Consider the following 288358-nt stretch of genomic DNA (forward strand, 5'->3'; position numbering starts at 1 on the left):
TCCTCGTCAAGCCTTATTGGGCTCGATTTGCTGGGTTCGGGGCCGCCATATTGAGATGCAAGCGACGGAGGCACTTTGCTCCCCTGGTTCAGGGACGAAAGTTTCTCCCTTTCTAAGGGAACATAGGTTACAAGACCGTTCCTCGCCTAAGGGACGACTATCCATACCCTTCTTTCTAAGAGTGTAGAACCAACCAAAGTGTCATTTGCTCCGTGCACATAAGCATTATTAATCCAAGGTATGACAATACGTTCTTATTGGGGAAGTTTTCTTTAGGATGAGAACTGTGAAGCTTCAAGCTTCACCGTTCTCCTCCTCCGGAGTAGGGTGAAGCTTAAAAAAAAATGGCTGAGTTATCCTTCGGGGACTGACGTCACATACCCACCTGGTATTTTAACCTGGTTCTCTAGTGCGAATTTTGTATATTTGTTAAGTGTAATTATTTACACTTTATTAAGATAAGAATGGCGCGACGGCCTGGAGAGGACGGTTCAGAAGGGGGGATTTATATATATATATTGTTACAGTGCTGGAAGGAGCGATGGGAACGGGGTGCCCTCCGAACGATAGGTTTAATTCAAAACTGGCCGCTGCAGCGCCTGTGTGCACGAGCCACTGCCGATGGCCTGTCGTTGTCTTCGTCGCCGTCTATGTATCATTACCCCCGCCGTTGTTGGCGGTCGTCTCGACCGCATAGTGGAGGGGGAAATTTGGTGGAGAAGAGGGGTGTTCTAGGCCGAGGGTTTGATTGGGATGATGGTAGGGTTTGATGCGTGTGATGTGAACGGTGTCCTTCGAAGGTGTCCGTCGGTCAGGTGTTGGGTGCAGGAGCTGTACCTGGTAGGTGAGGTCCGACAGCTTGGCAGTGATGCGGTATGGGCCGGCGTACCGGTGGAGGAACTTGGTGGCCTTGCCCTGTTGCCGACGTGGCGTCCAGAGCCACACAAGGTCACCGGCGGTGTAAGACGCAGGCCGATGTGTCTCGTTGTAACGTTGACATTGGCGCTGCTGTGAAGCCATTGTGCGTAGGCGGGCAAGCTGTCGCGCCTCTTCGGCACGGCAGACAAGGCGGGCGACAGTGTCCTCTAGCTGTTCATTATGGTTGTAAGGAAGTAACGCGTCGAGAAGTGTGGTTGGGGATCGATTGTGTAGAAGAAAAAAATGGAGTGTAGCCGTGTGTGTCTTGGAGAGCAGTGTTGTAGGCGTAGGTGACGAAGGGAAGTACACTGTCCCAGTTCTGATGATCGGACTGGATGTACATGGAGATCATGTCTGCTATTGTGCGATTGAAGCGTTCCACTAGACCGTTCGTCTGGGGATGGTAAGCTGTAGTAGGTTTATGTACAGTTCCGCAGAGGCCTAACAACTGTTGAACCACTTCGGACAGGAAGACTGTGCCTCGGTCGCTGATGAGATGCCGAGGAGGTCCGTGCCGCAGAAAAACCTGTTTCAGAAGGAAAGCGGCGACATCTTCAGCATTGGAGGTAGGCAATGATGACGTCTCGGCATAACGCGACAAGTGGTCAATTGCGACAATAATCGACCTGTTGCCTGATTGCGTAACAGGAAGTGGACCTAAAAGATCAATCCCCACGCGTTCAAATGGATAATGGGGAGGGTGAAGAGGATGTAGGCGTCCGGCGGGCGCAGTGGTGGGTCGTTTCCGGCGTTGACATTGTATACATGATGCAACGTATTTGAAGATATCACGGTACATGCCCTGCCAGTAGAAAGTGTGTCGGACACGCATGTATGTCTTGAAGAACCCCATGTGTCCAGCTGTGGGGTCATCATGGAGAGTACGCAATATGTCGCCACGGAGATGCTTAGGAACAACATACAGGAGTGGCGCACCTTGCGGGTCATAGTTCCGGCGGTATAATATTCCGTGTTCCAATGTGTAGATATTGGTAAGGCGTTTTTCCTTACGTGTCTGTGGACACTTCTGTAAACACTGAAATACTTGGCGGAGGGATTTGTCTTTTTGCTGTTCTACAGCAAAGTCGCAGCTTGAGGTCAAAGCGATTACATTGATGGGCGTAGAAGGGAGTGATGGGTCTGAAGGTATTGGATTTCTAGACAAGCAATCAGGTGCTTCATGTTTTCTACCAGATTTATAAAATATAGATACATCGTATTCTTGAAGTTTAAGGGCCCATCTGCCGAGCCTTCCTGAGGGATATTTCAGGTTGGATAACCAGCATAAGGCATGGTGATCTGTGACGACCTTAAAGGGGCGTCCAAATACGTATGGTCTGAACTTGGCAATTGCCCAAATAATCGTGAGACATTCTTTTTCTGTTATTGCAAAATTCATTTCAGGTTTTGATAAAGCACGGCTCGCATAGGCAACGACATGTTCTTTGCCTTCGTGTTTTTGAATGAGGACAGCACCAAGACCGTATCCACTAGCATCAGTGTGTATTTCCACTTCAAGCGAGGGGTTGAAATGGGCCAAAACGGGTTGTGTAGTAAGCGCGGTAATGAGAGCATGAAATGCACGTTGTTCGCGTTGAGACCAAATGAAAGGGACGTTCTTTTTCAGAAGGTGGTGCAGGGGGGCCGATATTTCAGCGAAGCCACGAATGAACCGTCGGAAATAGGAGCACAGCCCAAGAAAAGAGCGCAAAGCCTTTTGATTCGTTGGTGGGGGGAACTGGGAAACTGCAGTTAATTTCTCGGGATCAGGGGATATGCCCTGGGGGCTGACCAAGTGGCCGAGGATCTTAATTTCAGTGTTTCCAAATACGCACTTCTTAGAGTTCAGCTGAAGACCAGCGTCGCGAAATATTTTCAGCACAGCCGTCAGGCGAGACAAGTGTGTGTCAAAATTGGACGAGAATATTATAACGTCATCTAAATAGCATAAACAAGTTGTCCAACGCAAGCCTCGGAGCAAAGAATCTATCATGCGCTCGAAGGTAGCAGGAGCGTTACACAATCCGAAGGGCATAACACGGAACTCGTAAAAGCCATCAGGAGTAACGAAAGCTGTCTTTTCGCGATCTTTTTCGTCTACGCTGATTTGCCAATACCCTGAACGCATATCTATCGAAGAAAAGTAGTTGGCATCGTGTAGGCTATCAAGGGCGTCATCTATGCGTGGAAGAGGGTAAACGTCTTTCTTGGTTATTTTGTTGAGGCGCCTGTAATCAACACAGAATCTCCAGGTGTTATCCTTCTTTTTAACCAGTACCACCGGAGGTGACCAGGGACTGGATGAATCCTGAATGATATTTTTGCGCAACATGTCACTCACATGATTTTGTATAACTTCGCGTTCTTTGGCAGAAACACGATATGGACGACTGCGTAAAGGCTGGTGGTCTCCCGTTGCAATGGTATGTTGAACAATTGATGTTTGTGTCAGGGGAGTAGAGTGAAAGTCAAAGATATCAAGGAAAGAGCACAGTAGCTTATGCAAGGCGTCACGTTGTGACTCAGGCAAATTGGCGTTAATGGTCTGGCGAAGCAATTTGTGGGCATCCACGGAGTCGGAAATCAAAGGTGCGTTGGACGTCAAGCCGGTATCGCTAACAGCATTGATGTATACGACGTCGTGAAGCGTCGTTGTAGCAATGCATGAACCAGCTGGAAGGATTTGGTAGATGTTTGTAGTGTTTGCTACAAGAACGGTAGATATACAAGAACGCGATCGCGTGAGTGCAAAGGGCAGCGCGAGACCTTTCTGAAAGAAAACTTCTAAGTTCGGCTCAAGTAAATAATCGGAGTCTGGAAGGTCTGCAGTTAACTGAATAAGCGCTGCAGTGAAGGGTGAAATTCGAGTGTTACTTGTTGCACGGAAAGAAACACGGTTGTATGAAAGAGGTTCAACGCCAGGAGTAACTTTGCTAAGGTATAGCGACTTCGTCTCACAGTCAATAAGCGCACGTCGAGTGACTAAAAAGTCCCAGCCTAAAATAATGTCGTGTGAGCAACTCGGTAGAACTGCCAAAATGTGACGATGAGGTTCATTTTGGATTATAATCTCGACAGAAACTAAGCCGAGGGGATAAATCGGTGTTGTGTTTGCGCTACGAAGACTACCGTGTTCCCAGGGTGTACAAACAAGTCGCAATCGTTTCCGGACACGGTCATAAATTATAGAAATGGACGCTCCTGTGTCGACAAGTGCTGTGAAGCTTACCTTCTTAATGATTATGTCTAATAGATTTGAAGAGGACGTAGTCGGTGGGGGATGTCGAGGAAGTGAAGGAGCAGCCGTACCCCCTTTAGCTGCTTCCTTTAGTTTTCCCCATCGTGAAATGATTTGGGCAGCGTTTGGTCAACCCGCATCGGAGAACGTCGCCGGTATCCTGCAGGTGAGGGGCTTCGGTTTGCACGGGCGCGATATGAAGGGGAAACTGAACGCCGTGGGTTACTAAGTAAGTGTTCTTCTGCGTCCTGATGATAACTGTCGGGATGATAAACTCTGTACTGTGGGAAGACTCGAGGATTGTATGCCCGAGAAGTATCCGCAATGCGACGGCGACAGAATCTTGCTATGTGACCCGGTATGCCACAGTAGAAACAGGTGTGTCGTCTGGTGGCCGGAGGGGAGGAGAACTGGCGGAGCCATGGTCTCTCGGAGCTTTGGACGAATCTGGGGTTGTAGTCGGCTTCAAAAGAATTTGGTGTGCCGTAGGCATGCGCTGGTGAGGCTGCGCAGATAGTTTGTTGTGGTGATGGTGCTGACTGTGCCAACTCGTTCCGAATTAGGGTTCGTATGCCTTCGGGTGACAGGTCAACGGGTTCGTTTTGGAGTTCTCGGCGAGAGGGTGTAGAGAGAACGGCGAGCTCTTCTTTGATGATCTGCCGAATAATGTTCTTGATGTCGCCTGTCAAGGGTGGTCCGGACGACGCGACGCAGTTCTGAAGCCGAGAGATGGTAAAGGGGGAGGCAATGCGCCTGCTTCTGTGGCCTTCCCAGCGTTGGCACTCTTCCTGAAGTTGGGCCACGGTTGTTGGATTTCGTGAGACCAACACTGCGAAGGCGTCTTCGGCAATTCTTTCATGATGTTTTCGACCTTTTCCTTCTCAGACATGGTGGGGTTCACACGTTTGCAAAGCGCCAGAATGTCCTCGACGTAGGTGGTGATGGACTCACCTGAAGATTGGGCTCTCGTTGCGAGTCGCTGGGTGGCGTTCTCCTTGCGGCTCACGGGACAGCCGAAGACGTCCGATAGCCGGGTCTTAAAGGCATCCCATGACGCTATCTGTTCTTCATGATTGTCAAACCACACTTTCGCCGTGTCGCGGAGGTAGAACACGACATTGGCAAGTTTAAGTGTGTTGTCCCAAGCGTTATGCACACTGACTCGTTCGAATGTGCGAAGCCATTCGTCGACGTCGTCGCTTCCGAAGCCAGCGAAGGTGGGGGGATCACGCTGACGGTAGGGTATGGAGCCAGTACGGATGGCCGGAGCCGCCGCTTGCTCACCTTCTGCCATGGAAGGCGGTGTAAGCACCCGATGACTTCGAAGATGCGTGATGGCAGAGCTGTAGATGGCTTGGACGAGGGACCCCCGCACCTCCACCAAGTATGTTACAGTGCTGGAAGGAGCGATGGGAACGGGGTGCCCTCCGAACGATAGGTTTAATTCAAAACTGCCCGCTGCAGCGCCTGTGTGCACGAGCCACTGCCGATGGCCTGTCGTTGTCTTCGTCGCCGTCTATGTATCAATATATATATATATATATATATCTTAACTTTAATAATGAAAAAAAAAGAAATACCACATAACCGCTAGACCGCATCATACCATTAGGTTCATGCGAAGAGACATATTGACGAACGACTTTTCGGGCCAGAGGAGGGTACAAAGTTGTCTGAGTCGCAGGTTTATTTTGTTAACATCTAGAGCAGAACTGACGCAGTAAAAGTATTTTGGAGGGTCGGCTAAAAGGCCCGTGCCTTTTTGTTTCGATGATAAGCTTGTGTGGAGCGTTGTAGACAAAATTCACATTTACTTCATAATTCAAGTTCGGAAAAACCCTCTCCAGCGAGTAGTATCCAAACAAAAATGACTCAAATCACGAAATAAATTATAATTAAAAACAAGATTTAAGTCACACTGGATTCGTTGTGGTGGTTTAAAAAAAAAAAAAAAAAAAAACCTTTACCCGTAAAATGATCCTCAGAAATACAATTTTTTTATGACCATTTGTATAACCTTTTGTGGTTTGAAGGGGCAGTGAATGGGAAACACCATGCATAAGTATTCGCTAAGCCTTCTCCAGAGGGAATTTATACATTGATCAAAGTGGCTTTTCCACAGGATAAGCTCTACATTAACCTTTGAATCTGGATATGTGTCTAAAGCGAAACGAGGCAAAGAAATAATGCCGGTGCGATTACTATGCAACTCAAGCGGAAGTCACAAGTGGAAGCCGATTGTTCTGGCGAACGCGGAGCGACCACGGTGTTTTGGGGAGAAGTTTAACCTAAACTGTTGGTATTTCTACAATTAAAGCAAAAAATCATGAATGACAAGCAAGATATATAAAAGCTTCCAGACAGAATTTTACCGCTTTTGAAACCTGAAAAGACGACAGCCGTTTCGTCACTTAGTAATGCATCATGCCACTGTGTACCGGCGAAGTGCGGACCTGACAGTGGTCTGCCCTCCACTCAACGTGATAGCCGAAATACGGTCCTTGGACGCAGGCACCATTCGGTCGGTTAAAGCCCACTATAGAAGTAAACATCTACGACAATACATCGCTCGTGCTGAAGATACTGAACCACAAACATTTGATTTGAGGTAGTGTCTCCAGAAGCTGAAGAGGGCGTACGACACGGTGACGCCTCAGATGATAGTGAACTGCTGGCGGCAAGCAGGAATACTTGTCTACTACACTTCTATGGAAAAAGAAGACCAGACTCATGGTCTTCCACTCGCAGCACTTTGAGAAGCACTTTGAGAAGCACTTTCAGAAGCAAAAAAACAAATGCCCATGATCAAGGGGCCGAGTTGGTCCTGAAACGTCGGGATTTTAGCTTTTAATAAAGCTTGGCTAGATTTTCAAGTTGCAGTTTTTTAAATTGTTTCTAACCAGTCGGATGTCCGTTGAAAATGTTTACATACTTTTAACAGCTGGGCCGAATGAACCGTAGTGAATGCCGTGTCCCAGCGCGGGACAAAGGCAGGGACATCGTGACTGACCAGCAGTCACCAGGCCAATGATGTTTATTTATTGCGCAAGGACCCAGGTCAAGAAGAAAAGAAAGACGAAGTGGCATCTAGTGGCCGAAAATTATAAATGTGGCAAAAATGTGGCAATGAAAGAAGACGTGAGAATACAACATTCGCCGCGCCCCCCCCCCCCCCCCCCCCCCCCGGGTTAAGAAAAGAAAAGAAAGAGAAAAACGAAAAAAGAAAGAAGCAGACTCAAAACAAACGCAATTCAAATTACATAGGACTCAATGCAATATACAAAGTACGATAGACAAGAATGAATAAATGTACAATACCCTCAATTGGAATCAGCACGGCTTGTACATAATAATATACACGGAGTAATTACAAGTTTTTTACAAAATTGACACGCAGAAAAGATACGAAACGTAATAAACATTAGGAATTTGTAAATGATACTATCAAAACTCAGTTCCGGCCAGGTTCTAAGAACCTATTAGATACGCGTGTGACCAATAGCAATAAATAATCGCACACAGTGACACAAAACATTAACATGCACAACATTCACACAGCACATCCGAACCTCACAGGTTTCCACGGCTCTCGTCTAGAGCGTCTAACTGTCTCGTTTGCTGGCGCTGTTGCGGTGGTGTAAGATGTAGCCGCTGCACCTTCGTTCCACTGCACAGTCCTGTTACCGGTGGATGTTCAACCGCAAGTGTACAGACCCCATTAGGCCGGACCGGTGGATCCCGTGCAACAACGCCTGAGGGCGTAAACTGGGCAGGAACCTGAATGTCGTCCGCGACAGGAGGCAATCAGCAACCCAGTGAACTCCCGGGCTTCCTGGTGGCCAATGATGAAACGTGTTTGAGGGCATCCACTGTTTCTCGGGTGGAACGGCAGCGTCAACTTGGATGCGTTCCAGGCTCTTCCGTCCTGTAGGCTTAATGTCCAACATTGAACTCGTTCGACTATTTTCAACGGCTCGCTGAACATGGATTTATCGTTGCGCGTTTTTTGGAAGCCGGTAGCGAACGAATTGACCAACAACAAATGTTGGTTGTTTGGCTTCTCGTTGCTGGTCAGTGTATTTCTTGCTTGACTGTTGCCGTTGGCATACTCGTTCTCGTACACGTTTCATCTCCTTCACTGGGTTGCGAAGAAAGTCCCTAGGTGACAGACCCAGGATACGGAGACGCGTCTTCGGTTTCCTTCAGTGAAGGAGGAGCGCTGGCGACAGATTTGTTTTGGCTGTGGGGTACACCGGTACACCCCTAGGTAGTCGGTGACTGCTTCTTGTAAACTACGGTTCTCAGCGGCAGCGAGCAGAATGAAGTTTTTGAGTACTCGATTGAACCTTTCGACGAGCCCATTGACTTGCTGATATTACACCGACGAGTAGACGTGGTTTATACCTCGGTCGTTTAGGAAGTCGTTAAACTGTAATGACATGAGCTGTGGCCCGTTGTCTCACACGAGACAGCCTGAATATCTCTCCCGAGTGAAGACTTTCGAGTTAGGCAGAAATGTCCTAACTCGAAAGGTTGTCACGTTCTGGCAGAACTGAACCCCTGGCCATTTGGAAAAATAATCAACAAGAGTGATGGCATACTGGCATGCTGGCTCTGCTTGTTCAAATAGACCGACAATGTCGATGCCGACTTTGGCCCATGGCGACCTAGGTGCACAAGGCCCGGATGCGCGCGTCTTGTACTGGACCAACTCGCGGTTATTGCGTGATACTGACACTGATTGTTCATGAGTGGACGTCCGGGAGAGACTACGATTTGAGGCTCGACGAGACAGAGGCTGGTCATGTTGTGGTGCATGAAAGGTAGTCGGTCGTTCCGACGTAGGCGGACGCCATGACACCTGGCGCGAGGAAGAACGTCCTTTGTTACCTCGCTGCTGTCGATGGGAGGGTCTACGAGGTTCTGCATTGATCTCGCATGCTATAGAAGGTTAGTCGGTATATGGCTGTGACCGCACCGCGCCTGCTTCTTGTGCGGCCTTCTCTAGGTTAAGAGCGACGTCGACGGCGCGCTCGAACGTTAAGGCTCTGTCATAGAACACTCGATCGCGAAGGGAAGACGAGGATATTCCCGCGATGAGCTGTGAGCTGCTCGCGAAGGTCTTTGTCAACGCGGGTTCTAAAATCGCCTGTGGTCTCCAATTGACGTAAAGCTGCGACATACACGGCTAGCGATTCAATGGCTTGTTGATAGCAGCGGCGAAACCGATATCGTTCAAAAATGGTGCTCGTGTTTGCAGAGAAATGGTTGGCTAATGCTGCGACCGTTTTTTCGTAGCAGTCATGAGAGGGACTTGAAATATGGACAGACTGACTTGACGTCGTAGCCTCTCCAGCCGCGTTAACAGCTGGCCCCGTTGCTGACGGAAGCGTTGGGGAAGCGGGTGGTGGAAGACGACATACTATGACGGCATCATAGATACGTTGACCTTCATTACCCAAGTTGTGGATGAGGATGGATTGACGGCGAACGACAGAAAACTCGGCAGCTTCAGCTCCATTCATGTAGCGCTGGAACCGCTTGTATCATTCGTCCCAAGGTACCGGAGGTCGTCTAGGCGCATCCAGAAATGGCTTTGGTGGCGCGATGTTCGAAAAAGCCATCTTCGGTTAAGAGCGAGCAAGCTTCCGGCAATCTTACGTCCTAGTGCGACCTAGCAGGAGGCTGCGTCAAGGTTCTCATAGCGAGGACTACGTCCGAACGCTGCGGTAAGGTCTAACTATGCTGAGTCTAGAATTGAGCTCCGGCAGGATCGCAGATCGGCGGACCAAGGTAGGCGAAGACCCACAGTTCCCGACGAACTTGGAGGCTAGCAGGGACCGTCAAGCATCCTCGTCGACAAACGGATGTCGTGTCCCAGCGCGGGACAACGGCAGGGACGTCGTGACTGAGCGGCCGTCATCAGGCCAATGATGTTTATTCAGGGCGCAAGGAAGCAGCTCGAGAGGGACAGAAAGACGAAGTGGCATCTAGTGGCCGAGAATTATAGATGTGTCAAAGATGTTGCAATAAAAGACGAAGGGAGAATACAACAGTGAAGACGCATAAGCACTTTTGGAAACAGATCAGGACGCTATCCCCTGGGAGCCGTGGACCGATCAGCAGAGGCTTGAGCTTCTGGCGGATGCCCTCCTCAAAAGCGTCAATTCAAAGACAACTTTGCGCCGACAAAAGTAGATTACGAAGAAGACGAGAGACCAACCGTATTACTCAAAGTACAGCTCGCCGCCACTTTAAAACAGCCGTCACTTACCTCAAACTCGAAGAACAGGGAGAACCTGCACTTTAGGTAGCGGACGTCTTGCACTTACTGGACCAAAAGTAGGCTCACAACGGTCGTTGCAGACCCACGTATTGCATTTTTTAGCTACATAAACCACGCAATTATTGCAACAAAGTTGTGTACTGGGTCACTTGGTAATAATTGAATATGGTTAATGAAAAACGGGTTTTAATAAGCTGCCAAAGAAGGTAAGAAAAATTACAGGACGAAACTTAACCCGTTAATAATTATATTATTTGAAACGGTGTTTAGGAACGTGAATGATTTTTAGAGGTCCTTAAAATAGTGGAGCGAGATACAGCGCGTGCTTTAGTCTTAGATGTACCTAATAGGTGTGGGACTGGCCTCAGTTTTCTATTCGAGAAATCAAAAAGAAAGGGTTCTGCAGGTCTTGCAACTGTCATTGTGCCTGAGGGATGAGCATGCACGTTAGTCTTTTAGTAACCGGTCGAAGAAACCAGACCTGGACTTTATGTCAGCCGATTCAAAAGTGGGGAAGAATGCCATCGCCGTTTCGTTTCTTGGCTAAACACTAGCGAAGTCACGCCCATATATGATGAACTTCGTTTTCTTGTCTTGGGTCAAGAGACTCATGACAAACCAGACACGTAGCCAGGATTTTGTTTCGGGGGGGGGGGGGGGGGGGGGGGCGGAGAGGAGGTCCCACTAAAATGGAAGATTTCGGGAGGGCCAGGGCTCCATGGGCTCCCCCCCCCCCTGGGCTACGTGCTTGTGACAAAGGGCAAGAGTTCTAGCAAGCCTTGTTGACGGTGGTGGCGGGCTCTCTCTTCAAAAAGGCTAAAGATATTGAGAGAAGTGTTGATTTTGACAAAAGCGAATGGTAGTGGTCCTGCACATCTACGGTGTTCCCCACAACTTGAAAAAGGTTAGAATTCGGTTTCGAGTTCCTATGGTTTTTTTAGCCCCACAACAAATTAACCAAATTTGTGCTAGACTCGGTGCGAGAGCTCAAAATTGTGAGAAGATCGGGTGCACAAGAAACAACAACATGCAAAACCGTTTTTGTCATTACGTTTCGTATGCTTGTTTATTTGTTTGTTTATTTATTGGCGTTTCGCATCCCCCTGTCTTGTGAAAAGTCCTTCGATCGGCAGACAGGGAGGTGTCTAAACGAACTACTACGGAAGTATATGTATTTGCTCAAAGCAACGGTGGTCGGCTTTCTAACTTTTCATTTTAGGGACTGTTTGTGCCACACCGTCTTGAATTTAGGATTTTGTGAGGGGGGCACAGGAAGAAGGCCACGAGAGAAATTACCGAGACTTTTTACATTTCATATATGGCGGCCAGCTGTTTAACCGACCCATCTGTCGCGTTGTCCCAATAAGGACTGACGTTCCTAAAATCTTCAATGAAGTGTCCGGTATAATATTGACACAACCTGAAATCACGTTTTGCCTGATTATGAGCACCCAGGATAACGAGTGTTTGGGTGTAAGGATACTTTCTGGCGAAGATATGATTAGAGCTGTCTTTTTTTTTTCTTTTTACGTTTCAAGCAATACATTTAGTAGGGATTTTAGAAAAGTTTTGTCGTACTTGGTGCTTTATTCATCCCCGTTTTTTAACCTGATTGTTATCAACCATTTCTTATAATAATTATTGCCGTTGCTGAGCTTGTCAATAAGTGCGTTTAGGCCTTGAATACTTATTGTGGACGAGCCACATTATAGATAATTTTTCCAAGGAATGGAGGCGTCTATGTTGACAAGACATGACTGTAAAAAAATGAAATACAACTTTCATTCTGGCACCCTTGTTCCACGGTATGTACATCAGAACAACCGTCAGTCACCGCCTGTCATGCATGCACTTCTGTTTCTAAGTTCAAAAAATGCTTTGCCTTTAGTTTTTTTATAGTCATTCAAGGTCAAGGATGATATTTATGTATCGATCAATCATTCCATGAACATAATTCACTGTGTCCACCAACTGCTATAAAAAAAAAATAAAAAAACGTCCATTCCCCCTTTTTTGTTTCAGCTCTTCACTTCAGCAGCTATTTTTATGATTGTTTGCTTAAATCTGTGTGGCTCTGTATAACCTCAATATTCTAATATATTATGTGGTTCAGGAGAGGATACAATACTGCTCGCACTAAGTGTATAGTTCACGATTAAGAAGGAGAGGGGCGAAAAGTAAGTGCTTCATTTCTTCATGCAATTAATTTTACTCTATCTCATCTTAAGAAAGCAATCGGTGAATTCCCTCCCACCACATTAAGTGAGAGAAAAAGTCCGAGGCCAGTTCAAGAGCGGAGAACACGCAAACACCGGCGCTTAGACTTGAAGGACATAGTCAAGGCAGATTTACTACACTTGAGAGGTCTGGCTGATGATAATACATTCACAAAAAAATGACGAATGCCATGACGTTGCGCATTTGGCATTGCTTGATTAGCCTTTTCGCCTCGTGCTGATTGCTGCTCTCGAACTTAAGGTGAAATGAAGGAGAGTCACCTTGCTTGTTTGATTTTCTTTGCCAAGCCGATTTGCTGTACCCGAGATATTTGGGAATATAACAGTCATGAGATCTGGGTTTACAATTTATCTTCGATTGGATGGTTCCTACGAGTACGAGTGGGAGCGACACTAGTCACATTATTAGTTTCTTAATTTATTTTTGGAATTATTTATTTATTTCAAATAACCCTCGAGGTAAGTACATTGTAGGTCGAAAGCGATATAAAAGGAACTATAAAGTACAGATATTAGTGAACATATTCAAAAACAATATCAGTGATGTTAGCAGTCAAAGCGTGAAGGTGTTGACAGTCTATCGATGTTTCGTGCATAAAATTTAAATAACGACGCCCTAAAATGTCTTACACCAAGCGTATAGCTATAGCATAGCATTGAACAAGAATTGCTGCTTAAAATTGATACAGAAGTTTGCCGAGGAGTTCATAGTAGACCAATTATTATTTCGGCCAATTGCCTGAAAGCAGAGAACCAAAGATCTTCAGTCACTGTATAGCATTATGGCGGCCCCGAATCGAGCAAATCAAGCTCAGTAAGACTTAACGAGGACGCTAGTTCTATTGTACGGGGCGAGAGGAGCCCCACATAAAAGTGTAACACGAGCTTGCCGCGAACTTTATTTATTTCCAAAGCACACTCCCCCTCCCCCAGGTAAGGTAACTGGCCTTTCGAACACACTGCTTCAGTATTCTCATCGCCAGCACCGGGATGTTAAACGGAGACAACCCATACCCAATTCCTTCGCGCACTTTACGCCTCACATTTACTATTTCTCAAGCTACAATTCCTTCGTCAACCGCACATCCCGGAGGAGTGGTAAACCATTCGAGAAACCAAAAGCCGCTCTAAAATAGGCAAATTTGAAGAAGCGTAGATCATTGCTGTAGGGTAACCAGAAATTATCGCGAAGTGTGAATGAAGGTTAAATCGCTTGCCACCAGATTGCAGGTTCAAGCAGAGTAATTGCGAGTAGCTAGGCTAGGTGGCGCTAGGTACCGCCCAATTCATGCGCTACAAAAATATGTTTATTTGCTCACGACACCATTGCGCTTCGAGCCCTTCGGCCACCTTTCTTCTAAACACTGAGAAATTGCGCATACTACAAGCATCAGTTTAACATTTACATTGAGCGCATGCTGAATGTACGTCTGTATATGGAGCGCACACATGCACTCCACCAACGAGGTAGAGGGGCTTAGAGTAATAAACCGGAAGTTCCGAAGTGACACGTCCCTGGTTGCCGCACTGTTTTACGCAAATGTGACCACTCGTCACGTGACCTCGCAAGAGCCGTGACGTCACAGGTAAGATGGCAGCGCCCAGAGCTGGCAAATACGAGTTTGTTCGGTGCGCGGTAGCCGTGATGTGCAGCTGCTTTCCGACGACTTCGGCATTTTTCGTATTCGCCGACGCAGGTATAATGTGAAATTATGAAGGAATGAGACTTTATACCCTTTTCGAGCAAGATCGCCATGGATCATCTGGATATTAACACTTGTGAGGCAGCATCAGCCGTATCGCCGTACCGTCGCTCGGATTCGGGATCTGTTCGAGGATCGATAGAACTTTGAGTGCTTTAAGCCTGAAATTTTCGCAATATCTTAGCTTTGTTTGAACGTTGGAACGTCTGAGAATCGACACGAAATGTATGCGTCGGATGCTGGGCCTAGGGAAATTTGTTTCAGCCCTAGGTAACTGCATAATCACAGCAACTTTCAGCGAGGAAGCTCCGGCGACCTTTGAGTTTAGCACTTATCAACAATTTTACGATATACCTTCTGGCATAAAATATTCGCATTTTTCTAGCTTTTTTTGAACGTTGGAATGTCTGAGAATCGAAGCGAAAGGTATACCTCGCGTAAGGGCCCAGGGGAAAATGTTTCAGCCCTGTGTCACCGAATAACCATAGCAACTTTTAGCGAGGAAGTTCCTGCGATCTTTATTTTAACCTTTTGTGCTAATCGACGATTCTACATTCGATCGCTTTTCTTCCTTTTTTGTGAGTGCGAAGTGCCCACTTATTTTCAGCTACAAGGATGACGTTTTATTTAGTGTGGAGATGAATAAAGCGTTGCAGGCACCTGCTTCAAAGGTACAGTGCTAATCACACTTGTCTATAACGCGCGAGCGTGCGGCTTTCTCTGGGGAGCGCTAGACTGCTGGCATTCGCGGAAACTCAGCTAGTCACGTGGCGCAAGATGGAACGGCCCGCTCGAGGGGTGTCCTGCCTACTCCATCAGCTGGCAGAGAACGCGGAAGGCTGCTCGCACGCTTTTTAAAAACATCATTGCTCGAACAATGAACAAACTAAAGCATGACGCCGTATGAACGATGTTGTCATCAAAAAACAAAATATATAAAAGCACTTTACTTTTATAGCGTATCAAGCTGGTATAAGGCTTGCTACTATGCAAAAAGCAGGAGTATATCAATTGACCGGATTCAACAGGACTGCGCATAGTATCGAAAGAATCCTACAGGACAAAAGCACCGATCGCCGACAATGACACCACGAGTGCCGAAAAACGTCCGAACAAGGATAGTCGGAACTAGTGAAGCGGGGTTGTCCCAGCTGATTGAGTGGGCAGGACACCCCTCGAGCGGGTCGTTCCATGTTGCGCCACGTGACTAGACTTGTTTTGCGCGAATGCTACCAGTCTCGCGCTCCCCGGAGAAAGCCGCACGCTCGCGCGTTACGGACAAGTGTGATGAGCACTGTACTCAACTTGATATAAGAACAACTGTTTTGGTGTATGTATAGACCAACTGCACCTTTTTTTCTTTCGTAGGATATATTGCAGCAATACTTTTTTTCATCAAGAGTGTATTGCATTAGTCGGTCAATTATTTACGTGTTCTAATTACCTGGATAAGATTCACATTTGTGTTCATTCCTTGCCTGAAGAGCAGTCGTTGAAAAATGGTGACCATTCCTCTCGGTCTCTTCAATAGACTTTTTTGGGAAGTCTGGTCTGCCTATACTTCGTATCATTGTAACTTGGAGAAGGGCAACCGCCACAGCCCCCTCGAGCCAATCAGAAAGACGGAGCGAAGGTGTGTGACAAATCTGTGCAGACGAGCACTTTCATGATATCTTGCCATGTGCCTCTCTCCAATGTGCCTCTTGACTCGCCGAGACTGTAGCCTTTGCCGTTTGCCAAATTGTGATGAAACGAATTACAGTAGCTACTACTCTAATTACCGCAGGCTTTCATACTTTGGGAATTTGTTCGGCAGGAATGTTATGTCCGCCATCACTGTGAACTCGGCTCGGCGCCTATTGGACTCGAATGCTGCATTAGCATTCGACATGAACTGGGGCCCAGTCGTGTGCTTTACGCCAAAAAAATATTGTGACAGTTGTTTTGCTTGGTGGGATTCTGCAAAGGTTCTATTGTGTCATACGTATAGGAAGTGTCTCTCTATATAACTATGCATTAACACATACTATTAAAGTATATGCTCAGATGTGTTTGTGTTTGCAATTATCAAGTTACAGCAGCGTGCTTTAATGTTATTATCATGTGTGTAGCTTTAAGTATGCTCTCTGCAATGCCTACGAAGGCCCCTGGAGGGAATAAATTAATACAAATAACATTTTCACATCACTGGAGTTTGTTTTCGGATGCATCACGTGTTCAGTAGAGGTGGAACGAGTGCAGCCCCATGCAACAAGTCTGCCAGTCTGGTATGTCCCATTAATTAATATTGAAGGGTCAGAGATGCGGGTGTCCTCAAAAGGACCTGCGAGTGCAGTGAACACAATTCTTGGTGTATACACTCTCAAGGCGTAAAGCAAGTGGAAATATGTTTATCTGGTTAGTGTATCAAATGTCTTTATTTCCGCCTGATAACATAATTATTGACTCTTAGTAAATGGTTCCATAACGAGTTCTTTCTTTGACAGCCTTCTGTCAGGCGTTCAGTCGTACTACCTGAGGACCTTGTTGTCGGATGACGCTCCTCGCACGTCAGTGTTCAGTTTGGTCGAGTAGCAACTTTGACCGACTGATGCCGTCTTGTAATCATACGTCATGTGCAGCCACTGACATCTGATGCACTGAAGCCGCGGGGCTGGCTTCTAATACGCAAATTTTCCTGGTAGTTTTCTGCATCGATGCAGCAAGCTCGGACATGTATTGGTTACGTGGCTGTGCCTTTTGCTGTAGCGTTGACTTGCTAGCTGGCAACAATGTTTGTTTGCTATCCAAGCCATTTCACTTCCATTTCGTAACGGCGATTTATTCTGCATCCCGCGACCACTGCAACTTGTATAAGTCTCGTGTGGCAAAGCGATGTCTGGTGATGCTTGCAGTCCACTTGGGAGCAACCAACAAATTCTATTTCTTCAAGTCATTCAGTGGCATTCTCCCTCAGAATTGGAAATAGTGTGCTTCGTGGCGTGGGCACAGATAATTAGTGTCAGCAAATTATTAGGTATTGTCCTTGGACGACAACCGACACCAGATCAACTGTCCTTGCATTGCTGCTCACTTGCTTTGTCGTGCTTACCTCCCGTCCAGATGAACTGGATCACGAGCTTCGGGGTAATGTCGGCACCAGGGACAAAGACCGCCGACGATAATCCTCAATCTTTCGCGGACGCTTGTCGAGACGTGGTCGAGGGTCGTTCGGCACGAACCCTTGCAGGCCAATTCATTTGTACGGGCACCTCCAGTAGACATGGTCGACCTCATGCAATGATAGCAGAGTGGTTTTCCTCGGTGTAATTTGTTCAGCGCGGACCTACACTGGTTCTTCCCGATGACAGGAATGCTTCGGAGTAGGGGTGTCTCGTTGAATTGGCATTGAACAGTAACAGGTAGCCGGTGGTGGTCCTTCTGACTTTGTGGCATAAGTCGCCCTCGATTCGTCAGATGCCGCTTTGCTCGAAGAAGTCTCCAGTTGAAATGGCTGTCGAACTTCTTCTGAAACAATCTCGACAATCAAAATAAAAGCCGGGCAACAGATCGCAAGAACTGGCTTCCTTACCTCCTCCCGGACACTGTTGTGGATGATGTCGCGGATGCCTGGGGGGCTGGCGTCGAAGCTGCAGCTGGACGACTCGAGTATTGAAACGCTGGGGAGTTGTTGATATTGAAGGGCTCGGGCCTGCAGTGTATATTAAATGTTGGAAGCCCATCGGTGATATGAACCCTTCGAGTGCTGCAGTGGGGTTGCGGACAAGGCTGCCGAAGGTGTTATCCCTCACATGAGGGACATGACCCTATTGGAAAGACCAGTTTGAAAATCTAACTGGTCATACTGGTATTTAAACTGGTCAAACTGGTATATGGACTGGTCAGACTGGTCTAACTGGAAATCAAACTGGCGGAACTGGTAGTCAGACTGGTCTAACTGGTAACCATATTGATCTAACTGGTCACCAGATTGCCTTCGAACTGGTCACCAGATTGGCCTGACTGGTCACCATATTGACCTAACTGGTCACCACACTGGCTGAACTGGCAACCAGATTGACCAAACTGGTCACCAGATTGGCCAAACTGGTCCTCAGACTGGCCGAACTGGTCTAACTGGTAACCAGATTGACCAAACTGGTCACCAGACTGGCCAAACTGGTCCAACTGGTAACCAGATTGACCAAACTGGTCACCAGATTGGCCTGACTGGTTACCAGATTGACCCCTCTTTTTCACTTTATTTGTAGGGGTGTGCGAATTGGATAGCGCAGAGGCATTCGCAACCTTCACTGTGCAAAATAAAGTCGCAACCAAAGGTTCTGTTAACAGTGTTGAAGCTATTTATTTGTCATATATGTTCTACCATCTCGCGATTGCCACAGGGCGACATGGTACTACAAACAATTAATTAATTTGCAACTGAATTCATGGCATATTAATGCCCACAGGAAAGGTCAGCTTTATTTATTTAGCTAGAGAACACTTCATCAATCCAAAAAAAAGTAAGAGCCAACATACTTCGATATTCTTAAAGGTTTTTTTTTAATATTTTCTTCCCAAAAATAGGTTAAACCAGTTTAAATTCTAGAAAACTTGAGATAAAAACGTTAATAACTGCTGCACCATGCTTTATGTGGGTGATGGGACAAGTTTACTCGAATATAACGCGCCCTCGATTGTAACGTGCACTCTTTTCTCGAGGTCCGAAAAATGAAAAAAAACGCCATGACTTCAATCGTTCCCACTTGGACTTTATAATTTTCCCGCTTTTTACCACGGCCTTTATCCACCCTGGCCTGCACCGAGAAGCCGCTTCCAGGCTCCAGCGCAAGTGCCCGAGGCCGCGACAGGGAGCCTCTATTGTGATGTTGGAGAAGCGCGGGAAAATGTGGCAGTACGAGTCAGGCCCCTGGAATGCGCCGGTGCCCAGGGTGCCTTGCAAGGGGAGAGGTGCTCACGTGCCAGGACAGAGAGCGCGCGGGCCAATCAGCGCGGCCCTCGCGCCCGCTCGAAGCGCCAGTCGGCGTCAACGACAGCTCTGGCAACCAAAAAAAAAAAAAAAAAAAAAAAACGGATCTGGCGCGACGGTTGGGCGCACGTGGGGCCGGTTGGATCTTTGTTGTTTGGGGCCGCTGTTGTTCTGCTTGGGGAGGTTACAAGTTGTCTTCAAGCTGTGTTTGTATAAGATAGTTAGCAGGAGCCTTGAGTGCTGCCTCTGCCGATGGTTCCTGTGGCTGACGACGTCCTCCACCTGAGTTTCACTCGCTCGCGGGCGAAATGGCTGCGTCCCAGAACGGCGTGTTTGGAATTCGCTCCGTCCTCATTGCGGCGCTGGCAATGGCTGCCTCTGCCTCCGCGCCAGCGAGCCATGGTAAGCAGGCTCGACCATTTGGATTCATTTTCATGATCAGATGCATGTGAAACTGAACGTTTCAGCTACCCGATTTGGAACAGCTATGCTAGTAATACAACCGCCAGTGTGTATGCAGCTTCAGAGATATTCTACCATAGTGGTTGCGAGTTGCGTAGCGGACGACAGACTGGGGACGCAGGAAGGGGGTAACAACAGGATATTTCCGCTCCTGGGCGCTGCTTTCCGTAAAGGCTGAACCGTATCTACGCGATTAAGCGAACGACGGTGACAGTGACGAGAATCAGCGACGAGCGACGGAGATTTCCCTCGGTCGGTCGTCGCGTCGCTCGGTTTTTGGATTTCTAGAAATCGTCGCTCATGCCTTGGTCGCTTGCTGCCGTCGCTTTCATGCGGTTTGTCTCGTCGCGCGAGTGACCGAGCGACAGCGAAGCGGATCGTTGTCGCTTCTCTTGTCGCTCGCCAAATCGCTTACATGCGGTTTATACTTAATTGCCGCTAGACTGGCACCACATGTACGGTTGGCGCACGCTTCCATATTCCCTCTCATACTGTTTATGATAGTGCATATTTTTTATTCGTGGCATTAGTTATACATACCGTTTTAGAACAGACGGGTGCGAATAAATTTGCCATGGCTCTAATTTCTGATGTTTATTCTTATTTCAGATGCCTTGAGGTACTATGTTATCCACCGCCGGGACCCCGACACTCCAGAAGATGTGGAAAATTTCGCCGACCGGCTGAAACTATAATGAATAATATCATGACAATTTTTTTAAATTGTAAATATGTTTTTATGTTTATTTTTGTGGTCTGAAGTATGTGTATTTTTTGTGAAAAAAATTGAATTTTATCCGTTTACGACCTGTGTTGTCGATATTACCAGTTTAACTGGTTTAACTGCTTGGAGTGAACCAGTATACGCAGTGGTACAGTATTACCCCTGCTGCCTCCCTTCAAGTCAATTCCCCCGAAGTCATTCGATGCGAACTAATATACTGCCCTACAACTTCAACCGCCACGAGCCCTGCGCGCCGTTTCAAGTCAACCGATATGGCTCCAGACACTTAGGAGCCAAAACGTCTGCGCCTGCCCTCGCTCGCGCCACGAGCGTGATACAGCGCAAACGAAAAGGACCTCGACAAGTTTCGTGGTGTTTAGCACCTACTCACATATGGGACTAGCACAAATAAATGTCTATCTTCGTCTGTCGCGGCGCAGCGAAGGGAGGGGAAGGTGAGTATTTGTGGGCATTGGCATACATTGACCGCCCACAGATGAAAAAGAAGGTGCGATGCAGGAGCTCGGGACACGAGAGATCAACGGGCTCTCAAGCCGCGCGCTCGACCGTTCCGGCAAGCAGTGAACATCACCGACCCGTTTATACTTGTAAATAATGTACATAAATATGTAGTGCCAAGACTTTGGTTCCTACACCAGTATACACATTTTCACAGTCAGACCTGTATGCACAGTTTCACAGTAAGACCAGTATGCACAGTTTGTTTGTCGAGTTCAACCAATTTAACCAGTAGCAATAAGCCACTGGTTACCAGTTCAACCACCATGACCAGTTCAACCAGTATGACCAGTTCAACCACCATGACCAGTCAACCAGTGTGACCAGTTCAACCAGTATCAAACTGGTCAAACTGGAGCAATATCCAAGTTTGAACCTGGTACCAGTTTGAACTGGTTACCAGTTTAAACTGGTCTTTCCAATAGGGGAGGTTCTTAGCTTCTTGTCTTCTGTAACATCAGGGTTGGCGTGGGCGCTCGATCAGGCGCAAAACATCCTCCACAAATGTGGTGACGCTCTTGCTGGAGCCGTCTCCTGGACAGAATCAGGAATTCGGCTCTCTCTCGTCAATGTTGGCTGCTGAACTTGCACTTCAGCTCGGTCTTGCAAACTTCCCACGACGTTAAGGAGGATTCCTGGTTCTCAAACCAGTGCTTGGCAGTTTCTTCCACGAGAAGTATAGGCTCTGCAGGAGCTGGGTGTCCATCTAGCTACTGCGCCGGCTGACACGGTCATATGATTATATTGTTCAATCCAGCCCCACACGTCTTATCCACCTTGCGTGAAAGGACATCACAGTGCGAGGTGCGACAGCCATGCAAATGATGGTGGGAGCGGACCAGGTTTGCTGCTACAGGTTTGTCATTGTTGGCTTAGTCAGCTTCGGTTTTTCTGGCAAACGACCTAATTCCAATGCTTCTTGCTGGTAACAGCGACTGCTTGGATTTCAGGTTCTTCGTGGTGTATTTCCGAGGTTCGTCCTTGTCGTACTCGCTTGTCTTGCGGTTTTTCTGCCGGGCTCGGGATAGGACTTGGTTCCCGGCTTGCCGGGGGTTTAAGGCGTGGGATAATGTGCCATCCCTGTGTTGTAATCAAGCAACTCGGCTGAGGAGCCACCAGGGTCCACACAGAGTGAAGGGCTATGGGAAAAGTACGCAGCACCTCGACCAGAACATACAATGACAGCTAGCATGGCCTGGAACTTTCCAGAATAATAAATATTGATAGAAAATAGAACTGGAGCAAGCATCCGTGACAATATAACAAAACAGACAGAAGAGAGTCTATCATTACCACTAAAGAAGCTGCATTGCTTTAGTGGCATTTTGTCAGAATAAATCCTGTCCTTCTGGATTTGGCAACTGCCGAGCACGAGCTGAACTGAAATGGATGAGGGACCACTTTTCTGGTAATGAGCCGCCGCATACTGTCGTCACAAAGCGGCGTGAACGGGTGGACTGGGTAGGTAACACGCGCGATAAAATGTCCATACAGCTTGCAATTCGCGTAACGAGTGTTGATGAAACTTTGGTGTCGCCGAAACGTGCGACAGACCAGCAGAATCAATACCAGCAGCAACACCTGTGCTCCGTGAAAGTACACGTCTCCGCCAGAGCAATTTAGTAGGCAGCACAGGATCACCTAAACCACGGCACAGGAACTACCAGCTTGAAGGCAGCTCTTCGGCGCGCCGCACACCTGTGCTCCGTGGTGTATGTCTACGCCGGAACAATTTGGGAAGCAGCACAGTATCATTTAGCACGGTGCGGGAACTGCAAGCGTCAAGGCAGCTCTCCGATGCGCCGCACAACAAAAGTGAGCCTTCGGTCATTTGAACGAAGCGGCACCACGATTGCACACTGCCAAGCACGACTCATGCAATTTCCGTCGCTCAACTGTGTATCCAAATACATTGCAGACGCTTCACTGCAGATCTTGAAGGTTTCGATGGTCAACGCGAGCACAGAAACGTTGCCTTAGATTTTAAATTTGCGGTGTCCGAATGAATCCGAGGACCGAGTAACGTAGGGCCGATTGTCTCTTTTGTGGCAACATCCCCGTCGGTCACCAGCGAAATGCGTGCCGTTCCTCCGTATTTTCACGTTATGCCTACGTCAGACACCACGCTGAACTCTGAAGTCGCTTCTGACCGGCCTCATATGACGCCTTCCGCGCCTGAAATGGACTCGCCGAGATGAACGATAACCAACAAAGCATCCGTCAAGCTCCGACCCAGCTGGGGCCAGCCGCTGCATGGGCGCTGCCATCTTTCCTGTGACGTCAGGTATTTGGTTTGGTCGTGTGACGATTGGTCAAATTTGCGTACAATTGCAGCCGCCTTATGGGGGTCATTTTCGAGTGCAGACCGGAACCCCGGTTTATTACTCTAAGCCCCTCTACCTCGTTGCACTCCACATAAAAACGTCAATAGAGCAAGACACCCAATAACTACTTCCGGGCTCTTCGTTTTTTTTTTTCAGTTTTATATTCGCCGTATTGAAGGTACGGAATTTCTCGGTGACCACCTAAGCAATAGTCAATATTCCCAGCATGTTGATTTTAACAGGGGAGCTGTTAAGGGCTAGGTTCCCTAGGATCGTGTCCGGTACCAAACAAATGTCGTCACAGAACTACACAAATCTCTGTACAGCTACCGACATCTATGAGCAACAGCGGCTGCCAGACAACCAGTCTGGTTACTGCTATCGCTCATTGGTGGCGGCAACCTTTCTAGCTATCATAGAATAGTTGATAGTTGGCCAAGTTGGTGGGAATTCATCGTAGGAAACGGCGCGAAAAGCAGACGAAGACGAAGAAGAAGCACACCTGACAGGCGCCGAGCTCCTCCCATGTGTTTATTCCTCGTCCTCGTCTGTTTTGCACGCTGTTTTCTACGTTTGTGTCACTTGCAATTCGGACTCGCGATGGGTCGGCCGCGTGCCCTTTCTTCGGGGAAAGAAGACCGGGTGCGGAAGGAGCGGCGACGTACGCAGCAGCGCGAATGGGTCCGCAACCACCGCGAAGCCGCTGTCGCCTCGAGTTTCACTGCGTCGAGCGCTTCAGATTCTCTTGCGAAAGAAGAGTACATCGCTCGCCTCGAAAGCCGCCGCCGAGAACAGAAGCTACAGCTCCTCTGCTCTTCCTTCTTCACCAGAATGGAAACGCTAAAAGTTTTTTTTTGTCAGTAATGTCATAATTCTGAGATTCTATTGAGCATCTCATGGGATGAAACTCTTTTTAAAAAGTAAACGCTCATACCGCAAATATTTAAAGCAAATAAAACAAGCCGCTCCAATCCAGTTCCAAGCCGTGTGTCTGGTTCCCCGCACGGCACGTCGTAGCCAGTTTTTCTACTGTATTATTTAGTTCTTTATTTGTGTTGTTCGCGTGCAGCTGCAGTCGTCGTCTTGAATTAACCTCTGCAGAGAAGGTATTCACTCAGCTGTAAGCGATGCTTAACGGACAGAAAAATCCCTTTCAATCAAATTGAATGAAGTCAAAGCCGCAACTTGCTGTGGATATTAAGTGTACGGAGCTACGCCGTGGTGAGCTCAAAAACTTCTCTCGCTCATCGCAGCGCTCAACTTGGTGGGCCGTTTTCCCAGGACCCACATTATATTTAAACAAGAAAATAAAGGATAGCCTTTTTTTTTTGGGGGGGGGGGGGGGGGGGGGTAAGGGGGCGGGTTCGATTTTGCCTACGATATTTTCTTAATCCTAAATTTCCAAACTGTGAATAAACGTACTTTCCGTCATATTTCCATATTGTTCAGCCCTTTTCACAGAGCGGAATCGCTTTCGGGTTGGAGACAACAGAACATCGCAGTCGGCAGTCACATTAGCCGCTGTCCGATAGGAGCTATATGGTTCAGACCAGCGTTGGAGCATGACTATCCGCAGGTCGATTCAGTGAAACGTAATCCCTCAAGCGGTGTTAAAGCTCATTGATATAAAGCGGAATGTCAACGTGCAACACATCGCCCCCTCTGATCACAGCCTGACTAGCGGCATCAATGCCCGACAGTTTACGTCATCCCATCTTCTTATTACATTACCGATACGCGAACAAAGGGTCACATCGACGAGAATTCCAGTACTGTGTTCAAAGCGCACAACACTGCCGTCGCGATGCTGCTGCTATGTTGCTGACACTCAGAAATACAGAACCATCTTGACAGCCGGTTCGCATTCGGCATCGGAAAACAAAACTGAACTCAGCACAGGACGTACCCAAGCGCCAGGCTGCAAACTCTCGCTGCCTTGGACACAGTTTTTTGCGGTTTCCATAACGCCGTCAACATTGACACGTCCTACCGCAATCCAAAGGCGGCCTTCTTAGCCCAGTGTACGTAGCCCTGCTGGCACTGCTCAGGAGCTTCGCTGTGTTTCTAGCGGCTTCGCTTGCTCATATGATAAAATTAATGGTAAAAAACATCGATGCAACAAAAATGCTCTGCCGGTTCGGACTGGGTGACGGAATTACAGGGGGCCTTCGCTGGCGCTGAAACTCAGTGAACTACCAACATTTATCGAACAACGAGCGCGATGTGCTCGAAAAACAAATTTGAAAAAGATGAGGCGGTAGGGCGAAACCCTTAATCCGTCTGCCTGGAGGAGAAAAACGCCTCGTTCCTCCCCCCTTTTCGTGTTCGCTTGGGGGCGCGTTAGTAGAATGAAGGAAAGCGCGCCGTTCCTACCTTTTTCCTCTTTTTTTTGTCCCTTACAGTATAGGTACTAAAAATTAAAAAAAAATATTAGTGTTTTATTTTACCAGGCACATCTTAGGTACCTTTTCTGGTCTTTTCACAAGCAACTACGATAATTTTAGCTCTAGCACTGGATTATGGGACTCTTTTCACTTCCAGTAAAGCCAGAATTTATCAGAAGATCACGAGATTGGCCGGAATTCACCATGTTTTTTTTTTCTTTTTTCGGACGTTAACGGAAGGCACTTAGGGGGATGCCTGTGAACCGCGGTCGGTTATGTTTACCAGATGCTGGACGATTCGCTAACAATTAGTGGTTAGTCCATAGAGACCTGAATGTTCTATGTATTTTTTTAACAGGGTCGATACCAGTGAAACAATTTGCACAGCTGTAGACAAAAGCAATCAGACCAAATAGGAACGACCAAATTCTTTGCCGCAAAAGATATCTTTCAAGGTACTCACAACGCCGCCTGGTAAATTCGTAGGCGTACGGTAGTTCAACTAATAAAACCGCGCAGGTGCACCACGTTTAGCGAAAACCACGAAAGCGCGGAGCGAACATCTGCCGCCGCCCGGGCACATCCACGATGTCGTCCCTGATGCCGTCGCCGCGGGTGCACCAGGCGTCAGTAGCACGCTTAGCGAAAACCACGAACGCGCGAAACGAACATCCGCCGACGTTGAGAAATCCCGGGCACACTCACGATGTCGTCCCTGATGCCGTCGCGGCGGGTGCACCAGGCGTCAGTAGCACGCTTAGCGAAAACCGCGAACGGGGGAAACGAACATCCGCCGACTTTGAGAAATCTTGGGCTCAGTCTTTTTCGCTCGCGGGATGCTTCTGAAGACGGACGGACAAGGAGGCGTAAGAAACAGGGCACTGAAAAAATATATTCTTTTTATCTGCACACCCAGCTGCTTTGGAAGATACAGGTCGCACACGTGGAACGAGAAGCCGAGACTGAGCGTTCGTTCCTGGCTGGCCGTTGCTCGTTGACGGACAAGGAAACCGGTTTTCTTTAAAAAAATAATAATAATAAGTCAGCAAAACGACCCTCTTGCATTTTTCCCACGAACCCAATGCGAGGGAGAGAGGGTGCGTAGGGACTCGTCCTTGGTGCGAGGCGCCATAATTACACGCCCAGTCCCCGGCTCGTCTCGACTTCCCCCTCCCCGCGCGTCGGCTTCGAGCGAAGGTCGGTAAACAGGGAAGCGAGTCACCTGTTTCGGGTACGATTTCTAGGAAAACCGGGTCGTCTGCATGGTATACGAGAGGGGCTGCAGGTGACATACCAGTGAAATCTGTTTGCCGGCAAATAATCTACCAAAGACTGGTAAACTCGTTTGGGATGAAAACGGGTGAAAGTGTACTCCTTTTTGGATTTTCGAAACAGTTCACTCCACGCACCTCTTCAGGATTTCAACGTCGTCCCTAGCTAAAACTCGCACTCACGAGAATGCTCTGGCCCAGACTTTTTTTGCCTGTCGCAAATATCAAATTGCCGGTTATCGCTGCCCACCTTTTTGGATCGTCAAAACAGTTCGCTGCACGCACTTCTTGCAGAATTGCAACGTCGTCCCGAGCTAAAACTCGCACTCACGAGAATGCCGCTCGTGTGGTCTCGTACCTGCTCTGGACCAGGGTTTTGCCTGTCGCGAATATTAAGTTGCCGGTTATCGCTGCCCACCTTTTTGGATCGTCAAAACAGTTCACTGCACGCACTTCTTGAGGGTTGCAACGTCGTCCCGAGCTAAAACTCGCACTCACGAGAATGCCGCTCGAGTGGTCTCGTACCTGCTCTGGACCAGGGTTTTGCCTGTCTCGAATATCAAGTTGCCGGTTATCGCTGCCCACCTTTTTGGATCGTCAAAACAGTTCACTGCACGCACTTCCTGAGGATTGCAACGTCGTCCCGAGCTAAAACTCGCACTCACGAGAATGCCGCTCGAGTGGTCTCGTAGCTGCCCTGGCCCAGACTTTTGCCTGTCGCAAATATCAAGTTGCCGGTGATCGCTGCCCCCCTTTTTGGATCGTCAAAACAGTTCGCTGCACACACTTCTTGCAGAATTGCAACGTCGTTTCGAGCTAAAACACAGGCTCACGAGAATGCCGCTGCATTGGCAGCCGCCATTACAAACACAGTCCCCCTGCTCGTCTTGGCTTCCTTGACTTTAGCCGTTCGCCTTGTGTCGGCTTCCAGTGATGTTCGGTGTCCGGGAAACGAGAGTGGCTTCCGGTAGGATTCCAGCGGCGGGTAATCGAAAGTGGCTCTGGTATAACTTCCAGCGAAAGTGGCTGCGCTGGTTTCTACTGAAAATGAGTGGAAATTAACCCGTTTCCACCAAATTTAACTGGACGTTTTTACCGGATTTTAAACGTAAGGGGCTCCGGTAAAAGGTCCAGCGAAATCTGGTTACTGGAAATGGCATACGGTAATATTTCCACCAAAAAACTGGTAAACTACGCTGGTTTCTGTTGAAAATGAGTGGAAATTAACCCGTTTCCACCGAATGTCACTGGAACTTTTGCCAGATTTTTCAATAGGGAATCTATCAGTGTGAACTGCAATAAACGAGCGATTGCTATCTTATGTGACAGATTATAGAATGTGCCTTCAGCCTTCTCTTAATTTTACAGTTTCTAGATTTTTGTCATTTCGATAATCCGCCGTTTTATTTTCGGTATTTTGAATGTCTCCCTTCTTTCCTGAGCTACCTTCTTTATTCCTCTCGCTCTCCACCGTGCCAGGTGGAATATGCGCACAGAAAAATAAAGAGACGCGCGCTGGAGATCACGCGAGGCATCTTGTATTTTTCACAAAAGTCCTATTGCACCTTTGATTCAAAAATAGCAAACAGACAATGTAGCCACTGTAGCTGAAACGCAGCGCCGGACATCATCCTTCTTGTCATTTTTGGCCTTTAACAAAATGAAGGCAAGGAACATGGAAGAGGATCGCTCAATCATCTGGCGGCATAAGGCAACACGCAGCTATAGCCCAGGCCAGCACATCGTCAGCCTACATACGCTTACACGAATGTAGAGAAATTCAGCGCTCAAGATAATGTCAGTGGGCGAGCGTTTCCATTGTTTTCTCTGGAGACTTGTTCTTGAAAAGGTCGGCTGTCGTACCTTTCAAACAAAAATGACAGTTTTGTTTGTTCGTTGTTGTTCTAAGGATTCTTCACGTTGTTAAGACAGTGACGTGGAGCAGAAGATTTCAACCAGATCGTGAAAGATCCGTGGTGAGCTTTGTGATTACTTGCCCAACGAAAATTCCATGTTAGTACAATTATAAGTATATAATAGAAATAAGGTGAATTGAGCTAGACTTGTAAACATAAGAAACGTTTTCATCTATGTGCATTGGTTTAAATTAAATTATATAAAATTTGCTAAGGCACAAGTGCCCTTAGGAGTTGCGAGATTCACTCATGCCTAATATAGCGCAAAACGCGTGCAGAGGGAAACAAATATCGGCGTTCAATAACCTATTGTCACTAAAATATTATGCATGAATGCAAACTTCAACAAAAACATGAACTCGTCCCTGTAACTTATAGAAAACGTCTACCTAAATCTTGCGACAGAAGGGAGACTTACCCGAAACAGGGCGCAACGCTCCCTTTTATATATGCGCTAGCCTTAACCTTCCAGATGAGCATCTCGTGAAACCAAAAAAAAAAAATAAACTGAGCCACCGGAGTTTAAATAACGTAGAACCTTTCAAACACCTGCGATGCTAACTGGGTCACACACGAGTCAGTACCTGCGCGTGCGTGACCGAATAACAAATATTTGAGCACAGGTAGACTGTCTTCACAGACTGGTAATGCAACCACACTTAACTTTCCGTGTTATGGTGAAGACACGGTTGATGTGGTGATCCTGGCGCTGGTTGTTTGTTGTTCTTTTTTCTTAATCAGACTTGTACAGGTTACTAAATAAAGGTAGGGAATTACGTGTAAAATTACCTAAGGCTAAATTTTAACTAGTTACTGCGACAATTACTCTCCCATAAAAGTAAGTAACCGTTGCTTCAAAAAGCAACCCCCCGGATTCGGGGCATTGCTTCAACCTTACGTCCTAGGGTAAACAGAAATCGAGTGCCAACACACAGTCCAAAACGGATGTAGCACGGGTCGGCCGCACTACAGCTCTGTGCTCTTTAGGTAAATGTCAGGTGAGGCAGCGGCAACGAGCTGCGACGCGGCAACAGCCAACGACAGCCAAGTCTGGAATCTACTATGCAATATTGTTGCTAAACATTTTCAAAAGCTGACGTCATATATATATATATATATATATATATATAATCTTTTTAGTTTGTTCAAAGAGAATAAAATACAAAAGAATTGTTCCTCGTCAAACTGCTCGTTTTACCGACACCGAGCCCTAATTTCCGGAAAAGCGTCAACAATAAAGAACATCTCCATTTTTATCTGGTCACAAAAAGCTGGCGCACGAAAAGGGTGACAGCAATGTGGGCACCCCCGAGCTTTTAGAGGAATAGGGGGGAACAACACAGAATTGAAATAAATATTCCTATTTGGAAATGTGAAGAGCTGTTTTTATAACTTTTGAGCAGCATGCCAGTTACTGCCGCATAGTTTTCAGTCAATTTTCGTGTCAAATTTTATTTCAGCGGAAGACGCAGGCGTCCTCTTCTGTTGTGACATTATACACCTTTCCAAAAAACGCTCCTAGGCCGCCGCCATGTTGCTGATGCTGATGCGGCTGGTGCGACTCTCGCGCCCCCTATGAGCTAGAAATTTTCTGCCACTCTCTGGGACTGTGAAGACCCGCTCAGCGCGGTTCTCTACATTCGTTTTTGCAGTTTTGCATTCGACGTTTTCTCGCCTCTCTTGAAAGTTTCCACTTATTTTTTTTTATGTGTGCTGCGTACCCTTTTTGTGCTGTCTTCCATTGTGAGAGATAAGGCTGGTAAGTGCCTGCCATTCAAGCTTTTTTGCTCGACATTCACGGGAAAGGTGAAGGACGTTGAACGGCCCGCCGACGCGATTTTGCGAACATTGTTCTCCCCCCTCCCAGAGATAATCCGCGTAGAATCCTCAGTTATCTCCAAAAATAGTTGTCTGGGTTGGGGTGAGAAATGGGTCAGTGGCGTTTGTTTCTTTGCCTTGGTGCGGTTGTGAGAAAAGGAAGCTCTCCCCGAAACGTGCCCCAAAACGAAGTCATCTCGGATTCCGTGCGATCGTCAAGATGTGACTGTCGTCGACTGTGACTGTGTTATTTGAGATCGTTCTCAAATAAATTCTTTTCGGATAACGCTGCATCATGTGGTACGTACGATATATTGTTCGAATGTGAACACTTCCCCAATTTTATGTCCGTGTCCTGTCCATCGGTAAACTCGTTATTTGTGAGTGTGAAAAATGCATGACTTTCGGCCCTCTGCTGTTGCAATTTATTTTTGACAGCAAAACGCTTTGTCGTTTCACATGCGGCGAAGCCCGCTGCGCCGTCAAAACTTATCGTAAGAAAAAAAAAATAACTAGGACTATACATTCCAGTCGCATTCGTTCTGTCGCGCGCATACCCACAAAAATAGTTAACAGTTTTTTTTGTTGCTTTTTTTGTTTTTTCAAATGTGCTACAATTTTTATCACAATGTCCTCGAGAAAATACATGTACCATGAGACACAAAATATAGCGGGAAAAGGTGATAATTTAGCCGCCAGCAGCGTTTGAAAATGCGCCTACGCAAGCTGCGCCTATTGAAATCACAGTCCACTCGGTTAGGGTTAGGGTCTCGGCCGGTGAGAGTCAAGCCCAACGTTACTAAAACACTCAGTTGGGAAACTCGCCGTCAAAACCTGGGCCGCTGGCGTCCACCGAGACCGAGCTAAATGCGAACACAGCGCCACTCTTTATCATTTGTCTGTACTGTGGTCACCTTGAGCTTTTTGAAAGCCTGTTTTTTGCGTAAAAACAAACGGAAAAGACTCTTTTTGTATGAAATTTATTGGAGTTTAGTACCAAATGATGGGCGCGTGATGTTTTTATCATCTTTAGTTCGCAAGGTTTTGCGGAACAATTAATATTGTTTTTATAAAACCATGCCTCAGCGGGCCTTTCAGGTAGCGCGTCCCGACCTAGGTGCATTTTAACTTCAGCCGTTCAACGCGGCGCGTCCGCCAAGGAGACGGGGGTTCACCCCTGTCAAAGCCAAAAGTAGAAGTCACGTGCATTTTCTCGAGTGGCCGCTGCGGGAGAAATGGTGGCGTTGTGTTCGTCATTAGCTCGGTGCTCGGTGCTCGGAGACAGATTGGGGCCATATTTTTAGGGCTGTCTCTATGGGAGTTTCCCAACTGAGTGTTTTAGTAACGTTGGTCAAGCCTCAAACTCAGTGACTGGGCTCGAAAAACGGTTGGTTGCCCCTGGGGTCGAGTGTTTTTTGGAAAGGTGTATACTAACTGCTGTAGTCACTACAACCAAAAAGGGCATTGTTAACTATCTCGAGCTCTTGCAAGGTGCGCAATTGTTTTGTGCTCTCGTCTCCGTATTAAGAAAGCATAAAAAAGAGTGAACGAACAAACAAAACAAAAATAAAAAAAACAGGCGCGCACCCATCTGGTAGACCAAAGAGCATGCACTTCGACATTTTTTTTGTTTGTTCTTTTTGTTCTTGTTAGAAGGGTCATTCCATGTGAAACGTCCCAGACGCTGCGCTCGACCACCTCCGATTTCTAAAAAAAAATTCATGGGCTTCGGCCACAATGTCTGTAGCCATACTTTAAAATAGTTTTGACGAAAAAAAATTTGTGATGACGTGAGCGCGATTTTAATTTTTGAAAACAGCGTGAAACTAGGCATCATTCAATAATTTACGAAAAATCTGTTTTTTTATGAAACACCCAACAACATTTTTTTCTTAAATTTGGACGGTTGTCGGCTTATAATGTGGTTGAGTTTGTGCAGTTTTGTTTAATTTAAATATTTTTTTTTAAAAATACATAATTTTATCCAAAAATAATCATTTTTGTCATTTTATGAAAAATATACAATTGCTCCCGGGACCTAATATAACTTTTTGCTGGTTGCCCTCTAGGTGTATAACCTATAAAAATATTTTAAACCGCTCAATTAAACATCTTGCAGTAAAAAAAAATAAATCCTGAATTTGCCAAAAAGCGCGTTTTGACGCATAAACAGCCGTTTATTCCACCCTGAGGTGGTCCAAGTAAAAATATAAAATATGGTGGCTTTGGAAGAACAATTTATCGTCTTTTGATTCTGAAAGTTTAATCAGAGTAATTTTTGTTTAAAGCGAGAAAACAATTTTTGAAGTTGAACTCTCGCACCACTACCCGGCGTCGCTTCTTAATGCCTCTTCGCCGCACAGCACGCCACCTGCGAGAATAGCCGAAGCGATTAGGTTCAAAGAAACAACGGAGTTTGCTGCCCGGTTACCCTCGTACCTCTTTTCTGGCTGTAAGGGAAGAAACGGCGGGTATCGTGTACTAATCGGGGGTGCCGCCAGCGCGTCGCCATAGCAGGCCCGTTGTGCCCATTGTACCCGAGGGCGGCTCCTCATACTCCTAAACGCGATGCCTAATCGACGGGCGGCATCAGTTGACGTGGACTTCCTCATGCCATGCCAAGGGTCCCACGGCGACCTCCGATTCCTAAAATAAAATCAATGGTTCTTCATCATAATGTTTGTGGTGCTTCTCTAAAATATTTTTGACGAGAAACAAATTTCATAGGGTGATGGCGGTTTGAACTCGTAAAAAAGGAGTGAAACTATGAGTCATTTATTAATTGATGAAAATGAAGATATTTTTATAGAACAGTGGACTATTTTTTCCTAAAAACCACATGGTATTTTGATTGTTGTGTAATAAGGATCATGGATATTCGCTTGAAGCAATTAAAAAAAAGTAATATATGAGAATTTGAGCCTTTTTGATAGTTTGGTTACAAACTATCTCGTTGTTGCAGGTGATTAAAAATTCTTATTGAAAACCCTGTGAATATACTGCACAAAAAAGTTTGGGGCCGTACAACTAAATATCTTGCAGAAAAAACAACTTAATTTGTGCAAAATTTCGTGCCGCCGTTTAAAGAGCCGTCAATTCTCCCTTGAGGTGGTCGAAAGAAAAATGCGAAACATGTTGACTTTTACAGAAGAGTTTATTGCCTTTTGTTCTTGAAAGTTTAATTAAAATAATTTCGTTCTAAATACACTAAAAGAACATTTTGAAGTTGAGCTTTTACGTCGCAACCTGGTGTCGTTCCTTGTGCCTCTTCTCTGCACAGCACGGCACCGTCGAGCCCGGCGAAGCGTGCGACTGTGTAACGGTGGGCCCACGCAGGTAGGGAGCAGGACCTTGAGCTGTCGGGTAAATCTCGGTGAAAAGGGGCTGTTTTTCACTCTTGTTGCTTTATGGCTTTTCCCATTTCGACCGTTTTACGCGGCGATGTCCTCCTGTGATCTTCCAGTGTCTTGATGTCAGGAGATGCTCAGCGCTGCCGGTTCAGAGCATCCATTAGTAAGCTAGCTGTTTCCTACAAACAGAACCCGATCACTCTCTCTTGTTAACGTCAGGACAGATGTAAACAGCAGCACAAAAGACCCGTGAACGGGCAATCTCGAACGACGAGGTGATGTGGTGTTGACGAATGCGCGCCGTTGAAGGCTCACGCGTCGTTTGTGTTCAAATCGGCTTTGAGATGACAAATTCTTGCCTTGCGGAATAGGACGTAAGTCCAGCACGTAGCGTAGATGGTGACGCAGGCTTAAAGTGATGGTAACTTCTTGTCCCTTTGACGGGGACCGCTGAGCTAAATCTTGGAGTGAGTTGAGCTCGTTTTTCTTCAGCCATTTCTTTCGGCACCCAAAGTATTGTTATGCCCCCGATGTTATTTTTGGCAAAGGTAAACAGCTGCTGGGGGGTCATGATTTGGTTCTCGAAGGGACTTCGAAGACTGGCCCTTGCTGCCAGACGCTTCACTGTGCCCCCGACTCCGTCACAAGAACTCTTCCCGTGGGACGTTGCGAAAAAATTCCATTCAGCGGAAATGCCGAAATCATTTTCGTGCTGACAGAGGTTTGCAAAGTTTTTTTTTATTATTCTACTGAGAGGACGCACCATCTGAAAAGTAGTGAATTTTTCTAATTTGCGGAAGGTCTCGCTTCAATATCTTAATTGCTTCACTCTGAAATACAGAAACAGCCACCGTGTCGTGTTCTAGGCAGTCCGAAATAAAACTGAATGATTTTATAGAAATCTCTTGGGTGGTGGCTTCTAGTTTGCGAAAGTAAATAACAACGGGGTGGACTGATGCCTGAGTATTCACCCAGTGACAGGATTGCGGGGCGTCCTGCACGATGAAACTATAATTTTCAGCGAAGTCCATGAGTACTATTGCCTCGGGTTTGCCTATGTTTGCTTTGCGCTCCCGCAAGTATCGTGCTTGTTGTTTGCTCACAAAGTGGTGAGCCTTCAGTGCCTTCAGCATATCTAAGAATTTTTCGCGGAACTCGTCTGGTGTCAGAACAATGGTTTCCAGTTGTCAACGCACCCCGCTAACCCACTGTTGCACATGGACGCAATCCGTTTCTTCCGGGTCAAGAAGTGGAGTGCTGCGGAGCAAAGTATCAGCAAAATCGGTACTTGGGCATTTGGCACACCTGTCAAGCATGCACTCTTCATTGTGTAGATCACATACTGTAGTGGATAGAAGTTCTTCGGTGCTTTCGTCTAATCCTGTAGCGTGAAGCATGAGCTTAAAATTTTGGTGTTGCATGCACAAGCAAACTGTGTGAGTGCCGCTCCCCCCTGCTAGGACACAATGTGAAGGCCGCAGACTTGCGAATGTTGAAAAACTGCACCTGAAATCGCAGCTTTTTTTTCCATTCCTCGTGCATTTCTTTCAAGTTGAGCAACAACAGACGCTTTTGGCGACCACGTAGCACGTCCTTTCTTCCCGGTAGGCAGTACGAGACAGCGTCGTCCTGATAGAACTCCATGATGGAGGCCTTAACTTCTTCGCTGACCGGGCGGCCTCTTCTTTTTGGCACGGTGCCCAATATTCCTGATTCTGACCTGACCATTACGGCTTGACGCGCTTGTCGTTCCGAGGCTCCAAAGAAGTTCATAATCTTTTCGCGAGACCAGGAGGGCGGGGCCAATGTTAGGAGCTGTAATTTTTTCTCTCTGTTTTTCTCCAGGTCAAACTTGTTTTTTACATCTTGCATGAGTGACACGTAGTCACTCAAGACAAAATCCTCATCCTGGTTCGGCTGAGAAGTTCGTTTCTGCTGTACACCCAAAGATGCATAAATTCTTCTTTCGGCAGAGATTTTAAGTTGTCTAACCTTCTTTTGGGTGTATATCTCGCGGCTTATTCGCCCTCGTTTTCGTTGGAGAGGGCTCTCTCCAACGGCTGCGAGGGCCCCGTTGACGTACTCAAGTGCTACCTCGGGGTCATCATGCTTAGAAGAAGCATCACGAGCCAGAGGTGGTGCTGGTGCTTGAAAAGTAGGTCTCTTCTTCAATTCGAAACAATTTCGGCGGCATGCTTGACAAAGTCGGTTTCCAGGAATAAGGTTTAAATTGGGGTGCGCATCTGCCAAGGCTATTGTAGTTACAGCTGATACACGGCGGTTTTTGACGTGTTCATAGAAAGGGTTAGAACACCACTTAGATGCAATCAGTGATGTGTACTTTTTAAGGTATACTTGATAATGATGTGAACACACTGTACGGATGTCACCTTGTGGGCGCCCGGAACGGAGCGAAAGGAGCCCCCGATCCGTGTGCGTCAGGTCTTGAGCGTTGATGAGGGACCGCGTCTTGGTCTGTGTGGTCACATGGCAACCCCTTGCACCCAGGGAGCACGGAGGAAGTTCGGCTTCTGCAATGAAAAAGAAATTTAAATGCAACATGACTGCTCCTTCATTCATGTGAGCCATATCTGCGTGCTGCGCATAAATGAAATGTCGGGCACATATGCGCCTTACGTGCAGAAGCTAGCCTTGTACGCAAATCGCCATTCGGCTTTGAACTTTTATACCGCTAATTGGTTTGTGACAGGTATAAGGCGAACCATGTGTATTTAATATAAGCCAACGCATCCTTCCCTAAAGCTTGGGCTTATACATGTCTAACGTAACACATACTACATGTACGACAAACGGCCAGCTTTAAAAAAATGGCTAGTCCATCTGGTTTGAAAAAGTCATGAATTGAGCGGCCACAACTATACAAATACTGTGACAGGCTAGGCACGAGTAAACACGAAACAACTATCATTGTATCGTAGAAAATAAAGCCGCCTTTCCTACGTACCCTGATCAGCATCCACAGGAACCGTAGATTGACTTCTTTCTCCAGAAGGACCAGCTTGATCCATCGTTACACCACCGTACAACGCACTTGATGAAAAATGAAGTTCTTTCTTCGACAGATTTCTGATCTCAAATGGTCGTTCGAAAGCCAACTTCTCGCTTGTCAGCCCTTTCTTAGCTTACTAGCGCAGAAGCGGGCTCCTCAAAAGGCAAGGAATGAGACTCGATACCCAGTGTTAATAGTGCGGACACGTGCCTTTGTTTATTCAATATTTCCAATGGGCCATGTAAAGATTCCCGCACTGACAATATGGACCGAAAATAATGCTAGAAGCGAACTCTTGGCTTGTGACGATGCTTCAAGCGTCCGAGTTAACATACTGAATCAGCGCGTTTCAGACTTTGATCACGTGCCTGTAGCCTTCACTGCGCTCCAACTAAGCGCGAACCGGATCATAGTTCCGCTTTTCACCGCAGAGTGCGTGACGGCTAGATTTCGCAGCGATATTATCGCGTTTCAGACGTCCAAGTCAGCTGATGCCGCCCGTCGATTAGGCATAGGATTTCGGAGTGTGAGGAGCCGCCCTCGGGTACAAAGGGCAAAGCCGGCCTGCTATGGCGACGCACTGGCGGCACCCCCGATTAGTACACGATACCCGCCGTTTCTTCCCTTACAGCCAGAAAAGAGGTACGAGGGGAACCGGGCAGCAAACTCCGTTGTTTCTTTGAACCTAATCGCTTCGGCTATTCTCGCAGGTGGCGTTCTGTGCGGTGAAGAGGCGTTCAGAAGCGACGCCGGGTAGTGGTGCGAGAGTTCAACTTCAAAAATTGTTTTCTCGCTTTAAACAAAAATTACTCTGATTAAACTTTCAGAATCAAAAGACGATCAATCGTTCTTCCAAACCCGCCATATTTTGTACTTTTACTTGGAACACCTCATGGTAAAATGAACGGCTCTTTATGCGTCAAAACGCACTTTTTGGCAACTTCAGGATTTTTTTTACTGCAAGATGTTTCATTGAGCGGTTTAAAATATTTTTTTTATAGGTTATATACCTAAAGGGCAGCCAGTAAAAAAGTTATTTTGGGTCCCGGGAGCAATTATATATTTTTTAATCAAATGACAAATAAGTTTCTTTTTGAATAAAATTATGTATTTGTAAAAAATATTTAAATTAAACAAAACTGCACAAACTCAACCACATTATAAGCCGACAACCGTGCAAATTTAAGGAAAAAATATTGTTGGGTGTTTCATAAAAAAGCTGATTTTTCGTAAATTATTGAGTGATGCCTAGTTTCACGCTGTTTTCAATAACTAAAATCGCGCTCACGTCATCGAAAAATTTTTTTCGTCAAAACTGTTTTAGGGTATGGTTACTGACATTGTGGCCGAAGCCCATGAATTTTTTTTTTAGAAATCGGAGGTGGTCGAGCGCAACGTCTGGGACGTTTCACATGGAATGACCCAGAAGTAAACATCTTGACCTTGCGAGCTTGCCTTATATTGTTTCCATCGAGAGTCGGATTCTTTATATAAGTGTGCTTCTCCCATCGATGTGGGCGAGCAAGCTCCATTAAGCAAACAACCAGATCACAAAAAAGAAATAATCGAAGTGTTAGGCGACGTGAAGAAAGGCTTTCCACATTTGAAGAAAACTGCCAGGCACCGCGTTTCGTAAGTGCAGGTCGCTATGTGATTCCAATGAAGCTCATCATACAAAAAAAAAAAAAAAAAAAAAAAAACATCGCGATTTTTGTTTGGTTTTGCAATTCTAGTTTTCGTTCCTCTGTGGATAAAAACGCAATGTAACGAGTTACAATAATTATTTTATTTAAATAAAAAAAACGTTATAATCACTTTGAAAAATATATAAATATTCACTTTCAAAACTACTGACAAATGTACCGGACTACAACTAATTTCGTTATCTGTAAAGGTTTACGAACTATCTGGTCTTAATGCTGCTATATTGCACTGACATTTTCGAAATGTTTTGTTTTAAGGTGAGTTATCCTTCTATCTGACGACTAAATAAACACCAGTAACATTTTGAGATATAATAGTCAACCATTATTGTGGCTATAGTTTCGTTGTAATATAACAAATATATATATATATATTTATAAACTCACAAGGCGCTTATCCCAATTGACGGAACCGAAACGGACTCGCGTACAAGTACGGGATGAACTTTGTTATCGTCCAGATGACGGCAAGGCATTCCTTCGCGGTAGCTGAGAAATCGCTCTCTGCAATGGGCCCCTAAACTCGTCAAACACAAAGTTGGGGCCGAAGTTGAAGGAGCGCACTGATTGTCTTATCAGGACGATGACTTCGCGCTTCTTTCGCCGATGTCCAATGAGCGCGCTCCGCGAACTTTGGGCTCCAACTTTGTCTTTGACGAGTTTAGGGCCCCTGGAGGGAGAGAGCGATTTCTCAGAAGAAAAAAAAATGGGCCAATCACCGGTTCTGTTGGAGCCGACGCAGCTGTTGCCATAGCAACCCACGCTCTCGGACGAACTCAACGGGTGTGTGTGAATTGCTCTTGAGTCTCGGAGCTCTTCGACGTGGCCCACGGCCAGACCCTTCGTAAAGTAACGCGTCTCATGTCTGACGTTGATCGCGAGGACCGCGGTGCGCCCGCTTTGGAGGTCGGATACACCTTTCGTAACGACAATTCCTCTTCATAGGAGCAGTTGTGCGCTTTCTTCCAGTAGGCCTTCACCGTTTGTGTCTGCGTTGGCTCCGACGTGTAAAACACGCTCAATCGCGGCCGCAGGTTCACATAATGAGCGAAGACTCGGACCGTGGCTGATGTCACTAGGCGTTCCTCCGACAGTAGAACAGGTTTCCTTAGTGTCAGCCGTTTTGGTTCTAAAGTATATAATGGCACCATATTTACACAGAAACTCAATTATGGGGATAACGTCCCTCGCACACTGCTGTAAAACGACGAACTTAACAGGACAGGTTTCACCATGAATTTCGACGCGAGCGGTCCATCTTCCAACACGTGTGATCAGGGGTCCTCCAGCGGTTTGTATTTGCAGGTCGTCCTATTGCGTCGTCACTTGTTGTAGACGGTGCAAGAGTCTCACACGCAAAACTGAGTAGTCTGTTTCGGTGCCCACGAGTGCTGACGCGTCGTGGCCATCGATGCAACAGAAAGGTTGTTGGGCAGTATTGGAGAAGTGGCGTTCTGATGCGTGACATCTTTAGAGTGGGAGCCCTCCGGCGTTCGCAGAGGCTATTGACGTCGTCCGTTTACAGCAACTTAACCACCAAAAGTTGCCGAGTTTAGTTTTCCCGGCAAAAATGGGATACAGGCTAGATCAACCGGACCGACGAAGAGGCGACACGTGACGGTGCACGTGGTCGGCTTCCCCGCAGTGGTCACACAGTGCGGGTCGGTCGGAAGTCGTCGAAACGTCCGACTTCCTTGGGGAAGGTTGCTTTGGCCGGACGTACTGCGGCGCCGGAGGTTCACGTCGTGGTGGCGCCGTATACGGGCAGGCGAAGGGAGGGGGAGGGGGGGGGGGGGGGAAAGGGGAGGCAATTGCAGTGTAATTCGGCGTACGGTTTCCCAAGAACTGGCACGTCGACGTGATCCTCCGGTTGGAAAGCTCCCTGTACTTTTCGAACCAACTCCGCGATCAAGAGAAAATCCGGGCAGTTAGCAGATCTGTCATATCTGGCGCAGGTTTTCCTTTCCGTTCCGACACCCTCGACGTCAAAGCTAAGGGGGCTGAAACACTCACTACGCCGGTGAGTCTTATAATGACCAGCTCTGGCCGACAGCTTTCACTCCATGTTGGCTGCCTCAGTCGTAAATTTCATAATGGCAGTCAGGGGCTTGCGGACAAGTCCGCCGAAGATTTCGCTCTTCACGCCTTTGATGAGAAAGCGAACCCTCAACTCTTTAGTAGCTTACGGGTCGACGCATGCACTTAGTCGTAGCACATCTTCAACAAAACTGGTTACAGTTTCGTTGGGGCCTCAATCCGTGTTTGAAGCAGATAGTCCAAACGCTGCCGTCACTGTTGTCTCGTAAAGATCCACTTCACCTCGGCCACGCAGATGTCCCACCACGTATTAGCGAAGCCTCGTGGTTCTCAAACTATCGCTTCGCAATAACCTCCCGTGAAAAATAAAGGTTCTGCAGGTACTGCTAAGAAATCCATCCGTTGTGGTGTGCCCCGTTCTCGTAGTCTTGAACCCAGTCCTCGACGTCCCTGTGGATCTCGCAGTGGAAGGCGTCGGCGTACGAGGAACGAGGGGCAGGTTGACGATGGAAGGGGCTGCCGGGTTCTGCTGGGATATCGTCGTCTTTGTCTTCGGCTTCTCAAATAGAAGGCCAAACTCAGGGGGCTGTCCTTCGCTGCGGCGGCTGGCTCGTGGTTTGGGTTGGTCAAAGTGGATTAGCTTCTCGGGACTTGAAAAATATCTATCCCGACAGATCTTCTGAGGGGTATGTTTCACAGGAATGGGATGTGGTGCTCCGCACCTCCCCCAAAATGCCACGAATGAGAATTGATGAAGCGACAAATGGCTCAAGGAAACTAAGCGATTAATAAATTAGCGCAAACCTACTTATACGTTGCGGTGCAGCTACTTTTAAGCCTTTCCCGGAAACCTACAGGGTGGTACAAGGAGACGCCAGGCTCTTTAAATCGACAGCAAAATTCAGTCTCTTAACCTATCGCGCTACGACTTTGTGCAGCATTGCCCACAGCTGATGCATTTTTTTTTCTTGTGAAATTTGGAAAGAGCGAACTTACCTAAGGAAAAAGTAAAGAAAAAAAAAAAGGCTTAGCTCCTATGAAAACGCAGCGACGCCACCGGTCTTCCAACAATACGGCGCCGTTTCGCACGGGCGACAACAGATGGCGCAACGAACGTCGCCAACGAACGAGCATACGGCGCCGAGTACCGGCGTTATTAGCAGACGATTTTTTCAACTCAAAAGCGGTGCGCGTTCCACAGGCGGCGACAGTCGCAGAAACAAAAAAACAGGCGCGATAACAACGAGAAACTGCAGTTGCATGTATGCTAAACACGCCGGCTCTGGGCGTCGTATCCTCGTTCGTTGGCGGCAGTTGGCGTCGCGACCGCTTGCGCCATCTCTTGTCTCCCGTGCGAAACGGCGCCGTGTTGTTTGAAGACCGGTGGCTACGCCGCGTCTCCATACGAGCTAAGCCTTTTTCTTTCTTTACTTTTTCCTCAGGTAAACTCGCTCTTTGCAAATCTTACAAAGAAATGCACCATCTGTGGGGAACGCTGCACAAAGTCGAAGGTTAAGAAAGGTTAAGAAACCGAATTTTGCGGTCGATTTAAAGAGCCTGGCCTCTCCCTGAATCACCCTGTAGAATAATCTGCGTCGGTCCAACTCGATCTATACATTCTAAACATAAACAAGCTAAACGCTTATTCAATCTTTTCCAGTTTTATGCTAACATAAAGGAAGGAAAAGGGGCATGCAGTGCCGGGAATCAATACCGAGCCACCCCCGTGTCAGCTCAGCGCGCTGCCAACTCGGCTTCAAAAGCGCGTTGCTAAATCTCACCCTAGAAGCGGTTACACGCACGGGGGTAGCCATCTTCCAAGAACGGGGTATTTTTACTTTATAGCGGCGATGATCCCGAGCGAAGGAAGGAAGGGGAATCACAGTTCTCCGCTGACGGTCCGGTTACACCGATCTTCTTAGGTTAACGGTAGAATCGTAGAACCAACCAGAGTGTGATTTGCTGCGTGTAGATAAGCATTATTAATTCGAGGTATAACAAGAAGTTCTTATTGGGGAAGGGTTCGTTAGGATGAGAACTGTGAAGCTTCAAGCTTCACCGTTCTCCTCCTCAGGAGTAGGGTGAAGCTTCAAGAAAAATGGCTGAGCGAAGCTTCGGGGCCTTACGTCACATACCCATCTTGTATTTGAACCTCCTTGCCTATTGCGCATTTTTATATATAAATAAATAAATGAATAAATAAATAAATGTATATATATATATGTATATGTATATATATATATATATATATATATATATATATATATATATATATATATATATATATATATATATATATATATCTCTTAACTTTAAAAATGTGAAAAAATTAACACATCACCGCTAGACAGCATCATACCATTAGGTCCATGCGTCGAGACGTATTGACGGACGACTTTTCAGGCCAGCGTAGGGTACAAAGTTGTCTGAGTCGCAGGCTTATTTTGTTAACATCTAGAGAAGAACTGTCGCAATAAAAGTATTTTGGAGAGCAATTGTCTCCTAATAGGCCCGTGCCTTTTCTTTTTCTCGATGATAAGCCCGTTGTGTGGAGCGCTGTAGACAAAATTCACAACATTTACTTCATAATTCAAGTTCGGAAAAGCCCAATTAAGTGTGCAAATTCAAAATAAAATTGACTCAAATCGCAATATAAATCACAATTTAAATCAGGATTTAAATCACCTGGATTTTCTATGCTGATTTAAATAAACCTCTACCCGTAAAATAATCCTCAGGAATACCATTCCTTCACCGTTTGTATAACCTTTTGTGGTTCGACTGGGCATTTGTTTAGTACTTAAGTCAAAGATTCATCAAACAAGAAAACTTAGAGCAGACAGAAGATAAATAAAAAGCAGCGCTCCTATAAACAAATCAGAACTTTGAGTTATCTTTTCACTTTTACACTGCATTTATCAGTTACATATTGTCCTACTGCAATAAAATCAGAACCCAAAAGGAAAATAAAAAAAGAAAACTAAAATGCAACGTCCTATGGCAAACAAACCCAAACGTAATATAAATTGCACATCAATATGTTCCAAAAGCTGAGAAGTCAAGTTGCGTGCTAATATCTGTAAATTACGGTAAATAAACTATGCATAAAAGTTTAAATTTACACTAATCCTATCTTCCGCACTCTTTTCAATGCCAGGAAAGTTTGATCAAGCAATTTGTCATGCTTATTTTATATATTTAAATATTACATATATATGTATGTATGCATATATTATATAGCCAGCCTCGACGAGGCCGCTGCATCGTCGAGGCTGTATACATATACCATTAATAGATACTGAAAACGACGCATTCTTCGCGGGATCAATATATCGCGATTTAGGTCAAAGCTGAAGTTTTAAAATAATTCCGGGGTTCTAATATTGGCGACGCGATCAGATCTCACTATAGACTCCAATGTGTTTACAGTTTACCGGAATTGTTCGCGGGACCTATTGTTCGCGAATTGTAGGTGATTCGCGAAAATTAAGTCGTCGCGAAAATTATGTCATTTACAGTATAGTATACAATAGTACATACATATAGCGTCAAAGACCCGATTTTTCTAGTCAGTGATTTAAATCAAATTAATATGAACTAAATAAAATAAATTTGTTTGAAATAAAATAAATTTGATTTACTTGACATTTGCTAGAAAAGGTGCGTTTCTTTTACTCTGACCTGTGGAATTCTCGCTCACCGCTTGTCCTCAGAAAGGGGCCAAGTCATAATCGAGAAATCTTCAACCTTCGAACCCGGTTTTCGGCGGCTTGCGCCACCATGGCTGAACTGTACTCTACCCTAGCCTCTCGCCTCGCGCCTGGCGCCTTGGCCCCGTGCTCGGTCCTTGCGCGCCCGCTGCATCGTCGTAAAAGCTCTCGGTGTCCAACCCACATCTCCACACCCCCCCCCCCCCCCACCCTTTTAGTGGATTGGTCATGTTCCAAAATATCAGCAGTCTTGGTTAATTATTGCAGCCGTTTGCACCTAACCTCCCTTGCGGGACAGAAAACCTCATAAAAATAATTAGCCTCCCGTAGCCAAAGAGTGGGTCCTCAACCTTATATAAATAAAAAGTGAAAAAAAAAACATGGCTCCGCTTTCCGACCTGTTTTTTTCTAGGACCGAGCATCATCAATAGCGCCGCTTAACATAAAAAAAAGTCTCTCCAGCTCACGCTCCGACTAGTTCGGCTAAAGAGAGAAAACACATATCAAAGCTCGCAGAAATTCGTTTTTAAATGAATAAATTAAGCAAAAAAATGAAAGATGTTTACAACTCCCTGTAATGCTGAAGTACAGCGCAGCTCCTGGGGAGGAGAAGGGAAGGGTACTGAGGGGAGCGTGTGCCCCTCCTCCCCATTCGTACCCTCTCTCCTCCCGTTCTCCTCCCCTCGTCCTCTGCTCCACCTCCCCCTCCTTTCCTCCTCCTCCTGCTTCTCTCTTGAGGTATTTGGATTTCGCGATATATCACGCTAAACAATCGGAGAAAGAAATATATAGATATATACACTGGGTATTCCCGCTCACCGCTTGTGCGGTGAAAGGAAATATTGTTCTCACATCTGGAAGCTCCACTCTAAGTTCTGCCGATGCCAGGAAACAGGACAGCAGGATCAAGGCGGGAGAACTAGACAGCGCTAAAGTCAACACTTTGACGAGGCAAGTCATACACTCATGTCATCTTACTTGCTGGGGGGCTCTGTCGAAGACTGCTCGGCGTTTGTGATTTCCTGAGCATGTCTCTAGCGTGCTCCCCCGAGGTGGCACAGCAGAACAGCGAGTGCACGTCCCTCGGGGCCAGTTGGATGATTTTCTGCATGACTGGTATGAAGTTCTTCGTTGTCTTGCACGAAATATGTTGTGAGTGCTGTCGGCGAGAGATGCAGAGCTACCACGAGCAAGCCCTTGTCGACCCTGATGGCACACACTTTACCAACTTCGTCTGACGGGCCACGGAGACCGATGGGTACAGCACAGACCCGTACCTATGTAGATGACCCCATAGATAACGAGTACAACACGTTCTCATACGTGCCTCTTTGTGATTTATGAATGCTTATATCATTTGCCTGCACAACGGGTAGCCTGGCATCTCCCCTCCTCCCTCCTCTTCCCTCCTCCTTCGTTGAGCACTGTATTTTCTTTCGGAGGAGCAGACGGGAGGAGGATGAGGGGGAAGGAGGAGCCAGGAGGAGGAGAGGAGGGGGAGGAAACGTGCCATCATGGAAAACTCGTGACCCGCGCGTTGCATCATGGGACGTTCTCCATAATGTAATGCGCGGTTACGCCGACGGCGACGCACTCAAGCCGGAAACGGGCGCCTAAGAGCTGCACTCTAAAACAAACAAAACCGTCGGCATTATCGCTTTAAAATATATTCAACCCCAGTGCACATGCTTTCGCTCTATAGCCTATCCAAACTCCTGGGCTCATGCGCCGCAAGTATGACTGGAGCAGCAAGGCGGGAGCACTGTACAGCCGAATCGTAAGGGGGAAAGGCCGACGCCTCACATGACCTTCCCAATGTCGTCTCTTAGGGTCTCGGCACTCACCAAGAGTCTGCTCGGCGTCTCTACTCTCCTCAGCGTCGCTCTTAACAACTTTCCTACTTATAACGAGTGTCCGTAGTGCCTCCTTTTATGGACCCTAAAGCCTGAGCACAAGTGTCACTCGGGTTTTGGTTTCGGTGCTTGTTTAGCGCGCCCTCCGGCAGGTTCTAAAACAACCCTGTTGCTTCATTTGCCTTGGGCAGTTTGCTAATTTGTGTTTGCTATTTACAGAAAGCGACCGCTCTATTTAGCCAGGAAAGAAAAAGGGGTCGCTTGTGAGCGTTCACTCTAACTCACCATAGGTTTTGCGCGGAGGTCCCCTTTGGCTGACGAAAAGATAGAAAACTTTCTTTTTTACAGAGGAGCTGTTAAGGCCTAGTTTCCCCAGGATCGTGTCCGGTACCAAACAAATGTCGACACCCGTGGTCGACACAACACTCTGGTTGTCGCCGTCGCTCATAGATGGCGGTAGCTGTCCACAGTGTTGCGTTCGCCGGTTGTCTGCTTGCCGCCGTCGCTCATGGATTGCGGCAACCTTCCCAGCCTCGGCAACCAGACAACTGGTTGCTGAAATCGCTCATAGGTGCGGCAACATTTTTTGGGAGAAAGAAGAGCGGGAACGGAACGAGCGGCAATGTGCGCAGCAGCCCGAATGTTTCCGCAACCGCCGCGAGGCCGCTATCGCCTAAGGTTGCACAGCGTCGAGCGCTTCAGATTCCCTTGCGAAAAAAGAGCCGATCGTTCGCCTGGAACGCCACCGCCGAAAACAGAAGCTGCAGCTCCGCTGCTCTTCCTTCTTCACCAGAGTGGAAAGGCTGGAATTTTTTGAATAGGATTTATGCTAAGGCATATCTGACGACTAATCCTACCGGCTTATGTTTTTTTTTTTTTTTTTGGGGGGGGGGGGGGGGGGGGGGGGAATCGGACGATAATTTCATGTCCTGATTTAGAGCAAGATATAAAACCCGGAAGTCGAGGAAATATGTTCGTCTTATTTTAATGCGAATCGCCTGCATTAAATTAAAATATTTTGAATGTTTCTTGAAGAAAAATGAAATGAGTATGAAAAGGGTCAACGGTGCTCCACCGAAATGACTTGGAAGAGCGGCGGGTGGACATCCACCGGGGCCACAATCTTGGAAATTGGGGCGCCCTGTAGTTACGACGTGCAGCTTCAAGATGTTTTTACAATATCGCGGAAACGCCGATCGATCGATAGATCAGCGTCTTACCGCGGCGTGAAACAGCAAGTCCTCGAGTTTGGGCGTGTGTCTTCTGCCAAATGCGCATAATCTCGCTGACCAGCCGTTTCACACCGCGATACGGCGCCGACCTTCCGGCCAGCTGGCATTCGCACGATAATGCTAAAAAATATAGAGGTTGTACGTTGTAGTTGTTCCTGTTTTAATAGTGTGGTCGAATACCGGACAAAATGTCACTTGACATAATCTCACTGAAAATTCCCCCTTTTGTCAAAGACCCGTACCAAACCTTGCCTTTTTATTACTAGGTCTATGAACATAATTACTCAACGGTCGTTAAACTATTTTGAGAAATATTGAGACAAGCTCTAATTTGAATTCATTGGCGAACCACACGTGCGACTAGAATAATCTATGATATTCCACCTTCGTTTTCATGGCGTTTATAAAACCGAAGTGGAACACGAAAACAGCAGCTCATCTAGCAAAAACCCTTTGCAAGTGTAAACAACAAATGGATGGTGACGTAGATAGGGCAGTATATTTTTTTGTAAACGGGTGGCAGACGAGCCGCTCCAGAGCGGTATGCGGCTCCGAAGCAAGTCCAGGCGCGACTTGCGGTTTCTAGTGAGCTTTACACCCTGCCACCCCCTCCCCCTGCCTGGAAAAAGGATAGATATAGTCCCAGGCGGCACACCAATGTCGGTCCGACATTGGCCTAACATTGGCAAGGACTGGCCTCAATATTGGACAATATTGGAAGCGCTACCCTTTCCAACGTTGGCCCAGTGATTGGTGCCAATGTTGGGCCACTATTCAGCCATCGTTCCAGCCAATGTCGGCCCCATCATCGGTGTCAATGTTGGGCCATTGCTAAACCATGGTTCCAGCCAAGGTGGTCCCACATTGGCAAAGACCTGCGTAATATTGGACAACACTGGAAGCGCGACCCAATGCAGTGTTGGCCGTCATGCTGATTTTTGGCCATCGTTGCACTCGCCCAGCTCTTTGCAAGTGCATTCGCCAAGTTTGCAAAAAGGAAGGTTTTAAAACCTTCCTTTTTGCAAACAAGGAATTGTTTTAAAATCTCCTAAAAGTTTATTACACACAGCTTATTCTATAGACAAGTACAAACTCAGCAATTTGTAATAGGTGAAGAGGTACTATTCAACTGTGATAAAACTAAGAATAATGCAAAGCAAACAACAACCGGGGTAATTCTTGGGTAGTGTCCAGTCTCCCGGCAGCTTGAAGAATTTTTTCCCCAAAATACTACCGCTAGTCGCCCCTCATAGGTGGTGTAATCAGTTCATCGAACGACATTTCATAGACAGATCGTTTCATCAACACGCGATGTTTCATCAAAAAACTCAAAATACTTTTTTTCCCCTCTTTTTTTTATTTTTTGCAATGAACCGCTTCAGACTTAGCATGAAGCGGCGTGAAAGGGTGGGCTGGTTCGATGAGCACGCGCCTCAGGAATACACGTGCGTTGAAATGCCCCTACAGCGTGCAATTCGCGTAACGCATGTCGAGGAAGCGTTGCGCCTCAGGAATACACGCGCGACGAAATGCCTTTACAGAGCGCAATTCGCGTAAAGCATGTCGATGAAACGTAAATGTCGACGAAAAGGTGGCCACGCAACTTGTTTTTGCGAAGCGCAGGGAGAATAAAAAATCGGTATTCTACCTGCAGTTGTGACATTATTTCAGACAGATAATGGCAGGCGACTGTCGGTAAGATTGCGGGAAAATTATTCTCCCGGCTGTCAGGAGATAGGCCCTGCCCAATTCTAGAGGTTATCCGGAAGATTACCCATTCAAAAATGGACAATGATCACCAAGTAGGTTGCAGCTCACTTACTTTGAAAATACCGGACTTGAAAGATGTAATCCGACATATATGTCAACACGGGCACTGCAGAAAAACCACTCAAACACAAAAACCAGAAGGAAGTGATCCTTGAAGATTCGACACGATGTAGCACACGCTGCCATTTGCCGAACCGAACATTAAACGATTCACAAGAATGTCTTGGGCTTCTTTGAAGGAATCGACACGGGTAGGACTTTCCGAACGAGATACCATTTACCACAGAAGCGAAACCCACAGCGGGCCCGCAACCCGCAGGCCGCATCACACGCGAAACTAGGTCCGGTCTTCGCGACGCAGGCATTCCGAGTTTGTCAACGGCTAATGCGTCACCCGTCAAACCACGTGATCACGCTTCTGCCGTTACCCGCGCACAGAGAGCGGATTCAAGCAATAAAACGTGTACGATTCATTGGTCCGGCGAGTACGCAACGTCTACCGCGCCTTCAACTTAGGGAGAGAGAAAAAAAGAGAGAAGGAGTACAAGCGGGCCAGAACGGGGGTGGGGTGCGCCTACAAAGGCTAAATTTCAAGGTCATCTCAACAATGAACGCATCGAGAGAATTTTTCACTTCTACCCAAGGTTGATAGTGCAGTAGATGTTATGCGTGACCTTGGGCTTTAGGCAGGTTCCGTGCTCTGCCTTATCACCAGCTTCGAGACTGTAGTCACGTGACCCTAACCGGAGACACGATTGGCCTTAAACACGCATAAAGTCTACCCTGCTGTCAATACCGATTTAACAGGACAGCTCTTTGAAGGTCAGCTTTTGAACTTCTAAAGAAGCTCTCCAGCCCAAAAGTGGTTTGAAGACAGTATGTTTTACGTCGTATAACCCACATTATAATTTAGAATGAAGAACTAAGCGCGACTATTTTTTGCGCATGATGTACACAAATATACCTATAAATACATAAATATATTTTTATCAATAAATTTAATACTGTTTGTACTCTGTTAGGTTCGCGTTTTAAAACTGCAAATTTTTTTACGAAAGAGTTACACATAAAAGACATCCCAAACAGCACATCGTCCACATTGCAACACAGGATGAATCGCCGACACTCGCCGACAGAAGGTTGCGATGCTGCGCGAAAGGTTTCTGAAAGATGCTGGGTAGGGTACTCTGAGCGCGCGGCTTCGCGATTGTTCGAAGGGCAAATGATTCGCGACAACAAAGTAGCGTCTAGCAGCTTCAGTAAGCTAACTGGGCTCGAAGTCCCACGGTCATATTTCCGCAGAGCGAGCGCGGCCTGCCAGATCGAGGTGCAGTGTGCTCTCGCGTCGCGATTGCTACGGCGTTGCTCTGCCCACACTGATGACATGTGCACTGGCAGTCAAAGCAACCCTCTCGAGACTTCACTCGAGTTTAATATATGACTTTATAGCGCGATATACTCTCGTAAAACTGAGAGTCACTTCGGTTGCGGCGTAAGCGGCGGCTTTTTGTTTGTTGACACCTGCGTCGACAATGACTAAATATGCACAGAAACATTAAATATAAAAAATAGAGCACGCAGAAATAATTACAAACATGGCAGGGGCACGGACAAAGAGAAGACGTTAACGCTACGTATACATACAAAATACACTGGGAAAGACAAAAATACGTAAATTTAAAAAAAAACGGAATTAAGTTGTCAACGCCGAGGTGAGGCAATGCGATTGGAGAGCAGCCGGCAAAAAACTGCAATAGTCCTATAGGCAGCTAAGGACGTATTTGTGATCGCGGTTCTAAAGCGCCGGCGACGTACGCCCCATTAATTGTTGGCTAAATAAAATTATCGCCCGTTCGAGCTCATGAATGACTCTTTTCCAATTTCCTACCTCTGCAATACAAAAAGAGGGTCGCGGGTCTATATCCTAGGCGACACAAATATCGATAAGCCATTGGCTATGGCAGTACAATATTGACCAGCCTATACCAAGACATCACCTATATTGGAAAACTCTTGGCTTTGACAGTTTAATATTAACCAGCTTAAGCCAACGTATGTTCAATATCGTAAAACCATTGGCTCTGACAGTCCAATATTGTACAGGTTATGCCGGCGTATATCCATATAGGAAAGCATTGGCTTTGACAGTCTAATATTGGACAGCTTATGCCGGCGTACAGCCCATATCAGAAAGCCAGTGGCTCCGACAGTCCAATATTGGACAACTTACGCCGGCATATATCAAATATTGGAAAGCTATTGGCTTTGACAGTCCAATGTTGAACAGCCCATGCCAACGTATCACCAATATTGGAAAACCATTGGCTTTGATAGTCCATTCTTGTCCAATGTGTTTCCAATATTGGGAAACATGGCTCAGTTGGGCCATTGTTGGGCCATTCTTCGCCACATCAAATCCAATGTTGGCCCAATACTGTGTGCTGCCTGGGGTAATGTTTCGTCAATATAATCCCCACCCTTTTTTAAGGACGAAATTTGTGGAGGTCGATTTTTCACCTAGCAATTCTGCCATGTTGAAATGCAATGCCGATGTCCGGATTTTGTATGACTATTTTGGGGTCAAATTGGGTATATACAGGCATTTTCGTCCCGCCAATTAACCAAGAAGTGCTCCAAGATATCATTGAATCCAAGAAGTCACAGTGTGCACCTGAATGCGGGTTCCCGGTCTTCCAAAAACGACTGTGTACCAAAAGTTTTTTTTTGTTTTTCATGTAAATTGGGTAATTACAGCTTGCAGTTTATTGCAGCATGAGATTGCGTCTGACCTACAACCTGGAAAAAAAACGAACACTAAAGCTGCTGGGCCACCTCACCTTAGACCTTGTAACTGTTTGGGTAAAGGGACAGAAGCTCTACCCCACAAAGGAATTTTCTTCTAGATAAAGAAATGACGGGGAAAAGGGGAGTTTTTGTCATTGAAGTGATTCTCAGTAATATCCTCCATAGATCCCTCTGATGACTTGGAAGGCAGAGCACACATTGTCAGGCGAGAAGCGAAAGCCATGAGAGATTATACCAAGTGTCAAACCCAAACAAAATACATTTCTGCTTAATTATGCAAGCATATTGCAAATTGAACATTGAGGCACTTTCCGCAACTTTGCACCATGTAAAATACTAGAGCCAGAAAAAGAAACCTTGAATTGATTACGCGAAATTGGCAGTTCATGCAATTCTGAAAAACGCCGACAAGCGGTTGAGCCTGGGGACAGCCAGTGGCAGTTCCTGCCGAAACCTCGTACCCGAGCTCGAATAGCCGGAGAAAGGCGTCAACATATTGTTCATAAAAATGCTTTCTATGTGTGTTGTTGTGAGCGACGAGATGCTATGAGATAACGCAAAACAGTTTGGCGCCATACTGGACCTCTTTTTGTATTCGCTTTTAAAACATGGAGTCACAAGCGTTTTACTTAACACCCGAGGTGTTTCTCTGAAACGTCTTATATGATAAACTTTCGTTGTAATCGTGCTTAGGGAATTCAGCAGCAAAAGTAAAACACCTTTACTTATACCCTTCAATTTGCGTTATTTTAATATCCATCATTTTCACGACCTCATGCAGGCATTCTAGACTTGAACTGCTCGAGGAAAGGTGCAGCAGGTTTAAGGCAATAAATCGAATTTCATGCCACCGTATTCGTAGATTTGAGAGCCAGGATAGAACCGCTGTTGCGGATGTTCGAAAACGTCATGCAGAAGTATTCGCTAAGCCTTCTCCAGAGGACTTTTATACATTGATGAAAGTGGCTTTTCCACAAGATAAGCTCTGCATTAACCTTTGAATCTGGATATGTGTCTAGAGCGTAACGAAACAAAGAAATAATGCCGGTGCGATTACTATGCAACGCAAGCGGAACTCATAAGGAAGTGGAAGCCGATTCTTCTGGCGAATGCCGAGTGACACGGCGATTTGGGGAGAAGTTTAACTTAAACTGTGCCTGCTCCAGCAATTAAAACAAGAAATCATGGATGACATGCAAGACGCGTAAAAGCTTCCTGACAGAATTTCACCGCTTCTTGAAACCTGTAAAGAGAACAGCCGTTTCTTTAGTTGGTAACGCATCATGCCACAGTGCACCGGCGAAGTGAGGACCTGACAGTGATATCCCTTCCACTCAACGTGATAGCCGAAATACGGCCCTTGGACGCAAGCATCATTCGGTTGGTTAAAGCCCAGTACAGAAGTACACATGTACGACACGACATCGTTTGTGGTGAAGATACTGAACCACAAACATTGGTTTCGAAGTAGTGTCTTCAGAAGCTGAAGAGGGCATCCGAATCAGTGACGCCTCAGATTATAGTGAACTGCTGGCTGCAATCAGAAATTTTTGTCTACAACAATGCAATGGAGAAAGAAGACCAGACTGATGATCTTCCACTCGCGGCACTTTGAGAAGCAAAATCAGACGCCCATGATCAAAGGACCGAGTGTCCCGAAGCGTTAGGACTTTAGCTTTTAATAAAGCTTGGTTAGAGTTTCAAGTTTAAGTTTTCTAAATTATTTCTAACCAGACGAATGTCCGTCGAAAATGTTTACATTTAAGGCTCTTTCTAATGACTACGTTCCTGCTGTGGTGCGGCTTGCCAAGCGTTATGTTCAGCTCTACAACTCTATTTCTACCGTCGAAACTTACCACACGTTCAGCAAGACTTGCAAGGAACTACGGCTAATTCCGAAGAGTCTCAGCCTGAAACGCCTGGTTCACACCACCGTGGGTCACAGGATCGTCGAGCAGGCCGAACGTCGTTTGCTCGACTCCATGATTCAAGAATGCCGGGAAACTCCCAGGAAGAAGGATTTGGATCTTTTCTTTTTCCGGAGACAACTGAAATACCGTGTTCCGGAGCCTTTTTCCTGCCATCGACGACTTTGCCAGGTCTGCTGCCACGTCGGCCGCTGAGAGAAGGAGTTCGGACCCCCAGAAGAAGCTGGTATCTCTCCAATTGTGTTCCGGCGTCTCCCAAGAAACCAACAAGAGGTTCGTGAAAAATCTGTCTTTGAGAGAACTTTCTGATACCAAGACTCGTGTTCCCGGCAAGGGGAAAAAAGTTCAACCTAACCACAACAACGCCGGCTATAGCTTCAATGGCAGCTGGTTTCGAATATGGCCTGCGTGAGTTAGGCCCCTGCATCCGTGAAGAAGCCAGCCTCAATGCCATCGGCGTGCTGTCTAAGGCGCACCGACTGGAGCAGTTAAATTACACGGCGGAAGTGAAAGCAGCCATTCAGAGCTTGAGAGAAGAGATGAGCATCGTCGTCCTCCCTGTCGAGAAGGGGAACGTAACCGTGCTACTCGACCGCGCAGACTACGGTGAGAAGGCGCTCCACCTTCTCAACACCGACGCATACATGTTTCTGCCAAAGGACCCGACTGCCAAGATTCAGGCAAGTCTAAACAAAAAGGTCTCTACGATTTTCGATAGATATCCCGAGTCCCAAGGCCTTCGCTTCGCTCTCATGTGCCGGAACAGGTCAGCGCTGGGCTTTTATGGCCTGCCGAAGGTGCACAGGCCAGATATCCCCCTCCGACCCTTAGTGGATTGCACAACATCTCCGTTACGTGAGTTTTCCAACCATCTCCACCGACTGCTGTCGCCACTAACTGGGAAAACCGACGCGTGCGTCCTCAAATCTGGACACCTCATCGAGCTCACCTCGGGCCTCCAACTGCGGGACGACGAGAGCCTTATCTCCATCGACGTCGTGTCACTTTTCACAAGTGTGCCTGTGCCTCTGGCAGTGTCTGTGACGCGGACGGGCCTCTCGTCTGACACAAGACTCTCCGAAAGAACGTGCCTTGAAATGGACGAGATTTGCCGTCAACTAGAATTTTGTCTAATCAGCACTTATTTTTCTCTTGCTGACCGCTTGTACAGACACACCAGAGGTACGGCTATGGGTGCTGTGGTCTCCGTCACTGTGGCAAACCACGCAATGGAGGCGATCGAAAAGAAAGCCCTGGACACTTTTTCCCCAGAACCCGCGTGTTTCCTGTGGTATGTCGGTGACTGGTTTTGTGTTGTAAAGACAAGTGAGATCGACAGTCTCCACATACATTTAAACTTCATCGAGCCACCGATTCAATTCACGATTGAGCACGAGTCAGGCGGATATCTCACATTCCTAACGGTGCAGTGAGAAAGTCCGGCCGTCTGGACTTCAATGTGCATGGGAAGCCAACAGTCACAGGCCGATACCTGGAGTTTTCATCGAGCCACCCTAGGATACATAAGTCTTCCGTGGCTTTGGCACTCGTGAGACGGACCATCACGGTCTGCTCCTCAAAGAAGACCACCCGAAAAGAGATCGAAACAATTTAACAAGACCTGCGGAAGAATGGCTACCCAGCTAGATTTGTAAACAGCACAGTCAAGAAACTTCAAAGCACCTCTTCAACCCAAGACGCCGCCCCTCCCCCACCCGCTTGTGTGTACCCTTCATGAAAGACCCATGAAAGGCGAGTACTACGACAGTGCAGCATAGCGGTCTCACACAAGCGAGTCTCGACCATCGGTGGCCATCTCCTTCTACCAAATGATTGCCCCCCGAGGGAGAGGACACAGGGACTGGTTTACAAAATTACCTGCGGTGACTGCCTCGCGCCGTACGTTGGGGAAACGAAGAACTCCTCAAAGCTCCTGCGGCGCCACCGCTACCACATCGTGAAGAAGAATGGGGAGGGACGCGCGCTGGCTGAACACGTCGAGAAGACAAACCGCTCCACGGATCTCGACAACAGCTCCGTCCTCGCAGTGGAGAGAAACTGGCGAAAGCGCCTTCTGTTAGGGTCCTGGCATATTCAGTGCACACGTGGCAACGTAAACCGGTCGATGGGGAACCTTCCCAGCAGATACGTTTCGGGGTTAAGAAGGACGATCCGGGGAGCACCCGGGTGTGTTCGGGTTCGTGGGCAGGCCGTTCCGCGGGACAAAAAGAGTCGCCCGTGATCAAGGGAACGAGTTGCTCCCGAAACATCGGGATATTTGCTTTCAACAAAGCTTGATGGAGTTTTAAGTTGAAGTTTTTTAAATCGTTCCTAACCAGAGGGATCGATCTACATCAAAAACGTTTGCATATCTTTAAGAGCTGGGCAAAATGAACCGCGGTGAATGCCGTGTCCCAGCGCGGGACAACGGCAGGGACGTCGTGACTGAACCGCCGTGATCAGGCCAATGATGTTTATTCTGGGCGAAAGGACCCAGCTCAAGAAAGCTAGAAAGACAAAGTGGCATCTAGTGGCCGAGAGTTATATATGTGGCAAATATGTGGCAATGAAAGAAGAAGTGAGAATACAACATCCCCTTCCGTTAAGAAAAGAAGAGAAAGAGAAATAGTAAAGAAGAGAGAAGTATACTCAAAACAAGCGCAATTGATATTACATAGGACTAAATGCCATATACAAAGTACGATAGACAAGAATGAATAAATATACAATAACCTCAATCGGAATCAGCACGGTTTGTACAGAATAATATAAGAGAGTAATTGCAAGCTTTGTACAACAATTGACACACACAAAAGATACGAAACGTTATCAACATAAGGCATTTTTAAATCATACTATCAAAGATAAATTCAGGGCCCGGTTCTATAAATATATTGGATACGCGTGTGACCAATAGCAATAAATAATCACATACAGTGACAGAAAACATTAACATGCATAACATTCACACATCATCTCCGAACCTCACAGGTTTCCGCCGCTCTCGTCTAGAGCGTCTAACAGTCTCGTTTGCTGGCGCTGTTGCGGCGGTGTTAGATGCAACCGCTGCACCTTCGAGCCACTGCACAGTCCTGTTACTGGTGGATCTTCGACCGGAAGTGTCCGGATCACCCTTAGGCTGGACCGGTGAATCCCGTGCAACAACGGCTGAGGGTGTAAACTGGGCGGGAACCTAACTGTCATCCGCGACAGGAGGCGATTCAGGAACCCAGTGAACTGTCAGGCTTCCGGATGGCCGACACTGAAACGTGTTTGAGGGCGTTGACTGTTTCTCGGGTGAAACGGCAACGGTAAACTTGAATACGTTCCAGGCTCCTCCGTCCTCAAGGCGGAAGGTCCAACGTCCAACTCGGTTGACTATTTTCAACGGCTCGCTGAACTTAGATTTATCGTAGTGCGTTTTTTTTTTTTTGGATGCTTGTAGCCAACAAATTGACCAACAACAAATTTCGGTCGTTTGGCTCCTTGTCGCTGGTTAGTGTATTTCTTGCTTGACTGTTTCCGTTGGCATACTCGTTCTCGTAGGCGTCTCATCTCCTTCATTGGGTTGCGAAGAAAATATCGAGGTGACAGACCCAGGATATGGAGACGTGTCTTCGGTTTCCTTCCATGGAGAAAGAGCGCTGGCGACAGACCTGTTGTGTGATCTGTGGTACACCGGTACAACCCTAGGTAGTGGGTGACTGCTTCTTGTAAACGACGGTTCTCAGCGGCAGCGAGCTGAATGAATTTTTTCGGTACTCGATTGAAACGTTCGACGAGCCCATTGGCTTGCGAATATTACACCGACGAGTAGACGTGGTTTATGCCTCGGTCTTTTAGGAAGTCGCTAAACTGTAATGACGTGAACTGTGGCCCGTTGTCTGATACGAGACAATCTGGATAACCCTCTCGAGTGAAAACTGGTGACATAAATGTCATCATTTGAGCGGTTGTCACGTGGTGGCAGAACTGAACCTCTGGCCATTTAGAAAAATATTCAACAAGAGTGATGGCATACCGGCACGCTGGCTCTCCTTGCTCAAATGAACCGACAATGTCGATTGGGTTTTGGCCCATGGCCACTGCTGAAGTGGAACTGGCTGCAAGGTTGTTGGTGAAGTTTGACAGGCTTTTCTGCCGCTTGGCACACCGGGCAGCTTCTGATCACACTTTCGGGTTGACGATCCGAGGCAGGCCACCAGTAGAGGTCTCGGAGCCGGCTCTTGGATTTGACGATTCCTGGATGGCCTTCATGAGCAATCTCCATCAGTGTATTTCTTAGTGTCGTAGGAATTAGAACATTTTCTCCTCTCATCAGCAAGTTATCTACAACTGAGAGTTCGTCACGAACATGAGAAAAGAAAACAATGTCGTTGGAAAAAAAACTTCTGCGACGGCCAGGATGAAACTACATAGTCCATCCCTTGACTTAGGATGACATCATCTGTCGTGGCTTGCTGCAGCTGTTCTTTTGTCACGCAAGGAGTGACGAACGACACAATCTTCTCTTCAAGTGATGTCCCACCTTCCGTGTCAGCTACTGTCAAGCGTGACAGAGCATCTGCCACACGGTTGTCACAGCCTCGCTGATACTCAACCGTGAAGTGATACATCCGAAGACGTGAGGACCATCGCGTGATGCGTAGCGGACAATGTCCTCTACCGCGTGTCGACAGAAGGGCAATCAGTGCCTGATGGTCCGTACGTAATGTGAAGTGGCGACCTCATAGGTAGTTACGCCATCCCTCACATGCCGAGAGACGTGCCAGGGCTTCTTTTTCTGTGACAGAGTACTTTCGTTCTGCTTCAGTGAGCGTAGGAGAGGCAAAAGCAACAGTATAAACTTGTTTCCCCGTTCGTTGCTGTAGGACAGCCTCAAGCCCATATGCGGACGCATCTGTTGCGACGATTATCGGCGGCGGGGTCGAACATCCGAAGCCTTTGACTGGACGAAAAGAGCAATTTCAACCGCTTAAAACGATCGCTGGCCTTGGGGTCCTAAATGAATGGAACGTCTTTGCGCAGGAACCGGCGAAGTGGTTCTACTTCGGTCGCAACTCCGGGAATAAATCTTGAATAGTATTCCACCAGTCCCAGTATGGTACTTCACCAGTCCGTTGGCACTGGTGTCTGGTTGATGGTGTCGACGTTTTGTTTGAGAGGAGCGATTCCCCGGCTGCTAACTTGGTGACCCAAAAAAGAGAGTTCTCTTACATCAAAGACGCACTAGTTATTCAAGCGTAGCCCCGCATGGGAGATGCGCTGAAGAACGGCTCGGAGGTTAGCAAGATGCTCCTCGCTGAATCTGCCAAAGACAATGATGTGGTCTATGTAGAATAGCACTCCTTCACAGCCATGTAAAATTCGAGACATCATTTGTTGGAATGTGGCCGGAGCAGAAGCCCAGGCCAAAACATACTCTCTTAAATCGCAACAGGCCTTCATGTGTTACAAAGGCTGTCAGGTTTCTGCTATCTGGGTGTAGTTCAACCTGATGGTATGCAGAAGCCAGATCTAGTTTTTAAAAGTGGGTTGCACCAACCAGGAAAATAAGCAGTTCATCTGTATGTGGTAGAGGAAAGCTGTCAATAACAACTGCCTTGTTTGGCTCCCTGAGATCTATGCACATCCTAATTTTTTCATCCTTTTTCTGGACTACGACGATTGGCAACACCCATTCAGACGCGTCAATACGTTCAGTCACGTCATTTGCTTCAAGGCCCTTAAGCTCGTCTGAAACTTCCTTGTGAACCGTAAACGGAAAACGTCGCAATTTGCAATGTACTGGTGTAACAGAGAGACGGACTTTTACCTTGCGTACATAGCCTTTGGCGTGACCAAGCTCGGAAACAAAATGATGCTTCTAGTCAGCGATCAGTGATTTTGGAATATGTTTCAAGTGTGGCTATTCCAGCAGCAACTTGTCGATCTCCGATATGTGGAGGACCACTCTTCGGAGAGAGCCGTGAGGCGGAACTTGGTTCCCCTACGGCAGCAAGTAGACGATCCTCACACGACGAGGGCCACTGCTGGACTTTTTCTGGAGGGCTGTGCGCTACCCCGGCTCTATGGAGTACATCGTTTGTCGATACATGCCCAATGTTTGTAACATAAAATAATATAAAGGATGTTTTTTCCTGGTAAGAGACACCTGCGTAAAATGCCCCCAGGACTATTATTTTCTCTTGTGAATAGTTTAGGAGAGCCGTTAGTGGTGAGAAAAGCTTGATGGTCCTTTTCTCTTTGAGGCTCTTGAAACCCGCGTCCGAAGCGATGGAAACGGACAATCTGGTGTCCACGAGAAAGTTGACAACATGATGGAAGACGATGACGTCTATGTAAATGGCCAATCGATGACCACCAGGAGTAACGTTCATCACAACTCCATAATTGTTTTCGTCGTCGTCGGAAAGTATCTCTTGGATTTGAATGGAGCTCTGTTGAAGGTTGAGCTCCTGCAGACACGCGCGTAATCTCCGCGCTTACCGCACCCATAACACATGCCATTTTTCGCTGGGCAGGCCGCGGCGGTTAGATATTTTTGCAACCACAGTTTCGGCATTCGGGTCTTGTGGTGCGATCTAGGTGCCCAAGGCCCGGATGTGAGTCTCTTGTACTGGACCAACTCCCGGTTATTGCGTGGTACCGACACTGATTACTCATGAGTGGACGTCCGGGAGCAACTTCGATTTGAGGCTTGACGAGTCAGAGGCTGGTCATGTAGTGGCGCATGGGAGGTGGTCGGTCGTTCCAACGTAGTGGGACGCCATGACACCTGGTGCGAGGAAGAACGTCCTTTGTTACCTCGCTGCAGTCGATGGGAGAGTCTACGACGTTCTGCATTGACTTCACATGCTATTGAAGGTTCGTCGGGATATGGCTGTGATCGCATCGCGCTGGCTTCTTTTGCGGCCTTCTCTATGAGAAGAGCGACGTCGACGGCGCGCTCGAACGTCAAGGCTTTGTTTTAGAGCAGTCGTTCGCGAAGAGAAGTCGAGGATATTAACGCGATGAGCTGCTTGCGAAGATCTTCGTCAACACGGGTTCCAAAGTCGCATGTGGTCGCCAATTGACGTAAAGCCGCGACATACTCTCCGAGCGACTCGTTGGCTTGTTGATAGCGGCGGCGATACCGATATCGCTTTACAATGGCGCTCGTGTTTTCAGAGAAATGACTGGCTAAGGCTGAGACCACTTTAACGTAGCAGTCATGAGAGGGACTTGCCACTTGGACAGACTGACTTGACGTTTTAGCTTCTCCAGCCGCGTTTACAACTGGCCTCGTCGCTGGCGGAGGCGTAGCGGTAGCGGGTATTGCAAGACGACTTACTATGGCGTCATCATAGATACGTTGACCTTCACCACCCAAGTTGTGGGTGAAGATGGATTGACGGCGAACGGCAAAAACTCGGCAGCACCAGCTGCATCCATGTAGCGCCGGAACCGCATGTCCCATTCGCCCCAAGGTACCGGTGGTCGTCCAGGCGCATCCAGAAATGACTTTGGTGGCACGATGTTGGAAAAAGCCATCTTCGGTCAAGAGCGGATCAGCTTGCGACAATCTGACGTCCTGGTCCGATCTAGCAGGAGGCTGCGTCAACGTTCTCAGAGCGAGGCCCCTGTCCGAACGCTGCGGTAAGGCCTAAATGCGCTGAGTCTAGAATTGAGCTGCGGCGGAATCGCAGATCGGCGGACCAAGGTAGGCGAAGACGTGCAGTCCCCCGACGAACTTGGAGGCTAGCAGGGACCGTCAAGCATCCTCGTCGGCAAAATCATGCCGTGTCCCAGCGAGGGACAATGGCAGGAACGTCGTGACTGAACAGCCGTCATCAGGCCAAGGATGTTTATTCAGGGCGGAAGGACCCAGCTCGAGAAGGAGAGAAAGACGAAGTGGCATCTAGTGGCCCAGAATTATAGACGAGGCAAAGATGTGGCAATGAAAGAAGTGAAAATACAACAGTGAAGGACGTATAGGCACTCTTGGACCTAGACCAGGACGCCATCGCCTGGGAGCCGTGGACCGATGAGCAGACCCTATTGGAAAAACCAGCATGAAAATCAAACTGGTCAAGCTGGTAATTAAGGTGGTCAAGCTGGTAATCAAGGTGGTCAAACTGGTCAATGTGGTAATTAAACTGGTTTAGCTGGCAATCAAGCTGGTTTAAGCTGGGCAAGCTGGAATTTAAGCTGGTCAGTCTGGTCTAAGTAAAAACCAGCATGGTCTCACTCGAATCTGGTTTTAGATTCAATCTGGTGTAGCTGGGAGCCAGTCTGGTCTTAACTGGTCAAACTGGTTTTCCATGGAGCCAATGTGGTCAAGCTGGGAGACGAGCTGGTCATGCTGGGAGACAAGCTGGTGAATCTGGTCGAAATAATAATCGTGGTGGTCAAGCTGGTCATGCTGGGAGCGCGCACGCCAAGGTCGGCTAGAGATAGCCGAACTGGCATTGCTGGGAGCGCGCGCGACAAGGTCGGCTGCTGGAACGAGGCCACGTCCTGTTCTTTGTCCTCTCGTTTTTGGTAGACCACCGGGCGCGTCAGGCGCGCTGCAAGCTACCTTTGTGTGCGAGAAAAGAGAGAGAGAGAGAGAGAGTGGTAGAAACGGAGAATCGAAGACGCGTTTGGATAGCTTGGGCAGAGGGCAGATCGAAGGGACGGCTGTGTGCGCGTTGTTTGGAGACTAGTTGAACGACGGTGCAAGCGAAGCGGGTTTTGAGAAGACAGCGAGCGGCAGTCCGTTCAGTGCGGGAAGATGTCAGACGTCCCGACTGCGGCGTCGCTTCGTGTCTTCGAACGTGTGTGTGCCCAAGAATGACGGCGGTGCCGAGGAGTATCGCCAATGCCATCCAAGCCACACGGATTTCCTCGCCTCTGCCGACCACGCAAGTTGCCGCTTCGCCCCCATCGCTGGCGGGACCCAGGTTCGCTTCTCTCGTCCGTGTAGTATTTTCGTCTGCTATTGCCTGTTTTTGGCCTGTGTCTAGTATTTTTTTCGTGTTGAGAGATAAGCAATCTGGTTTTATTAACATTGTAGACAATTTGCACCGAGAATCTGTGCGTCGGTTAGTACTGTGTCAGCGCCGAGGATGTGTAGCATTTGAGTTCATGTGAGCCTGCCGCAAGTACGAAAATAATAAATTGGATGCCGAGTTGGCTTTTCTGACGAGCTTGGCTTTTTTATTCTGTGTATTAATTTAAACAGGTTAAACTGGTTGGGAAGTTCACCAGCATGACCAGTTTAACAGCATGACCAGCATGCCAAACTGGGCATGCTGGGGCAATAACCCAGCTTGAAGCTGGGACCAGATCAACCATCATGACCAGTATGACCAGATCAACCAGCATGACCAGCATGCCAAGCTGGGCATGCTGGGGCAATAACCCAGCTTGAAGCTGGGACCAGCTTAAGCTGGTTTTTTCAATAGGGGATGCTTGAGCTTCGAGCAGATGCAGCCCTCAAAAACGTCAATTCAGAGACTACTTTGCTGCGACAAAAGTGGGTGACGAAGAAGCCGAGAGACCAACCGTATAACTCAACGTGCAGCTTGCCGCCACTTTAAAACAGTCATCACTTACGTTCAGCTCGAACAACAGGGAGAACCTGTACTTTAGGTAACGGACGTGTTGTACTTACCGGACAATGCATAGGCTTAAAATTTCGCTACAAACCCACGTATTGTAATTTTTAGCTGCATAAACCCCGCAATCATTGCAACTTACAAAGTTGTATACTCGGGCACTTCGTAATAATTAAGCATGGTTGGTGAAAAACGGGTTTAAATAAGGTGCCGAACACGGAAAGAAAAATGACAGGACAAAACTGAACTCACGAATCAATTTATTCTTTGAAACGGTGTTTCGGTACGTGGATGATTTTTAGAGGTTTGTAAAATAGTGGAGGGAGATACAGCGCGTGCTTTAGTCTTGGATGTACTAAATAAGTTTGGGAATGGCCTCAGTTTTACATACTAGAGATTAAAAAGAAAGAGTTCTGCAGGTCTTGGATCTGTCCTTGTGCCTGGGGGATGAGCACGCATGTTGGTCTTTTAGTCACGGGTCGAAGAAACCGGACCTGGACTTTATGTCAGCCAATTCAAGAGTTGTGAAGAAGGGCATCGCCGTTTCGTTTCTTGGCTTGGCATGGGCGAAGTCATGCCCACATTTGATAAACTTCGTTTTCTTGTCTTGGAACAAGAGACTCATGCAAAAGGGTTCCCGCAAGCATTGTTGATGGTGGTGGCGAGCTTTCTCTTCAAAAAGGCTAAAGGTATTGAGAGAAGAAGTGTTGATTTTGACAAAAGCGAATGGTAGTAATCCTGACATTTACGGTGTTCTTCACAACCGGAAAAAGTTTAGAAGTCGGTTTCGAGTTCCTATGTTGTTTTAGCCCCACAACAAATTAACCAAATTTGTTCTAGACTCAGTGCAAGAGCTCAAAATTGTAAGAAGATCAGGTGCACCAAAGAACATGCAAAACCGTTTTTATCATGCGTTTCGTGTGTTGCGTACCGCATCCCCCTATCTTGTGGAAAGTCCATCGTGGGACAGACAGGAAGGTGAAGGTGTCTGAACGACATATTCCAGGAGTATGCGTATTTGCTCAAAGCAACGGTGGGTGGCCTTCTAACTTTTCATTTTAGGGACGGTTTGTGCCAGACCACCTTCACTGATTTTAGGGTCTTGTGGGGGCGCGGGAAGAAGGTCACGAGAGAAAGTATCGAGGCTTTTTACATTTCATATTGAACTGCCAGCTGTTTGAGCGATCCATCTGTCGCGTTGTCCCAAAAAGAACTGGCGTTCCTAAAATCTTCCATGAAGTGTCCGATATAATGTTGACACAACGTGAAATCACGTTTTGCCTGATTATGAGCACCAGGGATAACGAGTGTTTTGTGTGTAAGGATGCTTTCTGGCGAAGATATGATTAGAGCTGTATTTTTTTCTTCTTTTTTCGTTTCAAGTAATAAATTTAGGCGGGACTTTAGATACGTTTTGTCGTACTTGTTGCTTTCTTCGTCCCCGTTTTTTTAACCTGATTTTCATAAACCAGTTTTTATATAATTATTGCCGTTGCTGAGCGTGTTAATGAGTGCGTTTTGGCCTTGATTACTTATTGTGGAAGAGCCACATTACAGATAATTTTTCTAAACAATGGAGGCGTCCGTGTTAACAAGACATGACTGTAAAAATTAATATACAACTTTCACTCTGGCAGAATTGTCCCACCGTATGTACATCAGACCAAGCGCGTTCATCACCGCCTGTCATGCATGCACTTCTGTTTCGAAGTTCAAAAAATGTTTTGCCTTTAGTCTTTCTGATAGTCAAGGTCAAGGATGATGTTTATACTCCTTACAGGTTTTTACGCCTTTCAACATTTATTCGAGTTTGAGTCAGTCTTCGATGTCCTTGTTTCACGAATAAAGAAACAGAAAAATGAAATGTAACGATCAATCATTTTATGAACATAATTCACTGCGTTCACCAACTGCTATAAAAAAAAATAAAAAAAACGACCATTCCCCTTTTTTAGTTGCAGGTCTTCACCTTAGCAGCTATTTTTGTGATTGTTTGCTTAGATTTGTGTGGCTCTGTGTAACCTCGACATTCTAATATACTATGTGGTTCAGAATAGGATACAATACTGCTCGCACTAAGTGTATAGTTTGCAGTTAAGAGGGAGATGAGCAAAAAGTAAGTGCTTCTTTTCTTCATGTAATTAATTTTACACTATCTTATCTTAAGAAAGTAATCAGTGAATTTCTTCCCACCACATTAAATGAGAGAAAAAGACCGGGCGCAGTTCAAGAAGAGAGAACACGCAATCACAGGCGCGTACACTTGAAGGACATAGTCCCGGCACATCTACTACACTTGATAGGTTTGGCTGATGATAATACATGCATAAGTAATGACGAATGCCATGACGTTGCGCCTTTGGCATTGCTTGATTAGCCTTTTCGCCTCGTGGTGATTGCTGCTCTCGAACTTAAGGTGAAACGAAGGATATTCACCTTGCTTGTTTTGATTGTTTACCAAGCCGATTTGCTCTACCCGGGATATTTGGGAATATAACAGTCATGAGATCTGGGTTTACAATTTATCTTCGATTGGATGGTTGTTAGCAGTCGAAACGTGAAGGTGTTGACAGTCTATCGATGTTTCGTGCATAAAATTGAAATAACGACTTTCTAAAATGTTTTACACCAAGCGTATAGCTATGACATAGCATTGATCAATAATTGGTGCTTAAAATTGATACAGAAATTTGCCGAGGAGTTCATAGTAGACCAAAAATTATTTTGGCCAATTGCTTGAAAACAGAAAAGCAAAGATCTTCCGTCACTGTATCTCATTATCGGGGCCCCGAATCGAGCAAATCAAGCTCAGTAAGACTTAACGAGGACGCTAGTTCTATCGTAGGGGGCGAGAGGAGCACCACATAAAAGTGTGACACGAGCTTGCCACGAACTGTATTTATTTCCAAAGCCAACTCCCCCTCCCCCAGGTAAGATAACTGGCCTTACGAACACACTCCTTCAGTATTCTCATCGTCAGCACCGGGATGTTAAACGGAGACAACCCATACCCAATTCCTTCGCGCACTTTACGCCTCATATTTACTATTCCTCAAGCCACAATTCCTTCGTCAACCGCACATCCCGGAGGAGTGGTAAACCATTCGAGAAACCAACAGCCGCTGTGAAATGAGCGAATTCGAAGAAGCGTGGATCATTGCTGTAGGGTAACCAGAAATTATCGCAAAGTGTGAAAGAAAGTTAAATCGCTTGTTACCAGATTTCAGAGTCAAGCAGAGTAATTGCGGGTAGCTAGGCTAGGTGGCGCTAGGTACCGCCCAATTCATGTGCTACAATAATATGTTTATTTGCTCTCACCATCATTGCGCTTCGAGCCCGTCAGCCACCTTTGTTCTATACACTGCCAGATATATTGCGCATACTACACCCTATTGAAAAAACCAGCACAAGCTGGTCCCAGCATCCCAGCTTCATGCTGGGTTATTGCCCCAGCATGCCTAGCTTGTCGTGCTGGTCCCAGCACAAGCTGGTCCCAGCATCCCAGCCTCATGCTGGTCCCAGCATCCCAGCTTCATGCTGGGTTATTGCCCCAGCATGCCCAGCTTGTCGTGGTGGTCCCGGCACAAGCTGGTCCCAGCATCCCAGCCTCATGGTGGTCCCAGCATCCTAGCTTCATGCTAGGTTATTGCTCCAGCATGCCCAGCTTGCCGTGCTGGTCGAGCTGGTTGGAGGCTGGGTCGTGCTGGGTGAATGCTGGGCAAATGCTGGGTCATGCTGGGTGAACTGCCCATGCTGGTTAGGCTGACGTACTTCCCCACCATTTTAACCAGTTTAAATGAATATACACGATAAACAAGCCAAACTCTTCAGAAAAGCCAGCTCGGCATCGAATTTATTATTTTCGTATTTGCGGCCTGCACATGAGCTCAGATGCCATACATCCACTGCGCTGACACAGTACTAACCGGCGCAGAGTGTAAAACAAATAATGCTATTAAAACTAGATTTCTTATCTCTCAACACAAAAAATACTAGACACACGCCAAAATTTAGGCAATAACAATAAAAAATACTACACGGATGAGAAAAGCGAACCTGGGTCCCGCCCGTAAGGGGGGCGAAGCATCCTCTTGCTTAGTCGGCAGAGGCGAGGAAATTCGTGTGGCTTGGATGGCATTGGCAAAACTCCTCGGCACCACCGTATTCACGAGCACACGGATGTTCAAAGACACGAAACGACGCCTCCGCCGGGGCATCCGATTTCTTCCCGCGCTGAACGGACTGCCGCTCGCCGCCTCCCTAAATCCCGCTTCGCTTGCGCCGCCGTTAAAGTAGTCGCCAAACAACGCGCACACAGCCGTCCCTTCGAAAATCTGTCCAAGATAGCCAAACGTGTCTCAAAGTCTCCGTTCCTACCACTCACTCTCTCTCTTTTCTGGCACACAAAGGAAGCTCGCAGCGTGCCTGAAGCGCCCGACCGTCCACCAAAAACGAGAGGACAAAGGACAGGACGTGGCATCGTCCCCACCCCTGCCGACCTTGGGGCGCGCGCTCCCGGCAATGCCAGTTCGACAAGCTCTCGCCGACCTTGGCGTGCGCGCTCCCAGAAAGATCGGCTTGAACCAGCTTGGGCCAGATTAAGAACCAGCTTGAACCAGCATGACAAGCTTGAACCAGCTCAAGTACCAGCTTGCCCATCCGCGGTGTCAGCTCGAACCAGCTTGAACCAGCTTGACAAGCTTGAACCAGCTTCAGTGCCAGCTCGAACCAGCTTGCCCAGCTGCAGTGGCAGATCGAACCAGCTTGAACCAGCTTGATTACTACGTAGAAGAGCTCGAACCAGCTTGAACCAGCACGAACCAGCTCGAACCAGATTAAAAACCAGCTGAAGCAGCACGAACCAGCACGAACCAGCTCGAACGAGCTTAAAAAAACAGCTAAACCAGCTTGCTCAGCTTGAAGTCCTTGCTGGTTTTTTTCAATAGGGCAAGCATCAGTTTAACATATGCATTGAGCGCATGCTCAATCTACGTCTGTATGTGGAGCGCACACATGCACTCCATATACAAACGTCAATACAACATGACACCCAATAGCTACTTCCGGGCTCTTCATTTTTTTTTTTTTATACTCGTTGTATTGAAAGTACGGAATTTCTCGGTGGCCACCTAAGGAATAGTCAATATTCACAGCATGTTGATTTTAACAGGGGAGCTGTTAATGTCTAGGTTCCCGAGGATCGTTTCGGTACCAAACAAATGTCGACACAAAACTACACAAAACTCTGTACAGCTACGGATATCTATGAACAACGGCCGCAGCCAGACAACCAGTCTGGTTACTGCTATCGCTCATAGGTGGCGGCAACCTTTCTAGGTATCACAGAAGAGTGGATAGTTGGGCAAGTTGTTGGGAATTCATCGTAGGAAACAGCGCGAAAAGCAGACGAGGACGAATAAGAAGCACACCTGACAAGCCCAAAGCTCCTTCCATGTGTTTATTCCTCGTCCTCGTCTGTTTTGCACGCTGTCTTCTACGTTCTTGTCAATTGGAATTCGCGCTCACGATGGGTCGGCCGCGTGCCCTTTCTTCGGGGAAAGAAGACCGGGTGCGAAAGGAGCGGCGACGTACGCAGCAGCGCGAATGGGTCCGCAACCACCGCGAAGCCGCTGTCGCCTCGAGTTTCACTGCGTCGAGCGCTTCAGATTCTCTTGCGAAAGAAGAGTACATCGCTCGCCTCGAAAGCCGCCGCCGAGAACAGAAGCTACAGCTCCTCTACTCTTCCTTCTTCACCAGAATGGAAACGCTAAAAGTTTTTTTTTTGTTATTTTGTGAGTATACCTCATAACTCTGAGATTTTATTGAGCTTCTCATGGGATGATACTTTTTTTTAAATAGTAGACGCTCATACCGCAAATATTTAAAGCAAACAAAACAAGCCGCTCCAATCTGGTCCCAAGCCGTGTCTGGTTCCCCGCACAGCACGTCGTAGCCAGTTTTTCTACTGTTTTATTTAGTTCTTTATTTGCGTCGTTCGCGTGCGGCTGCAGTCGTCGTCTTGAATTAACCTCTGTAGAGAAGGTATTCACTCAGTTGTGAGCGATGCTTCATGGACAGAGAAATCGCTTTCGATCAACTTGAAACCAGTCAAAGCTGCGACTTGCTGTGGGTATTAAGTGTACGGAGCTACGCTGTGGTGAGCTCAAAAACTTCTATCGCTCATCCCAGCGCTCCGATTGCAGGGCAGTATTTCCAGGAACCGCATTATATTTCAACAAGAAAATAAAGAATAGCCTTTTTTTGAGGGGCGATTTTACCTACCATATTTTCTTAATCCTAAATTTCGAAAATGTAAATAAACGTACTTTCCGTAACATTTAGATACTGTTCAGTTTTTTTCCACAGAGCGGAATCGCTTTCGGGTTGGAGAAAACAGAACATCGCAGACGGCAGCCACATTAGCCACTGTACGATAGGAGCTATGGTTCAGACCAGCGTTGGAGCATGACTATCCGCAGGTCGATTGAGTGAAACGTAATCCCTCAAGCGGTGTTAAAGCTCATTGATGTAAAGCGGAATGTCAACCTGCAACACACCGCCCCTTCTGATCACACCCCGACCAGCGGCATCAATGCCCGACAGTTTACGTCGTCCCATCTTGCTGTTACATTACTGATACGCGAACAAAGGGTCACATCGACGAGAATTCCAGCATTCTGTTCAAAACGCAAAACACTGCCGTCGCGATGCCGCTGCTATGTTGCTGAGACTCAGAAATACAGAACCATCTTGACTGCCGGTTCGCACTCGGCATCGGAAAACTGTACTGAACTCAGCACAGGAGGTACCCCAGTGCCAGGCTGGAAAATCTCGCTGTCTCGGACACAGTTTCCGCGGTTTCCATAACGTGGTAAACACTGACACGTCCTTCCGCAATCCGAAGGCGGCCTTCTTAGCCCAGTGTACGTAGCCCTGCTGGCACTGCTCCAGAACTTCGCTGTGTTTCTAGCGGCTTCTCTTGCTCATATGATAAAATTAGTGGTAAAAGCATCGATGCAACAGAAATGCTCTGCACGTTTGGACTGGGTGACGGAATTACAGGTGGCCTTCGCTGGCGTTGAAGCTCAGTGAACCACCAACGTTTATTAGAGAACGAGCGCAATGTGCTCAAAGAACGAATTTGAAACAAGATGTGGCGGTAGGGCGAAACCCTTAATCCGCCTGCCTGGAGAAGGAGAAAAACTTCTTTTTTGTCGCTTCTTCTCGTGTTCGCTTGGGGGCGCGTTAGTAGAATGAAAGAAAACGCGCTGTTCCTACCTTTTTCCTCCTTTTTTGTTCCTTAGAGTGTAGGTACCAAAAATGTTTTATTTTTACCAGGCACATCTTAAGTACCTTTTCTGGTCTTTTCACAAAGCAACTACGACAATTTTAACTCCAACACAGACTTTGTCATATATCTTGTTACATTTATCTACATGAATTTAAGACTTTCAGTCGCCGTTGTGAAGTATAATTAACCTTGGTTTCGAAGAACTGCGGTCGCAGGAGCTCTTATATTTCGGGCCGTTTTATATGGCAAACGGATACCTCAGTTTAAAAAAAAAAAAAAAAAAAAAAAGCCTTCCTCAACTTACAGTAAAAACATTTCTGAGTTCTGGAGCCTTGATAATTATTATCGAGCTTATGCGATGGCTTTTCCCATATTGGGCGAGTCAGTGCTGGCGAAAGTGAAAGAGCAATCACAAGAGGTTGAAAACTGTTGCGTCTTTTTCCGGAATACAATTTGTTACCAATCTTCCCGAACACTCATTTTTACCAATTACCTAAGTGCAATTTGTTAGAAGCATATATTTTGGTATGTTTTCTACCAGAAGGTATAAATGCTGTTGTTAAATATAAGCAGAAATAATCACTAAAAAGTCGGGCTACAGTAAATTTGACAACAATTATGATGTGATATCCTTGGCATCGCTCGATGTCACTAGAGCTATTGGCTCTTATGAAATCACCCGTGAAACTCGACATGCCTCTTTGCACCTCCCCAATCTTGTCTCTGGTCTCAGCCACGTAGGCAAACTCTTGCTTTATGAAATCGTTATGTTGTGGAACAAAGCACAAGAGGGTATTATTCCGAAAGAATGCGGTTGGCCAAAAAACAGTTTTCATGGTTTTTATTAAAACTTTGCTCCATAGACACATTTGGCAGAGCCGGCACATTGCTGAAGGAATCAGTCTTGCTTTCTACTTGTTAGTGGCATTTTATTAGACCAACCCGTGACTTACTTACCACCACCATGTAATATATTGCTGATCCTGTTGGTTTTACGCGGATAAACTATTATATTAATAATAACCTGCTCTCAGACGAGAACGATCGATTTTGATTTTCCCATTGATCTGCATTTGGCCAGCGTTTCGTTGATTTTGACTTGTGGTCGATTGCTTCACTGCACTTTTAGGTAGTTTTTAGGTCTTTCAAATAAAGAAGGAGCATGTTTGGTCTTTACTCTAAAGTAGACTGCTAAAGATCAGAAATGGAGCTTCATTCTAGAAGCTTGTGTTTTGATTTTGGCTCCACATGTCACGCTGATTCTCAACTAAACAAATAACCTGACTTAAAATCGACATTCCATACTGTGTCTGGCGAGTGCTTTAGTGCCACCCACGAGAATTGAGGACTATGATGGCTTTAACAGTGCTCAGAAAGTGTTATACAGCCCTAAAAAAATGTTATTCACTGCGATAAGAGCACCATTTACATCGCAAGACTTTCAAAAAGTAATTAGATAAAAAATTATTCAAGGTGATTTTGGTTTTGGCTCTTTTTCATATGCGAATAACAAACATAATTTGTGATCTTCAGAAAGAATGCGCAAGAGTACACCTAGCTCATCCAGGCAGTACATGCTTCCTCATGTTCGGCAGCTGGTGGCAATCTGGGGATTCTACTTGATTTTGTTGTTAGCTGAACTCAGCGCTGCAAAATCCTCATTGGGTGAGTAATATAGTCAGAGTATCCTTTGAAGGCTTTTGCATTGTATAATGTAGACTAATTCATGCCTGTCAGCCTCAAACGTGTGACGAGTATAAGCAATATTTTAAAATATTAATAATAAAAAAATTTAATATCTTATATCAAGATGAATAATTCCATTTCCTTTCAAATTGTACCAGATTTGTCCGCCAAAAAAGTGTGTCAAACAGAAGCCTGCCAAGAAAGAGGTGAGAGTGCTTAGATGCACTGGCACATATCCTCCTATGACACCCCATGATCACCAGATATATATATATATATATATATATATATATATATATATATGTATATATGTGTATTATATTGTAATAACTTGTTATACGATATCTTAAATCTTATTGTCGTGTCATATAATATTATCTTATTCTACAATATAATATACATGTATATATTATGGAGTAACAAAATGATGTTTTGCTGTTATATAATTAGTCCTTTATCGTGCTTGCTGCCCCCATGTCTGTCCGTTGAACATTGTCCCTGACTAAATAAACAAATTAAGGCCGTGACGTTTGAATGTTTACGCAAGTGAAGTGTGAAACCCCGCCTGTCGTACCTATTGAGTACAATTCCATTCTGCCCTTTTCTAAAACAATCTTTTTTATTTTCTGTTTGTTTCTTATCTGAGTTGGCATATTAGACTACTGGCGTTACTATTTATTTGTTTACTGTTAATTTCGCTTTGTAAAATCATATTTCCATCATAAAAAAGTGGTTGTTGGGCTCAAGGTATTTGTGGATTATGTCACGATCGCACGTGGGGTTGAATGTAGTGACAACCAGAGGCGTTTGGTTCGGGAGAAGGTGAAAGGGAAGGGTGGAGACGGTGGAGGTGTGGGGAGGCGAGCGATATTTTTCTCTTACCTCTCTAAATTGTTTACATTTTCTTTCTCAAATGAAGTGATTTGTTTGCTCCCCCCTCACCCCGCCCTCCGAAGTCACTCACCGTTCGCAAGGAAGTAAATTATGTTCTGTTTGTTATCTTTTGGTTATCTTAATTGATTACCTCGTGCTGTGTTTCTCTCGTTAGTGACGTAATTATGTAGCATAATACTTGTTGTTCTGCAACAGATCAGGTTGCAGACCAAGTGTACATCATAAAGTCCTTTTATTACCGCAGTTTATATATTTGGTAAAAGCCTATTGTTGAATTCTTATGCAGCTAAAATGGTGTTGGCCAGCATGGACCCGAACGAGGATCCTTGTACTGACTTCTATGAATACGCGTGTGGAAACTGGCAAAAAAGACACAGAATACGTGACGGCAAGACAAAAATTGGAAATTATCATATTCTTCATGAGAAAGTTCAGACGGACCTAAAAAGTATGTTTTCATTAAGTGTGTCAACTGAAAACCTTTATCTCGTCTTGAAAAAATAGCTTTGCCGCTTGATTAGCGGCATAGGAAAAGCGAAATATTCTGCTCAAACTTTTCTGCTATCGGTTCCAATTTTAAGGGCGCTAAGCTCTTCATATTATACTTCCTTTATATCTTGTGCCTCGAGCGTACACTAGACAACGTATCTAGGAGGGCACAGAGAATTTTGTAATTGTGTTTCATGGCGCAAGCTCATTCCACGCGCTCTAACAATCCTAGGAATCTCAGAATTGCAATCATGAGTAGCCTTTTCTTTTTCTTAATAATGCGACCAACCATATCGGCACGTCTCTTCTTTGAGAATTCGCACAAGAACAAAGGGCATGTCCTGATGTTTGCGCGGGTTAAAAAAGGTGGCAAATAGGTGTAATGTTTCTGTTTTCTTCGATGCTTACTGGGCGCGTTGGTTGACTATGTGGCATGAAAAGACAATCGCAAAATGCACCTTAGTTCCGCTTGAGGGCAAGCCAATTAACTATGCTCTTGGTATAATTTATAATCACGTTTATTTTTAGATGTAAAGCAATCTTATATGCGTTTTTGTTTTAGAACTCCACTAGCACGTTCGTCGCTAAACGCATATAATATTTAGTATTACGGTGGACGTACCAAGCACCGAGTACGCCAAGTTTTCCCGTTCAGAATAGAGAATTAAGCTGTCCTTCAAACCGCAAGTGTAGCTTTGATATTTCCTTTGGTCTTTTGCTTGTTTTATTTATTTACTTCTGCGCCACTATGCAGATATTGTCTTGACCACTTCCTGGAAATCTCCAATAACAAACTCAAGGCTCTTCAAAATCAGAAGCATGCGCACTTTTATTAGAAGAGCGAACTTGAAAAGTAACCTCCGTTTTTTTTGTTTTTTTGTTTTTTTTTTGCGTATCAAACCAACCTGTGCTAATAACGAACTAAGCGAGAACATCGCGAAATATTTCAGTAGGAGAGAACAAGACGCTTCTGAAACCCCAACGACTCTCTTTGTCGAAAACAATCAAGTTTTTAATATCTACTATGCATTGCATATCAGTGCACTGTATATCAGTATCATGCACTGCATATGCAGTGCACTGCATATGCAGTGCACTGCATATGCACTGCACTGCATATTTCGCTTTTATTTATATAACTTATTTGTCTAGTTGGGTGACCTTAAACAGCGAGAAAAAAAAAGATTTCGCACATAAATGAATCTTAACCCAGAGTGCACGATAATGTGACTACGTAGTCTGAGAATACCGCAGCGTGATAGCCAGTTTGAGTATTTCGTACTGAATTTTATTGGAGTATTGAATTCAGTAAATATATATACATCCAACCAATATAGTTTATGTTAAGGAGTAAACAAGCAATACAAAAATTAACCCCATTAAAATCTCAGATTGACAGATATTTCTAGAAAAAACGCAAAGATACGACGAAGAAAGGAAAAGAAAAATACACCACGAAGAGTTAATGACTTTCTACGAACAGTTTAATCGAAACTGAAAAAAGGAAACACGAAAATATTGCCCTGAGGGCGTCGATGCGCATACGCCCCCTATCCCTAGTCCTTTATCCCCCTGTTCGGGGAGAGGAAGGAGGTTTTACCTTGTACCATCAAAAAAAAAAAGTTTAGCCGTAAAGTCCATCATCATAATCCCTTGTTTAGAACAATTATGTCGTGGTCAACGATCAAAACTCAAACTCGACAATCGCTAATGTGATTGATTTTTGAATACGTCCTTCAGTTTAGTTTTGTTTGCTGCTTTTTATGTTTGCCCAAAATATCAGTCTTATTATAGTCAGAATATCTATCTAATATTATTAACTCTCCAGAACCCATGAGGTTGCGGCAGTAACTAATCAGAACACCGAATAACAAATAACGAATAATAACACTGAATAACAAGAGGCATTGGAAGAATAAGTCACGCCCCGCGTGCCTTACTGTAAAAATCACCATACCATCCTTGACTAGAAATGACATGAGAGACATGAGAGACAAGCGCTTCTCTGTGTCGTGTTTCGCTTTGTTCTTGTTTTATCGATTTGTTTTTATTAATGATAAACCAATGCGGAGTAAAAATTTGTCGGCTTCTTGCAGAGGGGTTACGATAACGTGGGAACGCCGAGCTTTTTTTGGCTGATAGAAAGCAAATCGTAGGTAGACCTTAAAACATCTAGCATTCAGGTCTACCCACTATATCCTTTAAATCCAATCAAAACCAATCGGTGCTCGCCTTCGTTCTGATGTCACCGCAATCCTGTGCAAGAAGCAGGCGACTTGCTTTCCACCTAACTTGCTCGGAACTCTCGTTATTGGTCAGGACTCAACAGCCAATGAGTCTATGGCATCACCCGATAAAAACGCTGAGAAATAATCCCAATACAGGAAGTGTGAACAGCATAAGCCACGCTTTGTTTTTCTTGAGCGGTCAACGACCATAGACGCTTAGCGCTAACAAAATGATCTTTGCCAGTTGCTGGCTCCCAGGAGGATTCTTTTTCAGATTATTTTACAAGCACCCGCTGCCGTTATCTCTTGTTATAACACCCTAATAATTAAAGTCTTATGGTTGTTAACTGCAGAACAAGATCGAGAAAATGTGTATTTACCTTGAGATCATACACGCACAAAAGTTTAACGTAAAACATAAAAAAAGACTTATCGGTGCGTCTCTCAATATCATGGCTACGCCATCTGGTGAACCTGTTGGCAAATATATGCCATCAATCGTGATTTGTGGCCCCGGAATAGATTTGAAAGCTTGATACGACTACTAAATAATTTAGTGTGGTTACAGCTTAATTTGAATTAAGTTACATTCTTCTTTACAACATACAGGGTTGACATTGAAATAATCTTGAATATTTTTCTCATATCTAGATATTTTATTGAACGCTACGGTTAAGGAAGAAGAGCCGCAGAATGCTACTAATAAGGCTATCCTGGCCTACAGAGTCTGCCTTTCTGAGAGTACGTAAGTTTCTTGTTCAAGGTAAAAGAACTAAATGCGGAGCCAGAGTATCGCATTCCCTTTTTTTCGATGCCGAGTCCTCATTGGCGGCGAAGTGGCAAAATTCACGAAATGATCCAAAGCGCCTGCCGGGTGCACACGCGTGCGTTTTGAGAGAAAGGTTTACCTGCTCTTAGGACGTTGGGAATCCAAACCAATGCTTGAAATTTTCAACGCTAGCCTCAGTGAACCGCCTTTTTTTATATACGACACAAGAAACTGTTACTGAACGACACCAAATCGGTGGGAATGCAAACTCAGATGAAACAACCCCTATTTGAAGAAAGATAAACCCCTTAACAGGGATGCCAACTATAAATAGACCATAGACTTTCCAGTTTCATTATAAAAAACAACAATTAATATCCGTTAGTGTCAAGAATACATTCCCCATAAAAACCAGAAAGCACCTCTCAACAATTGCTTGTATTGAAAACACAATATCTACATTAACTAAGAAACATCAATTACTATACATTTTTTGTATTTGATAAGACTGTTTTGTCAAGAACCTTAACATTAAGAATTAACGCTTGGTATTTCATTAGTTCTCCACCGAGAATCACCGCTTTTTAGTGTCCTTCGGGAAGATATCGTCAATATACATACATTGTTGGAAATAATACACACCAAAAATCTTCACCATTTTTTGTCTTTTAAATATACACCGGAAAGTCCAGGACATGGCTATTCAGATCAGATGAAAATAAACCCCATTCTTTCTTTTTCCGAAATCATTTAGCGCTTTAATTTGTACGGCGACTCAAGAGTCTAATGTGTTTTTTATGCTGTTTCCACTTCGTGCTACATAGTGATGCTGAGAATTTACAGATCTGCAAGAGTTTGCTTTCCCAGCCGAGTTCATGTCAGTGCGCCTTAGTCCATGCAGGTCTACGTTATGAGTGACATCAGCAGCAATTAACACCCACGGGCATTTCAAGCAGCCCTAAGGTCTTAATATTTACTTTGCGCTTTTTCCCCGCTGTCAGTCATAAAGGGTGGTTTTTAGATTGATGGTTGCATAAATTTGTTTATGAATTATAATTACCAAACTCATCGTACAATATCTTAACGCTTTCTGAAATAATGATTTCGCACATCAAAACCTCCCACATAACATTTTTTGCTCACACTGAATTTAGCAAAATGCTTTAGCTGCCGTAAATTTAAATGATTCGTTAGTAACACACATGCATTGTGGGTCAATTCCAATCAAGTAAAGTTTCCACACCGATGGATTGATCTAAAACGTGCCCTTTCAAAACATGCACAAATGGGATTTTAAATTTTGTACTCGCCTATAATCAACGAATTCACTTTCTCATGGACATAAGGAAAAATCTCATATTGGTGCCGTCATGTTTTTTTTGTTTTTGAAGTGTATATATAAAGATAGGTTTTTTTACGTTTTGTCTGGTGTTTAAGGTTTTAATATGAGTTTTGGACTGAGAAGCAGTTTGGAAAATAATGATCAGAATGGGGTTAAATCGTGATTTAAATCAGACCAGTTGCACGATGACAATTTAAATCAAGCTTTTCCTGCAGAAATAATCCTGAAAATATGTATGACTTACCGCTCATCTCTCATGTGATGTTTTCTGTGTGCACTGTTTTGTACTGAAATCGAACTATCGATCAAGCAAGAATGATTCATATCAGGTTGAACACGAGCAGAAAGCACTTCTCGTCAGAGCAACTCGGAGCACTGAGCTTTCTACCTATCTTACGCCACGTTGCTCTGTTACGTAGTGTCGTATTGAAAGCGAATCAAAACACGAAATTAAGAAGGAAGGAAACGAAAACTAGGAAAGTTATGTCCTATTGCAAGCGAGCGAGAATTCGAAAAAACAGCATATAGGGAATTTTAGCGGGCGTAAAAAGACAAATTGGTTAATGTTCTAGTATGACGGAGTTTACATTCATAAAGAGTTGATAATTAATCTGTACTTTAAATTTACAGTAATTACTTATTGTTGCTTGTTATTAGTCTGACTTATTAATCAATCAGTCTGCCATGTTTAAATATATATTTAGTGATAAAATCACTATTTTCAGCTGCTCTCACTGAAATCAAATTAATCTGCTTTTAATAAAATAAATGTCCAGTTTTTATCTTCTTTTTTTACTTTTCTAGGAAGCAACAAAAATGTAAACCCAAACTCTAAATATGCTGAAGCTGGTAGAACCCGGTGGAAACAGACATTTCAACATTGAAATAATCCAAAACACATTTCTTTATTATTAATCATATCCAGCGAGGTTATTCATCCTAAAGACACTGATGGTCATCGTAAAAAGGCAGGCGTCAACTCACACAATTTAGCCAAAGCTGATATGCCTACCTCTCGTGTATCAACCAAATTTCTGTTCATTTTGATTTATTTTAATTTAAAGCTCGATGGCATAGGCATAGTCTTGCATATTAATATTTTTGAATATTTGTAAATAATGTATGTAGTCCTTAGTGTTAAATTGAAGCAGAAGATATACGGTAGACAGCTCCTCCACCGATTTGGTCAAGAATATATATCCTAATTAAGCAAATTTATATTTTCACAAAATATAACCACGCCTTCTCCCTGCAAATGAAAATACGCATACAAGATGGTAAACAAGCTCCAAATAATATGCCAGAATACGGGAATACTACACAAAATGTGTGTTGTTTGTTTGTTTGTTTCGCAGAACTGCGTCTTTTTACGCGCTTGGAAGGGGGTGCAAAGTAAGGAGGTCGATGTCACGAAAACTTGGTCACGGAAGTGACGTCCCACACGTAAAATAAATCTTGAAGGGGGTGCAAGGCTTAAAAGACGATGCCACGAAAACTTGGTCACGGGATGTCACAAAAACTTGGTCACAGAAGTGACGTCACGAGCGTCAAAATATATTTGTAGTTAGTTTGAACGCAAAAGTAAAAAACAAAAAGGATCGTGCGAGCGGGATACAGTTCATTCGTCACATGCACACTCGTCACAGGACGATTGGTCACAGGACGATTCGTCACACATGAACATTCGTCACAGGATGACTCGTCACGTGGCCAACCGGTCCCACAATAGTTCGTCCCCCAAAAAATGTATTGCTCAATTTGGTTCGGGCGGACAAAGTGGCTCACCTCATATCTTAGTATGTGCTTGGCTTCTGAAAGACGAAGAATTTGTAACAAACGTTTTAGCTTCTGGTTCGGTCCCGAACATTGAATGGTGGTTTGGCCTGAAAAAGTGGGTCACCTCTTATCTTAGCATGTCTTTCGCTTCTCAAGGTCAAAGAATTTGTAACAGACGTTTTAGTTTCTGGGTCCGTCCCAAACGGTGAATGCGGAGGCCATATAAGAGCGACTTTTTTTTAACTCGGACTACATTTAAAAGGATGGAGGTGATCGCAACAAAGAGAGGTGGAGCCATGCAGCTGCAGGAGGGGTACTCGTACACATGCCGCAGAAAGAATTCCGATACTTATTGATTTTGTCGAATAGGGGTATGCAAGGCACAAGTAACAACTGATTTGGCTGAGTCGGATTTTTGCTCGTTCAAGCCAGCAACTGAGATCAACCTGCTGAAGCCTCGTAATATAATGAAAGTAAAAGCGGAGTATTGTAAGATTAGTTTTCCTAACCATTGGTTTATGTGACAGTGGGAAGTCGTGAAACTCCTCATCAGCGAATGTGGGTAGTTGTTGAAATTTGTGATTTACTATCGTCCCCTGCCCGATCGATGTGACCAGTTGCCCACATGACGAGTCATCCTGTGACGAATGTTCCTATGCGACGAACCGTCCTTTGACCAATCGTCCTGTGACGCGTGCGCATGTGACGAATCGTCCTCATCCCCGTGCGAGCTCTCATGCGTGACGACGCACTCCTCGCACCATGGTACACCAATGATTTGGCGAACATGTTATAGCATCCACCACGGAAACGCCGACAACTCTTTTTATCCCGGTGTGCTTTTCCCGAAAAAAAAAAATTGAGCATGTGTTTGAAATGGCCCAATAGCAAACCCAGGCTTTGTCCGCCGACTTACTTTGCACGCCATTCCGAAAATACGAACCGGAGACGACGTCGCGGGGTGCTGTAAGATTGCTTCAACGGGACGCCGAGCCACTGACATTCACATCTTGCCAACGTTGCTTCTTGCGCACCCACCATAGTCATGCGGCAAGAGTCCCTGGACGTATCTCCAGCTGCCACAAAAGCACATATGGAATGAGTGGACAAAGCACGGCCTTTCTTACACCCACCCCAAACCCTCTCATTTCTCGTGCCATCCCCACATAGTTCTAGATTAATTAATGCAGCATAGTACACCTATGCACCGACCAAAGTTTTCAATTTTTTGCTGTCTCGGGTTTACGAATATGGGCATTCTCTCTGGATGCTGCCAAACGAACATTAATACGATATTAACTGAGATCATTTGCTCCTTTTCCCGCATTCGTAAATTTCGGCGCTGCCGTGCTATCCTAGCACAGTGCGAGAGAACCAATTTTGGCTTCCCCGCAATATTTATCGGGAAAACGCTCCCAGCTACAGTAAGCGTGTAACTTGAATTGGTGTATAATATCACACTATTTTAGGTTTTCCGGCTAGACTTTGATACATATAGACGCGACGGTGAACAGCCGTACACGATCTCGCGGTTTTGAGACCGTAGGAATGATCTTGCATTTAAAAGAAGCTTTTTCAACATTTTACCTGTACCTCATTATATTTGATTATTTTGTATGTCAAACAGCTGTCAACGGAACAGAGAAATTTAATGACCTGCTGCAGCTGCTTAAGAAATATGGCTTTACCAAGTGGCCACTACTGAATAAAGGAGAATCACCTTATGCAAACTGCACTCAACTACTCCACCAATCAACTTTTCCTGCATTTTTTAGTTTCTTTGTATTCCGGGACTTTAAAAATATTCATTCAAACGTGATTTACGTAAGTATCAAGCAGACTCTTTCAAAACCCTCTTGACTCCTCACAATTCCTTAGTATGCGGGCAGTGTTGCCCGACATTAATGCAGCCGCGCGGCCCCTCAGTTACTCACGACGGGAACAAAACAGACGGTTTCTAACAGTACCCATTCACTTAACAGAGCGTCCCCTACCTCTGGGCCGGGGTTGGTGAGATAGCCAGTCCTCTCTGGTGGCTAACAGATTGCAAAGCCAGTTTTCTTTTGCTCTCTTAACATTATCTTACAACAAACTGCATACCATCGCATCATTTCATTGATTTTTTTTTTTTACTCGTGAAAGCTTTTTACCAGCGCATGTCCGGACATGAATGTGTAAATAAATGCAGTTACCAGTTTTGTCAACAGAAGCGACAGTGCGTCATTTTCCAGGTGGGCATATCCGAAAATGTATTAAAACACTTGATTCTTCGCGAAGAAGTCTGTTCACACTGTTAAAAAATCCGGAGGGTCTCCGGATTTCTTAAGTGTGCAAAAGTGCCAATTGATGCAATTCGAACTGTTTACGAAAGTGCAGCTCCACAAGAAAGAGGCACAACTCACCGAAAGAGTGTTTCGACGGTCTCGCGGCGTGATCAAAGCTTTTTTACTTACTTATTTTACTATGACGAATGTATTAGTAACTTGCGGCACGGGCGGTTCAGAAAGGAGCTTGATCCAGTGGGGTCGGAATAGGGGAGGTGGTTACGGTGGCGGTAACAGCGACAGGGTGCACACGAGCATATGGGCCACGTTTCAAGAACATTTCTATCTCGCCGTTTCTTACTTTTGTGTTCAAAAACGTACCTTGCTCAGCAGCGTTGCTCTATTTGTGCTTCCATGTGATTTATTCAAGGGAATTTGGAGCATAGCCATGGTTAATAGTGAATAATAGCAACCACGAACTCTTTCCCGGCCCTTTATTGATAAGAATTTTCGCAGGAACAGCTGGACGGTCCAGAACTCCGTGGCCGGTATATGCTGCAAAGACTTCTACGCGCGACAGACCTTCAAACCTTGCCGTTACGACGATTCTTGATCGGTGTCCAAGCGTGCGAAGGCACAGAGACGCAGCACTTCGGCGTGCCAAGGAAGCTTTGATCACGCCGCGAGACCGGTGAGACTTGCTGTCGACGACTTGTGCCTTTTTCGTGCGGCACAGTGCTTCCGTAAAAGTCTCCACGTGTTCTCAAAGGCCGTTCTCACACTTCACAGAAATGTTTTTAAAACTTCTTCGGCGAATGACTACAGACGAGCAGAAACCGCGTCTTCAGCTTGATGCCGCCAGCCTGTGCAACTCTCCAGAAATGCGTTTCTTTTTTTTTTTTTTGCATGCAAGATTCTTAAAGAAATCAGGGGTCGCGGGACGCAGATAGTTAAAATCATCTGGTGGGCTAGTTGGCTAAACATAAACAAGCGCTCTTTCCTGTCCTAACGTTCTTCCTTCCTTGTATTTGCGCTAATTTTCTCATTACGCAGATAGTAGCTGACCATTGGCATCGAACGTAGAGCGAATGGCAGTACTTCGCATTAAAACGCACTATTAATGCCCAAAATATAAATTAAGTACTCAAGTATTCAAAATAAAATTAAAAGAAGTAAAACCGGCGCATATGTCTTGTGTTACCATTATATTACTATTAATGTATTAATTTCGAAGAGAAAATTACCGCGAAAGGTACGTTCACAGCACTAGCAACGCAGTGTTTGCTTTTCTTTCCTACCCAAACAAGTTGAAATTTAAAAAAAAAAGGATCAACGTTTTTTTGTATCTATAATTATGCAGACTGTATAAAAATTCATTAAAATGCAAATGCAACGTGGCCAACTTCGCTATGACAACTGGAGGCGCACGGCGTGCCAGTTCAGAGGAAAACATACCGGAGAACGTACCTGGACCCCTGAACGCCGCAACAATGTTGTCGAGATGAAGCATCGAGGTAAAGGGCTTTAGAGCGATAAAGTGGCAGCTGTAAGTGATCCCAAATTGGCCGCCACCATCTTGCACATTTTGTACCACTTCAAACGTGCACTTACATTTTTACGTCTAGATATTAACGAAATACCATGCACTAAAAATTGCTTAGTGATCCTTAATAAAAATACCGACGAGATTAGTTGTGTTAACCATTTGGTTCTTAGCCCGAGACTGAGGAAGGAAAAGAGGAAAGTTTCAAAGGTAGAAGTGAAATGAACAGTCGAGATGGAGACGTGTCCTCGACTGTTCATTATTCTTCTACTTAGAACCTTCCCTCTTTTTCTGCCTCAGTCTTGGGCTAAGAACAAAATGGTTAACATCAACCAGCTCGCCTGCGCTCTCACTACATTATCATTAGTTATTTTAAGTTTGTTTTAGCTCCAAAATGTGCTTTTACGACAAAAACCCGGCCAGCATCGCAATGGCTCCGCTAGATGCTGTCAGCCGGCTTGTTGTATTTTTTCTTTTTATCGGAGCTAGACACTGATCTCTGGGGCTAACAGTATTAAACAAAAATAGTTCATGTATTTTACAGAGATCGCAATACAAATATTGGCTCACTTTTGCGTAAAAGCATTAGTATTTGGTACTGTAACGGGTGTAGTGGTCAGTATTGTACGGCATGGCGACAGCCAAAGGGGGGTTCACTTTTGCTTAGTGACCGGAATACCAGTTTATCGCTCTAAGCCCCTTGTTAAATATGAGATGTAGACATTGGAAGGTTGCCTAATCGGTTTATTCCGATGGAGCCTCCGATGGAGCCTGGCGCTACGTTCCTAGCCTGGCGTTTGTTTGTCGTGCCACGCGGCTCTCAAATGCTCGGTGCGAGCGCAGATAATGGTCACAAGTCGATGGGCTCCAGCTTGCCACATAACACCCCCTCCAACTAGTCGTGGCTCCCGTAGCGTCGCGTTTGTCGTCGCGCTCGAGTGCCCCTCCGGGTACCAGTGAACATGCCAGCGTCTGCCGTCGACGAAGCTGACATTGGTTCGCGACCGGCGGTCTGCTACTTTATCACTGGGATGATGCGTGTAGTCAAGCTGGAGTATCTTTACCGAGAGATGGTTCCCGTGGTGAGGTTGGGCTCTGGTGAATCTCGAGGTCCCGCACAGGAGACGGAGTCTGCGCTTCGTGTTGAGTGATGGCTGTTGTCCATCGCTTACGTATGTGGTTGGTATGCCGGCGTACCGAACCTTCATCTAGGTTCACCATCCATGAACGGAGGCCCATCTGACGTTCAATTACGGCAGGAAGCCAGCCTTTGCCGTGCGGAAACTTCTTAGTCCAGACCGGCTGTCCCACGCTCAGTTTTCGTGCGTTAGTGACGCTTTCCGTGCTGACTGGCTCTTCAGAAGCTACAGTTTTTAATCGTTCCAGAGCTGATGGAAGTTCCCTGCCATAAAGCAACCATGCTGGCGTTTCTCCCTTTGCAAATTGAATGCTAGTGTGCTGTTTGAATAAAAACCTGGCCAGCAAACAATTCAGTTCCTTTTTTCCCGAGGGCCAGTTTTAGCTCCTGTACCATGCGCTCCGCCTGGCCATTAGTCGCGGGATGGTACGATGCACTTGTTACTGCGATGATCCCGTTGTTTCGGTCAAATAATTTCATCACCTCTGAAACTAGCGCCGCGCCATTTTCCGACACAGTTTTCCTTGGTAGACCAAACGTTGCGAAAATGGGCAGTAATTCTTTAACGATGGCGGCAGACCTCATGTTGCGAACCACGCGCACTTGCATCCACTTCGGGAACGCGTCCACCCCAACCAGAGAAAATTGACCCACGACACGACCTGCGAAGTCTAGGTGAAAAGTGTCCCACGGCTCGGTTGGCATATTCCATACAGAGATAAGTTCCTTCGCAGGTGACTTCCTTTGTATCTGGCAGGTACTACCAGCAGCGACCCATGCTTCAATATCGGCGTCCATCCCGGGCCACCAAACGTAGCTGCAAGCGGAAGCTTTCATCGCGACGATTCCGCGATGTCCCGAGCGAATTAGAGCCATCGTGTGTCTTCTAAAGTGGTTAGTAATCGCGACTCGTGTTCTCCAGCTTACGCATCCTCTGTGTGTGGACACCTCTGCCGGTTTACTTCTTTTTTGCGAGTGCTGTGGGAACTGATACCGATGCAGAGTGCCTTCTTGTACTGCCTGGTATATATGGTTACCAGGACGGCGTCACGTGCTGTCTCCCTGGCTACTTGGTCTGCGGAGAGCGGAGGGCGGGTCAATTCCTCAAACATCAGGATGTCTCCTGGTACTTCTGGTTCCTCCTCCGTGGTGGATATGAAAAGTCGGCTTAAAGCGTCCGCATTTTTATGGCGGTTTCCTGGCCTGTACATCAGCTCATACTTATAAGCAGTCAATTTTACGCACCATCTGGTTATCGGCGGTGACAACCCTTGTGGAATGGGCTTGTCAGCTCCTAGGATGCCTAGCAGAGGTTGATTATCTGTGTAGATTATTATAAGTCGCCCTGTGAAATACTGATTCAAATGAATAGGTCCTCTTGGTCAAGTCTTGTGGTGGTTTCCCTCCCACCGCCAATTTGTCTTCCGTTTCAGTAGGTGATAAAGCTCTTTCGCAATCGTTTCTCTAATCACTAGAAATCTGTCATAATACACTAAGAGTCCTATAAAGGATTGCAGCTCTGTCTTCTTCCTTGGCTCGGGCGCCTGTACTACGGCCTGAATCTTGTCCTGCGTGGAATGTATACCGTCCGCATTGATGAGGTCTGACATTTTACTTCACTCACCCCGAAGCGGCACTCGGTTTCCTTTAGCTTTAGTCCTGCATCTTCTATTCTCGTCAGTACTTGATCGAGTCGATAGGTATGTTCTTTCGCAGTCTCCCCGCTGATGATAATGTCGTCTAGGTACGCACTGACTCCTGAGATGCCTGCTAATGTTGTCTCCGTGACTTTCGGAAGATTGCAGGAGCTGCCGCCACTCCGAAAGGAAGCCTCTTCACTCGATACAACCCCTTGATGGTGTCGATTGTCAGTACCTGGGCTGCGTCATCTGTCACCCGTAGTTGTTGATAAGCCTGCGCAAGGTCCAGCGTCCAGAAGACTGTGCCACCCAGGAGGTTAGACGAGGCTTCATTGGGTGTCGGCAGCGGTTAAGCTACCGTTTTCGCTGTATTTTTCCCCATGCTGCGGTAGTACCGCAGAGCCTCACCGAACCATCCGCCATTCTAACCACCACCACGGGCCTGGCCCATGTTGAATGTTCGACCTTTTAAAGAATACCCTGCTTTTGCAGCGCCATCAGTTCGCATTCCAGGGCAGCACGCAGTGCGAAAGGCACCTCGCGTGCCTTGAGGAATCTTGGCGTTGCTGACTCCTTAATTCCCATCTGCACAGGTGGGCCGTTTTACCCTGTGATGTCCGACTTGACCACCGCTTTGTGTGCATTGAGAACCTTCTGGACTTCTTTGTCTGGCGGAAGATGGTGTATCCCGCTGACCTGGATCTTTAGCGCTGGAAACCGATTTCTGCCCATCAAGTTGCATTCTGTTCCGCTTGTTACAACCAGTGGTAGAACGTAGTCCTTGGACTTATGTCTCACGTGCACTTCAGCTGAGTCAAGTACCCTCAAGCCTTCGCCGGTCCATGTCCGAACGGTGACGTTCTCTTTCCGCAGGTGCGGAGGTCTGGTAGGCCATACCTTTCGGTAGGGGGCCTCACTGATTACAGTAAATGCTGCTCCTGAGTCCACCTCGAATTCTAGTAGCTTTCGCTCGACCTTGAGACTCACCAGGTACTTGGGAACGAAACTGGTTGAACGTTGTGCGTTGAGCTCTTGCATGTCCTATCCGTAGCTTTTAACAGAAGCTCCACTTTGTGATTCTAGGGCGTCCTCTTCAGCGCCGGATTCCATCTGATGGGTTGATGGACCTGTGCCAGTCGTCATCTTGTTTCGACAAGCCTTTTGGATGTGTCCTATTTTTTTACAGAAACGGCAAGCTACCCTGATGAATGGGCAACTGTCTTGACTGTGCCGTCCATGGCAGCGGTAACACCGTGGATGCGGTTGCGTTTTACCTCGATCCGAAGTCTGTTTCGTAGGCTGTGGTTGTGTGACCCTGTGCAGTTCCGTCTTGGGAGTTTTAAGCTCCTGCTGCTGTTTTACCGCACATTCCAGCCTTGTTGCCATGTCGTATGCTTGCTTGAACGTGAGTGTTTGCTCTGCGAAAACGTCGTTGGTGCAGACGCTTATCTTGCACACCGCACACCAAACGGTCTCTCAGCATTACATCCAGCGGCAGCACGGTTGGATTCATTGTCAAAGGGGCGGCGGCCGCACGTCCTTCAACCCTGTTTGAAGCGGTTGATGCTCCGGCGCTAGTTGTGGCCACCGAGAGAAGTGCCAGCACGCCGAAATCGCAGTTGGCAGCTAATTTCTTTAATTTCTCAACATAGGTAGCCATCGACTGGCCTGGTAGCGGCGTTGGAATTTGCTTCGGCTGAACAGTTCCGAAGGCCGTGGATCGTGATGGTGTTGGAGCATCAACATGGTGCTTTCAAAGGCAACTCCGTCGAACTTCGTCGGGGCCATTAGCGCTTGCACAGTGTCGTAGGTTTCCGCGCCACAGAGGGTCAGCAGCAGGGCTCTCTTCTTCCCGTGGTCCGTTACGTGTTTTGCCTGGAAGAGGAACTCCAACCGCCCCGCCGAGGCCGACCATCCTATCCCTTCGAATTCTTCGAGCTTTCCTTGTCTCGTAGTCATTCTTGAACCCCTGTTGGAGTTCTCTTCTGCCCTCGTCGCCAATATTAAATATGAGATGTAGACATTAGTTTGCTGCCTAATCGGTTTATTTCGATGGAGCCACCGATGAAGCCTGGCGCCACGTTCCTAGCCTGGCGTTTGTCTGCTCGTGCCCAGCGACTCTCAAGCGCTCAGTCGAGCGCAGCCGATGGTCACGAGCCAATGGGAGCCACCTTGCCAGCCGCTACATAAGACCCCTCTACCTCATTGACGTAGAGGCCTAGACTCAAGGACATTTAAATAGGGCAGGACCAGGCATGACGTCATGCCCACCGACGCCAGAAAAAGAACCCAATCCCAGACGGCCATTGCGTACCCACGCAATCTCGTCCAACGTAAATCCAATCAAGCTTTTATCGACTGCTTGCCGCTCGGCCGACTGCTTTAGCCTTAGCCAAGTCTGCTCCGTGCCTGCGGTCTGCTTCGTCTGCTCACTGTCACGGCCATGGCATTCGATACCAAATGAAGTTTTAATGCGAACCTGCATTCTCATCATGGCGGTGGGGAACCAACACCTTCTGGTGCAGGGCCTGTACGGCCTTCTCAAACCGCGGTGCCATTCTCAGCGTTCATGCATACGACAACCGACAACTTCGCTTCTAAATGCCGCGCTATGACGACTCTCTCTAGACGACGCTACCGGCGCGGTGTCGAGAGCGTCGCTACACGTTGACTTTCTACTCGTCATGCAAGTGCTGAACTCCAAATCCCGCCTGTTCGACACGAATTCAGTGGACGCCGCTATGGAATTGTGGGACCAACAACCACGTTGCCACAGCAATGCCATGGCAACGCGGATGTTTGCCCCATATTTTTATGACGGCGGCCGTCAACTGAGTATCTTAATCATTATGAAAATTACCGAAACTGTAGAAAAATATCGATAACTTTGTAAAAGTAAAAAGGCACAGGAAATGCATCGTCCCAATAGCCGAGATAATAAAAAGACACTTCGTGGCCACACCATACTTCCGTTACACTTCGCTCTATGTATAGAGGATATGGACACCACCTCCTGCCCATTATAACCTCCTTGCCCAGGCTGAACAGAAAAGGCTAGCACAAATTGATTGTGTGAGGCACTTCCCGTTTACATGAGACACTTGGCGCTTTCGTTCGAAAGTGCACAGAGATATTTTATTCACTTTACGCCAAGGAAGTCGCACCGAATAAAATAACTATCAGGTCTTATGACCCAAAGATTGTAATAATCAGTGACAAAGCGTTATCCCCGAGCAACATAAAAACAATATGCATGAGAGTCAACACCATCCAACGCAGTTCAATATACTAACTCAGCAGAGAAATTCCTAAACACACAACACGCTTCTTCGTCCCCCGCGGCATCCAGTGACTGCCACGACGAACCTGGCGACGCTAAAGGTCTCTTCTGTACAAAGTGCACCGTCTCGGCATCGTTTCTAAACCCCTCGTGTTAACTTACTTATAGGCTGTGGCAGTAACATTTCGGGAAACAAATTTCCCACCTTGCCCTCAAACCACCAAACCAATCTCGCTTATCGTCATACTCCCACTTCTCGGCTCTGTCGTTGGTGTTGGTGAAGACCCGCCTGTTGCTAGTTAAGATGGTGATTTCAAAACACCTTCTGTGTCACTCATGGGACTTCGAAGAGCTTCGCAGATGACTAGAAAAATCTCACAAGAGCGTTCGGGCCGCACACAGCACAACACAACACAGCACCGAAACCAAACCGAACAAACCAAACGAACGGCTGCCATACTTGCTTTTGCGCAGCTCGGCGCTAGGCGCAAGACTCACCGCGCGAAAAGGTCTGGATGAATCTGGACCGACCAGATACGAGCGGCGCTGCGCCGCGACGCGTTTACGTCACAGTGGCGTATGGGAGCCAGCACCCGATACTATTTATTCGCCCCTTTTTTATGTTTGGCATGCAACAAACCCAGTGCCGCCGTGCACTCGATAGCCCTGGCCCACTTCCGGTTTGGGAATATTTTCTCAATTGTTACGCTTCATTATTTCACCATAAGAGTGAATTATGTGTAAAAATGGCCTAATCGATCATTCTCCAACCATAGCGAGTAGATTTAGTTTCACAAACGCTGTAAAACCCGCCGTCTGGTTCGTGGCAAGCCATACTTAGTCCAGCATTCTTAGTCTGCAGGAGATCGTCGGCGGTGAGTCATATTTTGTCCATTATACTTAGTCTGGAGGCGATCATCGGCAGGGTGAAAATACTTGTTTCGACCTAATTATACTTAAAACCGATCGCAGCAAACACTACGGTCCGATGGAGTCAATAGGGAGTTTCCGTAGGCCGGGTTTCCCCCTCCGCTATGCCCTCCGAAACGAGGAATCCTCTACTGCGCCTTCGCGCCGATGGCCTTGGCTGTAGAGTTCCGGGTTTTGTAGCGGGTTGCGGAGGGCGTTGCGGGACGGCAAGAACCATCTAAGAAAACTACGCAATCAAGCAGTGCAAGAATTGCGTCGTCACGGCACTCGATTGTTTTGATTGTCGGTTCGCTATCCTCGGCTCAACCAATCACGCAAGAAAAAAGCGTGGGGTCACGGCGCCTCTTTGCGCGCGATTGATTGAGTCGATGATAGCAAACGTACGAAGTAAGGGTGTGCCAATAGTGGTTCGAATCGAATAGCGCCGCGTCATTCTGAGCATCGACGCTGCAAGAAACCGGTAGTTCTTGGTTTCCCCTACCGCTGTGACAGCCATAAATGACGCGACGCAATTTAATTCAAACCACTGTTAGTGAAGTCCCTCGTTGCTTCTTTTTACAAGGAACGGCAACCAGACGAATGACGGAGCACAATCCGGTGGAACAAAAAGGGGTCTTTCAGCTCACTCTTCTGCTGGAACCTCACATCTAGAAACTTCTGTTCGCACACCCTTCGTACGAAGAGGATGAACATCCTGACGATGCACTTTTGCCACTGCTTGATTTGCTCCAACAAATTGTAGTGTCGACTGCATTCGGGCTTTGGGTGATAACCTGTTCTAAGTGGTTTCTGTAACTTATGTTTCTAATTGTGACATAAATTGGTTTCTTAACTTAGTGCTTTGTATTTACTGCGGAGGCGCTTGGAGCTGGTGCGTTATATTTCTTGAGAATGTGAATACATAAAACCTCCGGGGTAAAAAAAAAAAAAAAACTGGTTTTGTTTAGGAAAATTTACCGGTAAAAAGTTTATCTTAAAATCATCATAACATTTTTTGGGCCATTCTGGCGTTTCCTACGACAGAAGAGTTTGTAAAATTGAAAGAAAAATAGAATTGGCTTACCTATTCTTCACTTCATTGGGCTCAAATGAGCGCCATAGTAACACATATATTTATTGTATATGCGAAGTACAGAGAAAATAGCTTTTTTAATCTTTTTTTATTTACTCAGCTGAGCCGATTTTTCCACATTTTTAGCGAAAGCTTCCACCAACCTCAGGCTTCTCTGTAGTAAATCTGAGCGCGATCAAGTTAAGACACCGATTTATGCGGTCTGTCTATGGTGCGTTCAATCCATTTCGCCCACGCTGTAGTATAGACAGCAAACGACTTTTGGCGGTAATTGATACCTTATTCCCACCGAACTTTAGTTATTACCGCGTTGCTAGCGTGTCACTAATGAAGTCTAATGCAGGTATTCCTGGACTAATGTTTCGAAGAAAAATTGCGCGTCTTTCTGATTTTCATAAAATATTTTTTTCATAACCCAGTGCTCAAACAGGAACTACGTTTGTTCATCCCGGCTTGATCACCAGTACAAATTTGCCTTACCTCATTGCAGCACTAGCATATTTTTTTTATTCTTTATTGCCAAAAACTTGTTCAGAATGAAACCACCTTCCCCACACATCGCCACGATGGAAGATGTTTCTGCTTTCAAGGCAGCCATAATTGATTACTTTCATAACTCTGCAATTTTTTTATTTGCTGATTTTGTGGGAATAAAGGAGGGAAGTTTACGCACCTTCGCGTCGTGGGACCGGAGCTCAAAGGGTAATCCCATGCCCGTCCCACCGCGCGGCCGACAGTTAACAGCGAGGGCGTTCGCAGCGCCGATTTCACCAACGCCATGCCAACAACGATGATCCCGGTATCCAACAGGGTTTATTGAGTACCAGGGGTCCCCAACAAGACACTGCGGTCAAGCGAGCCGTGAACACAGTGTGCGCGCAGCGCCCGCCGACCTGAGAGCCGAAGGGGTAATTGCGAGCGGAGTCAACGCCGGTCGGACGAGCTCACGCCGCTACGCGTCGTCGCAGGAGTTCGGGGCCAGGCCTTTGGGCGGAGGACGTCCACAGGTAGTGGGGACGCCGACTGTTACAGCCAGGGGAATCACTAGCGTGAAGTCATCGCCGGTCAGACGAGCTCGCGCCGCGACTTGACCCGTCGCCCGGAGTCCAATCCAGGTCTCCTCCACCTGACGGCCGTCCACTCGGAGAAGGGCAGGCCCGACTCTCTCCTCGCTCGTTCTCGCTGTTTCCCCGAAAAAGGGGAGACGCGCGGAGGAGTGCGAGAGAGTAGCATGCTGACGTATTCTCCCCGACACGATACGGAGCGACCGGGCTCGAAGTCACACGGCTTCGCCCGGAACGTTGGCGGCTCACGCCTTCTCGGGGAGGGTCTCCCGGAATCTACACCTTTTTCATTTGTTTTGTTGTTGTTGTCTATTTTTTTGGTACTGTAAATTGATCATTTGTACTTCGTAAATCCATTGTACCCACCCCCCTCTGTAACGCCCGATGGGCCCTGAGGGTAATGAAATAAATAAATAAATACCTTAAAAATGGTCTTGATCAGCCTGATGACGCCGGAGGTTACAAGAGTGTGTCACGTCTGCCGGGCATTGGAAAGCACTTAAAGTTCCTCGCCACTAACCATAGAAAATCATAATACACACACGACCCATTCCGTGCTCCCATGGTTTATTAGAATGATCAAGAAAAGCTTTTTTTGTTATCATTGATTTTTTACATTGCCGAGCTTTCTCCATAAATTGCAGTAATTTGCTCTTCCATTTGCTTTGGGGAAAACTATACTCTTTGATTCTATTAGAGTGGAGTGATGGTTCTGAATATGTTCTAAACCTGTAGTCGCCGAAGTGAAGTAGTTTATGCCGCCGGCGCTGTGGTCTTATTGAACAGTTATGCACCCGATAGCCAGAGCCCTTTGCGTATGACAGTTTGATTATCCGCATCCGATACCTTTCTGCGGACTTTGTATTCGCACTCAAACTGCATTTGCGAAATTCGGAACCACATCCAACCTGGAATCTTTGCATTCACGTTATATCATTAACTACAACGTAAAGTAAAAAAGAAAAATAAAGTCTGGATGGTACCTTATAAATTTTGGCTATCTGTATAGAAAGATCTCTTCGAGTCACTATACTGTTACCAATGACAAATGATGAGGCGAAGAGTAACTGAAGAAACTAAACGTTTAATGAGGCGAACTTGTGCCCAAAAGAAAAAGGAAAACAGAAGATGAGAACAAAGCGTCGCGGGCGTCGAATTGGGCGTAACAGCAGGTTCGAGCGCTGGGGTGAGACTGACTGCAGATCGCCACGTGGAGCCCCTTATGTACACGCGATGGCTTCTGTTCAAGAAGCCATCGCGTGTACAATCGACCTGGAAGGTTCAATCGACCTGGAAGGTTCGGCGACTAGAACATTCGCACCTCGAACAGGTGACAGAGTTCTCGAAATCACCAGTACATTGAACTGCAAGAATAAATAAAAGGACGCGTAACTCCCGGGAATTGAACCCTGACTCTTGGCGTGTGAGGCAAGCGCGATAACCGTTAGGCCACGGCCGTTCTGGCTAGTTGGCGCGCGTTAATACGCTGAAAGACATTTGATGGTATTTTTTTCCGATTTATGATTTAGCGATCATCCTTCCAGGATACACCCCGCGTCCTTGGAACGATGATCTAAGTTATGAGACGGTCCTGGAGGACTGCAACATTCTAGTCAAAAGATGCGATAAAAAAATTAATATTTTTTTTTTATTTTATTTAAACACTGACTTTAAGCACACGGGTATTTTCTAATCGCGAACATTAGGGTAGAGCTGATAACACTCTGTCAATTTATTTATGTCAGATAGTTAAAAGCGGTAAAAAAGGCGGCCACTCACCGGAGCGTATTCGTATATACGTGGAAAGACGCGGGTACACCCTTGTGAAAATATGAGAATATTTATTTATGACAACATGTCATACTGGTTTCAGTTTTAAACACGATTCTGCAACTGTGTGCTCTGAACCACATACTTAGCAGCAACACGCCAACTGTCCAGACTGAAAACGCACACACACGTCACGTTTTACTTCTCGAGGAGCCTTCTGCCTTTTTGTGGCTTGAACGTGTTCGAATTTCATTCGACCGAAGAACGTTTTCCGCTCTTTTCCTGCCAAACAAGACCACACTTTCTCTCGCGAGATTGAACGCTCTAAATCAATCTTTAATAAAAATCAAATCCTGGCGTAAAAAAAAAAATAATATTATTTTTTTTATTTGTTTTTCCAAAACAATTGACAATGCACCTTATCGTATCCTCATTCATTAACTCTAGCGTCTGCTGTCGCACAGCTTAACCGGCGGGCTCGGCAACAATCCAGAGCAACACTCAGAGATATCCGCATCCTATACGCATCCGCAGCCCCTAGCAACCGCACCCGATCCGCAATCCACCAAACCTGATTCAATTTTATGCACATACTGCCAGTTGAGTACGGACACCTTCACCAAATGGGGGCACTTCGGCCGGGATTCGAACCCGCCACTTGCGGATCCGTAAGCCGGAGCGTTTTCTTTGGAGCAACCGATATTTTTATATTATTATGAATATTGATGAAGGCAGCGAGACGGCATACGCTTCTCGCATGAGCTGTAGTAAAAAAAGCATGTCTTTGTGCTGGCAGTCAAGCGGGGGAGTCAACAACTTAGGTCACAGGAAAGTTTTTTTTTTTATTTTTCTTTTAATATAAAAGTAATCATAATGCAATACCTTACCTTAATGTGCGAAAAAAAAACTTCAAATCAAAGAACATGTAGTATAGAACTTTCTCCGAGTGTTATATTTTTCTTTGACTTGAAAGTTCACTAATATTTCTGCCCCACAATCTCAGGTGCTACATTCTGATGAATTATCGCCAGATCGTCTGCACGCTGGCTGTTATTGCGTGAAAAACTGTCGCAATTTTTAGCCGCCTGAGCGGGTTTTGAACTAAATACGTGAGATTAATTTTAGTTACGTTTGAATGTATCCAGCCACTACACATCTTTATTCTAAACAAGGACGCTCATTATTTTGGCTAACATGGTTGTATCGTAATCACACAACCGCAAAAGAGAACATATTATGAAAACATTACTATTTGCGTAAAATATGGCTCGATGAGTTTTCAGTCCCAAAACTTAGCTGTAGATATTATGATTCAGGTGGAAACAGAAGAGTTACTCCACTTATAATGAATTGTTCTCAACTGCATGCCCAATAATTCCTTAAGTCGAGTGTTTCACTAACTATGAAATATCCTGTTTACAAACGTATATGTTATATGTATGATATACTTATATTAACAAGTGAATTTCAACATGCACTATTTCTCAAGCTCGACCAAATTAAGTTTGACTGGGTTGGTGGAAAGAAACTGATTGACGACACGAAAAAAGAAAATAGAAATGTAATCGCTGCCTACAAGAAGGTTATTGCGTCAACTGCGAAGGTATTCAGACCCAACTTAACTGAAGAGGAGGCACAGCAACTTTCTCAGGATATAGTACAGTTTGAGGTCAAACTGGCAAAGGTAATATATAACACATTCCAACAGCAGATCTGAAGTATTGGGTGTCTGAAATAAGCAGGCTCTACTAAAATGGGCCGGAAAAACCGGCGCCTGCATGTAGCTATCTAAACTTTTCGTCAAAGATGTATTTTAGAAGTCGGTTCTATCTTGTAAAAATTCAAAGTGTAGCTTCCATTCTGTAAAAAGGATGGCCAAAGTACTTGCCATGCTCCACGGCGGACGGCGACGTAGACGACCAGTCGTGTGACACGGGGCCGTTTGGTGCACGTCTTGAAAGATGGCTCTACCTCCTTATCGAGATTTATAGGGGCATTATTTGAGACTGCTCGCGACGACGGTGGTCTATTTAAATTAACACAGTATTTTTATAATGTACCTTCTGTTAAAAAATAAATGCGGACAATAAAAGCAAAACGAAGTAAGAGCAAAAAAAAAAAAAAACGCCGTTGCATAATGACGACGTTCTCGCTGACGACGGATTTCAATAGCGTGTCGTTTGCTTTCTTTCGCTGGTAAGCTACACCTACCGACGCTGCTCCGGATGCCATCTATCAAAACGTACGCCAAACGCTCCCCGCCGCTCTACTCGGTTGTCTGCGTCGCCGGCCACTGTTGACCCTGGCAAGCTTTTTGGCCATATGTTTTACAGAATGGGAGTTACGCTTTACATTCTTAGAAGATAAAACCGACCTGTGAAATACACTCTTGACGAGACATTTAGATTGCTTCGTACATGCGCTGATGTTTACGACCCATTTTAGATCGAACCTGAGTATTTCGAACATCCATACATATTTTATCTCCCTCTAAAGCAAATTAATTTGTTATTCAATTTAAAATTTCGTGATCGTTGATCGTGATCTTATGCATTTCCGGAAAAAATGTTTACAGGTTCCATACTCTTTAGGTGAAATTTTGTGCGTTTAATATTTGTTACTCTGTTCGAAATATTCCACGAAATGCTTACCTCTGTGCACTTGCTGAAGTTTTAGTACCAAGTACTCAACGCGATGCATTTTAGCAAGAACAAGCTATTCAAAATTTAATTGTACTTTTTTTTAAATTTGATTTTCAATTTTAAAACAAATAGCTTTAATTTAGGGCAGCATTCTAAGTTACACAGTTTGGTACTTCTCCCGCTGTGCCTACATAAACTATACCGAAGCGTTGTTGTTGTGTAGGTGCAAACAGTGTCGCGCAGTGTTAAAAAGAACTAGTCCTCAAACATAAAATTCCTCACCACTCCCACTCAATATGTTGATATGTTGATGGTGGTGTCAATATGATTTCGAGAATATTTGTATCTAAAGCAAAATATATATTTATGCCTTAATTAAGAAGCTCTTCTGCAAAGTGAAATTTATAAATCATTTCACTGACAATCTAAGATATTGTTCGCTTATTTTTAAATGCACCATTTATCACTGCTTTATCAAACTTTCATCCTTTTTGAGATGTCTCAATGGCCTTAAAGTCATTATATTGACAAGTAAAAAGGAGCATTCATCAGGTTATGAACACCAGCCAAGTACGGTGATCACGTAAAGCTTAGGACCCTTTTAAAGTCCTGGAACACAGTATAACAGATAGTGAAATTCCCAGGAAAAAGCAATTTTCCATTCGCTTTAATACTCAAATGGGTACTCCCGACAAACCATACCGATGGCCAAAAAGGTGGCGAAAAAAAATACTTTAGTGCGGCTTACGTGGAATATCTTGACGGGGGTTTGCCTTACTCCAATCATTCCCGTGTGTGTGAGTGGTCTGGGAAATAATTCCTGCGCATAGCAATTTTAATTTGTTACCAAAACGTTCGGGCGGGTCTATTAAATTAGCTAGACTAGAACGTCTGGGCACCCTTGACAAACACGGTACTAGTGTCTTTTGCATGGAATCTCAAAAAGAAAAAGGACTCGCAATAAAACATAATTTGGCAAAAAAAAAAAAAATATCGGGAAGGTTTTGAGAATAAAAAATTACGTCCATTATTCGGTTGTTTTCTTTTTCTTTTTCTAAGCACTCTAAGGCTGAAGAAGACAGGCGTAACTTAACCTCAATGTACAACGAAATGAATATCTCCACCTTGTCTAAAAAGTATCCCAAGGTAAGCAAAACACGAACTTTCACAACTTTTTTTTAAGCTAAGGCGATCTCAATCTATGTAATATTAGAGCACACTACAATGCTCCTCTTAGTCAAGATAAACTATAAAGTACTCGCACAATTCAATTATTGATATGAATATTGATGTAGCAGGGCAACGTGTACTTGACTTCAGGGTGTTTCCAGGTCAGATCGTAAAATGATAGTCCAGGCGAGCTATGTCCGACAACTATTTCGTTTCTTCGAAAATGAAGCGGAAGTGAACGAACTGACGATATAACGTCTGATTGGCTAGAGGCTCAAATAACGAAAGTAGAAACTTTTCGTCAGTTTTAGCCTCTAACCGATCAGACGCCATATCGTCAGTTCCGTTACTTCCGTTTCTTTTAAGGAGAAACAAAACATTTCTCGAACATAGGCTCCCAGTTCATATTTTTATAGTAATGTCAAAATATGTTGATACCGTATTCCTGGAAGAGGCTTTCAGCTATATGCGAACGCCGTAACTAATTTTTTTGTTTTGGAGATTCAAAGTTTCGAAGCTCCAGGCGTGGTGAATGCTAAGGTTTTCCTATGGTAATTTGAACAGCGGTCAAGCTCACGCCGAAGCATGGACGTAGTAATGATCTTTTCTTTTTATTTTATGAGAGGTATGCGGAGGACTAAAAATGTCAATAAAAGATTGCTATGGAAAAATATTTTCGAAACCCGTCAAAAAAACACGTTTTGAAGATATTCAAAATTATTCACCATCGAATTGCTTAATATAAAATAAGGCGGAATATATCAGAATGATCACCTTTAAATCAGTATGACGAATGTATAAAGTATTATGCTTATTGATTATTGTAGTTATGTTAGTAATGCAGAAACAATGTACAATCTACTAAATGTGGCAGAATTGCACGTCAATATTCAAAAAGAAACTCGACTTTTTATTCTCTTTAAACTCTGTTAATTCGTTCAGAGTGACTTTAACTAACTTGTGTTCAAAAGAAAACGAGTATCATATGATCTCTTTAAGAGAAAAACGACAACAAGCCATTACTCCAATTGAGCTGGCTTGTAAGGTTGTGCGAATAGTGGTTCGAATTAAGTAGGCCAACGTCATCCCTAGCTTCTGCACTGTTGAATGAACTATTCGACTTCGCTTTCCCTTACACTGTCAAGGCTTTGAATGACGCAGCGCTATTCGAGTCGAACCTTGCACAACCCTACTAGCTTGCCCTCGTCACAGCGGCTTTGCCGCACAACTTCGGCTGTAAAGAAGCGTTCACACTGGCAAGTCGCAGCTGTAGCGCGACCACGTTTGTCGCAGCAGCGATAATCGCAAGTCACGAAAGCGACAGGTTTGATGCAGTCGCTTTCAGGCCGATTTTTGCGAAGGGGCGCCCAGTCGCGTGGCTGCTGAACCAATCAGAGGCGGCTCGAAAGTGCCGAGAGGTACGCCTCGCGCCTGTTTACATCCCGTGCGCCGAACGTCTGTGAGAGAAGCATTGAACATGTCCGTCCCACACCCCAGTTCGCGGCCGCGGATAGGAAGCCACGGAGGTTTGTTTGGCGGCTCTTGTCAGCGCTATTAGAGGATACCCATTTCTTTATAAAAGTAGCACCCCGATTTAAACAAGCACTCGAAAAAGGACGCGGCCTGACAGCAAATCCGTTCCACTTAAGTTTTGATAGGTTCATACTGCGCCGCAGTTGCTCGATAAAGTACACGCCGAGCTAGTGATTGTGCGTCTTTGTACGGTTCAGAAGGACCCATGCCAACGTAACGAGTATTTTTCATATTGAAAGGGCGACGCATGTGTAGCTGTGAGACAACGAAAATGGGAAAGCAGCGAAACTCAAACCTGAACTGTTGCTGGGAGGACGGGATCGACAAATGTTCCCGATAACTTCCGAAGAGCGACTCGCAGTTAGTGGCTATATATATACAGCCATTGGGGTCTATGAGGCGTCTCTGATTTGCTCTAATCAGAGTATCCATTTTTTTAATAAAAAGTAGCACCAATGTTTGAACGAGTAAACGATATTTAAACAAGTTCTCCGGTGCTTCGTTCACGCAATCTGCACAATCTTCTAATAGCGTAATGGCACGTTTTTGTTGTCGGAAACTATATTCGTATTACTTAATTAAAAAAAGTATCGCGGAAGCTAGTCATCGCAAGTTGTACACATTTTGTTTATTATACGAGTTAATATAGGTAGAAGAGGAATTGGTCAGTAGCTCTCAAACTCTTGAAGTTTTCCACGTTTATATGTAGGACGTATAATCAAGACCTTTAGGCTCTTCGGAATACCTCCCCTATAGAGGATTTGAATAATAATTATTTGTGTGAACAGCTCCAGTCTATCAAAATTATACCTAATATCTCGGATTCTTATCTTGTCAAACTCTGGTGGCTTAGCTTTTAGCAAAACTCAAATTTGGGGGTTTTACGTGCCAAACCTACGACGGGCATCTTGCACGCCCCAGCGGAGGACTGAGGATTAATTTCGACCACCTGGGGATCTTTTGACGTGCAACCGAAAGCTCGGTTACACGGCGCGTTCTCCGCAATAAGCCTCCGTCATATGCTTAGCTTAGCTTTTCGCATAGAAATAATAATTTTCAAATATAATTTTTTTTATATATATATATATTTGGCAAATACGCCGAATTAGAGCACTTGACTTGTGGAGTGATAGCAATGGGACTAACAGTGGAGTAAATTTTTTAGCTTTTTTTACGGAGTTGATAAACCTTTTTTTTTTAAAGACACTGATAATGCCGCATAAGAAGATGACCTATGGAAATGTTTCTGAATCGTATCATCCGCGCTATTTTTAGGTTTTGGGCAAATTATCTGGTTTACTAAGTTCCAGGTCTCCTTCGAATTTGGTCTTGATTGAATGAGCCGATTTAAAATATGTTTCCTTTTGGCTAAGCGTATTTTGCTGTCACTTTGATACGAATTTCACGAATTTCATTTCTTAGCTTGGTGTTTCCTTGATTCCAGAGCTGGTCCTAATATTAACATAATTCAAAAATTCCCTCGTTTATCCGGGTATTCTGGGGCCTCCGTTTCGTCAAATTTACTCTTCTGGTACTAATAAATAAATGCTCTGAGAGGTTTCCACAAGTTTGTCATAAGTTTGTCAGTACTGTAACAGAGAATTCTAGTTATACTTATGTTTGAGTTATCAATTTCTGTGTTGCCCTGCATCACCTTGTATATAATTTCTGTAACCGGATATTCAGCAAGCTTTTCTAGTGTTAAAAAAATAGTAAAGTGATGATCAGCCACCTTTTTATTAACAACTCCAGATATTATTTCTAAATTACTCATTCTTGTAACTATGTGATCTATGCATGATTTCGCACTTTTATTACCATTGTATTCTTCCTGGGTATAATTATTAATTATATTTGCCAGGACAAAATGCGGGAAGCTGTCAAGTACATACGATACTTCTTGTTTTGTATCGTTTAAATTATCAATAGTGAAATCTACAACAAGAACTCTGTATTAGTGCTTATTGAAATTGTGAAGTAATTGTCTACATTTATCACAGCATATGTTTACATTCGAACTAGGTGGCCTGTAAAACGTGCAAATGACGTACGAAACATTCGTTTTATTAACGGTCACAACGCAAATTTCTGCTTGTTGGAAATACACAAATATTTCCAGACAAAGAATGGTCATTTATATAAATAATAACACCCCCTTTTCTGTCATTTCGACAAAAGCTGCAAAAATGAAAGCCTTGCAAGGAAAATATAGCGCAAGCTGTCTCGTCAACGTTTACATGCCTCAATATAAGCATATTTAAAAGTAGAATTGGCTCGCCTAATAATAGCAGTAACTGATCCAAATCCTTATGAATACTTCTAACATTTTTAGTGAATTAAATTTAACTTAGCGTCAAGGTGACCTTCTACATTCGAACCCCGGATGTATGCGCCCGACTTACAGAACGAATCAGAAGACGAGTCCATGTTCACCTAATTTTAACTAGGTCTCGTTCACTCCTGATTTGAATTGCTGCCGCTCGCTCTTTTTGACTGACGAATATTTTTCCCTTACTAATCACAGTAAAAGTTGTATCCCTTTCCATAGCACAAGCCTTCGGGAACCGTGCGAAGGCCCAGGGTTCGATTTTTGGGAGATTCGCGTCTTTTATTTATTCTTTCCATTTAATGTTCTAGTACAGTGGTTCTCAAATGGGGACCGCGGAACATTTGGGGCCCGCGATCCCCAAAGGTGTTCACGGAGCCTCTGCTTCGCCAGTCAAGCCCGAGAATAAAAGTTGTATTCTTTTTTTCTCAAATTGACAAGAAATGTTTCAGTTTTCGCGTGAGCTTTTTCGTGCGTATCTCAATCACAGAAGTCCACATCGCACTACCACTGAGTTATATGTATCTAATAAATCAATATTATAATTATCCTATGCCTTCTCATTCCCCTGACCACGAACAAGGTCGTCTAGCATCGCCGCCGATCCACAAGGAGTCCGCGAAATAGCAATGGTTTAGAACCACTGTCCTAGTAATTCGAGAACCTTAATTCTTGTTGGAGGTTCGAATGTTCTACGCGTAGGACCTTCTACTCCGATTGTTCCAGAAGCCAACGCGTGTGAATAAGTGACTCCGAGTGGGCGAGCCACAGTCAGTTTCGCCCCAGCGCTCGATCCTGCTGTTGCGCCGACGTCGACAGCCACGACACTAACTCGCTTCCCCTTTCTTTTGCTTTGGGCACAAGTTCGCACCATTAAACGTTCTGTTTCTTTAGTTATTCGCCGCCTCATCATTCGTCACTTGTGACAATTTGGCGGAGGTAATGGGTATCGCGTTTCATGCCCGTGAAGCGTACCTATCAAAATATCTTTCGAACACGATCTTTCTCAAGTCGAGGAAAAATAGTCCCCGTCGACGAACCCGCGACCCGAGACGGAAGCCGCAGCAGAGGCACCCACTGGAGTTCGTTCAACTCTCAGAGCAGCCGAGGAAGACGAAAACGCCGACAACGGAGACCGAGTCGCAGCAGGCGCCAACTGACCCGTCCATCGTGTACCTGCCATTTGCGCCTCGGACACCGGCAAATTTGCACGGCGAGATTCATAAGGATGTTGAAGACTGGCTCAAGCAGTACGACCGAGTGACACAACACAACAACTGGATACCAAAACAGCGCCTGCAGAACCGGCACCGCTAAACGCTGGTTCGAGAACCACAAGCCAACGTTAACATCGTGGGATGTCTGCAGGAGCGAGGTGTGCGGGCGTTCACCACTTAACACCGACGGGAGAATGCAGAGAACCTTCTTCTAACGCAAGCCCAGGGCCCAAACGAATTGTCACAAGCTTTGTACAAGGCGTCTTGCGTCTGAGCAGCCCTGCCGACCCACAAGCCGCAGACGACAAGAAGCTGCGAGTTCTCATGCCCGGGTTGAAAGACGGTATCTTTGGAGTTCTCGTCCGCAACCCGTCGACCGCTGTCGAAGCCTTCGTCACGGAGGCAACGAACACCGAGCGCACCCTCGAAGCAGGCTTTGCGCTCTTTCTACGACATCCAGGAGTTACTGCATCCACCCTCTTTAGCGGCAAAACCTCCTCTGTAAACCCGAACATCCACGAAATTATCCGGGACGTCGTCCGGGAGGAACTCAGCAGGTTGCTGCCAGTCTCGAGTCGTCCAACGACACTCTCCATCGCCGGAATTATCCGCCAGGAAATCAAACAGTCCGACCTGAAATTCCCATCAACATGACGACGCCAGAAGAACTGACGGTGAGCTCCGCCACCATGCCCCGACGACCGCTGCAAGCTCCCCGCCAGGCTCTGGCCCCACCCCGATCAGACACCCCAATCCCGCGTATCCTCGTCGTCAGGAAGAACAAGCCGAGTACATCCACCCGGAGCGACCCTCGCCGAGAAAGACCGCGCGACGTATGGCAAACGGCCGACCAACGCCCGCTCTGCTACCACTGCGGAAAAGCCAACCACATCTACCATTTATGCCCCTACAGTCGACTTGGGCTGCGTGGTTTCCATCTAAACGACACGCCCGAGGCACGGCGAACGCCCTCGAGACATCAAGGAGTACCTCAGCGCTCGCCCTCCTCAGCGCCGACTTTCCGCCGTGAATCCAGCTCCCCATCGCCACGACGTTCAGCGTCTACGGTGCCACGACAACGCGCTGGGAGACTTTCTCCCCTGCGTCAACAGGAAAACTAAGTGCAGTGCCGCAACGCCTGGAGGTGGCGTTGCCAAATACGACCGAAGTAAAGAGCCTCCAAGAACGCTGGAGCGCTCCCACTCTCCCGACGCCACACATCGCAACGACTCCCTTCAGCGGCGGCCAACAAACTAAAAGTTGTTATCGACGACAACGATGCATCGGCCCTCCTGGACACCGGAGCGGACTACTCAGTCCTGAGTGGGAGGCTCTTTTGCCGCCTGCGAAAAGTTTCGACGTCCTGGGGTCGACCACAAATTCGAATCGCTTGAAGACACCTTTTTACGCCCGTTGGAAGGTGCACTGCACGAGTCGAGATTCACGGCGAGACGTACCCTGTGGAATTCGTCGTTCTACAAGACTCTTCCAGAGACGGCAATCTCGGCATGGACTTTTTGTGTGAATACAGCGCTGTCATCGACGTTCGGGAGAACAAATTTACACTGCGGACACCTGTTCAGCCTCAAGAGGAACCCCAAAAACGTCAGTCGCCGTCCGAGTCGCTGCCGACGACGTGAACCTGCCGACACGATCAAGCGGTGTTGTGCTTGTCACGACCGATGTCGCTACCTGCGGTGAAGTTGTTCTGGAAGCCAGCGTACAACTGGTCCTGGGAAAAGGAATAGTTGTCGTAAGGGGGGTAACTGAACTTCAGATAGACTCACTGTGGTCCTCGTGATGTAATTCCGACAGGAAACGCAATCCCTCACAAAAGGTGCCGCTGTGAGCCACGCCAAGAAAGTCATGAACTCAACCGAAATCGCCATGATTGCTGAAGAATCCTCGCCACCCCAGCAAGACATTACGCCCACAGCGCAGCTCGACATTGACCCCAAGCTTGCAGGCCCGAAACGACGGCAGCTGAGTGACCTCCTCATCAAATACAACGACAGCTCCGCGACGTCGTCGAAGGTGCACCAAACTACGGTTGCGAAGCACCGCATCGTTACCGAGGACGACGCACTCACAGCGCATTGATCGCCATACAGAGAGTCTCAGTAAAATAACGGGAGTTCATCCAGGAGCAGGTGCAAGAAATGCTGAACGACGACATAATCCAGCTTTCAAGCAGACAGTGGGCCTCTCCAGTTGTGCTGGTTAAGGAGAAATACGAAACGCTTAGGTTCTGCGCGTGCTAGCGGCGGTTGAACGCAGGGACGAAGAACGACGTCTACTACTTACAGGGTGTCAGAGAAGAAAATTTACAGGGTTTTTTTCGCCGCAAAAAAAAACTAGGCATCGTCGAAATTCATCCTCCACCCAAAGGTAGCGCTAGAGGCCAGAACCAGATGCCAAACTTTCAGCCCATTCCGATAACTTAATCAAACGTTATAAGTGATTTTCTGAAATTTTCACTGGGAAAATAGAGCACATTTTTGCCCGTTTTCGGTTTATGGTGCCATAGAGCCGCATGTACTCGAAAACTCCGTCGGTCGCCATTTTCCCATCTAAATTTTCAGAAACTCACTTATAGCTTTTGATTAAGTTATCGGATCGGACTGAAACTTTGGCATCTGGCTGTGACCTCTAGCGCTACCTTTGGGCGGAGAATGAGCATTCGGCGATGCCTAGTTTATTTTTGCGGTAAAGAAGACCCTGTAAATTTTCTTTTGTGACACCCTGTACTTCCCTGCATAAACGACGCGCTAGACCGGCTGCGCCACTCTCGATATTTTTCATTGATTGACCTGAAGAGCGGCTACTGGCAGATCAAAGTCGACGAATGGTCTGAGACAAGACAGAGTTCGTCACGCCGGATGAACTGTTCGAGTTCAAGGTGATGTTTTTGCACTATGCACGTCAGAAGCACCTTTCCACCGCGTCGTGGGCACTGTACTGGCAGTACTGAAATGGCAGAGCGTTCTCGTCTACCTTGACGACGTCGTAGTGTTTTATAGCAACTTCGGCGAGCACTTGCGACGATTTCGAGCTGTTCTTCAAGCCATACAGACCACCAGACTCACTCTCAAGCCGCCAAAGTGTCAGTTCGCCTATGACGAACTGAAGTTCCTAGGTCGCGTGGTTCGTAACGAAGGTGTCCACCCAGACACAGAGAAGACTCGCGCCGTTGCGGCGTTTTCTGTGCCGACAGACAAGAAGGCCGTGCGAAGATTCCTTGGACTTTGTCCGTACGATCGACGCGTCGTACGGGATTTTGCAAGGATTTCCGCACCACTCAAAAACCTCAGGAAGGACGCCAAGAAGTTCAATTGGGTCGAAGAGCAGCAGCAGGCTATCGAGGAGTTGAAGCGAAGGCTCCAGACTCATCCTGTTTTTGGACACTTCGATCAGGATGTGGAAACCGAGATTCACACGGACGCTAGAAACGCAGGACTTGAAGCGATACTGGTTTAAGTGGGACAAGGCACCGATCGTGTGATCGCCTACGCAAGTCGGGCAATGCCCAAGGCGGAGAAAAATTACTCTACAACTGAAAAAGAATCTCTTGCGCTCGTGTGGGCAATTACGAAGTTATGCTGTACTTGTACGGGAGCCCGTTCAGCTCAGTCACAGACCATCCCTCGCTCTGCTAGCTTGCGAACCTCACGGACTCTTCACGATACCTCACTCAATGGAGCCTGCAAGAGCTCAACATGACTGCAGTCTAAAAGTCAGGCCACAAGCACAGCACGCCGACTGCCTGTCCAGGCCCCCGTCGGAACATCTTCCGGCAGCAGCGGCGACGATGACGACGCGTGCTTCCTGGGAGCAGTGAACACCGACGTCATGGCACGACGTCAATGAGACGATCCTGAGCTGCGTGCATTAATCGAGCACCTGAAAGTGCAAGGGAGTACCGTGGTACGTGTTTTCTCACGAGGCCTGCCGACCTTCGCCAAATGACAAGGTGTACTCTTCAAGGAAAACTTTGGGAACAACAACTCGCCGCGGCTGCTCGTTATCCCGACCGACATTCGAGAGGAAATCTTTCAAGCACGTCACGACACATGACGTCCGGACACCTTGGTTACTGCCGGATACTGGCCCGTATTCGTAAAAAGTATTACTGGCCCAAGCTCCCCAAACCCATCCACCTCAACACCGGGTCATGTCATAAGTGCCAGCGAAGCAGGCAACCGCCAACGATGCCGGCAGGTCTCCAGAAGCCAATTTCTCCGCTAACCGCACCGTTCCAGCAGATCAGAATAGATCTACTTGATCCTTTTCCCCCGCCGACCCTGGGCAACCGTTGAATAATTGTTGCCACTTATTATCTCACACGGTACACAGAAACGAAAGCCCTTCCTTCAGAGACTGCTGTTGAAGTCGCCAAATTTTTCATCGACTCCACCGTCCTCCGGCACAGCACTCACGAAGTTCTGACCAAAGATCGCGGATCATCGTTCATGGCACAACTGACCCAAGGTATCCCTCGGCTCAGTCACACCAGCCACCGCCGTACCACCACGTACCACCCGCAGACCAACGGGCTGACGGAGCGACTCAACAGGACAATCGCCGACATGATCTATATGTGCGTCGACATAGAGCACAAGACGTGGAACGAGGCGCCTACAACACGGCGGTTCATGAGACCACCGGATTTGCACCTTTCCAGCTGGTACATGGTCGGAAGGTAACGACCATTCTCGACGCGATGCTGCCCTGGAGCCAGCTGACGATGAGAGCGAGATGCCCAGGTGGTTGCTCATTGGGCTCAAGAAGTCCGCCAGCTCGCCGGACACCTGATTCAAGACCAGCAACGCGTCGACGCGGGCCGCTACAACTTTCGTCGCAAAGACGTCCACTTCCAGCCCAAAGACAGGGTGTCGGTGTGAACGCCCATCCGTCGCCGCGGCCTCAGTGAGAAACTGCTGAAATAATACTTTGGACCATACAAGGTACTTCGTCGCCTTGGGGAGCTGAACTATGAGGCGATGCTCGACAGAACAAGAACAGCATCACGCCGCCCGCCACGACCTGAAGTCGTCACGTCGTACGACCCAGGTCGTACTACGCACGATAATACTTTCAACGCTTGATCCCGCGCAACGCTTGATAGGACTCTGTTTTGCCAGCCTCCGTATTTTTCTATTATTTTGTTCGCCTTGCCCTGTTTTCTTTTTTTTTCACGTGGTATCGAGACTATTCCCTTTTTAAAGAGCGGAGTAATGCCACGCGCGTCGGCGAGCGAGCGCATGGGTGGAAGAGTGGTTATCGCGCTTAACTTTCATGCGGAGGCCCAAGGTCCGATTGCTGGATGTTTCGCGTCTTTTAATCATTCTTTCAGTTTAATGTTCTGGAAAATTTTAGCACTCTGTTGCTTGTTCGAGGTCCGAATATTCTAAGCGCCGGACCTTCTACGCCGATTGTTCCAGAAGCCAACGTGTGTACATAAGGGCTCCGTGTGGCGTTGCACGGTCAGCTTCACCCCGGCCCTCAATCCTGCGGTTTCGCCGACATCGACGCCTGCAACACTAACTTCTTTTTGTTTGGGGCACATGTTCGCCCCATTAAACGCTCAGTTTATGCAGTTATTCAGCGCCTCATCATTTGTCATTCGTGACATTATATGTCTAAAGGCATTAAAAGATGATAATTTCGATATAGTTTGTGTTTTCCTAAGTAGTTCTTTAGTAAGTAATTTGTGAATGTGTCACTAAAACGTGTTTATTTGACATGTACTTTACAGTTTTTTGCATGAGAAATGTTTATTGTAATATTTATATTTAGTGCAGCCGTCGAAAACCTCTCATACAATTAGTAGAACAAATATTTTCGTGCATGCTTTGGTGTGAAATTGATGGCTGTGCAAATTACTACAGCGAAACCTTGGCAATCTCCACGCCAACAGCTTCAACATTATATATCTCCGGAAGAAAATTACCTACAGCGTTCGGATATAGCTGAAGGTTCCTCAAAATAACAGGTCTTTAACATATATTTTTTGTTTGCATAAATGTAAAAGAAAATGACCGGGACCATCATTGCACGAACAGGCGTGGAGATACCCAAAAAGATAATTGATTTTCACAGACTACAGTGCAAGAGATTCATAAATTGGTCCTTGCTTCTCTTCAAACATTTTGAAATAAACCAGAGTCAGTATACTGACTCTGGTTTATTTCAAAGTTTTGAGGAATTGCGCCGACAAGCTTCGCTTACATTTACATGGCATATCTGCGTGGCCAAAGAAACACAAGTGGTTTTCTTAAAGGGCACAGACACCCCATATTTTATTTGTATTGCTCCAAACGACGGGAACTAAACCCTAGGCATTTTATTTTATAGTAACATAATGGAAATTGCTTCAGCTAATAAAAAGTAATTATTTGTAAAACGGGTCTTTTCTGCCTCTTGTTGCACCGAGCCGGAAGTGGCATAACACGATAGCGTACGCGATTTTTCTCGTTCTCCCACCGTCTACATATCTTTCGGAAATAATTATTGCGATCATACACCATTGCATTTCACAAAACTCTTCACCGGTCACTGAATGACGCATTCCTCAAAGTGATTATGTAAGCTGTCACGAAAACATTAAAAGAGGAGTGACACCGCTCATTTCCCGCCCACCCGCAGTACAGCTGGACAAGCAGTCGAAAGTCGCCATTGTTGGAACAGTTGCACGAGACAAGGAACGGTCGGAGTGCTTGTCTCTGCTACTTGAAGGCTATGTCCTTGATATTTTGAAAAGGAAAGTGGCCTGATTCATTTGGAAGAACAAAAAAAATGTTTCAATATTGCCATTACTGCACATCACATGTCTGTTACTTGGGAAATCTCCAATTTATTCGCCATATTATTTCGAATGACGATTGATGAAGCGACAAAAACTGAAACACACTGAACGTTTAATGGGGTTAGTTGTTCCCGAAACACACAAAAAAAGAAAAGAAACAAAAGAGAAGAATAGAACGTATCGGGCGTCGAAGTGGGCGTAACAGCAGGATCGTATATACGCAGGGGAAAGACCGAGTGCGGTTCGCCACGCGGATTTCTTTATGTACACGCGTTGGCTCCTGGAACGGTTGGCGATGTAGGTTCGGCGTGTAGAACATTCGGACCTCGAACAAGCAACAGGGCTCTCGAATTTACCACAACATTAAACTGAGAGTATAAATAAAAGGCGCGTAACTCCCAGGGATCGAACCCTGTGCCTCCGCACGGAAGTCGAGCGCGGTAACCACTCGGCCACGCACGCGCTCGCTCGCCGACGCTCGTGGCAATATGAGTCAACGCATAAATGCGTTGACGCACATGGAGAATACATTACAGCATTTTCTTTATGATATAGATAGTCAGAAAAAAGAAAGTGCCGAAATTACGTGCAATATATGTACCTTTGTGTTCAACATCTTTATGCGACGCCTTCTCGAATAGTTTGAGGCAAAAAAAAAAAAAAAAAATCGGAGTTGTCAATGCACTTTTAAGAGCGAATGTGGAATATACGTTTTTAAGTTCTCCCTCAAAAATAGAGCTAGGTATGTGATCTACTGAAAAAGAAAAAAAGAGTCAGACGTCTCACAGTTGGAAGTCACTACCTAAGCTTGGCGCAAACTTATTCATTCTACGCTGTCAAAATCAGCATATCTTCTACCGTGCAGAAGCGCCGTACTATTTCGAGAGCAGGCTTCCTCTCGCGACTCATTCGCGCGCGCTTTTTTTGAGAAAAAGGACGCTAAACAAATCCACGGAAAGTGCTTTGACAACGTCGGAGTTCTTGATAAAAAAGCACACAAATTACGTATAGACTCTTTCAGGCAGCTGGGCATGGGCGCCGCCATAACCGACCTTCAGTTTTTGTTCACGATTATTTCGTTCGCTTCACTTCATCATTGCCACAGCAGGACAGGTTATTGCCATTTTAGATTCTACTGCGTCTTCCTCCCAAGCGAAGGCCTTTGTGGAGGCTCGACAACGCCCGCTTCAGTGGCTAGGCATCTCGGTAAGACAAGAGAAGGTCGGCTATGGCGGCTCGATCTGGCGCGCGCTGAAAGCGTCTATATATTAACTCTGCGTATTTATAAAAAAAAAAGTTCGCCTCAAGTAGATTCTTTGTATACCTAAGCATACATCAAATATACTTCTATTTTACTTCGGATTTTAGTTTATATGGTGCACACATCGGCACTTTCTGGCAAATAAGGTGTTCATATAAGCAAAATACAAGTATATATTATTCATTTCTAGTTTGTTATTTGCTCAGTTCTTAGTTTGCTATATTGTGTGTTGTTTATTTAGTTTACTATATTATGTGTTATATTTCGCGAACTGTTCAATAAAAGTAAAACATTTGCGTACACTAAGGTAAACCTTCTTAACAGGGAATATCGCACAAACGACGCTAGTTTCGACAATGTAGCACATATACATGAGAGAGCTTTAGTAGATCGTGTTCCCGTGCCACAATATTTGTAATGGGAGCTCGCGCTGCCGATTCGATGCATGCTCTGAAGCGCGCGCAGGCAGCGCTAACGTGCCTTTGAAAACGATCTACTAAAACTCCCTATAATCGCCGTGTACAAAATAATAAGCTGCTCTGTGCAGCATATCTGTGTAGTTGCTATACGGCGCAAACAGGGGTTATCAGCACTTCCTTGTGAATATTATATTTTGTGTGATCGTTTTCGTTTTTAGAGGCTTCGTGCCTGATAATATAATTGGAGGCCGAGAGCACGACAAGTCGTCCTCTGTTGCCTTTTTTCTAGACAGCCACCATAGCCTAAATTAGAAAATCGACGTATTATCTAAGGTAAGTTCTGGAACTTGGCAATGTGAAGCTGCCAAAATACCACAAAGTGGGAATCAGAAAGGGTGCCGACGGGGCCCCACGTCGGTTTTGCAACTCCAGCCCAAGTGGCGTCCACTAGGGCAGCACATTTGGGCTCCCTCGGAGGACCCACATGAGGCCTATATGGGGTAGCTCACATTCGCTTCCTTTGTGGGGCCCTCCTTGGATTTACTTGGGCACCCCACAAGGGCCCCCATCGCGGGGCCAAAGGGAACGTAGATGGGAGCCCACATTTCCCCCCTCCCCCTTTGTGGGGTTCACACTGGGCCTACGTTGGCAGCCCAACATGTGGTACCGCCCGGAAACCTAATTTTGACCGGCTAATTTCCTCATTTCCTATGATGTGGGGTATTGCAGTGCATCTCAAATTCAACATTCCTTACGTTTTTCATTGCCATATTGAAAGTAATATGATTTTGATAGATCAATAAAACGATTTGAGCAAGACCATACAAATTGGGCATTTTAATTTTACGAAATGGATCAAAACCTCTGCACGCTTCTTCATAAAATCCTGTTTAACAGGCAGAAAAATGCATAGCAAGATAGAGCCATCTAGAGACACATGACACTCGGCCGAGCGTGTTTGGAATTCACCTTCAAATTAAGTGCTCTCTGTAAAACGTTACGCTCCATGTAATACAACCTCAACTTACACGATGTGTAGTAAGTTAGTAATATTTTGCAAGCCTAACAATTTTCGTCTCATGCTTCTATTTGGAGTCCTGGATTATTTAATATTATATTAAACTGATACCTAATGCTGAATTTCCAGAACGTGTAGTACATATTCTTAATATCATCGGAAAGTGCCAGTGTTATAGTTGCACATTTAGTCCAAGTTGGGCATGCTCACGCTTTTTCCCCTTGGTGCCCTCATCTTCCTAAAATTGGTTTCTGCAGAGCCGAGGGGGGACGCACGGGGGTTCTACATTGGTAGCTCAACTCGGGCATGTCCACGCTTCGCCGAAGTGAAAACTTCATATCGCATTTGGCCCCGGTAGAGGTGAGGTGGGTCCACTGGAGGTTTTACATGGGCAACCCAAGTCGGGCATGCCAGCACTTCACTGCTGTTGAGCCCACATCATCGCAACTTGGTTCCGGCATGGCCAAGGTGGTAGCCAGGAGGGTCTTACATGGTCAACCCAAGTTGGGCATGCCCGCGCTTTGCTGCCGTGGAACCCCCTTTTTTCGCAAACTTCGTCCACCAGAACCGACATGAAACCCATAAGGGGTTTTACATGGGCAGCCCAAGTTGGGCACGCCCAAACTTTGCCGGCGTGGAGCCTACATCATCGCATTCGGCCCCCCCCTAAGCCGAGGTGGGTCCCACGCGGGTTATACGTGGGCAACCCAAGTCAGGCATGCCGACGCTTCGCCGTCGAGGGCTCTAATCACCGCAGCTTGGCTCCCGCACGGCCGATGTGGGACCAACGGGGTTTTTACATGTGTAGCCCAACTCCCTCGTGCGCACGTTTTGCCCGTACCTTTGCTAACTCTGCCTCCGCATTGGCGAGGTGTATTGCACTTGCATCCAAAGTTGGGCATGCCCATATTTTGGCCCCCTGAAGCACATATTTGCGCTAACTCTGCCCCCGCATACATGAAGTGGGAACGACGGCGCTGGGCGTGCCCTCGCGTAGCGGAGATCACCAGCGTATCGCACGGGCACCCCATATTGGGTATGCCCACTCTGCGGCCACGTGGGACCAGCGTGGGTTTCGTACGACCTGCCCGAGCGTTCATTGCCCATGTGGGCCCCACCTCTTGTGCTACCTGAGTCACACACCAGATGAAGCTCAGAAGTCACTTCCAGTGGAGTGGAAGTACTTATATATTTCAAGAGTCTTTAAATGATAATAAAACCGTTGGAAAAAAATTAGAAATCAATTTCCTATCTTGCCAAACTTAAGCATACTAAATTGCGTGGATGCATTAAAAATATTACTTATGGTGACATCCTTTCTCTCTTATATGGCATTAAAAATATAGTTTCAAATAGTTCCAGTATTCTAAATAAGACGATCTATGTGTCGATTTCAGCAAAACTTCAAACGGAAATGTCCTTCAAACCATCCTGAAAGATGGCACGGGTTTATATTGAAGCATTTCAGCTAACAAAATATTTGGTCTCATAGGAACTTCGGAAAACTTGCAAAGCTTTTGAAAGTTGCCATGATTTGAAAGTAATGGGATGAGTGATTTGCCCAAAAAAAGCTTTTTTGATCAAAGGTAGTAAATGCGTCTGCAACCTCGAGCCCACACGAAATATATCTAATCAACCCACTCGAAACTGCCCACAATCGCGTTTCTCGGTTCATTCATTTTTTATGTTCATTTAATATCAGCATATCAGCTGAATCACGGCTCCCGCCTATTTCCAGTCGTCACCGTATCACCAGTGTCTCCTTAATACGCGTTTGTTCATTCTTCGCTTTGTGAACCGCCTTATCCTTTACACACCTCCCTCCCGCACGCATATCGCAGCGCACCGGTCATTCACACCAAATTCCCGCCCATGCACCCACTCTGTCGCATTTCGTGCTTCATTTTTCTCCCGAGCAGCTCTGAGCTGGAACTGCATTTCTTACGCTGTTGCAATGGATGCCCATCCACATTCATGAAAAATGTAACAGGACATGTCTGGCTTTAAAATTGTTTGTCATCCATGTATACTCCATTTATGTACCCACTCCTTATGTAAACCTCTTCGGGAGTCATTAAAGGAGCGGTGCAACGATCTTCAATAATAATGTTTTTCACTTTACACGAGCTTACTGGCACTCGTCGGACTCAGGGATACTCACACGCAACGCCACTGGCCAAGAAACTCCTTTGTTGCGGTGTAATTTCAAGGACAAAAGCGCTCATTTTCAATCAATCTCTCCTTTGCAAAATCTGATGACGTAAAGTGGGGACCGCAGTACACCCATATGACGATATTTGAATGCGGTTCATAGGTTGGACCCGAGCATTGCGTGGGCACTCGATTTGGGCTCGTGATAATTACTATAGTTCAAGAAGCATTCGGGTAGTGGCCCGTGTCCAATCGCTGCAACGACGACAATAGCCGAGCCATAACCATGTCTGGAACTCAGCGCGTGTCCTGTGCTTTGCCAACCCCAGCACGTGGCTATAATCAACACTGGCGGCATATTATCGGCTCCAGATTGCGTGGCCGCTTGTTCTGGCTGCGAGTTGAGGGGGTGAACGCTGCTCGTTTTTCTTTAATTTTTTTCTGGGACTTCTAATGCGCGGGGTTAAAAACGAACGCTTGTTTCATAGGTAATTAACGTCAGGGATCCGTTCTAAGCGGTATTTGCGCAAAGTACAAAAATTGTTGCATCGCCCCTTTAATGGTACTAACATGACATTAAATGAAAAGGACACAGACTAGCATAAGCTGCGAACTGTTATAATTTTTATTTATATATATATATATATATATTGTGATATAATTTCGATCCTTGTGGACATCTAGATATTACTCTGCAGAAATGGAATCCTCACTGTATGTTGCTGTAATATTTTCCCTTGTGACATTACAGATTGAATGGCTGAAACTATTAAATCACGAGTTTGCACTGGCCAATGTGACACTCAATGAGAGCGAACGTGTGATTGTATTGGAGCCTGATTATGTTAAAGATATTGAGAAAATTCTGGAAGGAGAAAGTATGTGAGTCACTGCATACGATTACATTATTCTCCAATTTTGATATTACAAACCTACGTGCAAAGCAATTTGTCTTCAGGTTCCCCCTCGGTTTATAAATATTGTAAGGTGTGCAGCATTTCAAACTATCAGACAGCTTTACCTTGGAGGCCTTACAGTGCATGGAATGCAGTGCTTAATGTGGCACCGCTTAAATTTCTTTAGACGATGTTACACCGTGATGTAAAAAAGTCAAGACAAAAACAAGACGTTCTTCCATCTCGTACGTTTAGCGATACTCTGAGTTTTCAGACGCCAGTGTTTACAACCCCTGCATCTCATAATTTAACGCATGGCATGCGTACATTTGATAGCTCTTCCTAGACGGGCTCGCCGTTTCTGCTTCGGGGCGAGCGAGCGTGCTGCGTGACAGAATTTGCAATCCGAATTCGTCTATGTGACAGAGGTATGTAATCGCTGTCACGTAAGTTATATGTTTCGCTAAACTTGGCGGAGAAGCAGAATTGGTGTAGAGGTCACATTACATCAGGACACGTCATGTCAATATCCCTGCTAAATTTAGCGGGGAAACTGAACTGCTGTGTAATTCATGTGTCATTATGTTTCCCGCTAAATTTAAAAGAGAAAATAAAATGGCATTTAGGTCATGGAATTTCAGATCACGTGACGTCAATTTCATCGATAAATTGATAGTGCGAAACTGAATCGGAGTTTAGGTCACGTGATGTCTATTGATGTCCAGTGAGCTGATGTCACGCGATATGTACACCAATTAAGTTTTCCCGTGAATATCGGCGGAAACCTCCTGTCACCGACCTCTGGCGTCAAGTGACCTATACACCAGATCAGTTATCCCTCTGATTTTTGCGAGAAAATTTACTTCACGTACCCTGACGTCACATGACATATACACCAATTCTGTTTCCCTGCCAAGTTTAGAGGGAAACTTAATCGCACGTGACCTGACGTCAAGAGACCTATACCCCAAATATGTATTGCCACTACATTCAGCGAAAAAAATGGCGTCACGTGACCTGAGAGTCTAATCTACACGGTGGGACTAACCGGGGCTGGGTGCCCGGGAGATCGCCGCCCGGTATGATTGGTGAGCGCTGCGCCGCTGGGGTCGCGTGGCCTATACCCCAAATAACCTTCCCCGCTTAATTTGGCGCAAACACTCATGTCACGTGATCTAAACACCTTCCGTTTCCCCACGAAATTTAGGGTAATATTGACGACACATTACCTGACGAACCGTGGCCAATGCGTTTATTCAAATTTCCCTCTATATATAGCAGGAAAATTAAAGGGACGTGACATACACCTCAATTTAGTTTCCCACTAAATTGAGCGCGGAAATTGCCGCCACTTGACCCATGTACCAATTTTCATCTCTGTGTAGCGGGAAAATTGATAAATATAAAGGCTCTTCACTCCCCGAAGTTTAGTGGCTGCTAAATTATTTTAACGCTCGCACCATAAACACTGCATTTCATGCATTATAGGAATTTGAAGATAAAGGTCGCTGCCAAATTTTTTCAGAAGAGCGGTTGTAAAGGTGCTTCTCACGAAGCGTCAAAAGTTCGAACTACGGGTTGGTCCCGATTCCGAAAGGGCAGTTGCGCTTCCTCACCAATCTTGTCAGCGACTCAGAGAAGTCGTGGAGGAGCAGAAGAGGAAGCGCAACTCCAGGTCCGGACGGGAATCGCAGTTCAGGCTTTCGCAGCTTGGTGTCGTCCTTGTTTGAAAGCAGGTTAAGTGTGCTATGAAAGAAACTTTGAGGAGAACTGCTCGGAAAACCTGATGTTTGAGTTGATAATCATATGGTGCCAACAAAGAGTCAGCAGACCCTATCAGTGGTACACATATCGTCAGCGAAGGCAGTGGCATAAAAACAAGAGACGCCGACCATGCTCATGTGCATGAAACTAAACGGACAAAAACATAACGTCGCTGAGAAAAAAGCACGTCGTACATACAAAAAAAAACAAAAAAAACAACGCCCTTACAAAGAGAAACAAAAGTGAGTACAAAACCCGAAAAAAATCTTAAGTGCGAACGAGTTAACAAAGATGCACCGTATATTACTACTGGATGCTCCTCGCAGGATAGAGTTGCGGGCGGCCATACTTCAAAACAATATAGCTGTTAATTTCAGATTCACACCCCACACTAGCAGTACAGGTTGAGGGTGTATTTTTACGAATGACAATTGATGAGGCGACGAATGATTGAAGGAGATCGAACGCTGGGGCGAACCAAACTCCAGCTAGCCACGCGGAGCCGCTTATGTAGAATTGTGGGCTAGTTGAACCATTTTCGTAGAAGGTTCAATTCATAGAGCATTGGGTCCTCGAACATGCAACAGGGTTAACGAATTTACCACAACGCGACATATTACAGAAATAAAAAGCTGAATCCGCTCTCAGGCATCGAACTTTGGCCCATGTCATGCAAGATAGCTATACGGCCACGGGCGCGCTTGGCCGGAGAAGCTCGTGACATCACGACGTGCACGGAAGCAATGCAGAGCAAAACAAACAAAAGAATGGGAAAATACGCAGGCTGGTAAATCCTAGTTCTATTGAGCGTTGCACGGGTAACAGCTTACAGATTTTTCGAGCGTACGGCTTGCGCCGCACGACGTGGACGACTTCAGGTCGTGGTTGTGGCGTGATAATGTACCTCGGACTGGCATTACCCCGTAGTTCAGATCTCCCAGTGGACGAACTACCTTGTAAGGTCCGAAGTACCGTTTCAGGATATTCCCGCTTAAGCACCGGGGACGAATGCCTGTCCACACTCACACCCTGTCTCCGGGTTGTAAGTGAACGTCCCGACGACGAAGGTTTTACCGGCGAGCGTCGACGCGTTGCTTGCCTTTCTACCGGAGTCTGGCGAGCTGTCGGACTTCCTCGGCCCGTTGAATGACGATCTGGGAGTCGCCGCTGTCGTTGTCATCAGGTTCGTGGGGCAGCATTGCATCCAGCATCGTAGTTACTTTGCGGCCATTGAGCAGCTGGAATGGTGTGACTCCTGTGGCCTCTTGCACCACCGTTTTGTAGGCAAATGCGAAGTTGGGTAATAGCTCGTCCCACGTCTTGTGCTGTACGTCGACATACTTGGAGATTCTCTCGGCGACGGTTTTGTTCGTCCATTCTGATAGTCTATTTGTCTACGGATGGTACGGAGTGGTCTGACGGTGGCTGGTGCTACTGAGACGAAGAATCTCTTGCGTCAGCTGGGCCATGAGCGATGATTTACGATCTGTAATTAGGACTTCGGGGGCGCCGTGCCGGAGGACGATGGACTCCATGAAAAACTTGGTGACTTCAACAGCGGTACCTGATGGAAGGGCTTTCACCTCGGCCTACCGTGTGAGATAGAATGTCGCGACGATTATTCATCCGCTTCCTTGCGTCGATTGTGGGAAAGGTCCAAGTAAATCTATTACGATTTGCTGAAATTGGGCAGATAAGATGGTGGCGCAATTAGTCGGTGACTTCCGTTCGTTGACACCCGTGGCAAGATCGGGTGTAGTGATACACTGTCTTCGCGGGCTTGGGCCCGTAGTACTTCTCACGTATCTTGGCAAGAGTCCTGCTTCGAGAAGAGATATCATTTCTCGAAGACTGGAGGGGATCACCAACAGCCACGCCGTGTTGTTTTCGCTGAAGCTCTCCTTGTACGGCACAGCTTGTCGGATAAAGAAGATCGACAGTGTTCGTAAGAAAACGCGGAGGACTTGTAGAGCACCTTCAAGGTGGTCCATGAGTCGTCGCAATTCAAACCCACATACTTGGAGTGCTGCCATGTCGTTGACATGTAAAGCGCAGACAAAACACTCGTCGTCATCGCCTTTAGTGCAGGCACGACCGGCCTCGACGGAGGCCCCTCAACAAACAATCGGCGTGACTGTGCTTCCGGTCGGAATCGTACACCACGGTATTAGCAGACTCTTGCAGTCATAGCCTCCACCGTGCGAGGCGTCCTGAGAGGTCGTTCAGATTCGCAAGCCAACAGAGCCGAGTGGTGGTCCGTAACCACTCGGAACATGCTTCCGTTCAAGTACTGGCCAAACTTGGTGATGGCCCAGGCGACGGCGAGGACTTCTTTCTTCATCGTAGAGTAAATACTTTCCGCCTTGGACGGTGTCCGGCATGCATAGGCGATTATCCAATCTGTTTCATCCTGTATTTGAACCAGCACTGCGCCAACCCCCTCTTACTTTTTTAAATGTATTTTAGATAGGTGCAACGCCAGTGCCGTTATAGCAGGTCAAAATGGTCAAGGACGGGAGGCGTTTGAAATCTTCGTTTAAGCTCGTCAAACACCGTTCATGCTCTTCTGTGAACCGAAACTTTACGGCGTATCTTGTAAAATATGTCAGCGGCGCAGAAAGCTTCGCAAAATCTCATACGAATCGCCTGTTGGAGGCATAGAGGCCCGAAAATCCTCTTATGGCCTTTTTGTTCGACGGCGGGGAAAATGCGGCTACGGCGCGCGTATTCCCGGCGTCAGGACGAACACCCTCGGTGCTCATGACCTGACCTAGGAACTTGAGTTCACCATAATCGAGCCGACGTTTCTTCCGCGTGATATTTAGTCCATCGGCCTTGATGGCTTAACGTACGGCACGGAGTCGCAGTAAGTGCTCGTCGAAGTTGCTGGCGAACACCAGAACGTCGCTGAGATACACGAGACACTCTGTTATTTTAAGCCTGTTAGCATGGTGTCCAGGACACGCTGGTAAGTCGCTGGTGCCATGCATAGTCCGAAGGGCATCACTTTCAATTCGTACAGTCCGTCGGGTGTGACGAAGACAATATTTTCCCGGTCCCGTTCGTCGATTTCGTTCTGTCAGAAGCCGCTCTTCGCGTCCATCGGCGAAAAGTATCGGAAGTGCCCCAGACGGTTAGAGTATCGTCGATGTGGGGGAGCAGATAGACGTCCTTTGTCACAGTGTTCAGTCGATGGTAGTCCACACAAAACCTCATTGTTCCGTCCTTCTCTTTTACGAGCACGACTGGTGAAGCCAATTGAAATTGACTGCCGGATGGCTAAATGATATCATCGTCGAACGTCCCCTGAACGTGTTCTTTGACGACTTCCCTCTCTTTCAAAGAAACACGGTACGGTGACTGGTGGACTGGGTGCAAGTCGCCGTCGGTAACAATGGGATGCTTCGAAAGTGGTGTTTGGTGAACTTCCGACAACGTGGCAAATCAGTCACTGTGTTCATCGAGAAGATCAACCAGTTGCCGGCTTTTTGGAGCTAGGAGCTCGGGGTCGGTGTTGAGCTGTAGCGGCGACGTGATCTTGCGCTGTGGCGACGAGGTTTCCTCAAAGATTGCGGTGACCACGGCTGGCGCTTAAAGATTCTCGGCGTTGCCCATGGTGGTACCCTTTGCTACGTGCAACGACTGCTCTCAGAGCTCTTCGTAGTACGTCCTTCCAGGAGATCCGTTACGCCTCGTGTCACGCCGATTCCTTTTACAAAGAACAGTTGAACGCTGCCTTCCAGAAGAGCTTCACCGCACAAGGCTGCGTCGGTTGTGATGGGAAGAAAGAACTCGACGGCGCCGGCAGGTTCACATGATCGGTCGTTACTCGGTTCGCGACTGACGTTCTGTTCGGCTCCACCGGCGACATGACAGACTTTCGCAGCGTCAATTGGTTTGCCCCGAGGTCGACAACGGCGCCATACTCGCTGATAAAGTTCATTTCGAGGGTATCGACCAACGCAAAGACGTGCACAAGGACGAACATCACAGTGCACATCTCATCGTGGATCTCGATGAGAGCAGTGCATCTCCTGACTGGTATAATGAGGTGCCCTCCGGCGGTTCGTATTTGAGGTCCATCACACGGCGTCGTCTCTTTCCGAAGACTGTGAGAGAGTCTCCAACTCAAAACTGAGTAGTCTGCTCCGGTGTCTCGAGTGTCTATGCGTCGTGGCCGTCAGGAACAACGTTTTGGCAATCGGGCACCGTTGCACAAGCGTCGTTGCGTTGCGTGGCGTCGGGAGAGTGAGATCGCTCCAGCGTTCTGTGGGGCTCTTTACTTCGGTCGTCTTCGGGAACGCCACCTCCAGGCGTTGCCGCACTTAGTTTTCCCGGCGACGCAGTGGAGACAGGCTTTCTCGACAGGGTTGTGGCGCTGGAGACGGTGGAACGTCGTGGCGATGGTGAGCGGGATTCTCGGCAGGGAGACGGCGCGGAGGATGGCGAGCGTCGGAGGTACTCCCCGATGTCGCGAGGCTGTTCGCCGTACTTCGGGCGTGGGTCGTTCGGGTGTAACACACGCAGCCCAAATCGGCGGTAGGGGCATGTTCGTAAACGTGGTCCGCTTCACCACAGTAACAACAGATTTGTCGTCGATCTGCAGTTCTCCATACGTCGGTTTTGCTTGGCGCAAAATGGTCTCGGCGGTCGTATTTACTTCGTTCGTTGCGACATTCGTGAGTCCCGTCGCGGTGGTCGTCGGACCATTGCGTCGTAGGTCAGCGTCGACTCTTCGGGTGCGGCCGCGGCTTCAGGGGCGTCTGGCAGGAACGCTTTCTGGAGATCTTCACGAAAACACTCGGCAATGGAGATTGAGGCCGTTCGCTCAGCAGTCGGCATAAGCTTCTTAAGCTCGTAACGAACGACGTCGTGGATGAGCTCGCGAATGCCCGCAATGCTGTGGCAATGATCGCAAGGAAACTATCGAACACCACTGTCGCCGGGTTGCCTCTGGTAGTGGCTGACTCTGGCGAGGAGAGCATGCTCAATGTTCGTGGCTTCCGTTATAAAAGCCTCGATTGTCGTACGCGGGTTTCGCACAGGGCCTACGAAGAGTTTGCTTCACCCCTCACATTCTGACCGTCAGCTTCCTTGCTTCCGGGGCGTTAGAATCCGAAAGGTTACATGAGCCGAAGAACATCTTCAACAAACCTAACGACTCTCTCGTTAGAAAATTCAACCCTCGCTTGAAGAAGCTCTTCTGCGCGTTTTCTTCGCTGTTGGTTCGTAAACCTACTTCGGAACTCAGGCTTGAGGATGTCCCAGGAGGTGATGGACGCTTCATAATTTTCAAACCAGTTCCATGCTTTGGCCTCCAAAGCGAAGTAAACGTTCTGAAGACACTGGTTCGGTTTCCATGCGTTATGGAGGGCCACTCGTCCTTACTGTTGCTCCCAGTTGCCGATGTCTTCATAGGTTTCGCCGTGGAAAGGAGCCGGTGTCCGGGGGGTGGCGGGGGGATGACGACGGGTGGGGTAGTCATCGTCGCGTTCTTTTTACTTTGCTTTTGTGGCACAGGGCCGAATTCCGGGGTTTGTCGCTTAGTACGGCGGGTTGCTCGTGCGACGGCGCCTTCCTAAAAAGTCCTCTTTCGCTGGGGAACGGGGTAGCACTGTGGGGCCCCGGACGGGTACGCGGCATGGGTACCGCCGACCGGATTGCATCACAGCGCTCCCTATCGGCGCGTCGCCTGCAGACGCCGAGATCCGGGCAGTGTGATCGCGCATATCTTCTTATCTGCTGGCCTGCTTTTTTGCTCGCTTCAAGGCGATGCGCTCCGGTTTGATTGAAACAGTGGAAGACGCCGTTCCGGCAGCCGTGATTCCACAAACTTTGCTCATCGCTCTGGACCAACGTTGCTCAATCAAGTCAGTTTGCAAACTCCACGGAGAGCGTTCTCCCTTCCAAGACAAGCGCTGACATACGTCAGTTTTCGCTGATAACCCCTATATTCAAAAGGCTGTTTGAAGCGACATGCTTCATGCCCGCTGAGGCCGTGTTTTGAATGCTGTTGCAAGACGCGCCGTAGCGAGCAAGAAGGTTGGCGCTTCGAACAGCGTTAGCCCGGCTGAGGGGTGCAGGAAGGGATCACGGCTCTCCGTGGGAGTTTGCCAACTGCGTTGATCGAGTAACGTTGCTCTGAACAGCGGTCGAGCGGCCAAGCTCGCGTGCTCTGCGTCACGGGCATTTCACTGGACTCTCTCACGCGGCACTGCGACACGCTAAAAACACTTGTTTTCTATTTTGCGTTATTTTCAACGCTTCCCATCCGCAAATGAACTGATCTCATCAGCCAGTTTCGTTACTCTGCCGCTGCCGGCATGCATCGTGTGAGCGGCAGTCTTTCGGAACGCGCGATCACCCCGCTGCAAGTCGGCACGAGAAGAGCACGAAACAGCACAAGTTGTCTCGTGCCCTGCCGCCTCCATCCTACGGACTACAGTTATTGGGCCACTAGAGGCGTGAGTGTTCAATCCCCTCCCAATAGAGGTCTCACGCCACAGAACCACAGCTGTGCTGGCCTCCATGCAAAAAGACTAGTCCCACGATCCATGAAGGCTCCGGTGGTATAACAAAACTGGCTGGTGAAGTCAAATTGTTCTATAAATTATAAAAAAAATGAAAAAAAACAAGACGATTGTTTTCAACACGTCGCCCAATCACTCGAAAGAGTCGCGTGAACTGCCCGTGCAGCAGTGCACGCGAGATCGGTCGATCAGCCGCTGTTCAGAGCGAGATTTTTGAATCACGGCTGCTGGAGCAGCATCTAACGCCGTTTCATTCGAACCGCAGCGCCTCGCGCTGAAGCGAGCAAACGAGCAAGCCAGGAGATAAGAAAGCACACGCGTGCGCACTGCGCCGGTCTCGGCAGCAGGCAGCGCGCAGTGAGGAAGCGCGGCGATGCAATTTGGTCGGCGCTCCGGTCTTATCCAAACATTTGGCCCCGACAGTACTCGCGCGGGCCTCTGGAACAAACGGCGTAGGAGGTTCGGTGCGTAGCACACTCGCTCCCCAAAATAGGAAAAGCGTTCTCGCATTTACCAGAACGTACATTTACAGGAACGTGAGATTTACAGGAATAACAAAAAAGAAGGTATCATCTACAATAAGCAACATTCCATCCAACATTATAACCAGCATGTTTGCGACGGGGTTTTTTCCTGATGACTAGAAGGTTGCGAGAATTAACCCTGCATACGAAGGGGAAGGTAGGAATCACCTAAAAAACGATCGTCTCCATATCAATGGTGTCCATCTTCTCAAAAACTTTCGAAGGCAATTTAAACAATAAACCCGTAAAATTTTTAATAAACATAATGTCATTACCGCAGCTTAGTATGGCTTTCAAAGATGAAAATCCACCGAACTAGCACTCACAAACATCAAAGATACAATCGTGGATAATATTGGCGCGCGCGCGCAGCTGGCCAAGTATGCAGCGCGCGCGTGGCCTAATGGTTATAATAAAAAGTGAAAGCCGTTTACAACTCCCTGTAACACCGAATTAGAGCGCAGCTCTTGAGGAGGAGGAGGGAAAGGTACTGGGGGGTGAAGTGACCTAGGGGGTCACGTGACCTTGGGGGGTCACGTGACGATGCCGATGATGTCATCAGTGACGATGACGATGCGGACTCCGATGACGTGATCAGCGATGATGACGATGACGATGCGGATGTCGGTGACGTCATCAGTGACGTCACTGATGACGTCATCTGTGATGATGACGATGACGATGCGGATGCCCTCCGAAGTCACGTGACACCCCCAGGTCACGTGACCACCCCCAGGGTCACGTGACCCCCGCCGAGGTCACGTGACCTCCCCGATGACGTCATCGTCACTGATGATGTCACCGGCATCCGCATCGTCATCGTCATCATCACTGATGACGTCATCAGTGACGTCACTGATGACCTCACCGGCATCCGCATCGTCATCGTCATCATCATTGATGACGTCATCAGTGACGTCACTGATGACGTCGCCGGCATCCGCATCGTCATCGTCATCATCACTGATGACGTCATCAGTGACGTCATCAGTGACGATGACGTCATCGGGGAAGTCACGTGACCTCGGCGGGGGTCACGTGACCCTGGGGTGGTCACGTGACTTCAGGGGGGTCACGTGACTTTGGGTGTCAGGTCACGTGACCCTGGGGAGGGGTCACGTGACCTTGGGGTGACCTTGGGGGGTCACGTGACCCTGGGATGACCTTGGGGGGCCACGTGACCTTGGGATGACCTTGGTTACGCCGACGGCGACGGCGACGCCAACGGCGACGCCGACGCCGCTCAAGCCGGGAACGGGCCCCTAAGAGCTGCGCTCTAAGACGTGCGTCGGCTCCAAGTCATCGAACCTGGGACCATTAGTGTTGGAATCAAACACGTAAAACATGGGCGCGCTTGCTAGGAGTTTCGAGTGGCAATATTTTGGGTGTATATATGGTATTGTCCTACAATCCCTGCTTATTTGGACAAGCGCCGGTCAGGAAAAATATTAGGCATAGAGGTGAACACTTACGCTGGATTAATGTGGCGACATAATCACAAACGTCATTCTAACATATACGTGATCGGGTGAATTTTTTCCGCAGATCTACGCTGTACAATTTTGTGCACTGGACTACGATTCGAGCTAATGGTGCTGTGGCATCTAAAAAGCTTGACAAGCTCTTCTTTGACTTTAATAAAGAGGCATTCGGCGTAAAAGAAGACAAACCATTGTGGCAGAAGTGCCTCACCAGTATATCAGACTTAATGACACACGCAATAGGTCGTCTTTATGTGGACAAAATGTTTAAACCCAAAGCCAAGAAAACTGTAAGCAAAACTTTTCAAGCTCCCGATAAATGCGTTTCGTTAACTAAACCTTCGAAATACTATAATTAGCTATATGTTTAAACAAAATTTATCTGCCCTGAGAATGCCTGCCCTTTTTAAATGTATATAAAGGATTTGTCTGATACTTTGTTTTTGAGTGTATCCCGGATTTCAATCATAATAATTACGAATATCCATCCTTAATTTTAACGATAAATAGAACGATTCTAATATATGTATTTAAGGCGCACGTTATCTATTTAATATTATTCGTAAAAAGCCAGAATAGACGAAACCAAATTTTGAACCTAAATGTTATCAGTGCTATCCAACATAATATATAAGAAAGTGGTAGTGCCATTCAAGCAAATGCTAAGAACGAGAACCGTAATCGTTTACTTGGCTGGAATATTTCCACTAAATTATAGTTCATAATTGATTCAGCCTGCAGACGAACATGCGCATTCTTATGAGGCTAAAAATTTGTTCTACAGAAAGCACGGCGACGTGTGATCTAACATTAGGCAGTATGTTCTAAGCTAAAGGTATGGGTAATTGCTGAGAACTGCCGGTCATGTAATCATACAGCGGACATGCCAGTTATTTCACTGTAGTTGACTTCTTTGCAATTTCTAGGACTAGTGTAATTCAAAAGTGTATAAAATAGAGCTAGTCGGACGACCTGTATTATTATCTCACTGAAAATGAACTTATTCTGTGGTAAAAGATACGAAACTCAGTTGAAGCAAAATGACACGGGAAAGAGACTGTCTGAACGTCTGCTACTGCAAAGCTGTGACCGCACATTGGAACTAGAAACTTCAGTTATTGAACAATAACGCCCGAACTATAAGAACTGCACACTATCAAAGCAAACTCCGAACTACCCCACACTGAACATGTTAACTCTAAGTTTTCAGGTGTTAAAGGATTAATATATCGTCATAAATCTGTGCTCCCAGCCTCTGTCAAAGTATTAATTTAAAATTCGATCTTTTATTCGTTCTTAACATACTGCCATCTGGTTTGGGGCACTGCTACTGCCACAAACTTAAAAAAAAAAAAAAAAACTATATACATTACAGAAAACTTCTGAAGAATTATTTTCAGGTTTTCTCTAAAATTCTCTTACTGAACAACTATTTGAACGCTTTCAAGTGCTTGATATTAAAACATTATACAATTACAAGCTTGGACACAGAAGGAAATCAAGTTTATTGACTGAATTAGCCCCCTTAGAGTGTTCTATGCCTGCTTACTGCACTCGTTTGTCGAATGCTGGAAAGTTCCTAGATCTAAAACTAACTATATGGCTATCAAATGCTCAAGTTTACGCTTCCTAAGTTTTCGAATTATGTAGACAAGAAAAAAACTATCGAAACAATTTCATTTTCTGAATTACGTCCTATGTTTTTATTTGTTCAACGATAGTGTGTGTGTGTGTGTTTGCTGTTTGTGCTTTTTGCTGATTTTTATAATAGGACTGCATAATTAATTGTTTTCCTTTTGTACCTTTTTAAATACTTCTTTGTGTCTGATAAGGGGGCAGAGGGCTCGTCAAGCCGTCTATGAACAGCTTTCTTCCTCGGCCTCCTTCATCTATAATGTATCATTGATAAAAATGTATTATTATTATTATAAAAAAGGTATGCAAAATTTTACCACAGTCTTGTGAAATTTTCAACATGATCAACATGATCAACATCCACAAACTCGCATTTACACTCGCTGCTTTATGTCTATCATCTGGCTCAATCGCTTCAAATTTTAGTTATTATCATAAATATATTTATATTGTAATCATTACAATCCCTCAGAGCGTTCCCGCTTACCTGCATTTGTAGTGATGACCGGGAAATGCAATATTTTAAAAGAAAAGAAAGCATTTCACAACATGGTTTTCCCAGTGCTATAGCTGTAGAGACCAATCTGGTATCATTCCTTAGTGCCACCGATTATCAGTGAGCGCGGACAGAAAAATGCCGTGTACTTTTATTTTAGAAGTGTTTTGACTGGGTTGATCATTCAATGGTTTTACATAAATTAAGGTCATATGGAGTGGATAAAAAATTTTCTATTTACTTGTAAGTTATTTTTCAGAAATAGACAATTTGTTTAATTGTTTTGATACCATTCTATTCCTTATCTATCATACTCGAATGTGCCGCAAGGCTTCATATGCTATAGCCAATTATTTTAAATGTATTCATAAAGGATCTGAGCTTCTGTTTCCGCCATTCAAATATTTTTTACAATATTTTGATGGCATCATTTTGTTTCGGAAGGTTTCATATAGTCACGACTGTGTAATACTAATGAATATTGTTAATGTGGTGCATCATTGGTGCGACCGCAATATAGCTCTAAATCCTAATAAAACAGTAGGTTTGTCCCCTCTACGTAGGGCTGAGTGCCAGAAAGGTTTAGGAGTATATGTTAAATAAACGTTGTCTTTCAATTAAGATCTTTCGAATATTACAAATCTTGCGTTTCCAGCGTTAAGCATTATTTCTAGTATTTCGCAAGCACTTTTATTGTGAATTTGTACAATCAAATGCGTACGAAACTTGAGCGGAATTTGGCCGTTTGGAATTGCAATGGTTCTAGTAACCAACCAATGATATAAAAGTGAAGTTGTTTTATTTCTTATTGTTTACTCCACCACTTTGGTCGGACTGTTCATTTCAATTATGCGAGTTTTGGAGACGATACGGTTGTCTGGCACTAAACACGAGAAAACTAGAGTGATCTCATTTTTTGCATTAATGTTTGCACAGTTTAGTAGACTATCCGAGCCTGGCGTCGAATATCGACCTCTATATACCGAGGGTAATATTACGAGTGACTCCCACTTTCTCAGTTTGAAAGATAAATCTATCCAGACCGATGAACCTATTACAACATTTTTATAACACGTTCTGTACAATCAGCATCGGCAACTTCAACTCCTCTATGCAAATGTTCAAGCGCCCTTTTACTAATATTTAACTATTTCCTGCGAGTCTTAAACATGTTATTTGTAAACTTCTCAAAATATGCCGCGAATGTTGTTTGCCACTTTCGTACTTGTATTTATCGCTCGTTATTTAGCGTTTTTGAAATTTTTTTGTTAAATACACATTTCGCCAGTTTCGTTACCCATACAAATAGTGTAGGCATTATTGGCACCCAAAATGTGGTTTTCAATCATTATTCAGGCATTATCGGTCCTTAGCACAGAAAATAAAGAGTTGAATGAATGAACGAATAGATTCAGTATATCAAGCTAGACTAAGGGCACCTCTTCGCCACAAATGTACAAAATATCTTGCTAAGACATGAAGCGCTGAATTCCATTCAAACTAACATTAGTTCATACGTCCACTCTGCGGTCAAGTATGTTAGAGCAGCGCCCAGCAGCAAAGACCTTATGACCCGAACGTTCTTGTTGCAGAACCCGACTAGCTTTCTCCCCGTCTTGCCGGTTTCGATGTGAATGTGCATCATTCCGGTGTGGGGTAGATACACCACGACTGCGTGATTCACGTTAAAGACCCCAGCTGTTACAGTACAGTGGCTATGTTGTTCCTCCACAAAGCCGAATCTGCTTCGGCTTATTCTAAGCCGAGACTGAGCTCTCGCAGTATAAATATTTCAAACGTAAATTAAGTTTTAGTTTTTGTTCAAAATGTATAACCTGTAACCGCACGGACAGGTAAGCATTGATTGCCAAACATTGAAATGGCCTATACCCTTCATCGTACAACTAGCTTTCAATAGACGTGTTATGCCTACTGTTCGCGGAGCATAGCCATGCTCACTCTTTTAACAATCACAATTGCCAAAATAGTCGTCTAAACAAGTATATGATATCGAAGTACTACAGATATTTTTGTTTGTTTTGTGGGCACATCGGTAGTTTAGCCCCACTCTCAGCACAATTAGGAAACTTCGCACAAAGTGCGAAATAAAAACAAATTTTTGTGTAAATATCGTAAAAATGTTAGGTGCTGGAGAAGATCACCCATCTGCGTCAAGTTTTTATTTCAAACTCGATTTGCCCCGTTCCGCCCATTGAAAAGCAAAGCGTAAGAGGCCAAGTATGCAGCTGTTCTCGTCATTTCATCGTCTCCTTCCGCATGATAAAGTCCGTCTGCTATTATCAGCAAAACCTTTTGTTTATGATGGAACGCGAAAACGCAGTGTCTGAAGTCAGCAGCAGGCAACGCCATAGATTCTTCAGAAAGTCGTCCGCTTATGTGAATTCCGCAACGCTAGCCGAAGTCGGAAGCGCCGTTGTGTATGTCGACAGAGAGCGGAAACTGGTCGCTTGGCGAACCCTTGGCGGGTATCAAGAGGCTCGCCGCAAGCAGGGGTTTGAGATTATATTAAAGTTTTTGCCGAGCGAAGCGGAGCGTTGCGAGGGGTGTCTGCGGGCAGCATGCACTGTTTGACCAAATACCATGCAAGCCGATACTGGCAACTCTAGCGGAGCGCGGGCAAAAAGTGATTACAGCGCCCATAGCGAGCTCGGAGTTTTCGATAGCAGACGAATTCTCCACAACAGATTGATTTTGATTATCTCCGTGCGAGGTGACCCATGAAAAAAAATTTCACGGGTGTTCGCTACTTTGAATGTTAAATAGTAGGTGCCCCCTCATGAGTACATTTTCTTCGCTTGAGAAAGATGTTACAGCTTTCAGGGTGCAATTTCAGTGCTCTCCTGAAGAAAAAACTCTGTCAGAACTTATGCTAGCCAGGCAAAACACAAATGTGCCTTCGCCCTGTTTCTTGAAAAGAGGGCAATAAACAAAAATATCAGTACATAGCTACATTTCAACTTTACTGTTCTTATCGACCAATTCGTTTTGTTGTTGCAATTTCCACTTCTCATGAATGTATTGCTTAAAATTGTTTTGACGAATAGGCGAGCTGGCTATTCACCTTAAAATCATCTACGGATGAAGAAGCAACAGGCAATTTTGAACCACGTACGTTACTGCGATGTCAGTGTGCTATGGAAGAAGTCGACTGTTTACATGCAAATCTGACGCTAATACTGAAATTAATAAAAAAGGACTTACAAATAAGACAGAGTTCTCGAGCGTGCAAAAAAAAAAATAGGAGAGAGTCGTACTGCTATCAAAGGTGATTTCGGTCACGTTATATACGGTGCACAAATTGCGCTTGTTAGCGGCGGGATGACTAACGTCTCGTGCGACTTTTGCTATAAAGGCCGGGACCCGTTGTACGGTTCTGGTACTCCTTTCATTTTTCAGTCTACTTTCTTTTTATGTTTAGAATGAACGCGGAGTGTACGTCTCCGCGTTTATTCTTTCTTCTGCTTTGATGTTGTTGTTTTTTATTTTTTTATTTCTGTTGTTTACTTGACCGTCGAACCATCGCGTGTTTTCCTTTGCTTGTTTGGCTTTTTTTTACTTTCTTTTCTTCGCTACTCCCGCCGGTTCGTCTGGTACTCTATGCAGGACATTTGGAGGGTCGTCTGCAACTTCTTGTTAATGTCTTTTTTTTTTCACGCTTGTCTGCGATAACATCCTACTTTTGCCTTCAATTGAGTTTCTAATTTGAAATTTTCAAATGTGCTTTTCGAGATGTAATAAGTATATTAAAAGTGTAAGCTCGTTATACATTTCTATTCGGACTTAAATTTGAGTACGCGTTGAAGTCTGCTACGGGTCATGATTTGTTGATTATATGGTCGTCTTCGGGCATACACCAGCGCATACTTGGAGATTGCAGGCATGCCATGTGCTGCCTACCAGTGCAAAAAAAAAATTTACAATGTGGTTGAAAATTCTTTTTCCGCTTTCCGAAGACCGAACAAACGCGAGTAATTAAGTTACTTAAAATAAAACTGAAAGAGCTATCAAAGTCCGGCTTCAAACTCGACATTGACGCCTCAAAAAACGATTAAGGCAACACCACAGAGATGGTGGAAAACTTCACGGGTGATAGAACAGATGCACAACTGAAAACTCAGTCCTATGTACCCGGGTGGGAAGCCAGTCAAATGTGTCATGCTTGCTAAGTCCAAATGCAATCAGAAACATGGAACACCTCGAGAGACATTCTGTTGAGAGAACAAGAAATACTCGGATGTGAAAATGACACCACCTTACAACTTAGCTCGTTACCTAGCCGGCAACATCAGCTGTGCCTTCGACACACGTCTCATTGATATACTGCACCAAACAGAAGTCCAGCTAAAGGCGTGTTTGAGGCCGCTGATTGACACTCGAAACAAAGGCACGGTGTGCAGGGATAGCCTGGACACGCACGTCAACAAGTACTTCTATATACTTTTAAACTGCATCGTCAAGCGAACGAGCAAACAACCTCGCAAAGTCAATGGGCGCAGAAATGCGAAAGCAAAAAAGGTGACACACTGCTAGTACGTAGCAGATAGCAGCGTGCGACTTAACGGGCGGCGTGAGCTGCACTACGTTATTCCTTTCCTTTATTTTTTTTTAGCCCCTAGCGGCGACGCGAAAGCAAATAAACAAACGGGTAAGTGCAGCTCACAAAAAGTGAAGCTCTTTTTTTTTTAATAGTTTCGTTGTGTTGCTTCCGCTTTGTTTGTTATGGACTCAACACCGACATCGACCCCCACCGGTTTATTTCCAATGCTCCTACCGACTCCCTGCGCGATCGTCGTCGTTGGATGAAGGAGGTCTTTGCTGGGTAATTTTTATCTTCGTACTGTCTGCTACCTTCTTTGTCTCATTTGCCGTTGTCCCCGACTGTTCCCCATTGCTTGCACGGTCTTTTTTCTCGTTAATTTTTGTTTTTGCTATGCTGCAGGGGCTGGTGTGCTTGCGGTTGTAATCTTAACATGTTGTTTGCGCACGCATTAATAATCACTTATTCAGGTAAAAAATTGTGACAACGCAGTTTGTAACAGATCAACAATAACCTCTTACGACGCAGTTCGGGTAGCTAAACGCCTTTTTTCCCCTTCCCAGACGCCCTTTAATCGCGTGTGATCCTCTGGGTGGTGGTTGAGAACGCTAAATAAACCACTCTGTCTTTGTTTATGCGCGTGTTGTTATTTGCAGTTACAATCAGTGGATTCTGCTTCGCAAGCGGACTGAACGCCATAAATTGTTTCAGCTGTTGAAGCGACGAAGCGGGGCTCGCAAAGCTCGAGGACGTCGCGGAGCCTACACAATTTCGTTGCGTCGTCTGCTTCCGTGCACTCTAAGTCCGCTACAAGAGCCACTGTCGCGTTCGCCGCCCCTCCTATGGGTTTTCGGAGGAGCTTCCAGTATTGACGAAACTATGTAGTATGTGCTTTGACAGCCTAACTTGGAGCCCATGCTAGCGCTGCCACGTTGGTAGCAGACGGCATTCGGAAGATGGCCCGGCTGTAGCTGGCATCAGCAGCTGCCTTCGCGTGCGCATCTACAAAAGTTTAGTTACTATAGTAGATGGGCTTTATTGTGCGGAAAGAGACGGTGGTGTATCAAGAACTGCTGCCTACTTGGGTTCCATATCTCGATACACTATAAAAGAAAAGAGTTCCAAAAAAGGACTTCGCGGAGATGTCCGATTTTCTTCATCGCCTAATATTTTGACAAGCCTTTCACGGAAAGCGCGTTATTTCAGCCATCTGATGGCTGTTTTCCACTGGGAACATGAAGCTAAAGTATAAAGCTTCCGTTTTTTTTCTAACAAGCCTGTAAGTTGGTATATCGTAATAGACTTGTAAGATCAAATATAAAAACAGTCTTTGTAAAACCGCCTACTTAATGCTGAAAATGCAATTAACATAAACTTGCATGTGCAAGTTTCCGTGCCTAGACTTGAATGGAAATGGTTTCACTTAAATGAGCGGTCAAGGCTGTCGCTCTAAAACTTGTGGAGTGGATATTGACTGTGTGTTGTGCCACAAAGGAAGTTTGCGTGGCTTTTCAAAACGCAGTAGTTTAGGGGCATTCTTTGCTCTACGAAAGGGTCTTTGCCGCTGTACCAATCTTGGACAGCCGTCACCTGCAACATCTCTATATGTAGTTCGTCTAATAACTAGTTACAATCCGTATAGTGTAGGGGCACGTATGTTTTTTCAAGCTACATAGGGGCAGAATTTTTTCCGCAGTCTTTTCCATCATTTACAAAGTTCATTATAATATAAGTTTAGAATGCTCCTTAGAATAAAAATATACATTGTTCATTAGAAAGGCGTTCGACTGTGCTGCTACGCCGACTTCGACGCCCGCGACGCTCTAAAGTCAAATTTGGGGGTTTTACGTGCCCAACCAACGACGGGCATCTGGCACGCCCCAGCGGAGGACTGATAATTAATTTCTACCACCTGGGGATCTTTTGACGTGCAACCGAAAGCTCGGTAACACGGCGTCTTTTCCGCAATAAGCCTCCGTCAAACTGCGGGCACCTCGGCCGGGATTCGAGCCCGCCACATGGGGATCCGTAGGCCGACGCTCTCGCCTCGGAGCCACCGAGGCGGCCCGCGACGCTCTGTTATTATCTTTGTACCCTTTTATTTTGGCACAAGTTCGCCACATTAAACGTTTATTCCTTTCTGTTCATTTCTTGTTTATTGGTCACCACCCTTGACATTTTGGGGGAGGTGCGGGGTAACCGCATGCCCGTGCAGCGCTCCCCTCGAAGTTCCCGCAGTGCAAGTCCGAACACAAGCCCCCAAGAACCCAACGAAGACCAGACCGAGATCTGATTAAGTCGCCGGAACCTTGGCCTACCCCGGAATCAGGACCCTTGCCACCCAGGACCGGGCAAACCAGGAGGACGACGATTGCCAACCAGTCGAAGACCCCGGCCGCTCCAGCCGTCGTTTATCTGCCCGTCGCACCGCGCACGGCTGCATCATTCCACGGCGAGCAATACGAAGACGTCGACGACTGGATTGACCAGTATGAACGCGTTGCCCGCCACAATTGCTGGACCGACGAGCAGCGCCTGCACAACGTCTATTTTTCGCTTGAGGGTACCGCCAAGCACTGGTACGATAATCATGAGTCCTTTTTGACGTCGTGGTACATTTTCAAGACCGATCTCAAGGCTACGTTCAGCAACCACCGCCGCCGAGAGAGAGCCGAGGACCTGCTGCGAACCAGGACCCAGGGCTCCAATGAAAGCATCACGAGCTTTGTGGAAGACGTGCTCCGCCTGAGTTCCCGCGCCGACCCTCAGGCCACCGAGGGAAAGAAACTGCGCATTTTGATGCGGGGCGTGAAGGACGACATCTTCGGAGGCCTCGTCCGCAACCCGCTGGCAACCGTCGACGCCTTCGTCAGCGAGGCGACAAACATCGAGCGCGCCCCACAAGCGCGCGCTTCCCACTACCAGCGGCAGCCAAGCGTCACTGCAACCGCGCTGCTTAGCGGCGAAAACGCGCCTGGTACGGACATCCGCGAAATTATCCGGGAGGTTGTCCTGGAGGAACTGCGAAGGTTGCTGCTTACCACCAGCCGTCCGCCAACCATTTCCATCGCCGAGGCTGTCCGAGAACAAGTGCATCGGGCGCTCCAACCAGAGGTTCCCGTCACCACGGTGGCACCGGAGGAACCGACGTTGAGCTACGCCGCCATGGCCCGACGACCGCCGCAAGCTTCCCGCCAAGCCACGGCGCCGCCCCGAAGAGACGCCCCAACGCCGCAGTACCCCCGACGACAGGAAGATCAGGTGCACGTTCCCCCAGAGCGACCCGCGCCGAGGAAGACAGACGTCTGGAGGACGGCCGACCGACGCCCGCTGTGTTACCACTGCGGGGAAGCTGACCATGTGTACCGCCGATGCCCATACCGACGACTCGGGCTGCGCGGATTCCACCCAAGCGACCCGCGCCCCCGGTATGGTGAACGCCCTTGGGAGATCGACGAGTACCTGCGACGACCCCAGTCCCCCGAGCCTGCGTCCCGCCGAGAGTTCCGGTCGCCGTCACCGCGACGTCCAGCTTCGCCGATGCATCGACCCCGACGTGAAAGCCTGTCACCTTTCGCTCCTCGCCGGGGAAACTAGGCGCGGCAACCCCTGGAGGTGGAGTTGCCGAAGACGACCGACGCCAAGATCCTCCACGAACGTCGGAGGGCCCCCACCCGAGCGCTACCAGAGATCGAAGCGACGCCCCTGCAACGGTGTCCAATAACCTAAACGTCGTCATTGACGGCCACGACGCACCAGCGCTCGTGGACACCGGAGCAGACTACTCAGTTTTGAGTGGGAGGCTCTCCCGCCGCCTTCGAAAAGTCACCACGCCGTGGGATGGACAACAAATACGAACCGCCGGAGGGCACCTCATCACACTAGTCGGGAGATGCACTGCTCGCGTCGAGATCCACGGTGAGACGTGCCCTGTGAAGTTCCTCGTTCTGCAAGACTGTTCAAGGGACGTTATCCTCGGAATGGACTTTCTCTGCGAGTATGGCGCCGTCATCGACCTCGGGGCAAACCAGCTGACGCTGCGTTAGCCTGTTTTATCACCGGTGGAGACCAACACGACGTCAACCGCGATCTGAGTTATCGCCGACCATGTGAACTTACCGCCGCGGTCGAGTGTTTTCGTTACCGTCACAACCGACGCAGCCATGCACGGTGAAGCTCTTCTGGAAGGCAGCGTCCAACTGCTCCTTGAGAAAGGAATTGGCGTCGCACGAGGCGTAGCGGATCTCCAAGAAGGACGTACAACTGTTCTTGTGACAAACTTCCGAGAGGAGCCGCAGCACCTAACGAAGGGTACCACTGTGGGCCACATTGAGGAGCTTCAGGCGCCAGTCGTGGTCACCGAAATCTCCGTAGAAACCTCGTCGTCACAGCAGAACAGCACGCCGCCGCCGCCGATCGACATTAACCCCGAGCTCCCAGCTCCTAAGCGCCGTCACCTGGTTGATCTCCTCGCTGAATACCGTGACTGTTTTGCCACGTCGTCGAAAGTTCGCCAAACACCAATGGCGAAACAGCGCGTTATTAGCGACGACGACGCGCTCCCTGTCCACCAGTCGCCGTATCGAGTCTCCTTAGAGGAAAGGAAGGTGATTCAGGATCAAGTCCAAGAAATGCTCGACGACGACATCATTCAAAACTCAAGAAGTCCATGGGCGTCCCCAGTCTTCCTTGTAAAGAAGAAGGACGGAACCCTGCGGTTCTGCGTGGACTATCGTCGACTGAACGTTGTGACGAAGAAGGACGTCTATCCGTTCCCCCGCATCGACGATGCGTTAGACCGACTGCGCCACTCCCGATATTTTTCGTCGATTTATCTGAAGAGTGGCTACTGGCAGATTGAAGTCGACGAACGCGACCGGGAGAAAACTGCCTCGGTCACTCCCGACGGACTGTACGAATTCAAAGTGATGCCGTTCGGGCTTTGTACTGCGCCAGCCACCTTCCAGCGTGTCATGGACACCGTGCTGGCAGGTCTGAAATGGCAGAGCTGCCTCGTCTACCTCGACGACGTCGTGGGATTTTCACGAGATCTCGACGAGCACCTGAAACGACTTCGAGCCGTGCTTCAAGCGATCAAGACCGCCGGCCTGTCACTCAAGCCAACAAAGTGTCGATTCGCCTATGGTGAACTTAAGTTCCTTGGCCACGTCGTGAGCAACAAAGGTGTTCTCCCTGACCCTGAGAAGACCCGCGCCGTGGCTGAATTTACGCCGCCGTCTGACAAGAAGGCCGTTAGAAGATTCCTCGGACTTTGTGCCTACTACAGATGACTTGTTCGGAACTTCGCCAAGCTGTCCGCACCGCTGACGCACCTCACGAAGGACGCCGTAAAGTTCGAATGGACAGACGAACACCAGCGGTCATTCGATGAGCTGAAACGAAGACTCCAGACGCCCCCGATTCTTGGCCACTTCGACCAGTTCGCTGATACAGAGATCCACACGGACGCCCGTAACACCGGACTTGGCGCGGTGGTTGTTCAAAGGCAGGACGGGGCAGAGTGAGTCATCGCATACGCGAGTTGAATGCTGTTTAAGGTGGAGAGGAACTACTCTACAACTGAAAAGGAGTGCCTTGCTGTCGTCTGGGCGATAACAAAGTTTCGCCCATATCTGTATGGAAGTCCTTTTCGCGTGGTCACGGACCACCACTCGCTCTGCTGGGTCGCGATTCTGAAAGACCCCTCTGGACGCTTCGCCCGGTGTAGCCTACGACTGCAGGAGTTCGACATGACCGTTGTGTACAAGTCCGGCCGGAAGCACCATGACGCCGACTGCCTGTCAAGAGCTCCTGTCGAGGCCGGTCCTGCATGTATCAAAGACGACGACGATGAGTGTTTCCTCGGCGCTTTGGACGTCAGCGACATGGCAGCACTCCAACGAGACGACCCTGAACTGCGAGCGCTCATCGAGCACTTAGAGGGACAAGCGAGTTCGGTTCCCCGTGCTTTCTTAAGAATCCTGCATACATTCTCCATGCGACGAGGGGTGCTTTACAAGGAGAACTTCGTCAACAACAACACAGCATGGCTGTTGGTTGTTCCTGCCAGCCTTCGAGACGAAATATTCGAAGGATGCCATGACGACCCAACGGCTGGACACCTTGGTTATAGCAGGACGCTCGCCAGGATTCGAGAAAAGTACTACTGGCCGAGGCTACCGAAGACCGTTCACCTATACATACGATCATGCCACGAGTCTCAGCGACGCAAGAAACCGCCAACGAAGCCGTCAGAACGTCTGCACCCGATTTGTCCCCGGTCTATGCCGTTCCAGCAGATCGGAATGGATTTACTTGACCCTTTCCCATCGTCAACGTCGGGAAACCGCTGGATTATCGTCGCTACCGATTATCTCACACGGTACGCCGAGACGAAAGCCCTTCCAGCAGGCACGGCTGTTGAAGTTGCCAAGTTTTTCATTGAGTCCATTGTCCTCTGGCACGGCGCCCCCGAAGTCCTCAGCACAGACCGTGGATCTTCGTTCATGGCCCAGCTGACGCAAGAGATCCTTCGTCTCAGTGGCACCGGCCATCGTCGAACCACTGCATACCACCCGCAGACCAACGGGCTGACCGAGCGACTCAACAAGACAATCGCCGATATGATCTCTATGTACGTTGACGTGGAGCACAAGACGTGGGACGAGGTGTTACCCTACGTCACGTTCGCCTACAATACGGCGGTTCAGGAGACCACTGGATTCACCCTTTTCCAGCTGGTACATGGTCGGAAGGTAACGACCATGCTGGACGCTATGCTGCCCCATGAGCCATCTGACAATGATGACAATGAGAGCGACGACGCCCAGGCGGTTGCTCAACGCGCCGAAGAAGCCCGCCAGCTCGCCCGACTCATGATTCAAGACCAGCAACGCGTCGACGCGGGCCGCTACAACCTTCGTCGCAGGGACGTTTACTTCCAGCCCGAAGACAGGGTGTGGGTGTGGACGCCCATCCGTCGCCGCGTCCTCAGTGAGAAACTGCTGAAAAGGTACTTTGGACCATGCAAGGTACTTCGTCGCCTCGGCGAGCTGAACTACGAGGTGATGCCCGACAGAACAAGAACATCATCACGCCGCCCACCACGACCTGAAGTCGTCCACGTCGTGCGCATGAAGCCATACTACGCTCGATAGTACTGTGGATCTTATGTGTTTCAAATGACTCTTTAGTTTGCCGTTCTTTTTATGTGCTTTGTTTTGTTTTGTGTTGCATCGGGGCGATGCACTTTTTAAGGGGGGAGTAATGCCGCGCGCCAAGTAGGCAGCGCGGCCGTAGCCTAATGGTTATCGCGCTTGCTTCCCCCGCGAAGGGCCAGGGTTCGATTCCTGGCCGCGGCAACGCATTTTTGTTTACACTGTAGTGTGATGTTCAGGTGAATTCGAGAACCGTCTAGCTGATTCGAGGTTAGAATGTTCTACGCGTCGAACCTTCTACATCCAATGCTCCAGAAGCCAACGCGTGTACAAAAGCGGCTCCGCCTGGCAAGCAGGATTCAGTTTCGCCCCAGCGTTCGACTGTGCTGCTACGCCGACTTCGACGCCCGCGACGCTTTATTATCATTGTACCCTTTTATTTTGGCACAAGTTCACCACATTAAACGTTTATTTCTTCCTGTTCATTTCTTGTTTATTGGTCACCACCCGTGACAATATATAAGAACATATAAGAACCATTTAAGAACCAAATAATAGCTATATAAGTACTATATAAGATATATAAGTACATACAAGCCCCATATAAGGAACTTTTAAGAGGCTTCTTATAAGTTTCGTATATGGTTCTCATATGTTCTTATTTGTCTTGTATGATTCATATGTGTTTATTGGACACAAGAAATTTCTCATACAAATGACTTTTTTTTACTAAGGTTTAAACCAATAAATATCCCCAGTGATTCTCCAGTATTCTTAAACATGTAGGTATTGTTATAAAATAAGTGAAATTACAATATATTTTTGCGGGGCAGAGGGGGTTTGGTTTAATTGGAGGCTTAAGTGGGCAACCCACGTGGCCGAACTCAAAGCAGATTTGAGCACATCAGTTGGCTGCATACAGGAAAGCATTTCTTATTTCTAACAGGCTTTAAAATTAAGTTACTAGTATTTGCTTCATTCTGAATTGTGTTAGGAATCATGGATTAGGGTAAAAGTGATGCAAATTACGAAAAACGTAGTTATATAGAAGAGAGTTACGAAAAACGTAGTTATACAGAAGAGAGTGTTACGGTTGCTCGAATACTACAAAGGAAGTATACTCGAATTTCCTAGCCATAAGACGTTGCTAGAATAGCATCCTCAAGGCGAATAAATTATATTATTTTAAATTTCTTTAAACAGCATGCAAACCGAAACTATACAAATTAAATGAGGGAACAGTAAGTGAGCGGTATGCATTCCGGTACGACAAAAGAAGCAAGCCTAGCATATCCACAAACTACGCCAAAAAGAAGCTCAATTATCCGGTTCGAAATTTGCTGTATCACACCAAAAAATAACTCTACTTCTGAGTGGCATATTTAAATTATAAACAACAAATTAAAAGTATGGGTCTGAGAAATCTGGTTCGGATAGAATCGCACGGCGTCATTCATTACCTTCACAGTGGAACGCAAAGCCACGACAACCACTTCTCTTAACAAAGTAGAATCTAGAGATGACACTGCGTTATTCAATTCGAACGGATATTCGTAAACTTTTAATTAAAAGCCTTTTCTCAACTGAAACCGCATAGGCATAGTCACCGATATACAAATTTGACATACCACTTCATCCCAGGGCTATTTTATAATTCTCTTTTTATATCCGATTATAGGCAAGTAGATCGTGAATTGTTTTTAAATTTTTGTATCGCCTTGGGTCATTCTCCTTCGCAGACCTGCTTTTATCGCTTCAACAAAAATACTCTATTTCAACGTTTTCGGACACTTTGCGTCATAAATGCAGAAATGGCTTGGTACGCTACAGAGTGCTTCTGCTGTGTCTTCGTTTTAGCGTACTTGATTCAAAGAAACTATTTGTTACTGTAATCATTTTGTGTTATTATTATTCACTTTCTCTTATGCTCGATGATGGCATGTTTTTCTTTATGAATTGGAATTTTATTACATATTTGTATTTCTTTTAATATTTTACTATTTTCATTCTTAAGATAAATAGCATGTTAGAGTGGTCTGTATTTTTTTTTAAGGTTTCTCGTAACTTGTTTGGTAATCCGGTGAAGCGGTTACTTGTTAACTCTTTGTTACTGTATGTCAGATCGAAGAGGCATGGAATGCTTTAAAATAACCAGCTCACAGAACAAATGCACTCGAGCCCAGGTTATCAGCTCGAGCTGCGCCAACGATGATTAGAATCCTCACTAGCAGTCACCATATTTCCTTCCGATTATGAAGCCCTGTAATTGTAACTCATAGCGGTTGCGAGTCGAATATCTCCTACTTTTTTCCGGTTCCAGTACGAAGCCATCAGGCACTTCAATGTCGGTGGGCTCGAGTTATGGCGGTAACACGTTACAATAACGGCGTTAACGGTAACGCAGATTTTTGTCTGTAACGTAGTGACGTGCTCGTTCATATTCAAACCAGCAATGGGTAACGTTCTTAAGTTACTTATTTCTAGTAAGAGGTGACGTAGCTACGTTAAAGGCTACAATTTCTTCCCAATACCTGAAAAAAGCAAGCGTTATTTTTTGCGCGCTTACCTGATGAGACAAAGCAGACAGCGCCAAGAGGGCACCATCATGGTGTTCTTCATGTTTCTATTAGTGTTCTATCATCGCTGAACCAAGCATGAAAATACAGGCACAGTTATTTGTGCTTTTGATGCTCTTGATCGGTCCCATTAACTGGTAGCGTCGGATGAGTGTGGACTTAAGCTGAAATGAAGTATAGGAGCCAAGTCATTAATTATTGCACTCATTCCACATACCTTCAAAATTTTGCCTGTCTTTTCCCCACGCGAAAAGTCCTACTTTAAAAACACCCCCTACGCCCACGTCTTTTGTCCCAATGTCGAAAAACGCTGTCGCCGAAAAAAAAAGCCATTTCATCAATTTGTAAATAATAAGTGAAGCAAAAGTAACGTGCGTTATTTTTTAACGGTAACGGTAACGCGTTCCTTTTATTTTTGACGTAACGTTGGTCAGAAACGCGTTCCCCTATTTGCCAAATAACGAGTAACGTATATCGTTACTTTTTTTCGGTAACGCCTACAACACATGTGGGCTCCAGTTGGGTGCGCAACTGGGAGGACCGGGGAACATTCATAGGAAATGCTAAAATATCAAGGTCATCTGATGCCATTCTTGCTAGAGGTGATCTGCATCAATCCGACGGGTTTTCTAATCTTTATCCAAAACTTCTTAAATGACGTTGCCGATTCTTCTGGTGAAAACGCCTATACCCTAGCGTAATTTTCTGAATGAATATTTTACCCACACCTGCTTGACCATAAGAGGGAGGATCCCTTCGTCTTTCTAGTTTGTTTCGTTTTTGGGACCGTACCTTTGGCGCTTCAACAAATCAAGAACCGTCCGGTAGGTCCTGCTGGTGAGCAGCGGACATGGAGGTTATTCCGTCAAGATGTGAAGGGTGATTGGGAACTTTAGAAAGAAGTATCAGATTCGTGTTCTCAAGTCTCCTTCGGAGGAACGTTTAAAATCAGTCTTTAACGTTTTGACGGAATTCTCGTCCTGTCCGTTTCACTTGAGGTGATACAGAGGAGTGAAAAGACCCATGCCAAGAAAAAACCTCCTGCAACGCATCGACGGCATCGGCTGCTATTACTGACAGCATTTCCACAAGTTCTGTCCATTTGCTAAAATCATCGAAAACGATAAGATGTATTTGCTGAGAGAGTTCCGCGAAGCCAGCATGAACTCGTTACCACGGTACCACAGTCGTCCCTGAGGTTCTCAGCGATGAAGTGTAACGTTTATTTCGTCGTGAGAGGCGCTGCTGCAAAACTAACATTTCTGCATTATCCGTTTAAAAACCCTGTCCATGTATGACCACCAGACGTATTAGCGCGCCAGAATCTTCATCTTGGTTTGTCAACGTGCCCATCATGAAGAAAATTCATGACACTTCGTTGGATCTTGATTAGGACAACGGTTCGGGAATTCCACAGGATGCAACTGTTTAAGATGGTTTATTTGGACCAGTGTCTGTGAAAAGGCGCGAGGTCGCCGTCTGTCGCCTTCTCTGTCCAGCCTTTCTCGATGTACAGGGAGAAGGCAGGGTCTAACGATGTTGGTGTGATGATGTTCGTTGCCTTCACTGGAAACTTTGTCAAACTTTGTGCGTGAAGCGCAAAGACATCTTGGTTAGCACAGAAGATTATGAAGATTTCGCTTGCCATTTATTTGAAGCAGCCCACGTCTGGGCCTTCTGCGAAGCGTGAGAAGCGATCAGCGTCTCCAAAGTCATCCGTCAGCACGTACTCAATTGTGTAGGTGCAATTCATGAAAATGAGTACCTAACGCTGGACTCTGCCCGTGTGACGGGTATACCTTTCAAGGGAGCAAATATGGTTTTTAGGGTTTGTTGTTTGTATATAACACAAACTTTTGCCCCAAGGATGCTGGTGACTCTTCCGGACGGCAAATATTTTGGCAAGTGTTTCCTTCTCAATTGGTGCAGATTCACGCACTGCTGAGTTGAAAGTTCTGGACACATGGGTGATGGGGGCGTTCTTCTCATCAATCTCAAGGTAAATCATTTCACACACGCTTTCAGACGCTGCGCCTGACGTAATGTGTCTGGGTAGATCAGGGTCCAAGTGGCCTAAAGCGTCCGTAGGCGTGAGCCGTTTGATGTCTTTGAACGGGTCTAGGCGCTCGCCAGGTGGTTTTTATTCCTTTTTTTTTTCGCAGTAGCTTGTTCAGCGGCGCACATCTTTCAGCCAGGATTGGAGGGAACTCGCCGTACACTGTCGGCAAGTCCCGTGTATTTGGTGAATATTTGGGGTGAAAAACACGCTATTTACACAAAACACCATAAATGTTCACATTGTGTAATGGATAATCTGTTTAAAAATCATGCGAGGTTGTAAAAAGACGTGTTTTGGTTCGGTCGTACACGCGTAACCGCGTAGCCGACCTCGAAAGCACGCATCACCCCCGGTGACGACCGCAGCATTGCCGGTTATCGAAGCACCGGAACGCTTGGGGACACACCTAGAAAGGACCGCGAAGACAAATTCCGCGGAAAGAAACATGTCTCAGAGACAGATATGCACCAAAAGCAATTACGCCATGTCGCGGGACGGGGCGAGGCTTGCGCTTACCGTGCTCGCTCCCATTGATTCTGATCGATGGCAATTCGGCTTCCCTCATGTCGCCCATGTAGTGTTTATTTCAGGGGTTTTGATAATAGTTTCTTACACACAACAAATAAAGTCATGGGTCTAATTACTCGTTCTAAACATTTAAATAAATGTAAAAAGCGTGCCTTCGATCAGCATGTGACATTGCAGTAGGTTTCGTTTTGGCTTCAATCCTTCAACTGCAAGCGAAGGTACCGCCGCTTCACATCCACCCTCCTCACAATTTACGGCGTTCCGTGGCGCCCGCTATAACTTTATACCAATGTTGCTGCATCTGTAGGTAATATTTACGTTAGAGCTGAGAGAAAATATCTGGCCACGGCGCAACGCCGATGTTTGCTGGAAGCTAGAGCCGGTTTTGCTTTCGTTGTTTTTGTTTTGGTCGGAGAAAATCTGGACAACGCACGTTTAACATAGCGCCGGTATTGTTTTGGTTTGACGGGACACGAGAATCTCGGCAGTTTGCGATCATATGTAGCGAAAACGTTACCGGAGAAGTGCCCCTGTGATGTTCCCGGAAGACGGAAAGTATAATTCGTAATCGTCGTGTGTGCTTTGAAAGCGAAGGGAGTCACAGGGACTACGAGTGCGCAACCACAAGCCAAGGTTCATGACAGCGCTGCGTTGACTTCGGCGATCTCGTTCTGTTTGGCGCAACACGGCGATGCGACAAACAGCTGAAACGTTCGTGGTGTGTGGTGCGGTGCTTGGAGGTAGAAACCCGCGGTAATACGGAGCGCAAATTGGCTGTTGTGGGATTGAGGTTCAACGGGTTCAGTCCCGTTATCGTCTGCTGATCCGGTCCAGCTGGTGCGGAAGGACGCTGCGAGAGTCTTTAAAAGTAAATCTTCCTTCGTTCCGTTTCGTAATGGGGAAGATTCCCGACGCATGCCGTGAGTAAAAAGGTGTGGGCGTTTTCAACAGAATTACGTCGTTTTAATTGAACAATAGACTCCAGATTGTTGTCGGAAATTCGCTGGTTTTATGCTTCGTGTTGTTGGACTGTGTTTGCACAGTGACTCGTTTGCCCAACGACGCATACCGCTCGAGTAGATTCGGTTCTGCAAGCGACCGGTTTTTTAGAACTTCACCGACCTTTTTCTGTAAATCTCATGTGAGTTTGTTGCGCGAATCATGCGGTGTGAATAAATTAAGGGAAGATTTCCTACCTGCCCACAAATGCATGAGGTGAGATAATTTTTTATGTAGTGAACATAGTGATTTTTTTTATGTTGGGAAGAGGCGTCGGTGCATTTGTTATCGTACAATCACTTAAGAGTTTACAAATTGGGGAGAGCGAGCAAGTTTTCCCAACTTTGTCTCTTTTCTCTCTGGCGCTGCCAATAGTTTCAAGTTTCAGTTTCAGTAGGCATGCCTACGAGCAGGTACAAACTGCACTAAAGCAGGTAAAAGACAGGGGAAGTCATGACCGTGCGGACTCCGTGTTTTGCGCTTTTCGCAAGGTGACTGTGTAAATGCTTTTGCGAGGTATGTGGAATATGCAAACGATTTTGTTATGCCAGTCCTTCGCGTCTTTTCTGCAAAATGAATAAGACGATCGACAAAGGCGCAATCACAAGCCAAGATTTACAATAACAGTGCGTTTGCTTCTGTGGTCCGTGTAGTTGTATTTTACCCTGCTCTCTGCAACGCCGTGTCATGACGAAGAGCTGGAACGGTCACGGTTTGTGCTGCCCTACCGGTTGACAGAAACCCGCATCACCCACAACGGCACCAAGTGCACTTGGGCTGTTGATGCTCAAGCCTTTCATCCGCGGCTTGTCGCCAGCTGATCCTGCTGCTTGACAGTGGGGAAGCGGCGAGAGTGACCTTTGAAGTAAATGTAAATCCTCGTGCATCTAGTTATCCGGTATCAATGTGTGGAAGATCTGCAACGTGTACTGAGGGCTGGGGCTGCGAGCGTTTCGCCTTCCTTAATAACCGAAACCAGAACAGCGAGACAACTGACTTGCGTACTCAAAAATGACGGAAGCAATAAGATTCAACAGATCGAGGGCGTTACCGGGGACGTAGGCGAGATGGTGCAGGCTGTTTAGACGCTTGCAATATCTACGAGGGGTACCAGGAAGACGACGTCAACAGAGAAAGAGCTCGCGATTCAGCATAATGCAGTGCCACGAGACCGTAAATCTTCAAAGTTTGGAGTATTAACGCTAAAAAAACACAAAAAAAATGCATCAGCGTTACATTAGTGATTACGATTAACACCGGTCACAAACTCCCAAGCCCACCGCTCCACTCGACACTGACACGACAGTCGACAACAAACTGCATCAAAACGCCCCAAAAGTGAAGGCGTCTGCTCCCGTACTGCAACTAGAGGAAGTGAAATGTTGGGCGGATGTCCTTCACAAGAATATATAAAAACTGCTTTGCGCAAAGATTATTTCCATTTGTTATTAAATAGATAATGATAAAATCCCAATAATTTGTTATTTTATTTGATTCAAGCTAGTCGGACTGCTAATACCACTGGTCGATCATGAAAATAACAAAATTTTAAATTTTTTAATGGCCGTTTTAAGATTTATTCTTAATGCAACGTTATTTTCCGCAAGGGACTAACATTAAAGATTTTGGCTACATACTTTTTAAATTCAAACAGATCTTACATACGGCTGTCCCTGCGCCGTGTTTTGCGTCTTCTTCTATAAATCTGTAACGTTCAGCGACCAAAGAGCTCACTCGCACATGTCAAGCTTATGTACACCGCGGTTAGAAAAGCGTGTTGAGTAGAAAGTGTCGGGCGTAGTGTAGTTGTTGTGTTTGTGTATGTGTAGGTGCAGTGTAATACGTGGTACTCGTGTTGTGAGAGGTGTATGCTGGGCTGCTGTCTACTCGTGATCGTTCGCAGCGTATTAACAGGCTCGTTTTTTTATATAGGCTGCTAGAAATCTCGCTCGGCGGCGCAAGTTACCGCCCGATTCCAAATAGTTTGCTTGAGTTACTTATCGACGTAAGTTTGGCATCGTTTTTCTGTCTATCGGTTCCCTCGTAGCTATAGCGAGGCCGATGACCGCCGACGACGCACGTACGTCCCTTTGCACGTAGCTACGTCCGCCGCTTGGAGACTGTTTACTGTGTAGAAAAGACATCGAACGAGAACAAACGCGTCATGTGTGCTTTCAATTCGGCGGAAAGGCGCGCGGCTCGCTAAGCTCGTCCATCGCCTGTGTTCGGCTGCTGGCCGCCATGTTTTATAGAAAAACACACTCCGCCGTGTTTCGCGGAAGGCCTACACGGTGTATCTGCCAAAGTTTACACGGCGCCTCATGTGTAGACGAATAACACACATGGCTGCGTGTAAAACTAACACGTTTTGGGATGTCCGCTATGGGACAACGGTTTACACGTCTGGGCGTGTTATTTTTGCTAATAGTGTACTGCACCTTGCCGAACAGTGATCGTAGCATTCTGATGCTCTTGGGCTCGGGAATATGTAGATTTGACGACATCGTTTTCCTTGAAGCTGTAAAGCGCTGTCAGATGTGACTTGCTCGACGTATTCGAACTTTTCTTGGAGTAAGGCGCAATTTTCTTTCTTGATAATGAAACCGTAATGTAGGAGATGCTGGGGAACCCGTTCTAGGTTCCGTAAATGCTGACCACTGTTCTTTCCGGTCACTATGATGTCACCGAGGCAGCAAGCGACACCGCCCAGTGCAACAGTTACCTGGTTCATTATGTGCCAGAAAACTGCTGGGGCGGATGCTACCCCAAAAGGCATCCTGTTGAATTTTAATAGGCCTTTGTGAGTTTTTATGTATAGTGCTGTGCTTACGTCCCAGTCGAGCTCCAACTGAAAGTACACCTCTCACAAATCCAGTTTTTTTTTTTTTTTTTAATTTATTGCCGCCGTGGAGTTTGGCGAAGAGTTCTTGTCGATGTAGCAGTGGGAGCTGGGCAATGTCGAGCTGCGAGTTCACGGTAACACTGATGTCACCGTATAGCCGAACTGATCCATCCGACTTTGGAATAACAAGAATCGGAGTTGCCACTAGAAGTTCACGGGTGAAGGAACTCTATTCTTGACCTGCTTGTACAAGTATCCTTTTACCGTTTCTTGCGTAGCGAACGTGATTAGGCGATGTTTGAAGAACCTTGGGTTTCCGTCAGGCTTGAACCAAGATCAACTTTGACTTAAGTGCAACAACCCAAGGCACCAGTGAACAAGCTCGGAAACCTTGCCAGCATTCTCTGGAGCGAGGTTTCATCTTCCAGTTTCACAGATCACACAAACATTTTGTTGAGGCCGAGCTTCAGCTTGTCGGTCCAAGTCTTTGCAAGCAGGTTGATTTATCGCATAACAATTACCAATGTTTCGAGCTGTTCAGGGTGTTGCCGATGCGTAATATTTTCCCGATTGAAGCAGAAGACATTATCATCACATTTTTGTTGGGTGGGACGTCCAATCAGTTGCTATGACTCCGTGTCAAGAAGTTTCAGCTTTGTACCTTTTTCAACCTGCAATTTCACGAGTGTTCCTTGCATACTGCAGGTGACAAATTCTCCTTAAGGTTTTGAGTGTCGAAAACATTGTTGATCATTTTCACCTTCTCCTTTTGTTTGCCAGCTGTGTCCCGAAAGTCCCTTCATCGGCATACCTTTGCAATGTGGCTTCGTTTAAAAGGTAACTGCAAACAAAAAAGTGTTTTTAAACAGCCGAATTGGGACAGGCATATCTCAAAACAATGTATCTGCGAAAAAAAATTACAGCAATATTTATTGCGAGAGACTGATTTTAGTTTGTGGCTATTTTGACTGTTTTGAATCGCGCACCACAAAGTTGGTATTTACGTAACGGAGTGGCTGCTATAGGTCACGGACTGGCTGCTATACGTAACGGAGCGACGTGCGATAGCAACTCTTCTCAATGGCTAAAGAATAATTGACAGCTTAGATCTTGGTTGTTAAACTTTTGTGATATGCTGAAATTTCTTTTTGAGTGGCATATTTTCACTTTTAAAGATTGACCCATGTAATAAGAGTTACTGTTCTTTACATAAGGTTTACAAGACGATCACTCCCTCTTGGATTCATATCATAACAAACAAAAGCTTCGCCATTCTTTCATGGCCGCCGAAGTCTTTGCTTCCGCCTGTCTCGTCTATCTCGACTAGTCGTTTCGCCGAAGTGATCAGTGTTTTGTGGTTACCCAGGTGCATGAAAGAGTTTTCCCGAAGTGAAGTAGTGTGTGTTTAGCAGCAGTCGCAGATGTTAGTGATCGGAAGCGACGCGGGGTTTCGCCTTTCAGAGCGCTGTTATTTACTTTCGTTCTTCTTTGCTTTCTTTTTTTTTTTTTTTTTTTTGCTTGCGCGTGCAAGTGTTGTCGTTTTGGAGATGTTAATTCCTCTAAAACGGCGCCGTTGCTGTGTAAAGTGCTGCTAGTGGAGTGATAGCGAGAGCGGGTCTTCTAGCAGCCATGTCGCCCCGAAAGATGACAATCTGAATGCTATTTGGCTTGAGGGTAGCCGGGCGTTAGCGTAGCGACAAACGTGTCCCGGTATGTTCTCGTCATTCCGCTCCAGACGCCTTCGAGATTCGCAAGGGGTGCACCGAACGTCTACGACTGAGACACAGCTGTTACGTAAAAAACCTGCGCCTTGTTGTTACGTAACAGCTATCCGCAGAACCCTTCGGACGTCCATATTTTGTGTTAGACAACAGATTTTTTTTTTCGGCTTCCGAGCCACCTTACGTTCAGTTGTCTGAATTGAATGTGTAATGTTATCGTAAATCTTATTTATTTTATTTATTTATTTAAAAGTTCCCTCAGAGCCCGAAGGCACTATAGAGGGGAGGCGGTTACATCAATAGAATTCAACAACATACAATAAATAGCAACCTATGAACACAAAACAATATGTAGATATTAGTGAAACGCTGAAATGTGAACATTGTTAAGGCAATTTTTGAAAGCAACGCTGTCAGATATTGATACCACAGACGCTGGAAGGTGGTTCCACAACACTGTAATTCGGGGTATGAATGAATTGTGAAAAGTAGTAGTGTTACATGAAGGTACGCCCATCTTGTGTCGGTGATCAAGACGGTGTGATATGTACAAAGGAGATGCTAATAACTTGCCACGCAAAGTATGATTGTGGTTGTATATATTTTGTGAAACAGGCACAAACGGAAAACTTCTCTACGCGATGCAAGCTTACGCAGGTTCAAACTTGATTTCATGGATGTTGCGCTGGCAGTGCGGTGATAATTAGGAAGTATGAATTGGGCGGATCTATTTTGAATTGCTTCAACTGCAGATGTAAATACGTCAGTACCGGGGTCCCAAATTGAAGAGGCATATTCTAGTTTGGTGCCAACAAGCGTTTTGTAAAGAAGTAGTTTAAGTGATAAAGAGGGCTGCTGAAAAATTTCGTTTTATGAAGCCCAGCATACGATTCGGCGTTTCTTGTTACGTATTGAATATGGGTTTCGCAGGACAGATTGGATGAAATATGAACTCCCAAATATTTGTAGGTTGTTACTTGTTGTAAAGGAGTGTGGTTCAGGTAATAACAAGAGACGTCACTGTTAAGCCAAGAAACCCTCATTACCTTACATTTGTTAGTGTTAAGCTGCATACGCCATAGGTCACACCATTCAGATACACGGTGAAGGTCACACTGAAGAGAAGAAACATCGGATTTCTTAGTCACTTCACGATATATAACACAGTCGTCAGCAAACAAGCTAATTGAAGATGAAACACAGGAGGGTAAGTATTGACATATATAAGGAAAAGAAGAGGACCCAGTACAGACCCCTGCGGCACCCCGGACGTCACAGAAGCTGAAGGAGAAGACGTGTCATTCGCAAATACAAACTGAGATCGGTTAGTTAGGAAGGCGTGAATCCAAGATAATGTACCGGAATCAATACTGAGTTTTCTTAGTTTATGAAGTTGTAGATTATGTGATACCTTATCAAATGCTTTAGCGAAATCGAGGAATATGCAGTCAGCTTGGGAACTTCGATCAAGAATAAGGTAAAGGTCGTTAGTGAAGGTTAGTAGCTGGGTTTCACACGAAAATGACTCACGAAAACCGTGTCGGGCGGTAGAAAAGAAGTTGTTAAACTCCAAGAGGTTTACTTAATGTGAAAAAATGACGTGCTCAAGAATTTTCCATGGGATGCTTGTTAGCGATATGGGGCGGTAATTAGAAGGAGAATGTTGATCACCCGTTTTGTGTATCGGCACCACCTTTCCCACCTTCCAGTCATCCGGCAAACACCCACAATTAAGAGACTGATTAAATATATAGAAAGTATTATAGAAGAATATTCTTTGGTACTTTTAGCAGGGTGTCGAACCGGAACCGAACCGAACCGAAAACCGGAACCGAACCGGTATTTTTTCCGGAACTGAACCCGAACCCGAACCGTTATATTGTTATCGCGATGAACCCGAACCGGAGCTGAACCGAAAAAAAAATAACGGTTACCGGCTCATGTCAAAACGGTTCGGCCACGCGCTGTTGACAATGAATGTGCTATCAATGCCATTTGTTTTTTAAGTGCCGTCAACTGACACACACCCTCGCTTACATATTTTTCTTTTTCAATCAGTCTTAGGAATATAAACGCTACATCCATGAATCTTGACAAACGCTGCATCCATGAATCTTGACATAGGAACCAGTATTGCGTTGGTCGCGGCTTGCACGGAAAAAAGAAAATTGGAAGGCTGTGCAAAAAAAAATCGCGTCACGGGATTTTATTTTTCTACAATCTCGTAAATCCTAAATGCTGCTGTGTGCTCATTTCATAACACGTTTCTAGAAAGCGCAAGTTCTTGAAGCTTGCTTCCATCGCAATGAGAAAAGAAAAGGCTGTGGAGTTTGATAATAATGCATCCGGCTTCGTATAGGCACTTAGAAGCTAACATATTTGTGAGACAGCGAACTCTTCTATTTTAATATTTATCCTATTACGTCCTTCTGGCGTTGCGTTCGGTGAAGTGTTTTTCATATTCCGTATCTTGTTTAATTAAAACTTCGTTAAGGGTCTAATTTGAGTTACTGAATAGTTCAAATAAAGAAAGGTGTATTTTCTCCCCACTGTTCCTTCAATTGCTTACACGCCGAGGTGGCGGGATAGTTAGCGAGTTCTACTTGTAAGTGGGTTTGTAAGGAGGTCGTGGATTTTACAGCTACTGCGTCGGACCCAATTAGATGAATTCCGAATGCGTAAACGTCGGTGAGGTAACCTTTAAGTGCACATAAAGAAACCATTTCTGGTAGAAATCCTTGAGCCTTACACTACGATGTATCCCGTTTCGTATGTGCTGTTTTCCGATGTTTTATTTGTAATTTATTTTGATGTTGCAATTTGTCATTTATAATTTCTGAACCGGTTCGCAAACCGGTTCAGCGCCCCGAACCGGTTCGCGAAACGGTTCGCGGATCGAATTAATCGAACCGGAACTGAACCGGAACAAAATAAATTTACCTGAACCTGAACCGTAACCGAACCCGTATCTTTTCGGTTCGACACACTGCTTTTTAGGCATTTTGAATTATTATCATCGACTCCCGCACAACACGATATTTTTAAATTATCGATTACTTTAACAATTCCACAAGCATCAATAGCGATAGGGTACATATGAACAAATCCAGTATGTTGAAAAGGAGGTAAAGATGACACGTTAACGTCTGAAAATTAAGCGACAAAGGCGGAGTTCAAAACAAGGGCACACTAATTAAAAGGCACAGCATTTCCAGAACAACTAAACCATGATTTTGACGATTTTTCATTTCGATTAATTACATTCCAAAACTGCTTTGGGTTGCTTGTTAAAATTGATGGTAAGGTTACATTAAAATAAGTAGCGTTCGCATTTTCAACAGCACTTTTATAATTATTGGCAGCAATATGGTATGCAGACCATTTAGAATAAACACTTGAAAATTTAGCTCCTCGAAATTTTTGTTTTTTCTTGTTGGAAAGCCTTTTTAATGTGTTGTTAAACCATGGTGATTGCGGGATAACGGAAATATTGCGCAAAGGTATATATATACTAGTAAGGTGCACAACTTGGATTTTAAATAACTCGCAATTTTCCTGAATTGAGCGTTCCGAAAAGAGCGGCAAGTAATCATCAAGAAAAAGAGAAAGTTCATTGTTACCTTTAGCATAGTTACCTTTAGCATAGTCGCGTATTTTTTTCTGAATCTTTGGAGCATTTCTAACACGAACATCGATGACAAAATGTATTATTGAATGATCACTTATGCCCTGCAAGTTGCTAATTGAAGATATTAAAGATGACGTTGTTAAAATTAGATCCAATATGTTGGCTGTTGTATGGGTAATTCTAGTAGGAAGAGTCATCAATTGACTCAAGCTGAAATCGTTACACAAGTTTATGAAGTCAGTCGCGTCTGATGAAAATGGGTGTTGGTAAGCATGCAAGCCAGTCCAGACTATATTTGGGTAGTTTAAGTCACCTAAAAGAATGATTAGAACGGAAGGAAAGCGTATTATTAATGAGTTTATTGCGTCATGAAGACTGGTAACGAAGGAATGATTGTTAAATGGCGGACGATAGCATACACCCAAAATAAGTTTCTGGTGATTAAAATGCAAACAAACCCATCTTATTTCCAATTCGCTACTCAGGCGCACGCAAAACTATTCAATATGACTTGCAATTGGGATTAACACACCGCCACCTGTCCTTTCACCTCTGTCGCAACAATAAACCTTGAAACTTTTTTCACAACAAAATATTTCGGAATTTTTAACACAAGAGGAAAGCCACGTTTCGGTTAAAACCATAATATCAGCAGTGGATAAGTCTACAGCAGAGCACAAGTCATCTCTATGACGCAGCAGACTCCTCATATTATAAACAAGTACTGACAAATGTTTGTCTTTATCAGTACGACCCTCACCCCTCGTAACTCGTTATGATGATGCAGGTGTTAGGTTAGTTGGAACAATCTGTGTTATCTATCGCGCGCACATCGGGGGCGTAACCGAACTCGAAAAACCGTATCAGTAGTCGCGTTGTACATGTAGCATTTTTTGTTGACATGCAGCTTGTTATACCGCAGCTGATATAGCCAATTCGTAGCTTTACCAAATTCGATTAGTTTTTTTCTGGCAATTCGAGTAGCGGGAGAAAAATCTTCGGTGACATACGTCGTGCTTCCTTTTAATTTTAGTCGCGAGTAGAGTACCTTGTCCTTGACCTTAAAGGAAGAAAACTTTATAACTAGCGGGCAACCTCTGTTAGGAATAAAGGAGCCGATTCGGTGTGCGCGCTCAATGCAATCTGGGGTAACCTGGAGTTGAAGGGAACGGTAAATAAGCTCGAGAACTTTTGTTTCACTTTCCGCCCATGTTTCTGACGCAACATAGGAAAGACCATAAATAATGAGATTCTCACGTCTTGAACGATCTTCCAGGTCATTAAGACGCTCGAGTAAGTTAACGTTAACGTTCTGCAAAGCCTCAGTGACGCCCTGCATCTCTTGAAGGTCGTGGTCGACTATTTCAAGCGCACAAACCTTACTTTCAGCAAGGACGAGTCGACTTCCCAATTCGTTAATGTTTGCTTTAATGGATTGCTTTTTTTTTATTTCTTCCATGGTTTTTATTAAACTGCTCTGCCCCTCCTATTACTTTATGGCACGAGTATTAATGTCTTGCAGCTGCTTCCATATATCAGCTAGTTGCGTCGCTTGAGCTAGAGTCATGGCGCTGGGGTTAAGCTCTTCGTCGCCAGAGAGTAATAACAGTGACCTCAAAACGTCAACACACTCTAGAAGTAATGCGAGAAAAACATTTGAGCACGCAAACAGCAAAAGGCAATGGTTGTTAGTTTTCTTAGCGCGTAATCAAGGAACAGAACCAACCTGCACAAGGATGCACACAGCGTTAGAACGATGCATTCCTAAGCTGTTTCCATGCGCACTGAAGCATCCAAGGGCGCTCCGCGGTTTTAAAGCCAGGACATCGGTGAGTGACGATGTCGACGTTGATGCGGAAACCCTCTCGAACGGAGTGAAGACACGCTGCGGTTGCGGCCAATCTGCGGGAGCACCGAAGGGCCCGCCGACAATGTTGTCCGGAAGGCCAAGCAACACTTGACTATTTGCTGACTGGGTGGCGATGACTGGTTGAAGTAACGGTGACCAAAGCCGCAGGAAGAACAGCGATGCCAGTATCTGCACAAGGATGCACACAGCGTTAGAACGATGCATTCCTAAGCTGTTTCCATGCCCGCTTGGCTTGTGATAGCACCTTTGTAGATCATCTTATTCATTTTGGTGGACAGACGCAAACGACGAGCATAACAAAATTGTTTGCATATTCCGCATTACTCGCAAAAGCATTTTCTCAGTCACCTTGCGAAAAACGCAAAACAAGGAGTCCGCAGCGTCCTGAATTCTGAGTCTTTTACCTGCTTTAGAGCAGTTGTAGCTGCTAGTAGACATATTGTCACACCCGTGACAATATGTCTACTGAAATTGCAACCTGGAACTATCGGCAGTGCTAGAGAGAAAAGAGATAAAGTTGGGAAAGCTTGCTCGCCCTCCCGAATTTCTGAACTCTGAAGTGATTGTGCCATAATAAATGCACCAACACGTCTACCCAATTTAAAAAAGAAGCACTAAGTTCACTATGCAAAAACTGGTCTCAGTTCATGCATCTGTGCGCAGGTAGGAAATCTTGCCCAAATTTATTCACACCGCATGATGACCGCAAAAACCTCGCAAGAGATTTACAGAAAAATATCGGCGGTGACTTATGTTTCCCTCAAATTCTGTATAACCGGTCGTTTGCAGAACCGAATCATCTATTTGAGCGTTGTGCGTCGCGGTGCAAACACGTCGCTGTGCAAACGCAGTCCAACAACACAAAGCATAAAAAAGGCAGAATTAGGACAACAATCTGGAGTCCATTGTTCATTTAAAATGATGTAATTTTTTCTGAAAACACCGGTAGCTTTTTACTAACGGTATGCGCCGGAAATCTTTCACATTTTAAAACGGAACGAAAAAAGATTTACTTTTAAAGACGCCCGCTGCGTCCTACCGGACCAGCTGGACCGAATCAGCTGACGACGACGGGACTGAACCAAGTGTGAACACGTTGAGCCTCAACCCCACAACAACCACTTGGCGCTCCGTATTAGTGTGGGTTTCTACTTCCAAGCTCCGCACTACACACCATGAACGTTTCAGTTCTTTGTCGCATCGAAGTGTTGTACAAAACACAGCGAGATCGCCGAAGTCAAAGCAGCGCTGTCGTGAACGTTGGACCCTGTGACGCCCTTCGCTTTTAAAGCACACACGACGATTACGAATGATACTTTCCGTCTTTCGGGAACATCACAGGGGAACTTCTATGGTCAAGACTTCGCTATATATGCTCGTAAACCGGAGAGCTTCTCGATTTCCGTCAATCCAAAAGAACACCGGCGCCATGTTCAACGTACGTTGTTACCAGATTTTCTCCGACCAAAGAAAAACTACGAACGGAAACTCGCTCTAGCTTCCAGAGTACGTCGGCATCCCCTCACCCCCCCCCCCCCCCCCCCCCCCCCCCGCGGCGTGTCTTTGAGAAGAATCACCGGAATTCGAGGCGCTGCGTAAGTCGTTCAACTCCGCAGCCAAGTCAACCCTAGAGCAAATCCAAGAGCTAGGGGCGGGGCGTACTTCTCCGCGCGGGTCAAAAAAGCGGGAGTTTGAAATGTGAAGAGGTTCTTACTCCGACTAAGCTACGTCCTATAACGTAAATATAGCTAAAAAATTATTCGCGGAAGATTTGTTTTGTGACATGCTTGTCCCATTTAGGCTGTTTAAAAAAAAGTTTTCTTTACTTGGCAGTTACCCTTTAACACGGCCATTGCATGACTCATGAACAAATGCTCAACGTGCAGGCGAGCTCGTGCGTATTAATCATTATTTTTTAAACAACGAGACCGAGAGGAAACTTGGAAGTAACTTAGAATAAACCAAAGAAAGGGATGACAAACGACTCAAACTCATGTAACAAAATTTATTTAAAACAAGGCTTTTATAACCAGACTTGTACACGTTACTGAAAAATAGTAAGGAATTACATTTACAATTACTCAAGGCTAAAAGATAATTTATTACATTTACAATTACCCTCCCATAAAAGTAAGTGACCGTTACGCTCAAAAGTAATCCGTTACTTTAGTGGCGTTACTTTCAACATTATTTTCCTCAATTGAGAAACAAAGGGAAGAAGGTTATTCAAGTTGTTATTGTTGCCACCTGTTCGATTTATTGATCTTAAGTATTTTCAGCAACAGCTGACTCTCGAAAGTCTCGTCAGACATTTTGCGTTATTTCTTACTCAATATGTCGACTGCTACGCTGGACACCATTTGAACTGAGGCACTAGATGGGGATGCCATATTGTTCCTCACGAATGCTTCATGCTCTGCATTGAGCTTTCTCAGCGAAGCAATGGAAGTACTATTTACCTCGAAGATAGAGCAAAGTTTCGTCGTTGCAGCCGTTGCAGGATATTCGAGAGTTTTTGTTAGAGTTGGTAACAGTAAGGTAATAATTAAATAATAAATAAGGTTTGGCTCGATATTCTTCCTTTGGTTCGGAACAGGTCGAGCCTCGGTTAAGACGTAGGTGAATAAGACAAAGTCTCCAATGTTTAAATGTAAGTAATCGAGAGAAAAAAAAAAACAAAGAGAAAAAAACAGGACAGTCATAACAACAATAATTAGAACGTTGGTTAAAACAAGGAAATGTAAACGCAAGTTTGCCATGTGCACCTTTCTTGGTGCCGTTCAAAAACGCACGGAGCACGGACCGACTGCAGTTTACTCCGGTGTTCTCCAGATAAACGTACGCTGATGCCACGGGCAGCCAAGGTCCGAGAACTAAGTAAGCCGTGCATGGCCCCCCTCAAGAGATTCACGCTATCCTCAGGCCCAGAATATCAAGTCTACGTCAGCCACCATAATGCTTTACTTGTGAAAAGATAAGCTTGAGATAAGATGCGTCCTGCTGGGGTAAAAACAGGAAGAGGAAAAAAGGAAGACGATTACCATTTTCAAAGTGCTCGCAAAAAGCTGACTCACAAAAAGGGTAACTCAGATGCAGATGACCTGGCTAGAATTTACAAATAAAGTGGGCCAACCCTAGAAATTGGACTACAAAAAAAAGGAAGTAGCTTTTAAAACAGGGTTTAATAAGGTGAAAGAAGCAGAACAAAATGCATCCTGTTTTCTATGAGAAGATGATAAGTGGCCATCGGCGAACGAGGATGTTTGTGGCAATAACACCTTCACATATTATCACATCTCTTTTAATGGATTTTAGGATAGATGGAGCGTTGTCTCGTGCTGTGACATTATGAAAATGGTTCTAGTCACTATAACCTAGAAGGACATTGTTACCGCCTTGAATTTCTCAATGAGACATACAACCACTTGGTATGTTCCTTCCCCCTTCCCCCTCCCCCCCCCCCCGCCTTCGATCGCCAAGCAAAAACAAAGACACTAAAAAAAGCGGACATAACTTGCCCCCCCCCCCCCCTTTTTTTTTGTAGAAATGTTTATTCGGATCTTTTGACAGTGTTTATAGGGTCTAAAAAATAAATTCAGGGGCTTGGTGTTGCAAAAAAAAGGCTTTGCGGAACTGAAGAGTGCCAAGCCTCCCTTTGCGCTAGTCAATTCGCGTGACAGTGTCACTGCGCTCAACTTTATCCAAATGAAAACGATCTTTTTCTTTAGAAGGGTGAAGGGGGAGGGAAGGGGGCTGGTCTTGAAAAACAATGTAACGGATTACAAGGAATCCGTTACGTAAAAAATGTAAGCGAATTACTTTAAAACTACTCTACAAAATATGTAAGTATTCCGTTACTAAATTACCGATAAATGTAAGGGATTACAAGTAATTTCGTTACTTGTAACGGATTACGTACAAGTCTGTTTATAACCTTCTCCCAAGGTCGTCTACATCGTAAAACCTGACTTAAAGTTCAGTGAAATTGAAAACAAAATGGTGTGTTCTTTTCTTTCTACGTTCTGGACGACTTTGGAGAAGGATATGAAACGTTGCATGAAATAAATTTTATTAGCTGAGCTTCAGACGCTTGTGTCACCTTCATGCTGTTCTTTTTAATTTGTCTTCAAGTTCCATAGACACTCTGAGGGTTGAAACATCATGACCTGATGCATAACTCATCTCGGAAGCGTCAGGCGCATTCCGAGTGGTTGGTATTGTGGCATGGGATACACTTGAGTGGTGCAGAAGCAGTGTTGGGAAGTACCTCAAGTACATTGTACTTAAAGTACTACTTCAAGTTGGTTTAGGAAACTTGTACTTTACTTGAAGTACATTCTCGGAGTATGCACGTGTACTTTACTTAAAGTATTTTTTTTTCTTTTACTTTCTGGGGGAAGAACAATTCCAGACTTCAAAGTACATTATCTAAATATGTTTTTGTTAAATTTGTATCACAAAATGATGTTTTGTGAACTTCGAAGAAATACAGGGAGGGATATTCTACCCTCAGCAGAAACGTGAGCAGACTACGCATCGCTCCCTTTGTTCTGGGGCGGCCTTCCCGTAGCTTTTCTACCTCGCTACTTTTCGGTCGGTCAGCGCAAGCAAGGAGGTGTAAAATATCAGGTAAACAAAATTAATCACAATGAAGCGCGTGAAACTGTGGTGCGGAAATGTTAAACTTCCAAGTCAAAGAAAAATACAACAGATGGAGAACGTAACAATGTTTAAAGACAATCTTGTTTGTCTTTCTCTTCGACCTGAAAGTTCCTTAATTTTTTCGCACCCCAATCTCAGGTGTCGCATTATGATTAAATATAACCGTTTGCTTGCGAGTACACTCCTCTATGAGAAAATTGCTTGCAAAGGCTAGGGGGCGGACGTCATGCTCTCTCCTAGTGTAACCACCTTGGGTGCAACAATCCTGCGCAAGCGGCGCCAACTTCAGAAGAGGAACTTCTCAATTTGGCTAAGCTCCTGAAAAAAATTACTCTGTGGCCACTTGACTTTACCAAATATTCGCAGCCGTTTTGAAAATAGGTCATGCACCTCTGATTACCCTTGAGCGATGCATACCATTTAAAAAATCACTGTTTAGGGAAATGAAAGGGCATCATGAAAGATTGTGTTAAAATATTTGTACATTGAAAGTACATTGTATTTATTGTGCTTTAGTTCCAAGTACATCGCATCCAGTGTACTTACTACTTTACTTGAAGCATACCACGTCTCATTTACTTTGTACTTTACTTGAAGTACCTTTTAGATGTACTTTACCCAACACTGTCCAGAAGTAAACTGCTTCACCTATTCGACGAGCAGCGCAGAGTGGTCTCCTCCGTCTAGGCGTTGTGACTCCGCTTCGGCTTTTGGGTAGGACTCGGCCAGGTGGAGTGCACCGTCAAGAGTGAGACCCGTCTGGACTCTCGAGCGCCATGCGAGCACGGACGCCTGTGTCACGGAAACTGGCGATGTATGCTTTCAAAAGTGTGCAGCATTGGGCATCGGCTTCAGGTGCATACTCGCAGTTGGTGATGATTGTTCGAAGCACTGGTATGAAGTATTTGACCGATTTATTCTTATTTCTTTTTCATTTATATTTGTGTCTCCGAATTCTTCTGCAGACGGGCCTAAGGCAATATGCACAAGTGCCTGACAAGGATTCGCCCCTTCTGGTTGTTCAGCGGGCCACATAAAGACGGAAAAAAGACACATTATACGAAAAATTCAAATACATTCAATAGTCAAACCTAATCAAAATAAAAACAACCAATTGATCAATATTCAGTAGCATAGAAAAACTAAAACATAAGAATTATAAATATTTTCACGGAATAGTCGAATAGTCTAAAACACGTGACTTCTACACAAGTTTGTACTAGGGTCAATGGACGAAATATATCGAATGGTGTTCACAAAAAGGGAAAGAAAATAAATTATACAAAAACACTTTCTGTGCAACAGCATTGCAAAAATAGAAGAATGCAAATTCAAGGTCATTCAATGCAAGGTCATTTGAGGCAAATTTAAAGGTCAGAAATATCAAGACAGGCGAACAGGTGCTAACAAAATGTGAGAGCTCTGCAAGGAAGGTTTTAGTTTTCCTTCCTGACAAGCCGAAAATAGTTTCGCCCGTTTGAATTATTTCAATTTGTTAGATGTTATGTGTTCCTTTTAGTTTCTTTACTAGCTCCTGATACGCTTTATTCGAGAAGCTATTCAGCATCTTGAATGTCTCGGCACGAACTGAAACGATATAAGTTGTTGTCAGCGTCCACCATAACTTCATCGACATCAAGACAAGCTTGAAACCTCATATGATACAGTCTCCAATGCTCCTCGTCGGGCGGAATGTCTCGAAACCATATAAGCGATGGGTAGAATTCTCCACCATCCTCGTTGCATGAATGTGATCTACTCCTGTTCAGTTCGCTCTTGTCTTGACCCTCGTCGCCAATGTAGTAATTCGGTGAGTCGGTTACTGCTTAACTGTGTATTACTGCAAGACAGGCCGAAGAGACATCGCCAGATTCTAGCTAATCACATCGCAGATTGAATGTGCTCGAGCTCAATCCATTAGCTCGAGCTGCGCCGACGACGACGACGACTTAGTGGTCACCTCAACTTGTGTAATCTGATCAACGTTAGAATGTATAGTTTGTAAGCTGCTTACAGTGCTTTAGAATCTTGCTTCGTTGTTCATTTTGCTATATGTGAAACTGCAAGGGAGCAGGGGCCAAGCTATGCCAAATATAGTACAAAGAAGAAAAAAAGTGTGGAGTTGGCGTTTCGCGTAAGCGACCGATTGTTTTGTGATAAAAACAGTACATTACTCGTATTTTGTATCTTGGGATATTTCACAAAATATGGGGCGAAGATATAAATTATACAGGTGAAATTCTTGCGATTAAATATTAAAATTTCTCTTAAGATGATTATTTTTTTCATCAGATGGACACATTAGTAGGTGTGCTTAAAAGTACTTTTGTAGAGATGCTTGAAAATAATACATGGATGGATAACTCTACACGTAAGGAAGCAATCGAGAAGGTACTGACCCTTATCCGTATTGTGAGCATGTACTAATGATGTCATTCATTTCAGCTTCAAAAAATGGTAGCAAAAATTGGTTACCCTTCTTGGATACTGAACGAGACGTATCTTAATGGCTTTTACGAATACGTAAGTTATATTACGTCGATTACAAAATAATAATCTTTCATACTGTGGTGAGATTTGTTTCTGTGTTCTAGGTATTTTCAGGCGTTCTAGTCTTGATATATACCGAGGTTGCATAGATATAGAATACAACCTATAGGCTGCATTTTTCTGATATTTTGTATACAGGGTGTTTAATTTTAATTCCAACTGTCTCTTTAAACCGAGTGAGAGTTAGACACGTGCCCTCTTTACAATGTATTTATGAAGCTTGGGTGACATTAGTTGAAAGGAAAGTCGTCATGCTAAGCAGGCTATTTAAACTAAAATCCGTTCGTGAACTTTTCAGTTATTACTTTTTAGGGTCATGTTGCAACGGCATTAGAGGAGATGTACGAATTGCTAGCACGTCTCGCAACATTCAGTGCAAGCTTCATATCGGCCATCTTTGTTAAGTCCAATTGGGAGAGCCGGAGAGCCGCTTCAGCGCGTTCATGAACCATGTAGGCCGCCGGAGGATTGACGCAACGATGGAATTTTACGAAGTAAACCATAGCATGCCGCGAAAAAATTTAAAAGCTATAAGTGGCCTTTATGACGATACGCTCGCAACTTGTGCGCGTCGACAGCGACGTCGTCTCGCCAGCAGAGAAAGTCGAACGTGTTTTGCCTTCGGAGCGTGCACGCGGCCCTCATCGGTGTCGACACAGGTCTGCGATTCAAGGTATGTAAGTACTGTTGCATATGAACGTGGGCCAAGGACGTTAAACTTGCTGAAAGTGTGTTTTGGAAGCAACGCACCATTTATGAACATTTCGCTTCTATGCGTGTTCGTTTAAAATCGGGAGCATCCCACCTCAGATTTGAGTCGCCACATTTACTTCCGAGGCACGTCGACACCTTTTCACTGTACTTCCCATCTTACAAATTGTGTTTTGCGCACGCGAAAGGACAAATTTGAGAACTTGGCTTCGCAAAATTCGTTGTGTGCATGAAAACTCGCGCAGAGAAGACACTTTCAGAAGCGTCGCAGTCGCTCCAAAGGCGGCACTGTAGACGTTTTTGTAGTTTACTTGCACTTAGGACGTCATAGTGGCACTTCAGTGCACTGACAAGTTGCAAAGACGCGAAACGGTAAAATCATTAGGGAACGTTTGCTCACAACGGGGCTCGCACCTTGCTGTGGGTGAGGCTTTATGTAGGTTAGAGCAGTACCTTCGCAGCCACCGAAGTGTAACAAAGAAGCTTACAAGCAATAGAATGATTCACTATCAGAAATTCGCCGCGATTTAAAGCACTCGTCGCGAATGCATCGCAGTAGAGAAGGAAGTTAAAAGGTTTGCGCCATCACAGTTTCCTCCTGCAAGGTTGCAGTCCCTGATACACACAAATCCTGTACGTTGAAAACAGCCGTGCCCTTTCCTACAGTGCATTATATTAGCGATAGTTAGCATCCTTTTGTGCACGAGACTGCTAGTACGAGCATGACACCGGCGCCTTTATGCGTTATTTTCGAACAGCAAATTAAAGAACGCAAAGTTTCACCACCCATTTTAGTTCCCCCAAAGAGTTATTTTCAAAACATATGTAGTTTTTAGCGATATGATTTCAACTGCCAAAATAAAAAGGAAAACCCGACGGTGGTTTCCTCGTGCAAACTGCTCAAGGGCTCGGATAAATATATCAAACGAATAAACGATACATTTCTGACACATACCTTGTTCCCATTGCCGTCGTTGGCGCCACCTTGCTTGCAGAGAGGGACACAGCCATTTCATGACGTCTAGCCGGAAGAAAAAGAAAATCGCGGAGCACATACCAGCGCGCACGAACCCGTCCAGCAGCATTTCTTGACTCTACCAAGATGGCGGATCTTGATCTTCTCGCGCCTAGTAGATGACTCTGCGTATTTTGTATATCTAAAACTCCTTAATAAAGGCGTTTTTACCAGTACTGCCAACAATTGTGGAAACGCACAAGACACGTGCCACGAGAGGGTGCTCAGCCGCCATGCGCCTCCAAGGGCGGCTTGAGAAACGAGCCTTGTGCGCTGGCGGGTTTGACGCTACCTGCAAGATAAAAGCAAACACAATCGAGGGGCTTTACGTATATATCCTAGTGACGGCAAGAGATCTCAAAGGAAAGATCAATAAAAAAATGTAAAGGTGCAGTAGCAAAATGGGCGCCAGCCCTGCCCAGATTGACGCTTAGTAGACTGACGTGGTCGTTTCGGTCACGTCGACACGTGTCGTCGGCGCACCGACCAGGAACACACTGCTGAGATAGTGAAAACGTGACTGAAACGACTGCGTTACTCTTCCAAGCGACAGTGTCGGCAGAGCTGCGGCACCCTTTTTGCGGGCAATTTTTAAATTGGAATAAAAACGTGAAAGTTGATAACTTAAATCCTAAAAAACTTATGTAGTACTGCTACACCTATCCATCGTTCTGTCCTGTAATAATAATTTCCGTCAATACTGCAATTTAAACGTATTTCCTTAAACCAATATTTAAAATTAATTAAAAAAATATATAGTTATTGAGCCAACGTATCATGACGATTATTCCCTCATCTAGTTTTTGTCCTGCTTGATAAAAACAGGGCGAAGACCGGCACTCACCTAGCCTTCACCTCCTTTTTATAAAAATATATGTTCGAGTTCAAAAACAAGCACCCTGTACATGCGGCTGGCCGATTATGGAGGGTTTTCATCAACAACACTGAACTTTAAAAGAGTACAGTTGAAATAAATAAATACTTGAGTCGAAGGCAAAGTGAATTTAACGTAATTATCTTTAGATATGCAATATGTGAGCACCCTATCTTCAGACTTGAGTAGTCTCTCAGTGGATAGTCCGCTCAAGGCAAATTCTGGTTAAAAAAAAATGTTTTCCTTGAATTGTACGCACCTGCTGCATAAATCACACCCTATCTTCAGGCTTGAGTAGTCTCACAGTGGATAGTCTGCTCAAGGCAAATTCTGGTTTAAAAAAATGTTTTCCTTGAATTGTACGCACCCGCTGCATAAATCACACCCTATTTTCAGGCTTGAGTAGTCTCACAGTGGATAGTCTGCTCAAGGTAAATTCTGGTTAAAAAAGATGTTTTCCTTGAATTGTACGCACCTGCTGCATAAATCACACCCTATCTTCAGGCTTGAGTAGACTCACAGTGGATAGTCTGCTCAAGGCAAATTCTGGTTAAAAAAATGTTTTCCTTGAATTGTACGCACCTGCTGCATAATTCACACCCGGTTCACAGTTCGCACCTGATGCCAAGTAAACGGGAAAACCTAATTTCATACGCAGTACACATTTCACAAATGCCTCCTTTATAAGTTCAAGAAGGATCTTGCATCATACATCATGCATCATGGAAATTATAATTATGTTTTTTGTTTATAGGTGCCTGCAGTTTCTTTAAACCATTCATTTCTGAATGTTCTGAACGGCCTGAATCTAAATAGCCACATTCTAAAACATCTAAGTTTACGAAAACCATATAAGAAAGAAGATGAGTGAGTATTGTCAATGCTTGTTTTCTTTAATTTATTTGTTACTATTGAAGAGAGTTACAATTCTTTTATGAAATTATCCAGGTGGTTCGAAGGTGTGGGAGTGGCAAATGCTTTTTACGCTGAATTCAATAACGAGATCCGTAAGTACTCAAACGAAGAATAAATTCCAGAGCAGTAGAAATCCATTTTGAATTTTCCCTTTTCCTTCCTTAGGCTCAAAAAAGTAATCACGGTACACTAGATCACGTTGTTAAGGAATCTCTCAAATGAATATTTTATTGCGCTGTGGGTTTGCCTAGTAAACCAATCGAAACGAGACTGAAGCTATGCAGGAGCACCTTAGAGTAGCTCTATATTTTGTCTTTATTTATTTATTTGAAAATACTATCAACATTCTCTTGAGTGACATTGCTCAGAGGGTATCCGTTACAAACATACACACATCAATGCAGGGAGCGGTTGGCAATTAAAACATATCAACACGTACGCAGCACAAGTTTGTCACTCTAACAGGTTAACAGCAGAGTGATTAAAGTTCAAAGGCTGGGGTGCCGTTTCTACATAGACGATCTTGTTCCGCAGTCGGCTCCTGGCTTCAATCGGTCTTATAAAAAAAATAGTATTGCTTGAAAAGGTCGCTTCGACTGTAGGACGTTTGGATTGTTTTGGATTAGTGTAATCTGCCTGACCCTTCTTACCTGCTGGGCGAATATATATATTTGGAGTAAAATTAAACTTGCGGTTAATAATTTAAAAAAAGTTATTTTAAGCGTTGGATTTTTCGCCTTGTCTGAAATGGTTGTAGATTGCTCGATTGGAGCGTTTCCGTTCAAGGTGTCATTCTCGTGTAGTTGGAGTGAATAAACCGGAAAGATTGCCTTTGCACCCTCTTTTTTATCAATTTATCAATATTTTGGTATAAGGGTACCATATGTCACAACTGTCTCCTAAGGTGGGGTTTATGTATGTTCCATACGAGCCAGTTTTAACTTGTCTGGTTGCGTGCTTTCATTTCTTCATTAGCAAGCATACATTCCTCTATGTTCTTAAGCAGGTGGTATCAATGCGTTTACTCCGCTTCAAATCTGCTGGGAAAGTAGCCCCGAGATACTTGAAATCTTGCACTATTTCCAGCTCTTTGTCACCATAGAAATATCGAACCACAAGGAAGCTCCGCTTCTTAGAAATATGGGCATATAAAAACTTTACAAAGTGTATTTTTAGATTACACGTGTAGCGCGATTCCTCTAAACGGTCAAGATATACATTTAGTGATGTTAGTTGTTACGGAGAGTTTGCTGTTGAACGGGTAGTACAATCGTCCTGAAGACGTTTGACCTGAAAGTAACTGCATTTTAACGGGGTTCTTTTGCCACGATTGAAAATTTTCATCACCAGTGTCACCATTCTTAGTTTCAGGTTTCATGTTTCAATTTTGTAACTATGTAAAATGCCGTGGTGTTCTTATGTACATCGTGCCAGCATTAGTTTTATTCATTTCATTTTTCTTTTGCACTGCGCGAATTTGCGAAAGTTTCCACGCGTTTTGTTTAATGTTTGGCGAATTTTCGTGGTCATAATTGTTGTGTAACTTCATAACTAACTAACTATTAAATTTCAAACTGAAATAAGTGTATTCATCCAACTTAGGTTTTTAATTTTTGTACTTGCTTTAGAATTCACTTTCCTGCTTAAATTCTTAGTTGGGTTTATTATTTTAGTTTTTCTTCGTTTATAATAACTTTTTGTTCTTCATGCTGATGAGCGTGGAAGATGCCTAATACGGCCCTTTAGTCAAAAAGCGTAAAGACCCCTGGTTTAGAATAGTAAGTCGTACTCAGTTAATAATAATCTGACGTAGTCCAAAGAAATTTGATTTTGATAGTTTTCTGTGTGGTACCCTATCAAACGCTTTATCAAAATGTATGCAGATGATATCGACTTGCGAATGGGGTCAGCTGCACATGAAAAGCACACAGAGATAATATGATAACTATGGCACCACTGGAACAGCAACAATAATAATGCCTCTTTGTTTTCTGCTAATCCTTGATGATGGTTTTTTTCTTTACACTATCTTAAAATGGTTTAAATCTTCACAATTGATTTAGGTCTTCGTTTTCTTTACACTTAGTTCTGAATTTATTTTTCTACAACGCATCGACCTTTCTGCTGTCGGAATGTTCTTATTCCTTCTCTTCTGTCTTTTTTAAGCGATCTTTCTTTTCTTCTACCTTTGCCTGGAACTCACGTTATTCCGGAGAAAAATCTTCGTTGAGTTGTGTAGTGCAAGGGAAGGGGCACTACCACAGTCCTCGCCTTTTTTTCGATGGCTAGGGCTCCCAGCACTTCACGGACGAGTTGATGTTTATGTCGCACCACGATTTTGATGTTGCACAACACTGCCTCGCATTGGCATCCGCGACAATGGGCTGCAAGGTGTCTGCTGCTCTCAAGTTTTGCAGAGATTTGGCATGTTCTCTGGTTCTATCATTAAAACAGCGCCCTGTCTGCACAATATAACACCTTCCAGATGTTAATGAAATGTTATAAATTACTTCTTTTTGACATTCGGCGTACCTTGTTTATTGTTTTGTGTGCGATGTTACGTGCTTCTCGGTGCCTACGTTTGTTTTCGTTTACCCGGCCGCAAGTAGAATACATCTTGTTCAGCGCGGAGCTTATCACTTAGACCCCTTGCCGGCCTGCGATCTTTTTTAGCCGCTGAGTGATGCCATGGAGGTAAGGTGCTACCACTATGGAATTTCCAGTATTTTTCTTTGTTCACTCGATGCCTTCCTGTCCACGCTTCAACTCTGGGAGATTTTTTCGCATATTGATACCAGTAGTGTTTCCGGATACCCAGAATCAAGTGGCCTAGATATCTGAGTGTAAAAACACTTCCGGATCGGGTGTTCACATGACTTCTTTAAGGTAGATGTTAGTGCTGTCGTGGCTAACCCATCGTTTGACGTCCTTTGAGTGTCCGGATTCGAACGGAAGACACCCTTTGCAGGACCGAGCTTGGTACCGCCAGCAGACGTGGCCACCTTTAAATCTAAGGGAAGATCAAGGAATCTGATAGATTTGTTTTCGGGTAGTTCCTGAGTAAACTCAAGTCCTAAGCAGCTCTGTTGAAAGCATCTCATGGCATACTCGCGGCAACCGTTATCTTGTTCTACTAACTCCGGGTTACAAAGTATTACGAAATCATCAACGTAGCGGTAGATGACTCCAATCCGGGGATCTTTCATGCTTCGTTGGATAGCAAGTCCGCATGTTACGAGGAACACATCGCTGAGGTAAGGAGCCACTCGAGACTCGATGCATCCACTCCTTTTTGCATATACTGCCGATCTTGATAGGACACCACCGTCGCCATCCCCATTTCAGGCCTAGGAGGCCTGCAATGGGGATGGAGTAATACACATCTTTTTGTGTCTAGGGAAAATACAGAGGCAATGTTAGAACCATTTTCCTGCAGAAAGGAGATCACACTTTTTGAGTTCGGAATCTTGAAAGGGTCTTGTACCTACACTTAAGAGAGTTGTTTGGCCAGAAATGTTGACACTTGTGCTTGCCAAGTATTTCTTTCTGATGCAATTGCCCGGAACGGAACTCCCTCTTTGTGAGTCTTGGCAGAGAAAAATACCGACACACGGTTATTCTTCGTTGCTTTGATTTTTGTGACAAGTCTGTCTAGCTGGTTATTTTCTAGTATCTTCAGGATGACTTTTTTTATTGATGCAGTTCACTTTTGATCCACTGGAATGAAATTTTCTGCGACGACTCAATCGGCTCTTTCTGCGTACTTTTCTTTCTCGAGGACGACAAACCAAATTCGGAATTTCTTTTCCTGTAACGCATTGATTTTTCTGCTGTCGGAATGTTCATTCCTTCTCTTCTGTTTGATGCGCATAGTTTTAGATCTTTTAGAAGTTCCATCCCCACTAAAACAACTAGCTTATACTACTTTAGTCAGAACTAAAGTCGCTTCTTTCATATGGTCATCCTGGCCATTGAACGGCATCCAGGCTAACTAACAGCCTGGATGCCGTTCAAAGCAGAGCCCTCCGTTTTATTTATTCCGGCTATCTCCCTAACGAAAACATATCAGGATTTCGCCAATCAGCTAACCTTGACACCCTTTGTCATTAGTGCGGGGTGTCTCGTCTTTCTCTTATTCATCGAGTCTTTTATTACAACAGACATCTCAGACAAAGTTTGCTATCGCCTCCTTGCAGCATTTTCCCTCGTCTCGACCATTCTTGTAAACTCAATCCAATATCGTTGTCAACCGTCACTCACCAAATGTCTAGTTTCACCATTGGGAATTGACGACTGGAACTGACTGCCTGACGTAATTGTTTCCTTAGCTGACACTAAGAACTTTCCTGCAGCCATTAGCTTATTATTTCTAACCCTAAACTAGATTACATCGTGTTTCTGTTGATAAAAAGTTGTGTTATTTGTTTGTCTTTTGAAGTGTTCACTGCGTTGTATAATGCCCCCGGGGTCTTCAAGGTATAATAAATAACGATGATGATGATGGTAACATCCCATTCACATCTGGGAGGTGTTATATTGGGCAGACAGGGAACTCTATTAATGATGAAACCAGGGGACATGCCACATCTCTACAAAAGTTGACAGCAACAGGGCACCTTGCAGCCCATTGTCGCGCATGCTAATGCGAGGCAGCGTCGTGCAACATCAACATCGTGGGGCAACATAAAAATCGACTCGCCCGTGAACTGCTGGAAGCCCTAGCCATCCAAGAAAGAGGCGAGGACTGTGTTAGTGCCCTTTCTGTTGCACTACACAACTCAGAGAAGATTTTCCTGTGGAGTGACCTGAGTTCCAGGCAAAGGTAGAAGACGAGGAAGATCGCTTAAAAAAAGACAAAAGAGAAGGAATGGGAACATTCCGACAGCAGAAAGGTCAATGCGTTGCAGGAAATGAAATTCCAAATTAAGTGTCAAGAAAACGAAAACCTAAATCAATGTAAAGAATTAAAAAATTTAAGTTAGTGTAAAGAAAAAGGAAAGCGGAATCAAGGATTAGCAGAAAAAAGGGGCGTTATTAAAAGTTACTAGTCCAGCGGTGCGAATGTTATAATATTTTCTTTGTGTGTTTTTCGTGTTCAGCTGGCCCCGTTCATAAGCAATGAGGCAACTGGCTCAGCTTGTGCCCGTGACATCGACTTGTTTTTTTTTTATTTACTGTGGATGCAATATTAAATGACTGGTTTTAGCCAGTTGAAGGATCGTAGTCGAACTCGACCGCCAAAGCAAACTACTCGTTCTTTTTGAGTGACACTAGGAGATTCCGGGAATCTCTTCGGTTGAATCACTGCCCGGGACTACCGATAAACGTTTCTTAGATTTACGCGTTTTCGATGTTTCAGTAGTTATAAACGATACACTTAATTGATTCGATTAACTTTATTATTAAAATATGGGTTAACCTTTTGCTTATCTAATGTACCCAATTAGGTTAAATGTTCACTTGTGACTTGAAACAAGGAGTAAGCGAAGCCCCGAAAGGTCGTTCTTCCGCCGGAAATATTTTGCAAAAACAAAAGGGGGATTTTTTTCCCATTTGATACCTGAGAAATTGTAGTTCCGTTAAACAAGATCCGTTCATAAAAGCAATAATTTGGCAGTATAAGGTATAATGCATATTTACTATGTTCTATGTTTCTCACTAAACGGAAAGTTTAATTTAGTCATTCACTCCTACAATGATTTGCAACACTGGAGACTACCGGTATCCTTTCAAATATTCAATGCAATGTTTGCGCTCAACAATTATTCGTAAGTTGTTTACTTTTAACCTTTAAATGTTCAGTTTACTTTTGCTTCTAACTTTTTCAGATAAAACTTTGCTGTAAATTATGTTCTAAATTCCCTTATTCGTTGTTTTATATAAATAACCGTGTGTCAAAAGAAAAAAAAAAGAACAAAAACGATTATTTGGACGGGAATAAAATGTGATCAAAACGTTTTTTATTATCTTGTTCCGGAGTCAAACCAAAAAACTTAGCGATTCTTTTTTTTTTTTGTTTATGGAAAATGTACAGGTACTTCAGTATTCTCTCCACACAACGAGAAAGGTGACAGCCGGTGGTAGGTGGCAGACGTCAGAGGAAGCAGAATATGCTCGCAAAGCGTTTTACAGAAAGAAAAAAAAACAACTGAGGCTCACGCTCAGCTTTATTCGACAAGTGAGGGAGGCTGACTGGACATGGCATGCTTGCTGGAAGTGCTGGATATGGTGCGACGCCTTTGAAAAAGCACGAATGTATTGACATCTAGGGAAAAACGAATGAAACCCAAATCGGAACTGTAAACGCGAGCACATGTAGATCTTGAGTACCAGCCACACAGGTCAATGCGGAGCAGGCGTTCTCGGCGCTGACATTTACATGATTTGAACGGAGGTAATCCAATTCACCGGGTACACTTAATGACGTGCTTCTTCTGCGATCATCGACAGCTCCTTGAGTCATTCTTCCTCACGGTGTTGTTCCCCCGCATTCTTCAATTTAACATTTTGTAATAACTGAGCACTTGCTAAAGCATTCTGGCGACCTACTTTATATAAAAACAAACGTTTCTTTTTTTCTTACTTTTATTATGATTTTTTTTTGCACGTGAACACCAAGTGTAAGGAACCGTTACTGACCATTATTTCTTCGTTCCTGAGCTCAAACGGAACAGAACGTTTTCTTATAAAACAAAACTGAAATCAGAAAAAAGAAAAGTCATTCATAGTGGAGAGTCTTAGACACCTCATAATGCATGCAGGGATTGCATGAACTTTCTGAATGCCTTTCTGAATTCACTACACATCCTTTTGCATCCATCTCCTACATACACTACAGATCATTTGCATTTTTCTTTCCAAAAATGTTATTTCTTTAGTATTTGTGAGGATGTTAAAGATCACTATTTACTTAGTGCATCAATGGTTCTCGTTGCTGAATACTTAGGTCAAACATACCTCCTTTATTTCAGTCTTCCCTGCTGGAATACTTCAGCCGCCAATTTTTGAAGACGGTATACCTTCGTAAGTGGTTTTAAAAATTCAATCGAGTGTGTTCTATAAATGGTTTTCTATAATACGAAAACGTGTCGGCCACTGCACCAACAATGTGGTAAATGTAATTATAACTGAAAAGACAACCATTCGAGATTGGTAAAACAAATATTGATGTTGACGCTTTTTAGGGAGGCAGCATTCGTTCGCCTTTGTTTTCCTCGCGACTTGATTGTGGAATGCGCATTGCAGTGCAATGAGTACATAATACGCGGAACACCGCACACAGTAGCATAAATACAAAAATAACAAAAAATACATACAAACAATTTGAGCGTATATTGGAAAGTATCCGAAATTAGTATGGAAGCCAACTAAATCTTAATTAATTTATGCTTTATTTTTAATCCTATAACCCTCAAAACACAACATACTCGGTCCAATGTTTCTCCAGATTCTCCATTCTCTTTGAAAAGTGACTTTCGTCTAGGTTCCCAAAAAATACTTGCCAGCCTCGATGGCCTCTTTCATTCGGCCTAAATTTTCCACCAGTCAGAATTGTTATAAGTCTCGGCACCAGGTGGAAGTACGAGGACGCAAATTCGAGCGAGTATAGCGGATGCAGAAGAATTTTGAACTTCAGTTCTGTCAATCCTTGCTCATCCAGCGAAATTGCTAAGTCCAGCTAATTTGCACCGGATTGAGGAGATGCGACACCCACATTGCATAAAGGCAACTTTTATCTTAGTATCTAAACTATAAGAAGGGTTCCGTGTGTTCGTTATGTAATTTTCTTGAAATTCGGGGGTTATTTATTGGTGTTTATATTATAGCGTTCCTGACTGTTCACCCCGCGTACGGGTCAAGTACTGTACAAAACAGCCGAGAAACGTAACTAAAACATTTTACTTCATCGGAAAAGTCTGAACCTGGAACCGGTGCTGATCAGCTCCCTAGCTCGTGGATGCGGTCGTTCCTTCTCTGCTCGGGCCACCTCCTTTTTCTTGTTCGTCCTTCATTTTTTTTTCTATTCAACCAATGTCTTTTATGTTCTTGTGGTATTCATAAACTTTAGACGAACACGTCTGTTAAAAACCTCCGGCGGACACGCCGGGAACGTACCGCTACAGTATCTCTCCTTTGAGTCGGTGTTTTTTGGTGTCTAATTTCAATGCCGGAGAAAAATCGATGTTTGTCGGGCTTGTGTTGTAAAGCGACTGTCTGATTACTAAAAAAAATAGTATATTTCTACGTTAGTTTAAATCATATAATATGGTATAAATTATATAACGTTAGTATAAATTATATATAATAATAGTTCAGTGCGGTTGTGTTCCGGGTCAATGAGAAGGAAAAAAATTAAAAAAAGTAAGGTAGAACGTTTTTTTCCGAAAAGCTGGCCTTTTTCCCACTTCAAGGACAACTCAAATTTGGCATTTTTCGGTTTTCACCGATTCGGAGAAATCTGCCTCGGGGGTAAATATTTTATTTATCTGTGTACGTCGAAAACACGGAAGAGTAAGTAAAAACTACTCGTTCATAAACGCTCCCTCACAGGTTTCATAATTTCACGCACTTATATTCGGCGAGTTCCTAGAACATTTTATAGATTTGGTTTACAATTTCTTGCGTGGCAGTCGTTTTTGAACGTCTTGAATGTGGTTCGTCACTTGTATGCCTCCGCCCATTCTCGAACATCGAAACCCAAAAACTCACGGTGGAAAATGAAGGACCTAAATTCACAAGAGCAGAATCTGACCTGTATGTGATTTCCTCCCAAGATTTTTCTTTTAAACTAAACATATGACCGATCGGACATCTTTTTTAATCAATATTCGAAATCCACAAATGTTGTCAACACAACTATATTTTACTATCTGGAAAACGCCGTCCTCCTTGACGCGATTATGGAAACAATTGAATTTATTTGGTCTGAGACAAGTAAATATCCCGTTGAAGTTCTCAAGTTCCTGAAAATCAGCTCGCCGTGTTTATATGGATAACCGAATCGCTTGAAAGATACGTCCACTTATTTTTCCTGAGAGAAATATACTGTGGGTCAAAGAGCACTGAATAAGCAGAGACGATAAGTGTGTTTTAAAGCATGAAACGCTTAACGGAACCCCTAATCCCCAAGTTTTTTTTGGTCAATCCGTCCAGAGTGAATTTCTCGCTCAATTTCGTGGGGAAACTAAATTGGTGTTTAAGTCTGATCACGTGACCTCAAGTCACGTTATCAGATCTCACGTGATTTCTACACCAATTACGTTTTCCCGCCAATGTCTGGGGGATATTGATGCCACGTGACCTGACGTCACATGACGTATACACCAACTCAGTTCTTCCTCTAAATTTGGCTGGAAAATTTATGTCACGTGACCTAAACACCTACAGTTTCCCCGCCAAATCTAGCAAGGAAATTCACGTCAAGTGACCTGACCATACTTGGCAGGTCAACACAACTTTCCTACTAAATTTAGCAAAGAAATTTACGTCACATGGCCTCCACACGAATTTGGTTTTCCCGTTAAATTTAGCGGGGAAATTGACACCACGTGACCTAAACACCCAATCCGCCTTCTCGAAAGTACTTGGGATATTGAGAAAAACAAAGGTTCTTCACTCCACGAACCTATGGTTTAATGTCTGCTAAATGGTTTTAAACTATCGTATCTTAAATTCTGCATTTTAAGCATAATTTTGTGGGAACGAACTTCAGAGGCGATGTGGTAGCGCTCAGTGATTTGTGTTAAGTGAAACTTTTGCTTTACATTATGAATGCTAGCAGGATTCGACGAATATGGCCCGATTAAAGTCTATTTTCAAGAATGTCCTATATAAACTCCGAAAGAATAAACTTTCATTAGGGTACTTACCCAGGACACGCCAGCCATTTAAAAATAGCCGAGATTTTTTTACCGACGCTTTAATTAATCGAAAGACGGACAATTTACCTGCGATGAGTATCGACATCCCCCAAGGATCGGTGGCACGCGTAGGCACTCTGTTAGTACCTTTTTTTATAGAGAAGGCATTCAAAATGACACTAGATCAGATTCGTACCTTACTTTTAGGTTAATGCAAAATATATTTTGCCGGGGCAATCTTTTTTTTTTTTTTTTCGAGCTTACGTGACATCATATTCTGGTTATGGCTAGCTTGAATGAAGGAGTTTGCAAAATTTTTATGGAAGACCGAAGGCAGTGCATTGATAGTTTTCTGTCACCCTTTCCTTGGGCACCATTTGGCATTGAGTTGAATAACATCCTTCATAATCTTGCTATATTTGGTTAATTATCGTCAACATGTCACCCCATGGCATACATTTTATGAATTTTACTTGGGCTACTCAATATCATCCCTAATCTAGTCTAGGGGCTGACAAACGGCGGTTCGCGAGCCGCATGCGGCTTGTCGTAGGTCCAAGTGCGGCTCCCTACTCCCTGGTAAACGGGGCAATCTTCCCCTCCTGTGTCCACAAGACGAGAGTTCTAGAATTTAAAAAAAAGCTCAGTCTTCGCAGCTTTGTACTATCCGACGTACACACAGGGGGACTGCTTTTTGACACAGAGATGTGTCCTGTGACCGTGTTTCGTTTATTAGAGCGCAGCTCTTAGGGGCCCGTTTCCGGCTTGAGCGGCGTCGCCGTCGCCGTCGCCGTCGGCGTCGCCGTCGGCGTAACCGCGCGGTGCATCATGGGAAATGTCCCATAATGCACCGCGCGAGCCCCCCACCGGGGTCACGTGACCTCGTTGGGGGTCACGTGACCCCCCCGAGGTCACGTGACTCCCCTGAGGTCACGTGACCCCCTCCTCAAGGTCACGTGACCCCCTCCTCGAGGTCACGTGACCCCCCGAGGTCACGTGACCCCCGCCGATGTCGCGTGACCCCCCGATGACGTCATCGTCACTGATGACGTCACCGGCATCCACATCGTCATCGTCATCATCACTGATGACGTCACCAGCATCCACATCGTCATCGTCATCATCACTGATGACGTCACCGGCATCCACATCGTCATCGTCATCATCACTGATGACGTCACCGGCATCCGCATCGTCATCGTCATCATTACTGATGACGTCACCGGCATCCACATCGTCATCGTCATCATCACTGATGACGTCACCGGCATCCCCATCGTCATCGTCATCATCACTGCTGACGTCACCGGCATCCACATCGTCATCGTCATAATCACTGATGACGTCACCGGCATCCACATCGTCATCGTCATCATCACTGATGACGTCACCGGCATCCGCATCGTCATCGTCATCATCACTCATGACGTCACCGGCATCCCCATCGTCATCGTCATCATCACTGATGTCACCGGCATCCACATCGTCATCGTCATCATCACTGATGACGTCACCGGCATCCACATTGTCATCGTCATCATCACTGATGACGTCACCGGCATCCACATCGTTATCGTCATCATGACTGACGACGTCACCGGCATCCGCATCGTCATCGTCATCATCACTGATGACGTCATCAGTGACGTCACTGATGTCGTCACCGGCATCCGCATCGTCATCGTCATTATCACTGATGACGTCATCAGCGACGTCACTGATGACGTCACCGACATTCGCATCGTCATCGTCATCATCACTGGTGAAGCCATCAGTGACGTCACTAATGACGTCATCGGTACCCGCATCGTCATCGTCACAGATGACGTCATCAGTGACGTCAGTGATGACATCATCGACATTGGGGGTCACGTGACCCCCAAGGTCACGTGACCCCCCCCCTGGTTAGTTTACCCCCCCCCCCGTGCCCTTCCCTCCTCCTCCTCAAGAGCTGCGCTCTAATTCGGCGTTACAGGGAGTTGTAAGCGGCTTTCATTTTTTAGAGGCGGCGTCGGCGTCGGCGTCGGCGTCGGCGTAACCAAGGTCATCCCAAGGTCACGTGACCCCCAAGGTCACGTGACCCCCAAGGTCACGTGACCCCTCCCAAGGTCATCTCAAGGTCACGTGACCCCACGTGACCCCCTGAAGGTCACGTGACCCCTCGAGGTCACGTGACCCCTTCCAAGGTCATCTCAATGTCACGTGACCCCAAGATGACCCCACGTGACTTTTTGAAGGTCACGTGACCCCCAAGTCACGTGACCCCTCTGAGGTCACGTGACCCCCGAGGTCACGTGGTCGCCTCCTTAAGGTCACGTGACCCCCAAGGTCACGTGACTCCTTCCAAGGTCATCTCAAGGTCACGTGACCCCACGTGACCTCCAAGTCACGTGACCCCTCTGAGGTCACGTGTCCCCTCTGAGGTCACGTGACCCCTCTGAGGTCACGTGGCCCCCCGAGGTCACGTGACCCCAAGGTCACAAACCCCAAAGAATATACTTTCACGTGAATATACTTTCACGTGACCCCAAAGGTGGGGGTCACCTTTGGGGTCACGTGGCCTTAAGGTCACCCCCAGGTCACGCCTCCCCGAGGTCACGTGACCCCCTCCCCGAAGTCACGTGACACCCCCCCCCCGGAGCATATTAAAGAATGAGGGGAGGAGGAGGAGAAGGGGGAGGGGTCTACCCTCCCCTCAGTACCCTTCACTCCTCCTCCTCAAGAGCTGCGCTCCAATTCGGCGTTACAGGGATTTGTAAACGGCTTTCACTTTTTCTCTCTAAATTATTTCGAACTGCATACGCATAACCGGCTTTAGGGGCCGTGGCTGACTAGCGAACCATGCACTCATTTTTGCTTAGCGGTTGAAGAAACGTTCTGACCCTTGGTGTTATTTGTTGTACTCGAGAATTATACCTTTCCGCTTTGGGAAATGGCAGTTTATTCGGTACCGTTTCTTATTAAAAGTAGCTCCTCTTTTCTATTTCTTTTCTGCGGCACTCTGAACTTTTGCGATTTCGACTGCGGCTCCAACTCCATTTCACACTGGCCACTCTTCATTTAGTCCACGCGTCTTGCGACAGATCTTTTTTTAATCATCGTTGGAAATGTATATTATTTATTGTTTCTGTCGCATGATACAACAGTTGCGCGAGAGAGCACAGTGCGAGAAAGGAGTGCGTCCAGTGCGTGACAGCAGTTAAGATGAAAATGGACCATGGATATTAGCTCAATTCGTTATACTCAGGGCGTTTCAACCGGCTTGTCCCAAGGCTTAAAACAAAATCGGTTCACGCTACGCGTGTCGAACCAACGCAGTATTCTTTGCAGTCCTATGAAGCAAGTGAAGATATATCTTGTGATAAGTCAAACTGGCTAATTAACACAAATTAATTAGCTAACTTTTTAAAACGTTAATTAGCGTGCTAAGCCTTTAATACAAAAAACTGTAGAGCGTTCGAAAGACACCCCAGTATAGAAGATTATTTTTACTAAGGATTGCGTTATCAGGACCGGATGACGAAGGCTGTAGATAACCACCACTCGAAACTAGTTTGCCAGACTTGACCAAGAGAAGAAAAGTCCTCTATTTACAATCGAGGTATCTTCCGAACTGCCTAAGCACAAAAAACCTCTCGTGACCGACCCATCATCTCAACTTCCTTAACCATAGCCTCCTCTATACTCACAATGCCTGGCAGTTCGACGACGGAGCCATAGAGTGCCCGGTTGCAGATTTGGAGCGCGAGGATCTGGTAGCGCAGAGAATTTCTGGGGGAACCTACTCGTCAACGAACAGCTTTTGCAGCGGCGAGGACCCGAAACATGCGTCTCAAACCCGACGAGAAAAGAAGCGGTAGCGCGAGGAACCCGAGGGGCACGAGCGGACATTCCATCGCTCGGGAGAAGTGTGTTTCGGCGTCTCGCCGCAGCGGCGCGCCTGTCACGTTGCTCTTTTCTCATCCGTGATCTGCCGTTCTCTGTTCTCAATTTCGGCAGCCGCGTCTCGTGGCGATCTGCCAGGCATTGTCAGTATAGAGGAGGCTATGCCTTAACCATGGTGGAAGAAATACATTTAGGTGATGGCTCTGGCCGCTCTTCACGCGGGAAGCGAGCGACCAGATCGTGTTGGGCGGTAGCCTCAAACCAGGAGTAGTTAGTTCCGCGCCACCGCGGAGGGCGCTGAGCTATGAGCACCATGGGTATGAGATCCCTCCTCGGCGACCACGGTGTCGCCGGCGGAGTGAGCTCGCTTTTTCGCGGTGTGGTGGTGGTGTGCGGCCAGCGGCTGGCCTCGTGTTTTGCTTTGGTGCTGTGTCGATGACAGGTGCCACCATCGTGTACGAAGGTGAGCCTTAGTCCCAAGAAGTTATGCTATACGAATGGAAAAGACGTGCTTCGTTTCAACGGCAATTCGGGGTATTTCTTCCACCTTGTGCATTTAGTCTATCCTGAAGCCTCCGAAGTTCGGCAACTGTAAAGTAGTTGAAGGGGAGAGGGGGGAGGCTCATGAAAAAATGCTGTATGAGGGAGAGGGGGGAGAGGAGGTCCCAGCAAAATGAAAAATTTCGGGGAGAAGGGGGGCCCGGGCCGCATGCCCCTCCCCTGGCTTCGTGCCTGCTTGACGTGTCAGATCTCAGAGCCCTGATCAGAACTTACAAAAGCCCGTTGTCTCCTCATTTCGTTGATTAAGTGAAGATCAAGCTTGACAGTCAAATTTCTGTCAAAGAATGGGAATCCGAAGATGTCTGGACAGAAAAGGCTGAAGTAAGCAAGTGTGTGGACGGCATACTATATTATGTAACTGGATTTTTGAGTGTGAAAATTAAAAAAAAAAAAAAAATCTACAGGCTGCCCTCTATGTCGATCAGCTTTCAGCATCGACAAGAACATTTCTGCTGAAGCAGCACTGACAAACGCGAAGAACAAAGCAGGCCTTATGCACCCCAACAGAAACCTTTTCCAACCACAGAAATAAAAGCGGAACAGTAATTCGTAGAAATAAAACTCACTATACTATCTACAGGGGCGCAATCGGCAGTGTTCTTGAAACATTCGCAATAACGTTTTAAAGCGCTGAACACAAAGAAACAATTGCCTAGTTCCTCCACCACCACATCAGCATGCGAATGCGACAACACTGTAACCCTATTACCGTGAGTAGGAATAAAGAAGCTCAAGAAAAGAAGAAATCTGCAAAGCAGTGCTCGTTTTAGTTTAAATGCGTGGGCGAGAAACACGGGATGTAGGAAATGGCGTAGTTTGGTAGTATGCAGTGAATTCAGCCTCTATATACTATTTAAAGCAAAACTTTTTCTCAGGTATCTTTTTACGTGTAAGACGGGGTGACAAAATATTGTGAGTGTATAGATGAAAAGTGATCTATGTCTTATAACCGCTACTACTGCTTGACTTTCAGTCACTGTGTCCTCATTTTAGTCTCTATGTCATCAGAAATAAAAATGTTTTCTACTGACATGGGTTCGATGTACCATAGCACCAGTTGACATCGTATGTATAAATCATTTGTAATGTCTTTCTGGGGATGTAAATAAATATTTAGTCCCCACTATGTAACAATATTAAATTATTTTTACAAGAAGGGAGGAGCAGGTTGGGAAAAATCCCCCGACCCGGATAAAGCCACGTAATGTGCGTAAACAATTTACGGAACTGTTACCAAACATTGTCGGACAAAATATGCGAGCACGACCCAGCTCTTTAACTGAGTTATTTCAAACTACTCTAAATTATTGAAAACGCAGCAGATTGTGTCGGGAAGCTTTATATTTATACCAGTATTTTGTCAAGTTGATTCATCATCGGAAGGTTTTCATTTAAAACACAGCAACCGCACGGGGGAAATGGCAATCGGTGCTAATGCGGAACATAAATTCATCATTTCATCGTACAGTACACAGGGACAGAGTAAAGAATGCATAATTTCCTTCACAAACCCTCTTTACAAGCCTTCCCAAGCCCCTTTATAGTTGAGCGCCATCTATCCCCGTGCGAGTGAAGCACGCTGGGTGTGCCGAACATAATGTGATCGCCGCATCGGGCACAGAGTCATCACAAAAATGTATTAATTCCATCGTGGCCTTAACACATGAATCTAGCGCTAGCCATCACGAGCACCGTCAGTTCACGCATACACCGGGGCACACGAGCAAAAACAAAAAAACGTAACCTACGAGCACGAGTGTGGGTCTCATTCTTGTGCCCCTTCACGAGATAGCGCGGCTGATTCTCACAACCCCAATGTGTCGTATCCACTAAGGGGGTCCTGGGGTGTCTATTTTTCCTTTAGCCTTCAAGGAAGCGCGCGAGATTTGAAATACCTCACTTGTCTAAGAGCACTAATATTGCTGTTCACTTGAGGGTACAGTAACCTAACATGCTTTTAAATGTTGCGTGCCTTATTTTTCTTCTCAAAAACTACAAAAATTAAGTGCACAAATGCTACTTTTATGTAACTCACATATTGAGAACTTTCTCGACGCTCTCTACAACTTTCGTGTGGGAAGGTTTGCAAGCGTATTATTACCTAGAAAGCTTGTTAATTCATTTGTATTAAGTAGCCAGTTTGGCACACTATAAAAGTGAATTGACTTGCTCAATGGGACTGTTAACACAGCATTTGTCCAATATGTGTAACAGCTTTTTCTAAATAACTGGGACAAGTTAGCTAAAGCATCGTATACAGTAAGCGCCGAAACAAAGACATTTAAAGAACAGTTCACATAAATCACGTGTCCTGCATCTTTTTTTTTATATAGTTTAACAATACGATGGGGACCTTACAACGTCACAATTCCAATATGCTTTATGTCTTTGCCGCGTACCGTGTACTGTAAAACTCTTCATATTTGCGTCCCCTCCTTTTCGCGAATCTGTTACAAAGGACATTAACGCGGCAACTAAATATCGCGAATTCCAGACGCTTGTTTTGAAACTGTTAAGGCCCGAAATTTTCGCGTGCCCTTAAATTTCGCAAAATTTTCAATTTCGCAAAAGTTAAGGGCTCGCGAACATTACGGGTTTTAAACTATTCTATTCACGTGACAATATCGTTAAATTTAAAATACAAAAATGCTATGAAGCGGCACCTTCTCAAATGCCTGTTGGGAGCGACCGAGGCAGCGTCTTCGGAAGTAATTGTGAGAACGGTCAATCAATCAATCAATCAATCAATCAATCAATCAATTTTATTTACATCATCACTGAATAGTGATGTGGGCTGCAGAGACAAAAAGTCAAAACAGTCTTGTTATGTACTCTTAGAGCATTGGATTTCACACCATTCTTCGAAACACCATGCCTGTGAGGGTCCTCTAAGAAGTTCTTGAAGTTAGTAACAAAAACATATTTACTTCAATGTCACATCCTAAAACTCTGCATGATGTCAATCTTTCATAACAAAGCATAAATGTGTTTCCAGATGTGCGTCTAATTTTTTTTTTGTATTCTTCAGATCAATCAACATGGGAGCTATTGGGATGTTTATAGGTCATGAAATTACACATGGGCTTGACATTGCTGGTAAGTAGTTATTATATTTGTTTGAAACTTTAACGCACCGTATTTTCTGGTGTATAGTCCGCGGAGTATACATGTTTAAAAGTTCCAAATTCACCCGGTGCGTACATCCACAGGGACGAACTATACACTCTAAAAAAAATAAAAGCCGTTTACAACTCCCTGTAACGCTGGTTGGAGCGCAACTCTTGAGGAGGAGGATGGAAGCGTACTGAAAGATAGGTGACTCCTTTAGGTCACGGGACCTCGAAGGGTCACGTGACCTCAGGGGAACCACGTGACCTCAGGGGGTTCAGGTGACTTCAGGGGGGTCACGTGGCCTCAGGGGGTCACGTGACTTTAGAGGGTCACGTGACTTCCGGGGTCACGTGACCTGAGGGGCACGTGACACCCGGAAGTCACGTGACCTCAGGCGGTCAGATGACCTAGGTTGTAACATGACCTCGGGGTCACGTGACCTTGGAGGCTCATGTCCCCTCAGGGGGTCACGTGACCTCGGCGGGGGGGGGGGGTCTTTTTACCTTGGTAAGTCACGTGACCTCAGGCGGTCATGTGACTTGGCGGTCACGTGACCTTGGGGGGTCACGTGACCTCGCGGTTACGCCGACGGCGATGGCGACGGCGACGGCGACGCCATTCAAGCCGGAAACGGGCCCCTAAGAGCTGCGCTCTAAAAAACGTGCGTCTACTTTCTCGCACAACACTCGAAGAGGCAATCACCGCAACTTACAGAGGCAGCTGAGTGAATGACGATGCCGAAACATATGTTTAGACCGAAAATTGCACATTGAGTTTTGACATTAAGCAATGCCAAATGTCCACGCCTTGCATTCCTTAATATCACAACTCAGACTTCGCTTCTTGGTGTAAAGATATGCTTCGGCATCGTCATAATTTGCCGAGCTGCCACCGTAAGTCGTTGATTTACTTTCCGTGTCCAAGTATTGTGCGGGATAGTATAGGAGCACGGTTTTTTTTAGAGTATGCGTTACTCTAATTTCCCTCGATAAAAGAATATTATTACTATTCAAGGACTACCACTTTTCTAAGACTAGCGACGCATCTAAAAATGAACTGTCACTTACCACCCCCGCCCCCCCTCAAAGTAAATATAGGGTTTCCCTTTCTTTAAAAAAACGTTTTTGGAACGCCCCTGCTATATTATTGGTGATTTATGTATGATAGAAGCTCCTTTGTGAACACTAATACAGCTGACATTTGTCAAGATGTGCTGTGTATGATCATTTTTACACTCTGGTTGGGCACCAAGTGCGGGCTATGCACCGTCTGTGGACCATCCAAGGAAATCGGCCTTCGCGGACCATTTAGCAGGGACGGGCTATAGACCGAAAAATACGGTAGTGCAATTCAGGTTGTTTCTTATATCTAGCTCATAATTCGATAAGGCGATTTTTGAAAACCTTTATTCTAATAACGATCGTAAGAAAACAAAATCTCATACATTTATCAGCAGCTATCAAATAGGATTTACCTGAAATAAGCCCCCCCCCCCTCACCCGCCCCTCCACAAGCCTTGTTAAAAAAAAAGAAGCGGAGGATATGAACATTAGATGTCTCAATTACTTTTATTGTTTTAATTGTTCGACCATAATTCTTGCCGGCATACGGGGTTATGAGGGATATCGCTCAGAACTGAAATATTGCACCTTTTCGGCGAAGCGGCGCTATATTCAAGTAGCGCAGGACAAGACATCTCATTGCGATGAAGTTTAATGCAGCTGAACTCGCTACAAGTATTTATGGCGGTAAGTCAAGGGTGGCAAGATCACATCTTTATCTCCATAAGCCTGCGTGACACATAGGTTAAATTACTCCGAATAAGCCCCTGCATGTGTGTCAAACACGTTCCCTGATTGCATTGAAATAGTTTACTTCTTGAATCAAGATGGTCCAGGCCAGTGATATCCCTACACATCCTCTAGGGGAGGGGGGTGGGGGTGGAAGTCTTACACCCCCCTTGTTTTTCAGAAGGCACCCCCCTGATTCGCAACAACTCCTTTGTTCTAAATGCCCCCCCACCCCCCCCAACCTAGAAATTTAAACACCAACCCTTATTTCAATTTATGGAGAAAACCGTGCTCGAGGCACGCCTTATTATAGTTGCCTTTACAGTGATAACCTTTTGATAGCACCTTTACAAAGTTCCAAAGCTATAAGCAAAAATTGATCACACCCAAAGTTTTTTTTTTTTTTTTTTTTTTAAAGTTGTTCGACGCGGACGCGATCTTCATGAGGTTTTACTCCTGGACTACCTGCATCTTGGCGAGCAATTCCTGCCGGAACAGCTTGTCGAACGTTCGCCTAAAAAGCACTCTTGAGTATCTGCATCTCGAACATCTCGGAAATTTCACTATCTCCGAGCATGTGCTTGTACATCTTGTCGTTGTCGATGTTTTTCTTTTTCACGCTTTCCGAGCGTTTCAAGAGAAACACTCACACACACTCGCAGAGTGCGCACATAAGTTTTATACTTTATCCTTACGTTTAAGTAAACAGAAGCGGCCACCAAATAGCCAAGAAACATGTTTTTCGAGTAAAACTCGTCGAAGCATTAGGCTTCCCCTAGGTTTCCACCTCAAACCAACGTTACTAAAGCACTCAGCTGGGAAACTCACGGTTGAAACCTGGGCCGCTGGCGCCCACCGAGACCGAGGTAAATAAAACAGCGTCACTCCTAATCTTTTATTTTTCTGTGGTCACCTTGCGCTTTCAGAAAGCATGTTCTTGCGTAAAAACAAACAAAAAAAACCCCCTATTTTTTAGTAACTTTTATTACAGTATGGCACAAAATGACGGCCGCGTGTTGTTTTCTAAAATTTTTCGTTGGCAAGTTTTTGCGGCACTATTAAAATTGTTTTTATACAACCATGTCTCCGCGGGGATTTCAGATAGCGCGTCACGACCTTGGCGCATCCCAAATTCGTTTGTAATTCGCGGCGCGTCTGCTTGGGAGACGACCCCTGAAACCGCTTCCCCCGTATCTGTTTTTGGCGCCGAAATGGCCGATTAAGCCCAAAATAGAAGTAACAGCGGACGCTGTCGAAAGCAGTACTCCATGCAGTTCCTCGTGTTGCCGCTGCGGGAGAAATGGCGGCGGTGTGATCCTCATTAGCTCGGTTCTCGAGTACGGATTGGGGCCACTTTATCAGAGCAGGCTCTATGTCTGTTTGACAATTGAGTGGTCCTAGAAGCTGTGGCCAGCGGCATCATTATACGAATTACTGGTACAAGTAGCGCCGCCAGCCCTCTGTAGTCGCAACAAAAAGCCCACGAATAAATGTCTCTGTCTCACAGCAATCACCGCGTTCGGGTGTGTCCCTACGCACGGTCTGCATGGTGTCAGAAGACACAAAGAACCCGGCGAAGTAGGCCTAGTCTTAAAAGGCCTGACGGTCAGCCTTCGCCGGACAGCCGGAAAGCCCTGCCGCTACAATGGCTACAGCAGCGACACCGGGAAACGTGACATCCCTGCTACCAGTCCCGAAGCCCCTGGATATGTCTCAACATCTTTGGGTGGCATGCAAACCTTGGCCGAGTGAGCACAAGCTCTAGCGACTGCGACAGGGCTCGCAAAGAAGCCTAAAGAAATTCAAGCGGCGACGTTTTTGGTCGTAATCGGCGAAGAGGAACGGGGGATCTTCCGCACGTTCAATTTCGAAACGGAAGCGGATCGCGACGATGTAGACAAGCTATTCGAAAGATTTGAGGAGCACTGCAAGCCCGTCGTTAACCTCGCGTACCACGACTTCGTTTTCGGCACGAGAGACAAAAAGTCGGGAAAACGCTTCGATGAATGGCTCACGGAGCTTCGTACGCTCTTCCGGAACTGCGAGTACGGGCAGCTCCGGATGTTCAAGAGCCGCATCATCCTAGGCATAAGAAAGTACAAGCGGTTGCAGAGCCATCTGATCAACGAGAACCCAGATTTTCGCAGGCTCGGAAAGATTTGTCGCACGCGAGATAAAAGCAAGCAGGAGGTAGAAGAGATACAGAAAACGACCCAAGTAGGCCAAGGCAATGCCGACAAGCACCAGGACGGCACTGAAGAGGGCAACTTCGTACAGAATAACAAAGCGTGCGCGAAGTGCGGTTACGCGTATCACAAGAACTAAGGGCTCATTCACACTGGAAGCGGATCCGCGTTCGCAAAGCGGTTGCGAACGCGGTTGTATAAGGATTCAGTACAATTGCACGCGCATTTGATGACATCAAATGCGCGTGCAGTTGCACTGGATCTTTATACAACCGCTTTCGCAACCGCTTCGCGAACGCGGATCCGCTTCCAGTGTGAATGGGGGGTAAGCCTGCCCCGCAGATGAAGAGAAATGCAAGCAGTCCGGGAAGCTCAGCCACTTCACGAGCGTCTACCGATCAAAGAAGCCTAACAAGAGAGGCGCCGGACAGATGAAGACCCGGAACGTTGACAGCGTCGAATGCGAAGAAAGGTGCTTTTTACGTGCCGTCTCGTCGAGCTACACGCGAAAAGGTAGTTCGGAACGCCGACATCAACATTGAAGGCAAGCCAGTGATTTTGCAACTTGGATAAAGTAGCAAACTTTTCGGTGATTTCACTCAAGCAACTGAAGGCGATAACACACAAGGAGTTGGGGTCACGAAACACACTAATGAACATATTTTTCGGCCAGAACAAAGAGCAGCCCGAAAGGTGACTCTGCAAGTGTCCAGCAAACACGGAGCTGCTCAGGCAGAGTTTTTCGTTGTGCAAGGGCCGGTGCAAGCAACCTTCAGTGGTGAACTGTTCCAAAAGATAGGCCTCATTAAACTTGTGGCCACAGTGGCAGAAGAGGGCCAACTCTACGAAGCGGCATGACCGTTTGAAGAGACGTTCAAGAGTCTAAGGAAACTACATGGGGTGGTGTACCACATGAAACTGCACCAGGGATGACAAGGTGTAGTTAAGCCAGCCCGTAGCGTTGTACTGGCCCTCCGTGACAAGGTTAAGGCTGAACTCGGTCGAATGGAAGCAAATGGAGTGATAACCCCCATCACCCAGCTGGCTGAAGGGGCAAGCCAGATGGTAGTTGTGGTCAAGAAAAACAAAATAAGAATATGCTTGGACCCAGTTGACCTCAACAAAGCGCTCAGGAGGGAGCATTGCCACATGCCGACGCTGGAGCACATCGTCACGAACATCGAGGGTGCCAAGTACTTTTCTACATTAGACGCTGCCACAGGATTTTGGCAAATTCGACTTGACAAGCCCAGCTCGTATTTGTGCATTATGAGCACGCCTTACGGAAGATACAGATTCCTCCGGATGCCGTTCGGAATTGCCGCTGCCCCTGAAGTCTTCTAGAGAGCAATGCACCAGGTGCTCCAAGGTCTCGACGGCGTCGAAGTGGTCATGGACGACATACTGGTGTGGGGTTTCACAAAAGAAGAGCACGACAGACGTCTATAAACTGTCCTGCAACGGTAACAAGAGGGAAACCTCAAGCTAAACCTGACCAAATGCCACTTCTTGAAAGCGGTGGTACGCTACCTCGGCTTTTTGCTACCGACAAAGGACTTTCGATCGACTCGAACAGAGCAGAGGACATCCTTGCAGTTCAGGTGCCAGGTATCCGCAGACAGAAATAAAGAAAAAAGATGAAAAGGAACTGAAGACATTCTTGGGAATGATGAAATTCGTTGCCAGGTTTATCCCGAACATGTCGGAGTTAAGTGCACCTCAACGAGACCCGCTGAAGATGGACAACGCTTGGGTCTGGATCGACTCCCAACAAGAGGTCGTTGAGCGTCTTCAGGCAGCCCTATCACAGGTACCGGTTCTGGCATACTACGACAAGACGCAGACCCTTGTGTTGCAGGTAGGTGCTAGCCGACGAGGACTAGGAGCTGTCATCATGCAGAATGGACGCCCCCTGGCCTACTCTTCTCGCTCACTGAATGAACTGTAAAAAAGATATGCACAAATTGAAAAGGAGATGCTAGCCATTGGGCATGGCTGCTCACGCTTTTACGACTACGTCTTCGCTCAGCCGTGCATCCTGGTGGAAAGTGACCACCGCCCTTTGGATGCGATGTTCAGGAAACCGCTTCACCACTTTCCGCCATGTCTGCAAAGAATGCGCCTGACTCTCCAGAAGTACTCACTTGAAATAAAGTACAAGCCGGCAAACGAAATGTTCATCGCAGACGCCCTGTATCGGTTTCCATTGAAAGGGAAGGTACCAGAGGAAGAACACTTCCAATTGAACGTGATCCAAGAGTTTTAAGTTTCTGCAGAACGACCTCCGCAGATCAAGCGGGCAACGAACCAAGATTAGTATCTCCGCCCCCTGAGGGAGTATGCAAGCACGAAGGGGCTAGAGGACAAAAATATCATTTCCTAACAAATCCGAGCCTACTGGCCGTACCGTGATGAGATTCATTCGGATGGCTACCTCCTCTTTCGATCAAACAGACTGATCTTTACCAGCAGCATGAGGAACGAAGTCCTAGACATCCTGCATGCAGTCCATGTGGGTACATAACAGATGAAACAACGTGCCAGAGACGCCATTTTTCGATCTGGAATATCAGCGGACATCCACGAGAATGCGAAAAGATGTGCGCTTTGCAGACAACACGAGCCCAGCAGCCAGCAGCTGCGGATGATGAGCCATGATGTCCGAGAACTGCCCTGGCAGACAGTTGGCATGGACCTTTTCCACCAAGCAGGAGAAGAGTATCTGACAATCGTGGTCTTTTATTTGTTTTATTTCGAACTTCGACGCTTGAAACGCGCAACGGCAGATGCTATCATAAAGTTATGCGAAGAGGTCTTCGTTACGCATGGTCTTCCCAACAAGCTGATCAGTGACAATGGGCCACAGTTTAACAGCCACAAGTTTTCCGAATTCATGGAGCACTGTGACATCATCCACGCGGCATGAAGTCCACGCTACCGCCGTTCCAACGCAATGGCTGAGCGAGGCATCCAAGGGGCAAAAAAGCTTCTGAGCACGACTCCCTACGACTCGGCAGAAATCTACAGCGCCGTGTTGACATGGAGGAACATGCCAAGGGAGAGGCTCCTGCAGTCCCCGGCCCAGCATCTGAAGTGAGGAAGGACAAGGACATTGCTGCCTACGCACCGCAAGCTTTTTGAGCCTGAGACATTGCCACCACAGCAGGTGACTGCATGACTTAAGGAGATGCGCCAGCGGAAACAGACCTACAACAACCAAGGTGCAAGAAGTCTGGGGCGTCTGCACCCTGGGTCAACGGTCTCCGTGTTCGACTCTCGGACCTCTCACTGGTCGACAGCAGTCGTAGTCACAGACGACCCTGCAGCCTGATCCTACATAGTGGCGATCGAAGATGTACAACAGCCTCGTCGCAACTGAGAGCATACCCGCTCCCACAGCCCCACAACGACGGGGCCACAGCCTTCGGGACCCCAGCCCGTGGAACTACGGAGAAGTTCAAAGCAGCCCCGCAAGTCACGTCGCTACATAAAGTGTGACTCAGGAAAGCCTTAGCTCCAGACTTGTTTTATTTTATGAAAGAAAGTACGTTGTGGGCAGGGGCATTGTTATACGAATAATGGGTACAAGCAGCGCCGCTAGCCCTCTAGTCGCAACCTAAAGCGGACGAATAAACGTCTTTGTCTCTCAGCAATCCCCGCGGTCGGATGTGTCCCTACGCGCGGTATACAGTGACGTTGCCTCAAAATCATTTTCTTCACATTCCGCCCGTTGACAAGCATTGCAATAGAGTCAAAACGCTCTCTTGGTCTTCGCAAATCGCCTTCTTCCAAATGGTAAATGCCATGTCGTATGGTCACCGTGACTACGAAAACGAAGCGACTGCTGGATAGACGCACACGAGAACGTAGTCGGAAGCTAGCAACATTGAACGCCATGTTCTCAATGTAGTCTGATAATGCATACGAAAAAAAACCCCGCTAGCTTGGGTCTCCAATCTATGCTTCCAAACAGACCACGCGTGCCCAATATAGAGGACAAGGTGCGGTCTTCTGTATTACGTACGCCTATTGGGTACGGTTTTCCTGTAACCTTTCCACCGAAACGTCATCCCTGCTGAATCCACATAGTGAAGCTTAACGTGCGCAAGCATCATCACCGATACATCTGGCAGCCTCTGACAACGAACGCAACACTACCACGCGATGATGCGAAGGCAGGCGCATCTGCCGCTTTGCAGCGACTCTCGTCTGGCCAGCCGCAAGCGGTGTGCTTGCCGCTTGGGGCTGACAACGAGCGCGTCCTGCTCTCAGGTTCTACCTCAGTACCTGCGCGTCCGGTATTGGCGAGAATTGCCGCGCTGATTGCCGCAGACCGTGTTCGGGAGCTTACGTCCGCCATTGCTCCATTCAGAAGCTGCTTTAGCGTATAGGTTTATTCAAGAGAGGTTTCGCTTACATGGTGAAGGTGACTATAGCAGACAAACATTAATTTGTGGCAAGGAACTGAAGTGGGCAGAGTTCAGGTACGTGTTTGGGCTTTTTTGCCAAATTTTTTTTAATATGGCAAACGCTAACAAGGAAAGTTGGAGATTATGACGGTTAAGATGTCTCCATGTTTCCTGCCCGTACTATTTTAACGAGCTGTAGAAGAGAAAACATATTTTTAGCTCGAAATTAAGTCTAAGCTTTTTTATTACTTCAATATCGGGCTAAGCTAGAAATGAGATAAAATTTTAATGCTTACGTTTACGCTCTGTTCACTTCTGCCACCAGAAAGTCATTTTGATGCTGATGGACAGTTGGGAAACTCGTGGAACGAGGCCGCAAAGAGAGAATATTTAAAGAGAGCTCAATGCTTTATAGACCAGTACAGCAATGTTACCGTAAAGGAAGTGAACTTGACGGTAAGTGACGTCCTAACATACGTGATCGTTGGGTAAAATAAGCGTGGATTTTCCTTCAACAACTGAAGTAGCACATAACAGCTACTTGTGGTCGGGGCAGTTCCGGTCTGCCGCCACGGTCCCACTGGACCGGGACCGGCAACTCCCCGCAAGACGAAAATGGTCGGTCCTGGTCGGGAATCAGGACTGAACCGGACCGGACCAACTGTGGCCGTGCTATGATCCGACCGCCGTACGCTATAGCGAACGGCCGCGCGATAGAGCGCTCGTCAGCGGTTACGGCATCGGCGGCGGCCAGCCACGTTTATTTCGTGCGCGGCGATATTCCCAGTGACTACGCGGGCATGTTACCAACACTAGTTAACAATTAAGTAACTAAGATTTCAAAATGCACCAAGTCTATTATGGAAGCAATTGGACCAGGAAGGTGATTCCATTCTTGAAATGTACGAGGAAGAAAGGATGAATGAAATGTAATTTGTGTTAGCGCTTGGGATGCCAAACTTGTGTTAATGAGCAAGACGAGGGGAAACTTAAATTGGGCGTGCAAATAATTTGTTTCGTTGTAAAAAAAATTATAAAAGTACATTTTGTGAAATGAGGAGAGGAGTGAAATTTTTCCACGTAGAATAAAGGGAGGGAGCGATAAGTTTTGATATATTTATGGCACTACCTGTGTAGTGATAATTAGTGAGTATGAAACGAGCAGATCTGTTTCGGATGGCTTTCAATGCATCAATGAGGAAGGCATGACAGGGATCTCCGATTGATGCTGCATATTCTAATTTGGGTTGAATTGGGGTTCTCTGCAAAATTAACTTCAAAGGAACAGGTGTTAGTGAAAAAGTACACCTAAGATAACCTAACATGCTATTAGCATTGTACGTGATGTACTGGATATGAGTTTTCCAGGAGAAGTTGTAAGTTTAGTGCATGTCTAAATATTTGTACAAAATAACAGCGTCTAAGTTCGCTGAATTAGGACGGTAATTAATATTTTCGTAGGACTCGCTATCTGCACATAGATTTACAATTGTTAGAATTAAGGCTCAAAAAACATGTCACGCTACTGGACAATACTGTTAATATCAGACTGGAGCACATAGCCGTGACTATGGTCTATTATTTCCCAATAAATCACGTAGTCATCAGCAAGTAAACAGATAGAAAAGGGGATGTGAATAGGCGATTCCTAACATAAATTAAGATTTACTATGGTCCTAAGACAGATCCCTGCAGAACACTGGAACCAACGGTATCGAGAGAAGGGCTCGAATTATTGACATTTACGAATTGGGAGCTGTTGGTTAAGGAAGGTTGAATTCATGCAAGATTGTCAAAGTCTATATAAAAGGACCTCTGAGTATAAAGAATGGTCTGATGGAGACCATACCTCGGCATTCTCACTCATGAGTGCGATCACTCACGATCACTCACGCTCACCGTCAGATTTGAGGTGATCATGAGTGAGGCCGCGAGTCTCGACAAATTGTGAGTGTCATTGTGAGTGTGATCCTGAGTTACGTGAACTCATGAATGTGAGTGTAAGCGTAAGTCCTGAGAAGTCATAAGCGTGAGTCTGACCGTGAGTGTGATCGTCTGCTCTAAGAACTCATGAGCTTGTGTGTGAGTCTTGCGAACAAATGAGCGTGAGTTTGATCGTGAGTGCGATCGTGAGCTCTGAAAACTCTTGAGTGTGAGTTTGAGTTTCGAGAACTCATGAGTTTGAGTACGAGTTCTGAAAACTGAGGAGCGTGATTGTGAGCGTGAGTTCTGAGCACTCATGAGTGTGAGTCTTGAGATCTCTTGAGTGTGATTGTGAGCTTCATGGCCCATGAGCATGAGCCTGAATCAAGACGTGAGGCTTAGGGTGGATATGAGTCCGGTGATTGCATTAGTTTGGGTGATGACGTGAGTCTGATGACCATGGCCATCATGAGTCGCCATGAGCTCTGGTATTATCTTGGCTTGGTTGGTCACGTGAGCTCCTGGGCAATTTTAGTGGGCGAGAAGACTCTCGCTTCGCAACTACTGTGCGGGGCTCAGGGTTGGTTTGGGTGTCGCTCGCCTGCTCCTAGGCCATGTAAACGCGCCGGGTCCTGTGGAGGGCGGAGGAGGAGGAGGGGGGGGGGGGTGCTTGTTCTTGCAGCCGCCTCCTTTCCAGCGCCCTCCGCAGTGTCTCAACCAGCTGTGGAGGGCAAACAGGACAGGGGGTGGGGTTTCGCTTTAGCCTCTCCTCGGCGTTCGCTCTTCGTTTCACGGCAGACGGCGAGACGCCAACGGACTGATGGCGCCTCGAGGCGGCGCGGTAAGGTCAAAGTTGGGGAAGCGCTCCATACGGTTAGCGCTCCTCTCTCTGTGCCATAGAAAGGCTCGTGTGGACCTCGGCTCCCAGTCGCCAAGTTGTTGCCGATGGCCACAGCATTTTATCATTGCGTCAACTATAACATTCGCAGGGCTGCAATAAAATTGAGTGACTCACATGATCCTTATCAGCACTCAGTCGGACAAACAATTTTATCTTTCCGCGCACCTCACTGTACTTTTCGCAAATGAGTCATCGCTCAGAAAGTGCAAAAAAGGCGGCGTCGTGATCGATGAAAGCTTCGAGTGAGATCTTTCACATTGTGTGATATCATGCTTTTATGTGTCGTTCGGGGCAAGATGGCGCGAGTGCATGATAGCCAGCCCGAGCCACGAGAGTGCTGCATTCAGTGCCACAAGCGGAGCTGTCTCTGGTCTCTGTTAATGGGGCGGCCAATCTGCTGGTCGGGCCGTGGTGAGCAGCGCCGATCCCAATTTTGGCAGTCCCCGTGTGCACCTGCGCTCCATGTCCCTGATTCTTTTATGCGGTTTTAATAAGACCATCGGAGCCCTGATAGGTCAAAGTGTGTAAAGCACATTCTAGAGTCGCCATTTGGACACCAGTTTGAGTTGCCTTTACCACTTGTGCGTCGCTCTATAATTAATCGCCGCCCGATCGGTGTGTTGTCTGTTCGTCTCCCAAGAAGTGACACAACACAACAAGAAGGTAGCGAATGGAATGGTTGCCCGTCTTCGAGAGCCGGCAGTCCGGACCCGCCGACCCTAGTTGTCGCTCGCCGTTCATAGCTTGCAGTCGGAGTCCGTGTCCACGCCTACGGATCGTCCTTCCCACGCCAGCGCTGTGTAGGCTAGGTGTTCCGCGCTATCACAGCCTAAGTCTCGCTGCGCAACCACTCCTGGATCGTCATGGCCTAGGCCGGTATGGCTAGGGCTCACCGTTTCCGCCAATCTTGATGCGAACCTCGCTGGTAGAATTATCCGGGAATCACCATGGGCCAGACCAGCCAAAACGGCTCTATCGCTCCTGCCCGGCCTCAGCCTCGCGCAGCACGCTCTTCCTATTTTCTCGCCGGCTGGCCGCTGCTCGCCACTCTCTCGACCGTGTTCTTCTTCTCCCGACACCCCTACGACGCTAGAATAAAATGTGGATAATTAGAACCAAACTCTGCATCTTGTACACAAGCCTAATGTAAAAATGCGTCAGACAACATAATATACGTGTGCGAAGGATAGTTACGCTTCGCATGAACATTTCGCAATAAAAAGATTTGCATCCTGTTTACTGCACGGCGTAACATTTGCTACCAGACTCAGGATAAAATTTGGTAGCCGAAACAAGCAAAAATTTGTTTTATGAAAATCCACTATTTGAAAACTCTCAGGTTCTTGTTGCGACCGCGCGTTCCCCACGGCGCGCGGTCGCAACCAAACGGACGCTTGTCACTACGAGTGCCAGAACGGACCGACGGGCACCATGCTCGAAGACCTGATCGCGTGATTCTCAACACCATCGCGACGCAACAATCGGACCGATTTTTTCTACCGTATTTCTCTATGTGGTTGTCTTAAAGACTCGTAAAGCAACTTGAATAATTATGTTATTTTGCCGAGTAGTATGCGAAACGAGTTTGTCCGACCACTTTCCAAACCTGCACATCTATTTTCGTTCACTTCAAGAATTAATGTAAAATTCACTTACCTGATGCGTCGCACTGAAGTAATCCACTTTGTCGTCATGTCGCTTCGCAAGATCTTAAATGAAAGCGCGAAACTTTGACGCCTGAGTCACCTTCGCGACAGTGGCAGTCTTTCACGCAGCACTAGCGACTTTTATTTTGGGGGCTAACTCTAGGAGTGGGCGAGATGTCACAGGAACCCGGTGAGGTCATAGAGACGTGAGGTTGAGACTCACTTTTACGAAAAACAGTTCCAAAACAGCTCACACCGATCCGCAATGCCACGTTCACACGGGGTTTCTATATCAATGCGCCCGCCTGCAGTCCCCGACCCGTGCCGCCTTGGCCTACCCAATTTGTTTTATTTTGCAACCGCTAGATGGCGCAAAGTGTAGTACCAAACTGCATTGCTGGTTGCCTATGGGCACACCAATAGACCCGTTTCAGTATGACTTAGCAAACTGTGGAAGCTACATTCAGTGGGCCAATTAGAGCTTCGCAGAGAGACAGGTGGCATCTAGAATGAACACTTGTGAGACGCTATCACGTGTCTCACTCCAATGAATTTACTGGCTCATCGAAATTCGTAGAGTTCGTCGTGTGACGTGTGTCTGCTTACACTGAGAAGTAGGTGACGGCGGCGCCGGAACGTCGTGGCGCCTGCCCCACGGGCCACGGCACGGCCGAGTTGCCCGCGCGCCGTCTTGACGCGACTGTGAGGCGCCAATTGCCCGGGCTTCTCGGGCTTCGTGCTTGACACTGTGCTCCACATTGCCTGTTATTTACTCATGCTGCATTTTCGCGTTATTACGCTTGAATGCATAGGCACTATAAGTGAGGTAAGAATTTTTTGTAAAACAAAAATTATATATTTGAAAACCAACATTTTACAATTCAATTCTAAAGCACTTCTTATCGTTTGAAGGCCTATGACACATATCACGATAAATCATGGCCGCAATAAAATTTTACAATGGTGTAGCGGAGTGCAAGGTTGATCAGCGGGTCGTTGAAGTGTTCTACTGCGTTGAATGAATACATGTTACCCGATCGACAGAGAATCTGTCTCGATAAGATGGTCACAGAAACACCGCGGGTTGGATCAATATGTAACATAAATTATAATACTTTTCTGAATGTGCGACTAATTGACTAGAGAGACGGTTTGTCATAATTTCCGTGAATTATAAAAAAAAATACCTCTCAACTTCAACTTCCCGAATGTGCTGCTAATTTTCAGGAACTAAATGCGCGAAATAGTGATAAATATTGTATTTAAAAACAGCGCCCGGTTCAATTTTGATAGAAGCGGATATTGTGCCCGTGTGAGGTGTTGCGGTTGCAAAGCTGGGACATTTCATGTCGTGCCAGCAGGCACACTTAAAAAACCATGAAAAGGCCCTCAGTATTTTATTCTACAATTCGAATAGGCTTCAGGTAATGTTGACAAAGTCATAAGATGCACTGCCGCTTGTGTGCCGAACAAATCACTTAAATAGACCCCGCTAGTATTCCTACCCGTAACGACACCTCGAAAAGGCAGGAATACCGATTTTCCGTGACGTTCAAGAGTAACATCGGAGTAGGCTTGTAAAGGCTGGTTCACACATCTGCGTTCCAAGCTACAGGAACGTTAAAAAAACGACACGAACGGGATGACACCGGGACAACGATGACTAATGATTGCGTGATAAAGCTGCTCATTGCGTTATCTGTCACGCTCTTTAATGCGAACAGAATCGTCCCGGTGCAATGTCGTTCGTGCTGTTTCTGTCATTTCTGTCGCTCGGAACACAGATGTGTGAACCTGGCTTGATGTAATAGGCCCACCTCACCGCCAGTTTTGCTACGCCTGCTCTGGCGCAATGCATTGCGGGAACTGCAGTCTTTCCGCACGAGAGGTGAACGCCGCTGTAGGCTTGCGCCTGTCGATGACGAGACGTCTCGTGCAATACCGCTGCCTCCTTTGAAGTACAACTATGGCTGCGTCACGCACGCTCCAGACGGTTGGTGAGATCGGTCTATTGGTCAAAGTGAACGGCGAGCTCTCGTTTTCTTTGTCTGGAGGTGTTTACAGATATTGCGTTATCCTGGTTGATAACAATAAACTGTTGATAGGTCGGACCTGAAATGTTCACTACAGCACACCCGGATGCGCACTGTTGAATACTATACAAATAAGAATACGCTTCCAGCGAGAGCTCGAGCACTTAGAATCGGTCAGCTGCCCGATAGCAAAGACGACGACGTAGACGATGGATCTCCGCCAGCTCCGACTTTAGAAGCTGCAGCAATGTAAATACCTCATTCATTGACTTTTAAAGACTACTGAAACCGACAGGTCAACGTCTACATGACTACATATATATGAAGACATGTTAGACGAGAAATCAGAACGTCAGTTTTAGCATTTCGGGTGCATTACTGGATACAAAGTAAGCCTCACATGATTCTATAAACAAATGGGCAGTATACTACGCCTGCACTGCGCCAAGAAACCCCTTTTTAGAAAAGGTTTAGAATGATTCAGCATCTCGCGAGCTTCGAGTGTGCACGCAGCCAAAAGCACGACAGAAAGTAACAATTACGCCTAGCCGTCTGGCTGCCGAGGGCCGAGCGTGAGCTGCATGGGGCACGCTCCTTACGTAAACAAATATCCGCTAGAGAGGGCGAGCACGCGCCCAAACGGCAAAATGTATACTCAAAAGGTCGCCACGTTGCACGCACCACTCCAGCAACGTAAGCGCACAGCGCACTACGTACAAAGAGTGAGGAGCATTCGCGCTTGCACCACTTGCGCCCTGTCCGTAGCGGACACCGTAGTGCGCTGTGAACACGCGAAGACCGCGAAACGTCAAGAAGCCAACGCTGCGTCGATGAAAAAGAGAGAAATGCCGTCTAGACGTGCGAGTAAAAAAAAATGTGTCGACGAATGTAGCAATCGCTGTCGAGCATGGAATGTCGAAAAAACAATCTGCCGATGTCGCATCGATGAAACAAATTTCTAAGAAATTACCTGCAGATCAAACATCGCAGTGTCGATGAAACGATCTGTCAATGAAACCTTGTTCGATTAACTGATTGCCCATTACAGAACTGCCCGCCAGGAATGACGCGGCTTGCCACATGAAAAGTGACGCGCCCTACGTGACCGAGAGCGCGACAAAGAGACACACGGAGACGACCCCAAACCCCCAAACCCCCAAACCAGTCCAAACCAAACCAAGCAAAGCCATGCCAAATCAATCCAAACGAAACAAATTCAAGGACGGCTGCATGTATCACGAAAATAAATGCTGTCAATATTTTATAAAGTTCGAGAGGACTGAAAAACAATGTCGGCCGAAGATTCGTTAAAGGGAGACTGAACGAAGGAATTTAGTGCCCCTAATAAGTGGCGCACGTTCTTTCCAGGACCCAGCAGCATCCGGCGTGCGGGAGCACACGCAATGAAAATGACGTCAAAGACCTCCATTCGCGGTTAAGATGTCTGTAAAATGTATGGGCTTCGGGCCAAAGGAGAATGAAGACAAGTCTTTCTTCTTGAAGGTGAACATTTGAGAGAAGTCTCTCTGGTTGGGGAGCAACAATAATAATAAGTAAAATATACACCAACCAAATCCTCGTATAAAGGCAAAACCCTACGTTTTGAGGCCAGCTCGGTCTCTTGTTCAGGGGTTGACTGCGGCTACGGCCGTTGAGGAGCAGTAATCTGTTTTCTTCTTCTTCTACGGCAGTGTCTATCATTTTGCATCGGTGAGGTGGCGAAGTCCGTTCATGTAGCCGGTCGGCAGAGTGCCGAGGGATCTATTTATGTTTTCTGGCGTTGTTTGTATGTGCCAAGATTCAATAAAAAGTCTATGTCTGGGATTGGTCTCAACAGCCAGGATGCTGGTGTTGGCGAAGTCAATTTTGTGGTCCTTGACGTCGCAGTGCTCGGCACACATTACACACCGCACACCACACACCACACACAGTGGTGTGTGGTGTAAAAGGTAAGCAATTAATTGGTCTAACAAGCACGTAACTTTCACTTGTGGAGATGGAAAGCCTTCTTTTATTCTCCTTCGGCCGGAAGCCCATGCATTTCACTGTCCTCTTAAGCGCGAAGGGACGTCTTTGACGTATTTTCGTTGCGTGTGCTCGCGCACATTTGCGGCTGCTGGCTCGTGAAAAGAACGTGCGCCACTTATTATGGGGACTAAATTCTTTGGTTCAGTATCCCTTTAAATCGTAGCCTGCTCCGGCAAGCACGGTCGATCAACAAAAGCAGAAGCACCTCGACTGAGAAAGATAATTAGGCCTCCGCGGCCTCTGCTCGTAGAGCAGCATACGATTGACGGACACACTGCCAACACGGATTATGGTGAGAGTTCAAACCAGGGGTACGTCACCTGTACCTAATATTACCACCCTCTCAAAACAGAAAAAAATTCGGTCGGTGCATATGTTTATATATAGGTGTTTTAGAGAACGCAGGCCAAATCACTCCTGCGAAAACTACTCATCGCACGAAAAAAAAAAAAGGCTTGTGGCGTTTTGGTCAAGGACTAGGGGCCCATTTAAGAAAATTATTGAAGTCCGGGATCATTAAGTTGTTAATTATTTTTGCGTAATTAACTTTTTTATTATTGTGTTTAAGGGCATGGTTTAAATTAGAAAATTGCTCAGCATCATCGAAAAACATTAAATCAACAAATTGCAGAACGATAGAAGGCACGCGAAGCATTTTACGGCTTTCTGAAAAAGCGCACGAAATCGAAGGGTTTTTAAGTTTCGGTTCGGTATCGGAGCGCCTCTCAGCCCCGGCTGCACCGCGCCCCGTGGAGAGATAGTGCAACCAAACTCTGCAGCGCAGTGTTTTTGATGGTGCTGAGCAAATTTCTAATTTAAACCATGCCCTTAAACACAATATTAAAAAAGTTAATTACGCAAAAATAATTAACAACTTAATTATCCCGGACTTTCGGCCCCTGGCCCAGGACCAAAACGCCAGAAGCCTTTTTTCGTAGCGATGAGTAGTTTTCGCAGGAGGGATTTGGCCTGCGTTCTCTGAAACATCCTGTATATATGCTGCATAAACTTCCGTAGAAGCACGTGTGAGTGGCACAAAAAAAAAAAAAAAGAAACAGGGGTGATATATGTAGTAATCGTTTGTGTATAAATAAGCGAGGTATGCACAGCGAGGTGATGCTCTAACCACTGCGACGTTGTCTGTGGAACCAGTCGGAAGGCGCGTTTTTGTTTTACCGCCGCCCTTGTCAACCAGGTGAAACGTCAACACACCCACTTTCGTCAGCTTGCATTTAGTTTCTTTGGTAATTAATGCAGGTTAACGAAATTTGGTAGAAAATTTCGGAACATAAACATCACCATAGTACATTTCTTTCAAATTAGATAAGCTGTTCAGAAGTTCACTGCTTTAGGATAGTTTCCCCGCCGCACGACTCACGCGAAGAGAAACCAACGGCTTGCGAGAATCAAAAGAATATCACAAAAAAGCAACCTGTAACCCTGATGACCTGTGAGTGTAAGAACCTGTGAGTATGCTGAGCGTGAGGACCTTTGTAAGTGTGAGGACCGTGAGGAGCTATGAGTGTGAGGACCGTGAGGACTGTGATTGTAACCAGCATGATGAGCTGTGAGTGTGAGGACAGTGAGATGCTGTGAGCGTGAGTGTCGTGAGTGTCGTGAGGGCCGTGAGGACCTGTGAGTGTGATGACCTGTGAGTCTGATGACCTATGAGTCTGATGATTCGTGATGACCTCTGAGCGTGATGACCGTGATGATTTGTGAGCGTGACGACCATGATGATGACGGCGAGTGAGCTTTGTTTTTGTGTTGAACTGTGAGGGTGAGTTCGGGTGATGACCCTATTTTGAATAATCGTGGTCGTGAGTGGGCGTGAGTTCTGATTGCGGAAAAAATGATGATCGTGAGTTTGATTGAGTACAGCTTAAAAAGCCGACCTATCGTTGAGGCACGCGAGTCAAAAAATAAATATAACACGAAAAATGAAAGTGGAGCAAGATTTGCGGCGGGAGACGCGATTTGGTCGGGAGTCACTTCTTTTCACTAGTTTTCTCTTTCTGCATTCCGGGCGCGTGGAGGAGAGGTTGATCGGCTTGGCATAACGTTGAGGTGGAGAGAGTGTATGACCATCTCATTGAGGTGGACAGAGTGTATGACCATCCCGTGACGTCATGGACATTGCGCGCAGAATTTAAAATAAATCTTGCGTCGTCAATATTACACAAAAAGAGCATTTTTTTGCTTAAAGTGAATTTTTCGACACGCGTGTCCCAATCAGACTCTTCAAAAAATTTTTTTAAACAATCTGGAAAGAAAAAAAAAATTATGTTCAGTGGCTTCGTAAGTTTTGATAGTCTTTATCAGACTATCAAGTATCAGAAGGTTTTGATAGACTTTATTGAAAGCTTTGGAAAAGTCCAAAATATTTAGGGAGCCTGTGATCTTAGGTTTAACATTGAGTGGCGATCATGAATGTGGGATAGAATTTGAGTTTCACATGAAAATTTCTTTTGAAACCATGTTGAGATGGGTTAAAAAGATGTTCCAAGAAACTGACAAGGTGGGAAATTATTATATGATGAAGAATTTTGCGGAAACCACTGGTAATGAAAATCACCCGATAATTGAGAGGGGAATGTTTGTCACCTGTTTTCTAAATGGGAGCCACTTTTGCTACTTTCCAATCAAAATGAAAAATGGACTCTTGCATAGATTGTTCACAAAGTGTGCATGTCTAGTATAACTAACGAATATATGTTAGTATTTTTATATTAGAATTTATACAATCCACTCCTGCAAAAGGAGATAACTTTAATCTATAACTATGACATTCAACCCCAACACAATATGGCAGAGTGGTCCATTCGCGAAAACTCAGAAGTGCGCAGTAATGGGCATTCTTGCCTATCATCACGTGACAAAGATTTAATAAAATCCGTTTTCAAAGCATTAACACTCGCAGTCAACGGCATACTAGTGCAGGTCTCAGGTTTTAGCACGACTGAAGAATTGGATCTGTTTACATAATATTCCAAAATTGTATGGGTTTGATAATAACATTTCCGGTAGTTTGTGCGTGAATAATAAACCTTTTCATTTTCAATGTCTTTTTTTGTATTTCTCAGCGTCTCTGCAATATTTTGTGCAACGTTGTTTACATGTTGTGAAGTTAGCAGCCCTAAAAATCGTTTATTTTTATTTGAGAGACGTTTGAAGGCTGTATTACACCACGGTGACTGGGAATTCTGAAAAATTGTCCTTACGGGAATGTACAGATTGCTTAGTGATTTGACTTTGTTTTGAAGCCACTGCCAATCTTGTTCAGCTAATCTGTGTGGGAACCCCACCACGAAATTATCTAGAAATGTTGCTAGTTTATTTTTAATATTCTCAAAGCCAGCTTTCGTATAATCTCAAATTAGTTTTGTGCGAGCGGATGGTTTGGGCACTGAAGCTTTAACATTGAAAGGCATAAAACAATAACCACTAAATCCTGGTAGATCTAAATTGGAGAAACAAGATGTGCATTATCTCACAAAACAAGATCCAAAACATTTTTGATGACGGGGTAACTCTCCGAGGTTCAGTGACTAATTGCATTAATTTTTAAGCAAAATTTAATAGAATTATTACATTCGGACGAATACGTGGCCGTAGATAGTATACTCCTTGTCCACACAATAGAAGGATAATTAAAGTCACCGAGAGAAATTATCCGAGAACTGGGAAATCTTCTAAATAAGGTACTTAATGAGTCATGCAGAGCTTTATTGAATGTGGACAAGCGAGGGGGTGATCGATAACAAACTCCCAAAATCTACGAACAAAACGTTAGGGCGCAAACGAGCTGGTAAAGGTTAACGTAATTTAGACACACCCCCGAAACTGAGGAAAGGCGAGAACAACACAACACACGAGACGAAAACGTGAAGGGGACGAAGCCTGCATTTTGCAGAATTACGGTGTGTTGTGTTGTATTTCGTCTTTGCCCAATCTCGAGGGTTTGTCTTAAATTATCCCCAAATTCCTTTGTTGCGGTTAGGACCAACACACATCCAAATTATTTCTAAACAGGTAGTCGTATTTATAAAAAAATACATGATTTGCGACTGCAATAATTACACAACCACCACTCCTATTCCATCTGTCGTTTCTCTAGACATTATACTTTATTAGTACGTCAAATAGTTCACGGTCACGCACCTTCACGCAAAACCAAGTTTCTGCCAAAAGAAAAACATCACCTTTAAAAAATCAAGAATTGAACACAATTCATCTCGGTTTTTTTACGAGGCATCTAATATTACAGAGAAGGACTGACACATTTTACATGGATACAACACAAGCAGTACACTTCGCGGTCTGTGATTCCGATCCCAACGCCTGAGATGGGTTACTAAAAGGAGAAAAATCTGTGCGTCTGCAACTACTGATGCTGTAGTGGGACCAGTTTCAACAATCGCATCGATCAACGGATCGTAAATGAAGCACTCATTGTTAAGTTACATTTTATGGTATCTAAGCTTCAAAACGGCATTTCCTACTTTCGCAAATTATAGTAGCTTGTTACTTGCGTGACGCGTACTGAGCGAAAATCTTCACTCTTGCTGACACCATTAGATTCTAGCAATGATCTCGAGAGTAACATATATTTTATATAGTTACAATGATGCAAACATAACCATAACAGGCATACACTTACTCCGAAAGTGAGTACCGATTTTGTGGGCACTTATAATCGCTTCATTCGTTACTTGGAGCTTTAGTGATCACCTAAATAAGTTTAATATCGTACCGTCTGTTTGTGGCCGGGTTTCAGATAGTGTATCAGCAATCCTGTAGAAAACTGAATTATCACAAGGGGAACGATCTTCTTTTAGGTGTCCGTAGATCCCAGCTAACTTTTTGAAGAACTTCAATCAAGCTTCGTGTCATGCAAACCTCTTTGTTAAGCATCGTCCAGGCAGAAGTTTTAGTTTGCACCTCAGCCAATCTCTCTTTATCATCAATTATGGTGGTTTTCATTGACTATTGTCTTTGTTTAACTTCATTAAGCGGCGTCACTGTTCCCAACTGAATCTCATCGTTTACAAGAGAGCGTTTACAGACTATTTTTAGCATATGATGCATTTCAATGTGTTTTTTTTTAAGTTCAGCTTTACTCATCGAACCGGGATTGGACTCACCGTCACCCAAAACCTTAAGGAGGACCATCATATAGTACCGTCACACATTGTTCTACAAAACTCATTTCAGCACGGTGACGCCAGTAAGCACAAATTGCTTCTTTTTTCGCGTTAAACACGAGACTTCAACGAGCCTGAACGAGCAAAAATGCGCAATGAGTAGTCTGCATGGCCTCGCAGATCCCGTGCTCACTCAAGGCTGGACAGCGATGACAGCCGTATATCTGGCGTTCGCAGACGGTGTCGTCGAAGTCGCTGATGTGGCCGTTGACGGCGCTCCAGTTGTTTCAAGGGATTTTTTCAGTAGTAGGTTACCCGGCAGATAAGTGGTGTCACCTCGGTGTCGATACGCCTCATCGTGAAGACTGAAGTTATCGTGATGCAAAGTTGTACTGTAAACACCGGGCAAAGGGACGAGGGCCGTAGACTAGAGGCTAGCAGTAACCTGAACTAACAAGAGGACGCAATGAGTGGTCTGCATGGTCTTGCAGATCTCGTCCTCACTGATATCAAAGCATTCGCATCGTTAAATTACATTTCGTTTAAAAAAAAAGAAAAGGACAAACAAAATGACTGAAGTTTGTGAGCAAATCTGTTGCCATATGGTAAACTTCGCCACGCGGTTTCAGAAATATGAAATTCTTCAGCAATTAGTGTCTCAGGACAGTAAACTACAATAGCGAACAAAATCTGGTGAGACCCGAGGTCAAATGCCTCGTGACTTCAAGAGAATATAAACGCTACCTGTGCCGCACTAAACCATTGCTTTGTGGCCGAAGTCACAGCTTGATTCAAGTAGATGCGTGTGGCTACTAATTAATGAACTATATGAAGAAAGTTACTTAAACAAAAAAAAATCCAGAAGAAAGTACACTTGGTATTATTATTTTACATTACCGCACATGCTTTAGGCACAGGAAAAATGTCAGTGCCTCAAGGCCAAATGTTCCGAAAAGCCTATTTTAGTGGTAGGCAAACTATGAAAGAAACTGATTTTCTTTCTCGCTCTCTCTCTCTTGAGATTAGATTCCAACGCGCATGGTTACATCACCGCTCAGATGAACCGCTTCATTACACAAAACCTTCGACAAGTTAAACACGTTGAAAAATATTCTCATTTATCCAAAAACAACTGCGTAATTAAAGCTGTTGGAATAAAAGTTCTGAAAAAATGCTTGACTCGTTTGGATGGCCTGTATGCCAAATTAATTGTCCCGTAAAAGTGGTGAAATTTTCACAAGATTGTGTTCTTTGCACCACTAACCCGCAATTCCCCAATCTCGTCAAGCACATGCTTGATACAGTCTAGTTCATTAGCGATGTGAACATAGATCAACATACTCAATGTATAAGAGGGTTTTGAGATATATATATAGAGAGAGAAAGAGTGGCGACCTTATTATAAATAGAAGATACTGCAAGTGTGATGATATATGTGAAAGCCGCGGAAGAGTAAAGTAGTCATTATATGTCCCACTGCTTCTTGACTCCCCTGTAGCTCATGCCTTTCTTCGATTCACATACCATATAATATAGTATGACAAAGTGAGCCAGTAAAGTTTCGGGAAAATCGCTGCGTTACTCATCTTATGTGCATCCTAGCTTTCGTTGATTAGTACTTACACTTTCGAGGTAAAGCGAATAGATTGAAGTTATGGAGATATGTGCATTCTGTTTCTAGATGTATGAGCGATTATTTATAGTATTTTACGCTCCTTCCAAAAATGTAACGCAAATTTGTTGTGTTCTTGTTTTTGTTTTCTCAGCTAAACGGAACAAGTACTCGGCGTGAAAATATTGCCGACAATTCTGGCCTAAGAGCAGCGTATCTGGTAAGAAAGATAGAGTAGTTAAATAAAGCCTTGTTGGGCAGTCAATATATCTAGCTTAAGATTAATTTATCGATCTTTGCTCTACATTTACTTTAAGGCATTCAGAAAGTTTAATGACACTGACGAGATGCTTCCTGGGTTAAACTTAACAGGAGACCAGCTGTTTTTCCTTTCAAATGCTATGGTAAGTTTTACTTTGATATTCTTTGTACATTCAGTAAATAATATTCACCAAATGGCGATAATTCTAATCTCGACGGCAGGATTTGGTGCTAGATCCAGCTGCACATTTCAAAATCCACTCCTTGGAAGAAGGTGACTTTTAGCACTCCTTGCCATTACAGTTAAGTCGAAAGAAAAAAGCATATTCTACCACAAGGGAAAACATTTCATACTTCCATATGAAGGCCAGATATTTTCACACACTCTGTTTCCCTTCATAACACTCTGTTTCCTTAGATAATTAAGGATATATGTGCAGAATATTTCACTTCACTCAGCAATGTTGCTACAAACTGCATGGGGATCTGGGTCCTTCGTCAGGCTGCTAGTGAACAGCTATCTGCCAGAGTTCCCTTTTGTCATGTCCCTTCTGGCCATGTGACATCAAATAAACTAATTTGATTTGATTTGTTTCGTTTCTTGGCAAAGAGTAATACGCCAATGAAACTGCAGGGATATAACAAGTAGAATGCGGAATACTCTAAGCAGCTTAAGAACACTTTAGCACATATTAAGTGTACTTTGCGTTTAATAATATGTTGAACTCTGCCGCGGTCCTTTCCCTAGTTTGGCCAGTATCGCGTACAAACTATATTTCAATATAGTATTAGTTAAGTCTACATATCAGCCAAGTTTTTATTATACCTTTTTAATGCAACTACAAAATTAGTTTTTTTTAGAGTACTATTCCTGATGGTCTATAAAAAAAAACATTAAACGCATACCGATGACAGAGAAGATGTGATGTATTAAACATACTGCTCATCTCTTCATGTCAATGGTCTGGCATACCTTCTAGAAAAAATTTATTACAATACAAGCATTGCCCCTTATTGAAATTCGAGAGTGAAATGTCAATTTCACAGGCAACAAAAACTGTAAGAAATCGCAACATAATGAGCAAGATAGCCTTCGATTAGCAGTATGTTCTTCGCTACGTTTCAGAACACAGCTCTTAGTCGCCCGCTTCCGGTTTAAGCGGCATTTCCGTCGGCGTCAGCGTCGACTTCAGCGTCGGCATCGGCGTCGGCGTCGGCGTAATGCGAGCGCTGCATTCTGGGACAATTTCCCGCTAAATTTCCCGGCGTAATTTTTCCGCTGCATTTAGTGGGGAAATTCACGTCACGTGACCTCAAAACCCATTCCATTTTCCGCTTGATTTGGCAGAAAAACGTTTTCCTAAATTTTTTCGCTATATTTAGCGGAAAATTTAGCAAAGGACTTTCCGCTAAATAAGAGGGCAGAAGGCCAGGAAGAGGGGAGGCATGGAGGAGGAAGAGGAGGTGCATACATTCCCCTCCGTACCCTTCCCTCCCCCTCCTCAAAAGCTGAGCTTTAATACGTCGTTACAAAAGACTTGTAAACATCTATATTTTTTTTACTTTTTTTAGGTCTGGTGCAATAATATTAGGGAAGGGAGGCTGCGATATGATGTAAAATATGACCCCCACAGCCCTGGCAAGTTTCGGTGAGTTAATGTTTGTTTGATCGATTCGATATCCTCAAAGATAATTCCATATGTCACTATAACGAGCACTGTAATGACACGACATTCTCCGTTGCATTTGCGAAAGTTTATTCAGTTTTGTTTATCGTACGACTGAAGTTTTTCACAAACGGAAAGATGTAAAACAAGGCATATTTGAACATGCAACACACTGAAAAACCCCAGCGACGAGGGGACGCAAAGAAGTGTAACAGGTTCCCAACCATCTCTTGATTGTTTTCCCATTTTTGGCGTCTCCTCGTCTCCATGGCTTTCCAGTATGTTCGGTCACGAGCTCCACCGCTCAATAATCCTTATCTCTCAATGTTTGAAGTCAGTTTTGCCTGAACGTCATTCCAGAATCTTTATGCTTCAGACATAGCAGAGGGACACCCGTAAATTTTGTATTTCGTACTGTACAGTCAGTCATTCTTATATATGTGTAATAGAAAAGACACTCCTAGGTATATTGAAAGTAGCGAAAGCGCACAATAAAGACGAATACGAAGACGGATATGCAAACAGGACGATCGCTGACTATAGACAAACTTTTTTATTGGAAAGAATAGAAACAGCAAAATAAAACCACAAAAGCCACAAATACTACAAATGTGACTAGTCATCAATGACTCGGCCACTACACTTGTCAATAAAGTTCACTACCTTTTTGTGAAGGAAAAGTGAGGGCTGACTGACACGCTTATCAGGACATTCCTTCTATATTATGTAAGCCTCCAGTACCTCCTTTGCCACCTTTTTTTTACCTCTCCCAACGATTGTGGTGCCTTGAAAGTTGGGAATGCAGCGGCAGTCTCTGCAATATATGTATAAATGGGCTCCTGTTGTTGGACGCAGTGATAAAGCATGTTCAGGCAACCGTTCATTCAAGCACCTTCCGGTCTGGCCTATGTAAACCTTACCGCAGCCCAGTCGAATTTTATAGATCACGCCCACCACACATTCCACGTATTTGTTCACGTGCTTCACTGTGCATTTCCGCTTATCTTTGCGTTGTCTTTTATCCTCGGACATAGTTGAGCCAGTTTACGTGGTGCTAAGAATACCAGAGGCACATCAAACCTTTCCGCCACTTTTTTTTATATTGTGTGACACCCTGTGTAAGTATGGCATCACGTGGGGTCTTGCTTTCTTTTTTTGCTTGTCCTTTTGGCTATTGCCCCTGAACTTCTTCACAAGTTTCTCAGCCACTGCGAGCATAAGGGAAGTAGGATACCCTGCGCTTCCAAGTCTCTTGACCTGACTACAGAGGCTGTCGTGCATGGCATGGTGACATGACTTTCCAATTGCCGTCTCTAGACATGACGACGCAATGCTCCATTTCACCAACTTCGAATGCGCCGAATCATAGGGGAGGATTCCCTTCTGGGTACGCCGTTTGTAACCCCAGCACACGTGTTCCCCTGTGAATTGCATTCGCAAATTCAGAAACTGTAGAAACGCTCCATCCTGGCGTTCAAAGGTGAACTTCAGGCCTCTAGAACTTTCTTTAAACACGCTTCATCACATCTTCAACAACTTCACATAGAGTAAGGTTTTCACAGTTTTGCAAAATCACTAAATAATCGTCTACGTGCATAAACAACTTGGTCACAGGTTGGCCTTTCAAGGCATTCTCAATGGCTCGGTCATACTTAACCAAAAAAAATATCAGAAAGCACTGGGGCAGCACAGGAACCAATGCAGATACCAGCTCTCTGCACGTAATGGCGGCCGCCAAAAAGAATAAAAGTCGACTCCAAGTAAAATTTTAAAAGTTCCAAAAAACCATCAACACTCACACCACAGGCGTTTTGGAAACCAACCACGCCGTTTCTCTTAATACATTCACGTACTGCCTCAAATATTCTTGGTGGGGGATAGAGTAATAAAGATCCTCTACGTCTATAGAAAACGCCACGGCATCCCCTGGAACATTTTTCCTAAGAAACTCCACCACTGATTGAGAATTTTTTACCAAAAAGGGGTCACTGATATCTACAGCACTCAAGTGCGCCTCCAAATAGACGCTAAGCTGTTTTTGCCACGATCCCCTTCCCGTGACGATTGCTCGAAACGGCGTATTAGGCTTATGGGTTTTTGCGGAGAAAAAAAAAAAACATCAAGATGCGTGATCTTGCATTTCTGTACTTTCTTTTCCAACGTTGCAAGCTCAAGACCATTGCACAATTTGAGCGCAGACGTTTTGAGCTTTTTGGGTTCAAGATGAGACAGCTTTAAGTTCTTCCGGGTCGCGTTCCTAGACCTGAATTCCATCATGTCTATTGGAAGCGCCACGAGCCCTCCCTCTTTGTCTGCCTCTAATAGGCTTAAGTTATTGCTCTGGAAAAACGAAACGACTTCGTTTAGCCTGCCCCCATTATGTGTCTGGGCCTTTATCGAGGTACACCGTAACAGGCAATCCACACCCTCCAAAACGCATCTCTCCCGTTCTTCATCTGGCGCATTATCGGAAACAGCCCGCACCTCGGCTATTGTTACGTGATGCCATACTTACACAGGGTGTCACACAATACAATGAAAGTGGCGGAAAGGTTCGAGGTACCTCTGGTATTCTCACCACCACGTAAACTGGCTCAACTATGTCCGAGGATAAAAGAAAAAGGCAAAGTGAAGTGAAGTGCACAGTGAAGCACGTAGACAAATATGTGGAATGTGCGGTGGGCGTGATCTATAAAATTCCATTGGGCTGCGGCGAGGTTTACATAGACCACACCGGCAGGTGCTTGAATGAACGGTTGCGTGAACATGCTTTATCACTGCATTCAACAACAGGAGCCCATTTACACAAACATTGCAGAGATTGCCCGCTGCATCCCCAACTTTCAAGGCACTACAATCGTTGGTAGAGGTAAAAAAAAGGTGGCGAGGGAGGTACTGGAGGCTTACATGATAACGAAGGAATGTCCTGATAAGTGTGTCAGTCCGCCCTCACCTTTCCTTCACAAAAAGGAAGTGGACTTTATTGACACGTGTGGTCTCCGAGTCATTGATGACTAGTCACATTTGTAGCATTTGTGGCTTTTGCTGGTTTTATTTTGCTGTTTCTATTTTTTACAATAAAAAAATCGATTGATAGTCAGCGCTCGTCCTGTTTGCATCTCCGTCTTCGTATTCGTCTTTATTGCGCGCTTTCACTACTTTCAACATGCGTAACCAAATCGCCTGCATCGCAACATTAGTCCTAGGTATAATACTGCCGACGTTTCACAAAACCGCAGAGTTAGTCTGCTGGGAAATTCTCATTTTTTCAGCCGCTTCCCAAGCGGTATTCATGTAGTTATGTTTCTTCAAGTTTTTAAACATCTGTGCTTTGAACGTGTAACCTGCATAACATACTAAAACAAATCCTTTTTGAACATGGTTAAAATTGCGCGCAAATAGAAAGGAACTGTCAAGAGGGAAGAGAGAAGAGACACGCGCTTGTCTGTTCTCATTTCCGTCTTCACTGTTCCTTTCTATTTGTTCTCAATGTTAACCATATTCAATCATTACCAACTAGCACAAATAACCACTTTAGCAAATCCCTTTTTTAATTCTGTTTTGTTTTATATATATATAGCTTAATTTAGAAGGTATGACTTAGACAGCTTAACAAGGGCCTCAATAAATCCTCATTGCTTAGCCACAATAAAATCTGTATCTCAACGCTTGCTTTTATTAGCCTTCTGTATGGCTCATATTATCACGAATAACTGATGATGAGGTGACGAATGTACAGAAACTAAACGTTTAATTTGGCTAAATTATGCCAAAAAAATATACAAAGAAGTAGCGTCACAGATGTCGAAGGTCGGCGGAGTAGCACGATCCCTCGCAATAGTGACACTGACTCCGGGCCGCCACGCAGAGCATCTTTTGTACCAGCGTGGGTTTCTGGAACATTCGACGCAGAACGTTAAGCGCGTAGAACGTTCGTAACTCTATGAGATGACAAGGCTCTTGAACTTACGAGAATGTCATGTTGAAAGGATAAATAAAAGAGGAGTCCGATCCCTGTAATCGAATCTGGAGCCTCCGAGCGATAGCCAAACGCGGTAACCATTCGGCCACGTACGCGTTAGTTCGGCGACGAGCGTGACATTACTCCCCCCTTTTAAAAGCGCATCGTCTCGATGCGACGTGCCAGGAAACAAAACAGCAAAATAAACGCAAATAATGTCGCACTACGGAAGCTTGTAAAACACGGCCCTATCGAGCGTAGTACAAGAATCCAATTCATAGTCTTATTGACCGTAGTACGGTTTGAGACGCGCGACGCGGACGACTTCCGGTCCTGGAGGGCGGTATGATGTAGTCAATGTTCCGTCGGGCATAAACTTGTAGTTTAGATCACCGAAACGGCAAAGCAGTTTGTAGGGTACGAAGTGGCGTTTGAACAGCTTGTTGAGACCGCAACGGCGCATAGGTTGCCACACCCACACTCTGTCTCCGCACTGAAAGTAGACGTCCCGACGACGAACGCTGTAGCGGCCAGCATCGACACGTCGCTGGTCTTAAATCCGGAGTCGGGCGAGCTGGCAGACTTCTTCGGCCCTTTGCACTACCACTTGAGCGTCGCTCCCATCGTTAGTTGACTCGTGGGGCAGCGAAGCGCACAGCATTGTTGCTAATTTCCGACCATGTACTAGCTGTAAGTGTATACCTCCGCTGGTCTCTTGAAGCGCAGTGTTGTAGGCGAACGTGACGTAGGGCAACACAACCTGTCACGTCTTGCGCTCTACGTCCATGAACAATGAGATCACGTGACTGTTTTGTTAAGCCGCTTCGTCAGCTCGTTAATCTGCGGGTGGTAGGCCGTGGTGCGACGATGGCTAGTCTGGCTGTGCTGAAGAATTTCTTGCGTCAGCTGCACCATGAGCGATAATCCCCGAAGTGTAATAAGGACTTGAGAAGCGCTATGTCGTAGGACGACGGACTCGACGAAAAACTTGACGAGTTCCACAGCAGTCCGCGGCGAAAGGGCTTTTGTCTCGGCGTGTCGTGTTAGATTATCAATGGTTACGATTATCAAACGATTTCCCAGGGTTGACTGCAGGAAACAACCAAGCAGATTCACTCCGATCTGCTGGAACGGTGCAGTTGGCGGAGGAACTGACTGCAGCTGATCTGCCGGCTTCGTCTGCGGTTTCCTGCGTCGCTGGCACTCGTACCATGATCGTGTGTTGAGGTGGACGGTTTTGGGAAGCGTGGGGCAGTATTACTTTTCACGAATACGCGCCAGTATCCGGCTGTAGCCAAGGTGTCCGGACACGGGTCGTCGTGGCAGGCTTGAAAGATATTCTCTCGAAGATCGGTTGACATTACCAGCATCCACGGCCAGTTGTTGTCCCGAAAGTTCTCCTTGTGGAGTACACTTTTTGAATGCGAATGTCTACAGGGTTTGTGAGAAACTGCGTGGCATGGTACTCCCTTATCCTTCTATATGCTCTATTAATGCCCTATGCGTCATGCCATGTCATCGGTATTCACTGCGCCTATTACGCAGTAGCCGTCATAGCTGTCGCTACTACCGGAAGGCGTTTCGACGGGCTCTTGATAGGCAGTCGACATCGTTGTGGTTGCGACCTCACTTGTAGGCCGAAGTCATGTTGAACTTTTGTAATATGAGACCCCATCCAGCGAGGCATCCTGACGGGTCCTCCTTGAGGTTCGCAAAAGAGCAGAACAAGTGGTGGTCCTTGACTATGCAGAACGGGCTCCCGTACAACCACCGACGAAGTTTCGTGATTGACCAGACGACCGCAAGACATTCTTTTTCACTCGTGAAGTAAATTATCTCCGCCTTGAACAGTGTCCGACTTGCGTAGGCGATGACTCGCTCGGTGCCTCCTTGCACTTGAACCAGTATCGCTTGATGTCTTGCGTTTTTAGCGTCCGTGTGAATCTTGGTATCCGCATCCATATCGAAGTGTTCAAGAACTGGATGAGTCTGGAGACTTCGTTTCAGCTCGTCGAGTGCCTGCTGCTACTCCTCGGCCCTATTGAACTTCTCGGCGTCCTTCCTGAGGTATGTGACCGGTGCGGAAATCCTTGCGAATCTTGAATGACGCGCCGAGCTTAGGCACATGGTCCAAAGAATCTTCGCACACCCTTCTCGTCTTCCGGCGCTGGAAATGCCGCGAAGGCGCGAGTCTTCTCTGGGTCTGGACAAATGCCTTCGTTACTAACCACGTGACCTAGGGACTTCAGTTCGTCTTAGGCGAACCGACACTTCGACGGCTTGAGGAACAGTCCGGCGGTCCGTATGGCTTGGAGAACAGCTCCTAGTCGTCGTAAGTGCTTGTCCAAGTCGCCGGAAAACACTACGACATCGTTCAGCTAGACGAGGCAGCTCTTCCAATTCAGTTCTGTCAGTACGGTGTCGATGACACGCTAAATCGCTGCTGGCGCCGTGCATAGTCCGAAGGGCTATGCACGGCGCCAGCAACTTTCCAGCCAGCGGAAGAGCTTGAACGCGTACAGCCCATCCGGTGTGACGAAATAGGTCTTCTCTCAGACCCGTTCTTCAACTTTGATCTACCAATAGCCGCTCTTCAGGTCCATCTATGAAAAGTATCGAGAGTGTCGCAGCCGGTCTAGCGTGTCGTCAATGCGGGGGAGTGGGTAGACATCTTTCTTTGTCACCGCCTTCAGTTTCCGGTAGACCACGAAGAACCTAAGCGTTTCGTCCTTCTTCTTAGCCAGTACGACTGAAGAGGCCACGGACTGCTTGAATGCTGGAATATGTCGTCGTTCCGCATTTCTTAAACTTGGTCCTGGGTTACCTCGCTTTTTTTACAGGAACTCGTCACGGCGATCGATACACAGGTACCGCGTCGTCCTTGGTAACGATGCGGTGCTTCGCAACGGCGATTGGGCGTACCTTCCCCGACGTAGGTTAATACGCTGCCGTCGTTTCGGACCTGCAAGCTTAGGGTCATGCTTGCAGGTCCGAAACGACGGCCTGGCACCGCTGGCGACGCACAGACTTGCTGAAGTGGCGATGATTCTTCAGTAATCGCGGCGATTTCGGTGGAGTTCCGGAGCTCCTCGACGTGGCCCACAGCTGCTCCTTTCGTGAGGTGTTCCGTTTCTTGTCGGAAGTTCATCACGAGTACCCCAGTGTGCCCATTTTAAAGTTTAACTACTCCTCTTGCGACGCCAATACCTCTTCCCAGGAGCAATTGAAGGTTGTCTTCCAGAACAACTTCGCCGCCGGTAGCTGCATCGGTTACGACGGGTACAAGAACATTTGATTGCGGCGGAAGGTTCATGTGGTTGGCAGCGACTCGGACTCGGAGTTTGGAGTTTCTCTGGAGGCAAAACAGGGGTTCACAGCGTCAGTTTATTCTGTTCATGGTCGATCACGGCGCCGTTTTAACACAGAAAGTCCATGCCGAGAATGACATCTCTGGGAGAGTTTTGTTGAACGACGAATTTACAGGGCACGTCTCGCTAAGAATCTCTGCTAGGGCAGTGCTCTTTCCGGCGAGTCTCTCTCGACGGGACCGACGAGGAGGTGATACGGGACGGCGCTGGGACGGCCAGCGGGATCCTCGGGGAGGAGCCTGCCCAGGGGATGGTGCCCGCCGCAAGGACTAATTAATATCCCTCGTTCGCACACCGTACCTCGGACACGGGGCGTCTCCCACGAACCGTCCAAGTCCAATTTCACGGTAAGCACATCGTCGACATACGTGGCCAGCTTCACCGCAGTGGAAGCACACAGGTCGTCGGTCAGCCGTTCGCCAGACGTCGGTTTTTCTTGGCACAACAGGTTCACCGCGCACGTGTGCTCGATCTTCCTGGCGTCGGGGATACTGCGTAGAAGGGTCGTCTCGTCAAAGTGGCGCCTGGTAGAGGGGAGCAGCCGGCGGCGACCGTCGGGCTTCTGCTGTGTATGTCACCAATGGCTCTTCGGGAGAGGCCACGATGACGGGAGCCTCTGACTGGATGACTCGTTGAACCTCCTCTCTCACTACTTTGGCGATGGAAAGTGGTGCCTGGCTTGAGGCAGCGGGCAGCAGCTTCTTCAGCTCTTCCTGGACGACTTCACGTATGATGTCGCGGATGCCAGTGAAGCTGAAACTGATGTCGTAGCACGATAGCGAAGAAGCAGCTACGCTCGAGTGTTGACGGTAGTGGCTGGCTCTAGCGAGGAGGGCACGTTTCAGGTTTATGGTCATAGTGATAAAATATTCGATGGTATAAGTAGGGTTGCGAATAAGATCACCGAAAATGTCATACTTCACACCTCATATGAGGATACGCAGTTTCTTTTTGTCGGTGGCTTAAGTGTCGGCGTGAGCGTTCAGGCGGAGAGCATCCTAGACGAAGCTGGTGTGTCTCTCATCTAGGCCTTGACTCCTTGTTCGAAGGAGGTCTTCGGCCCTCTCGCGTCGGTGTTGCCTGGCAAACGTCTTCTTGAGTTCTTGATTGCACACCTCCCGCGAAAGTTAGAGTGGATTTACTTATACCGTATTATAGCTTACTTTAGGAATGGTGAGTTCGACAGCTTAACGAGGACCTCAATACATCCTGATTGCGTAGTCACAATAAAATCAGTATCTAAAGGCTTGCTTTTACTATCCTTGTGTATGGGTCATATACACTAAACACACGCCTCACTAGCAAACTTAGAGAGTTCCGATATATGTAGAAATATTACGAAGCTCATAGACCGCAATAATTTAGCAAAAAAAATTATAGAGTATGTCGCCATAGACGCAGGATCTGACCCCTAAAGTAGCGCTTCGGTGGAACAAGTTGATTCTCAACTTCTCAATAGCAATGAGATGAATTTGTGCGGAAAATACGTGTTTGCCTTTTTAAAGTTAAATGAATAACGTGCACAAAATAATTACAATATTAAATGAAAGATATTCTTTAAAGGAATAAAAGTTCGCGGGTGAGATTATAAATCGCTCGACCTTGACAATGTATGTCTTGCATTTTTGGCATTGCTGCCACTACCAACGCTTGTCACGTATTCCTAACTACCACAGCAAGTTGTTACTAAGTATCCTTAATCCCTGTTCAGTGCCTCCTCATTAAGAATCATAATCACACAACGACAGCATCAACTCAACGATTTTGACCCCGATCGTCAACCGAAACAATGATTAAACGCGAGCTGCGGCAGCGCGCCGACGCAGCACTTGTATCCACTCTGTGTGAGTGCTTGATCGTTTTGTGAGGGCGTTAAAAGTTGAGCGAGCTAGCATTACCATCTCCCCTATACCTCTAACCCGGCAGGACGTTGGAATCGGCGTGCTAGTTAGACCAATCAACCGTCCGTCTTGCACATCGTGATCACGGTATCCGGGGGTATTCACGGACAAAGATTGTAAACAGAGAACGATAAAAGACATGCCACTGATAGTACCACAAGCATGTCTCTTCAGCAACCCTGTCAGCTTAGGTAAACAATAACTACAGTTTCACTGGCGTTGGCCAAACAGGGTGTACAAAGCGAAGTTATGATTAAAAAGAAAGGCAGGAGAGTTCGAATATATAAAAGCTAGACACAAAGAAAATATAGTTCCCAGTATAATAAAGCATAAAAATGTGCACAACGAAGTCATCTTAATTCTCGTTGTGTTAAATATTCTTGCCTGATTTGTTTTTGTACATGAACTCTCATAATATTTTTAGTCACCTATAATAGGGGGGTCGCAACCTCGGTGGCACGAGTGTTAAAACTACGTGACCTAAAGAGTGCTTCATTTTATTGTTAAATGAAAATGGTCAAAGCATTTTAAGACAGTCATTGATAAGTGGACCTGTGTAAATACCTACGAAATGATATGATGCAAAATTTTCATGGCAGGAGTTTGGTTTTAATTTGAGCGTAGGCGACAAGAAGGTAACACTTTTTATGTTGACTTTGTAGTCAGTCAAGAGAAAACCTGCTGTTGCTTTAAATCATGTCATTTTTGCTCAATGAGATAAATCAGTTCCTTCAGCTTTCTGTGTTGCAATATTTTTTGTGATAAAAAATTACTGCCTTAATTTTTTTAATAAGTATACTTTCATACTTTTCTCTGAAGCACAGTCTTAATAAATTTGCCATCCAGAGATTACAAAAGAGTTACAGTTTTATTTGCTTTTTTCCCCCAGGGTGAACCTTCCAATGGGAAATTCTCCAGATTTTTTACGCGTGTTCTCCTGCAGTCCTAACTCGACTATGAACATTACAAACAAATGCACAATGTGGTGACCTAACGCAAACAACAATTCAATATCAAAATCGATGTGAATAAAATACAACAATTTAAACCCTGGATCTCTCATGGCGCGGAGGCGCACTGACGCTATAGATATAAAAGCTTTAAGTATGTCAAATAAAACTAAGAAAACACGTAGTGCATAAATATGCGTAATTGTTACTTTGCATGTCGTTCTTTCTCGACGGAATTACGCGGCTCATTTGGTTTCAAACGCTTTTTTATATTGTTCAATATTTTCTTGCTGCTTATCGTTATTTTTTGAACTCTAGTCCGCATAGTTCGCACGTGAAATTCTCATTAGCAACGCATCTTGAAAAGCGCAACTTTAATCAGCACACACAAAAAATAGCTTCTACGATACAGAACTCATCATTAACATAACCTGACATGTACAAAATCTGGAATATCTCGTCATATTGAACAATATTTAAGAACAAGTCCATCAATAGTCCGCATCCGTAGATAGTCCACCACGGGTAATTTGCCAGATTTCAAACGTATAGAGTTCTGGACTATAGTCCAGAAAGTAAGGTACTTAAGAACTGATATAAACATTGACTACTCGATAACATCTCTCAATTTTATGTACCAAGCAAAACATGGGCACTAATCTGGTCATCTCAAACTTGGAAGCATACAAAATAATCATCCACGTTTCCGTTATCGGAATAACAACTCTTGCTGCGACATGATATTAATATTAATAATAATTCAATACAATTCAACATTTACTTCCGAGGACTATACTCATGACGAAGCAGTCTGGTTCGTCAAAGCCGACATGGAATTGTGTGACTGAACCCGTTTAGGTAGAAATGGTAACATATTCAATAGTAATATAATAATAATAATAATAATAATAGTAATAACAGATAAGAATAATAACATTAAATAATAATAATATTATTTCGTCATTATTGTATTTGGGTCCCAGAAACCACCCTAAGGTCTTGGTGCTGGCACACCGATATATTTAAACACTTACTAAAATAATAATTGTAAGAATAATACCTTTTGCTTTAAAAAAAAATCATGCTGAAAAGGTGACAGGATAAAAAAAAACAAAAAACTGTGCAAAACAATTTGACGAGTCCCTGAGCCATCTAACTAGCGGTCGTGATGCAGTCACCAAAAGAAATGATACATTTAACAGGCTAAGAGACATGGCTTGATTATTTCGAGTATTGGTATATTTGCAATCATCCTACTCTTCACGTTTTTAATTAGACTCGTAAAGTACTCATTAAACGCATTTGACAATGTTTGTGTTCAGAGCTCTTAACCATTGTGGTTGATCCCTTCTACTTGTTTTGTGCAACATACACGACCCAAGACAGTTTTCAGTTTTTTTTTGTGTGTGTTTTTTTTTAAACAACGTCGACTTTGTCATTACACGAAAGAAAAAAGTCACAAAAAATGGGTTTCTTTTGCATTTCAGATTTGTTTTGTTTAATTTGTTTCGATAATGTCTGAAAACGGTTACTTGTTCGATTGATTTTGTTTTCACATATTTTTTATATAACGTATTTTTTGTAAGAAGAATTGTGAGTAATTCTTTAGTAAACAAAGGTTTCCGTCCTTTTTTATCAGTGTTCTAAATTTTTGGTTTCGGAAAACAGCTTTCATATACTTCTTTTCCTTTTTTGTTTAAGATCAAATCGCATGCTTTATCTGCGTTCGTTGCATGAAGGACATCATCCCAATCCAAACAAGATATTTTCTGTCTGAAGTCGTAAATGTTACCAGGCGTTATAATCTGAAAGTGTATGGCGAACTGAATATTATGTTTTATGATCACAGTTTGCTTTTTCTTTATACACAACAATATACCCAACTGATCGCTTATATAAGCTATCACCACGCCAGATTTTATATACGTGCTTGTATTAAATAAATCCAATTTTTTCGATGATTCACTCGTAGTTCTTGTTGCAGTATTTACCTAATCTCACATCCGTTCGCTTTAATGAGCGCATGAAATTGTATTCTAATTTACAGGTTGTTTCAATTAGCATGTTGAGATTAAAATCGCCTCCCATGACTACGTTGTATTTATTTTGATTCGTGATATCGAGGAAATAACTCTAAGTAAACAAAAAGGGAAGAGAGGTTCCCATTTTGTGGGCAATAACAGATGTCGATAATGCTCTGTTTGATCAGTCAGGATTGGTTGCTTTCTTGCATTTTTAGATTTATCACATTTGTAGAGATTTCGTGTCCGTTGATGATGCCGCCGTTGTACTGAATCTTACGTTTTTACTATAAGGCAAATTTTCGATTTTTTCTAATGAAATACTAGACAAGTGATGCACATTCTAAAACAGCGCCCGTGCGTCCTTTTTGCCGCAGAACACTCGGAGAGCTAATCATCGCAACTTAAGAAAGCAGCTCAGCGAATGACGATGTCGAAAATATGATTAGACCAAAAAACGCAGTCTGAGTTGTGACATTATGCAATGCAAAACGTCACGCTTGCATTGCTTAAAACTAAAACTGCGTTATTTTGTCCAATCCTATGTATTGGCACCGTCATTTGGTGAAATGCCTCTGTAAGCTGCGTTCATTGGCTAATGGAGTGATGTGCGGGAAAGGAGGCGTGCAGATTTTTTTCAGAGTTCAAGAAGCCAGAGCCTGTGCCCTTGGCATCGGTTTTGAGTCTCAGGCATACTCATCACATTGCATGGTTGGGACGTCGCATTTTTATGTCACAATCAAGGTAGCATAGTGAACGTTGTTTAACATTTTGGTTTTTTAACACCACGCGCGTCGGACCTAAGGCTCACTGAAACTCCGGACACTTTCAACAAGCGGCGATTTCACAGCTGCCGTTGCTCTCTCTTTGGCCTTATCCTGGCGGAGACCTATTCAAGTAATCAAATTAAATGTAACCGATTACTTTTTAAAGTGCTTTTGCAATCATCAGAATAAATTTATTAAAAATTAATTCCAAGCGTAATCATATTACTTATGAAAGTACCAAAATGACTTGTAACCACTACTACCTTCCCGTGTCCTTCCTAACGCCGTCCTTTGTACAAGCTTCCCATGAAGAAATAATGGAACTCAGTCTCCGACAAGAGAGTGGTTTAGGTAGATTAAAAAGATAAGCAGTTCATGGTTAGGGTGATTCCAAACCAATAAAGAACAGTACGAAGGACACGTTTTCAAAACAGTTTAGCTTTCCAAAGTCGGCACTCTGAGGTGGACGGCTGCGCGAGGTCACGACCGAGACAAGTTGCCCAGGCCTCAAGATCCAGACAAGGTTGAGCGGTGCATCTGCAAAAGCTTAATGTTCGATGAAACGCCGGAGGTATAGTAAAATTGCTATTACGCATTTCCTCGTGTATGAGCTACGTACGATCATGTGCGAAACCTATTTCAGCTGTTTCCACTGAAAACAACCAATGCAAATTGTAGCTTGGATACATGCACGGCGTGCCAAGTGTAACGTATCTGAATTATCTAATAAACGAGCCATGTTTAACCGGCGTATTACCAACTGTAACTATTACTAGTGGTAGTCAATAAGTATGGAATAATAGCTCGAAATGTTCCGTTCAGGACGCGAGCGGAGGCCAGGAAGGGATTCCACAAGGACATCCCAAACTCAACTATTACACTTTCCGGACTATCCACATGTGCGGACTATACAAGGTACTGGACATACTTGTTCCGCAAACATAAAGAACAAACACGAATGAGTGGACAAGGACAAGCGCAACTTTCAATTAGATTTATTCGCCTCCAAGCGACTGCGAAGGGTTCAGAGCGAGCATGCTAAGCATGCTACAAAGGAAGAAAATGAGTAAGAAAACATACAAAACAGGAGAGATCCCCGGCGTGCCGAAATCACTGTATCAACCAAGATAAGAATTGAAATTCAGTATTAAACAAGGAAACTGAAGTGTCGCTTACTCGGACATTTCCCTTATTTTGTATATAAAACGGTTCTATCAGCTTCCTTGCGGTATATCTTTACTCCTGCCGAGGATCCTAGTCTCGTGAAGTCGTAGCGTACACATACATGTCCCACAATGCATGGGCAAGTGCGCATTTCCTATATCTTTTCTCGACAGCTCATGCTCTTCTGCCGGTCATTGACGAAATGTCCCGTTTGGCTTTCCAACACGTTAACGGAATCATACGCCACTGAGGTAGCATACCACACACGGCGTGGCATGCTTTTAATTGCGGCCACGTGTCTTCTCTTTTTTTTATTTTTCAGACAAAATCGTCAAACCTCTCGTGCCCATCGCGTTTTCCGCGCCCGCAAGCTTGCGTGGCGCGCAAAACACGATAGACAGATTTTACCTGCTCGCTACATTCTTCAGGGTGTGGGAGACTTTATGTATATAGGGCACCACTTATGGTTGGCACGCCCTTTGTAGCGGCTCGTCTCGCTTTCTCCGAGTCCCCTCGATTTTCAGGAGCAGCGTCCTGGCTGTGTGTGAGCATGACTTCCTGACAGCAGAGAGTACGCAGACGCTGCCTTTAGCTCGCTTTACAGTTCTTGAATAGGCCGATTCAAACGGAAAAATACCTCTTTGCACGCGAGGGTTGAATTTCTAGCACATAAGATCCTCTCTTAAAATCAGTCTGATATCTAAGAACTGGAGTAAGTCGTGAGACGGTAGCTCATGTGTAATGGACAAGCCCAAGCCCTGACTCTATAAAGACGCATAAAATGACATCTACAGATTCGTCAAAAAGTATACCGAGTTGATTTTTCAGGATAATTTTAGAAATCGCCAACGTACGTAAAAGCCTTCAGGGCACTGTTGTCAAACTGGTTATCTAGATTTCAACCAACGTTCGCCAAATAAATATTCCACAGCACTGGCGTAACGCACGACCATATGAAAATACTCTGGCGTTATAGATAAAACCAACTGTTAAAAAAGCAAAAAGTGGGTTTGAGTTAAAAATTCTGTAAATATATAAAATTATGACCTGACAAACCCGCCTGGTTTTGATAAGTCCGCTTAAATTCTAATTTGGGTTCATACCATGATTTTTGTCACGCCGAGAATCTCTTTTGTGGTGCTTTACAGCTGTGCTTTGGCGCACCTTTGACGACGTGGCAAACCAATCGCGGTATTCGGCGACAAGGTTAATCAGCTGTCGTCGTTTCGGACCCGGAAGCTTAGGGTCAATATCGATCTTCGCTGGCGACGTATTGTCTTGCTGAGGTGGCGAGGATTCGTCAGTAATGGCGGCGATAGCGGCGGAGTTTCGGAGTTCCTTGACCTGACCCACGGCTGCACCTTTTCTGAGGTGTTGCGCTTCATTTCGGAAGTTCGTCACGAGGACCACAGTGCGGCCATTTTGAAGTTCAGCAACTCCTCTTGCGACGCCTATTCCTCTTCCAAGAATCAACTAGAGGCTTCCTTCGAGCAGAACTTCGCCGCAGAAAGCTTCGGTGATTCCGACGGGTACGAAAACACTCAACCACGGCGGTAAGTTCACGTGGCTCGCGAGGACTCGGACCGCAGACAACGTCGCGTTGGGTTCCTCCGGTGGTGAAACAGGTTTTCGTAGCGTCAACCGGTTTGCTCCGAGGTCGATGACGGCGCAATACTCGCAGAAAAAGTTCATTCCGAGGATAACGTCCCTCGAACAGTCTCGCAGAACGACGAACTTCACAGGACACGTCTCACCGTGGATCTTGACGCGAGCAGTGCAGCACCCGACTGGTGTGATGAGGTGCCCACCGGCGGTTCATATTTGAAGGCCTTCCCACGGCGTTGTCACATTCGCAGGCGGCGAGAGAGCCTCCCACTCAAGACTAAGTAGTTTGCTCCGGTGTCCACGAGTGCCGATGTGTCGTGGCCGTCGATAATGATGTTTAGGTTGTTGGACACCGATTTAGGGACGTCGTTGTGATGCATAGCGTCGAGAGAGTGGGAGCGCTCCGGCGTTCTTGGAGGCTCTTCAGTCGTCTTCGGCAACGCCACCTCCAGGCGTTGCCGCACTTAGTTTGCCCGGCGACGCAAGGGAGACAGGCCCTCTCGGCGGGTTCGTGGCGCTGGAGACGTTGAACGTCTGGGCGGCGGTGAGCGGGACTCACGGAGGAGCGGCGTTGAAAATGGCGAACGTCGGAGGTACTCCTCGATGTCACGAGGGCGTTCGTCGTACCTTGAGTGCGGGTCATTCGGGTGGAACCCGCGCAGCCCCAGTTGTCGGTAGGGGCATCGACGGTAAATGTGGCCGGCTTCACCGCAATGATAACACAACGGGAGTCGATCGGCCGTCCTCCACACGTCGGTCTTTCGTGGCGCAGCTTGTTCTGGGCGGACGTACGCCCGATCTTCCTGGCGTCGGGAATACTCCGGCGCTAGAGGTTCATGTCGAGGTGGCGCCTTTTACGGGTGAGCAGGGGGCGGAGGTCGTCGGGTAGCAGCGGCGTAGCTCAGCTTCGGTGGTTCAGGAGCGGCGCTGGCGAGAACATCTGGCTGCAGCGCCTGCTGCAGGCAAGCGCTGCAGCCAGACGTTCTGACTTCTGACTTCTGACGAGAACTTCTTACTGAGGGCGTTGCCAGGCTTGTGGCAGCAGGTAACAGCTTCCTGATTTCCTCCCGTATGACGTCCCGGATAATCTCGCGGAGGTCCGGGCTGGTACAGCTGGAAGTTGAGATGATCCTCTCCCTTGATGCGGCGGCTGGTCCGAGTTTCAGGTTCCGCGTTGAGTGGTCTTCTCACCGAGCCGGGAATCGGACTTGCAATGCGGGCCCTTGGAGGGGAACGCTGCACGGGCATGCAGCACCCCGCACCTCCACCAAAATGTCCCGAATGACAAGTGATGAGGCGGCGAAAAGTGAAGTGAACTAAACGTTTAATGGGGCGAACTTGTCCCCAAAAATAAAAAGGGAACCGAATAAAGCAAAGCGTCGCGGGCGTCGAGGTCGGCGTGACAGCAGAATCGAACGCTGGGCGAAACTGACTGCAGATCGCTACGCGGAGCCCCTTATCTACGCGCGTTGGCTTCTGGAACAATCGGCCTAGAATGTTCGGCGACTGGAACATTCAAAACTCGATCAGACGAGAATGTTCTCAAACTCACGAGGAAGCAATGTTCAAAGAATAAATAAAAGAGCATTCCACTGACTGGAATCGAAACTAGGCTTTCCGTGCGACAGTCAAGCGTGATAACCCCTCGGCCACGCACGGTGTCGCTCGCCGACGAGCGTGGCAATATGTTAGTGTCGACGAAACATGTCCATGAAACACGTGTCAATGAAAAGTTGTCTATAAAACGTGTATCCACGAACAACCGGGAGAACAAGAAAGTCGTTATTCTACCGGAAGTTGCATGATTTCAGGCAGCTAATGGGAGCCGACTCTCCATAGAATTTCTGAAAAAAATATTGTCCCGGCTGCCGGGAGAATAGACACTGCCTACTTGGATAGATAATCTGGAAGAGTACCCGTTGAATAGCGGTCACTCGTCGCCAACGCGCAGGTTGCCGTGCACTTACGAAAAAATTAGCGGACCTGAAATATGTATTCCGAGATATTGGTCGATATGGGCACTGGAGGACAACCACGTACACAAACAGACAAGATGTTTGGGCTCCGTGGAGATTCAACACGATGCGGTACAAGCTGTCATTTGCCGAACCAAACCACAGTTGAGACGTTTTGTGTGTTGTCCCCTTCTTCGTCCGTCGTCTCCGGTTTTCAAAAATGTGTAACATCAACCAGCTCGCCTGCCTACTTACTTTATCTTCAAACCACATCACGAGAATTTTTGTGACTTCTTTGAAGAAATCGCTTGTTGCCGATATATGCGTAGGACTTTTCGAACACTGAGCCACACAGGCCACAAGTAAGAGTTCAGTCAGGGCCAGGGAAAGGATTGCTGTAAGGGGGAGCAGATGGGTTGCTGGAGAGGTGAGGGTAAACATTACCCGCCCTCCAGCATTTCGCCTGCATCCTGCTTCTTCAAGGTCCCCAGGCCAACAAAAGGCTCATCTTCGAGGGTCACCCGAACAATGAACACAACGAGAAGATTTTTCAGTGGATACTTTTGCGAGTTAGTCCCAAAGTTGATAGTGCAGTGGATGCTATGTGAGTGGCCTACCAAGCAGTGTCCTTCAGGCAGGTGCCGTGCTCTGCCTTGTGACCCGCTTGGACACTATAGTCACGTGACCGCAACCGGAGACACGCTTGGCCTCAAATACGCATAGCGTCTGCTCTGCTGTGAATACCGAGTGAACAGGACATCAGCACAAAAGCAACTCGGCGACAACTTTTCTTGGCAATGCAGTGGAAGATACAGGCCCGCGATCCCTCTCCCATTTTGAGCGCTGAATAAAGATTTGCACAGGTTCTCCTCCTTTCCACTGCATTCCCAAGAAAAGTTCTCGCCGAGATAGTTTCTAGAGTCCCAAAGGAGCTGCACTTCCCAAATGAAAACCAAAAATGTGAGGTATGAAGATGCCATGTTTTACACCGTAAAACCCACACTCTAAACTAAAATGCAAAAATAACCGCGTCTTCTTTCTGCGCACGATGTCCCCAAATAAATTGAAATTACAAAGAAAACATTATTACTCAGAAATAAGCTGCGCCGTATATTTTGCAGCACGCTAATAACAGATATTTTGCTTCGCGAGGGTTGTGTACATGGGACAAAAACTGTACCATTTCTAAAACCATGTAATCATAAATGCAACACAGATGCAAAGATCCCCAAGGATGAGTTAAAAAAAGCGAATCTAACAAAACGATGACAACTCAAGGAGGGGTTATGGGCTCGAAAAGGCTAACGGCTTATCATATCGCAGAATAATAAAAAAAGAAAAATATCAGCAATAGCGTCTGCATATTTGAAGAATTTGCAGAACAGTGAGATAATAAGACGCCCCTAACGATGCGCAAAATACACGATTAATTAATTAAACGTTTGTTTCGGGTGTTTAAAAGTGTTTTAATGTATATTTCGTCGTTCACGACGTGGGCGTCGACGGACATAGTGCCGCTGCTTTCGCCCCTGTCGAGGTGAGGACTACTTTCGCACGCTGTAACGGCACTATAGCGCACCATAGACTCGTATATTTGGTCAGCATAAAGCCTCGAGCGAGCTGTTTTGAATGTCAGTGCAAGAGAGAGCACCGGCATAGCAATCGCTACATGAGAAACGGCTGCGCCTCGATCTCGCCGACCGCGCTCGCTCTGCTGAAATGTGAGCATGGGGATTCCGAGCACCTTAGCTCACTGGTGTTACAAGAGGCTGCTTTGTCGCTAAGACCTTGCAAACGCCTGCGGAGCCATTCCAGTGCTTGGCGCATCTCCAGCGCAGCATCGCAACCTTTTTGGCGCCTCATAGGCCAAGAGAGCCCGTAGCATGCGCAGCGGTTCATTCTAAGTTGAAGCAGAGTAGTCGCGAAGTAGGTGAACCGTTGTGACGATGCGTGATGTTGAAAAATAAACAGAAAAATTATCTTGCAGGTTTTTTCAGTTTCAGATGTGGCGATTTGAGAAAAGAACGTTGTAAATGTTATGGAGGGATCAATTTGTTGACACCCCAGGCAGCACAAGGTGTTGGGCCAATATTAAAAGAGCATTGGCAAAAAAAGGTCCAATTATGGTCCACTTTAGCAATTGTGCTCCCAATATTGTCCATGCCATTATATAGAATCTTCAGCGATGGCTCAGCTTCCCCAATGACCAACCAATATTGGAAGTACATTGGCATAAAATGGGCAATCTTGGCCTGTCGGTTCCATTCGCTTGAGAATATTGGATGAACACTGGCAAAACACGGGCAATGTTGGCCTGACAGGTCCATTGACTTGCAAATATTGGACGAACACTGGCATAAAATTGGCAATGTTCGCCTTTTAGTTCCATTGGCTTGCGAATATTGGATGAACACAGGTATAAAATGGGCAATTTTCGCCTGTCAGCTCCATTGGCTTGCGAACGTTGGATGAATACTGGCGTAAACCGGACAATGTTGGCCTTTCAGTACCGTTGTCTTGCTAACATTGGATGAACACTGGAATAAAATTATCAACGTTGGCCTGTCCGTGCCGTTGGCATTCCAATGTTTGATGGGGACTGGCATAAAATGGACACTGTTGGCTTGTCTGTAGCGTTGGCTTGGAAATGTTGGATAAACACAAGCTTATAATGGTTACTGCTGTCCTGTTCGTACCATTGGTTCATCGCCATTTCAAAAACACAGTGGCATATAATGGTCAGTGTGTGTTAGTTTGACAATACCATTGGCTTAATAGTGGAAGCATGTTGGAATAGGCTGGTTTAGGCTTGTTCGTTTTACCACAACAAGTTGAAGTTGCTCGAGCGCTTCTAAATTTTATGTTATTTTTTCAAAGCGCGATTCAGGTGCTTTTCTGCAAAGTAAACAAGACAATAATAAGGTACAGAACTTACAGCAAAGTTTTGCTTTTTCATTCTGCGTATTAAGGAGTCGCCAGCAATATAGGCTCATTAGGACCGCCAACTGGAAAAAAAAAGAAAAACGACGTCCGCGTTATAGAGTCAACATAATAGATTATTGTGTTCACTCTATGATCTCGACAGTAAAGCTTCGTACACTAACTACGGTCTTGGGGACTGCACCTCGTGTCAGGTGAAAAACTTCTTTGCTATTGACTCGAACGAGACACTATTCTGAAATGTGGTTACACAATGACGGCTCTATGACTTTACGGCACTACTGGTGCCACAATGAGAGCCCTAATGCCTCCTACATGGCGCCAAGCCACTGATAGCAGACGATAATCTTGGTCTTGATTTAGAGTCTAGCCTGATTGTCTAGCCGGATGTTGGTCTTGATCTAGAGCCTAGCCCCTTTTTTTCTGAATTTGATTTATCATTGCTCTTTTTAATTTTGACATTAGGCTCTGAGCTGATTTCGGAGCTTCGTGTCTGGCAGTCCCTTTTCCTACTCTTGCTGTAGAGTTATCATGTTAAGCAATCTCTACTACATTGTTTTTTGGAAACCTGGATAGCAAATACCAGGGCCCGTTTGCTCGAAGCTGGTTAACTCTAACCGCGGTTAAAAGTTAACCGCGTTTCCCTACCTAGGTACCTCCGAGTACCTAGCCGCGTTCGACAAAAACTCGATGCGCAATTTCTCCGTGTTTTATTACTGTGCGGTAGCTCCCGCCGTCTGCCGGTCGAAGCAAACAAATAGCCTTTTAAGGAACTTTTTCGCTAGTTTTGTCTTTATTAAAAAAAAATAAAACCGACATCTTATCGTAGTGTTTCTTTTTATGCATAATATATATATATATATACTTTAAAAAATCATAAATATTTTGATGCATCTATTGTTTCGCCAAACACAGCATAAGTTTACAGCGTTGATTTCGGTTCTGGCAACGGTCTTTACAGATTTGTTGTTTTGTTCTCGTATCTTGCAACGCACGTTTTCCGCGCTTTAGTTATCAGCTGATTTTCACTGTTTGTCTCCTCTGCCGTTTGTTCAACCGACCCACCGACTCGCCCGCCGAGTGACTGACAACTGATTTGCCGACGGATTGGCGAAGATAAGGGACGCAATGTCGACTGTGACGCGACGCCGACATCGAAGAGAGCGCGTGTTCGCCCAATACGCTGTTGTGATGAGGGGACGGCAGCGTGTGTTCCGTGACCGCTTGAACTCTTTGGAGGGGTTCGACGAGGACGAACTGCAGGAGCGCTTTCGATTCGGTCGCGCGGGCATTGTGTTCCTCGCCGACCCACTGCGCCCAGACTTGGAGCGGCCGACGCCTCGCAGCCGCGTCCTGTCTGCAGAGCAGCAGGTCATTGTCGCCCTGTAGTTCTACGCCACGGAGAACTTCCTCATCACCGCAGGGGACTACATCCCCGTGCATGTCTCCACTGCTTCGCGGACTGTGAGGCGGGTGACTCTGGCCTTGTCACGTCGTGCCCGAGACTTCATAGGGTAAGTGGTTTGGAGCATCTCCTGGCGCGTCCCGATACTAGGCGCATGTGCATGCCAGTTTTCCAAGAAGAAAGTCTGGGCCTAGATTGCTCGATGAGCAATCACCATTATGCAGAAACCGTTTGTATAGAAATTTTGGTGCGTGAATACCTGAGTTCGTTGAAAGTGGTCTTCTCAGCACACATATTCTGCAATTTATTTACGGCGCACCACCTGTGCAATGACCCTTCAGTTTTTTGTTTCTTAAGCTGTAAACTTACTAGCATGAATATCTCCCTAAAGGAACATTAATAGTGTTGCTTCAGCACTCGATATTTGTTTTTTGGTTATGAGCGTTACATGCAGACCAGTGAACTGAGCAGTAAAATTACACGAACCAACCGGAGTGTACAAAATGACTCCCTTAGTACCTATTATTGGTGCAGGTGCAAATGCAACGAAACTACAAATAAAGTAGGAGTGCAGATATTTATAAAGAGCCTGGTTTCTCCACTCCCCACGATGCACTTGGTGCTACTGAGCTAGTCTTGCAGCTACTGAGTACTGTCATTGTGCGGACAAGGTTTTTATTGCTAGCTATTGATGAAGATGAATGATTGGTGTGTTATCTCTAAGCATGTGATCACAACAACAGTACCATCGCTGTTAATGTCATAGTGCTACAGACTGACTCAAATTCATCTACAATGCAGGTGGCTAGGTGAAGCTGAGGGTCATGCCTTGCAACAGGCCTTCTTTGAGGTCGGTGGGCTTCCTTCGGTCGCGGGTGCTGTTGATGCCTGGAAGCACCCACGACTCTAGGATATTCACAGAGGGCTCGGTGTCAGGCAAGCTGGCCGATGGCGTTTACGATGGTCTACTGCTTGGAGATAGCGGCTACACCTGGCAAGCCATGGCTGATGACGCCCTTCTCTCCGTCATCAGCAGCGGAGGTCGCCTACAATGCGTCGCATAGCACAACGAGGAGCATCATGGAACGGTAAAGCCAGGCTATGCGTCCTTGTTGGACGCTTCAGGGTTTCGGCACCTTGAGGCTCCTTAACGTTTTCATATGGTTGTGCCTGCGCTTTACATTTGTTACCATTTTTATGTTCTTGCATAGAAGGCTACGGCTGCTCAGAAGCAAGGAAAGGAAAGCGTATCTCTACTCCACCTTATTTATACTACTGGCAATAACCTACTGCCATAGCCTGTATTGTTTATTCTAAGGTTCAACCATTTGTCAGCTAACTCTATATGTCACATTAATTATTCTATTTCATTTGCTCTTTTCTGTTTGAACTCTAGAATAGAAGTTAGAACTTCTCTGAAACATATCCTTCCTGATGGTGCTATATGACTGGGTTTATTAACCTACAAGATTTTACTAGAAGTTCAAACTTAAAAAAAAGAAATAGCAGTTGTTAGAAATGCCTAAATGTAAAGCAATTCTTAGAAAAAAAAAAGCAATGCTTGCGATGTGAAAAACAAATTACACATTGGCTTATGCAGGTCTTGTTTTTGGACAGTTTGAGTACAGACATATTCAAACATATCCTCTTAAATACTGCTTATCTCAAACTGCATTTTCCTTGCAGGTTTTTGCGAAGAACATTTTCATTATATCAGTGATGCGATTGCTGCGCCATTTGCCCCAAACTGATTACCCTGCTACCTTCTGCTACATTTAACCAAAATGTGAGGAATTTGCTCCAACATACTGCCAAAACTTAATGTCACTTTAATAATACTGAAAATATAATAGCTCGGGCCTCGCTGCCCGGCCGGACCGTTATAATATGCTTGCGCAAGTGTTCAGGTTTTCAAAACTTTTGATTATCGTCTCAAATACCATACAATTCGATCACATTTTGTATGAATGACAGACAGTATCTGGAAGTTTCGTAATAATTTTCATTTTAGTCGTCTGTTTATTCTGGAGGGTTAGCTAGTGTCGTTGAGTGTGCTTTTCACCGCGCTCTCGTGTACTGCAGAGAAGCAAACACCACGGAGTAGGCATCGCGATTTTGCATGTCCTGCTTCGCCGCAGCGCACCTCCGTGTTAAGCGGAAAGCACTCCTCCAAAGCGAGACGCAACACAATTCCTGAATACAACTTCAGCTCGTAAATATGATAGATTGTGAGATCCTAGCGGTAGCTTTTTCGAATTCAAGATTTAGTAAGGGTACTTCGGTATTGCAAAAACATTTACATGTGCTCTTTTGTATGTTTCTTTATTTATGCCAACTCATTTGTTTAGCTATCAATTTTTTATAGGTGTGAGTAGATTAGAACTAAATTGACAGCAGCAGTGGATGGAATCTCGGGAAGAACCTGAATGAGTTCGGCAGGATTGTTTTTAAGTTTCGTTCACGTGCCGTCTTTGCTATGAAGTTCTACTGATAAAATGTAATTTATGTCGATAATCAAATGACAAGTGCTTTGCTTTTTATCTGAATTATAAATTGCAGTTTTATTACAGCCTCTAGAACTTGAAGGGAGCATCAGTTTGTGATCAATGTTATTGTACTATTTCAGTGGCATTCAGTACCTAAAATAACCATTCAAAGCAGTTTGTGTTGTCCTTCATCACTCACCTTCTTGTCACCTTGTCATGGTGCTTTTCCATGAAAGTAAAGGCTATAGTTTTGTGTATGAGGGACTCCTGCTGTGCAGTTGATGCTAACAAAAATTTGAATGTATGTGAGAAGGCAATGGAGACATTGACTTTTAGTTGGACAGGCCGAAAAATTAAGCTTGACATAATGCTTGCATTGGTATGAATAAAACTTAATGTGTGGTTATGCTACAGAAGTTCTTTTCGCTGCTCCAAAATCGACTTTTGACTGCTCCAAGAGCTGCACCAAAATGACTCGGACCAATCACATCACTGGTATCTTTAACATAATTTGCATATCATTACTATGTTAACATATTCCAGCAAAAATATAAAATATGAGGCATAATACCATGTTTTCAATGGGCTGGAGCGATGATAGACATCACATGTCGACCTCATTAGGTGTTCTTGCTAAACCGCTTCAAAAGGATAACAGATTTTGCTCTATTTATACACTGTGCAGGACGATAGGCCAGCTCAAGCGTAGGTTCCACTGCCTCTATGCTGAGTTGAGGATGCAGCAGAGAGATGCTGTGACATCACTGTCGCCTGCTGTGTCCTGCACAACCTGGCCAAGACATACCCTTGCAGCATGCCAAGGACTGTCCTCCCCGATAAGGTTCCCGTCGAGCCCGTTGCAGCGGGTCTTGACGAAAGCAATGAGGCTCGGTACGCCATCATTATCCAGTTCATCGGTTGAGCGTATGTGTACTAATATATTGTGCATGCTGCTTCGCATGGTCTTGAGTGCGAGTGCACTGTGCTGGCAAGGTACTCCCAACGATGTAAAGTCGTCAAACATTACCTTTTAGAACTTATCCTCTGTGATACAATGTTGATATATAAAATTTTTAATACACTGTATATGCTTTAGTTATATTTCATCTCACTTGACGAAGGACTAGGGCTCACAGCAAATATACCACATGGTTTCAAACAGGCTCATGATTGGACCCGGCGGCCTGTAGCATTGGGCTTTTTAGTCCATCGTAGGACGAGACGGAGTATAGCAGATCTAAATCCAGAAATCTATTGACAGTTGCAAGTAAAATGAGTTTTATTTCTCAGCAACTGTGTTGGCTTTGTCATATGTAAACAAATACATTCAAATTGCAAGTTAAAAACAGCATAATATGTCAACGTTTACTCTTCTCCTAATTGTTTCTTAAACAATTGGATTTGCAATTCTGCACGCTGTGTTTCCAGTCCAATTAAGTTTTTTTAAGGTTTTTTTGGTCCTCTAGTAATTTTTTGACTGATGGTAGAACTCCTCTGCAGCAGTTGCTGCTGTGATCGTTGCCGTGGCAGCTTGCTTAACCCTTTCTGTGCACTCCTTCTCCAGCAGGAGATTCGCTCCCTCCAGCTGCTGCTGCCTCTCTGTCTCCTGCAGAAACCGCTGTGAAGCCTCCCGGCACCACCGTCAGCTGTACGGCACATTCGTTGGAGCCCGCTGCACCGCCTCCTGTGGCAGACTCTCGTGCAGCACTTCCGCTCCCAGAGGGACCAGGCTGTGGATCTATTACCCTGGAGCTGCGACAAATGCATATGTAAAAAGTGGTCAGGTTTTGTTCTTGTCAGTACGGGCAAAGAGAACACACTGTGCATAGTTTGTAACCCTGATAAAGATGCAAAGATGCCGATGCTGGGCCAAAATTTATTCATACATGTTGGTGCAGAGGACAAAGTTTGCTAGCTAAGTTGGTTTATATACTGACATGCAGGCTTGAGGTTGGAGCACAGTGTCGTTACTTCTTGCACAATTGCCCAATACATGGAGTGGGAAAATGCGCATTTGGTTGTGAAGAGCATTTGCAGGCATGTGTTCATACACTTTCACTGCTAAAGGTTTGAATGCAGCTGTGCAGTTATGTGATTAACAGTTCATAAAATTAGTGGTCACATTTCCAGTCAAATCTCGTTGCACTGTGCACATTGATAGGACAACTTGAAACATTACAGCACATAGTTTCACTGGCATTGATTTTACTCGCGCAGGTTACCATCATGGGAGTCGGTAACTTCACATTGGAATGAAGGTAGTGTTTGAGCCAATTTTCCTAAGTTGGTAAAACTAGCAACAGGATGGTTGTGCTGTGTGTGATCTTTTAATTTACATATTGAAAACCTGTCACAGTTAGCATAAAAAAAAGCCATTTCCACTTTGTTGCATTTAATTTTTATTAGATTATGGTAAACAGCTTTACCTCCTGATTTTTCATTGCGTGCCGTCCTATTTCATAAATTTGTAGCTTCGGCAAAACTCTTTTAGCCTTGCTGAAAATAATGAAAAATGTGGTAGCGCTTTGTCTTGTCAAACCTTGGAGTGTACTCTGGAAGACGGTTTCGTGACTTCTACTTCTACCCGCCTTTGAGCTTTTCTGGTTGAAATAAAACTGAAGTCAGATTCCCGAAACTTGCTTACGACAAAAGAGCTTGTAAATTTATCTTACGACAAAGTTACAAACTTTTGAGCATTCCCGAAGCAAAATGTTCGCAAGTTTTGTGCAAGTTAAAGATTTCGTCGAAATGTGCGCAAAACTTAAAAACATTTTGCTTCGGGAATACTCAAAAGTTTGTAACTTTGTCGTAAGATAAATTTACTAACTTTTTTGCCGTAAGAATGTTTCGGGAATGTGGCCTCTGGTCTTTATATAAAAGTACTCGGCAGTAATGCTATTCAAATGGCAACATGCCCATCTTGTTATCAACATTTGTCCTCGTCTTTTAGAGCTTCGCCTGGAGCGACAGTTCTGCTTTACTATGACCGGTTCCTTAGCACCATTTACTCGTCACACAATCGTTCTCTAGAAACCAGTCACCTACTCTTCCGTGCCACCTATCGTGGCAACCAAACCCGCACAGATTGGGAAAGTCCTCGCCGATCGTCTCGAGGACGGCTTCGACGAGGGGCGTCAAGACATGGGGGTTTGGCCCAGCACCTATGAATTAAGGCATAGTAATTTCGTCTCGTCTACTACTTTTTCGAGTCATGAGCAAAAACAAAGGAGGTGGGGTTCACTGTTCAACCAAGTATGTGAATGAAACTTTCATGGGAAAATCAAAATAAACAAATACTGCACGATACATTCTTTTAAACATTCAGTAACTATTACATAACATTGCTGAAACTGTGGACTATGTAATCATGCAATTTTTACTTTCTTGCAGTTTGGCATGTCGGCCTCGGTTGGCCTGGACCATTGTGCTCTAAAAATGTGCGTTAATATTGTGTCTTAAGTTTTGGGACTTCCACCAGAACGGTTTTTCGAGTTCCAGACAGCCTGTGCAGAACTTGTATATAAACTGCAATAAATGGTCTTCTGGTGCTGTGACACTGCTTTTACTGTTGTTCTTAGAAGACAAGTCGACTCCCAGCAGAGGGCAAAGGTGCGTGAATATACAAATGTCGACATGCACGTTTCTAGGTCTGATTGTTCATATATTATCACTGAAGCAATGCATAAGAACACAATGAACTTACCTGTGCGCTGTTCGTGCTTCTTGTATAAGCTGTACGGCAATCTGGTCTTCTTTAAAAGGTTCTTCAAACACTGCTGTAATTGGTCTGGGGTGCGCAAACAACCCATGCCTGTCTTTCTGTTTGGGCCGTGATCGTAGCACTGAACTTCTTATAATTTGATATTTTCGCTTGCCCACCACCCCAATTAGTTGTAATTGTTCATCCAATGTCCAATTCCTCCGCTGTTTCATGCTGATGCTTGATGTCGCCTGACTCATTTTAGATTTCAGATTGGTTGTGATCGTCTGCTACGTAATTATGTCTCCTTATAATCCTAACAAAGCATCTAGTTATCCCAAAACAAAATAAATTGACGAAAGACAAGCGCAAGAAAAAACATGGACACTTTTTTCATGATAGCTTTGTTTATTTCCCAGTTGTACAAGTCCAGCATCCGTGCCGACAGTTTATATTGAGGTAACGGATATTTGCTTCCGAGGAAAGTTTTTAGTCTACATCTTGCCTTCGTTGAACCGTCTCCCGCTGCAAGGGGGTCGTCGGTGTTGTGGATGCGCTGCAAATACAATACACGGCGAACTGTACTATAAACCAGACTCCGCGATTAGAGGCAGTTTTTCGGAGAGATTTGTTTCCCTACCATGCGATTACGGCTCAAGGTAGGTTTCAAAAGTGAAAAAAAGAAAGCTGGACGTTGATTACAACGCAAGATCTGCTGACATGACATTTTGATAGCGGTACGATCTCATAACTTTCTCGTGAAACATCGCGGCACTCACCTAGGTAATATATTTTGAAAGTCCCGCCGACTGTACCATTCGTTGAAATAAGTCCACTTCACAGGGTGATGCGTGAACTCGAACTTGACGTGACCAGTCAAGCGTAGCCCTGCTTCCACAGCACGCTCGCCGTCCGGCGGTGGGCGAGCTGCCGTCGACTCCGACTGTAGACTCTGTTGAAATGTTCCTTTCGTGGCACGAGGATGACACATCTTCGCAAAAATAAATATTCCCAAGCGTGACGAGCAGCCGTAGCAGCCATATTGTCTGATGCTAGGTACTATTTGACTCCGGCGTCCCTGCTCTGCAGGTCACGTGACCTAACATTCCCCCTCGTAGGGAAATCCGGTTAACCGCGGTTAGTTAACCAGCTTCGAGCAAACGGGCCCTGCAGAAACAAACGAAAGAATTCGAGAGAGAGAAGTGTTCAAGGGAGGGTCGGGCGTCGACGGCCTCTGAACGGCTTCGGAAAGGGCGAGAGAGGGTGATAAAAGAACATTCCCCCCCCCCCTCCCCCCCGGTTTACCCCACGCCGTCACTAATCTCTCTAAATTTTTCTTTGTGAGCGAAGAGGACTCGGCGTCCTTGAGGGAGGGGGACACCGCGCATTCCTAAGCTGACAGTGCCGTGGGACCTACGCGGCGGCCGGACTAGGGTGCCTACATGTTTCCGCCGCTCCGCTGTTTAGGGTGACAAGAACGTTTGTGATACCTGTTACCGACACACCAGTGTTGCCTACCCCGTTACCATGGCAACCTCCGCTGTTTTCGTCGACCAATTTGTCGCACTCTCCGGTCGTGCCCTCGGACTACGTCGCAAATCCTCGTTACGGCTAGGGAGCGCTCACCGCTTTCGTTCCGACGGCGAGGTTTCGTCCTTCAATGCCTGTCTGTTGCGTTCTCTTTTGTCCCGGGAACTCGCGTTTCGATAAAAGCAACGCACGCTTCCTGCTCGCAACTTCAAAGTATGAAACATCCGAATAAAGAGAGCGACAGCCATGACCACCGCCATCCCGCTGAGCCTCCGACTCCTTTTATGAACGGAAACGGAACTGGCCTCACAGTGTTGCCGGTGCTTCGAGACTAGAGAAACTAAACGTTGTTTACGCTTAGCAAAATAAGAAGTGGGAAAAATGGCGGTGGGAAAGGATCTGGGAAAGGGTAACAAGAAGCTGGCGCCACCCTGAACCGGAGCGGAAACATGTAGGCACCCTAGGCCGGACCAATCATCACCTGCGCCGCTGTCTGCGCGTGGTTACGGAAGAGAGCGTGAACACGTGATTAAAAATAGACCTGCGATTGGTTCACCGAGCTTCCTCTACACCCTCAGCTTAGGGGCGATGGAGTCCACACACACGCACAGAAAAAGTGGGATTGCGTACACCAAGGCCACACGATAAGGTAGCGACTGGAAGACGGTAGGGACGGTCTCCTCAATTTCCAACACGCGCATCCGCGAACTGCAAGTGAGCAGGCGTGCTTCGCAATTTATGCATGCTTTTTTTTTTTTTTTTTTTGGGGGGGGGGGGGGGGGTGGGCAGAAATAGCTCTTTTCTTCAAGGAACAAGAATGTCAAGATAATCATGCGGATATCAGGACACCGTGGTGTCCTTTTTTAAGTTGTTTGAGTGCATTTGATTGCTTGGCAGACTATTTTTATCGGGCGAAGCGGCTCGGCATCTCCGCCATCCACGCTACCCTGTACTGAAACCGGTAAGGACGGTAGTTCTAGAGTTACGTTCACCGGCAGCGCATTTCGTCTTAGTGCCAAGTGCGATCTTCAACATGTGGATTGCCAGGACCATGGATATTCTTTCGGCAGCGCCTACACACCGGTGATCTTCCTTTGTTGTGGGCATACATGTGACCACTAGCTTCGACCAACGTGTTGCTTCGACGGACCGAAGACACGACGGATCACTTTCACTTTCATGTGAGTGACAAGGAGGGGTCCTCCTGACCATGGGAATAGGTATTCTTGCTACGCAATGTACGTTTTGTCATTATCCGATGAGTTTGAACCGTCTCGAAATCTGTGCCAGGAATCTCCGACGAGTTCAACATGTAATCCACAGCGATTGGCCCGAAAGGCCCTGTAGAGCGCTATTTGTAACTGTTTTTTTGTTTTTCTAATAGACCGTGAGAGACGTTCCGATTGGTTATTTTTGTGTTCGAAGTCATTTTTATTTCATTTTTCTTGTTAAAATATGGTTGTCGTCTTGGCGGTTGATGTGTGCTGTAGTATAAAGTCCTCCTGGTATGTCCAAAGCCGAATACCACAGAGCGTTGAGTAGTCCTTATTTGCAAGGTTCGGCTTGTTGGTTGCGAGTGGAGTGTCAGTTATGTCACCGCACTCTGCGAGTGCAATTGCCAGTAATTGTCGTTACACGACAAGCTATTTTGTGTGCGTGATTTATTTTAAATTCTTGATTGATTCAAGCATCAAGTTTTGTTTAACTGTCATGTTCTTACGTATAACGGGTATTTATTGAACTATTAATTTAGTAGTGCGTTTGACACTGGTGAGCTGAAAAGGGAGGCCAGCGGTTGGATTTATAAATTGTAAATATTATGGAGGCAATATGGGTACATTTATAACTACATATTTCAGGGCCGCAAAAACCGTATATCTTAAAAACTTTCTTTTTCTCAAATCAACTTAAAAATATCGGCGTGAACTTAAATGGCGAGATTATAATTCTTAAGACTACTTAAAGCTAGATTAAAGGTTAAGGGACGCCATGATGTTGCTAGAGTAGAGCTAAGAAATGAATGAAATAACCTTCGTACTATTTTATATTTTTAATCACTATAAATATCTTAATCTACATCGATCGAGCTCTGAGTAAGGACAAGTCGGACGCCCAAAACAATAGTAAACGCCTCGGCCGTCTTGCTAGAAACAGCGCCTCACCTGAGACGGGGGAAAAGAAAGCACTGTCAAAGCCAGCGTACGAGCTGAACGGGACTCAAACCCCGACTCAAGGCGCTAGCGCGTTCCAGCCTTTACAGTGCTTTCTTTCACCCAGTCTCAGCTGAGACACTGATTCCAGCAAGCCGGCTCCAGTGTCTTACCTGCGCATCTATTTATTTTAGAAGGCAGTACTCTGGTTTCTTTACATACAATATAACGAAAAATAATTCACTGGAGAAGAAAGTTTATAATATCGAAAAGTGAACATAAAAAGTGGGTAGGCCTTTCCGAGATTTTATACTTGAAGAGCAACTGAACCGATTAATGGAATAGTTAATTAAAGCGCGGCGATTAATATTGAAACTGTTATTTATTTTGATATTCATTATTGAAAAGCGTAAGAGAGAACTGTGAGCCTCTGAAACCCTTAACTTGAATCCAAACTCCCACTTCTGTCTCTTTCAGAATCCTGTGGCCAGGCCCCTGCTTGGAATCCCTTTGCCCAGCCCTTCGCGCAGCACTCTGCCCTGTCCACTACCGAACATGCCGCCGACCCTCCCACCGAGTCTGCCTAGGGGGGCCCCCTTGGTTGCACAATGTTTTAAATGTTTTTATTCGCTTTAAATAAATTACGAACTGTCAAACGTTATGAACAAATCACTTGCATGCTTTAATAATTTCTCAAGTGTCCAAATATGATAAAATTGATGCATTTATTAGATTTTCGTATAAAAAAAAACAGTGCTTGAGGAAAAAGGGAAAGATACTTGCTTGGTTCTCTGCATTGTTTTCGTGACGCTGGTTAGAACACTGGCTGAAAAATGGCATTCAATAATGGCATAGACAATGGAGGCAAAAATAGTCAGTGTATTAAACTGGATGCCAATATTGGAATAGCCAATATTTAAACCAATGTTCGAAGAGCCAGTGTGTAAGGCGCTGGATGCCAATGTTGTGCAGCCAATGGTGGAACCTCTATGCCAATATTGAATAAAAAAGCGATAACCACCTTTATCCAACTTTCCCTAGAACGTTTGCAAACCAGTGGTCCAACTTTGGCACCAATATTGGACCACTATTGGTTCGGGTGGCGTTTTCAAAAATGCCAACGTCAGACCAATATCGGAACCATTTTTTACCAACATTGCGCCAACAGGGGTCGAACAATGGTGTGCTGCCTCGGACTATTATTGTGTTCATTCGGTTTTCTTTCTACAATAATGAACTGATCTTTTGATTTTCGAGACTTGCGCTTTTCTAGAGAGCTTCGTGACAACGCCGGTCGTTTCTTGACGCACTGAACCTTGCAAAGCCAAGAAACTACACCCCAAACCACTCCGTTGTAGTTCCGTGGAATCCTGGGGCCCGTGAATAGAGTGAAGCGCCACAAAATTTTTAAATGTTGGTTGCCGCCCGCCTGTCTACCCTGGTTGGCTCGGACCAAAGAGAGACAGAAGGCGACAAGAAACTTCCTTGCCTGGCAGTTCCGTGCAATTCCGGTGCCCGGGAAATACAGTGAGACGCCCTGCTTGTAGTTTACCGAATTCCCTGGGCAGTCCCGGTCCAGTCTAGTACGGCCAAGGTCCAATCTTGGGCCCATAGCTATTCTAAGCTAGTGTGCTGCCTGGGGTGTACCATGTTGTAAACTCCTTCATCAAGAATATATTCAAAATACAGCTTTCCAATTGACACCTTTGCTTTCAAATAAGTATTTAATAAAGTTTGCCAATAAGTTTTAAATATTGAATAACTTATTTAATTACAGCGTCTTCCTAGCAGCCTTTTTATCAATGTTTTCTTACAACAGTGATTTTCATTGCCTAGAGTACTTCATTCGTTTTTAAAGCTCGGTTCCAGAATAGGAGGCACCCTGACACGTTGCGCCAACATATTTTCAATGTTGGTAACCCAATGGCTAAGACAGGCCAACGTTGGTCAGCCTAAGCCAATCGATTACGAAGATTGGTAAGCCATTGGCTAAGACAGGACACTGTTGGCCAGACGAAGCCAATCAATTACCAATGTTGGTAGGCCACTGGCTAAGACAGGCAAATGGTGGCCAGCTTAAACCAATCAATTGCCAACGTTGGCAACTCATTGGCTCCATTACAGTTTATATTTCTGCGGGCGTTGTCACTACCGTGGTCATTACTGCAGTTGTCGTATTTTGTACGCACTCTGAAGTCATCTTTGGGCAAGCAGACATGATGCCCAGCTTCCTTTGTTATATGATGCGTGATAACCTTTGTTTGCAGATTGAAATGCGTATCAACATATGTCACCCCCTACCTCAAACATAGGGTGTTTGAGATCTTAATTCAACGTGATTTTTTATTCGTGAAGACTTTAATTTTTAATGAATCGCTGGATATTTGTCTTAAGGTTTTATTTTTTGGCGAAAAACTATTAGCCCTTTTTATTTATTTTTAATTTTGTCCGATTCAGACTGAATTATAGGCCGTGTTTTGCGGCCCAGAAACGCGGGTTGCTTTGAGATTTTCAAGATCACATACAGCTGACAATACACTTTTTTCGTAGGTACTGGGGAGGCGGGTGGATCTTTCGGGGTTGAACCCTGCATCCCCCCCACCCCCTCTTGAAAACGGTTCCTGGCTGCATCACTAAATGCGCATAAGAGAAGAGGCACTATGCTTTTTGCAGTATAAACATACACAGAAATCGAAGGAAGCGTGCATTTTGTATTTTGTGTGGAATTTATTGAGCATAGCTATTAGTTTTGGAATGACGCGCGTTAGTTATAGCCGGTGACAGGTGGTAAGAGCTCCTCTCATCTCTTTCCACTTTTGCAGAACGAAGGATCGGGAGGAGGGGACCTCCGCCTCAGTGTTTATTTTTAACCTGTCACCGACTACAGCAGTTTTCTTCGTGTACGTTCAAAATTGCTACAGCTCGCAATGCATACACGGTTCTAATTCAGTTGCTAACTTGCTGTGCGTGTGAAAACAGAAGAATCCCCCCCCCCCTCCCGGAGCCATGGCTACAGGCCTTTCTCAGCGGGCGCGATCAGCACATAAAAAGAACTAACCTAATTAATTATAACGTAGGTGAGCCATTGGCTAAGACAAGCCAATGTTGTTCAGCCTAAGTCAATCGATTACCAACGTTAGTAACCCACTGGCTAAGACAGGCCAATGTTTCCCAGCCTAAGCCAATCGATTACCGATTCTGGCAAATCATTGGCTGACATAGACCAATGTTGGCCAGCCTAAACAAATTGATTAGCATTGTTCGCAACCAATTGGCTAAGACAGGACAATGTTGGCCAGCCTAAGCCAATCGATTTCCAGCGTCGGTAAGTCATCGATGAAGTCAGGCCAATGTTGGCCAGTGTATGCCAGCGTCCCGCCATTATCGGTAGTGCGATTACCACATTGGCCCAAAATTGGACCGTTTTTTGCCAATTAAATACCAATGGTGGCCTGACGTCCTGTGCTGTACGCAATTGGTTTATTAAACGCCAAGATTCAGGAACACTTGATCGTACATTAAAAAACAAATATCTCGAAAGTACACTCTTTTTGCGCACCGGATAAGCGCATTTACACGATTTCCCGTAGCGCGGAATTCTGTCTTTAGCTGGACATTTGTTGGATAATGTCGTCATTTAGCCCATAGTGCGTCTTTATACTTAATTCATGACAACTACACTTGTGCATTTTTACGCCGCCTCACCGTAAAAATCTTTTTGGATTGTTCCCTGAAACCACCGAATAATAATAATAATCAGTCAATCAATCAATCAATGTTTTTATTCGTGCCCAGGAACAACCTTGCAGTCTTGGTACAGGTGGACTGTGTTAACATGTAACGTATAACAGGGCATAAAGCAATAGTACAGACAACACAGACAACGGACAAGCCCTAAAAAGATACACTTAAAAATTATAAAAAATAAACACAAAGCCACGACACACGATAAGCTTAATGGTACTACCGCCACCACCAATTGCTAGGAAGAAAGAAAAAAAAAGAAGGCATTCAAAGTGTGAAATTTAGGTATGAACGCCGCAAGTTAGTGCATTCAGTTCAAATTTAAGTGATGACCTTTAACGTTTTATAAACTGCAGCTTGTTATTATTAAATATGTCGAGTGTTTCAGAAAAAGAAGAATTATAAGTATGCCCAAGTCTGGACACAGGATCGTGGAGGTTGAGTAGACGCCTGTTGCAGAAGTACGCATTTCGCCTTGTTGTTTTTAAAGCAATTTTTATGAATACTCTTAACGTCATTACCCTGCAATCAGTGACGGCGTGGACCAGTTTGTAAAAAAAATAAAATATCGGTAAGTTCTCTCCTACGAAGCAGGGTAGGTAGTGCCACGCTACGCTGAACAAAGACAAGGACATCAGTAGTGGTGGGCACAATGCGCGCTGAGCAACGATGTCTATAGATGGAAAGAAACTTGTTCTGAACCCGTTCTATTTTCGAGGAATTTGTGGCACAAATTCCATTCCATACAACAGAAGCGTATTGGAGCTGTGGTCGACACAATGCACTGTAGAGTATAAGAAATGTGCAGGGGTTAATAAACTCTTTAGAGATGCGGCATGCAATAATAATAATAAATAATAATAAAAATAATAAATAATAATAATAACTAATAAATCATAAATCATAAATAATAATAAATAATAATAATAATAATCAAGTATCAAGAATCAAGAATTAAAAATAGTTTTTATATGTGCCCAGTAACGACCTTGCGGTTTTGGTGCTGGCGCACGTAAAGAAAGAACAAAAACACACACATACACAAAAAAAAGGAAAAAAAAAACCACGGAAGACAGTTTTACATAAGATTCTAGAAAAAAGAAGACGCGAGAACTGTGTACACAAACTTGTACAGAAAAACAAAACAAAAAAGTGCACACAAATTGCACAGAGAAATGAAGACACGAAAAAAATTGTTCCACTACATATGGATGCTTCACTTGGACGCAAACAGACGCGAACGTCTGAGCACTGCACATACAGCTCCGTACAAATAGAAACAAGAAATCAACAAGTCGTAGAAATACATATGGAAACCCGGCAGTTGATTCAGGAAGTTCATCAAAAGTCACAAAAGAGCTTCCGCACAGATTTAACAAAATGGGAAAAGTTGTCAAGAAATATATCGAGATTAAGAGAAGAGTTATTATAAAGGAGTTCCGCACGACATACTGGATCAAGTGTATTAACTCTAGATGACAGATAGAAGGTTGACATTTTTCTTGTCGTCACTCGCGGTACGTGCAAAGAAACCTGATGCAGGATGTCGGAGCTATCTATTTGACCATGCTTACATTTATAAAGAAAGAGCAGCTCCGCAGTGTTTCGGCGTCCCTGCTGCAAGTCTTGCGGTCGAATGGGTGAACTATGTACTTCATCAACTGCTTTTGCAAAGTTGAAACGGTGTTTAAAAATAGATACGAATTTCGCTTGTACACGAGAAATCCTCAATAGATTAGAGTGGCACGTCCCACCCCACACAGCAGATGCATACTCAAGGTGAGAACGACACAGGGAACAATATAAGGTTAAAAATGTTTTAGGGTCACGAAATTCTCGTGATACACGACACACAAGACCCAGGGTGCGCAGCGCAGACTTCACACTATGCATAACATGACCCTGGAAACGCAAAGCAGAGTCAAATACAACACCAAGATCTCTGATTTCGCCAACGCGGGATAGTTGGTTAGTGTTAATTGTGTAGTTAAATGGCACTGTGGCAGTTTTTCTAGAGTAGGTCATGACTTTTGTTTTGGACTGGTTGATCTTCAGGTGATTACGTGAGCACCAGCCAACAAACGAGGTTATATCAGACTGTAAATCCATGCAGTCAGGTTCGCCGCCTATTTCTCTAGGAAGAAGGAGAAGAGGGAGACGAAGGAGGAGGAGAAGAAGGAGAAGACGAAGGAGGAGAAGAAGAAGAAGGAGGAGAAGGAGGAGAAGAAGAAGAAGAAGGAGAAGGAGGAGAAGAAGAAGAAGGAGGAGAAGAAGAAGAGGAAGAAGAAGAAGGAGTAGAAGAAGAAGAAGGAGAAGAAGGAGGAGAAGAAGAAGAAATTTTATTCCAGCATTTGATTTTGTTCATTATGTTAGACTCGGGTCTGTCGAAGCCAGGGTTGGCTTGTGTGACACGACCCAGCAATGATGTTAGCCAATGTGAGTGGTAGACGGGCGTTCTTGGTATGCTAATAGCACTCAGTTTAGAAATTCAAAAATAGTTCACAAATGACAGTCAGTATAGATATTTGAAATAGTTCACAAATGGAAGTTAGTATAGATATTTGAAATAATTCACAAATGGCAAAATAAGAAGCACAGAGATGATTGCTATAACTACATTATACCATCCTTCATGACAAAGTAATATTTAAACACATGGATAAATCAATGTGCACTTTCAAAAAGTAATAAAAAAAGTAAATGTTTGCAAAAAAAAACGGATTTGTGTATACAGGCATATATCACACAAAGATGCACAGAGGCATATATATATATACACAAATTTAGATTTACAGATGCGTTCACGGATACACAAATATACAGTACTTACAGCATAGACACAAATAAAGACACAGACAAATGCCTATGTGGATTCAGCACCAACTGAAGAAACGTCCAAAGAGTTCAAAATGTTATTCGCCAAAAAAAATGCATATATGGTTTCTAGCACATTTTTTCAGGTGCTTTTTTAAAGATCGTAGAGAATCTAGTTGATTAAAAACGTCTGGTAATTTGTTGAAGATGTCAGGCACGTAAAATGAACGTATACTCTTTTCGTAGTTGGTGTATATTCGAGGAATTATAAAGCGTTCACTATTTCTTCTAGAGCGCTGAACAAAATGAGGCGTTTTAAACAAGCTATTCCAATAATGCTTTAGGATGACACATTGTTGAAAAAGAGGTAGAAAACGCGGTAGGCCCACTGAGGCGAATACGTCACCATCCTGTATTAATAATAATAATAATAATAATAATAATAATAATAATAATAATAATAATTTTATTCCACATATAAAAAAGTGTCACAGTACAAATGCGGGTCTGTCCAAGCCAAAGGAGGCTTGTGGGACAGTACCCGGCAAGTCGGACGACGAAAAAAATCAAGTAGCTAGTAAAAGAGATGAAGAAATAAACAATAGGTAACATTTCGACAACACAGGGGGCACAAAGTACTAGAAGCAAATTTTGGGTAATCGCGCTAAATTTTTAGATTGGCCAACAATGTTTTTAACTTTCTCCTTGTATTGGCGTTGATGACACTCTCCGGAAGTTTATGAAAAACGAAGGGTACGTAATAAGGCCGAACTCTTTTGCCGTAACGCGTAACAGAAGAGGGGATAAGAAATCGTGGTGTGCAGCGAAGACTCCTTTGATGTACAGAGGGGCGCTTAAAGTCATTACTCCAGAAATGTCTCAGCACAACAGTTTGCAAAAAAAGAGAAGAAAAATTTGGCATCTGTAGAAATTCGAAAACATTAATATCAGGTGGAAAATCCATCTGATATCCCACGCTCTTCAATATAGCCTTTAATATACGGTCAATTTTAATTTGCCACAGTTGCGCGCAATTCCCGAACACCGTAATGCCATACCTAAGTAAGCTATAGCCAAGGGCATGTCCAATTGACTTCCTCACGAAAAATGGCATGAAAACTCTATTATTAAAAAGTATACAACTAACGCTCCGAAGTTTCCCACAAACAGACGACAAGTGTGAGTTCCACGACATGTCGGAATCAAATAACACCCCTAAATATTTAACATGATCAACATACTCGAGATGAGGACACTCACAGTCAAGGCAACTCGAACAGTGTAATGCTACTGGCAAGTCAAGGCTCACTTTTTTTAGCGGGTTTCTAAAGCAAACCAATTTTGTTTTTGATGCATTGACTGTAAATAAATTCTCGCCGAACCAGTCCATTATTCGCTTCGCGTCATCCTGCAATAGCCGGACGGCGATATCATATCTAAGATGACGGGATACCAGCGCAGTGTCGTCTGCATATTGAAAGATGGCACAACTAGATACTTTGGTGGAAAAATCGTTCACATAGAGGTTAAAGAGTAATGGTGACAAAACAGATCCCTGGGGGACACCAGCCTTTATCATTACTTGTGCAATTTTAAAATGCCCGACAGATACGATTTGGGAGCGATCGATAAAAAAGTTTTCAAGTATATTTAAAAAGGGGCCACGGAAGCCGAAATTATAGAGTTTCTGAAGGAGCAGTTTATGGCTAACCGTATCGAAGGCTTTCGATATGTCCAAGAATAGGGCACAGGAAAAAAGGTTGTTTTCAAACGCGCTATGAATTAAATCAGAAAAGTCTTCTAACAGAAGTTGTGTGCTTCTTCCTGCCACGATATAATAAATAATAATAATAAACTTGTATTCAGGACACATTCATGAAGGCATACAAGAGTGCGGGGGCAATCAAAGCCAACAAATGGCTTGTGTGATGCCGCCCAAAAAATTACAAAAAAAAAATAAATGATATGTCCACGAAAAAGCAGTGTAAAGTTGTCACACACACATCAGTAAAACAAATTGAAAAACTTTAGAATGTACAAAACTAAATCAGTAATTAGGCACATACACACTGATACTAACAAAATATGCACACGCTAGGCGACATCTCATCCAAGTAGGTGGAGTCTCAGCATACTCTTAAAAAAGATCACATATGTCACATAAACTCGCTAGGCTATACCACCACGATAGCGAAAGGAAAGGAAAGCGAGAGTATAAAAATTGGTTCTGAGGAACTTAATCAGGCGCAAAAAAAAATGGGAAGCCAAATTTAGGTGAGGAACTTTAGTGCTCTGATGAACTCCGGTGTGTTATTATTAAATATATCAATAGAGTCTGTAAAAGAGGAATTGTAGGTGTGCCCGATTTTCGACACGGGGTCGTGAAGATTAGTTACGGGAGCATTGTAGAAGGATGCATTTTGCCTTGTAGTTTTTACGGGAATTTTCAAACGCACATTTGATATCAATGATGTGCATTCAGTGATGCCATGAATAAGTTTGTACAGAAATAGGATGTCGGCATGTTGTCTCCTACGCCGCAGGGTGGGCAATGCCAAGCTATATTGGACTGGGACTGCTGGGTCATCGTTTGAGGTAGACGCATTGCGCGACGAGAAACGATGTCTGTAGATACATAAGAACTTATTCTGAACACGTTCGATTCTAGCCGAGGTTGTCGCGCAGATTCCATTCCATACAATAGAGGCATACTCGACGTGTGGTCGACATAAAGCACTGTACAGTGTGACAAAAGTACTAGGGTTATTGAACTCTTTAGTAATGCGGCACGTGATACCAAGCGTACGTAAAGCTGAGCTCACAATATGGTCAACATGACTCGAAAAGCGTAATGTACTATCAAATAGAACTCCAAGGTCTTTGATTTCATTCACACGTGTCAAAAGAACTGACTGAATGTCATAAGAGAATATAATATTATGTGTCTTTCGAGTGTAGGACATGACTTTAGTTTTCGAACTATTTAGTTTTAGGGCATCCTGATTGCACCAGTTTTCGAATGCATATACATCATTTTGTAGCAGAACACAGTCGCGTTCGTCTCGTACCTCTATAAACATCTTAATGTCATCTGCATATTGTAGAAAGGAAGAGTGACGGATCACAGCCAAAACATCATTCACAAAAACTGAAAACAGAAGGGGGCCAAGAACGGAACCTTGAGGTACACCCGTCGTAGCCTGATAAGCAGCAGACGAATTACCATTCGAGCTGACAAAACACAGTCTACCGCGCAAGTAACTTTTGAACAATAAAAGTAACGACCTGTGGACATCAAGCCTTGACAGCTTTGCCAGCAACATGTCGTGATTTACAAGATCAAACGCTTTGCTTAGATCAAAGTAGATTACATCAAGTTGGCCTCTATTAGAGACGACCTGAGCAGCAGTTGACAAGAAACAAGTGAGGTTAGTCGTGGTTGAGCGACCCGCCATAAAACCATGTTGGCTAGGGATGAGAGAATGTTTGAGCTTAAACGACAATATTTTCTGTAAAGCTGTTTCGAAGAGTTTTGAAAATGTACAAAGAAGAGATATAGGCCTGTAGTTTGAGACGCTTGTTCTTGAACCGGACTTATGTACGAGTACAACAAGTGCTGTTTTCCACAAGACGGGAAACACTTCGGTTTTTACGTAGTTGATAAAGATGTGTACCAAAATAGGGATAAATATTGCACTATAGGCCTTCAATAGGACCGACGGAATGCATCATGGCCAGAAGACAAAGACGGCTTCATCTTCTTTACACACTCATGTAATAGCTCCTCATCAAAAAACGCAATACAGGTTGAATTACTGGAGGCAGCTGGCGCGGCGTTAATGGGAGAGTTCGGTTGATGCCTAAATACGGACCGGAAGTGGTGGGCAAAAATTTCGCAAACATCTGTGGTCGAGTTTCCCTGTGAGTTCAGCAATGTGATCTCCCTCCCACATTTTGTCTTTGATCGAGACCGAACGTATTTCCAAAATTCCATGGGATTCTGAGTTAAATGCAGCTCAACAGAATTAACGTACCTCTGACGATCACGCCTCATAACTTCCCTGCATGAAGACCTTAGACGCCTAAATTCTGATTTCCATCCAGGGAGACCGTTCTTTTTAAATTTTTTGTGAGCGTGCAACTTCTTATTCATTAATCTGCGTAATTCACGTGAGAACCAAAAGGGAAACCTAGAACCTGCGGTTCTCCGTAACGGGATAAACTGGTGCATCCCTTCTCGAACGATGCGTGTGAACTCACGAACCTGTTCATCGACGTCAGTGCATCGAATGATCGATGGCCAATCGTATTCGGCAAAATGGTTGTATAAACCAACGTAGTCTCCAGCGGAAAAATTGTGACTAGTCACATTAGAATGACTCTGTAAAAAACGCCTCATGCCCTCTCGAAGAGCTACCACGATCTCCAGAGGGGGGTGATATCTGTCAGGTGGAACTAAACTTGAGGCACACTCAGTTATACGTATATCATCTAAATCTGAGAAACACAAATCAAGCATGTAATAATAATAATAATAATAATAATAATTTTATTCAACAGGAAACCAGTAACACAATACAAATACGAGTCTGTCAAAGCCATAGGAGGCTTGTGGGACATGACCCGGCAAGTCGAGCGACGAAACACTGAGCGTTTTATACAGGAAAAGCACACAACAAAACAAAAATTGTAGGACGCAGGAAACACTGGTGCGAAAGCAACGTTATACGGCTAAATTATTTAACATGTTTTTTAATTGTTTCTTCGTGCTGGCTTTGATGACGTGCTCTGGAAGGTTGTTGAAGATGAAAGGCACATAATATGATCTAACTCTTTTCCCGTAACGCGTAGTACAACGAGGTATTATAAAACGCGATATGTGGCGAAGGTTCCTGTGGCCTACAAAAGGAGCCCTGAAATCGTTACTCCAGAAGTGGCGGAGTACCACACACTGCACAAAAAGGGAAGAGAAGTTCGGCATCCGCAGAGATTCAAACACATTCACACCGGAAGAAAACTCCAGATGATACCCGACGCTCTTCAAAATGGCCCTCAAAATACGGTCAATTTTTGTTTGCCACAACTCCGAACAGTTGCCAAATAACGTGATACCATACCTTAGTATACTGTAACCAAGGGCATGCGCGACTAATTTCCTTACAAAAAACGGCATAAACACTCTGTGACTAAAAAGTAAACAGCTTATGCTACGCAGTGTACCAGAAATGTACGACAGGTGAGAATTCCAAGACATATCTGAATCAAATAAAATACCCAAATACTTCGCCTGATCTACATATTCCAGTGGAAAACAGTCACAGTTAGAGCACCTCGAGTTGTGCAAAGTAACTGGACAATCAAGGAGGAAATTTTTTAGGGGATTTCTAAAACAGACTAATTTTGTTTTCGATGAGTTGATTGTGATTAAATTCTCATCAAACCAGTCCATAATTCGCAAAGCGTCATCCTGCAGAAGCCATACAGCATGACAATAATTCAAGTGGCGGGATACAAGTGCGGTGTCGTCTGCATACTGAAAAATACTACAACTAGTCACTCTGGCTGACATTCTGTTCACAAACAGGTTAAAAAGTAAAGGGGATAATACAGATCCCTGCGGAACACCGGCCTTAATCATCACCCGTGCGCTCTGAAAATTCCCAACAGATACAATTTGGGAACGATTTGAAAAAAAACTTTCTAGTATGGCAAAAAAAGGTCCACGGAAGCCGAAATTGTACAGTTTTTGAAGGAGCAATTTATGGCTGACTGTATCGAAAGCCTTTGTCACGTCTAAAAAAAGGGCACATGCAAAAAGATTGTTTTCGAACGCGCTGTGAATTACGTCAGAAAAATCCTCAAGAAGTGGCTGGGAGCCCCTTCCAACCACAAAGCCATATTGACTTCGGGAGATAATATCAGAGTCATCGATGAAACTAGTCATTACAGTGAAAAGATGTTTTTCTAGTATCTCGGCAATACATGACAGGATTGAGATGGGACGATAGCATTCATATTTATCTGGCGATCCTCCCCTAAACAGCGGCTTAACAATCGCCGTCTTTAGGTCGTCAGGAATAACACCGGAAGCTAGAAATTCATTTATAATGCACAGAAGAACCTGTTTGACAGCGTCGAAGTTTCGACATAGATCACAAACACGGATTGAATCCGCACCAGGGGCTTTGTTCCTCTTTATATTGAATACGATGGACCGCAACGTGCATAAGTTGAGAGGTGGTAAAAACGCCGAAGCAGATACGGTGGAATCGTCAATTAAACTGTTTGATGCAACCCTTTGGCATCTGGCAGTACCCGAAGACGCCGCAAAGAACGCATTGAAATCGTTCACTACTGACTGCAAGTCTAATCCGAAATGCCTTTGTAGGGAATGAATAGGTCCCTGTGGTGCGCGGCCTCTGAATTCATTAATAAGCCCCCAAGTTTGCCGTGGGTTAGACTTAGTCTCATAGAATTTCCTTTGAAAATACCGCCGTTTAGTAGACCTTATAAGTGCATTAACCCGGTTTCTTGCGACGTAAATTCAGCTCGCAATACTAAGTTATTCGGCGCATGGCGAGAACGTATCCATAGCGATTCCTTCGTCTTAATGGCAGCCTTAATATCCGTATTGAACCAAGGCTTATATGACCTCTGCTTAAAAGTGACCTCTTTTTTTGAGGAAGCATAAAAAGACTGCCATATTTCAACGAAAGCGGAGTACAGGCAAGATGGTTGAACAGATTGGACTAACTCATCCCAGCAGAACTCGGTGACTAACGCATCAAAATTCACTGTATCTGTGATTATTACCCGTTCGTCGTTGCCTCTGATATGTTTCCGTTTCACTCCCTGCGGCTCTAGGCGACAGCCAATAAAATAATGGTCAGAGAGTTTTTCTAAAATTACAGCAGATTTAACTACCATATCTGGAGCCCTAACATTAATGTGATCTATACATGAACTAACTAGTTTCTGAGACAGAATCTCCTCCCTTGTGGGGAGGTATAATAATAATAATAATAATAATAATAATAATAATAATAATAATAATAATAATAATAATAATAATAATAATAATTTTTCATTTCATTTTCATTTCATTTCATTTATTTAGATACCTTCATAACGCTATAAGGTGACGGGTCGGTCGAAGCCAGTAGAGGCTTGAAGGACAGAACCCAGCAAATGGAATGTCACAGATAGCATAGAAGTCCGTAGAGCACACATTTAAAACATGTATCGCACTATGTGAGAAACAGAAAATAATCACTCACAATATCCCAGCAAACATATTAGATACAACATATAACACAACAATACATTATTAAAATTGTACAATGAATTAAAGCGTAAAACTGTTCAACAGATTTTTCAATTTTCTCCTATTTGTAGCTTCAAAGAAGTGGTCGAGGAGTCGGTTAAAAATGTATGGCACATAATAAGAGCGCTCTCGCTTACCATATCTTGTGAAACACTGGGGGATTATGAAGCGATCACAGGTACGCAAATCTCTGCGGGGCACAAAGGGATGTTTAAATTCGCTACACCAGAAATGAGAAAGAACAACACATTGCAAAAAAAGTGAATGGAAGTTAGGTAGTTGTAGAGCCTAAAAAATGTCAGCTTCTGGTGCAAGATCATAATGATAACCAACACTTCTTAACAAATTCCTAAGGATGCGGTCAATTTTAGTTTGCCATATTTCTGCACAGTTACCAAATAATGTGATGCCATACCTTAGTATACTATAAGCAAGAGCAGTAGCAATTGATTTTCTAACGGAAAATGGCATAAACACCCTATTATTGTAAAGTAAGCAGCACACACTGCGAAGCTTGCCAGAAACATGGGTTAAATGCGTTGACCACGACAAATCTGAATCAAGGAATGTGCCTAAGTACTTAACAGTGTCAACATATTTCAGGGAGCTACATGTACAATCAAGGCAGCTGGATCTGTGTAACATAAATGATGAGTCCAATTCTACACTCTTCAGCGGATTCCTGAAGCAAACAAGTCTGGTTTCGGATGTGTTAATAGTAATATAATTGTCATAAAACCAGTCCATTAGACGTGCAGAATCATGTTGCAATAACTGCACAGCTTGGCGGTAATTAATGTGACTAGAGACAAGTAAAGTATCATCCGCATACTGAAAAATTTTGCAACTAGTGAGCCTTGTTGAGATATCATTAACAAAAAGATTAAATAACAATGGAGACAAAACCGATCCCTGGGGCACACCGGCTTTTAGCATCAGCCGAGCACTTTTGAAATTTCCTATAGATACGATTTGGGAGCGGTCAAGAAAGAAATTTTTAAGCAATGCAATAAATGGTCCACGGAAACCGTAATTCTGCAGTTTAAAAAGAAGCACTTTATGACTGACCGTGTCAAAGGCCTTGGCGACATCAAGAAAAATTGCACATGAACATAAGTTTCGATCAAAAGCACTGTGTAGTAGGCCAGAAATATCTTCCAGCAGTGGTTGAGTGCCCTTTCCAGCAACAAAACCATACTGGTTAGGCGACAGGATGTTGTGAGTTTCAATGAAGCTGGACATTACAAGATACAAATGCTTCTCCAAAATTTTTCCAATGCAAGGTAATATAGAAATAGGGCGATAGCACTAAGGCTTGTTAGGCAATCCTCCCTTGAAAACAGGCTTCACAAGTGCTGTTTTGAGTTCAATTGTAATGACGCCAGAGACCAAGAACTGATTTATCATGGTGAGAAGTACGTGCTGAACATGTCCAAAGTTTCGGCAGAGATCATTAATACGAATTGTATCAACACCAGGAGATTTATTGCGTTTTAAAGAAAACAAAATGGAGTGTAATTCTTCTATTGTGAGAAGAGGAAGAAACGCCGAGTTTGATAAACTAATACTTGCGCTCGTGGCAAGCGGTTTGAAATCGCTGTCTCGCGCAAAGCCCGATGACGATGCAAAAAGTTTGTTAAAGTCGTTTACTACTGATTGCAGATGTGTGCCGAAGTGTTTTTGAAGGGAGTCAAGAAGCGAAGCCTTTTCTCCGCGCCCTGTAAAAGAATTAATCAACTTCCATATTTCACGTGGATTCGATGTTGCCTCAAAGAATCTTCGCTGAAAGTAGCATCGTTTGGCAGACCGTATAATTGCATTAGCTTTCTTCCGAGCGCTTCGATACTCTGATTCTAACTGCAAATTGTTTGGTGAACGACGGGAACGTGACCACAACGTATCTTTTTCTTTGATTGCAGTCATAATGAGTGGGCACGGAAGCAGTAACAACGACAGCATGGCTCACATGCCCTGCTTTTGCATTTCGCAGGCATTCCTGGCGCTCCTCTTGCTGTGGTCATCGCCCTGCACGAACGCGTCAGCAAGCTACCCGGCGCTTTTTCTGCAATCACCAGATTGTGGTGGATACCAGTGCTCCGTCAGCGGTGCGTTTTCGGACTTGCCGCGTCTGGATCAGCCCCTTTTCACTGCGACGGCATCAACGACAGCGACATCAATTCCTGCAGCCAATTTAAACTGTCAGAAGACCGACCGTTTTTTCAGTGGGCACGGAAGCAGCAACAACGACAGCATGGCTCACATGCCCTGCTTTTGCATTTCGCAGGCATTCCTGGCGCTCCTCTTGCTGTGGTCACCGCCCTGCACGAACGCGACAGCAAGCTACCCGGCGCTTTTTCTGCAATCACCAGATTGTGGTGGATACCAGTGCTCCGTCAGCGGTGCGTTTTCGGACTTGCCGCGTCTGGATCAGCCCCTTTTCCCTGCGACGGCATCAACGACAGCGACATCAAATCCTGCAGCCAATTTAAACTGTCAGAAGACCGACCGTTTCTTCAGTGGGCACGGAAGCAGCAACAACGACAGCATGGCTCACATGCCCTGCTTTTGCATTTCGCAGGTTTGTAAATGCTTTCCACTCTTCGCTAAAAAAAAACGACAACCGTTTTTTATTTCTGCTCCCGTGCCCACGGGTCATGTGTGAAACTCTTGGCGAATGTTACTCAATGATATTATTGTTACTGTGCTCTGGGGACGTAGAGATGAACCCGGGACCCGTCACCCGTTCTGAGGCTTTGCTTGAGTTAGATTCGTTGCCTGATGAGCCCTCAGAACAAATGGCTGTTCTTTTTCACCTTCTGAAAGACCTTCACGCGCGGTCAGTGCAATCTGCAAAGAGTCAAGCTGAGTTGGTTGCGGACGTAAAGTCAATTAAGGCTGGCCAAAAAAATATTGAAACCAAAATTGGCTGCATTCAGAAACGACTAGATGCCGTTGAAGAAAAAACTAACGCCTTTGACGATTTTGGCCAAAATATGTCCAGCTTCCATGGTTCAGTGGAGACCATGACCACTCAGCAGAACCTTTTGCAATCACGCCTCGATGAGCTGGAGGACCCATCACGGCGAGACAACCTGCTTTTTTGGGGTATTCCTGATTCTCATGAGTCATGGGAACAGTCCGAGGCGAAGATAAAAAGCGTTTTAACATGCCTATTTGACGTCCTACCTGACAATGTAATCGAACGGGCTCATCGTCTCGGTACCCACTCGCCGAGTAAATGCCGTCCTATCATAGTCAAATTTTCAAGTTATAAAATAAAGGGGAATATACTTTCCGCGCGCACAAAATTGAAAGCAACAAACGTAACGGTCAGTGAAGACTTCTCGCCCGCCACGCGACACGCGCGTAAGAAGCTAATCGCGTTTGCGAAAAACCAACCGGGCGCACCCACCTTCCAGCTGCGTTACAACAAAGTTATCATCAACAACAAGCATTACGTCTACCATCTGCTGAGTGATAGCGTAATCGAGCATGCGCCACTACTGGCACAAGTGAACCGTCATCCAAGCACCGCGGCACGTGCCACCACGTAGGGAAACGCGAGGGGCAGTGGACAAAACTTAGCGTCTGTATCATTTCTTTTTTCTAACGTTCGCAGCATTGTTAACAAGCACGATTCCTTAACCTCTGCCATAGACACCTGCAATGCTGACGTAATAGTTTTAACCGAGACGTGGCTGCACTCGTATGTTCGGGATTGTGAATTTTTTTCGAGCGCTAATAATTTTTCCATTTATCGTTGCGACCGCACCTTTCGTCAGGACGGTGGCGTCCTTCTGGCCATTTCCAAAGACTTCCCATCGCAATGCATTCATATTTCCAGTAACCTTGAAATTGTGTGGGCTCTCATTGAGCTAACTCATCAAAAATTAATTGTTGGTGCGTGTTATCGTCCCCCCACTTATTCCTCCACATTTGTGAATGAGCTTCACGACGCAACAAACATTGTTTCATCGCGCTTTCCCACGTTGCCTTTATTTTTGCTTGGCAATTTTAACATCCCGAACATAACATGGAACAGTGAACCACCCCTGATGCACCCTGTCTCCTCTCTAGCGAAGGAGTTTTTAGACTTTTGCTCTGTTTTTTCATTTACACAAGTTGTCAAGCAGCCTACGAGAATCACCCAGTCGGCAGCTAACACCCTTGACCTCGTATTGTCCTCTAGATCTGATTTCATTTCGGACATTACTTATTTGCCTGGTTTAAGCGACCATGCCCTCCTTTCATTTCACGTTAACCTGTCGAGACCTTTAGCTCCTAAAAAGTCGAAAACTTTTCGAAACTATAAAAAAGCTAATTTTGAAGCTATCAATAATGAACTATCAACTTTCCTTGACATATTTTTGGAGGATTTCAATCTTCGTAGCGTACAAGCTAACTGGAATCTATATTTGGCGAAAGTTAACGAGCTAACCAATAAATACATCCCTACTTATACTGTTCGTCATAATCGTAACGCACCATGGTACAATCTTCACATCAAGCGTTTGTCAAACAAAAAAAAAAACGTCTTTTTAAATCAGCCAAGCGATCTTCAAATGATGACCGCTGGATACCTTACAAACACGCTGCCGACGAATATGTCTCAGCAGTAAAAAAAGCCAAGGAAGAATTTCAACAGCAAACGTTACCTTTAATGCTAACAACCGACACTAAAAAGTTCTGGCGCGTTATAAATCCGACAGATGATAATAAAATAATCCTCATCGACGATACTGATAATGTAATCCCATCTAACCTGTGCGCGTCCACTCTTAATGAATGTTTTATACGCAACTTTTCAGAATCTGCGGATCCCTCTCTACCCTTCGTTCATTCGTACGATTACGCAGTAATGTTTCCCATATTGATTGAGCCAGCTGTGGTAGAACACCTACTTAGATCATTAAAGCCTTCTTCTGCCCCTGGTTGCGATCTAGTTAATCCAAAATTCTTAAAAAGCACAAGTGTTTATTCCTCTATCATACTAACGAAGATCTTTCAGCAGTCACTCGACAATGGTTTTCTACCCGCGGAATGGAAAGTCGGGAAGGTGATTCCACTCCACAAATCAGGTAACAAGACCTCTGCACTCAACTACCGACCCATATCACTCACCAGTATCCCCTGTAAAATTCTTGAACATATTCTGTTTTCCAATCTTGCTAACTTTCTCGAATCGAATTCATTTTTTACATTCGCGCAACATGGTTTTCGAAAAACTTACTCCTGTGAAACACAACTGGTGTCCTTCATGCATAAAATGAATATCATCCTCAACCACTCATCATCAGCAGATTGCATATTTTTAGATTTTTCCAAAGCATTCGGTAAGGTCTGTCATAAGCTGCTGCTCTATAAACTGCGTCAACTAAACCTTGATCACAAACTTCTCACGTGGCTTGAATTCTTTCTTATTAACCTTTCACAATTTGTTTCAGCTAACGATCTAACATCCGAGCCGCGCAGTGTCCACTCTGGTGTACCGCAAGGGTCGGTGCTTGGTCCTCTTCTTTTTCTTATTTACATTAATGATCTCGCGTCAACTGTTTCCTCCCACATTCACTTGTTTGCTGATGACTGCGTACTTTTTCGTGAAATAACTTGCGATATTGACATAATCTGCCTTCAATCTGACCTTAACGCTATCTCTGTCTGGTGCGAAGCATGGCGCATGGAATTAAATATTAACAAGTGTAAACTAATGCATGTGTTCAGAAAACCTTGCCAATTGCCAAAATACTGCCTTAATAACATACCCCTTGACCCTGTATCCTCATACAAGTATCTTGGCATTCATATTTCACATGATCTGACTTAGACCGCCCATACCACATACGTGATTAATAATGCTGACCGGATGTTGGGATACCTTCGACGTAACTTTGCCCGAGCATCTTCGTCATTAAAACTACTGCTTTACACCACACTAATTCGCTCTAAATTGGAATACGCCGCGTCACTTTGGGATCCCAGCCAAGAAAACCTAATAAACTCACTCGAAATGGTCCAAAATAATTCTGTTCGTTTTATACTTTCTAACTATAACCGAACCGCGAGCATAAGTTCAATGAAGTCTAGCCTCAGCCTGCCATCTCTCGCATCTCGCCGTAAAGCTTTTCGTCTCAGTCTCTTTCATAAATTGTTTTACCATTCACATCTGCACGACGAACTTATTTTACTTCCTCAGTACATCTCATCTCGGTTTGATCATGCTAATAAGGTTGGAATTCCATCAGCCAGAACTAACGCTTTCTTTCAGTCATTTCTGCCACGCACATCTGACGAGTGGAATCGCCTTCCTGCTTCAATAGCCACTATCGAAGACTCCCATCACTTCAAGAACGCCTTAGCTAACATTGTATGATTATATGCCATTTTTTTTTAATTTGTATTACCATTTTTGCTGTACTCTGTTTGTTTAATTTCTTCTTGATTGTAGCCACTCCCCTCTCTAATGCCTTTGGCCCTGAGGGTATACTAAATAAATAAAGAAATAAATAATATCAGAATTAAACCATGGCTTATAAGACCGTCGTTTGAAATTAACCTTTTTCTTGGCGGCACAATAAAAGGATTGAAATACCTCGACGAAAGCTTTATAAACATTGGAAGGTTCTATGGACACCAGGAGTTCGTTCCAGTCAAAGGCAGCGACCAAAGCATCGAATTGTACCGTATCCGTTATTGAAATCCACGAACAATCGCGCCTGGTTCCTTGCTCTCCGGGTACCTGAGCGTCTAAACGACATCCAACAAAGTAATGATCGGATAGTTTCTGAGTAATTACGGCGGATTTTACAGACATATCCGGAGCACGAATATTGATATGGTCAATACAGGAAACTACTAATTTTTGAACCAAAAGTTCTTCTCTTGTGGGTAAGGTGATAATATTTTCAATGCCATATTTTGAGAGCAGAGTCAGATAATCAAAAACTATTGATTTATTAGGTTTAAGAGTATCGATATTTAAATCGCCAATGACGCAAAATTGTCCTTCCGTACAAAACTGGTTAAGCACAGCCTCTAGTTCAGCAAGAAAGAGCGAAACATTTTCTGAGGGAGGCCTGTAAACCGCTAACAAAAATAAAGAAAAACCTGCCAAAGAAATTTCAACAGCCAGTGATTCTGCATGGACAAGAGATATGCTCAGAGGCGATAGTAACCATTTATCTTTAACGTATAAAGCGATCCCACCACCTCTACCATGATCACGGGTGTAAAATGACTCCTTATATCCATCGAGAATAAATTGATTGCATTGCAAAGATGACACACCAATTTCAGTTAGAACGAAAACATCTATCGACGCGGTAAAGGTATTAATTACTGCACGAAACTCATCCCAGTGTTTACGCAAACTTCGAATATTTACATGAACAAGTGTTAAAGAGTTATTAGAAAGAGGGCCCAAAAGCTGAATAAATGAACTAATGTCTGGAACAGAAAAACAAGTTGTCATATTTTACACCAGTAGCAGAAGGTCGTTTTTTGTGTTGATTTGAATGGCTGGTGCGCCTTCGGCTTTCCTAGCAAAAATCTTAGAGTTCTTGGTCCACACAAAACGGTATCCTTTTTCTTTAGCCCCCGTCCTCGTCAGCCAAAAAAGCTCCTTATTCGCAGATGTAAGGTTGTCGTTGAAGAATAGCTTTGGTTGGTTTTCTGATTGGCACAGCCTGTGAAGTCTACCACGTGCCGCCATCCAAGCGTCTTTTAGGGTGACAGAGGCGAAGCGAATCAAAATAACCGGAACTGAGTCCGGCTTTTTGGTCAGACGGTGAATTGCCAGGATATCTGACGACTGAGGTGTTGGAAGGTTAAGGGGCCTAGCGAGATCACTTATGACCTTCATTAGATCCTCACCATGAGAGAGCGGAAAACCATGCAGTTCCACGTTGGAACGACGGCTGTATTGTTGCATGTCATTAAGCTCGTCTTTCAGTCTCTCAATGGTCTCCGACTGCTCTCTCATTGTTGCCTTAACCGTGTTAACCTCCTTTTGAAGTTCTTTAACTGCCTCTTCATTTGTCATAGCCAGAGCGAGCACGGAGTCGTACTTCAAGCTAAAAGAGTCAACGGTCGTTTGTAATCCTTGGACCGTGTAGCGAAGCTCTTCGACAGCTGGTTTTAAGGCCAACAACTGATCAACCTTAGATGGAAGAGGCAACAGCGTCTCCACACTTGTCCTCAATGAAAGGAGCTGGTTAAGAGTGGCATTGATTGATGCCAGCTGACTGGTGAAGGGTGCATAACCTACAATCTCCTTCCTGCTGCCGTCGGTACGGGAGGATTCATCTACTGAAATGTCACCGCTAAGATCGGATGGTCTGAGGGTGGCGCCGGTACGGCAAGTGGAACACTTCCAAGTTTCTCGCCTGACAGCGCCCATCCCCGCGTACGTCCCATCTGCGACGCGGGAACAGGACTTACCAAGACAGTAACCCCTTCGGCAAGATGCACACGTCAGGGATCTGCCATCTGCCGGCAGAGCGCGAGCACATTTGGCACAATCCATTATTAGGGAAGGCGAGTACACAGCGGTAAGGCAACAGAGACACCAGTCAATACGCACTTCTCGAACAAGTGTAGAACGAGATGAGTCAAGGTTGTATACCAACACTCCACGTGGCAGTTTTGTGCTGAGCTCGAGCGCAGTTGCTCACCCGTGAAACTGCACGACACAGAGAATCAATAGGTGATACCTGAAGGAACGGACTTGCGGTCCTCAGATCCTGCCAGCCGTAATCAGAACGGTTGCTGCCGTACTTCTCACCGCCATATATTCTTGTCACTCAGGTCGAACTCGGGCGCACGGTGCTCGGGCGTGAAGCTTCAACAAGAAGAGCTCCAGTCGGAGAGAACTGCCGTAGAGCGTGACGCCAAGGGATGTGGTGGAAGCTTGCCTGTGAAGTCGATGGTCAGATTAAGACGATAGGGGCCTTGGCGTGGGAAATGACTGACCCCGGAGTGACACGGTGCTTGATAAGCAGCATGAATAGCTTGCCCGTCGTAATGATGCTTTAGAAGTATTAATTACAGGGGAAAATATGAAGAGCTCTTGAAGCGAACGACCACCCTGTTGGACTTCTTCTTCTTTTAATAATAAATAATAATAAAAAAAATAATAATAATCAATCAATCAATCAATCAATCAATAAATCAATCAATGTTTTAATGAAGTGCCCAGGAACAACCTTGCGGTCTTAGTACAGGTGCATTCAGGAAACATGGAAATCAACACTACACACAACAAACAAACAGTAAGCAATAAAACACTTAAAAAAGATCACATATGTCACATAAACTCGCTAGGCTATACCACCACGATAGCGAAAGGAAAGGAAAGCGAGAGTATAAAAATTGGTTCTGAGAAACTTAATCAGGTGCAAAAAAAAAAAATGGGAAGCCAAATTTAGGTGAGGAACTTTAGCGCTCTGATGAACTCCGGTGTGTTATTGTTAAATATATCAATAGAGTCTGTAAAAGAAGAATTGTAGGTGTGCCCAATTCCCGACACGGGGTCGTGAAGATTAGTTACGGGAGCATTGTAGAAGGATGCATTTTGCCTTGTAGTTTTTACGGGAATTTTCAAACGCACATTTGATATCAATGATGTGCATTCAGTGATGCCATGAATAAGTTTGTACAGAAATAGGATGTCGGCATGTTCTCTCCTACGCCGCACGGTGGGCAATGCCAAGCTATGTTGGACTGGGACTGCTGGATCATCGTTTGAGGTAGACGCATTGCGCGACGAGAAACGATGTCTGTAGATACATAAGAACTTATTCTGAACACGTTCGATTCTAGCCGAGGTTGTCGCGCAGATTCCATTCCATACAACAGAGGCATACTCGACGTGTGGTCGACATAAAGCACTGTATAGTGTGACAAAAGTACTAGGGTTATTAAACTCTTTAGTAATGCGGCACGTGATACCAAGCGTACGTAAAGCTGAGCTCACAATATGGTCAACAAGACTCAAAAAGCGTAATGTACTATCAAATACAACTCCAAGGTCTTTGATTTCATTCACACGTGTCAAAAGAACTGACTGAATGTCATAAGAGAATATAATATTATGTGTCTTTCGAGTGTAGGACATGACTTTAGTTTTCGAACTATTTAGTTTTAGGGCATTCTGATTGCACCAGTTTTCGAATGCATATACATCATTTTGTAGCAGAACACAGTCGCGTTCGTCCCGTACCTCTATAAACATCTTAATGTCATCTGCATATTGTAGACAGGAAGAGTAACAGATCACAGCCGAATCATCGTTCACAAAAACTGAAAACAGAAGCGGGCCAAGAACGGAACCTTGAGGTACACCCGTCGTAGCCTGATAAGCAGCAGACGAATTACCATTCGAGCTGACAAAACACAGCCTATCGCGCAAGTAACTTTTGAGCAATAAAAGTAACGACCTGTGGACATCAAGCCTTGACAGCTTTGCCAGCAACATGTCGTGATTTACAAGATCAAACGCTTTGCTTAGATCAAAGTAGATTACATCAAGTTGGCCTCTATTAGAGACGACCTGAGTAGCAGTTGACATGAAACAAGTCAGGTTAGTCGTGGTTCAGCGATCTGCCATAAAACCATGTTGGCTAGGGATGAGAGAATGTTTGAGCTTAAACGACAATATTTTGTGTAAAGCTGTTTCGAAGAGTTTTGAAAATGTACAAAGAAGAGATATAGGCCTGTAATTTGAGACGCTTGTTCTTGAACCGGACTTATGTACGGGTACAACAAGTGCTGTTTTCCACAAGACGGGAAACACTTCGGTTTTTACGCAGTTGTTAAAGATGTGTACCAAAATAGGGATAAATATTGCACTATAGGCCTTCAATAGGACCGACGGAATGCCGTCATGGCCAGAAGACAAAGACGGCTTCATCTTCTTTACACACTCATGTAATAGCTCCTCATCAAAAAACGCAATACAGGTTGAATTACTAGAGGCAGCTGGCGCGGCGTTAATGGGAGAGTTCGGTTGATGCCTAAATACGGACTGGAAATGGTGGGCAAAACTTTCGCAAACATGTGTGGTCGAGTTTCCATGTGAGTTCAGCAATGTGATCTCCCTCCCACATTTTGTCTTCGATCGAGACCATTAATTAATAATTTTATTTTACTTAAATAATTAACTTAAATTTACTTAAATAAGATTAATAATAATAATAATAATAATAATAATAAATTTATTTACGCAGGATGTATTCAGGACGGCACTAGGCAGGTTCGTCGAAGCCAGCAGGGGCTTGTAGGACTGAACCTAAGTAGCAGTGGTAAATAAAAGAGTTTTGGTAAATAATAAAATAAAGCAGAAAAACACCACATGGTTTCTTCAGTTGTGAAAACTACACAAAAATGTCAGTCTGAAAGTTATTGTCAGAGTCAAGGAAAAAAATATACAATACAAATATAAGCTATTTTTCTAGTAGAAGGAAATAAAGGTATGGCAAAGTTCCAGTCGTATCGTATAAGAACTTGATGATAGAAAGAGTCATACACATGCACACACACGCAGATACGCGCACACACAAATACACAGACATTACTGCATTACACTACACAAAAAAATGTTGACTCGAAAAAAGATTCATGTGAGGAAGCAACACCAATTATGACGAAACCAAAAATGAGATATTATAAGGCCTCTTCATCGACGGAAAGTGTCCGGAGTGCCTTTTTGAGTTTCTTTTTGGAAGTAATCACTGAAAGGCTTGGGGGCAATAGGTTAAAAATCTGAGGGACGTAGTACGAACGCATATTTTTGCCGTAGCGGGTATAACATATGGGAGTGAGGAATCTTGAAGCTTTCCGCAAGTTTCGTGGGATGGGGCATGGAGATTTAAAATCGTCTTTCCAATTGTAATTGAGCACAACTGTTTCCAGAAATAGGGACTGAAAAGTTGGCATTGATAGCGTTTGAAAAAGATCTAAATCCGAAAAATCACGCTTGTACCCCACGCTTCTCAGTATTCCCCTCAGAACACTGTTGATTTTCTTTTGCCATAGTTTGGAGCATTTACCAAAAATAGTTATGCCACACCGCAAATTGGAGTAGGCTACTGCATAAGTTACGCGCTTGCGTAGAATGAAAGGCATGAATGCTTTGGTATTATAAAGCAGACAGGAAATACTTCGTAACTTAGCACATAGTTTCGTGAGATGCGAGTTCCATGAAAGATCGGAATCAAAATGTATTCCGAGATATTTAACAGTGTCGGAATATGGAACCTCGTTATAATAACATGGGGAACAGTGGGACGAATGGAGATAAAGGGGAATATTTAAAGAAACAACTTTGAAAGGATTATGAAAGCAAACTAGCTTTGTTTTAGTTATATTTATAGCAATCAAATTCTGGTTAAACCAGTCCATCAGCTTGTTAGAACAGCGTTGAAGTGCTTCCATTGCTTTCGGGTAGGAAAGGTGACGTGTCAATAAAAGAGTGTCGTCAGCATATTGGTAGAGAGTACAATTGGAAAGAGCAGTAGCCATATCATTAACGTAGACGTTGAAGAGAAGTGGTGAAAGGATAGAACCTTGAGGTACGCCGGATTGTAAAGAAACTTTGGTGCTATGTACATTATTGATTGCCGTTAGCTGAGAGCGGCCATGTAAGAAATTATTTAACAGCGACAGAAATGGGCCGCGAAAGCCACTAGCGGAAAGCTTTTGTAGTAGAATGGAATGGTTAAACGTATAGAATGCTTTCGAAACATCTAGGAAACAGGCACAAGTAAACAGGTTATTGTCAAAACCAAAGTTTAGGTCGTCGGATAGTGCATCAAGAAGTGGCTGCGTGCCTCGACCAGCGATAAATCCATATTGATTCGAAGTCATAATGTCATGTTTGTCAATAAACGAACACATTGTATTATATAAGAATTTCTCTAGTATCTGAACAAGGCATGGCAAAATGGATATTGGACGATAGTTTTCGACATTACTTCGGTGGCCTCCTTTGAACAGAGGTTATACAACAGCGAGTTTTAACTCATTAGGTATGATACCAGATTCTATTATTGTATTGAACAGAAGGAGAAGTGTATTTTGAATATAACGGAAGTTTCTACGGATGTCATTCAGTCGTATGCCGTCAAAACCTGGAGATTTGTTGGGTTTGAGGCTCATTACTATAGATTCCAGATCATCTATAGTCATCGAAGGAAGCAAAGCTGAAGCCGAGTTAGAGTAAGAAAGAGAGAAGGAATTGGGGCTCTTTCTTGCTTTACCTGAGAAGGACGCAAAATACTGATTGAATAGGTTGGCAGTTGCGAGTGAATCGTGTCCGAAGACATCGTCATATGAGCTGCCATGTGAACGCGGAGAAGCGCCTCGCAGGTCATTAATCAATTCCCAAGTCTTGGCTGAGTTCCTCCGATATTCGAAGAACTGTTTTTGAAAATAGATTCGCTTTGCCGATCGAATAAGCGCGTTGACTTTGTTGCGGATGGTCCCAAATTCTACTTGAAAGATCCGATTTCGTGGTGAGCGGCGGCAACGCTTCTAGGCTAACTCTTTAGATTTAATGGCAGACAGTATGTCATTATTTAACCAACGTATGTCCGTTTTCTGCTGCTTTAAGTTTATACATTTTTGATGCGTTAGAGAACTGTGTCAGGAGTTGAACAAGAGAATGATAGATTTGGGAAGGAGAAATCGAGTTTTGGAAAGTGGCCCAGTCGTAATTGGCTATATAATTGTCGAAAGTGCGTTGGCCAACTATCGTAATACGGCGGATATTAGTACTAGTGTCAACAGAAGTCGAACCAGGAAATTTTAAATGACATGTAACGAAGTAATGGTCTGATATTTTTTGTGCTATAATTGCAGAGCTTGTTCTCGCGGATGGGGCCCTTAAGTTTATATGGTCAATTGACGAACTTACAAGTTTATTGCTTAGGAATTCTTCCCTTGTAGGAGTGAGAATTGTGGCTTCAACTCCGTAATCGGATAGCAAAGTAAGGTACTCACAGACGAGCGATTTCGAGGGCTTCATTAGGTCAATGTTTATGTCACCTGTCAGACAAAAGGTTGCATTTAACGGAAGAGATTGTAAAGAATATCGTAACTCGTCGAGAAAAACTTGAATGCTTTCGGAAGGTGGGCGATAAATAGCCAATAAGTAGATGTCAAATACGGAGTTAAATATGCGTAGTGCTATTGACTCACAAGAAGTGAATGAAACTGTTATCTTGGAGTGAAATAAAGAAGTTTTAAATAATACCGCAATACCACCCCGCGTTTGTTATCACGAGTGTAAAAGGAGCTGCTGAACCCGGGTAATGAAAAAACATCAACTTCCTTGTTGCGAATATTAATTTCGGTAAGGATAAATACATCTGCTGTTGGAAGCACGCAGTCTACTGCTAACCTAAATTGGTTTCAGTGTTTCCGGAGGCTCCTTATATTAACATAAAATAAAGTACATGAAGTATCCTGACTAGGTTGGATGTTTTGAGAGTATGAGTGAAAGTCATTAAATTGATAGTAAGTGACCATATACGCCTATACAATTTGTTCCAAAGCAGCAGCATTGGTGATGTGGAGCACAGCAGAATTCACATTCTGCTTTGCGAAAATCTGACCATGCCGAACCCACACAAATTTGTATCCCTTTTCTTTTCCTTTGGTTCGCGCCATCCAGAAGAGTTTTTTGTTGGCATCTCTGAGGTGGTCGTTAAAGTAAATTCTAGGCTGAGATTCTTCATGAGGCAGAGATCTCAAGCGGCCGCGACATGCCATCCAGCGTTCTTTGAGAGGAACCGAAGAAAAATGAACCAAAATTGGGGGAATGGCATCATGCCTAGCAGGCAGGCGGTGTGCAGCCTCTACATGAGTGAGCTGAAAGCTATCAATGTTCAATTGACCTGCTAAGTATGTGAGGGTGCCATTGAGGTTCTCCTTGGAGGAAAAAGGAATACCGTGAATTTCCAGGAAAGATTAACGATTGGACTGATCGGTGGAGTTTTGTGCGGCTTTCAGTAGTTGAATCTCAAGCGCTTGGTCGTTCTGGGTGGCTTTCAGTTGCTGATGTTCAAGCGCTTGGTTGGATAATTTTGATTGCAAAGACCTATTTTCTGCTTGGAGTTCCTTGACTGCTTGGTCTTGAGATTTTGTCGAGTTGACAAGTGAGTCATACTGGGCCGAAACACAGGCCACAGATTCTTGCATGTCGGTTACGGAGTCGCGCAAGGCGTCGACCGCGAGCTTCATTGATAATAGGGCATCGATTTTGGGGTGCAGGTCTTGGAGATTATCAACGGAGGCTTTCCAAGAAAGCGGAAGATCCAGTTTCTGATGAAGCGTTGACAGCTGCGCTCCGAAATCGATGCACTCGGTTTGAGAGCTTTGGGTGTCACAGTTCAAAGTAGGATTCTGACTTGAGGACCCGTCCCGGCATGCAGGGCATCGCCATTTCTCCTGCTTGGTAATGCTCATAGCCTTAAATGTGCCGTCAGCAACCCCAGAGCACTTTTTTCCCAAATGATATGCTCGTAAACAATCGCTGCACTTCATACATCTGCCGTCAGTTGGTATAGGAGCTGAGCAAACTCCGCAAACATCGGCCATGACTTGAGAATGACGATGACGGAGACGACGCTCGAGATGGAACAAAGTAACAGCGATCAAAACGACGAACAGTTCCAGGCTTACCGAGAAAATAAGGTGGGAAGCATCAAGCGACGAGTACCAGCGTTGGTGCTCGTCTGATGACAATGAGGCGGCGTAGCTACGCCCAATATCTTGTAGCCGTCCGGCTTGAAGTGACGAAACGGTAGCTTCACCTTGTGCCGCGGAAGTGAGGGTCGAAAGGGGTAGAGAAGCGTCGCACCGCCAGCACCTTGAAGTTCCCTGGGATTGGTTTTGGCAGCTGAAATTTCTTGGAGCGGTGGAAATGAACGGCTTGACCCTGCCGTCTTCTTCTTTTTCTTTTATAATAATAATAATAATAATAATAATCAATCAATCAATCAATCAATGTTTATTAAAGTGTCCAGGAACAACCAATCGGTCTTTGCTGGCACACTAAAAAAAAAATGAGCAAAAACACACGCATACACACACGCATACACACGAGTGCAGAAGGAGAACGTAGTTCTCCAGTCTGAGAATAAAAATATTAACAAGTATGAAAAACACTAAGATTAACAAGGGAAATCAAAAGCACAAAACAGAGACATCACCAGGTGTGAGAGCAAAAAACAAATACTACATCAGCGCTTCAACTGATCAGCCCTTTTCCTGCAAGAGGAAGATTTGAACAGCATTTCCGAACTTGCTCCCGCATGAGTTAAAAATATCAATTGTGTCAGAGTAGCGATTATAACACTCCGCCGATCTTTGGATCGGGTTTAGGTTGCTAAAATGTCGAGCTATATAAAATGATGATTGGAGCCGTGTAGGCACACGTGGAACTCTGAGGCTCACTTCGGACAGAAGGCTGGGAGAGTTAATCGAGCCGTGCAGGGTCTTAAACAAAAACAACAAATCTGCCTTCACCCGACGCTGCTGGAGGCTCAACAAGTTGACAAGTTGCGAGTTACACACACCGTTCAGACAAGGATCACCATTCTCAAGGTAACTATATTTAAAGATAGAAATGAATTTGTTTTGGACTCGCTCGACAGATGAACTGTTAGTTTTGGAAATGCCGTTCCAAACAACCGAGGCGTACTCTAGCTGGGATCTAACTAAGGAACAATACAGCGTAAAAAAAGCGGACGGGCTTTTGAACTCCTTCGTTATGCGAGACACGGCACCTAGCGTGCGCAAGGCCGATTGAACCACTTTGATGACGTGAGTGTCAAATCTCAAGGTTGAATCAAAGACAACTCCAAGGTCCCTCAGTTCACTTACACGTGACAGCAGTTCGCCATGATAACTATATGGAAAGAATATATCATGGGTCTTGCGAGAATATGTCATTATTTTTGTTTTAGAATGATTCAAACGGAGGTCATTGTCTAAACACCAACGACCGAAGGAATATGCGTCATTCTGAAGCGCGATGGAATCCTCTAAGGTCGATATTTTTTTGTGAAGTTTTACATCATCAGCGTACTGCAGAAATGAAGAATTTAATATAACTCGAGAGACATCATTTACAAAAATATTAAAAAGGAGGGGGCCCAAGACAGATCCCTGAGGCACTCCAGAGCTTGCCTTGTACAAGGACGAGGTAGTATTGTTGACGCGGACGTAGGCATGCCTATCAGACAAATAGCCTTTAACAAATTGTACACCGAACCACATACTCCGTACGAAGAAAGCTTGTATAAGAGGATGTTGTGGTTGACTACGTCGAATGCCTTACTCAGGTCGAAATAAAAAAACATCAAGCTGACCTCTATTACAAACTACTTCAGAGGCAGCAGACATAAAAGATACGAGATTGGTGGATGTCGATCTGCCGGACATGAAACCATGCTGATTAGGAATGACTATACTAGGAAACTTGAAGGAGAGAAATTGATAGATTACCATTTCAAAGAGTTTGGAAAAAGAAGAGAGAAGAGAAATCGGTCTGTAATTAAGAACATCACCACTATTTCCAGATTTCAGTACCGGAACAACCACTGCCAGTTTCCAGTCGTCAGGGAATATCCCTGACGTCAAGGAGTTATTGAAAATTGTGCACAGTATAGGCGTAAGTAATTCATGATAAGCCTTAACGATTGCAGCTGGTATCCCGTCATGACCTGCAGACAATGTGGGTTTCATTTTCTTAATACATAGCCTAACACATTCCTCATCGACAACCACAGAACCTAATGAGTCGCCAAAAACGTCCGAGTGAGGCAAAATAGATGAGGAGCAGTTAATATTATTAATGTAAACTGACGCAAAGTGATCAGCAAACAACTCAGACATGCCCTTAGCACTGTCGCTATGCTGATTCAAGACGATTTCGGACTACATATTCTTCCCCAAGCGCGATTTAGCGTACCTCCAAAATTTCTTGGGATTTTTAACAAGATCTGATTCCACCGAGTCAGAATGCGCCTGGCGATCACGGTTTAAAATTTTATTACATCGCTTTCTGCAAATTTTAAATTCAACTTCCCACTTTGGAAGACCACTTTTCTTAAACCTCCTGTGCAAAAAATCTTTCCGTTTTAAAAGCGTTCTGTGTTCACGAGAGAACCAGATAGGGAAGCGAGATTTTTTAGACGTTTTAAGAGGGATATACATGTCCATAGCCTCCTGAACAACAGTTGTGAGGAGATATACTTGGCTATTGATATCAGACGACTCCAGGATAGAAGCCCAGTCAACACCCGAAAGATGGTGATACATTTCAGTGTAGTCCCCCGCTGAATACTTATATGATGTGTGTGGGGAAGGACCATTAGAGGGACTGAGGACCGGAGGATCAAAAATAGAAAGAACTACATCAAGAGCAGGGTGATAGCTATCCTCAGGAACCATATAAAGTTCACTTCGAGCCACATGTATACCGTCCGTGTTCGAAAAGCATAAATCTAAAGCATTACCTTGGTCGTTTAGAATGTTATTGTGCTGTCTAAGATCTAGAAAGGAAGTAAAGTTGAGGAGATAGTTGCACTTTTGTTTACAATAAAAGTTGCCAGTAAGGACATTGAATTGTGTCCAGTTAATCCCTGGAGCGTTAAAATCCCCCAAGATTAAGATATTGCTCCCCTGTGAATCATTAATAGTATTTTCAATGTCAGCAAGACATCTTTGGAAATCATCTGGTGTCGTCTGAGGAGGAAGGTAAAACAGACCTATTAAAATACGTTCTCTGCTAGAACACTCAATTTCAACCCACAGAGACTCAGGAAATCTCTCCAGATCCTCACGTCTTCGTGAACTATATTGTTTGTTAACCGCGACCAATACACCGCCTCCTACTCAGCCCCGGGAAGAGAAATCACGATCATGACGGTAGACTTCAAAACAAGGCGGAAAGTAGTGGGAGGAACTAACACTAGGACATAACCAAGTTTCCGTTAAGCAAACAATTGAGTAATTAGATAGAGTAATGTTGGCAAAGAAACATTCAGCTTTCGTCCGCAGGCCACGGACATTCTGGTAAAACAAATCGACGTTACTCATCTTTGTATTTAGTGTTGGGCTTGTGGGCTTCTTCAGACGAGTGAAGGAGTTCTTGACGAAGAGCGCCTCTGAAAGGTTTAAAAAGACAATCCTTCGGCCACAAAGCAGGGTCAGAGAGTTTCTCAAAGTCTTCGGCTGCTACAGAGACGTGAAAAGAGGCGTAAGTGTTGTAGCGGGTCTTCAGTCGGTGGCACTTCAAGTTTTCCACATCGAGGGAACACAGATGCCCAACGACGTCAGTAGAGGTGGTGACCGGATCCAGCTTGGTCACAAACAATGCCCTCCGGCGGGAAGATGGGGGGGAACGCTCAGCTTCCACGCCACGGACGCTCCGGCTTGCGCGGGGATTCGAGACTTCGGGCTGATCGGATTGGGCTTCACAGGAAGTGGATCATCTACCGACGCCTCGCTCACCAGCGCAGAGGCCGGTGCCTGCGGGCTCATCGGGTTCGGCTTACCAGGCAGCGCATCATCTTTCGTCGTCCCGTCTGCTGGTGCACCTGCAGGCTTTGCAGAGAGAGCCGAGGCAGGAGGGAAGCGCAGGGCTGGAGCAAATGTTTTTCCTCCACAGGGCCTTGCCTGAACTTCAACATCAGTTCTTGCACGCTTACCAAGCACATCGCGTAAGCTGCGAACTTCCGCCCGGAGACAGGCAATGGAGCCTGCCTGGAGCTCCGCCTGCTGTCTCTGCTCACGACGGAGACGCGCGTTGTCTTCACTGAGGGAAGCAACCTCCTCGGTGAGGAAAGAAATTCCTTCCAGCGCGTCGAGGAGAAGGGACCGAAGGGACTGAAGGCTGGCGTCCCCACGTGCGTCGAGGCCATTGGGAGAGGAGGCAGGCAGCGTCGCCGGACTAGTAGGGGAGGCTGATGGCGGAGGAGGAGAGCGGGCGAACTGGTCGTCGGGGTCACCGGAGACAGCGCCGCTGACGTTAGGCCTAGCTCCACCGTTGATCTTGGCACAGCTTTGGCAGACAAATGAGCTCACCTCACGCTGAAGAATTGTGCGTTCGGTCTCCGGAAAGCATACGCACTTCATATGCGCGCGAAGTTGGCACTCAGTGCAGCGAAGAAATCTTTGTCGGCCGTAAAAACAGCGAGAGCAAATAATAATAATAATAATAATAATAATAATAATAATAATCAATCAATCAATCAATGTTTATTATACAGTGCCCAGGAACAACCCTGAGGTCTTGGTGCTGGTACACTGGTGGATAACATAAAATACATTATACACATCTCCGCAGAAAATAAGATACATTTTTAAGCACAATACTAGCCAGTACACGAGTAATTCGTAAAATGAGATAAAAACGAGGTAGTAACAGTAGACACGGAACACAAGACAGTGCGATATGAAGTGCACAACCAGAAAACACGCCATGGAGATGACGAAATTCAGAGATAACAGAGCCATTCAGCAATGCTCATCCTGCACGGGCAAGTTTTTAATAGAAAGGACAAACGTCACGTAGCAAGGGTGGAAAATATCAAGCTCTTCCGAGTAATGATTCAAACGCTGTGTCATTCTCATAATTGGGTTTACCGGACTAAACGTTCTAGAAACATAAAAAGATGACAGAAGACGAGTGGGCACACGTGGTACCCTAAGGCACAGTTCAGATAACAGGCTCGGAGAATTGATGAGTCCATGCAGCGTTTTAAACAAAAATAGTAAGTCCGCGTTCTCCCGACGCCGGTGCAAGCTAAGCAAACCAACACGCTCTAACGCAGACTCTTATGTTAAACAGTGAACATCCTCCTTTATGTAGCGATGTTTGAAGATAGAAACAAACTTTTTTTGCACACGTTCGATCTCCAAGGAGTGACTTTTAGAAATTCGATTCCAAACAACTGAGGCATATTCTAACTGCGACCTGGATAGCGAACAGTATAACGTGATAAAAACCGTAGGGTTTTCGAACTCCCTGGTTAAGGGAGAGGAAACACCCAACATTCGCAATGACGAGTTAACCAGCCTACCAACGTGATCAGAGAAACGCAACCCAGAATCAACCATCACTCCAAGATCTTTCATCACACTTACTCAAGACAAAGTCTCTCCTTGAATATTATATGCGAAAGAGATATTGTGAGTTTTCCGAGAGAGCGTCATGACCTTGGTTTTGAACGGGTTCAAAAAAAGGTCGTTTTCAGAGCACCATCGGTAGAAAGAACATGCATCTTCCTGGAGCTTAGCACAATCATGTTCAGTAACTATTTCTCGATAAATTTTTATATCTTCAGCATATTGCAGGGATGAAGAAATTAAAATGGCAAAAGAGACGTCATTTACGAAAATTGTGAACAGAAGGGGTCCTAAAACAGATCCCTGAGGAGCGCCAGAGCGAGTCCTGTATAACGAAGAGTTCATGTTGTTGACCCGGACATACGTCTCTCTCTCTGACAAGTAGCTCTTCAACCATCCATGTACTGAACTACATACTCCATATGAGGAAAGTTTGGATAGAAGAATATTGTGATTGACTACGTCAAAAGCCTTACTTAAGTCAAAGTAGACAACGTCTAACTGACCTCTGTTACATATCACACGAGATGCGGCAGACATGAAGCTAACAAGATTAGTAGTTGTTGATCTTCAGCTCATAAAACCATGCTGATTGGGAATTGCTAAGTTTCGAAATTTGAAAGAGAGAAATTTATGGACGACCATTTCGAAAAGCTTAGAAAATGTAGAGAGAAGAGAAATAGGTCTATAGTTACAAATATCCCTTTTTTTCCCCGACTTTAAGACTGGAACAACAGCAGCGACTTTCCACGTTTCAGGAAAGGTTCCTAACCTTAACGAGTTGTTAAATATAGAGCACAGTACCGGCGTGTATATGTCGTGATACGTTTTGAGAATCGCAGAGGGAATGCCGTCGGGCCCTACTGATAATGTTGCTCTCATTTTCTTAATACAGGGTCGTACGCACTCCTCATCGACATTAATGCAACTTAACAAGTCACCAAACCCATCTAAGTGAGGCAGTGCAGGTGTAGAACGCTGCGTACTATCCCTGTAGACGGACTTAAAATGCTCAGCGAACAGCTCAGGCACGGACTTCAAATCGCTCTTTTGAGTATCCAGAACAATCTTCGACTCGATATGCCTCCCAGAACGTGAATTAATGTACCTCCAGAATTTCTTCGGATTATTGACAAGATCTGATTCCACTGAGCAACGATGAGCCTGGCGGTCGAGATCTAGGATTGTCTTACATTGCTTTCTGCAGTTCTTGAATTCTACCTCCCACTTTAAAAGGCCACTTTTCTTTAACTTCCTGTGAAAGAAGTCCTTTCTTTTCAGTAGTGTTTTTAGCTCACTGGAAAACCAGTTAGGAAAGCGAGATTGAGTAACTGTCCTTAATGGAATAAAAGTATCCATGGCCCCCCGAACAGTTCTCGTAAACAGCATGACCTGGTCATTTACATCAGGCGACTCCAAGATCAATGTCCAATCAAAACTCATGCGGTAATGATGCATCCCGACATAGTCCCCTGATGACAGATTATATGAGGTGTGCGGCGGGGAACCACCAGAATGAGCACGAACAGAGGAATTTTCGAAAGAAAGTACTATATCAAGTGCAGGATGATATGTATCCTGAGGAACTAATGGGAGTTCACCCCGTGCTACACGCACACTGTCCATATTTGAGAGGCATAAATCTAGAGCATTAAACTGGTGATTCAGAACATTGTTGTGTTGTGTGAGATTTAAGAAAGATGAAAAGTTTAAGAGCTGGGTGCCTTTCTGCCTGCAGTAAAAGTTGTCCGTAAAAAGATCAAACTGCGGCCAGTTGACTCCAGGAGCATTAAAATCCCCCAAAATCAAGACTTCGCATCCCTATAAGTCATTCACTGTATTCTCTATGCCAACAAGACAACTATGAAATTCATCTGGCGGTGTCTGGGGAAGGACGTAAAATAAACCGATTAAAATGCGTACTCCCTTTGCAACCTCAACCTCGATCCATACGCTCTCGGGAAATTTCTCTAAGTCTTCGCGTCTCCTAGAGCGGTAGCGCCTGTCGACTGCGACCAACACTCCACCTCCCCTTCTGCTCCACGGCTGGTGGAATCACGATCGCGACGGTGCACCTCAAAACAAGGAGGGAAGTAATCGGAGGAGCCGATGCTAGAACACAACCATGTTTCAGTTAAACAGAACATAGAGCAATTGGATAAGGTAACATTAGAGAAAAAGCAATCGGCTTTGTAAGCAGGCCGCGAACGTTTTGGTAAAATAAATCAATGTGACTCATCCTTGGTTTATCCAACGATCAAGGGGCGGCGGCAGCGGCTGCCTCGGATGCATAAAGCAGGTCTTCGCGAAGGGCGCCTCGAAAAGCCTTAAAGAGGCAGGATTTGGGCCACACGGTGGGATCACAAAGTTTTTGGAAGTATTTTGCAGCCACGGACACATGGAAGGAGGCGTAAGAGTCGTAGCGCCTCTTCAGTTTCCGGCACTCCACTTCCTCAACTCCGACGGAAGAAAGATGAGAAGTGATGTCTTCGCAGCTGGTGTCCGGGTTTAGCTTGGTGACGAACAGGGCTCTTCGTCGAGTTGATGGAGGGGCAACGATCAACTTGCAGGTTTCCGACGCCCCGGTAAGCGCCGGAGTCCTAGCTTTTGGTCGTGCAGAGTTGATGCCACTGGGAGGGATGTCGTCTTTCGGCGGAGCATTATTCTGGCCATCCGAAGGGAGAGCCGCCGCCACAATTTTCGTAGGAGAAGCTTGGGGGGGAGAGCTGTGTAGAGCGGCAGCATAAGTGTGGTGGTGTGCGAGAATGGTGCGACGGTGGGGGTAGAGAAGAAAGAAGAAGAGGAAGAGAGAAAAGAAGAAGAGGACCGGGAAAAAGGGCCGGTTGGGCAGGCGGTGGAAGTCGACCTTCGGAAGCCTGAACAGACGCCTTCATCGACCCTGGGACTTTGCGAAGGGGTCCTGATCGACGTCGATCTCCATTCTTCCCCCGCGACGAGCAGACACAGAAGGAAGATGGCTGACTGTGAGTGATGCTGACGAACACTGACTGAGTCACCTACGTTGATCTCTGGATATCTACGAACTACTCTGGTCCCTAGTCTCCCGAGCTGCCGTTCCTTCCTGCAGCATTGCTTCGATTCGTTCAAGACGGCTTCGCACTTCTTTAAGTTCAGAGTCATTTGCAGCTACTGTCCGTACCGCTTGGTTTGATGTAACCTGTTGGTCATTCCTCTCCTCCTTATGTGCTACGCTGACAGCCTCCTCAAAGGACTTAGGATCTCTAGAGAGAACAAACCGCCTCACTGGATCTCTTAGGCCATGTACATATTGCGTGAGCATTTGATCTTCCAACAATTCTCTAGCAGCGTCCTCCTTCTGATTGGCCCGTTCACCTTCGTAAAGGACCAAAGTTCGCTGCCCCAGTCTTTGCCCACGGGTCGCAAAGGCCCTGACATCCTCATCTGCTTGTTGACGAGCCCCCATGAACTTGTCAAGTCGAGCGCTTCGTGATTCGCTATCGAATCGTCGAAGGAGCAACTGTTTGAAGTCTGTAAATGATGCGACGGATTTCATCATCTCTTCATGCCACGCGAACTCGTATGCTCTCCCTGACATTTTGCACTTCGCAATTCCTATTTTCTGCGTGTCGTTCCAGCCACACATCTGTGCGACCTGTTCGAGGACTAAAATAAAATCGTTTACGGAGGTTCCGTTACCATCCCCGGAAAATATGGGCACCATTCCTCCCAATGCCAGTACAGTTGCCCCCAGAGATCCTGTCATTGCTTGTCCATTTCCTTCTCCAGGGCCTGAGGTTGCTTGATTCATTTTCACAAGGCTCGCAAGTAGAAGTGGTGTAGTGGTTAGCACACCCGACCGGACTGTTAGGAGCAGATGTGGCCGTTCGAATCAATAGCGATGGCGAGGTGCCGGTGAGAATGGCCAACCTGACATTACAGGAACTTCGTGTAGCCAAGAATCAGCTAGTTGGAGATTTCATAAGTATTGTGAACGAAGGGTCGACTGGAGAGCCCGTTTTGGATTGCAGCGCACAGGCAAGAGAAGGGTGGCATCCTACTGAGCAATTCGATCTTGACCACCTCCAAGAGAAAGAAAAAACGTCAGTCCTAGATCTTCTTACAAAGTACAAGAGCGCATTCTCTCTTCATAAACTAGACCTTGGACGTTGCGACGTGATAAAGCACCGCGTGCCAACCTTAGTAGACGGACCTGTATACAGAAGAGCCTATAGAATCCCTTATGCAAAGCGAGAAGATATGGAACAGCAGGTCAAAGAAATGCTGGAGAAGGACATAATTGAACACTCCACATCCCTGTGGGGCGCTCCTGCTTTGTTCGTACAGAAGGCAGATGGGTCATTCAGGTTTGTGATCGACTACAGAGATTTGAACAAAGTGACTCGAGTTGATCCTTACCCACCGCCCAATATTGAGAAAACGCTTGCTCTCTTGGGGTCTGCACACTACTTCTCTGTCGTAGATATGGCCGCCGGTTACTGGCAAATAGAGATGGAACCGAGCGATAAAGAGAAGACCGCTTTCAATACACCAAGTGGGCACTATCAGTGGAAAAGGATGCCAATGGGATTGGTTAATAGCTCCGCCATTTTTCAGCGTACGGCGGATGCAATTTTGGCCGGCATTCTTGGGAAGACATGCTACGTCTATCTAGATGACCTCATCATTTTCAGCCAGAGCTTCGACCAACATCTTAAAGATATCGAGACTGTCCTGAGGAGACTACAAGCGGCAGGACTGAAATTAAAACCCTCAAAATGTCAATTTCTTAAACAAGAAGTGAAGTACCTCGGACACATTTTGTCGAAAAACGGGGTTCGACCAGATCCAGAAAAGACGCAGTGTGTTAATGAATTTCCAAGACCAACAACAGTCAAAGAAGTTCGCCAATTTCTTGGTCTCATTGGATATTACAGGCGTCACATACCAGAGTTTGCCGAAAAAGCCAAACCTTTGACTGCGCTCACGTCAAAGAAGGTCACTTTCAGCTGGAGCACTGAAGCTGAAGCGGTTTTTGAGGTTCTGAAACATGAACTGACGCAAGCTCCTCTGTTGAGGTTCCCGGACTTTTCGAAACCATTTATTCTCATAACGGGCGCTTCTCAAAGTGCACTGGGAGCCGTGTTGACGCAAGAGTTCGAAGGAAACGAGCACCCCATTGCATATGCAAGCAGGTAATTGAATCCGGCCGAACAAAAATATGCAGCAACGGAACAAGAATGTTTGGCGGTAGTCTGGGCAGTCAAGCAGTTCCGGTGTTACCTGTATGGAAGAAAGTTCAAAGTGTTAACCGACTGTCGTACACTCAAATGGCTGATGAACGCCCGTGACCCCAGTTCTCGTTTATCACGCTGGAATTTACTGCTGCAAGAATATAACTTTGAAGTGGAGCATCGGGCTTGAAAAATGAATCAGAACGCGGACGCATTAAGCAGAGCTGTTGTCAGAGAAGTTATTCAATATGAACCACATTGTGACGTCGATCGTTTTATTGGTGCACAGCGAGAGGATCGAAAGTTAATCACCCTCATCTCCAAGTGCAAAGAGCAACCTGATAAGACATTCGGATGCTATGTCATCGACTCTCGGGGCCTTCTTTGTCGGAGAGAGCAGACTACGTTGAAGCAAGACCGCCTTGTGAAGAACCGAATTGTTGTACCCAAATCGCTTAAAAATTACGTGATCCAACTACATCATGATACACCTTATTGTGGACACCGAGGGACGGGCAAGACAAGTGAAAGGGTCCATGAAAAGTACTTCTGGCACGGAATGCAAAAGAAGGTACAGAACTATTGTGCCCAGTGTGTGTCGTGCATACGTCACAAAGCGTCCCACAACAGAAGGCGAGCCCCTCTGCAAGTAGTCGAAGAGGTTGCACACCCATTTCAAAGGGCAGGAATGGATATTGTGGGGCCATTTCCGACTACGACGGAAGGAAATCGTTATCTTCTGGTGCTTGTAGACCATCTTACCAAATATGCAGAAGTCGTCGCGATGCCAGACCAGAAAGCCGAAACTGTTGCTAAAAAGTTTGTGGAAATCGTAATCCTTCGCCATGGGGTGCCTCAGCAAATCTTGACAGATCAAGGCCCTAATTTTACATCAAGATTGTTCCAGGATGTATGCACATTGCTAAGGATACGGAAGCTACAAACAACAGCATATCATCCCCAGTGCAACGGAGCCGTAGAGCGACTTAACCAAACCTTGGTCTCAATGCTATCCCACCATGTGCGTGCTGACCAGAAAGACTGGGACCAATGGATTCCATATTGTATGTTTGCATACAACACAGCCAAACATGAAAGCACAGATGAGACGCCTTTCTACTTACTATACGGACATAACGCTGATTTGCCGGATCTCTTATATGAGCCACCACCTGTCAATTACGATACACCTCAGAATTACTGCCATGAACTACGTCACAGACTTACAATGCCTCATGAAACAGCACGAGAGAAACTAGCCAAATCAGCTGAACACAGAAAAGAACTGTACGATCAAAATTCGCAAAGAGCAACTTACAACATAGGCGATCTCGTGTACGTTGAAGTAAAGGCCGTTAAACGAGGAATATCAAAGAAGCTGTTTCCTAAGTGGGAAGGCCCGCACCACGTGATTAAAAAACTATCTGAGGTCGCGTATTGTGTCAAGAATGCCCGCACTGGGGAGCGGAAAGTGCTCCACGTGAACAGGATGAGGAAAACGACGGCAGGCGAAACGCGAATCCCGGAGTTACCAGACAACCACCACAAACGCTCTCAAGACGAGGGATTCTCTTTCTCATCCTTACCTCACAATTTGGCGCCATGGGGACCTGCCGGAAACGAAGGAACAACGGTCGGGTACCCAGATAGAGAGCAGATCGCACCGGGGATTTTCGAAAAGCTCGACGTGGCCGGGAGAATGACCACCAATGTGCAGCAGACAATGCCCCCAATGTCTTCGGTTGAACGTATAGAATAGTTGCCAATGGCACGCCCAGAACCTTCTGGAATGTCCCATTCTTACGCCCTCCGCAGTCGGGGACCAGTGTGAACAGAGTTCTCTTATACTGACAGATAGTTACCCGTGGTTGTTTTAGGGCGCGACATAGTGTTGAATTCTTAGTGTGAAAGGAAGTTTCCTGCAGAACTTGAATGTTTAGACGGTTAGTTGAAGATACAAAGGGGATTCTTGTTTCTAGAAGTCTAAACTTTCCAGAAGGAATTTTTTTTTTATTTTGAGCGTGTGTGGTGTGCGAGAATGGTGCGACGGTCGGGGTAGAGAAGAAAGAAGAAGAGGAAGAGAGAAAAGAAGAAGAGGACCGGAAAAAAGGGTCGGTTGGGCAGGCGGTGGAAGCCGACCTTCGGAAGCCTGAACAGACGCCGTCATCGACCCTGGGACTTTGCGAAGGGGTCCCGATCGACGTCGATCTTCATTCTTCCCCCGCGACGAGCAGACACAGAAGGAAGATGGCTGACTGTGAGTGATGCTGACGAACACTGACTGAGTCACCTACGTTGATCTCTGGATATCTACGAACTATGACATTTACTCTTGCTTCGTGTAGATAGTATTCCTTCTTCATTTATTCCAGTTTACTCTCGTATTTTTCCTACGTTTTCTTCCCGATTTCTTAATTTTATTCTAATTCTCAAAGTAAAACTTGTTCATATTCACAAGGTCTCCTAATTTGAAATGACCCTCAATAACATGCACACACTCAGGTGTTGTGACGGATAGCAACGTCACATAAGTGTCTTTTCCCAAAGACTCCCCCGCAGCCCTATCCACGGGCTGCCGCCGGCGATCGGGTGCGTCCGGCTGTCGTCGCTGGCCGAGTGTGTCACGCAGACCCCGGACCTCGGACCGTAGTAAGGCCATGGCACCCGCCTGAAGCTCGGCGTCGCGCTTTTGCTCGTGTCGGTAGCGTGCGTTTTCGTCCCTGAGGGCGGCGACCTCGTCAGTCAGGAACGAAATTCCCTCCATAGTATCGAGGAGCAGGCTCCGCAGGGACTCGACGCCGGCGCCAAGGTCAACGGGAGGAGAGGAGGCGGGTGGTCCCGCGGGAAGTTGTCGAGCCGGAGAGAGGGCCGCAAGGGTACGGGAAAAGTCCGCAGCGCTGCTGTCGTGATTGCCGACGACGCCATCGCTGTTGGGCTTCGCAGCGCCGCCGACAATCGCACAGCTCTCACAGAGAAAGGAGCTTACCCCAGACTGAAGGAATGTGTCCACGTTGTCCGGCCAGCATACACACTTTGTGTGCTCACGAAGTTTGCATTCAGAACATCGGAGAAACTTTTGTCTTCCGTAGAAGACACGGGAGCAGATTGTGCATGCGTCCGTACTAGGCGGCATCTCCGCAGCGAATAATAATAATAATAATAATAATAATAATTTCATTTTCATTTCATTTCATTTATTTAGATACCTTCATAACACTATAAGGTGACGGGTCGGTCGAAGCCAGTAGAGGCTTGAAGGACAGAACCCAGAAAATGGAATGTCACAGATAGCACAGAAGAAGTCCGTAGAGCACACATTTAAAACATGTATCGCACTATGTGAGAAACAGAAAATAATCACTCACAATGTCCCAGCAAACATATTAAATACAACATATAACACAACAATACATTATTGAAATTGTACAATGAATTAAAGCGTAAAACTGTTCAATAGATTTTTCAATTTTCTCCTATTTGTAGCTTCAAAGAAGTGGTCGGGGAGTCGGTTAAAAATGTATGGCACATAATAAGAGCGCTCTCGCTTACCGTATCTTGTGAAACACCGGGGGATTATGAAACAATCACAGGTACGCAAACCTCTGCGGGGCACAAAGGGATGTTTAAATTCGCTACACCAGAAATGAGAAAGAACAACATATTGCAAAAAAAGTGAATGGAAGTTAGGTAGTTGTTGAGCCTCAAAAATGTCAGCTTCTTGTGCAAGATCATAATCATAACCAACACTTCTTAACAAATTCCTAAGGATGCGGTCAATTTTAGTTTGCCATATTTCTGCACAGTTACCAAATAATGTGATGCCATACCTTAGTATACTATAAGCAAGAGCAGTAGCAATTGATTTTCTAACGGCAAATGGCATAAACACCCTATTATTGTAAAGTAAGCAGCACTCACTGCGAAGCTTGCCAGAAACATGGGTTAAATGCGTTGACCAAGACAAATCTGAATCAAGGAATATGCCTAAGTACTTAACAGTGTCAACATATTTCAGGGAGCTACATGTACAATCAAGGCAGCTGGATCTGTGTAACACAAATGATGAGTCCAATTCTACACTCTTCCTGGGGCACACCGGCTTTTAGCATCAGCCGAGCACTTTTGAAATTTCCTATAGATACGATTTGGGAGTGGTCAAGAAAGAAATTTTTAAGCAATGCTATAAATGGTCCACGGAAACCGTAATTCTGCAGTTTAAAAAGAAGCATCTTATGACTGACCGTGTCAAAGGCCTTGGCGACATCAAGAAAAATTGCACATGAACATATGTTTCGATCAAAAGCACTGTGTAGTAGGTCAGAAAAATCTTCCAGCAGTGGTTGAGTGCTCTTTCCAGCAACAAAAACATACTGGTTAGGCGACAGGATGTTGTAAGTTTCAATGAAGCTGGACATTACAAGATACAAATGCTTTTCCAAAATTTCTCCAATGCAAGGTAATATAGAAATAGGGCGATAGCACTCAGGCTTGTTAGGCGATCCTCCCTTGAAAATAGGCTTCACAAGTGCTGTTTTGAGTTCAATTGGAATGACGCCAGAGACCAAGAACTCATTTATCATGGCGAGAAGTACGTGCTCAACATGTCCAAAGTAATAATAATAATAATAATATTAATAATAATAATATTATTAATAATTATAATAATTTAATAATACTAATATTTTTATTATTGATATTAATAATACATTTATTTTCGAGGACTATACTCATGAAGCTGTCAGGTTCGTCAAAGCCGACATGGGCTTGTGTGACTGAACCCTTTTAGGTAGAATTGGTAACATAATCGGTCAGAAAAAAAAAGGAAAAAAAAACGTTAAGACACTAGAAGTCCAGAGTAAAGGTCCACTTCAGCGGTACTAATCAATATAAATTATTTGAAGAAAACAGCAGAAAAAAAGAGTTAAAATTGGTTTGTCCGTCTTGTCACAGGACATTAAAAAAAAATCGACACAAAACATTGAGGCACAGATCTTCGGGATGAGGAGTCTAGCAGAATGAACAAAAAAAGGGCGCACTCACACGGCACGTCTGTTCACAGCACATTCAAAGATCGACACAAAATATGAGGGACAGAAATACCACACGATGAGTCTCTCCTAATCACAAAAACATACTCCACAGAAATATGAAAAAAAAGACAGTTATCCTTTTTCTTTTAGTATATCCATATGACGGAGGCCCTTTTTTAGTTGTTTCTTTGACGTAAGGTTCCAGAGATCTGATGGTAATTGATTAAAAATGTCTGGAACGTAGAATGAACGCATAGTTTTGCCATACCGTGTGTAGCATTTCGGGACGAGATATTTGGAAACGTTCTGTAGTTGCTGTGAGACGAGACGAGGAGATTTAAAGTCGTCAGACCAGTAGCGATTTATCGCAACTGTTTCTAAAAAAAAGAGATCTAAAGTTCGGCATTGACAATGTCTCAAAAAGGTCTAAATGAGAATAATTGAGGTTATAGCACACGTTTTTCAAAATCCCCTTTAAGATATTGTCTATTTTCGTTTGCCATAAATTCGAGCATGAACCGAAAAGAGTTATACAATAGCGCAGGTGACTATAGGCTAACGAATAGGCAACGCGTTTGCGTAAGCCGAGGGGCATGAAAGTTTTGATGTTATAAAGCAGACAAGAAACGCTTCTCAACTTCGAACATATTTTCGTTAGATGAGAATTCCACGAAAGGTCGGAGTCGAAGTGTATACCAAGGTATTTTACAGAGTCGGAATA

The 288358-nt window shown here is 45.2% G+C and overlaps 1 protein-coding gene across 1 annotated transcript; it reads left to right on the forward strand.

Annotated features, from left to right (window-relative positions):
• The first annotated feature begins 72580 nt into the window (after nt 1-72580).
• Nucleotides 72581-220696, forward strand: LOC115327728 (neprilysin-4-like). The gene is made up of 20 exons (XM_040217273.1): nt 72581-72707; nt 72887-72934; nt 73909-74070; nt 76991-77080; nt 81854-82050; nt 96417-96611; nt 98629-98715; nt 116221-116351; nt 126729-126954; nt 163688-163786; nt 163841-163918; nt 167300-167412; nt 167494-167552; nt 174432-174483; nt 184795-184866; nt 193592-193718; nt 208704-208769; nt 208867-208953; nt 210383-210459; nt 220597-220696. The coding sequence occupies exons 1-20, from the start codon at nt 72581-72583 to the stop codon at nt 220694-220696; spliced, it is 2193 nt and encodes a 730-aa protein (XP_040073207.1).
• The last annotated feature ends 67662 nt before the right edge of the window (nt 220697-288358 follow it).

The sequence above is a fragment of the Ixodes scapularis genome, unplaced genomic scaffold, assembly GCF_016920785.2.
Source record: "Ixodes scapularis isolate PalLabHiFi unplaced genomic scaffold, ASM1692078v2 ptg001946l_1___fragment_3__unscaffolded, whole genome shotgun sequence".
In the NCBI taxonomy this organism is placed as follows: domain Eukaryota; kingdom Metazoa; phylum Arthropoda; class Arachnida; order Ixodida; family Ixodidae; genus Ixodes; species Ixodes scapularis.

Coding starts and splice junctions, on each gene's coding strand:
- LOC115327728 (XM_040217273.1), top strand. CDS start 72,581: ATGCGCAAGAGTACACCTAGCTCATCCAGGCAGTACATGCTTCCTCAT. Junction 96,612..98,628: donor TTGAGGTCAAACTGGCAAAG/GTAATATATAAC, acceptor TCTTTTTCTAAG/CACTCTAAGGCTGAAGAAGA. Junction 193,719..208,703: donor TAAAGGAAGTGAACTTGACG/GTAAGTGACGTC, acceptor TTGTTTTCTCAG/CTAAACGGAACAAGTACTCG.